Source organism: Wyeomyia smithii, chromosome 1 (genome assembly GCF_029784165.1).
Source record: "Wyeomyia smithii strain HCP4-BCI-WySm-NY-G18 chromosome 1, ASM2978416v1, whole genome shotgun sequence".
Lineage (NCBI taxonomy): Eukaryota > Metazoa > Arthropoda > Insecta > Diptera > Culicidae > Wyeomyia > Wyeomyia smithii.
The window spans coordinates 29,014,566-29,263,005 of NC_073694.1; the positions used below are offsets into that span (position 1 = coordinate 29,014,566).

A 248,440-nucleotide genomic window follows, 5' to 3' on the forward strand; every position below is an offset into this window, starting at 1 on the left:
AGGTCGGGCAAGACGGACACACTATGGTAGGGAAAGATGGACACATGGATTTTCCAAGAATTTTCACATGTAGCATCTGTTGTGTACTACAGATGTTCACAAAGTACACCCGCGAGAGAAACCAGCAGATATTAATCATTTAGCAGTTAGAACAGGCCATATAGGCGAAGAATTTTCGCCTTCATCGAAACCCATTCTCTCAAACTGTTCACGTGATGTATAGATGGACTCTAATAACGTAGAGTAATGTATGGCCATCACTTAACACATAAATCAAAAGAATACTTTACGTACTACATCTTTTTTGTGAGTGTCCACCATTACCTTCGTAGTGTCCATCTTACCCACCTCAAGTGTCCGTCTTTCCCAACCATGACAAAAAACAGCAATTTGTAGTCTTATTTTTGAAGACCCAAAACACATAAAACTTGGAGGAAGTTCACTAAAACCAAAAATGATTATGAAAACAAATGACCTTAAGTTTCAATTTGTATGACTACTGCGATCTAAATAGCAATACCTAAGTAATTATTTAGATTAAACCTTAGGGTGTCCGTCTTTACCTACTTTCCCCTATCGTTGTTTTTCTCGCTGTCACCGAGAGGCACTCCATTAAAGTGCCGCAACGGCAACGAATTGTGCCACGGGGGTGGAAAGAGAAGCACACCTGCATTATAGTTGGTGAGTTTCTACCAGTAGCCGAAATTTATATCTAATGAATTGCCGATTAATGGTTTGCGCACACAAACCCGAGTGCCATAAAATTGGAGCGCGCGTTACGATTTGACATCTTTTAAAATTCTTCTGGGACAACCGAGTCGCGGTTTCATGCATGTTGCAACAGTGCATGCTTCAATTGTGCAACTCAACTATTTTATTGCTTGCGATTGCGGTCGTAAAACTGTTTACTATCCCCGTACTTGTTGTGTTGCAGCTTGCGAACAATTTGGAAACTTGAAATGTATTCAAATCGATTACCTGCTCTATTATTTAACTTGAACGAAACTAAAAATCAAACACGGGGAACATTTGGGGAAATTAATTCACCTAAAATTACGGAGTAATCTATCGTTTTCTGGTGATCTTCACCCTTAAGTAGTCGGGAGGCTGAAGTTTAACAAGCCATAGCGGACAGAGCAATAAGATCAACAACCGACTAATTGCTGTCGCAAACCCGCACAAACGTTCCGCGAAACCGTTGTTGATGGGATCAGCCAATATCCAAGATCAACCCGCAAGCCGCCGTGCGGGTGGCTAGACCCGAGGGAAATTGCCCGAGCGTGAAATCTGCTCACCTTCGTGGTACTGCGTCTGGGGTTTAGAGCTGCAACTATTCAGGCTGCGCAGCTTTGTTGCCGACGACGACGGCGACGCGGCGGCACTGACATTGAACAGCCCGGTGCAGTTTCAAATCGATTGAAAATCGGTCAGACAAAGCCGCAAGTAAGCATGCCAACCAAGAACCGAGCAGCGGAATCGGAATTTTTAGCGTTTACGCCGGTGTTTTGAGGTAGACCTCTCGTGTCCGAGTGTTCGGAAGTTGTTGGCAGAATTTCCGGTTCATTGACGACGAAACGCGATCAGGAACCTGTGGTGGCTCTTCTCTGGGGTTCATGGTTCGGTTCTGGGTGAAGGGTTATGGGTTGCTGCACTATTACACTAAAGTAGCGGCCTTATCAACGTATTGGATCGCACATCGACGTGTCAATGATACTGTTTAACCTCAAAAATCGTTTGTCAGAACTTTAGCCAACCTTTCTCGGGTTTCTACTAAGTATAGATAATAATGCCGATCGCTCGTCCGATAAAACTCTAAAACCGATTCGAATAACTTTTAGTGTCCCTCAAGGCTCTGACTTAGGATCCCTCCTTTTTATTTATTCTATTTATTAATTTATTTTTATCTCTTTTATTCAGTACGAGAGTGACAACCTCCTTGTTCTCTAGTTACAAAAATGTAAATTCAATCTGACGCTTTGAATTTACTTTTATTAACTTATTTTGCCAGAAATAAGTCGATAAAATGTCTTCGAATAATCCGCTACATATCAACTAAATTTTGAGGATTTCTTTTCGATTTTTGGAATAATTGTCAAATACCCTTTGACTATATTTTGATAATTTTTTTTTTGTTTGATAATATTTATTGATAATTTTGTATCTTTTTTGTATGTTGATGCTAAAACGATACTTCAACAACATTTGGTCAGTATTAATGATATTGCGATGGTATTTCGATATTTTTTCGACATTAACTTCATCTCCATCCGTTCCATGTAGTTTACAATCTACATGGAACGGATGGAGCATCTTATTTGGTGGCAAAAACGAGGCATCAAAACCCCAAAAAAGCCACCCCCTGTCATCTTCTTGATGATCCAGTTATTTCGGCACGATACCATAATCAGATTATGGCCAATAAAATCAATCTAGCTTGGCAACTACTCAAGTTACCGCCAAAATTTTGCTCGCTTGCGATATCATACGCAATCGGATATTTCCAATATCCAACGGTAGCCGAAAATCAGATCAGATCACGTTCGCGATAAGACAGTTTTGCGGGTGGCGTTATTCATCCATCAATCTACCCAAACCATAGCCGCCGTTGACGGATGTAAGTGGCCGGATCAGTGCGCGGGGCTTTCCAGCGTGACGGTCTAGCAATAAAAGCCCCCAATAACAGGAATCTAATGAATTAAAATCCACACACCTTTCCCGCTCACCTCAGTCGGATGTTTTTCCTTTTGTGGGTGTAATAAAATGCTCACATCGTCATGTTCGCCGTTACTTCCGGCGTTGCGGATTTCTTCAGTGCGCGTATGTGAGTGTCATAAGCGTGTTGTTTATTGACCTTCGAAAGACGCGACCTGGCGGTCGGCGCCTTCAGTAGTCACGTGAGTTACTCCGGTCAAGGTCTGTCTGATCACGTATGTATGTTTTTTTTTACTAAAGTGTGCAGATCAAAATTCTGACAAACGAAACCCATTACATGTTGACGCCTGACCAACACCCATCGGATCAAGTGGCACCGTTTTGATCGCACGATAATATTACTCGCGGCTCATAAAGGTAGAAATCCGATTACCTACCACTTACAAGCTGTGGAGTTAATTTTGGTCAAGAAACCGTGCAATAAAACTACTAGCAATAAAAGTCGTGTTGGAAATTTTATGCGTTAATAACTATAAAACTCAGGTGACCACTAGCGACAGATCAGAGTAAGGTCACGGTTGGCATTTACTGACTCAACGAACACTGTTTATTCTGTTGTTCTGCCAAACTTTCTCCAACAAATGAAACCAGTTTTAAACCAAAATTTCGCAGGTCGCTAAAATTTCCAGCAATCGATGGCAAAACACGGCACAATTTGGGTTCTTTTTGACACAGTTATCAGACTCGCATTATCACCTCTCAAGTCGGCTGTGTCAAGCTTTGGTTTTACCTCTTTACAGCTCATAGAGTCGCGCCTGTAAGCATGTACGGGCGTGTGGCTGCGTGAGTGACGAATTACTTCGGCAGATGCGAAGGGATTTCCCGATGAATTAACTCTCTCTTTAAGCCGCTACAAGCATCGCAGTACTGAGAAGCGGAAGCTGCTGCTCACGACAAACCGGCTAAAAACCGGTTGGGAATTCCTTGTGCGTCTTGCATGTGATTATGAGCGGGAGTATTAACCCATTTCCGTGGGAATTCGAATATAACTTTTTTGAGAAAAAAATTGATTTCTCTCCGCGGGGAACTGGTTGCGCTGTTTTCAGGTTCTTTCCGAAGCTAGGAGAAGAAATATTTTGGTAAGGGACCATCCATTAATGATGTTACGCTAAATTTGGAAAAAATAGCTCCTCCCCTCACCCTTGTTTTAAACTGTCACAACTTCCTTAACCCCCCACTCAATTACGTCACGTTTTTATAACCCCCTCTCCCTTCTTTGGTTATAATTGACTGAAAAATGAGAAATTTGTGAAAAATGCATTTTCTTAAAATAAGAACGAGTTTGCTGAAAGAAAACTGAGACAGAAAAGAAAAGAAGATTATAGAAAATAACTAGGAAAGGCGTTCAATTCTTAGTCTAAGGATTCTGTTGATGGAGTCGCATATCGACGACATAGAAAGCCGAGGCAGTAACCATCCATATTCAGTTCCTCTTCTCCAAACAATTCGCAATATCCAGATGTTTGAAAGATTCAGAGAGACTAAAACATGAATGAAATTGTGCTGTCATTTATAAACAAACATGCACGGTAAAACAGAACTAACGAACATTATGCTTTATAAACGAAAAAAAAAATTGTCATTTTTTTTATCTTAAACAAATCTTAAACGAAAAAGCGATCGTAGAACTATAAATAATTGATGCAAGTATCATAAATAATTCTGAGTTGAGCTCTGTGGTATAGGCATGTGTCTTCTTTATTATTTTCTTGTGTTGAATGTTGAATGTGATGTCACACTCAAGCTAACCCCCCTCCCCCTCCTAAATGCATGACATCATTAATGGACGGGCCCCAATGTTGATTCGATCGTTGAAATGGTGTTATGTAGCTGGATTTTGGATAATTAATTATGATTATGATGCTGTTGTGTAACCCAAAAACCGTTTACTTGAAGTACGTGCAATCAGGTCTTCTTGATAATCTCATAATCTGTTTCACGAAAAAAATAAAACTAATATTTTCTGCTTCAGATCCATTTCTGTAAAACATTTCGAAAGGAAGAATGATTGCATGCTATTTATTTCTCTGCAAGTCCTGAACCAGATGATTGCTAAAAAATAGGAGAGTGTTCATTTAACGAATATAAATCAACTGAGATTTTCAGAATTGAAAAAAATCAGTTTTTGAGAAATAGTTGAAGAAGTTGTGTAGGACAAAAAAGGAGATTACAAGGAAAGAGATATTACAGTCGTTATTGACGGAGACCAAGTTTGCCTCTGCATCTCCACGACTGCGACGGGAAAATTTCTATCGACCAAACGAAACCTACTCCGATTTTCAGCACGCCTATATACCATGAAAGCTATGGGTCAGCAATCTCCAGCTAAACAGTCAGACCGAGACCGAGTTTATGTCTAAATCTCTACGACTGCGGGGAAAAAATTCTGCGACGTAAACAGAAGCAGGATTATCGAGCTTATGGGAGACGGTTAAATTGTTATTGAAGATACCGAAGCCAGTGGACCCATCAAGAAGTGATCCGTCAGTGTAGTACATATTGTCGCAGTTGATGTTTCGATATTTATTGGAAAAAATTTTGGGGATCTGCTGCACGCGTAAATGATCCGGGATTCCACGAGTTTCTTCTATCATGGATGTATCGAAAAACACAGTAGAATCAGAAGTATTTGATAAGTCGACACGATTTGGAATATTCGAAGAAGGGTTAATATTTTGGGACATGTGATTGAAATACAATGTCATAAAACGGGTTTGAGAATTAAGTTCGATTAACCTTTCAAAATTTTCAATCACGGGACGGTTCAAGACCTCACATTTGATAAGAATACGAGAAGACAGGCTCCAGAAGCGGTTTTTCAATGGTAGTACTCCAGCTAAGACCTCCAAACTCATCGTATGGGTCGACTGCATGCAACCTAAGGCGATACGCAAACAACGATATTGTATTCGCTCCAGTTAGATTAAATGTGTGTTTGCTGCGGAGCGGAAGCAGAAACACCTGTATTCAATAACAGACAATATTGTTCGCGATGCGTCTCCGGGCCACGACGCGATAGAATCACCTTTTACGATGGCAGAACTTTCAGTTGCCCTCCTGTCCTGTAACAATAACGCGCCTGGATTAGATAGAATCAAATTCAACTTGTTGAAGAATCTACCCGGCAATGCCAAGAGGCGCTTGTTGAACTTGTTCAATAAGTTCCTGGAGCAAAACATTGTACCGCAGGATTGGAGGCAAGTGAAGGTGATCGCCATCCAAAAACCAGGGAAACCAGCTTCTAATCACAACTCTTATAGGCCGATTGCAATGCTATCCTGTATCCGGAAATTGATGGAAAAAATGATACTCCGTCGTTTAGACCACTGGGTCGAATCAAATGGTCTACTATCAGAAACTCAATTTGGCTTCCGCCGTGCCAAAGGGACGAATGATTGTCTTGCGTTGCTTTCAACAGATATTCAGCTGGCGTATGCTCGTAAAGAACAAATGGCGTCTGCGTTCTTGGACATTAAGGGGGCTTTTGATTCCGTTTCTATTGACATTCTTTCGGGTAAATTTCACCGACAAGGATTTTCTCCAATTTTGAACAATTTTTTGCACAACTTGTTGTCCGAAAAGCACATGCATTTTACGCATGGCGATTTGGCAACTTTTCGCATTAGCTACATGGGTCTTCCCCAGGGCTCATGTTTAAGCCCCCTTCTTTACAACTTTTATGTAAATGACATCGACGAATGTCTGGCAAATTCATGCACGATAAGACAACTTGCAGACGACAGTGTAATCTCTGTTACAGGAGCCAAAGCTGCCGATTTGCAAGGACCATTGCAAGATACCTTGGACAATTTGTCTGCTTGGGCTTTACAGCTAGGTATCGAATTCTCTCCGGAGAAGACTGAGATAGTAGTTTTTTCTAGGAAGCATGAACCTGCTCAGCTTCAAACACAATTAATGGGTAAAACGATTTCTCAGGTTTTGGTACACAAATATCTTGGTGTCTGGTTCGACTCTAAAGGCACCTGGGGTTGTCACGTGAGGTATCTGATGAAAAAATGTCAACAAAGAGTGAATTTTCTTCGTACAATAACCGGACAATGGTGGGGAGCCCATCCAGGAGACCTTATAAGGCTTTACCAAACAACGATATTGTCTGTTATTGAATACGGGTGTTTCTGCTTCCGCTCCGCAGCAAACACACATTTGATCAAACTGGAGCGAATACAATATCGTTGTTTGCGTATCGCCTTAGGTTGCATGCAGTCGACCCATACGATGAGTTTGGAGGTTTTAGCTGGAGTACTACCATTGAAAAACCGCTTCTGGAGCCTGTCTTCTCGTATTCTAATCAAATGTGAGGTCTTGAACCGTCCCGTGATTGAAAATTTTGAAAGGTTAATCGAACTTAATTCTCAAACCCGTTTTATGACATTGTATTTCAATCACATGTCCCAAAATATTAACCCTTCTTCGAATATTCCAAATCGTGTCGACTTATCAAATACTTCTGATTCTACTGTGTTTTTCGATACATCCATGATAGAAGAAACTCGTGGAATCCCGGATCATTTACGCGTGCAGCAGATCCCTAAAATTTTTTCCAATAAATATCGAAACATCAACTGCGACAATATGTACTACACTGACGGATCACTTCTTGATGGGTCCACTGGCTTCGGTATCTTCAATAACAATTTAACCGTCTCCCATAAGCTCGATAATCCTGCTTCTGTTTACGTCGCAGAATTAGCTGCAATTCAGTACACCCTAGGGACTATCGAAAAAATGCCCACGGACCATTATTTCATCTTTACGGACAGTCTCAGTTCCATTGAGGCTCTCCGATCGATGAAAGATGTTAAGCACTCTCCGTATTTCCTGGGGAAAATACGGGAACATCTGAGTGCTTTATCCGAAAAATCTACTCAGATTACCTTAGCGTGGGTCCCTTCTCACTGCTCGATACCGGGTAATGAGAAAGCGGACTCTTTGGCTAAGGTGGGCGCAACAAACGGTGATATTTATGAAAGACCAATTGCCTTTAATGAATTTTTCGCACTTGTACGTCAGAATACGATCATCAGTTGGCAAAATGCTTGGACCAGAGGGGAATTGGGAAGGTGGTTACATTCCATAATCCCCAAAGTATCGACGAACCCGTGGTTCAAGGGGTTGGATGTAGGTCGGGATTTCATTTGCGTGATGTCCCGGCTTATGTCCAATCACTATAGATTTGACGCGCTCCTCCGTCGTGTTGGGCTCGGGGAAAGTGGTATCTGTGCCTGTGGTGAAGGTTATCACGACATAGAGCATGTGGTTTGGTCATGCCCTGTACACCGTGACGCCAGGTCTAAATTAATAGCTTCCCTGCAGGCCGAGGGTAGACAGCCGGCTGTTCCTGTTCGTGATGTCTTGGCGAGCCGTGACCTATCCTACATGTCCCTTATATACGTTTTCCTGAAATCCATCCACGCCCCAGTCTAGTCCCGTTCCCCTCCGTCTACACCCAACAAAACGACAAGAACACGTTTGAACCTTAAGCACAAAACCAGCAACCAGACCCCGCACAACAGAACCAGGACCCAAGGACTACGAGCCTCTGTCCCAACTCACGACATCGTGGCTCAGCAGAACGAATCCATACATGCCATTCGACGATTATCAGACGACCATTGAACAACAAAACACTGATTGGAAATCCCATGCTAGTTTTAAGTTAGACTTAATTTCAGCTCGTAGTCGGCAGCGAGGATAAAAAATTTGCTTTAGTTTTTAAGTCATAAGATATAATTGGCGCCGTTAAACATTAAATTGTATTTGTGCCGTGTCAAATAAATGTTATGTGAAGAAAAAAAAAACAGACAATATCGTTGTTTGGTAAAGCCTTATAAGGTCTCCTGGGTGGGCTCCCCACCATTGTCCGGTTATTGTACGAAGAAAATTCACTCTTTGTTGACATTTTTTCATCAGATACCTCACGTGACAACCCCAGGTGCCTTTAGAGTCGAACCAGACACCAAGATATTTGTGTACCAAAACCTGAGAAATCGTTTTACCCATTAATTGTGTTTGAAGCTGAGCAGGTTCATGCTTCCTAGAAAAAACTACTATCTCAGTCTTCTCCGGAGAGAATTCGATACCTAGCTGTAAAGCCCAAGCAGACAAATTGTCCAAGGTATCTTGCAATGGTCCTTGCAAATCGGCAGCTTTGGCTCCTGTAACAGAGATTACACTGTCGTCTGTAAGTTGTCTTATCGTGCATGAATTTGCCAGACATTCGTCGATTTACATAAAAGTTGTAAAGAAGGGGGCTTAAACATGAGCCCTGGGGAAGACCCATGTAGCTAATGCGAAAAGTTGCCAAATCGCCGTGCGTAAAATGCATGTGCTTTTCGGACAACAAATTGTGCAAAAAAATTTTCAAAATTGGAGAAAATCCTTGACGGTGAAGTTTACCCGAAAGAATGTCAATAGAAACGGAATCAAAAGCCCCCTTAATGTCCAAGAACGCAGACGCCATTTGTTCTTTGCGAGCATACGCCAGCTGAATATCTGTTGAAAGCAACGCAAGACAATCATTCGTCCCTTTGGCACGGCGGAAGCCAAATTGAGTTTCTGATAGTAGACCATTTGATTCGACCCAATGGTCTAAACGACGGAGTATCATTTTTTCCATCAATTTCCGGATACAGGATAGCATTGCAATCGGCCTATAAGAGTTGTGATCAGAAGCTGGTTTCCCTGGTTTTTGGATGGCGATCACCTTCACTTGCCTCCAATCCTGCGGTACAATATTTTGCTCCAGGAACTTATTGAACAAGTTCAACAAGCGCCTTTTGGCATTGCCGGGTAGATTCTTCAACAAGTTGAATTTGATTCTATCTAACCCAGGCGCGTTATTGTTACAGGACAGGAGGGCAACTGAAAATTCTGCCATCGTAAAAGGTGATTCAATCGCGTCGTGGCCCGGAGACGCATCGCGTACAATGTTTTGCTCAGGAACAGAGTCCGGACATACTTTCCTGGCAAAATCAAATATCCACCTACTTGAAGACTCCTCGCTTTCGTTGACCGTTACGCGATTCCGCATTCTTCGGGCTGTGTTCCAAAGAGTGCTCATTGATGTCTCCCTCGACGTCTCGTTTACGAACCGACGCCAATATCCGCGTTTCTTTGCCTTAGTCAAGCTTTTAAACTTGGTATCAAGCTCTGAATAACGTTTAAAGTCGTCGGCATCGTCTGTATCCCGGAAGGTCAGATACGCGTCGGATCTTTGCGTGTAGACATCGGAGCACTCTTGGTCCCACCACGGAGTGGGAGGCCGTTCTTTGATCGTTACGCCGGGATATTTCTTCGTTTGGGCTTGCAACGCGGCGTCGAGAATCAAGCCCGCGAGGAGGTTGTATTCTTCAAGTGGTGGATGATGTTGAATCGACTCGACCGCTTTTGAAATCATTTCCTCGTATAACTTCCAATCGACATTCCGTGTGAGGTCATACGGAATGTCAATTGGTCGCATGCGAGTTGACCCGTTTGTAATTGAAATAAGAATAGGCAAATGGTCGCTACCGTGAGGATCAAGGATTACCTTCCATGTGCAATCCAACCGTAGCGACGTCGAACATAAGGATAGATCCAAAGCGCTTGGGCGCGCTGGAGGTTTCGGGATACGTGTCATTTCACCGTTGTTTAAAATAGTCATGTCGAAGTCATCGCAAAGGTTATAGATTAAAGAGGAGCGGTTATCATTGTATGGGGAACCCCAAGCCACGCCATGAGAGTTGAAGTCTCCCAAAATCAAACGTGGCGAGGGAAGAAGTTCTATTAAATCAAAGAGCAGCCGTTGCCCAACCTGTGCTCTGGGAGGAATATATATTGAGGCAATACAAAGCTCTTTACCTTGTATTGTCATTTGACATGCGACAACTTCGATGCCTGGAATCGAGGGGAGGTTAATACGATAGAAAGAATAGCACTTTTTAATCCCTAAAAGTACTCCTCCATATGGGGTGTCTCGATCAAGGCGAATAATATTAAAATCATGGAAGTTGAGATCAATATTTGAAGTAAGCCAAGTTTCACAAAGGGAAAATGCATCGCATTTGTTTTTATTTATCAAAACTTTGAACGAATCAATTTTTGGTAAAATACTTCTACAATTCCACTGTAAGACAGAGATAGAATCCTTCATATACGCAGTTGAATTAGGCATCGAAGGATACAATCGCTGCAAGGAGGGGCCATTGGGCAGTCAACTGCTTCAAAAATGATCTAACTGTTGGGAGGAATGCTGTAAGAAAAATTTTAATTGGATCGGGTACATTGAAATTTTCAAAAATCCAGTCCACAATGTCAGAAAATTTCACTAATCCAGAGTTTGTTTCATCAACTGGATGTGCAAAAGGAACAACTGGGGTTTTAGATGTTCCTGGCAGTGCTGGGAACTCCTTCTGGGACTTTAAATTTGCAAGCCCAGGAGGAGTTTGCTTCGGTTTTCCGCAGCACTGTTTGGTTTGTTCGTACTTTTCATTACACTTTGGGAAATCTTAGGACCTTTACGGGGAAGTTTAGGAGAAGAAACATTTTTCCTCTTCCTAGACTCCCCAGGATTGGCATAAGATGTTCCCGCTGATGAATCGTCAGAATCGGTTTCATCAGAGGGCAACAGATCAAAGGGGTTCGATGTTACGGTAGAAGTGGTCACGGTCTTCTTCAGCATCTCAGCGTAAGAACGCTTTGAACGCTCCTTAAGTGACCGCTTGATTTTATCTCTGCGCTGCATGTACACCGGGCATGTGGAGAGCTCATGCTGGTTTTCCCCACAGTGAATACATTTTTCAGCATTAACACTGCAAGAATCTTCCGCATGAGTCTCCCCACACTTGCTACATCGTGCCTTATTGCAGCAGTAGGCGGCTGTGTGGCCTAACTGCTTGCAATTGGTGCAATTCATAACACGGGGTACAATTCCCGTCTCTTCTGTGGACCATGATATTATAGCGAGCAGCGTCACACGGGCAAAAACAGGAACAGGTGATGCAAAGAAAGCTTTCTGTCGGGCGCAAATCTTTGAAAATCTGTCCACATGGAATGTGGATGGCCTCTAAGGAAGATTTTCAAATCGTCAACATGAATGAGTATTCCACCATTCGAAAGAAGTATCGTCACATCATCGAAAAATTGTATCCACAGCAGTGGGCCCAAATTGCTTCCTTGAGGCACGCCAGAGGATGGAATAAAACCTGTCAGATGCTGTTGTTCAAGCAAGAGCGAAGTCAATTGCAAATGTCGATGTATATGACGTCAACCTGAGCTCCACCGTCCAGTTTGTTAACCTAGGCGCCCACTTTCTGTGGTATAAATTTCACGCTGTTTCGTGCAGTGAGTCAAAAGTTATTCCAGATGGAAGCCGAGAAATGAGAAAAAATTCTGCACACCCACGTCGATAATCCAACGTGGTCCGCAACAAAAATCGCAAAAACGTTGAAAATTGCTAAATCAAATTGTGGATGATGTGCTCAAACGTTTCAGGGAGCGAAAGAGCGTGGATTGAGTGACAAAGAAACGGATGGTTGTGCCACTTTCGCTAGAAAAAAAAAACAGGCCGAGTTGGTGGAGGCTGAGGATAACCCTTGCGTTACCGTGGTAGGTAGGAAGCGTCAAGAAGGTATGACGTGCCAAAATTGCGAAACGGCCAAACGACTAAAAAAGTTCAAGAAGAAAAATCGAAGTACTCAGAAGTCTTGAAGAAAACGAGGAGCCAAACCCCACTGGCGAGATGATATTTGAGCTCCGGAAGGACGCCAAAAATAAAGGAGCTACCTACAAGACGGTAGCTGAACAGGTTCTGGGTAAATAGGGACAAGTCCGGGCACTCAGCATCGGCAGATGGGAACCTGGCGCTAAAGATAACCAAACCGTATAACCGTATCGGACCCCACGTACCCCTCCTGGAAATGGTAAATGGGTCGCGAATAAGTCCAATATAGCGGCCATACTGAGTAAGTTCAAGAGGTTGCGTGGACCTCAAACGAAGAAACGCGATTACCAATGGTACCAATGGATTGGTTCACTGAAGTTGTTATGGTTGTTGAGTGGGGAAATCGCTATACGAAACAGAGGGGTCCGATTTTGTTGGAAGCTTTGGCAAAGCTCAACCTAAATCTGGTCAACATTGGGACTAAAAGTACATTTAGCAAAAATGACGCGGAGTTGAACATTGAGAGTGTCAATTGATCAATGATCCATTCTTGACCACATATCAAAGCAAGTCCATAATTCATAATCCTGATATTGACCATATGTAAACAAAACCATGGTTACGCATTAACATAAGCAAAACATGAAAAGTACGGAGATTTTCGGGCTGTCATAAGATATCGCATGGGATTCGTGAAAACACAAAATTGGTTTTGGATAAGAAAGATTGTATTGCTACAGCACCGCTATTTGATATAATATATCCGTTTCGTATAATATATCCATTCCAGATTATCCACAAAACTGTAACTTCGGTTGTGTGTACCGAAACTAACGCTTCGGACTTGTAACTATACTTGGGACTTGGTGACTATAGTTGGCAAATAATACGAATAAGTTTCTATGTGAAAAAAAGCAAAGAGCGGAAGCTTATAAATAAAGTTAAATGACAGACGAAAAATAAACATAGATCAGTGATGTGATGTCAGTGTGATTAAATATCCTACTAAATTTGAATAAAATTTTAGCTCGAAGTACTTTGCACTGTTAGCTATGTGTGAATATAATATCATTATTTGGTTTGATTAATAAAAATACTGGCCTATTAAGTAGTTAAATAACGAGGATATTATGCTGATAAAATATATCTACATGGTAGAGTCAAATTATAAGATAAATTCGTGAGAATTCAAGTTTTTTGCAAATTGACCAAAATAGGAGCCCCAAGTGGTCAATTAAGAAATGTTATGGCCAAAATAAGAGCCTGAAGAAGTTTTTTGGTTGGGAACGGGAAACAAAATAACATAATTTTATTATTTAAACTCAATATTAGTGAAAAATATAGGCGAGTTGATCCGATTTCCACGTTGAACTGATTCAATTACATATTTTTCGATGAAAGAAGGCCAAATATCTCTCATTAATGCATACTCTGGCCTAAGCCGGTGCCTTTACCCTATTATTTTTTGAAATGCGGTAAATTTCCGAATATTTATGAGTTCAGTAATAAATTGCTGAACAAAAATAGTGCAGGTTAAGAATCAGTATCAATTAGTTCGAAAGAACTTTTCATTTGAAGAGTTCGTAGACACATTTAGTAGTTCATGGAATCAATGCTTAGCTTATTATCTGTCCCTAAGGTAAATTAGAATAAGAAAAATGTAACTCATTAAGACTATATCGTATTTCAATTTTAAATCCACAAAATTACCAATCTTAAACCGAATGAAGCCATTGTGTATGCAGATTTTGCTGAAAATTATAGGGTGACGATTCAAAATAAGATTTAATCTCTTTATTATACATAGCAAATTGTCATTATTCATCCAATCTACTACTATGCCGAACGGGTTTGACATCACAAAACATTGATCCTCCTTTTTGGACCATAATTCTGTACAAGTACAAGTTTTTTTGATCAAGCATTCCAATGAACGTATGGTTTTTGCTGGAGAACTATGGACGAATTGAAAAAAACGTGTATTTTCCGAAAGATTAATAATTTTTCGAGCTTAAATTTAAAATAACTCGAAAACCGATGCCTTTAGAATGTTTACTACCAAGAGCTTTTTGATTCAAAATGACTCTCTGCATCTTTTAAAAACATCAGAATACAAATATTTTGAAAAATGTTGAAATTAAAATTTTTATAAAATAATTAATCTACCATAAAAAAATTATTTTTCATTTCTCCATCCTGGACTTTTTTTTTAAGTTGCGTATTAACGTCAAGTTTCGGTTAAAAAAAAATAAAAAAAATTCAACTCTTTTTTTTTAAATTGAAATTTAATGTTTATTTTTAATATTTTTTGGACAAAAAATTTTTTTTGTACAGTGTATATTTTTTTATGGTGCATTTTCAATTCCCTACAACTCATTCTAAGACAGTTTTTCTATACAACCAACGGTTTCTGGGCTACAATGCTTCGAATAAAACCTATGCCAAAAGGCATACGCCCTTTTAGAATGTAACATTGGTGTAAAAAATCTCTCCATCTGTGAAAAATGCTCAGTTTACAAAGCCAAATACGTGTGCAAAGTTCAAATCAAAAATGATCGATATTCGACCATAGGTCATTTGGCGAGATCTTGCTCTTATTAGAAAGTACACATAACTGCTACATTTATTTATTTTTGCGATTCATTTTATCTAGGTTTTACATAGTATGAACATAAACGACCCGCCGAGTCGTTTTACATAGTATAAGCATCCTGATCCGAGTAAAAACATTGTATTTAACGTAAAGATATTTACCGTTTCTTGATTGAAGGTTTCATCTCGCAATTCAATGTATTCACCATAGGCCATTTCATTTGAAGTAATTCCCAAAAAGTTGGAATTTTCGTCCCATAAATTGCTTCGTTCTACAGACGACGAACAAATTTTTGTAACTTCCGATGGTTGTGCCAGAGTAGGATAATTCGTTTCAAGGTGGTATTTCAGATATAAAGTTGGAATCCAGTTTAGGTCGTGAATGGCGTAGGGCCGTGCTGGTTTGCCTGTAGATATGATTACTAACTTTAATACAGACCTGCAAAGTCTTGATGTACATTACCAGTGATAAAATGTCGACCGCATACATATCTATTATCTAAGCTATTGACTTCCACCGCAACCGCTTCAGACCAAAGTTGTCGTCGTAGTGCATCGCGAGGTGTAGGGGTAGCAGGAAAACTATGGAAACTTACGTTAGTTTCTCCGTACTTTGCCGTACATCCTTTGACACAGGATTTAATTGGCATTGTCACCGTTACCTGAAAGTGTGGAAAATATACTGATAGAATGCTGCTTCAATGTATGTAAGAACGTGAATAAAACCGTGGATCTTAGAATGTTACTTACACCTTATTTATTTCATTTATTGATGCATATTGTAATCGCCACAGTTTATAACCACTCTAAAGCACTGGGAATGCTGAACAATCCGCCTAAACGAAAACAAATTACCATTATGGCGCGTAAAAAGCTGGATAGGCCGTGCATCCGGGCAATTTGGCGAATTCATGTCTTTCGGCACGAAACAGACGTTTTGGCTTTTGTACCAACCTAGTGCGTCTTTGGTGTAATGACATGATGCCAAATCAGGCCAAAATATGACGGGTCCGTCATGCTGCTTGATCATCGGCAATAAACGCTTCTGGAGGCATTCCTTGATGTACTTCTGGGCGTTCATTGTTTCCGATGTGACGTACGGGCTAGATATTTTGCCGCACTCGCAAATTGCCTGCCACACTATCACCTTCTTGTCAAATTTTTCGGTGAGAATGGCTTTCTCCGTTTCGGGGATATCCTTATTCTTGCTTACAGTGAAATATTGTGGCCCATGAACGTTTGTATAGTCCAATTTCACATACGTTTCATCTTCCATGATAATGCACCCAGAACTTTTGCATAATACTGAATCATACAGTTTCCGGGCTCTTGGTTCGACAGAAGCGGCTTGATTTGGATTCTTTTTAGATTTTTTCTGCTTCCGGTACGTCTTGAACCAAATCGCTCTTTAGCGCCACATCCCGAACGGAAGCCGATGGTTTCTGCTTGTAGGCATCCCTGATTTTTTTTACGTTAGCTAACGTCTATATCGAAGTTAGGCACCTGAATTTGAAAATCTAGTAATTCAACTAGGGAAAACCAGGGAAAAATGGTCAGGTTTTGAGCACTTATTTTTCAGTCATTTATAATCAGGTTTTCGAGGTTTTGGCATCAATCGATCAGAAATTCTTTTACGGTTAAATTTATGTAACAAAAACAAACTATTGTTTAAGATACACTATTGAAAAATAGGTAATTAATATCCATTGTCTAAATCATACAGCGCAGTCAATCAATACCTCTCTTCCCAAGCACAATCGACACTAACGGATACAATCGATCTGAATTTGTTGTTATTGTTGTTGTCACTTTCTGTTTCCGATGCTTATTTACGTTCCTTGTCATTTCATTATCTACTTAGCCCCTCCTTCTTTGTAACCAACTGACGAAGCCTTGGTATAAAAGTTACCGTTCGAACATTTCACCCCATCAGTTCAGTTTACTAGCAGCAGGCAGCAGCAGCGGACATCAACACCGATGGCAGTAGGTGAAGTGGATCAGCAGCGGGCAACAGCGGCGGTGGTAGTGGTTAGCTGCAGTTCTTACCTCTTTCAGTTCGGCTCCCCTTCGATCTGAGTTGGACCCCACCAGCGGTAATCAGATTCAGATATCGTTGGGTAAATACAACCCGAAACTGAAAGAGACTCGCACCGCCAGGTGGTTTGAGAAGCCACCATCATCCAGCGTATGTATGTATGTGTGCACAAAACGTGTGTGAATAACTGTAGCTTGTGTCCCTAATATATAAGGTGTGTGGCTTGCTATATAGCGTGTGTGTATGTTTATGGCGCGTGTGGCACCGCTACCGCCACCGGCACCGCCAGGTGGTTTGAGAAGCCACCATCATCCAGCGTATGTCTTTGGGCTATATAAAGGACTGTTTCTCCTCAAGCAAAGCAGAGGGACGAATGACCGTTTGGGGTTAAAGTCCCTTCAAAAGAAATCAAACAATCAAACTCCATCAGTTTCATTACTAAACCGTACCGGTTGCATACGGACGCTAGGTGTTAGCAGCTGAAAGGAGGAAAGACAAAATAGTACCGGTCATCTCGTGCCGGTTTCACCCGTGGTGCTGATGGCTGTTAGTAGTACATGGCTACTGCAAAATACTAAAATGACTGAAGTTCTGGACGGACTAACCAGTAAACAAGAATAATCGGCAACTGGTACCTTTTGGTGCCTCGAAGTTTTGTAATAGAAGCGTTGCAATTCCCTCTACTATTTGTTTTAATGGAATATAAGAATACGGTAGTCAACGTCATGCGGTCGTGTCTTTTATACCACCCTCCTACTGTTTTTTTGTTGATAGCAGGACTTAGAGGGCCTGATTTCCGACCACTCCTCGGTGCATCTTCAAAACTACATTGTTCTCCATATTTTTTAATAGCTGTCCGTACCGCTCCGACGCTCACATCCTCTTCCTTGACCAATTTTCGCAATGACATTCCACTCACAGTGCACCACTTGTGCACAATACTTTTTCTCTTCTCCGGAGTGAGACCACGCATTTTGAAAAGTAATCAGACACCAAACCGTTTTTTGATGTTATGACGTACAGAAATGTGTAAACAAAAGGACGTAGCCAGTAGAATTCGAAACATTTCAATCGATTCAAAATGACCGTTAACATTAGATGTGCTTATCATTTCTGGAACAGACTATATTGGATAATTTGAAACTTCGTTTGGAAAATCCGTTCAATTGGTAAGTTAACACTGATGCTTACCTAATTTTTTTTCTTGCATCTTATAGGATGTTTTCTCAGCTTCCCAATGCTGGTCTAAGATTAAAAACCGGCAGTTGCGAACACGGCCAAAATTGCATTTTTCTGATAAAATCCAAGATGGCGGCAAAATTCAAGATGGCGGCCAAAGTTCTGATTACTCCAAATGAAAGCCCTATCATCCCACTTTACAGAAAAGTGCTACTTGTAGTTGGTTCCATAACGAATTTCAGAGACATAGCTCAAATGAAACATCAAATTGTTAAAATTTCAACTTCTCAAGAAACTGTTTCACCCCTTGATGACCGAGGGGTCAACAAATTCAATCAAACAAAAATGGCATAATAATTTTTTCTCTATTCCTAACTAATATGTGCATTTATATCAAATTCGAAAGATCTTGTGCACCTAGTGGCCTGGTTTCAGCGAGAATTGCTCCAGTGTGATGAATATGAGGTCGTCATGAGATGAATAATTGAGCAGTGATTCAATTTTTGAGATGGATTGGAAGCGTAATGAAAGTTGGTTTGTTTAAAAAAATTTAGGATAAATCTAGCTAATTTTACTAAACATACAATGCTGAACGATTCCAGCATATTTAGTTTATTTGTTCAATGATTTCTTGAAAATTTGGTGTTTCATCCGTGCATTATTAGTGAGTATCGGCTTAATGAGATGAATAATGGAGCAGTTCCCTTATATTTAAAAGCTATATTTGGAACCTACTTTGACCATAGTTTTAATGTTGTGCACCAGAAGTTGAAAAAACTCCGGTTTTTCGGTCAATTGTCTATGAGAGCGAGAGAGTCGATACAATTGTATTCCGTTTACACCCGGCTTCTATTTGCTGTATGCTCGCCCGGAAATCGGCCAAATGTCATTGGATGACGATGAATGGGAATTGAAATAATACACAAAAGTCGCGTAAATTCCGGAATCCGCGTAAAAAAAACCAAGTAAATCCGAACACTGTTTAAAATTAATTTGTGTGCTGCATCGCTTTGAAACCAGTTTTTTGTCTCATTATCATGTGTTTTGGGCTCGTGTCAACTGCGATCCGAAGGACGCACCGATGGATGGTAAATGGGATCCTATGGATTGCTGCAATCATGGGAAACCATAATTCCTTTCTTGAATGTTATGGTGCCCGAAACAATAAGTACTCTCGGCGTCTCAACTCCCGTCTGACCTATGGTTAAAAATGTTTTCTTTTTGTGTCGCATTGCGTTGAGAAACTAGTTTTACACAATCAGGTCCTTCCTAATCTGTACTAACCTTTAATTAAACTGGGGAGACGGGCGTGACAAACTTCTCTGAGGAATACCCAAACGGCCCTGAAAACTCTACTTTTCAACCATTTTTTGGGCTTGTATTGACTGTGCAATCCGTAGGACGCCTAGTATCGTCTAAAAGGGTAAAAAATTCCTTTAATAACGTAGACAGCCGAAAAAAGAATGGCAAAATACTGGTCATTACGATCTGGAAAATATGGGTCTTGATGGCATCGCCAATTGTTACCTGTGAGGGGTTGCTTCCAGCAGCGCATCGGCCGTGAAATCCGAAAACGGTCAAATTATCAGTGCATTTACATGAAAATATTAAATTTCGTTAAGGTGCTCATTGTCAGAATCTCAAAAAAAAAACAGTTTTTGGTTGGGATATCACAAACAGGTAAAACATTGAAAAAGTCTCTATGAAAACATTGTTGTACAAACCACATACACACAAACAAGCACATCAATCAATCAAAAAAAAATGCAATCCTGCTATCTTATCTTTTACTTGACCGGACATTGAATAAATTGTTTGATTTTTGCGTTGCATCACGCTTAAACTAGTTCTCATAAGCCGGTGCTCGCCTGTCCGAAAGACGTACCTCCCAAGCCCAACCCGCAGTGAGGACACACATCTACTACCTGCTGGACTCTTTTCTCTATACCTTCCATTGACACCGAGGAGTCGGGCGCGACGAGCTTCTCCGCGAAATTTTCGAAAGGCTGTTGCCGATTCGAAGGACGCGATATCGCCAGCTCCTAGGGATTGCTGGAATCGCACAAAAATCGTGCTTCATAAAGCGAAACCATTTCGGTATTACAGTCATGGGAGAATTTGGGTCTCGATGGCATCGTTAATCGTCACCTGTGGGGTCGTTACCAGCCGTTCGCCGTCCGTGAAAGCTTAAGACGATAACGATGCTGCGGCGTTATTGTTCTCCACTAATCCTGATTTAGTGCGGTGAGGCAGTTAAGCAATTTTATCCATCTGGAATACTAGTAACTTTCGCGTGATTTCACAATTAAAATAAAAAAAAAACCAAAACGCATTTGGTTTCTGGCAGCAAACAGTGGTCCCATTAAGTTATTCCGAATTAGGCTGCACTACAATTTATAGAGGAAATCTCGCATTCAAGGACTGAAGTAATCCCAGGCAGAGAGCAATGAATTATATAATAATACAATACACTAATAATAAATTGCCCATTCCCGAGCATACTTTATCTGCGAGGACACACACGCACTGGTCTCTCTACCTTTGCATTGTCCTTCCTGCTAACGAGCGATCCCGATATTTAGTGGATCATTACCGTGCAGTAATGCTACAGGTCTGTATGCCACTGACCGGTACAATCAGTGCCGCCGCCCCCGCCAGCATGCAGGCAGACAGGCCGATAACGGCCGCCGGCTGTCGGAGCTACCTTCGGTACCTTCGCTACGCATTTCGTTCGAACAGAGCCGTCGTCGTCGTTCGCTTGTCTGTTAACGGTGCGATCGCGAGGTTGATCGTGGTGGCGCGTTGTTGTTTATATAACCGGCGCGCGATGGTCTTCTGCACGTCAGTCGCGAAACTTAGTGGCTCGGTTTAGGACGTGTGGACGCTATTCTCTTGTCTCCCGGTTGGTGATCGCTGGTGGTGTGGTCGATTCCAGCAAAGTGTGCCCACCCGAATTGGGTGTTATTTTGTGTGCAATTTATTTTTGCTGATTTCGGGAACTTTGGACGAAGAAATAACAAAAACGATAGAAAAAACTAACTGAGTTCTTAGAGTGCCAACGGTGAACATGTGGAAATTTACTGCGGTGTGTCTCGCCGTGCTGGGGCTAAGTTCGTGCGTCCATGGGACCACCAAGCTGCAGGAACGATACAGCTGGAAGCAGCTGGATTTTGTGTTCCCGAGCGAACAGATGAAGCAGCAAGCGCTGGCCAGTGGGGATTATGTGCCGACAAACGGACTTCCGGTCGGAATCGAGCGGTGGCAGAATAAGCTTTTCGTGTCGGTGCCACGGTGGAAGGATGGTATGTACTTTTTAATTTGAATAGTGACCCAGTTAGTATTTGAGTGTTTTCGAATGGACTGCTGACGGTGTATATCCTGCTTAGAAAATAAATTTTGTTTGCATGAAGTGATTTCTAGACACACAAATTATGCCAACTGAATTGAAGCTATGTATAATCTATACAATTTTATGGAGAATTCGATACCAAGTTTTTCTTTAAGGAAAACAGCAGTTGTTTAAAAAATTAATTCATTTAGGTAAAAATATGTTTAGTTTTTGACTGAATGACATTATGATTTTTTGTAGTATTTCGAGAGTTAAGCAAGAGTTGAAGCAGAGATAAAGCACTACAAAGCTTTATTTAGAAAAAAAAATCTGTTATTTCGAGCAGTTTTAAGGCTGCATTTTCTATCTGATATGGCATTTATGTATATTATATTTGCATTCAATTATGGACTTTTCGAATTGAGATTTCAATTCCGAGTGACTCCTTTGTGAATGAAACCTAGCACACGTGGTTGTTTTAATGATTTGAGTATTTTTCATGGGTACGGACTTTTTTTGTCTTAACAGCAGATTTTTAAAAAGACGTGTACATTTTAATCAAAGCATTGTAGCACTGAAGCATTTCGTCATATAATCTTTCAAGATCAAGTTGAAGGAAACCAATGGAGACACGGAGAAAAAATTATACATTTTATCGAAAAGAATATAAGAAAAAAAAGCAACTTTTTTGTGCATTATAGATGTAAAATGAATACCATGTTTAGAATCACAAAATAATATATTTAGTTAAAGTTGAAAGTTTCAGAGCATTTTTTTCAAGGAAATCGTGGTCTAATGATGTCAAATCTCATAGTGATCAACATTTCATTCGTTTGTGAAAAATTGTTCTATTATCCAAGATTTTGGCAAAGCTAGTATACTTCTTTCAACCATCGGCGCAGCAAATTTTCTGTATCTATGAATATCAAAAATTTTAGAATTCTTTTCTGGGATATTTATAGCCTTCTTTTACAGTCCATTGATTTGAATACTCTGGAGTAAGTCATTGAAATTTTTCACTCAAATCTTTGAACGGTCAGTTAAAAGAATTGTTAATTCGAAAAAAATTAAATCCTGCTTCACTCTCAGCTTAGATTTTTTTTGTTTTCAGCCTTTTATTCTATTTTATTTTCAACACTTCATGTTTTCCCGGACAAGTTTAAATATTTTTGCGTTGTTACGCCTTGATAGTTTCGAAGTAATTTAAACTTTCAAAGTGTTTTTTACGATCCGATAGTTTTGTTAGATTCTTTCAGAACTGTCAGCTTGAAGAATATTAGAAGTTTCAGTCATAATTCGAGAGCAATTTTTCTTAGCAGTTTGATTCTTTCGCAGTCCAATAATCAAAAAAAATGTTCATGGCTCGAATGATAATAATGATAATAATGTTTCTTTTACTGTCCTTTGAACTAAAAGTTGAGCCATCTTTAATTGTTTCCAGTTACAATACAGTACAGGTTAAAGGTTTCATTCTGTGCTATTTCAGTGATTTATTCATGATCACGACTATCTTTTTTAAAGGGCTTGTATAAAAATGATATTAGTCATTGAGAATGAATTTTTTGATTGGTGTGATGTCTTCGGTAAAGTTGTGGATAGCGGTTTGGACTTAAAAAGCACACTGTCAAAAAATGTATTTTTAATAAAAAAAAACATTAATAATTTTAATAAGGTGTCGTTCACATTCTACGTGGACAACCTAGATGGGGGTGGGGGTACGCAAATGCCCACGATTGTCCACGGAAGAAGGGATGGGTGGAGGTAATGATAATATCCACGTGGATGCGATATTTTTTTCTAAAAAATGGAAATCTGCCAGTAAAAACTCATTGGTCTATAACCAAAGTTCCACAGATATTTTAGGTTTAAGGGTCGTTTTCAGTAATTTTTGAGACCAGTGTGGAACCACGTTTTTTTTTCAGGTATAATAAGATGTGTATGTTTTTCGTGTTTTCAGTTGTCAGGAGAAGTGCTTTGAGGTTTTTTAAATTACTTTGAAATCAATTTCTAAATAGGGTTTAAAGCGTTTCAAACAATTTTTTCCATTTTTTGTCTTTTTATATAAAGACGTTTCACAACCATTTAGGGCTGCACTCGATTTTTTTTTCATTCTTCTGAGCCTTTCAAAGTATTTTCAGATATTTTGAGTTACATTTAGGAGAGTTTTCATGCATTCTGAATTAAGTTTGATTTGAGTTTGGTATTTTTCTGGTTTGAAGGTGTTTCTCTGCTGCTTCGAATGGTTTTCTCTTCAATTTGGAAATAATTTCTGTTGTGGCCTTTTCTAAAATGACGATTATTCTGTCTACGGGAAATGCAAACGGCCCCCAACTCAAAAAGTACATTTCCTAATTTTTAATTTTATCTAATGAAAACAAAATGTTAACTAAACATTGATGGTTGTTTGAACACTTTGAAATAAAGAAAAATTAAGAAGTTCAAATTTTCTAAATAGCTAAATAGTCAATGCAATGACAGGCAGGATACATTGATACATTGGATTTACATTGAATCCTTTTCTTGAAAAAATGTTTGGTACACCCAACGGAAACGGGGAACATTTTATTACTTTAGGGGACTTTTTTTTCCTTTTTTTGTCTTATGACTGCGCATTATACACAAAAAGTAATAAACAAAAAGTAATAAAAATTATGACGGCCACACGCTTGTATGTGTTTCTGCAGGAGAACATACAGCCAAGCACCGCAATGCATGTGTTGGCGAGACTTCACTCGCTGCATTTGTATTGATGAAACGATCTGGTTCATTTTTTTCCCTTCATCCACACATAATCAGAATCTCAACCGTCAACCTCAAATGTCTAATTGGAAACACTTTCGTTTCCTCCCCCAGTGTTTACTTGAAATGAAAATATGTAATACTGTCTGACCAGAGTTGCCGAAGTTGCGAATATTGTTCTGGATGGGCACAAGTTCGGTATTTTCAAACCGGTCAAAATGAGTTTCCATGAACCAATGATTATGTGTTTTAGATAGCTTGCAAGAAAGCGAATGTTTTTGTTTTTCTCTAACGCAGTTTCTAGATCGTGATGTCATTTTAAGGCGAATTCAAGTCTTTGAAATCATCAACGTTTGCATACTCTATGACGGGGAAAATGCTGCTTGGCAGCTCTTGTCATACTCTTTCTCTACTCCGTATGCATACAACGAGCGAACTAATACACGCACACCGGATGAATTGGAGATTGAAGAAACTTGTAAGGCCTCTGCGAAGCTGAACGCCAACACGAGCGATGCACAGTGGTCCAATAAGGCAAAAAGTGGAACTTAATTCCATAGCGCCTTTCACCTTCATCCAAGCTTAAAAGTGTCTTCGGAACAATTGTTTGTTTGAATGACGCGCATAATCGCAAATTGTCAAAAAGTATGAAAAGTTTATTATACTAAAAATAAAAAAATTTACTTCTTTTGGGTTGAGAGATAGAAGAATAGTTTGTTCAGCAAAGTTGTAGAAGATTCACAAATATGAAACTTTGTTGAACAAATGAAAAACCTATCTTCTTTCGGTACAAAGTAATAGAGTATATTACTTGGAACTTACTTAAAAGTTAGTTTTTTGTACTTTACTTTTGTTAGTTGCATTTTACACGAAAGTATTGTTCGGAAGAATTGTTAGGACATACAAAACACACATTTTTGCCAAAGATCATATATCTTCAGGACTTTTTCTTACAAATTTATAGCACATTTCAGCATATTTTTTCGATAACTTTAACAACGTATAGAATAGAGATTAGGTGGATTGGGACAGATGGAACTTATAACAGTTCTGAGCACTAGAGCAAAACTTCGAGAAAAAGTATTAGTATCATGATTCTACTTGCCCCTTTTTACTTTATACGTTCTTAAAGTTATCGAAAAAATAAGCTATAACTTTGTAAGGAAAAGTCTTGGAGATGTGTGGTCTTCCACAAAAACGTGTGTTTTGTATGCCCAAATGCTTCTTTAGAACAACGTTTTCTTGTAAAATGTAGCTAACAAAAGTTAAGTTCAAAAAATTTACTTTCAAGTAACTTTTACAGAAAATACTCTGTAACTCTGTACCCAATGTAGATAAGAATTTTGTTTGTTCAGCAAAGATTCATATTTTTGTACGTTCTAAAACTTTGCGATGGCATTCAGCCTAGCAGAGGCCTAACATGTGCAACATATGCGACTGTGTGTGATTTTTTGTTGACTTGAGACGGAAAGGGAGCTTTTTTCGACAGAAAAAATTTTGCATGTTGTTGAAACGACCATTATTAGATAGTCGTACTCCCGTAACACGTGCTAAATATATGACAGTATGTGTTATTACTTGACTGGGAAAGAATTTTATTGCCTTTTAAGTAATGGATTTGTTACCTAAAAGGCAATTTTGCGCTATTGCTTCTAAAGTAATAAGGAAAAGTTTTGCGTGTACCTGTGAAGTGTTTTTCCTATGTACAAAATTCTTAGTATTCAACAGCCAACGTAAAAATACTTGATTGAAGTATCATTTGAAAAGCTTGAACCATTTAAATAATACTATTCGAGGCGGATCAAAATGCCCCAAGCGAATATAAACAAAACGCATGCAGTACAGCTAATTAAACTCCAGTTTTTGTTATCGTATATCCTCAAACGTTTTTAGTTTCATTAGATTTAATGTCCAATTACGCTGGAACTATGCGAAAACAATTTTAAAATTCAAGCGAATAAAACAATTCTTCTTGAAAGGATAAATATTGTATTTTATTATCAATTTAATATCGTTCAAAAGTGTCACTAATAAAAGTGATTGTCGATCTTGTTGCACTGCGCATAACAACACATTTGCGCATGCGCTGGATAACAACTGTCATAGCAACGCATCTGCGCATGCGCTTTGTTTCGAACGCATTCTGACATTTCCTTGTGGGGCGCATTTTGGACACACATAGCTACCAATGGGCATCTTGTCCCTAACGTAATTGAAAACACAATTTCGAAAGCCTTTTTAAATTTCACGATTTCGACGTATTTTAGAGATTTTTTATGCTTCACAACGAGCATGTTTGGTAAAAAAAAACTGTTTTAATCTTTAATCTTACGAAAATTGTATGCAATTAAAAGTTTTAAAGGAAATCAACAACTTCAAATGGTTTATTCGACAAAATCATGTTGTTATATCATGTCAATTCCGGAAATTTTTTTTTGTTGGTAAGTATTTAGGCATTTTCCCCAATTTTCCCCAGCCCTTCAACGGAATCTCGAAAAACCTTGACTTTCTTATCAATTAATCCTGCTTCTGTGGTTAGCGATGTCGGTCGACTAGCTCACCCACACGGTTGTGATGTCGGGATCGGTTTCCTATCAGGTCGAGGATCTTTTCGAGCTGGACATTTTCTCGACTCATCACTGGGCACGGTATATTGCTGTACCTCTCCTACAACATACAAAATGTGCCAAAAACAATATCGATAACGAATTCTCTCAACTAATCTAGTTGATCGAGACTGCTATTAGCCCTCCAGGCTAGCGTGAGAGAGTGTGGGTCCTTCTTCACTGGTTACCCTAATCTTTTCTTGCCTCAATCCGGTGCTACATGGTTGATGAAACCAGTGACCGTTTTGGGATTGGTACTCCATACATGGTATGAAGTTGAGAGTTTCCGAAATTTCGAATGAGTTGAATCTCGATGTAGCGAGAGCCCCGCAAAAGCAGAGCAGATGCGCTGAGCTCTCAAGTTCAGCGTTGCGTTGTTGGTTGGAACTTTGATTAAGAGCAGAGCAGTGTGCAGTGATTACGGGGCTCGATGATGCGTAATTCACTACGAGTTAAACTAAGTAGCCCTTCGATTACCGCAAGGTTGGGGTAGATAAACTGTTTAGCTTGTCTACCACCCTGCGCATGTTGCCAATGAGATACTATTCCTAGCTTTTCTTATGTACTTAGTTCGTGGAGGTACCCAGAATTGGTTCCAGTTTAATGAATTACTGGCCATATCTTTGTCTTGCTAGGCTGTCGACATGCTCATCTCCATCGATTCTGCAATGACCGGGTTGAGACAGGAAAATTCCCTTAACTGTCACAATGTACTCCCAGACTAATCTGGAAACACATGGGGCACATTTTAATCCTAGTAGTGTAGCCTGACTGTCTGAAAAGATTCCGGTTTTGGTATGTCTATAGTTGCAAGACATATCGTAGCACATATTAATATTGCGTATACCTTTGCTTGAAAGACGGTTGGTCACTCACCCAAAGCGGTCTTGATACCTGGTCCGTAGACCCCTGATCCAATCTGGGATCCAATTTTTGAGCCATCCGTGTAGAAATGGATAATACCCGATGAATGACTCGGCTCTCCATCGCTCCACATTGAGGGGTTTGTGTCAATTAGTTACCGTATATGGAACGTCCATGTTCGGTTTCGCTTCCAGCCAGTCCGCGACAGATGTTACTAAGTGTTGGCCTGAACTCCTTCAGGATGCTGAGGTGCTATTTCTTCGCAACCTCAGTGCACCAAACTGTGCTTCCTTTTTCACTTAAATTTGTAGAGGCAGCAAGCAGAGTATGGCTTCCATTGCTGCAGCCGGAATTGTGCGCAGGGCACTGGTAACTGGAAGATATACCAGTCGTTGAACTTTGGTAAGTTTTGCCTGAGCTCTCGTTTCATTTATCTTTGGTCACCATACGAAGGCTGCGTAGGTTATACGTGGCCGAGCAATAGTTATATAAGATCAGAGTGTCCCCAGGTCTTGCCGAACTGTGTACTGAAAGCCCAGATCGCTAAAGTCGCCTTCCTTATAGTGTAATCTAGTTGTTCAGTCCAGTCCAGTTTTTATCCATAATGATTCCAAGATATTTGGTCTTGTTGCTAAAACTCAATAGCTGAGGAGTGATTGAATGCATCCTTCGCTTGGTAATAGATGTAATGTCTGTTTTAGTTATGTTGATGCTCAGCCCTTCCTCTAAGCAATACTGGGATGTAATGTCAAAAGCCGTTTGCATAAGACTAGATAGAATTGCATCACCAGTAGGGTGTCCCAAAAAAATCGATGTTGAAAAAGTCAAGGTGCTCAGCGCTAAATTGCAAGATTATGTTATTTATAGCATTTTTGTAGAACATTCCAACTTTCTGAAAAATTGTTTTCAGGTTGCCCAAACGAGATTTATGAAAAAATGACTTTTTTAAGCTGCAAACCCACTCTTTTGCACTTTTTTCAATTCAATTCGTTTCCTAAATTTTTTCATATATTTTTTCATTTTTGTGGGGTTGTTTTTGAATATTTTGCATGGTTCAGTTCAGCATTGCATTCAGTTATTTGACTCCTATAGCCCATTAAACATCACAAAAAAACTACTTTTCCCATGATTTTTAGATAAATCCCTTCAAAACAAAAATATTTTTTTTTTTGATAAACAACTGAAATTTTTACTGCAAAGCGGGATTTATGACAAAAATGTACATGAAAAAAGATCCTTGATATTTTATCGGGAGGCTGAGCTATTGGCATTTTTATATGTGGTGGAAAACTATGCATTTTAACAAATATGTTAAATGACTGTTTCATTTTAGGAGATAAAAAATAACAATGTTCAGAAAACAAATGCATTTTCAGATGGCTGATAACTTAGTAGCAGGTTTAATAATTCGGAAAAATCTGCGAAAAAAGTGATGCGTGAAAGTGAACGAAAATTGTGATTTTTATTGCCTTCTAATAGAAAACTTAATGTTCGAATATGTAAGAGACAGAAACATGATGTCTTCGGTAAAGTTTCTTGTTGGAGACACCTTGCGTCTATCTTATTCTGATTAAAAAGTAAAATTTTTTATCTCACTCATTGGTGGATTGATAACCCATCTTTCTACATTAAAAGATACATTTTTGAATACCCTGAAACTTTTCTTTACACACCTTATGGCTATAATCAACATTTGAATCACTATCCAATCAATCGCACAAAAACGGTAAAGAAAAACAATGTGCAATGGAGATTTTGAGTTTTAGTAGCATTTTTGTGAATATGCATAGTTTTCATGGATGTTTAAAATACCGTTGGACACCGATTTACGGTTTCTAGGTGTGGTCCTGGTTCCGTAAATACCAATATATGGGAGTACCGTCATGCGCGGCTTCTTCTGACACTTTTTCCAAGTTTTTCGGAAATAGGGTCAGAATTCGTGAAACGGATCACTAAAAATCGCGATGTCTCGTTTGCTAAATGCGTTTCGACACCAACTTTGAAAGCCCATATATTTTGAACGAAAAATAACACCAACTTGAAATTTTCAGGAAATATTTAAAATTTTGTTAAAAATGCTTGTGATTTCTTTTTTCTCCAAAAAAAATGTTTTCATGACCTACAACTTAGGATGCATTTACTGTGAAAATTTCATCAAGTTCGGTGCAATATTTTTCAAGATATAAACAGTTCATACAGGAAAAGTGAAAAAGGTTTTCCATATGCGCTCCTCTTGTTTGCTTGTAAAAAATCCTCGAAATGAAATTTAATTGTCTTCCATGCAAAGTCGAGCTAACTTTATTTTTCCAAGCATTGTCACATCGTTTTAGAGAAGCCAATCTTCCAAAAGATTTATGGCTTCTTTCACTGGTGGGACATTCGCGTAAAGCACTGCACAATGGTCCAGAAACCAAATTTAGGGGGAAATTTGGGTCTAGAGCTCTTAGCAACATTTTAAAGAAAAACTTTCTTCTAAAAACTTGTTACATATGATAAAGCGCTCATTGAAAAATTATCAAAAATTAGGGTGACCAACATTTTCGATGCAATTAAGTATCTAACTTTTTTATCTTTGTAGATAGAGGAAAAAGTTGTTCTACAATGTTATAGTTCTAACAATTTTAAGTAACTTTGTAAAAAAAGTTTTTCTCTATCTTTGAAAACAACCGATTTATATTGAAAAAACACATTTTACGCTCTCTATTTCAAGTTTCATCTCAAAACTGTCTTTGAACGACTTTTAGAGCTTATGCTGATTTATTTATGCTGATATCGTAAATATCTCAATTTTACCCAAAGTTATTAATATTTTTCATCAAAATATATGCGTTTTCATTTGTATGTCATTCTTTTTGGGGCAAACATAGAAAATATCTCTTGGTCTCATTTCAAAGGGCATATTTGACTCTACAAATGGAGGAATTTTTAAAAATATTTATATTTTAAATTTGAGTAAAGACAATTTAAAATCAAGACGAAAATTTCAATAATTTTATACATTATGCATATGATAGCACCCAGATTTTTTTTTTGGTATTTTTTCTTATAACTAGACGTAATTACCTTCAGTTTGACCCAAAAAGATAGAAAATCGATCAACTGGTTCAAAAGTTATGAATTTTTTTAAATAAAATACATCGAATATAGCCGGTTTTTTATGGTCACCCTATTTCTGAGCTAGTCCCGTTAAAAACCCAACGAAACAATACGGGTTTGATTATTTTTAACATAGATGCATCCCTGAGGTTTTGAGCACAATTGAAGCACTTTGCGTGACCAACTTCGAAATAGGGTGACCATAAAAAACGACTGTGTTCGATGTATTTAATTTAAATAAAAATCATAACTTTTGAACCAGTTGATCGATTTTCGATCTTTTTGGGTCAAATTAAAGGTAATTAAGTCTAGTGAAAAGAAAAAATACCAAAAAAAATCTGGGTGCTTTTATATGCATAATATATAAAATTATTGAAATTTTCGTCTTGTTTTTAAATTGAATTTACTCAATTTTAAAAAATAAATATTTCTAAAAGTTCCTCCATTAATAGAGTCGAGTATGCCCTTCAAACTGAGACCAAGAGATATTTTTTATGTTTGCCTCAAAAAGAATGACATACAAATGAAAAACGCATATTTTTTGATGAAAAATATTAATAACTTTGAGTAAAATTGAGATATTTACGATATCAGCATTGAAAATTGTTTCTCTTTAAAAGCTCTAAAAGTCGTTCGAAGACAATTTTGAGATGAAACTTGAAATAAAAAAGTTAGAGCGTAAAATGTGTTTTTGCAATATAAATCGGTTGTTTTCAAAGATAAAGAAAATTTTTTTTTACAAAGTTACTTAAAATTAATCGAGCTATAACATTATTGAACAAATTTTTCTTCTATCTACAAAGATAAAAAAGTTAGATACTTGATTGCATCAAAAATGTTGGTCACCCTAATTTTCGATAATTTTTCTATAAGCGTTTTTCATATTTAACAACTTTGTAGAAAAAAGTTTTTCTCTAAAATGTTGCTATAAAGCTCTTCCCCTAAATTTGGTTTCTGGACCATTGTGCACTGTAACATCAAAAGAAACAAATCTCTCGTCTGTATTGAAAACCTCTTAGGATTTGAAGTTTTCAACAAAATTTTCAGAGCGGACAAATCGACTAGCAAATTCAATCCGCATTGAAAGTAAAAACATGATCATAGAAAATATACCAGAATGCAGCCATTTAAAAACAAATTGTCATAAAACTTTCCTGTAAAAGCTAAACTTGTGGGCGTTGCAGCTCAGTAAACAGCTTACAATCTAAGCTGTCACGTCTTATTATAAGATGGAATCGTTTCTATGGCTCTATGGTTTCGTATGGTTGGAACCACTTGGAATTTTAAAGATGCCAGTGGTTTTATCGTAATCATCCCAACTGATAACTGAACTGAACTGATACATTGAAGTAGATGAAAATTACCTGGGCAAAAAAACCTGTAAGCTGGGAATCCACAGGGACTCTGAAACTTAGTGGTATTTTTAGGTGCCAGCCTCAGGGGACTTTAGGAGGTTATCATTATTCTTTTATTTATCGATATATTCCCTGGTTGAAGTGAATTTTCAACAATATGAGAGACTATTTATAATAATTATATGGAATGAAGTACGTGAATTTTGCTTAAAACTTCGCTATTTTTTGGTGTTATTATATGTATTAATTTGTATGTCCATTTACATACAAAAGTAACGAAAAAAATACCAACTCCTGAAGCGCATTTATTAATGATACAAAGTATCATTTCTATCAAAGTTTCTAGCACACACCAACAGACGTAACACTGAAATCTTGTTCCATTACCAGAAAACAAAAACAATCAGTTAGAGTTTTCACTCGACAAAATTTGTCGCACAACACCGTGTGAGGCGCAGTTACGCTATCGCATATGCATATTTTTTTTGATTCCCAATTTGACACATTCACGCACGCTAGCGCAAAAAAAAAAAATTGCCTAACTTTTATGGCGATCGCAAAATGAAAGTAATTTTGCAACAGTTTTTTTATGGCGAAATATTTATTCTTGACTTGCGGAACTTTTGAGAATTTTTGAGACTTAACAGCGCAGGTTTTCTTTAACGTAAAGCAAAATTGAGAATACGTACGAACTAAAATTATAACAGGGAACATCCTTCTCACCAAAACTATTAATTTTTACGGAAAACGAACTGATAGCTGAAATATCTGAAGAAAAGATGAAATAAAATCCAACAGTATTTTTAAAATGACTGGAAATGAAACATTATGACAATTTTAAGTTGCTGAACTCATTCTGATATCAGAAAATGTTATTCACCTTAAGACCTTTCTTATTATCAATTTTTATTTGCTACGTTTATACTCAAAATTGGTACTCGTGTTGTTTATCGAAAAACTTTTGTTTGGCTCTTAGAATACTCCGTTTTGGAAGAAGGTGGTTTACAAGTCGAAAAACTTCTTTTTAATAGTTGCAAACATTGAAAATTTTCAGAAACCTACATCAATAAAATATATTCTGTTTCTTTTATCTTTGTCTCGTTATTTAAAGGCATAGATTTCATGCGGTGCAAATAGTCAAAAACAACCATTTTATGTAGAAAGAAGAAGTAAGAAGTGCTTGGTATTACCTGTTTGGTGCTCGCAGGTTCACTGAAACTTTCAAATTTACTGACTTTCTGTTGCGGAGCATTTTTATCCAACATTTGAGTGAGTTAATCTGCTGTCGAAAGCTCTATAACAGAAACGTTCTCATCGTCTAGTTCTAATTCCTGTTTCGAAACTGGAAGTAACATTCAATAAGTTTTCGAGTAGCTCTGAAACCTTGTTCTTCATTCTAAACTAGCGAATTGATTGTGCTACTATCATAGGCGGAGGCTTTTGAGGATTTTCCTGTCACTTCTTTCAGATCGAAATTAAAATGCTTGCGGTCAGAAGTAGAAACCAGTTTTGAATTCCAGCACGATGTAAATAACTCGCCTCAACTGTCAAATAAATGAGGTTATCTTGTTACGTGCAATAAATCTCTATACATTTTACCAACCATGGTACATTCCATACTAGTTTAAGAAGCTTAACGTCAGAAAAAAAACCGCAATGCAGTTTGTTTTCCTTGCTGCAAGTAGCATTGTTTAGTCCTCGCACTCACACTGATCGTATTAAATTTCTGTTGTTTTTGCAAAAAAAAAACATACAGCTCACAGCTCCCATTGACACGATCCCATTCAAATATATTTGTATCCAAAATGCAATATTTCCGCCACCGAAAAGTTTGCATACATGTTTTCCCCAAACTGCGCTAACAAATTGCCACTCAATAAAGCATATAAAGGTGACATCGGCGAATTTGGAGCCACCAAAAGCTTATAACGCTACCGGCTGACCTTTTCTAGGTTACCATGAGGAGGTAACCAGAATGGAAGAATGTAAATATTTATTAATAGTAAAACACAACGTTAAGCGTTGTTTGACCAATAAATAGTTAATGGGTTCAATGATGGCAATTTCGGTCACGGGTTACTTTAAAACACGTTTTATTATGTCAAAGCCGACGTTTCAAGGACATATTTCCTCGTCCTCAGGGCAAAAACAAAACAAACAAGTTCTCGTCAAAATATGGTGCATTGGTGTTAAATTGCTGTTGGTTAACTACACTACAACAGTATCTTCCAACACACAATTGAATCGTGTGTGATGTGTGTTGTGTTTAGTTTGAAAAACTTTCAGTGTGAATCCTAAGCAAAAAAAATTGAAGCAATATTTTTCGTGTTTTTCCTAGTCAAATTATATTTAGCTCATAGCTTTGTTTTGACTCGATTTTCTTGATTTGTTTTGTGTTCACCTGACTTCAATTTAGATTTGTCTAATATTTATTTTAGACCACTAAACTAGGGCTTTGAATTGGACGGTGAAACGTTCCTACTAGGTGCCGAGTTCTCTTCGTTCGTTGATTAAAAAATGTTAGACAAAATAATTGTTGAATTCCGTCACGAAGCAGTCAAAATATTGGCAAAATATTTGATTTCCGTCACGAAGCAGTCAAAATATTGGCAATAGCCACCAGAAATCCCTTCAAAAAATTGCGAAATAAGAAATTTAAATCGGTCACGATATTTTATGGGCTGCCATTAACGTTATCTTCGTTTAAGACAGTGGGAACTGCTAATAAATAACAATTAATAACAATTATCCGGTTGGCGAAAATTTATCTCCCCGTTAAAACCAGCGCGATTCAATCCATTAAATTATGGTGCGGTGTGAGAGTGCGTGTCGATTTCAATGTGACCTTACACTGTTTGCTAAATGCTCTGCAAATTTTTGCTTCAGGCTCTATTCCATAAACTTCACGCAGCTTGAGGTTTAAATTCTTATTAGCTTGTCCCGTCGTTCGATTCGGTTTTATTGCTTTGGCGAGGCTTTCGTTGCTGTCTGGTTGTTTATTTTTCCTTGCACTGTAGTAAAAAAAAACTAGATCGAGTTTTGAAGGAAACGGATGATTTAAAAGGAGTGTAATTGATTGCAGTTTAAATTTTTATAGCAATAATAAAGTAAAAACCTATAATCACTTGACCTATGACGACCTGAAGTGATCACGAGTTCGAAAAACGCTTTACACATGACTCAGAGAACGCGAGCCCTCGGCGTGAATCCGCTGGAAGACAACTTGAAAAGCAGTGTCAATGTTATGTTATATTTGTTGTTTGTTGAACACATGTTATGAAAAAACATCTCCAAAAAACCGAAAAAAAAAAGAGTTTGGAACGCGCTTGTATTACATACAAAAAACAACTTGTCACAAATGTTTTACACACTGTTTAAATAACATTATGAATAAAAGTTGTAGACAAGCTGCCTTTGATTATGTTATGTGTATGTTACATGAGATAATCCCGGCTTCAAAATTTGTACCGGAACGGTACAAAATCAGAAGAAACTTTAGTTCGCACAATTCAGACCATTAAAATGCACGCCTTTCGTAATCCTAATGACCTGCCACAGAACCGCACCGCACCGCATCGATGGCTGCTAAACACAGCGTTAATTATTCTCGTACCAATTAAACATCGCTTGGTGGCCTACCTGTCAAACAAGTCATAGCTCTTCCACCGACCGTTCGCTTGAAGCACTCTCGTACGAGGCTTAGCCGCGTAGATTAGAAACGTCGCTACCATTAGAGGTGACGATTACAGCTCTGCACTCCTGCAGTTCGTGAATGGTTTACAGAGTCCCAAGTATGATGACAGTTCTACAAGGTATGCTACATTTTTGTCTATCCACGCACACAAACAAATCTCGTTATGAAAAATTTCGCGTTTTGTATGGAATTCAAAACATTTTTTGGGAATTTCTCGTTTTATGTTGTTTTATATCTGAATTTTTTAGTTGGGGAGTGAATCTCCAGTTGAAACACACTAGAAATTGATATTAGTTTAGATTTAGTGTGAAAAATTGCAAAATAAAATATATATAAAAATGCTTTATTTCTAATAGTTGGAGCATAATCTTAGTCATTGTCATAGCTCATGACTTTTGTTACTGTATGAAACATAAGCGACTCTATTTAGAAGCGCTATTAGAGTACAAGAAAAAAAACGAAAAGTGCAAAAAGGTTACCGGCAAATTGATGAAAAACAGTATATTTTACCTAAACCGCAGCATATTTATGTATTCCCCACAAATAAAACATGTTTCAACATCATTTCTATAACCTTTCAGGAAAGAATGTTCAATAAGTTTAGTTTAAAATGCAAAATAATTTAAAATTTCATACAAAATTGGAAAAAGTTCATAACGATCACTAATACTAATGCATTGACGTGAATAGCATACCTTGTAGAACTGTCATCATACTTGGTACAGAGGCGGCTACCGCTAATGCAACCGCATCCACGCCCGACTTCCTTTCGCCTGGTGGTCGGTCTGTCTGTCTGTCGGTCGGTCGGTTAAACAGCAACTCTGTGGCAGGCGTACTTGAAAAGAATTGCCAATCATATCGCATCGCTAATTCCATCCGTCAGCCAGTCAGTTACTGGGCCATACCGGTGATAGTTTGGATGGAATGAGCAAAACAAACTTCTTGTTCGCAATCAGGATGTGGTTGGTAAAGTGGTCGATTTTCTGCTGCGGTTAGGCTGCCGTCGTGGTTTCTTCAGCTGATGATAGAGAAGTCCAACCTGAACACGTGTGCAAGTCCGAGCCTCACCTAGAGAGGTGAGTTCAGTGGTGTCGCAATGCCTTGTTGTTGTGTGTTTGTCGGGTGTTACAGTTATGAGGCGTACTTCCTAGCTATATTTTTTCGGTAAATTTTCTAGCAAAACAGTTTTCCTTCTAGTTGGAGCCACCTCCGCTTCTTCGCTGAAACAGTAGCCTAAGCCGATAATTCGCTACCTGCTCTAATGGTCGGTTTAATGGCGAAAACCACTTTAAGCTTAATAGCAAATAACCGAAACCGGATCATTGCCAAATCGTTCCAACTAGCTCTAGAAATCTGAGACAGCAAACTGAAAACCGGACGGAGTGCGTGAGATGACAGGAAAATGTTCCAATAAATCATTAACTTACTTCACCACCGGATTCTAGTCAAGGTGACCTGATTGGAAACGGATGGTTTCTAACTAGTTGCTTTTAATTAGGAGTCGATTTTATAGCACTAACAGTAATTGGAATGCTTTGAAATGAATCATGTTCGATAAAATTTAATGTCGTTTATTCATTTGGGGTCTCATGAATTCCTTGTATGTTTTAGCAACAGTAAAATTCAATGTCATACCAACATATCTTGGCTGATTTGGTTCTTACATTCAAAAGCGTTTTCAATGAGGAACTTTAATTTAATAGAAACTTTTTTAACATAAGACTTCGTCGTATTTTATGCGGAAAATGTAACGAAAATGTGCCCTCTTCAAACGCGTGCAGGCTTCTTTGGTTCTCTTGATTTTTACTCAGATTTCCTTCTCAACCTGCCAAACCCCTTGAAGAACTAGACTTTCTCTCACACATGATGAGTAATTATCCACATTTAGGCGTAGAGTATTTCAGTCGCAGAGTTCCTTTTCACTCTTAATCATCGCGTTTTAGGGGTAAACATTTGTTTGCTCTCTCAGTTTAAGAGGGAGTAGTTTTCGTTAGCTTCTCCTTTACTAGAAGAGAGGTTGGCCAAATATGAAAACATTTAGGTTCACATTGAAGCCACATCCTTACCGTTTATTGTTATTACCAACGTGTATTGTTATTACCAACGAAAAGATTTTGATCGAGAAACATCACACTATAGCGCATCTGCAACGGATTTTAATCACAGTTTTAATTTGATAGAAACAATATCTCTCCAATTCCCAAAGTTTATTCCATATACATGTTGTTAGTGGCTCAGCCTAATTTTCATGTTAGATCATTCTCTTAGTTTTGCGAGTAGCAAAGATATTTTACTCGATATGTACGAAAAATGAATATCTCACTCGTGTTGGTTACCAGCGTGACCGGACCGATGGAGCACTCTCAGCCACGCAACAATAAAACACGCGTGTTGCGTGTAATAAAAATTCCAAAAATCAAAATTCGAAGTTTTCAATTCTAAACCCTAATTTCAAAATATTGAAAATCGAGTGTAACTGCAAATGCCCCGGGCCTCGCGATTCGAGGGGCTTTTCTGGTCCTGGGGCAGACGTGAAGCCAAGATGAAAACCTTCCAGCGAAACGTAACCTGTTTTTTTTTTTTAAAGAAAAGAGGACCCCACAAAAATATCTGCCCCAGGCCCCCAGCACCAAAATCCGGCCCTGCGAACAGCTGAAAAGCTGAAGGTCTCTCCAAGAAAGACATAAACAATTACTTCTGGTTAATCATGATATTCTGCTTCGTTTCTTTGAATAAAAATCAGCCTTTTTTAAGTTGTTATATTTTAGTTGTCTTATACAGCCTATCATGCTTGTCGTTCTCCTCAGTATGTGAAAGGAGAGGAGAAAAAATTCACGCACTTCCCTTCCAGTATGTGCCTGCGTGTAGCAAATGCTTTCACCACACTGCTTCTTTCTCCACTCCAAAGTGTCTCAACCAGCTTACAGAGAGACAAACACACTTCCAGCTCACCCCACATCTGATAGAAACAAGAGGGGTGAATCATTCTACAGAGAAAACGCAGAAAAACACAACAGTGTCCACTGGCGAATAGTCCGGAAGGTGAAAAAAAAACCTACCGTGCAAAAATGTGGTCCTCGTGTAGCTACGAACGAATTCCACCAGAGTAAATTCGACCGGCTCGAGCGGCACGAGCAACGCAGTCAATTTTTTCCTCCCAATCTCTTTCCTCTTCTGCCATGCTCAAGAAACCAACTGTGAAACGCACCGCAGATAGCTCTGCAGTGTAATTATTGTGCGTGATGTCCACACGTGTGAGAAAGGACACCATACTTCATTGTCTGGCAAGAGAGAGATTTAAGATTTCACCGCAGTGCGTTCAGTTAGCTCAACAGGTAAAAATCGTTTGTCGCTCTCTTCTAGCATGAGCGTAATGATTTGCTCTTTAATGTGACGGCAGTTGTTTCCGCAATGCAAGATGTTCTCCTGCACTCTAGAGGTTTTCTGAGGAGAAAAGACAAGCATGTAGCCTATAATCGCAAATCAATCCCTCCTGAAAATCATCGAGTTGAGAAAACAGCGCTTGAAGATATTTTTCTTGTTTCGAGTATTTCGGCTATTTGGGGTGGGTTATTTTTATTTTTTCGACATAATGCAATGAAATAGACCTTAATCATAATTTCTTCATTAAAAATTACCTTTTTCGTGAAAATTACAATGAAAAATAAGAAAGAGACTGATATGCGATCATTTAGGTCATCGAGTAGCAAAATAATCGCATACCAGTCTCACTTTCAACCACTCGGTGAAGGAGTAGTCATATTTTTCTCAAGTTTCTGAATATGGGCAGACGTTTATGGCTTCGATACTGCATGGAGAATGACGGCAATGTCCACCCATTACTTACCCCGACTTTAAGGTCGTCTTATAAAAAGCCAAATCTCGCTAAACATGTGAAAAGGGCCCATGTGCCATATGTAAACAGGCCAAATTTTCTCATTTTTTGATTAATACAAGTGAAATCCAGCCGGGTAGAATAAGTTTTTATTCATTGAAAAACGTGAAATTGTGGCTTGTTTACATATGGCACATGGGCCCTTTTCACATGTTTAGCGAGAAATATAAGGTTGGAGTCTTGGATATTCTACTGAATAATTTCCTTTCTTGCGTTTCGCAACACGGGCTGAATAAAATTATTTCGCATTAGCCCGTGCATTTAGCATTTGAATAAGTGGTATTTTTCACTTTTTTGGTTATTATTTGTAAATTAATTCTAGTATCTTATATATGATTTTTTTGTTCGTATTATCATGTTTCGGTTTTTATTTGCAAACTTTTCCTTTTAGTTTGATTTATTCATAATTTATTAACGGTTATATTGGATTAGTTTTCAATACATTGCTGTTTTAAAAATATTTTTTGCTTTGAAGTTCGTCTTGTTTTCGTCATGTTTATTTTAGATTCATGTTGTAAGTGGCTCCGCCTTTTTGGCAAGCTGTACGAAAAATGGAACCGAACCGATGAAGCTCTCAGTCGTGCAACAAAATAACACGTTGTATCGTATTGCGGACCTGTAAGGAACAGATAGCAGGAGTGTAGCGCTCTAAGCTACGCAATATTAGGTCAAACTACGTCACGCTGTTGTGTTTAGTATCCTGCAGCTATGGCTGGGGAGTAACAGAATTCTGTTCTGAGTTCCAACAGAGATGCTGCTGTGAAGTCGAACCATAATCGTCTTTCTTAAAACTTTTTAAATTTTTTGTATGAAGTGTTATGGATCTTCAAAAACGGGGTCAGCATGTTTCAGAATGACCATCGCTATTGGAAGCAGCCATCACCAGTTTCATCCAAAATAACAATAATAAAGGTCCTTATCAGGATCACCACATATGTATAATTGAAAGAGTTGATGAATAATAATTTTCGTAGTCCCATTAGATCAATTAGGCGGTCTTGGATACCATTATCTACTCTGTTTTCAATTATTTTCAAAAATGCTACCTCAGAGTTTGTTATATGTTTTTAGTTAAACACTTCAGATTTCGTAAACGTTTCTGATGGCATTCAAAAACATTTCTTTTAAATTATTAGAATTTAATCCAAAATCATTTTCTCGATATATGTAACCTTTCCAACAATCAAATAACAGCCACTCAAATTAATTTATAAATTGCTTGTTAAAATTTAACGCAAAGAAAACTTTTTTTCAATTTTTTTTCTTAAAATTTATTTTCTTTGGAAAACACTGAAATGAACTACCAAAATGACACAGAAACGTTTTTTTTTTGAAAATGAGTACCCGTTTTAAATAGGCCTTTTTGAAGGGTAAACAGTAAAATCGGTATCGGTAAAATTAATTTAAAATGACGAACAAAATCTTTTGCAATAGAGAAATATGTTTGCGCTTAAAATGAGTTCTTACCCTACCAATCAGACGAGATCTGTGGTGGCTCGTACTGTATCAAGAAGTTATCGTCATGTTGCTCAGGTTTGTGCTGTGTTTCGCCAGTTCCCCAGGCGTCTCATCACCCGCAAGTCTCCTTCGATCTGGTCGAGCCAAGCTTAAGAAAATGATTGGAGAGCGACACTATATTGACGAATTTTCTCCCTCTATTCACTCTTTGCTCAGTTTGCTCATTTTGAGGATGTCCTGTTGCTGTTGACAGCTTGCTGATCGGCTGCGGCTGTCAGCGACTCGCATTTTTTCGTTTCTCCTTTTTCACAGGCCGGTGGCATGTTGAATACAAAGCAAACCGTTTCCATTGTTGATATTATTCCCCACGTAAGAAAAAACGTGCTTCGCCCCATCTCACTTTCATTCTTTCATCGGCTTTACTGTCGTGAATCATAATCACCTGAAATCCAGCTCGGATTCGTGCTGAAGGATGTCGGAAGATTATAGGCTGTCATTTGCGACAGCTTGGAAGAACCAACATTTATAAGGAGATGAAAAATAACAGTCCGTTTGGAGTTGCGTGTGTGCTGTCGTCATTTGCTGTTGGACTGTTTACCGAACGTGTGGGGAGCAGAGAGAGGGAGAGAGTTGTGCACTACAATGAGAGCCGCATTAGTAGAAAATTTGCTGTCGTTGTCTTGCAGTCATTTTTATAACACTGGGTCGAGCCATCGTGCACGCCGGGGTTGCTGATGAGAAGTGATTTCACACACGCAAAAGTTGGATGGTGTAAAACCAGTACAAAACTGTTCGTTTTTAGCGCAATTGTTGATGTGATTTGGAACCAGTACAATGATTGCGTGTTGGGCATAACGAAATTAATGCTCTAGCGTTTTTTTTAATGTATTTGGCAGCCCCAAACTACTACACTTAAGCAATTTCAACTGGTATCAAGCAGTATTGCAAAGCGTGCGAAAAGCAAAACCTTTCTCCTTCTGTCTGCTTGAAAACGAGACATATGCTACATTTCTCCAGTTTTCTGCACACACGCCTTCAAGATACTCTTTCTTCTTCATGCATTACCCTGAGTAGCAGGAAGGACGCACCGACAGCATGAGTGAGACTAACAACACTGGTATCAAGTATGTACTGCACTGGTGTCTCGCGCATTTCGTAAAGCGACGTGAGATCGCCTTGCGCGTCACAATCCGAACCGAAAGAGAAGCGGAAGAGCAACCTGCAAATTGTATGTGATGTGTCTAGTCTCGTCGCAAATACATGGAAATCATACGAGCGAGAGAGAAATTTCTCCGCCGCTTGAAAAAAAGCGCGTGCACAGGATGACAAATAAAAATTATTCACAATTTACAAGTGTTGCCATAAAAAAACGGCAACGCTTTTGTGGCTTTGTGGAATGGAGGGTTTTGCTAGTTTTGCGGTGAAGCTAGCGTTGATTACAAAATGTTGTGAACAGAATTTTGTTTCGTTTTATTTTGCAAATCATTCAATGGTACTTTTTAATGACCAAATCCATCGAGATAAATCGATCGAGTATTATAGCTATTTACTCGTGAGTTAACTATTTTTCTAGTGAGTTAACAAGTTGTTGTTTGCTGCTTGCACTGCTCCATGAGAAGCAGTCACTAATACACTCGACGTGAGAAATAAAGTGTCGGTATATGATACATATTCTGATTTCATTCTATGTCAATGTATTCGCAGTACAACTGTTGCGTTATGCGTTTCACACATTTATTGTGCGATTTCTGTGCAACATTTGTGCGAATCGGGAAGACACAATGATTGTACAAGACTTCAACTTTTGCGTGCAGGGTTGTCTTCCGGCATCCTTACGACGTGACCGGCCCACCGTAACCTATTGACTTTCGCCAGGTGTGCAATAGGGTTCTCTCCAAGCAGCGCGTGCAGCTATCCGTCTGTACTTCTCCGTAGATAGTTCGCAGCACCTTGCGTTCGAAAACTCCAAAGGCGTTAAAGCCATCCGCCAGAAGCGTTGTTGTCTCGATTCCTTAGAGCACCGGTTCTCAACCTTTTTTGTTCGCGTACCCCTTGGCGATATTTTCCAAATCTACTGTACCCCCAGCTTAGAATATTCTCGCAGAGTGGGAATGAGTAGTGATAGATCATGTTGTGGTAGTCTAATTCGGATTTCAAATTAAACTATGGTTTGTTTGATTTCTATAGTCATGTTTTAAGATCAAATTTAGACAACTTATGAAGTATTATAAAGAAAATGTTCTATATCCGCCATTACTGATTTGTGTTTCGCGTATTCCCTGTTGTGATTCTCAACAAACACAACCTTTCGCTGATCGCCTGACACTGGATCACGAGACTCTGCATGCTGCCCAGCACTATAAAGCCGGTACCCAATTCATTGATTGTGCCGCCGCTCTAGTAGTACTGTGCCCAGCGGCCACAAATTCTCCTTACCTTCTTGCCTTTCCGGCAAAGCTTCTGGAGCGCAACGATGTCGAAATGGTGGGGTTTTAGCTGATCCAGCAGAATCCGGTCACCACCGGGGATGTTCAGCGGTCTACAGTTCCATGTACCGAGCTTCCAATTATTGTCTTTATTTCGTTGCCTAGGTCGCTGTTGATTGTTTCGGTTCGTATTCAATTATTGGTTGTTCGTAGTATTTTATTATTTCGACATGCTGCCTAACTAGGGCTGCGGATGCCTAGTCTCACGATGTGACTGCCATCTTGGGTGTAGCTGGCGAGACACTGCTTTTCATTATTCATCCGTCCGCTCCGGATTAGACGCTGTTTGAGCCGCCCCTAACATGAAGAACAGACGCTCAGGCAAGCCGTGTTTCTAGGAGAAGAGCTCCCCCTTCCCTATCACCAAACGACCAAGTTCCCATCGGTTCACCGTTCTTCCCTTGGTTACTTGTATCCTAGTCGGTATCACGTTGAGATAGGGATAGGAGTTACTGGACATTTGGCTTTGGACCACACTGGGGTCTATTTTATGCCAACTAGTACGGTGTACTGCTGGAACGCACTGCCCAGCCGTTTACCAATTATGAATTCGGAATATTAAAAAAAGGAAAGATCGGTAAAAGATGAGAGAATCATTTGAAATTAGACTCAAAATGAAAAAAAAAACACTTTACATTACAATTCTAATCTACTTTCCCTTTTGAAATCTATCACTTTCAACAGTGATAGAGTTAAAAAGTCAAGTAGATTAAAAGTGTAATGCGAGGTGATTCTGTCACCAGCTCATCACAGATTAACAAAAGAGAAAACGCACTTTCTTGGGCTGGAAAAATGATTCCTACTTGAAGTCATAATGGTGAAAAAGGCTACTTATGACCGAAAAATTGAATTCACCTTGAATTTGAAATGACGAATTAAGGCTAGAGAAGATGATGTTATTGTCAACATACATAGCTCCTAAAAGAAATTGCGCGTAACTTTTCAAAATGACTTAAGTAACAATAACTCTGTTTCGTTAATTACAGCATCATGAAAAATGTAAAACAACTTAATAATTAATCAAAGAGAGAGTCCTTTTGAAAAGTTACGCAAGAAATGTGGAATCAGAGTCTGATATCTGTTTTTCATTATATGCGTTTAATTATTAGGTATCTGAAAAATTAAGGTGATTCAATAGAATCAGCTTATATAGACCAACTTTCCGTTCTCCGCACCGGCGTTGTATATCTTGTTGTTTTAAACCGCTGACATCTGTCACACTGTCAACAATTCAATACCCCATGCTATCAGTTAATGAGACTTGTTATAATAAAAAACACTCAATATTTAACAAACGGAAATTCGATAATTTTTACGCACATTAAACGATTACTTTGGCAAGACACTTTATATCCACAAGACTTTATGGATTTGACGGTTTGACCCGAGCGTCAATGACATTTCTCAGGATGGATTGATATGATCTAAAATTTCTGCTACAAGTAGCACACTTAATTTATCTCGGCAATTTTCCCAACAGCTGATCGAGCTCGGAGAAGTTTTTAACAAAAGTCAGTAATATTTTTCGACGAACATTCAGAAAATATATCGATTTACCGTAAACCAGCAGGTATTGACATTTCATTTGCCGAAGTTCTTGAGAATTTTGCCGCAAATTTGTAGAACATTTCGCTGAATTTATCAGCTGTTGAGTTCTCGGCAATAAAATCTAAGTGTGAGGGTTTCGGAGGATAGCGTAGAATATTTGATCGCGTAGGCCACATACTGCCAGTTATGCTTCAAGCTTAAAAGGAGCAGTCATTGTCATTTGTCCTGCGGCTCATCTAACCCGCAAAGTCGAAAAATACGAAAAACGAAACATAACGCCCCCCAGCGATCATTTAGTTTTGTTCGAGTTGCTCGAAACGAAATGCGCAATGTCACCCCAGCATTTTGAACGTTTTCAGTTCAGTGTCTTCTAGGAACATTTTTCTGGCCTCTTAAGTTCTCCTCTAGTCCCAATACAATAAAGGCGACGGTTATGGTCTTTCGGAATTCCCCCTTTGCTGGTCGGTTTCCTTGATGCCAAAAACGACAAACCTGTTCATATTCTGCTTCAGAAAAACCACAAAAATGAATTGTGAGTTGTCATAAAAAATCTTCGTTTTGTTTATTTCCCAACACTCGCAAAACGCTTATATGGAAATAGCCAAAAATGAGGTATTCGATTGAAATATGACATTTTACCCACCTACAAAGGGTTTTAGAACGATCTATTTCTTGTTCCAAAAAGTGACATAAATAGACCAAAACGTATACCAGTTTTAATTTTTTTCAATTAAGATCTGGTATAAAACAAAATTTACACCACCAGTGCAGCAGTGAATTCGAGTTTGTTCCAAAAAAAATAGAACAAAACAACGATTGGACCACCGCTGAAGATGCCCTTACTGTCAATTGAGCAGAAAAGGGTTTCAGTATTAGTTGTACCCTGATACCCTCCGAGGGGCACTAGATTGTATAGGGATTTTATAGTGGAGGCTCTAAACTGCCTAAAGAATGCAATAAAACTGGTCGGCAATCGTAATATTTCTTCTTCCGAATATATGTATTATTAATGGAGGGATACGCTAGTTTAAATAAACTACACGCTATGCATTCGTTCTTTGTCAAAACGAAAAAAAAAGGAAAAAAAGGTAACTCAATTACTTGCTCACCATAGACGATTACAATTGGTTTAATTATTACCATATCACTTAAATCTGTATTTTTCAAATGTTATCGTTTACTCCAAATGATATAACTTCTCTTTATTTTGCCTTTTTCATAAATTCTATAGTCAATTTTCAATTATTTTGTCATCCTATTCATAGTACCTTCCAGAATTGGTCTTGTAAGTTTTCAACGTAGGTAGAATTATTATAGGTACTATTCAAAAACAGAAAATGTTTTACATGTGAACATTTCTAAAATTCTCGAAAAAAATCATGACAGATATTAGGGTGATATCGAATGTGTGAAAAAAATGCCATCAAGGAATTTCAAAAACCGACCATGTAAATTTTGTTAACTGGCCTACAAAAATACCCTGTGCAAAATTTCAGCTCAATCGAACATAATTTAGGGGTACACTGGATTCTTTTTTTACGCGATTGTTTTTTACGTGATTTTGTTTTACACGGTTTTTTTCACACGTGGCAGATAATTTCATCAAAAAGACACGATCTTTTTTTACACGATTGGTTCAAAATTACGCAACTTTTTTAACGCGATTCCTCTTTTGCGAGGACGCATCAATCGCGTAAAAAAAATCCAGTGTACCTCAAAGCGCTCAAAGTCGAAAATCTACCGAGGGAGAGAGCATGAAATTGGAAAAATTCTAAAATCATTTTTTAATGCCAAAATACTTGAAAATGCATAAACCGACGAAATCTGCTGTTATCTAGAAAAAGAATTTCGTTTTTGGGCAACCGAGAGCCTTCTCTTCGAATAAAACAAAACTTCCAGTTGGGTAGCATATTTTGTTATTTTTTTACCGCTCGAATTTCACGTTGGTTTTTTAATATATACACCATTTGTATGTCAATTTTTTTTTAGCTTTTGTTCTTGTATAACTTCTCTGATTGAAATCAATCACCAATTTCTATCCACCATTATACCTTTGACAAGCGGTAAGCGGGATTTTTCATATTTTCAAAATTCGCTTATTAAGCTCAACAATATATACTTCAACCCTCTAGTGCCCAGTGCTGCCTTTAAACGGTATTCAGTAACACCTCTAAAAAGCTTTAATAAGAACTTAAAAAATTTTCATAAAGCTCCATAGTGATTTTTTCGAAGTCCATCTAAAAATTAATTTGGGCACTAGAGGATCAATTTGAAAACAAGTTTAATACAAAATTTGAGCTGAAGTGAGTTATTTTTTATATCAAAATAATGAGGATGCTAATGAGGCTGAGGGATGAGAGGAACAGGATAACAGAGAATCTACGGAAAGATACAATCAAAGACAAAAATTGTTCGAATTATAAAATTTTTGATTTCGAATCCTAAGCCCCAAAATCGTCACTCTACGGAAACAACGTACCGTGATCGGTTCCATCCATCTGAAAACGGTAATTTCGTTGCTGACGACTGTCCGCGTGAAGAAAGGCCAAAAACCTTTGAAGATGCTAAACTGAAGGAATTGCATGATGAGGATCCACGCCAAAAGCAGATACAGCTTGCTGCGGAAAATGATCACAATCAGAGCAGAAACACGAAAACATGATTTTACTGCTTGACAACACTTGGCCTTATACTACCATACTTACATAGAAGCGCTCAAATGGGAAGTCCTGCCTCACCCGCCCTATTCTCCAGATAATGTAGTGTCCGATTATTACTTGTTCCGTTCGATGTCACATGTCTGGATGATCAGCAGTTTTGCTCATATGAACAATTTTGATTTCGTTGATTTAAGATGTTTTCCGTCTGTTTGGTGACGCTTAACTGAAAATCAAGATGCCTAAAAGAAAGTACTCGCATGTATCGAAATCATTCTAACAAAAATATTAGAACTAATTCAAAACAAATAGTAGAAAACGTTTAATTGAAATCATGTGTTACAATGACATTGAAATAAAAACGCACAAGGTGAGGTAAGATTTTGGGTTCATTTTGTCCAATCTTTCCAAATTTTTCACAATCGACAGTCATGTCAGAATTCAAATCATAAAGCGGCAGACTCTCAGCAGAAACTCTAGAAGCAAAACTGAAATCTTTTATATAAAATATCTCCCGACTCGAGGAGCCCCCCTAGCCCTAAGCCACAAACACTCAAACGCATATTAGGTGGAAAGACGAAGTGAAGACCTTTTTTCTGCTCGTCACCTTCCGGCGGAGTGTGAAGGAAAACTTTTCAAAATGAAGGAGCTTTCAATTTGAAACCGTTCTTGTTAAAAAAAAATTGATGGAAACAAAATCCTTATGATTATAGCTTTTCAATCATTTCTGAGAATTCTGGTGCTAGAATCAAGCTCGGAAGTGCGTAAAGTCTCTAAAGATTCAAATGAAGTTTGCCTCTGTGGTCTTTTGACGCACTTTCAAGCTGGCCAAGGGTGCCAAAATTCAAAGGAACGGTTAAAAAGCTTTAGCTCCTTTTTTTTTCAATTTTATTTGATTGGATTGTAAACCATTTTGTTTGGTTCAGTTTTTAATTATATTTTTAGCGCTTGTTCAATTTGTTGTGTTTTTTAGGTTATTGTATGTTTCTGAGTTTTTCAATTTTCTTCAAAAATTTTCATTTAAGCGTCGTGAATTTTTGATTAAATTTTTCACACATGTTGGCCATAGCCGTCGCCATTTGCAAAGTATCAGAGGGGGTATTAAAAATGCAAAATATCATGTTCTTCAAAGTGGACACTAATGATGCTACGAATAGGTTGACACCTGAAACATTGGCACATAAGTTGAGCGGATGTGAGTTGCACCTAATGTCGTTAACTGAGTCATATCATACTTGATAGATCGCCGATTGCCTGTGAAGATTGGAGCCGCTTAGTATTGTAGAGTACAAACTATCAATGTTGCCTAACTTAAGTGAGACGTGTCATGGATAGAGTAAATTCAGTCGCAGGGATGATTGTATGATGAGCTCAGTGTTAGGGTGAGCTGTCAAATAAAGGAGGGACTTTTGAGTGTGAGACGAATACGAGCGGTTGTGTTTAATTTAAGGTCTGATTCCAAAGTCCAGGACATAACAATTTGGCGAACGAGGTGGATAGATTTTTTTCTTCTTTTTTGTATTAAGTGGCAGGATTAACGGCGCTGTTTTGGAGTTTTGTCGATATTTTTTTTGTTAATCAGGTTAGTAACTTTTGATTCTGAAGTTTAGTCTTGACCAACGCTCTGAGAAAAATGATCACGATGCTAGGGGCTACGCCTTCTGCATAACCTTAAGTATAACAAAATTTTGGTTTTGGGTTAGGAAATGTTACCGTTGTGTAAATTTCGGACGCAAACGTGGTTGGGAGTCAATCGATAACGCAGCATATTTGTATTAGTGAGACCGAGAGTGAGGGGCCATACCAAAATGCTTAATGCTTATAGCTGTAATGAAGGATCTAACACTTTCAGGCCATTTGTTTTTCACTTGATGCCTAGAAAGGTAGATCGACTTTGTCACGCATGAATCGCAGTAAATTTTCGTGTAATACCGTGCGGCGGAAAATAACAGGACAGCAGTGAACCGAAAGGGGGAAAGAAAGGAGCAATCGAACCGAACAAATTCAGTGTAGTAAATGAATGTGTTTACTGTTGTCGTGGAATGCTGGGCAAGGTAATAGAAAGGCATCGGGACAAACGGAGTCAGGTGTTTTCATGCCAGTGTTGTGTGTAAAAAAAAAAAGGGAAGAAATATGGATTATGATTATGATCATGATTTTGCTTTAGAGAGCCTTGAATATATTCTGAGAAAAGCTCAGTTTTAATCTAGAATATTATAAACCGAACTGTTGGTTCAGGTTCTCAATGGCAAGATAAAGAAGAAACACTCCAATACTGATGGTTTGGAGTCTAGAATGTGTAAGATACGAGATGTGAACTGATGGTTCATTCCAAAGTTATAGTATAGGCAGAAGTATCGTGAGCTGCTGGCTCAGATAGGGCTAAGTTATTTTGATAACACTATGGGCGGTGACTGTAAACTCAAACTGTTGGTTTGAAGTAAAAGAATGAGTTGAAAGGTTAGAAAGATGTGAACTGTTGGTTCCATCCATTGGAAGTGAAGTTATAGAAGATGTTTTGAGAGAGCTGTTGGCTTATGAAAACCGGAAATAAGTATAATCTAGTAACCGTTGTTTTTAGCAAAATATTTTACCATTTTATTTTTGTTATATTTGGGATGTAATATAACTATCTATTGATTTCAAAACAAAATTCCATTGATTCTTTCTCGATTAGATGTGTAAGGGTAAATATGTTCATATTAATAGAATCGCATCATACAGAGCTACGTTGGTCAAGCGAAAAGAAAATAATTAATAATTTGACTCAAGAATCTTCGTAAAAAAAATTAAATTTAATTTTTATTTGGGTTTAAAAAAAAAACCCGAAATTTTAAATTTCGAACAGAAATACGACTAACATGGAAACGTTTCGGCCAGTTCGACAGTTTGACATGAATATTGAAGACAATCGGATGGCGGCAGAATGGGAGAAATGGAAGAGGCAGCTGGAATGTTATTTCAGTGCAGTGGGAGTTGTGGATCAATCCGAGAAACTAGCAAAGCTACTGTATCTGGGAGGGCCCGATTTGCAAGAACTGTATGACAATCTACCGGATGCAAAACGGGTTAATCTGGTTGTAGCAGAACCCCCCCACTACGAAGTGGCAATAAAAGCGTTGGATGACCATTTTGAACCGAAAAGAATGATAGCATACGAGCGTTACTTGTTCAGGCAAATGGCCCAGAAACCTTTGGAAAGATTGTCGGATTTTGCTTTGCGACTGAGGATCCAAGCAAAACGCTGTGGGTTTTCTCCTGATAATTTTGAGGAGATGATTGTAGATCAAATCACCGAGAAATGCAACTCTGAGCTACTGCGAGTTGAAATTTTGAAGAAGAATCGCAGATCTTTGACTGATATCATAGCGCTTGGAACGACCATGGCTGACACCAAAACGAAATCGATGCAAATGAGTAAAGTGAGCGGATACTCGAATGAGGCTCCAATTCAGTTGGTGCGTGAACGATCGGATCGAGTTAAGCCACGATTTCCGCCGAAGAAAGTAGCAATGAATCAAGGAACTGTTATGACGTGTTTTGCTTGTGGCCGTCTCGATCATTTGAAGGCCAGTGAATGGTGCCCAGCTAGGGACGTACAATGTATTAGATGTCAGGCTTATGGACGTATTGCGAGGATGTGTTTTCGATTCAGTCAAAATCATCAGGGTCAAAATTATGAACAAGCTAAACGCAAAGCAGAAAACGGAAATGTTCAATTCGGGATATCAGCGAAGCGTATTCGGGCAATTGCAGAAGAAAATGAGGTAGAGAAGAGGATGGATCGAGAAGACGGCTATGTGTTCTACGCTATGGGCGAAAATGAATTCCATTTCACAGTACGAGGAGTAATCATTCGGATGTTAATCGATTCGGGTGCCGATGCTAATATCGCGTCAGTTACGGATAGCTCCAAAACATTCCCAAAAATCAAAGGGATATTAGTGGAGATCCCAATCGACGAATCTGTACAACCAGTTCAACAACCGTATCGTAGAGCACCGATCCCACTGGAGAGCTTGATTGAGAAAAGACTACAGGTACTACTAGATCAGGACATAATCGAAAGGGTTACAAAGCCATCTGCTTGGGTTTCGCCTTTAGTACCTGTATTGAAAGAGTCGGGTGAGGTGCGACTTTGCGTGGATATGCGTAAGGCTAATCGCGCAGTTCTTCGGGAAAAGCATCCTTTGCCAGTGATCAATGAGCTACTAGGAGGCATCAACGGCGCGATTCGTTTCTCTAAGCTTGATATCAAGGATGCTTACCACCAAGTCAAAATTTCCGAGAGATCACGAGAAATCACAACATTTATAACCGAATATGGCCTATTCAGATATAAGAGATTAATGTTCGGAGTATGTTCCGCTCCAGAGTTATTCCAGAAGGTCATGGAATCCATCATTGCTGGGTTAGATGGGGTGGTGGTTTATATAGATGATCTTATGGTTTTTGGGAGATCGGTTGAAGAACATTCAGCGAGATTGAAGGTTTTTTTTAGATCGTTTGGAGTCCTATGGAATTTTGCTTAACCAGGAAAAATGTCAGTTCAATGTGTCGAAATTACATTTTTTGGGCATGAACTTTCAGTTCAGGGCATCAAGCCAACGGAAAGTCGAGTGCAAGCGATCAAACAATTTCGTCCACCAGTTTCAACAGCTGAACTCCGTAGTTTCTTGGGGCTAGTGACATACGTGGGCAGGTTTATACCAAATTTAGCAGCTAAAACCGATCCACTTCGAAGTTTATTGAGAAAAGGAGTTACATTCAAGTGGGAAGCAGTTCACCAAGCAGCCTTCGAGTCTATTAAACATGAAATAACGTCAGTTGGGTTTTTAGGATTCTTCAATCCGACAGACGTTACGTATGTCATCGCAGATGCCAGCCCCACTGGCCTTGGAGCCGTGCTGATTCAAGAAAATCAGAATAAGGAAAAAAGGATTATCGCCTTCGCCAGCAAGGCATTAACGGACTTGGAGAGGAAATACTTCCAAACTGAAAGAGAGGCACTGGCACTAGTTTGGGCTGTAGAAAAATTCAAATTGTTTCTACTAGGAACGAAATTCAAATTGATAACTGACTGCAAACCATTAGATTTCCTTATTTCTCATCGTTCGAAACCTTGTCCACGAATTGAAAGATGGGTTTTACGGATACAGTCGTTCTCGTTCGATGTCGTTTATCAACCAGGAGCAACTAATCTGGCGGACTCACTTTCGAGGTTAGCTGTGCAGGAACCGGAACCTTTCGACCATGACGCAGAGCAATACATTATGAAAATAACCTTATCGACCGTACCCCAAGCATTAACGATTCAGGAGATAGCGAATCATTCCGACAAGGATGAACTGATACAACAGGTTATTGTTGCACTTGAAAGTGGAGTCTGGACCGAAGAAACAAAACATTTCAAACCGTTTGAATCTGAGCTCTATCGAACAGGAAGTTTATTGATGAGATGTGAACGAATAGTGATCCCTGCTGCTCTTCAACAGCAGACACTACAAATTGCTCATGAATCCCACCCAGGCATCGTGGCTATGAAGAAACGATTGCGACAGAAAGTATGGTGGCCCGCCATTGACAGGCAAGCAGAAAGGGTGGTTAAAAGTTGTAAATCCTGCACTATTGTCTCTGTCCTTGATCCGCCTGAACCGATGAGAAGTTCAAATATGCCAGATAAAGCGTGGGTAGATTTAGCTGCTGATTTCGTAGGACCTCTACCATCAGGTCACAACCTTCTGGTAATCGTAGACTATTTCAGCCGGTTTGTCGAAGTCGTCATCATGAAACAGATTACCGCATCGTTGACAATCCAAGCGTTTCACGAAACCTTTTGCCGGTTTGGATTTCCGGAGACCCTGAAAACCGACAACGGCCCCCAATACATCAGTGAGGAGATGAAAAACTTCTGTGGGCAATACGGTATAGAACACAGACGGACCACTCCATATTGGCCCCAAGCAAATGGAGAAGTGGAACGAGTAAATGGAATGATCGAGAAACACCTGAAAATAAGTCAACTTGAGGTAACCGAATGGAAGTGGGATTTGAGGATGAGTGTTCTAATGTACAACTCAACACCTCATACAACCACGGGAGTTGCTCCAGCGGTTCTAATGTTTGGAAGACTAATTCTTGACAAGTTGCCCACATTATCTACGCAACCAAACAAACTGATGGAAGAAGTTCGGGATCGGGATAGATTAGTCAAACAGAGAAGTGCCGCTTATACCAACGATCGTCGTCGAGCAAAAAGGAGAGAGTTGAAGGTGGGCGATACGGCTCTGATAAAAAGGATGGTGAAGGACAATAAACTGGCAACAAATTTTAGCCCAGAAGAATGGACAGTTTTAGATCGTAAGAGATCGGATGTAACTCAGTCGAAGGAATCACAACGGATCATACATAGGAAGGTAGCCCATCTGAAATTGTTGGAAACCGATCGGGAAGTTCAGCAGAGATCTTACCTGAATGAAGCAGAGAGGCATGAAGAAGAAAACAATAGACAGAGTTCTGTGTCTGTCGAGAATGAAGTACCGGATATTCGAATTGAACACGGGGAAGATAAAACAAAAGAGCGTCCGCGAAGGGGAATGAGAAAACCAGCATATTTACTCGATTATAAAATCAATTAATGTCATTGATCGCTAAGAAGAAGAGGAATGTAGAGTACAAACTATCAATGTTGCCTAACTTAAGTGAGACGTGTCATGGATAGAGTAAATTCAGTCGCAGGGATGATTGTATGATGAGCTCAGTGTTAGGGTGAGCTGTCAAATAAAGGAGGGACTTTTGAGTGTGAGACGAATACGAGCGGTTGTGTTTTATTTAAGGTCTGGTTCCAAAGTCCAGGACATAACAAGTATAGCTTTTCTACTAATCTTTCTGGTGTGCCCCAGGGTAGCAATCTTGGCTCACTGCTTTTCTCTTTATTTTTCAACGACGTTAAAAAACAACTAGATTCATCGACGACTGTCGAGAGTTTTCTCTGAAAGGTGAGGAATCAACTAGTTGGGTATCAGTACGAACGAATGTTCGAATCGCATTAACTCGGAGAAAAAATCCGATTTACTGGAGCTAAAACTTTGGAGGGGAATATGTAGAAAGAGTATACGTAAACTAAGACCTTGGAAGGCATCTCGATACGATACTCTCCTCCAGGGAGCACTATTCCGTAGTGATAGCAAAGGCTGAACGAAACCAACGGTTTTACTTAGGAATTCACAAACATATTAGAGAGCCTCATTAGCTACGCACGTCGTACTACTCGCTGGTCAAGTCTGTGTTGGAGTATGCTGCTATGGTGCGGAATTCAACGTTTAATTATGATAATAATTTTTTATATCTTTTATGCTTCTGGTTTAATAACTTGCCGTAAATTTAGTTTTACCTAAGTAAGGTTGTTTTTATTATTTTGTTCTTATCTTGGTATGTTTTCAAATATAAGTATATTTTTACAATAAATTTAATTGCAATAGTATTGCGTTACCTTACTTTCACTAAATTTCTCGTATGACTTCTCTAGATAACTCGATTTTGTTTCCATTTTAAATATTATACAAGAGAGATTGAACCGTGAAATGATTCAAAACGAATCGATCATAGTTCGAGCTTTAATTTGAATCAAAACTCGTGTCAATTACAATTGAGTGTGCGAGCGTCGACGTTTGGTAACCTGAAATTCGAAGCCTTACGAAATCGGTTTTTGCATGGATGTTTTTTTTTTGGGAAAAAAGTCACGTTTCCTGTGAGCAGAATATTTATACATCCAATTACTCCTTCTGGTTCACACATTATTGACAGTGGGAATTGGCGCAACAATCGCATTAAATCACTGTTCATATAACCAGTTAACGAATCCATCGAAGGCGCCACCAAGTCTGACGACATTCATAGCATCGAAACAGATCCACACAATGTAAACAAATCATTATTCATTCAACGGTTCAACAAACCAGGCACTCCCCCTCGACAGGCCCCCATTAAACGGCTATCACTAGCCGGTCTGGTACTCAAACTTGCTAATCGAGAAGCAGGTGGCGAAGCAAACGCGAAACTGTTACGACGGCGGCACGCCGTCCCCTCGGGGGATCATTTTTCACCGCTGTTAACTTAAATAGTCGACCTTCATGATCAAAACCCGATTACTGACAACAGTTTTTTTCCTCTCCTTCCATCCACAGGTATTCCGTCCACGATGAATTACATCGACATGAATCAGACCCCCTCGGGGTCGCCGGCTCTGATCCCGTACCCGGACTGGGCCAGCAATGCGGCTGGAGACTGTGCGAACGGGTTGAATACCGTTTATCGTATTAAAGCTGACAAGTGCGATCGGTTGTGGCTGCTCGATACGGGCACCGTTGGAATTGGAAACACCACCCAACAGCTCTGTCCGTACGCGCTAAACATCTTCGATCTGAAAACGAACCGTCGGATCCGTCGGTACGAACTGCGTGCGGAGGACACTAACCCGAACACTTTCATTGCTAATATTGCTATTGACATGGGAAGCAGCTGCGAGGATACCTTCGCCTACATGTCCGATGAGTTGGGCTACGGATTGATTGCGTACTCGTATGAGAAGAACAAATCGTGGCGATTTGCGCATAGTTTCTTCTTCCCGGATCCACTGCGTGGAGACTTCAACATTGCCGGACTGAACTTCCAGTGGGGAGAGGAAGGTATCTTTGGAATGTCTCTTTCGCCGCTGCAGGCCGACGGATTCCGCACGATGTACTTCTCGCCCTTGGCGAGCCACCGCGAGTTTATGGTATCAACTAAAACACTTCGCGACGAGGAGCGAGTGGAGGAAAGCTTCCACGACTTCCAGTATCTGAAGGAACGAGGACCAGACGCGCACACCACTTCGCGTGTCATGAGCGAAAACGGACTCCAGCTGTTTAATTTGATCGATCAGAACGCTGTCGGTTGTTGGCATTCGTCTCTTCCATACAGCCCCGAATACCACGGCATTGTTGATCGTGACGATGTGGAGCTGGTCTTCCCCGCTGATGTTAAAATTGACGAATCGGAAACCGTTTGGGTCATATCCGATCGGATGCCGGTGTTCCTGATTACCGAGCTGGACTACAGCGATGTCAACTTCCGAATTTTCAGTGCCCCTCTCAGTGTCCTGGTTTCGGGCACCGTATGCGACGTTCAGCCAAACCTCAGTTCTGCCTCAGTCCAGCCCAAATTCGGAGGTGTCGAGTCGGACACCACACTGATTCAGACAGGCTACACGCAACCCTACAGCTACACACCTGTGTCATACGCTCCAACCAGTGCTCCAGTAACGTCCTACGAGACGCCCTCCTCTCACATGTACTCGACTCAACTCTACCCAACAACCGCTAAGGCGTATCACTTCAACAAGTATCACAACGTCGAATATCACGCACATGGCAACGGACACGGTCCAGAGTATCACCATCACCAGCACCCGCACGATCACTCCGGCTACTATTCTGGCCATCGCTACTGGGGCGGCAGTGGCGGCAGCAAAAAGCACGAATCCCTGAAGCAATACTTCTACTAAGGGTGAAGGAAGCACCTAGTTAAACTGTGAATAGTTTAGGAGCACATCCGACGACTCGGTAGCCAGTCGCCGGTTCGGTTATTAATTTAGATAAATTATTAACTTGTGAAGCCGAGAAGCACTTTAAGCGTCTTTGCTTTGTTATGTAGCGAATTAGATAATTAAATAAAATATAACAGAAATGAAAGTGAGAAAGAGAGAAACAAAAAAAACGAAGACGGAGAGAAAAAGTGGTCTAAGCTAAGATTGTTACGAAATAAATACCTACGGTAATATGGAGAAGGCGGGTGTTTTGATGACGCTTCTAACGATGACGGCTACTTCCCTGATGCCTTGGAATGGCAATTTGCGAACGAGCTTTACTGCTGCGGTTGCGGGTTGTTGCTATTTTACCGCACTTGCGAATGATTGCATTGCGAGAAAATGATACAATTAGATAAGTAATGGAAGCCAAGCTTCTCTCAAACGGGTTTGTGCGGGACGGTTATTCACTGTAAGATGGGAAATTACGTGTACAACTAATATACAAAGTGTTTTCTGTCAGCTTAGTTACTTGTGGAGAATTTTTTTTCGTCGGACGTAATTAATAGAGCTTCGTCGGGCCGTATGTATTATTGGCCGATTCAGCTTGATGCTTCTCCTGTTACACTTAAATTATAAATATAATTTATTTTGCCTTAAACCTAGAAGTATGTTCACCCGCATGGACCACATCCTTTAGTGGACTACCGGTCAGATTGAATCAATCTATACGAAAACTCCCTTTTCTGAAAACTTACATCGGAAAACATCTTATTTTGCTAATCTGCACCAGAATTAAGAAATACATTTCCAATTTTACCACAATCTGATTTTGTTTGCTGCCGACAAAAAAAACCTCCGCAGATTACATTTTTGAAACGTGTGATATTTGCAACCATTTTCTCTGAGAAGATGCTACAGTTAACCTTTGTGAAACGCTAGTTTTATTGCACTGGAAGTGACATATAATTAGGGCATCTTGAACATCTACGTTCAATAAAAGCTCTGGGAAAAATATTAGAATCAACTTCAGCATAAAACAAATTTTTGGTTTTTTTAATCAATTAGCATTTATTTGACACGGCACAATACATATTTATGTTTTACAGAGCCAATTATTCCTAGTGTCTTACTTTTTAAAGTATCTTATTAACTAAGAGCGAATTTTTTATCCTCGCTGCCGACTACGAGCTAAAATTAAATCTAATTGAATCATGTTAACATGTTGTTTCTGATGTTTTTGTCCGTTGGTGTTCAAGTAGCCATATGGTGTGTGTCATTGAGCCACGATGTCACGGAAGGCCTCGTGTTCTCGGTCCTGACGAATTCGTGTGGGGGTCAGATGATAATTCCAGTATCGAGGTCTAACGTGTTCTCGTCTTTTTGTTGAATGTAGACGGAGGGGAGTGGGACTAGACTGGGGCATGGATGGATTTCAGGAAAACGTATATGAGGGACATGTAGGGTAAGTCACGGCTCGCCAAGACATCACGAACAGGAACAGCTGGCAGTCTACCTCCAGCCCGAAGGGAATCTATCAATTTGTACAGGACATGACCAAACAATATGCTCTATGTCGTGATAACCTTCACCACAGGCACAGATACCGCTTTCGCTGAGCCCAATACGACGGAGATGCGTGTCAAATTTATAGTGATTAGACATAAGCAGAGACATCATGCAAATGAAATCTCGACCTACATCCAACCCCTTGAACCACGGGTTCGTCGATACCTTGGGTATAATGGAATGTAACCACCATCCCTGTTCCCCCTTGGTCCAAGAATTTTGCCAACTGATGATCGTATTTTGGTGTACAAATGCGAAAAATTCATGAAAAGCAATTGGTCTTTCATAAATTTCACCGTTTGTTGCGCCCACCTTAGCCAAAGTGTCCGCTTTCTCATTGCCCGGTATCGAGCAGTGGGAAGGGACCCACACTACAAATAAAACACAAATTTCTTCACATATCGAGAACTAATCAAGTAAATGGAACCAAAATTGGCGTGTAAAAGTTTTTAAATGCAAAAACATATTTCAATGGTGGTTCGAGATCCCTCCCTCTTCTGGAAGGGAGGGGTCCCATAAAAATAAAACACAAATTCTGCACAACTCGAGAACCAATACAACCAAATTTGGCATGTGAATGTTTTTAAGGGTAACAAATCGTCAGTTGAATTCAATACTGGCTCAACTCAAAATTTATAGTTTTGAGAAAAACGCGTTTGAAAATTTGCATTTCAAAATCCTTTCGCAATTCCGGAATATCTTTTAATTTCATTTTGTTTTTCATTTTCATTGCTTAGAATTGGGTATAATCCAGAACGTTCACCGACGAAAAAACACAATAAATATATAATTTCAGTTTTTTTGGTACTTTTAAAAAAATGTTTTGAGTTGTGCCTTTTTAGAGATCAATATTGGGAAATTAATTTTGAGTTGTGCCTTAACAAGCAAAATAAACGCATTGAATTGTTTTAATTTTATAATGGAAAATGCTTTATTTTGATCATTTTAGTTTGAAATAAAGTAAGAAATTTATTCATTGGTGATGTTAAAATTTTTCATAAAAAGATTTATATCGTTTTGGAATGAAATTGTTACGCAGCAGTTCCATTAAATCCTTCTTCTTGTTTTCTGGTAGCTTGCGCTTTGTTCGGTATGCTGGTTTCAATGTTTCAGGTTCTGCTGGGCATTTCGGATTCTTTTTGTTCCGTGTCTGTCGTTTTTCTTTGCGAGTGTCGATCTCTTGAAATGTATTTTCTTGATAGGTCGTCCTCAAGAACATTTTGTCGCTGTCCTCCTGCGTAATCCAAAAGCATGTAATGTCGTTGAACTTGACATCTTCGTTTGTGATATTTTTCGTGAAGTTTTTGTTATCAGTTAGAAGATTCTTCACGTTAAAAAAGCTGTTATGGTTTAATTCAACAATCTTGTATGGTCTTCCGCGTTTCCTGGCTGCTCTCATTGATGCTATGAAGTCATCTGGCAAAAACATGGAACCTCTTTTGAGTTGTAATTTGGCTTCTCGCTCGATTGCGGAATGCACGGAATCGCCTTCATTTTGTGTATGGCCTCGAACGAGAAATTTATGAGTTATAGATTTAATCGTCGGGTGCTTTCTGATCGCATACAGGTGGTACAAACAGGGCATAAACTTATTTTTTTGTTGACCAGCGCAATTGTCTGTGTAGAAGATGAATTCAATACCTTCGGTTCTCTTTGAAACTTCTTTTTCGATGAACATTAGGACGCAGCTGCCGATCTCATTGACACCACGTTCGGCCTCCCCTTCGTGCCATACGAAACAAGTCACATCTTTTGATTTCAGATTGTAGAAAGTCAAATTGTATACGTTCAATTTAGACTTGTAATAAAATACGGAAACGTCTCCACGGGGACACTGAAAGACAACTAGCATGTCATAACAAGCGACGATTACATTCTCAGAGGACTGTTTCTTATCTTTCTGCTTTTCTAGCCTCGCAAGATCTTTTTCCATGATATGCTGCTCATAGGCCCCAGTGAGATCAATTTTATCCTCGCCAATTGCGTTATCATACACGTAGCATTGATGGCACTGATCTTTCTTCGGAATGAAAAATGATAAATTGAACTCATGATGAAATACATTGAAGAACAATCGGTAGCTACAAGGAATATTACCAGCATTGTTGCATTGAGTGACATAATCTCTATGAAGACTCGCAACAGTTTTACCACCCTCTATATACTCTTTATTAGTATTGGCGCGGCAATAATGGCTTGGAATTTGTGGGATTCCTGATAAGAATTTTCTAATGCCATCTTTCATATGTTCCTGATCAATGTGATGTTTATGTCTTCCACGATAATCTTTAACAACAATGTTTGTAGCCTCGTTACACTTCGCCATAACTGTTCTAACCATTTTTGGAGTGATGCTCAAAGTATTAAGAAAAAATGTCTTACATATTCTCTCAGGTACACCATTTCTCATAAAATGGAAATGGTTGTTCAAAGATCTGTTGCTGTTCGTACGGGTATATCGATAACGTGGTTCGTTCTTGGAAATACAATTTGCAATAAACTGGCGTTGCTGGTCTAGGTCACCAATTTTCCAAAAAGACCTAAAAATATCTACTCGTTCACATTGATCGAGCCTATCAAAGCATTTCAACCGACAGATTCCAGTGCATGGCGGCTTCAAAGTTCTACCTTTGGCGAATGTTTATGTCAACGGGCGATAATAAGGCTTACTGGCATAACGCAATATCTTGCTTGTAGCTTTAGACCTTCTCTTTGCTCGATTTCGGTTTTTTGAAGTAGAATACTTCTCTCAGGAAGTTCGGCTACATAGGGATGTGAAATGAAAATCTAAAACCGAAAAAAGTGAAAAATATGTCCAATTTCAAATGCTAATAAATCAGTTATTATTCGATGGATTCCCTTCGTTCTTGCAGCAATAGATTGGAAAATCTTCTAAGATTCTACCCAAAAGAAGATAATTGTAATTTTATTATTCACACTATTGTACTATTGAAAATAGTCAAGCCTTGTCAAAAAGAAAAATTCGACCTCTGATTGGTCGTTATATGATTGCTTCCCAAGCACGGTTGACAGAATCATATACCTTGCAATTGAAAACATGCTATTTGGCGTACATAAGAGCCTGTTTCAGCCGGAGCCGCTCATGATTCTTCGTCTCATGCTTGGTGTGTACAAACGTGTTTGTTACAACTGAAAGTTTTATTTTACTTATCACGTTCGTTATACAACAGTTCGTTGTCGGGTCCCAACGAAATGGAAAAAACGGGTTTCAGTGAGAAGCGTCCTCGTGACCCTGCTGAAAAAGATGATGGAATCGCCAAGAAGATACTAGCTGCTAACAAGTTTGGATCGCTGGCTGACCAAACTACCGAGAAAAAGGAAAAGAAAGAGAAAATGCCGCCTTTCTACGTAAAAGGTTTTCCGCCTGGACTTAGGCAACACTTCAATGAACTTATCAGCAAAGGGCTGGTAGCTACCCTGAGGCTATGCACGGACGGCTACAAAATTGTCGTTCCATCCACCCCACATTACAAGGCAGTAGAGGCTTACCTGAAGCAAACAAAAGCGGAGTATTTCACTCACGATATTACAGCTAAAAACCATTCAAAGTTGTACTGCGTGGTTTACCGGAATCGGAACTGGACGAGTTAAAAACGGAGCTTGTCGCTTGTGACCTAGAAGTGGCAGCAGTATACAAAATGATAAGACACAACCAAGCCATCAAGTACCGTGATCAGTTATACCTGTTCCACCTGACCAGGGAGTCAACTACACTAAGCACAGTGAAAACAATCACCGCCCATGGGAGCGATACAAACCGATTCATCGCGATGTCACGCAGTGTTCCAACTGCTTGAACTATGGACATGGCACAAAGAATTGCCACATCAAGAGTCGCTGCATGAAATGTGCAGGTCCGCATCGGACAGTGGATTGTCTTGTTGAGGAAGCCGAACAAATCAAGTGTCTTAACTGTGACAAAGAGCATGCTACGAACAGCTGTTCCTGTCCAAAACGAGTAGAATTTATAAAAAATTCGAAGTGAAGTTGCCAATCGCCAGCGACCGTCAAGTAGCAATTTGTACTCGATAGAACAGCTAGCTACGCTTTTTCTTAAACTCGATCAGCAAACAAAGGCTTGTCGCATCAACCAGGAACAGATTGCGGTCATGATGACTTTTTACTACCGTCATGGATCCATTCTTTCGAATCCTTAACTGGAATGCCCGCTCTGTGGCCAACAAGAAGTTAGAACTTCTACATTTTCTGAACACACACCACATCGATATCGCTGTAATAACCGAAACACATTTGAAGCCGAACATAAACTTAAACTTCTGCCTGCCGGAACACTCGATAGTCAGACTGGATCGCACAACCTTAGCTGAGGGCGGGGTTGCAATCGCCATAAGGAGAGGACTACCATACAATTCACTACCGAGTTTCAACACAACCTTTGTCGAAGCTGTAGAAATCGGAATTACCACCACTGATGGACCACATTTATTGCGGTCTATTGTCCGAAGCAGTCTCGACGGGCAAATGGAACCACGGTGAAATTGAAGAACGACATCCAAAAGCTGTCTAGAAGAGGAGGCAATTTCTTCATCACAGGTGATCTCAATGCTCGCCACTCCGCTTTGGGTGACTCCAGGAGCAATTCAAACAGTAACATCATCGTAGAAGATTCCGAAGCTGGATATTACTATCCCGCTCATCCGGAATTGCCAACTTACATCTCCCCTGGTGGTGTAGGCTCCAAGCTTGACATTTTTCTGACCAACATCACCGAACGATTTTCGATTCTGAAAACCATAACGGAGCTCTCCTCGGATCATCTTCCGGTCATCGCTGAGATTGGTGCTAACATAGAGCGGCGCCAGGTTCAACAAAAAAGAAATTACTACCGTGCAAATTGGGTTCAGCTGCAGCGGTATGTTGAAAACCATCTTGATGCGGACATCACAAATCGACGATAACACTAAGCGCATAATTTCTTTGCGACACTCGCTGAGAAGGCAATATCAACGTACCCGCAACCCTAGGCACCGATTCTACGCTAGACAGCTGACAAAAATCGTTCAAGAACGTCTGGAGAAAGTGAAAAACAGACAGTTTGCAACCGAATTACGTAATTTGCCCAACTGCTCACGGCCATTTTGGCGTGTGGCTAAAGTATTAAAGAACAAACCAAAACCCATCCCGCCGTTAACAGTGAATAGTGAAACTCTGCTAACTTCCCGTGAAAAGGCTTGTGCTATCTCTCAGCATTTTGCCGCTTCCCACAACCTTGGTCGTGATATTGTGAGTGGAATCGAACCAGCTGTTAGTAAATCGATAGTAATTCTGGCGCGCACACCGAATATCTTACCACCTGATCAATGGATAACAGTGGACGAGGTACAGAACAACATCGAATTTTCTCGGAACATGAAGGCTCCCGGATTCGACGGAGTGTTCAACCTTGTGCTCAAAAACCTTGGACCAACAGCCTTGTCTGTGGTGGAAAAGTGTTCAACCGATGCCTTGAATTGGCGTACTTTCCAGCAAAGTGGAAACTGGTGAAAGTGATTCCCATTTTGAAACCAGGAAAGGATCCCACATGCCCCAAAAGCTACCGTCCCATCAGTCTGCTTTCTGCCCTCAGCAAGGTATTCGAACGATGCATCTACAGCCGTATTCTGTGCCACGCAGAAGTGAACAACATATTACAAGACGAGCAGTTCGGTTTTTCGCAGAGGCCATTCAACAACATATCAACTGCAGAGAGTAACAAAACTCATCAATCGGAATAAGAAGCTATCTAAAACAACTGCCATGGCCTGCCTGAACATAGAAAAAGCATTCGACAACGTGTGGCACGACGGGCTTATCTACAAGCTACAGCGCTACAACTATCCCGTTTATCTAGTGAAAATTTCGCAAAACTATCTTACGCTGCGCAAATCTCAGGTTTGTGTGCTGGGTGGCCTGTCTGACCCATACGACGTAGGAGCTGGTGTTCCACAGGGCAGTATCCTTGGTCCTGTTCTGTACAACTTATTTACATCAGATATTCCTGAACTACCCAATTGAGGCATCCTGTCGCTGTTTGCTGATAATACCACCATTATGTACGAGGGCAGACATATCAACCAAATAGTTAAAAAGCTGCAAACTGGGCTTAACGCCTTTGTGAACTACCTCACCTCATGAAAAATTTGTGTGAATGCAGCAAAAACGCAGACCATAGTCTTTCCTCATCGGAATAGTCAGCGTTTGGTGCCGACAACAAAGATTCGGTTGAACAATGTAGATATTCCCTGGTCGTCAAATGTTCGCTACCTTGGTTTGACCTATGATCATAAGCTACTTTATCGCCCCCACATTGAACAAAAAGTAACGAAAAGTTTAGTGCTAATATAGAAGTTGTACCCGCCAATCAACCGAAAATCGAAATTATCCGTCGTGGATAAATTGACGGTATACAAACAGGTCATACTGCCGATGCTCTTATACGCCTCGTCAGTCTGGAGAACCTGCGCTAGAACCCACCTGCAGAAGATTCAACGGATCCAGAACAAGTTCCTGAAAATGATCTTGAACGTGCCCTTCGGAACCCGAACAACAGAAGTGCATCAAATAGCTGGTATCGATATGACCGAAAACATAATCTCTGTACACGTTGAAAACACTAAAAACAATGCACTCAACTCTAGAGTGCAGTGCTCATTCGTGAGCTTTGTTTATAAGTAGCTAGGTATATTTAATAATTGAAACTCTAATGCCGAGCATTAAAATGTAAATCATGTACATAGAAAAAGAAAAAAAGTAGTAACACTTATAGTACATTAAAAACATCAGAGTTGAAAAGTTGATAAAATTGAATCTCTCAAAAAAGCAAAGCCTTGATGCTACATTCCGGTTCGGAACTTGACCTTCTGTTTACTATACACAGACTTCGCAGCCAACCGTTAAAGTGTACAGGACAATTGCGGGGCTAGCGCTACGATCCTACTGACACTAACAGTCTCTCCCAAGTCAAGACTCGAACCTACGACGACTGGCTTGTTAGGCCAGCATCGTACCTCGAGAACAACTGAGGAGGCTTTTTGAATCCGAAAATACCGTAAGAAAAATAAAGAATATTTAATCCAAAAAAAATTCCGAAGCCGCTCATAATAGGTTAGACAGCGACAACAGCAGTCGTCCTCCCTTACCAGCAGAACTAGCAGTGCAGTGGATACCAGCGATGGCGGAAAGCGGCCACAGCTGTGGCGTAGCAATGGATAGCGCACTAGTTGCAGCGGATTCCAGCAACGATAGCAGCTGGACCAGCTGATGCAAGGACAGTGAATACCAATTGCAGCGTATAGCGGCCACAACTGTGTATAGTGGCATGGCTGTGGATAGCGAACTAGTTGCAGCGGATCTTAGCATCGATAGCGGCTGATGCAGTGAGGCACTTTAGTGAAATGCAGTCTCTGTGCGATAGTGGGCACTAGTAAATGCATTCAATGAAAAGTTGACTCATTTTGACAACACGTGAGCCGTTTAGTTTTGAGGTTATATCAGCATTTAACTATTTACTTTATCACAAGGAATACTTTATTTGTCCTGTCAGTGATAAAGCAAAGATGTGATCGGCATCTTATCTTTCTTGTAAAAGTATTCTACTTCAACCTTGCGGTCGTGGCTTTGCACAAAACCCTCCTGTTATTTTTTGTCCGGATACAGCACCCTGCTCAACAGTATCAACCATTTCATTATCCACTAGTTTGACGTCAAAATAAAATAAATTAATCAAAAATTTAAACAAATACCAAAATTTTCGAAAGATTTTACATTCTGATGGTGGACTTTCAACTTCTACTTCGACGTAACGACCACTATGTGAGGCACTGGTATGATCTTCATAAGCATAAAAGGTATCATTTTCGTTTGCTAAATTGAAATGTAAACATAACCACAAATTACTACAACTCAATCAACATGATTTTCAATAAAATATTGCCTGAAGGTAAGAGATCACTATCACTTGTGGAACAGGCTCCGTCTGATATGTCATCAATGAAATCGGGGTCTGCATCAGAATCATCAAAATCTGACGTTGAAGTTGAATGAGATAGCCTTACAAATAGAAAATTCCTTATTTCAAGGGAGCCTGCATTTTTTACTGGCTCTTGCGGTTCCTTATCCAGGAACGTGCTGAATATGTAGGCACTTATGTAATCAGCACATTTGATTCTTGATTCTATTATAAGATGTTTTATCTCAGGAGAGATTCTTAATCCTGAACAAGATTTATCATTAGAACTACTCGATTGCACAAGAGCAGAAAGATTGCTATGGTTTCTAATAACACTTTCACTGTCACTACTCAATGATTCCACCGAACGCAGGCTTTCATTGGACTTTTGTTCGCACTCAGATACACTGGAGTCGTCTTCTTCTTCATTTACGCGCAACATGTTTGACGCTTACGAAAGGGGGTGACTTAAAACACGAGGTTAATTTTGCCACGTCAAAAGTATATCTGAAACGTACTTTCGGTTTTGCTTTATTTATACCGTGCAACGGGAGCATGCATTATAATGTGCCTTTGTATCCTGCAGCACTCCACTAATATCAAGCATAAATTTTGCAATAGGGGCACAACTCAAAATGTGCCTTTAATGTACATTCATTTTGGGTATTTTTGAAAAAGTTAAAAAGGCACTCTTTTTTGGCATGCAACATTTTGTTAAAAATTTTCGAAATGAGTTTTAATAGGATGAAACTTTATAGTATTTAGCACCGTGTACCATCAATAACTCAAAACTGCAAAATTTTGAGTTGTGCCAGTTTTGAATTCAACTGACGAAATATGCAAATGATGGTTTGACACCTCTCCGTTTTCCGTAGGAGACTGGTTTCATACAAATCTATACATATAAAAGTAGAGTTCTGGCTGTCTGTCTATCTGTCTGTCTGATCCACATAGACTTGGAAACTACAGAATCGATCGACATGAAAATTTGTATGTTGGGTTTTTGGGGCCGGGTAAGGTTCTTATGACAGTTTCAGACCCCTACCTTCTCTGCAAGGGAGGGCCTCAGGCAAATGAAACACAAATTTTTGCAGAACTTGAGAACTAATTGAGCAAATGAATCTAAACTTGGCACGTTAATTTATAATGAAGATCAACACCACTCCCTGCTCTGGAAAATAGGGCTCCTATACAAACAAAACACAAATATCTGTATAACTCGCGATTTATTCAAGCAAATACAACCAAAATTGGTCGGTGGTGGTTCACATAAGCAAAAAATATTTCTGCGGTAGATCCCTCACGGTGCTCCCACAGACCGTTATTATAAAAAAAAATGCGCCAAAGAATCTGAGTACGCCATTCGATTCGTTATGACGTCCAGAATCTCTGGTCAAAATTTCAAATTCATCGTACGGTACATTTTGGAGTAATGCCCTTTTGAAGGTCGTAAAGTACAAAAAAGTGATATTAAAACGACGAAATACTCAATGTAAAGCACGTTTTTCAGTCCCAATTTTATGAAACAACTTCCAAAATAGTTTCTATACATTTCAAGTATTATATTTCAATTGGTGGAAAGATTTATTTGAGAATCCCACAGTACACAGTGGTGTTTAGCGTGTAATGTTTACATTAAAAACAAAAAAAACGTTTTTGATAAGTTTACCTACACACTCACTGACGAAACTACCCATGCAGCATCAATCATAGTAAACCATAAGCCAGCAGAAAAAAATGGACAGCTCTATCAGTCGCACTCTAACCGTGATTGCGAAAACAGTGAGGCTACTCCGTTTAGAAGTGTGCGCGTTCAAAGAATGGTACCTCACCACGTCGAAAACGGATATCGTGCGGCACTATGTGGACACCGGATACGCCCGTTCCGGCATCTACAACATCTTGGCTCTAATAAACTACAATCAGAGAATCGAAAGAAAGCCCGGTTCCAGACGACCGACGACCTTGAGCAACAAGAAGCTCTAAAGAATACTGAAGAGGGAGACCGAGAAAAACTGGCAACATCGCTGCGTGCGCCTTCTCGGGAGGTCGGTGCAACCGGCCAAACAGTGGAAAAAAACCTGACGAACATGGACATCAGAAAGCGGCAGTCCCGTCCATTGGTTTCGGAGCTGCAGCCTGCAGGCAATGAAGGCGGCTGAATAAGATGGTCGAGTCGATTTTTCCGGCGAATCGCGACATGATGGTGGTGGTCGACGTCGAGACTTATCTCTCCCTGGATAATAACGACTGGCAGGGCACTCCGTATTTTACTTTCCCCATGAAGGGAGTGACCTCTGAGGTGAAATTCATTTCACACACCAAGTTTCCAAATTTATAGTACGAAGTGCCTGCCGGAAGTTGCGTCGTTCATCAAGAAATACCATAGGAGCGAAGACGAGGTGCTCTGGCCGGATCAGGTGTCGGCCCACTACTCGAAGCAATCCTTGGAGGAGATAAGGCGGCTGAAATTGAAAGGTCGGCCAACCCATCCAACGTTTCCCAGCTGCGTCCCATCCAGAGTTTCTGGGCAAACCAGGAGCTTAAAACCTACTCCAACAATTTTGACACGAAAATTGAGAAGGAATCGATAAATAAAACAAAGGAAGAACCTAAAAACATGCCTACACGCATGTTTCTGTCTACCATGGCGAATGTTCCGGTAAACTCTCGGCAAGCCACTCGCAAGGGCGTGGAATTGCTGTTGCTAATGAGCCTATATAATTACCATCCCTGGGAAACTCATGGGAAACATTACTACTGAACGAAATACGACTATCGAATTTCTCCTAAACATTCCATTGGCAACCTATTGTTGATGCACTTTCGATTTTTCTGAAAATTATGTTCAGGTATCAAAAGGTCCTCCAGCTGCGTCCCATCGAGAATTTCTATGCAAACCTGAGGCGTAAGTTTGACTCCAACAATTTTGCCGCGAAAACTGAGGAGGAATTGATGAACGAAACGAAGAAAACACTCGAAATCATGCCTACGCGCATTTTTTCGTCTGCCGTGGTGAATGTTCCGGTTAACTGCCGGAAGACCTCTCACAACGGCGTAGAAATTTGATATAATTAGCTTCTATGGAAAATTTATAAAACTCATTTATACTGGTCGACAAAATTAAAATAGTGCATTCCAAAAGCTCCAACCGGAAAAAATGGAAGATTATAGCTATTCAACCACACCTATGAATTTGGGTGCCCCTGGTCCAATCCATGCCTGAAAGCGGTAGCTTCCTGGACCACCAGTACCGTCCTAGTTCAGTTTCGGGCTGTATTCCAACAACGATATCTGAGCTGGACCAAAACGAAGCTGAACTGTTCGCCTTGACTTCGACCTGGGAATGAGCTTTTCTATATGCTCTATGTCCTTTTAAAGCCTCACTCAAAACATATAAGTTGAAGAACCAATCACGTGGCAGCAACTCTACTTCCTTTCCACTTCGCTTACGTCGGTTGATGAATGCGATGCCAATTGGTTGCCATTGTTCGCCAATGACTAAACGCGTGGAATCATTTCGTATGTGGATATTTGACCTTGAAACTTTTCCGTAACAAGAAAATGGCGGAGATAGTTTTCATATTATAAAATGCTTGTATATTTTAGCTATCGAACATCATAATAATTATTGAAATCGGTACAATTGTTGGAGAGCTAACCAAAAACGTTACATGTTTATTTCAGTTTTCATAGAATGTGCCTCAGAGTACATGTCGGACTCGATTATCCGGAGTTTTGAAAAATATTTCAATCCGGATAACTGAATTCTCCGGATAATCGAGTTAATCTTTTTTTTCTCATATATTTACTCATCAACAACAGATAGATTTTTTGAAAAAAATATTGTAGTCTGTAAACATGCCAACATTGAATATACAATAGGGTAGCAATGGGATGTATGGAAAAAATGTCATCATCATATTTAAAGAACCGACCATTTATTTATTTACCCAAAATAATAGTCTGTGCATAATTTCAGCTTGATTAGACTTGATTTAGGGGTGCCTTGAAGTGCTTAAAATTTCAGTGTTTTGACCCTCGCAAATTAACATCTCTAATGAAAAATTATGTTTAAGATGCATAAAAAACATTAAAACGATTTACATGTGGTTTGGTGAATCATTTCAATGTTCATTAGGCATCTCTTACTAGATTCTTTATTGGGGATGTCCATTTTCGAGGGTTAAAACATCAAAACTTTGAACACTTTGAGGCACCCCTAAATCCTTTCCGAATGAGCTGAAACTTTGCACAGATCAATTTTTTAGTGCAATGAACAAAAATGTACATGGTCGGTTTTAGAAATTTAACATGACCATTTTTGCTGCCACCCTAATATACGAATTATCTAGCGACTGTATGTCGATGTTTGTGAATTATAGAAAATTCAATCATAATGAGATGAATCAATCGGGTCACCTCTCTATATGCATCGAATTAACTACGCTGTATATAGCGCGAAATATTGATTTGTTTTCCTATGTGTGCGATAATATGTGTATAAAATGACAATCGATTTCCATTTGTTAATTATAGGTAACTTTACGAACTAATTTCATTTTTGTCATATGACTTACATTTTAGGTTTAGTAAAGCGGGCAATGTATGCAGTTTGCGAGGATGCGAAAATGAACGGAAATAGAAGGTGTGACTTTTAGGCTTGAAAAAAAAATTTTTCCAAGCCTGAAAGTCACACCTTCTATTCCCGTTCATTTTCGCATCCTTGCAAACTGCATACATTGCCCGCTTTACTAAACTTAAAATTATAGGTATGTTTTATTACACTTATAATATCCTTGTTTTGGTCTCAACTATTTTTAAAAGTAACTTTCTGTTATTGGACTACATCTAGGTATTTTTTTATTTATTTTTTTTTTTCTTCACATAACATTTATTTGACACGGCACAAATACAATTTAATGTTTAACGGCGCCAATTATATCTGATGACTTAAAAACTAAAGCAAATTTTTTATCCTCGCTGCCGACTACGAGCTGAAATTAAGTCTAACTTAAAACTAGCATGGGATTTCCAATCAGTGTTTTGTTGTTCAATGGTCGTCTGATAATCGTCGAATGGCATGTATGGATTCGTTCTGCTGAGCCACGATGTCGTGAGTTGGGACAGAGGCTCGTAGTCCTTGGGTCCTGGTTCTGTTGTGCGGGGTCTGGTTGCTGGTTTTGTGCTTAAGGTTCAAACGTGTTCTTGTCGTTTTGTTGGGTGTAGACGGAGGGGAACGGGACTAGACTGGGGCGTGGATGGATTTCAGGAAAACGTATATAAGGGACATGTAGGATAGGACACGGCTCGCCAAGACATCACGAACAGGAACAGCCGGCTGTCTACCCTCGGCCTGCAGGGAAGCTATTAATTTAGACCTGGCGTCACGGTGTACAGGGCATGACCAAACCACATGCTCTATGTCGTGATAACCTTCACCACAGGCACAGATACCACTTTCCCCGAGCCCAACACGACGGAGGAGCGCGTCAAATCTATAGTGATTGGACATAAGCCGGGACATCACGCAAATGAAATCCCGACCTACATCCAACCCCTTGAACCACGGGTTCGTCGATACTTTGGGGATTATGGAATGTAACCACCTTCCCAATTCCCCTCTGGTCCAAGCATTTTGCCAACTGATGATCGTATTCTGACGTACAAGTGCGAAAAATTCATTAAAGGCAATTGGTCTTTCATAAATATCACCGTTTGTTGCGCCCACCTTAGCCAAAGAGTCCGCTTTCTCATTACCCGGTATCGAGCAGTGAGAAGGGACCCACGCTAAGGTAATCTGAGTAGATTTTTCGGATAAAGCACTCAGATGTTCCCGTATTTTCCCCAGGAAATACGGAGAGTGCTTAACATCTTTCATCGATCGGAGAGCCTCAATGGAACTGAGACTGTCCGTAAAGATGAAATAATGGTCCGTGGGCATTTTTTCGATAATCCCTAGGGTGTACTGAATTGCAGCTAATTCTGCGACGTAAACAGAAGCAGGATTATCGAGCTTATGGGAGACGGTTAAATTGTTATTGAAGATACCGAAGCCAGTGGACCCATCAAGAAGTGATCCGTCAGTGTAGTACATATTGTCGCAGTTGATGTTTCGATATTTATTGGAAAAAATTTTAGGGATCTGCTGCACGCGTAAATGATCCGGGATTCCACGAGTTTCTTCTATCATGGATGTATCGAAAAACACAGTAGAATCAGAAGTATTTGATAAGTCGACACGATTTGGAATATTCGAAGAAGGGTTAATATTTTGGGACATGTGATTGAAATACAATGTCATAAAACGGGTTTGAGAATTAAGTTCGATTAACCTTTCAAAATTTTCAATCACGGGACGGTTCAAGACCTCACATTTGATTAGAATACGAGAAGACAGGCTCCAGAAGCGGTTTTTCAATGGTAGTACTCCAGCTAAAACCTCCAAACTCATCGTATGGGTCGACTGCATGCAACCTAAGGCGATACGCAAACAACGATATTGTATTCGCTCCAGTTTGATCAAATGTGTGTTTGCTGCGGAGCGGAAGCAGAAACACCCGTATTCAATAACAGACAATATCGTTGTTTGGTAAAGCCTTATAAGGTCTCCTGGATGGGCTCCCCACCATTGTCCGGTTATTGTACGAAGAAAATTCACTCTTTGTTGACATTTTTTCATCAGATACCTCACGTGACAACCCCAGGTGCCTTTAGAGTCGAACCAGACACCAAGATATTTGTGTACCAAAACCTGAGAAATCGTTTTACCCATTAATTGTGTTTGAAGCTGAGCAGGTTCATGCTTCCTAGAAAAAACTACTATCTCAGTCTTCTCCGGAGAGAATTCGATACCTAGCTGTAAAGCCCAAGCAGACAAATTGTCCAAGGTATCTTGCAATGGTCCTTGCAAATCGGCAGCTTTGGCTCCTGTAACAGAGATTACACTGTCGTCTGCAAGTTGTCTTATCGTGCATGAATTTGCCAGACATTCGTCGATGTCATTTACATAAAAGTTGTAAAGAAGGGGGCTTAAACATGAGCCCTGGGGAAGACCCATGTAGCTAATGCGAAAAGTTGCCAAATCGCCATGCGTAAAATGCATGTGCTTTTCGGACAACAAGTTGTGCAAAAAATTGTTCAAAATTGGAGAAAATCCTTGTCGGTGAAGTTTACCCGAAAGAATGTCAATAGAAACGGAATCAAAAGCCCCCTTAATGTCCAAGAACGCAGACGCCATTTGTTCTTTGCGAGCATACGCCAGCTGAATATCTGTTGAAAGCAACGCAAGACAATCATTCGTCCCTTTGGCACGGCGGAAGCCAAATTGAGTTTCTGATAGTAGACCATTTGATTCGACCCAGTGGTCTAAACGACGGAGTATCATTTTTTCCATCAATTTCCGGATACAGGATAGCATTGCAATCGGCCTATAAGAGTTGTGATTAGAAGCTGGTTTCCCTGGTTTTTGGATGGCGATCACCTTCACTTGCCTCCAATCCTGCGGTACAATGTTTTGCTCCAGGAACTTATTGAACAAGTTCAACAAGCGCCTCTTGGCATTGCCGGGTAGATTCTTCAACAAGTTGAATTTGATTCTATCTAATCCAGGCGCGTTATTGTTACAGGACAGGAGGGCAACTGAAAGTTCTGCCATCGTAAAAGGTGATTCTATCGCGTCGTGGCCCGGAGACGCATCGCGAACAATATTTTGCTCAGGAACAGAGTCCGGACATACTTTCCTGGCAAAATCAAATATCCACCTACTTGAAGACTCCTCGCTTTCGTTGACCGTTACGCGATTCCGCATTCTTCGGGCTGTGTTCCAAAGAGTGCTCATCGATGTCTCCCTCGACGTCTCGTTCACGAACCGACGCCAATATCCACGTTTCTTTGCTTTAGCCAAGCTTTTAAGCTTGGTATCAAGCTCCGAATACCGTAAATAGTCGCCAGGTATACCTCCCGTCTGGTAGGCCTTAAACGCGTCGGATCTTTGCGTGTAGACATCGGAGCACTCTTGGTCCCACCACGGAGTGGGAGGCCGTTCTTTGATCGTTACGCCGGGATATTTCTTCGTTTGGGCTTGCAACGCGGCGTCGAGAATCAAGCCCGCGAGGAGGTTGTATTCTTCAAGTGGTGAATGATGTTGAATCGACTCGACCGCTTTTGAAATCATTTCCTCGTATAACTTCCAATCGACATTTCGTGTGAGGTCATACGGAATGTCAATTGGTCGCATGCGAGTTGACCCGTTAGTAATTGAAATAAGAATAGGCAGATGGTCGCTACCGTGAGGATCGAGGATTACCTTCCATGTGCAATCCAACCGTAGCGACGTCGAACATAAGGATAGATCCAAGGCGCTTGGGCGCGCTGGAGGTTTCGGGATACGTGTCATTTCACCGTTGTTTAAAATGGTCATGTCGAAGTCATCGCAAAGGTTATAGATTAAAGAGGAGCGGTTATCATTGTATGGGGAACCCCAAGCCACGCCATGAGAGTTGAAGTCTCCCAAAATCAAACGTGGCGAGGGAAGAAGTTCTATTAAATCAAAGAGCAGCCGTTGCCCAACCTGTGCTCTGGGGGGAATATATATTGAGGCAATACAAAGCTCTTTACCTTGTATTGTCATTTGACATGCGACAACTTCGATGCCTGGAATCGAGGGGAGGTTAATACGATAGAAAGAATAGCACTTTTTAATCCCTAAAAGTACTCCTCCATATGGGGTGTCTCGATCAAGGCGAATAATATTAAAATCATGGAAGTTGAGATCAATATTTGAAGTAAGCCAAGTTTCACAAAGGGAAAATGCATCGCATTTGTTTTTATTTATCAAAACTTTAAACGAATCAATTTTTGGTAAAATACTTCTACAATTCCACTGTAAGACAGAGATAGAATCCTTCATATACGCAGTTGAATTAGGCATCGAAGGATACAATCGCTGCAAGGAGAGGCCATTGGGCAGTCAACTGCTTCAAAAATGATCTAACTGTTGGGAGGAATGCTGTAAGAAAAATTTTAATTGGATCGGGTACATTGAAAGTTTCAAAAATCCAGTCCACAATGTCAGAAAATTTCACTAATCCAGAGTTTGTTTCATCAACTGGGAGTGTAAAAGGAGCAACTGGGGTTTTAGATGTTCCTGGCAGTGCTGGGAACTCCTTCTGGGACTTTAAATTTGCCAGCCCAGGAGGAGTTTGCTTCGGTTTTTCCGCAGCACTGTTTGGTTTGTTTGTAACCTTCATTTCACTTTGAGAAATCTTAGGACCTTTTCTGGGAAGTTTAGGAGAGGAAACACTTTTCCTCTTTCTAGACTCCCCAGGATTGGCGTAAGATGCTCCCGCTGGTGAATCGTCAGAATCGGTTTCCTCAGAGGGCAACAGATCGAAGGGGTTCGAAGTAACGGGAGAAGTGGTAACGGTCTTCTTCAGCATGTCAGCGTAGGAACGCTTTGAACGCTCTTTGAGAGACCGTTTTATTTTATCCCTGCGCTGCATGTACACCGCACATGTCGAGAGCTCATGCAGATTTTCTCCGCAGTGAATACACTTTTCAGCGTTAACACTGCAAGAATCTTCCGCATGAGACTCCCCACACTTGCCACAACGTGCCTTATTGCAGCAGTAGGCGGCTGTATGGCCTAACTGCTTGCAATTCAGGCAGTTCATGACGCGGGGCACGTAGAGCCTCACAGGGAGACGAACCCGGTGGATCGAGACGTGACTTGGTAGTGCAGACCCGGCGAACGTAACTCGAAACGAGTCTGACGGAGTGTATACTGTTTTGCCACCGATGATCGATGCTGACCGCAATTGCTTGCAGTCGAGCACCTTTACTTTGGGACACGTTTTGTTCTTAAAGCACCCTTTGGCACTTTGCAGTATACACTCGACGGACAGACTCGAATCGGTTATGACACCGTCGATCTCCACGTCTCGTGCGGGTATGTAAACGCGATACTCGCGTGTGAAGAGCTCAGAGCAAGCTATATCGTTGGCCTCTTTCAGGTTACCGACCACGACACGGAGCTTGTTAGGCCGGACCTTGGAAATTTCGGTCACGCCCTTGTACTCCTTCGTCAGGTCTTTAGAAATCTGCAAGAGGTTCAACTTTTTCGATTTCGGTCCTGCCTTTGGCCGAAAATAAACAGTATAGCTGCCCTGGGCTCCGTCTGGGTAAAGCCTGGGGCGAGGGGGGACTGAAGAATGAACAGGGGAGGGGGTAACAGAAGGGTCAGGGTCAGAGGGGTTCGGGGATGGTGGCGCGGGAGGCGAGGGATCTACATCCATCGCGCTATGTTTAGCGCACTAGCGCTGACAAGAACACGTACCTTTTTATTTCTCCCTTCCAGTAAGGTTGGTTGTCCGATCGTTCGAAGTAGCAGCCGTTACAGCCAGCAGCACCAATACAGCAGCACCAAACAGCCACCAGCAGCGAGCCAGGTGTGAGATCACTCCACACAGCGATACGACTCGCTGACACTGATGGCTTCTTCTTTTTCCTCGTTTGTGTCTCGTCCACTGCTGTAGCACAATCCAGCCAGCAGCCAAATCGGCTTACGCACCAGCTGGCAGTCACGATGCGAAACAGTTGCACAAAGGAACGACCTTGAACCCGGATTTATTTCACTCGACCAGGCAAACAATGCCAACACTTGTTCACACGTCTTTTGTTTTATACTCTATCGGACCGATCACCAAACACGTCCAGTACTGATGCGTGTTCGGCACAGGTGGTATTTTTTTATTTAGAAGAGGCTTAAGAGTTTATAAATACTTCCATTTTCAATTTTGTCTTACTTTCAGATGTTTGTTTTAAATTTTCCTTTTCCCCTTAAGGTCAAACAGTGTAGTATGAGCCAGTATCATAAAGATATGCTTTCACAGGTGATGCATTACCTTTTTTCCGGGTCTTGTGACTTTGAAAATCCAATGTCTTGTTTCTGGTCTATTATTTCCTTACTACGAGCAGTTTGAAACTATTTTGAAAATCAAAGTTTTTTCAGAGTGAATTTTGGAATCTATTTTATATAGCCAGAATAAAGTTGGAATTTTTTTATGCAGATTGATTTTAAAAAAATAAACTCTGGCTTAATGAGGTAATGAATCGCAAATCAATAAATTAAAATTCTTACACTCCTCTACCAGTTTTCATCAACAATTCATTGTAAGTGTTATAAAAACCCAAATTGCAAGCATTCTATATGTTGTAGAAGAGGCATATTCGCTTGTTTACAAGAGGCGAAATTGAAACTTTTGTTATATTGCGTGTAAAAACACTTAATTATTTTTAATAAAATAGTACTCTCAGCACGTAAAGCCTCTAAAAACTGTGTTTAAATTAATTCTAGGCTAGAGCAAATTCGCGCTCTTCTGGAGAACTAGAGACTACACAGTAAAAAATTCTGAATATTGCACGTCACGTGAATTATTTTTTCATTTAAATTTCAGTTGCTTCTTATGTGCAATATCATTTAAATTCGCGTGGTATTTTATGGATGTTCTATCATAAGCGATGGAGGCAATTCTTTACAACGATTTCTTTACGATTCGACATAAAATTTTCTCACTGCGTAACTACCAAGAACAGAGCGGTTAGATCTCAAATAATATTCAATTTGTTTCTGAACTTAGTTTGAAAAAATCCTGATTAACAAGCATTTTTCTCAGTTAATGGAATAAAATAATTAATACTGCAGTGGTGGGTCGAAGACGAAGAAGTGGTGACTATTGAGATTAGTGATTTTTGGCGTAATTCTTCCCCCACGCTTGGAAAGTTGAACGCGATGTTGCATGCAATGACATACGGTGCATATGCTGGACACGAACCGTTGATTATTTATACAAGGTTAAATGAAATGACTTATAAAATTCAATAAAATGAATCCATCAATCTATATCAATCTATATAGATCGAAGGTGTAAAATTTTATTTTCAAGTTAAATTTTATATACTCTCACCATAATTGATCATTATTTTGTTGACCATACAAAAGGCTTGTGAATCACCAGATAAAAATCACTGTGGTTAAACAGTTTTGGATCATTCTCAATTAATTGTTCAGCAATAGAACATAAAAAACGTGTGAAAATAAATATATCTTCTATTGTACCTTATTGCAATACCTCTCAATGTGTTACCTTTTTTGTTCGTTTAGCTCGGATTTTGGCATGATCGTTTGGCTCACAACATCCTCTACGCATATCTCTCGATCTGAGTATTGCTAGATTAAAACTAATCAAAATCAAAACTTAATCTTATGATTACGGAATAAAAGGATTAAAATTGCTCATGAATGTTCTAATTGTAAAATAAAAGAATTGAAATTTCACTCAAACATAACAATAACTATTAGGATGTTACCAAAGTGGAGAGCTGATTTAAATTTCACCTTACCTACCTGAACCGATTTTTATTTGGACAAAATAAAATCTGCAATCAAAAATAGCTTCGTCTAATACCTGCTTTAGAAATCGACAGCTGGTAGAATCGCACCAACATTTTTTGGTATTCCAGAAATTACTCTCAAACAGGTGAAGGAAACAAGAGATAAACAATAATACAACTTCGGATTATGATTTTTTTTATTATTCACTTTCTTCCTTTATTTGTTTTAATGACCTTGCACTGCATCTGTTTACTGGGTTCTGTCTTTTTTTTGTACAATTAAATTGAGACATCATTTTAATCATCATCATCATCATCGTCAACGTCTTATTATTTTTTTTTTTTGCATTACAAATATGCCGCCTCTGTGGATCCACTTCCGGTGCAATCAAGGGTTCTCGATTCCGATTTAACCTCCGGCCAATCCGAGTGCCGCTGTTTTTTTTTACTTCTGTTTTCTGTTTGTTTCTATCCAAAGCGCGGTTGACAGGTTGTGTGTGAGTGTTCTCTATTGTTGTTTTATGTTTCTCTATGCTTGGTTGTTTTTTATGGATGTGTGTTTGTGATGCTACTTATGTAGATTTTTTTTTTCTTGAATAAATCTTTTCTTCTAGTGATTATTGAATCATTCTATCGCCTAGCTTGCTCGGAATTTTAACGCTTTCCTGTTTTCTGTTCTGCTTCAACTGATAATACCTAGAGTCGAATCATATGTACGTAGATAGTTAGAAAGGGGGAGGGTAAATTGTTTTACCTCTTCCTGGTGTAAGATTGGTCTTCTCATAAATACTGAACAACTTTACTAACGAAATACGAAATCGACAAAAATTCAACGTTGAATTATAAATTTTTATTTTTTATTGACCTTTTTGATGTTACCCATTTTTTTGGTTTTGTTTTCGTTCATTTTGGGATAGAATAATTTCGTTTCTCTTTATTCAGGTTAGTTTTTGCTTTCCTTCGTAAGATTTTGTATATAAATATAGAGTTTTAAAACGAGTAGAAAAACCTATTCTTACCATCCGAATAAATTCTTACCGATTGCGTTTGCAGTTTTACGCGCGCACGCGCGCTTGTGTGTGTGCTGTTCTTGACTTGGTTTGACATATCATTTTCCGCGTTCCGCGCCAGAATTTCGCCATGCCGAACTGACTATAATATATGTGGGTAATTTTGTCTTACATCAGTTTTTTTTCTATCAAATATGGGTTTATGGTTTCAAATTTTGATTATAAGTTTTTCCATAGCGCAAAACTGAGTTGGTTGTAAAAGTTTGGCCATTGTTTTTTCTTCTACTTACTCTTGTTCAAGCCTGCTGCGGTTGACTTTCTTCGATGCCGATGTGCGTGACTGAGTGTGTTGTATGTGTGTTTCAATCGTGGGTTGACCATGCAATTGGTTGTGTGTATGAGAGGATTTTAAAATACGGCAGTGTTGTTTTTGTAACCGGGTTGGGTGTGTTTCCGTCCAAAAGGAACTTGGAGTGGCGTGTGTATGTGTTTGTAGTTGTTGGGAGTTTCACGTTGAGCACACGTACTAGAGCAGCACACTACGAGAATAATCTGACTTCTACGTTGCTGTTTTGTCCACAGTTGACAAAAGATTTGGCTTTGCTAAAAGAGCTAAACATCAATGTTACTTGTTAAGTCTGTTTCCGAGCTAGGTCTTTGTTTTTATCGATTTCGATTTTACAATCGCTCTAATGTTCTCGTTTTTTTTTTTGGTTCACTACTTTTGAGCTGTTGGAATGGTATTTTTTTATCATCGTATTTTACTTCGACAGCTTAGTTTTGGCCTTTGAAAAGTGACTACAAAAAGTACTTGTGACTAATGTAAATTTTACCAGGTTGAGATGTTTTCCTGCTTCCTACGGCGTTCGTAAATAATCGAGCAAAAGTCGTTCGAAAGTATTGTGTGGTCCACGAAGTAGTAAGTTGACTAAAGTTAGGTAAAGGAATCTGGCCTCTGGCAGATTGATTTATTTCAAAAAACGAAAAACCGATAAGATTAATTGATGTTGATACACAAGATGCTTACTAAGTATTTTGTACAATTGAAAATGTTTATACGAAAACCACTCTCATAATATATAATCATTTGAATTTCTTTCAACATTGTAACTGGATTGTTTTATTTTATTTTTTCCACCAGTTAGCCTATTGATGCCAAAATTTTTTTATAATAAATCTCAACAGTTTAGAAAAAATGCGACATGCTTTATTTTGTTCGACTTCACCATTCGGTTGTTTATTTTTGTTTAAATTATTTTTGTTTTTCATATTGTGTAAATATGGTGGGCAAATTGTTTTTTTTTATTATTAAGATTAAAAAAACTGTCTGCTTCGCTTGCTGTGAATGGCTGCTGTATTGTTTCCTAGTGTTTTTTTTTTCATCCTCCTCATCTGGTTGCCCTACCACTGTTTATCGTTGCCTCTTTATTTCTTATACCGCTTGAGAGTGGGGGACTCGATCTCCCCCTAATGTGCACTCTCGCATCTAATGGTTTAGTTATGAGAATTTTGTAACTCATTTGTTTCTGTGTATGTTATGACGACTTAATTATGTGACAGGTTACTAGACTAACGACTACACATAGATTTGAACGAGATCCGGCCGCGGCCTCCGACTTTCAACCGCAGCAACCGTCGGAGGGCCGGGGGGAAGAAGGTTCCCGGCGGGGAATCCCAAATGATTCTATGTAATGTTTTTTTTTCTGTTTGCTGTATTTGTTTCCTCGCTTTGAGTTCCTCTTAGTTTTTTTTCTTGTTTCTGCTGGGAGTGAAGATGTGCTGTTACGCGATCTAAATTCTGAGTAAAATTTTCAAATTTTATAACTACCAATATACGATTCTTCTTAGAGTTGTTTACTTGCCTTATTTGGTATGTTTACGATACACTATTACAACGTGGTGAAGGTATGTTCTATGTTTATTAGTTTTCATTCGTAAGTAGCCAAGGGATCTCATGTTATATGAAAAAAAAAAATAAAATCTAACAAAAACACTTTCCAAGCTCACTACAGTACAATAAATACATAATTTAAGTACAGTCGGCAATAATCAAAACAAAATTGATTCACAACTACCAACACAGAACAAACTCTGATCTCCGAAAATTTAAAGCTTGAAGTAAACAACACAAATACCAACGTAAGACTTGCCGCTCATTTCCATAGCAAAGAGCGGTGGAAAGCTTTATTTTTTTTTTGTTCTTGTCGAGTTCAAATTAATCTCTCGAAGCGAAAAAGTGAATAAATCATTGTTCTGCTCCGGTTTAATGTATTTGTAAATGTAAGTGTGTTTGGGTGTGTTCGACGACTGACGTTTCTTCGTTCAGTAGAAACAGTTCTGTGCATGTGTGCGTTCCAGCGATTGCTTTCGCTTTTACTCCAGACGTGCCTTGTAGGTGGTCTTCCAGACCTCAGCTAGCGTGACGGCGCTGTGGAATCGGTGGAAGATGCACAATGGCAGGGTGACACGCTGAATCAATGACCAAGCGATGAAACCGTAGAAATCTAGTTGAACCTATCGGGAAGAATAATATTATTCCCTGAAGACGGAGACTTAGCAAACAATAGCTTACCGGATTAGCGAACACCTTCTGGGCCTCGAAGGTGTAGATGACAAACATGGAGATGTTGCAAATTAGCAGGAATGTGACGATCTGGCGGCCCGGTTTGATGCGGTCGTGCTCCGGCAGGTGGACGCGGCGGCGCGAAACGTCGGCAATGAAGAGCAGCTGGATCACAACCTGGACGACGGCCACAATTCCGGTAACCATGACCAGCAGGTTCGGTTCGCTTTCCATGGCATTCAACGAGCCGGCGATGACGCTGAACGTCGCGTAGATGAACAGCCCGAAGGCGGAGATGCGCAGCAGGATGTCGTTCAGGTTGCTCTGCTCCTCGCAGCGGAATTTCAAATTTTGGACGCTGTAAAATAACATCAAACCGTGAGAATATGTTATAATTTATCCATCTGAAACTATAAGTAGTACAAAGTTTCGAAAGTATTGAGAGTGAAAAACCATAGAACTGGCAGCCCACATTACTAAATTGAAAACCTGATATCACTGGAGAATATTTTAGCATCAATGTGTAAAATAAAATGGGTAAAATGATTCAAAAAAGTATTGAACATATGAATGAAAGGACAATGAAAAGTGCTAAGAATGCGTACAAAATTATGAAGATTTGTAAGAAAATATATGTGTGGAATGTGTTTAAACAGAAACGAAATGTGTTGAATGCCTTAAAAATGTTTAAAAATATGCTAAAATGTTATCAGAATTGTGACACATTTCAAAAATTGGTGTTTTAGGGTCAGTGACAAGTGACCAGAAAGGTTCTGAAACCGAGAAGATTCAATTCTGCCTAAACCAAGGATCATCTCGTGAAGGATGTAAATCAACTGCAGTCCATGCATCATTGATGTGGCCAAGAATGCCGTTACACTAGTCATAAAGTATGCTGGAAAAATCGACGGTTTGTCTAACAAACGAGTTGCATTTTCCATCCTGAATGTTTTCGCGATGGCTAGAACCGCGAGGAACTCCAGAAGGATGACAAACTGATCGGTGTGGCGTACCTTCGTGGCAATATACTTACTGACTTTGAATGTCGTTTCTTTTGGGCTAGCCAATATTAGGACAGCCGAGATAAGGTGTGGCATCGTCGAATGGGTTACGCAAGTCATCAAGCACTATACAACCTTTCGAAGCGCGAGATGACCACTGGTTTTGTGAAGAATTGGATTTTGCGAAAAAATCTCACCGTGGACCAATGCCACTAATATTTTTCAAATGAGCAATTCAACTAGTGCAAAAAGCAAGAAACCCCACTGCAAAACGGGATAGTTGAACACTACAATTTTACGCTGGTTGAAAGCTAAGATCAATTCTGCTTAATTCGAAAGCTGTGAAGATGTTGTAGTGGGAAGCGGCCCTGACGGCAGTGTATTTCCTGAACGGTCGCCTTACGGTGGCTTTATCTGTAAACGTAACCAGATCTTGACAAAATACGGATATTTTCGGATGTCCGGAGTCAACACAAAGCACAGCGAACGGGAGTACTGACTCCTAGGTAAGCTGCATTTCTAATCCGAATGAAGAGCAACCTCTGTTGTTATAACTTTTGATTTTACAGATGATGGACATCACCCAACGAAGACGGGGGTTTAGCGTAGCGTAAATAACGTCTCCGTCAACCACACTAGTGGCCTGAATTCGAATTCCAATGCCGACATAGTTGTGGGGTGGTGTAGTCCAGTCACAATCTAAATTCAATCCTGACCAACACCGGAAGATTTTCAGAGACGAAAAACTAGTGGGGAAATTAGACCGACGGAACATGGCAATTCCACTAAATGGAAAACAATGATTTCTACCTGTTTATATAAGCCGATGATCTGTTAATCATGGGAGTACAGCTCCTGACGGTAGAAGTGAAAATACACTTTTTGCAGGTGTGTGTGCAGCCCAACAAAGACAGCCACGGAAAAAGAATCCAGCCAACTTGTATTAACACAGAGGCTGTTGGTAAACAATATCGTGGAGTACTAGGCATCCCAATATACAATATGAAGTCAACCCGGCGAGACATTTACTTTTCGGTAAGATGTGTGGAGCGTTATCAGCAACAGCGAGAGCAGCAATATTCGACAGCCTTGATGCGAGTGGTTGGTAATCGGCTGGGCAGTGCGTACCAGCGGTACACCCGTACTAGTTGGCATAAAATAGACCCCAGTGTGTGTGTGTGGTCCAAAGCATAATGCCCAACAACTTCTATTCCTACCTGCACGTAGTACCGACTGGGATACGAGCAACCAAGGGAAGATCCGTGAACCATGGTCGTATGCTGACAGGGAAGGGCGAGTTGCTCTTCTAGGAAGGCAGCTTGTCCGAGCGTCCGACGGCTGATATATGAAATGCGGCGTCTCGCCAGCTACACCCAAGACGAATGCCCCGTCGCGAGACTAGGCATCCGCAGCCCTAGTAAGGCAGCATGCCGAAACATTAAAATACTACGAACAATCAAGAATTTAATACGGACCGGAACAATTGGCAACGACCTAGGCGACGAAATAAGGACGACGATTGGAAGCTCGGTACATGGAACTGTAGATCGCTGAACGCCCCGGGTGGCGACCGGATTCTGATGGGTCAGCTAGAACCCCGCCATTTTGACATTGTTGCGCTTCAGGAGCTTTGCCGGAAAGGAGAGAAGGTACGGAGGATTTGTGGCCGCAAGGCACAGTACTATCAGAGCGGCGGCACAACCAATGACCTGGGTACCGACTTTATAGTGCTGGGTAGGATGCAGAGTTGTGTGATCAAGTGGCAGGCTATCAGCGAGAGGTTGTGTTTGTTGAGAATAGAAGGCCGGTTCTACAACTCACTTCTTGGCCCTGTATGTGCACTGCCCTCACGAAGGAAGACCCGATGTAGAAGAAGAAGAGTTCTACGCACAGCTGGAGAAACTCTATGATAGCTGCTCGCGTAGAGACATCAAGATCGTCATCGGGGACATGAACGCGCAGATCGGTAGGGAAGAAATATACAAGCCGGTTATCGGCCCGCATAGCCTGCACACCGTGACGAACGACAACGGCCAGCAATGCGTCAACTTTGTTGGAATTTGTAAGACCTCTTACATGGCTACTTAACTCCTCGCTTGCTTCTGGTCATTTTCCGTCAATTTGGAAAATATCGCAAATTACGCCGGTGCATAAAAAAGGTTCACGTTATGATGTAGAAAATTATCGTTGAATTGCAATACAATCAGCTGTCCCGAAGCTTTTCGAATCACTAGTGTAAAAAAAGCTTTATGAAACAATCGCTAATCAGATTTCTCCAGTGCAGCATGGATTTTTGAAAAACAAATCAGTTGTTACAAACCTTTGTCAGTATACCGCTTTAGTTACGGACTACATCTCCAAAGGGTTTCAAGTTGATTGTATCTATACAGACATGAGCAAAGCCTTCGACGCTGTTATCATTGATAGTATATTAAGGGCAGTAGCAGATGCAGGAATTCGTGGCCCGCTCTACAATTGGCTCAGGTCGTATCTTGAACGTAGAGCGCAGTTTGTGAAGATCCGGAGAAGTAAATCGAATTCATTTATCGTCCACTCAGGAATACCACAAGGCAGTCATCCAAACCGATTGCTGTTTGTGCTATTGTTGAATAAACTACCTGATGTGATCTGGAATGCAATCGTTTTGATTTACGCAGATGATGTAAAATTGTTTCTACCTATTAAACATAATGAAGACTGCCAAAGGTTGCAGAGTGATTCAGAAATTTTCGGAAGATTCTGTGATAGTTGCGGACTACATGTGAATGCGAACGAATGCTCAGTACTGACATTTACTAGGAAAGCTCACCCCGTATTGTACAATTATGCTTATTCAGGTAATGTTGTACCACGTGCTGAATATGTTCGCGATTTATGCGTAACCTTCGACTGTACACTGTCTTTCACAAAACACATTGACAAAGTAATCGTGAATAGCCTAAGACCTTTCTCTCTCGTCAGAAGGTATGGCCGAGACCTTGATGATCCTCACGCGATACTAGCAATCTAAAAAGGAATTGTTAGAAGCAAACAAATTTCGCAAGAGTCATTTGGCGGCCTTACTACGTGACTCACATACAGCGAATCGAAGCAGTCGAGAAAAAATTCGTTAAGGTTGCTCTTAGGAATCTCAGGTGGAATGGAGAAGAACTACCTCCCTATCAGGATTTGTGCTCTCTGGTGAACCTTGACACGATAAACTCTCGACCCAAGACAAACGACATCGTCTTCTTCACGAACATTTTGTCGGGACGTACGGACAGCTAACTTCTTACTGAAAGATTAATTTTTAACAACAGTCAACAGTCGAAGGTTACGCATTTAACAACAGTCAACTATACCTTCAACACACTGCAGCAGATCATCAGTATTGACATGAGTACATCTGTGTTAAAACATAAGCTTAGTTTACACTTTAAAGGACAACTGTATTAGTGTTATTTCGTTATTTGACTAGTAATTTACCAATCTTATATTTATATTTTTTGTATGTAACTAACCTGTATAAGTGCAGTGTAAAACTTATTTTTAAGAATGGGTAACGGGCTTTCAGGCTATATTTAAATTCAAATACAGACATTACAAACGTACATACCTATCGCGGTGCGGATATTGGCTCGGACCACTACCTAGTTGCGGTATCATTGTGCTCAAAACTGACGACCGTATACCAGGCGCGACATCGCCGAACCCCGCGGCTCAACATTAAGCAGCTTCGGAAGTCCCAGGCTGCGGAGGAATACGCGCAACAGCTTGAAGCGGTGGTACCCACGGCGGAGGGGCTGGGCGCATTGCCTCTCGAAGACGGCTGGTGCACAGCTATCGTGGAGACCGCAACAGCGATACTAGGAGTGGAAGCACCGAGTGGCAGAAACGACTGGTATGACGGGGAGTGCGAGGCAGCGGTGAATGAGAAGAACCGGACTTGGGCGATAAAGCTGGGCAGGTCAACGAGAGAGAATAGGGCCAATTACAAACGGGCACGGAACGACATGACGACGATTCTCAGACAAATGAAGCGCCAGCAAGAGGATCGTGAACATGAGGAGCTGGAGCCTTCTCACGGATGCCAGCGAGGTGGTCGACAGGTGGAAGGAGTACTTCGATGAACACCTGAATGGCGAAACAGTAAACAGAAGTGGAGCAGAAACTGACCTAGGAGCACCAGTAGCGGATGACCGAGTACCAGCCCCCGATATTCATGAAGTTCTTTGTGAGATCGGGAAGCTGAAAAACAACAAAGCCGCAGGCAAAGACGGACTGCCGAGCGAGCTCTTAAAACATGGAAGAGAGGCGCTGGATAGAGCGCTGCGCTGGGTCATTTCCAGGATTTGGGAGGAGGAGAAACTGCCAGACGAGTGGATGGAGGGAGACGTCTGTCCCATCTACAAGAAGGGTGACAAGCTGGAGTGCCGCAACTACCGCGGTATCTCGCTTATCAATGCCGCCTACAAAATAGTCTCACAGATCCTGTTTCGTCGTCTATCAATTTTAATCAGGAGGTTCGTGGGTCAATACCAAGCGGGTTTCATGGGATCCCGTGTCAATCCGACAGATCTTACAGAAATGTCGCGAGTATAACGTGCCCACACATCACAGATTCATTGACTTCACGGCGGCCTATAATACAGTCTATCGAGAACATCTATGGCAGATCAAGCACGACAACTGATTTCCGGATAAACTGACTCGATTGATCAGAGCCACCATGGTGCAAGTGATGTGTTACGTGCGTGTTTCTGGGATACTCTCGAGTCCCTTTGAATCACGCAGAGGGTTGAGACAAGGTGATGAACTTTCCTGTTTGCTGTTTAACATCGCCCTCGAGGGTGTGAACCGGAGAGCGGGCATCATCGACACGAAGGACACGATTTTCACAAGGTCTGTTCAGTTTCTGGACTTCGAGGATGACTTCGACTTCATATCACGTAACTTTGCGAGCGGCTGTGTAGTTTCTTAAGGGTCTGAGTTTCCTAATGGTCTGAGGAACAACTACCTTTGGACTGGTTGGAAGGACTCATATGCCCTATCTACAAGAAGGGACATAGACTTGACTGTAGTAATTATCGAGGCAGAACCCTCCTCAATTCCGCTTACAAAATTCTCTCCCGTATCCTGTTCCAGCGACTGATGTCGTTGCAGGAAGCCTTTGTTGGAGAATACCAATCTACAACGGACCAGATGTTTTCCTTGAGACAGATTCTCGACAAGTTTCGAGAACACAACTTGTAGACGCATCATCTGTTCATAGACTTTAAGGCGGCGTACGACACAGTGAAACCCAACGAGCTTTGGCGAATAATGCTAGAACATGGTTTCCCAGCAAAACTAATTAAACTGTTACGTGCGACGCTTGACGGTTTCACATAATGCGTCAGGACAGCGGGCGAATTTTCGGACGCGTTTGTGACGTTAGATGGTCTGAAGCAAGGTGACGGGCTCTCGAACTTGCTGTTCAACATAGCTTTGGAAGGTGCAATACGAAGGGCAGGTGTGCAGAGGAGCGGCACCATCATCACTAAGTGTCACATGCTTCTGGGCTTCACGGACGACATTGATATAATTGGTGTTAACCGTAGAGCAGATGAGGAGGCCTTTACGGCTCTCAAAAGGGAAGCTGAGAGAATTGGACTCGCCATAAACACTGCCAAAACGAAGTACATGGTGGCTGGCAGAGAGCGTGGTAGTTCTGCGGGTGGTGGTGCTGCGGTGGATGGGGATACTTCCGAAGTGGTCGACGAATTTGTTTATCTTGGTACTCTCGTGACATGTGACAACGAGGTGAGCCGCGAGGTGAATAGACGGGTTGCGGCGGCGAATAGGGCTTATTGCGGATTGCGTAGCCAGCTTAGGTCCCGTAGCCTACAGATCCGTACGAAATTTGCGCTCTATAGGACTCTAATCCTCCCGGTAGCGCTCTACGGACATGAATCGTGGACGTGGAAGGAGGCCGATCGAAAAGCGCTTGGGGTCTTCGAGCGGAGAATCCTGCGATCAATACTCCGAGGCAAACTAGAGAACGGGGTGTGGCACAGGCGCATGAATCACGAGCTGTACGAAGTATACTTGACGCTAATATTGTCGCTAATATTGTCAAGCTGATAAAACACGGCAGGTTACAGTGGGCTGGCCATGTAGCATGAATGGCGGATGAGCGGCCGGCAAAGATAATATTTAGCAGAGAACTGGATAGAGGCCGACGACTTCGAGGCAGACCTCGCACGCGTTGCACGTGTGCTGCCGATGTGGATGTTAGAGCAGCAGGTGTAAGATGAGACTGGAAAGTAGCAGCCCAAGACCGAGTTTTGTGGAGACGTATTCTGGATTCGGCATAGGATCTCAACGATCTGTCGCCATGAAAGTAAAAGTAAGTAAGTACATGTTGTCAATACAGTAAGTACGTGCAGAACTTCCTGCTGCAGTCCGAGAAGGTTCTATGACAGCTGAGAGTTGCTAAAGTAAAAATGGACGAGAAGAACACCACATGCCAGCTACTGCTGGCATTTTCAAAATCCTACAAAGCGCTGAGACAATTCAACCTGACCCGTTGACGCAGGATAACATGAAAAAACGATCGTTGGACGAGCAAGTAACTACGGCTGCCTTAGGTACGGCCATAAGAGTGTGGATTGTCCGAAGAACCCTGACAACAACCGGGGAAGAAACCAGAAGGCTGCTGGAAAGTTCAACCGAAGCCAAGAATCTAATGCGAATTTGACGCTTGAAAACGAGATGGCTCCGTTGCCGCTACGAACGACGATAACAGCGAGTTGATCAATGAATTGAGTTGTGTTTGGATTCGGACAACACAGATTACACGATGAAAGAAAAATCATCTTTCTAAGGGCTGCGTCCTTTGACGAGGACGAACTACATTGCGGTCCAGATGATCGAGGCAAAATTGGCCGGAACGGTGCTCATCAATGGCATTCATCCGATCCCTCTTCAAGCAGGTGCTATATGTACCTGATCTACAGTGTTATTTATTTCCGATCCCTAGTTCAAGGCCAGATGGGAAGACAAAGTGAGAAACCTCTGGAAACACGGGACGATCGACACAACAGCGAATTTCCATGACTGGCGTGACTGGCAACCGTTAGACGAAATGAAAGAGAGACTTTCATTCCGGCTATTGAAAGCGTTATTTTGTTGGATTTATCGACAACTATAGCCACTTCACTACAGTATACCTCCAGGAGTCGAAGAATGAAGTCTAGAAAAAGTTAAATTGCCAGGTTCAGGTGCAATAACTGCGGAGGGTACACGAGTGAGTCGTTCAGGAAAGTTTGCGGCACTGAAAGAATACGAATGGAAATCGGACGGAGTCGCAAAAAGAATGAACCGGGCACTTCTGGATAAGCTCCGGTCAATGTTAGAGAATGCTGGTCTTCCCAAGAGCGTGGAGCGTGGAGCGAGCCGATTGTGTTCGTTGCATATTTGTTGAATCGAAGATATCTACTCTGAAAAAGTGGAAGACGTCGTTTGAAAAGTGCCACGGAGGAAGCCAAACATCGACAAGCTACGAGTTGTTGAATTGATCGCATACAAGGGGATCCCGAACGTTTCAGCAATCTGGACTTGAACGAGACTATCAGGAACACAACGAATAGCTATCGAGTTTGGAATGCCACGAGGAAGATGCTGTGCACGCCACACAGTTTTGTATTTGACGAGCGATGGAGTATGCAGCCAAGCCTGAAACCTGTCGAATTGTAAATGCTGGAAACGGACGATCAGGATATCAGCCACCGGAATCTTACTTGGAACCGGCAGATAGACCACTAGAATTTCAGTGGAAACCTACGACTACGTGAGAAGATAAAGAGGGGGAATTACTACCTAGCTCCCTCTGTAATCAAAGCGTGACAACTGCAGAATCCCCGGTAAATTCTTTGATTCCAATACTGGATACTGGATTCAGCGGCGGAAAATGCTTCAATTTTCCGCCGCTGAATGCTTTGCAGGTGCTAGTGAGACAACAAATGACATGCTGGTGGGGTATACAAACATGGAGGCATTTGTTTGAAGGATACGATTGGTAGTAAGCTGGAGACGCTACACCAAAAAGTATCCTGGGAGCTTTTCCGAAACCAGCAGGAAAGAACTTTTTGGACTGCAAGTGCGTCTTTGAAGTGAAGCGCGATGAAGCTGGCAACAACAACAGGTACAAGCCCCGTCTAAGAGCGGAGAGCTGTTCGCAATGCATGCCATTGATTCGACTACAACTTCATCGGTGGCGAAGATCATCACAGTACGAGTGCTGCTAGCATCACAAATCAAGAAAAGTTTCATGTTCAACAGATGGATTCGAAGACGGCCTTTCCAAACGGTGTGTTCAAAAAAGAAAGCTACAAGCGATTACTTGAGGGATTCGAGTGGCAGGGCCGGCGGTTGATGTGGGTAGTATGGGTAGTAGTACCCTTTCGGAAAATATCCCTGTGGGTACTTACCCACACGTAATTATCGGACAGAACCAAAAAAAGTGATGTTTTAGTGGTTTTTAATGGTACACGCAAAAGTTGGATGGTGCGAAACCAGTACAAAATTGTGCGTTTTTAGCGCAATTGTTGATGTAATTCGGAACCAGTACAATGATTGCGTGTTGGGCATAACACAATTAATGCTCTAGCGTTTCTCCAATGTATTTGGCAGCTCCAAACTACTACACCTAAACAGTTTCAACTGGTATCAAGCAGCATTGCAAAGCGAGCGAGAAGCAAAACCATTCTCCTCCTTTCTGCTTGAGGACGAGACATATGCTACGCTTTTCAAGTCTTTTGCACACACGTTTTCGAAATACTTTTTCTTCTTCATGCATTCCTCTGAATAGCAGCAAGCACGCACCGACAGTATGAGTGAGGCTAACAACACTGGTATCAAGTATGTACAGCACGGGTGTCTCGCTCATTTCGTGAAGCAACGAGATATAGCTTGCGCGTCGCAATCCGAACCGAAAGAGAAGCGAAAGAGCAACCTGCAAATTGTATGTGACGTGTCTAGTCTTGTCGCACATACATGGAAATTCTACGAGCGAGAGAGAAATTTCTCTCGTCGCTTGACACCATTTACAAGTGTTGCCATAAAAAATCAGCAACGCTTTTGTGGCTTTGTGAAATGGAGGGTTTTGCTAGTTTTGCGGTGAAGCTACACAGTAAAGAAAATTTACATTACTTTAAATGCACATAAATGGAGCATTGGAAACCACGTAATATTTCGTGTGGCATTATATTCACATGCAAAGTAAATGAATATATTGTGAATTTGCATGCATATTTATATTTGAAGCTTTAAGTTTATATCAATTAACGTACAAATTTACATGTCTTAAAACGATTCTGTATTCTACATTATTTACGGTGTGAAATTGTATATGTTTTTCACTTTATGTGCTAGAAATCGTTATGTGCTTTCATTTGTATTAGTTGTAAATTTCATTTTTTGGTACTGTGTAGCGTTGATTACAAAATGTTGTGAACAAAATTTTGTTTCGTTTTTTTTTTTGCAAATTATTCAATGGTATTTTTTAATGACCAAATCCATCGAGATAAATCGATCGAATATTATAGCTATTTAAATCTAGTGAGTTCCCAAGTTGTTGTTTGCTGCTTGCACTGCTCCATGAGTAACAGTCACTAATACACTCGACGTGAGAAGTAAAGTGTCGGTATATGATACATATTCTGATTTCATTCTATGTTAATGTATTCCCAGTACTACTGTTGCGTTATGCGTTTCACACATTTATTGTGCGATTTCTGTGCAACATTTGTGCGAATCGGGAAGACACAATGATTGTACAAGACTTCAACTTTTGCGTGTACTGTAAGTGAAGCCTTACTAGAAGTCCGATTAAGTTTTAATTTTGAATGGAGATTTTTTGACAAATCCGTTGAGCCTTAACGTTTGCAATAGAAAAATGCACAAACATTGCCGATTTTTCATGGGTTTACTTTACCCGCACTAACGAAACAACTCAATCATAATAACCCATGAGTCAGCAGGAAAAAATCAACTCGAACTCTAACCGTGATAGCAAAAACAGTGAAACTACTTCATTCAGAAGCGTGCGCGTTGCAAGAACGGTACCCCGCCACGTCAAAAACGGATATCGTGGACGTCGGGGAAACGCCCGTTTCGGCATCTACAATATCTTGGCACAGTAATCAATGCATCGGAAGAAAGCCCGACAACTCTGAGCGATAAGAAACTTAAAAAATTCTGAAGATGAAAAGATGAAAACTGAGGAAAAAGTGGCTACATCGCTGCGAGCGCCTGGTCGGGAGGTTGGTGCAACCGGTCAAACTGTGAAAATTAGCTGGCGAACATGGATGACAACGACTGGCGAGGCGCTTCGTATTTTACTTGATGTCAAAGCCAAAGCCGCTCTTTTTCGCTCCGGACTGGTTATGAACGGAGAAATTTATAGTAAGAAGTGCCTGCCGGAAGTTTCGTCGTTCATCAAGAAATACCATAAGGGCGAAAACGCGGCGTACTGGCTAGATCTGCTGTCGGCTCACTACTCGGAGCAATCATTGGAGGAGATAGAGCGTCCCATAGCTGCGCCCTATCGAGAGTTTTTGGGCAAAACTGAAGCGTAAGATCTACTCCAACAAATTTGTCGCAAAAACTGAGGAAAAACTGATAAATAGAACAAAGAAAGAACTCAAACATATGCCTACACGCACTGAGACAACAACCTGGAGAACCGTTGATCCATATCCGGCAGCATGTTCCAAGTTCACGGTGGAGACATTTCGTGGATGAAAAGCAGAGTACTGTGGCGCTGTGTTCAACGGAGGTCGAATAAGTTACTAAGCTTACTGCAAAGTAATTTGGCTGAGCAAATTTCTGGAGGAGCTTGGAGTATATGAGGAGCATCCGGTACCACTGTATGAGAATAACCAATCATAAACGAATGAATAAGTGGACATTCGCTATAACTTTCTTCGTGACTATTTGGTTTAGTGGGGGTGTCACATACTGCTGTAGCAGCACATGCTACAAACTGGGGATGTTTCGAATGTGATTTGTTAGACATTTTTGCAGATATGCGGATGCGAATGCTGATAAGTGATTACGGATGTAGATGTGGATGCGGATGTCAGTTTTCATGCGGATGTTTCACATTTACTAATGCTTATTTCGCCTGACATGTGAAAAAGCTGTACATCCGCATAACATCTCGTGATAACTCGATAACACAGGCTAACCGACATAACACTTTAAGCAAATTTTCAATAACGTCATCTTTCAGATGATAACAATAGTTCATATAACACTAGCACCATCTATAGCGCTAGTGTACGACCGTGTGTCAAATAAGGAACCACAGAAAATGTGTGAGATTACATGACAGCGCCTCAGACGATGTTGTCGCGCGACGGCTGTTATTTACTTGGAAATTTGAAATGATCGTTTTTTGCTGCGATAGAGCTTGGCTCTAGTATTACGTCTGAGTTAGTCTTTAATAATACTATACTGTTTGTAGTAAATTGTGATCAAATATCGAAGAATAACGTAGTGAACTAAACTATCAGCTAACATTATAACGTGGTAAAATTTAAAAACACCAAATACTTACCGAATAAAACCAATGATAATCGCAAACACGGCCAGCACCATCAGAATGCAGTGGGACGCATCAGCCAGATAGATAGCCAACAGCGAAAGTTGCGGATGTCTGACCAGTACGAAGAACAAAATCAAACAGATCAACGATCCAACCAGCAGCAGTAGCCCGAAGAACAGTCCCTTGGAAGCGCCAACGCAATCAACACGGCCGGTACGAGCCTGCTGGGCCATCACCACGGCCCGGCGGGACAGCATGACTTCCAAGCGGTGCTCCAAATCCTCCTCGTTAGTGAACCTGATAAAAAACCGAAATCAAAAAAAGTTTCAAGACGCATTCGGTGTAATTTAACTCACTTCGGATAACGTCCAATGTGCTTCCACATTACGTAGATCACGGCAGCCCCAATAAGCGAGTATTCGATGATGAACGGATACAGATAGGGGGCCGAGTCCTGCACGATCGTTCCCATGATGTTGACGCGGCCGCAGCTGATTGCTGTTCCATTGGTGGCGACCGTGGACGTAGCAATGAATGCTTGCGGGAACAACGATTCCAGCGACTCGTACGATTGCTCTAGACTGTTGTTGCGCTGCAAATAGTCAACGTGATCGATAAACTGGTCCAGATAGGCTCCACCAGCGCTGGCAGCCGTCGTTGTGGTTGTTGACGCCGTTGATGAAACAGTTGTCGAAGCGATCAGTGAATCATCTCTATCCGGGGTGGTTGAGGTTGTTGTACTCTCCGTAACTACAATGTCACGAAGTCGTTCGAACAAATTGGCGGCGGTTGAAGTGATCGTATTTCTAATCGGAGAACTGGTAGGAGCGGCTGTTGTGGTGGTCGTTGATACGAGGTTGGTACGAGCTGAATTATACGGTGAGGTTGTGGCTTCCGTCAAAATTCTGGCAGTGTTTTGAACCATTCTTGACAATATGCCGTTACTTCCGGCATCTTGGCCTGGGTCGTCTTGTGCGATTAAGTTAACATTTATCGGTTCCCATTCGCCTTCCTCCCGTGGTCCCAGCTCGGTACCCAAAACCATGCCGGCGTTCCGCAGCGTGTGCTGGCGGATATTCTCCAAAATGGCGTTGTCTTCTGGAGCCGGTCCACGCCGCTGGTGGTAGGCAGTGATTTCTTTCAACGATTCCAGCACCAGCGTTCGAATCCAGACGCAAACGTTGGTGGCTACGATATGCATGAGACCAAAACGGGCCAAAACCTTGAACCGGTGAATGTTGAGCTGTTAGAAATGAGAAGAGATGGAAGTTCCCTAAATCTGTTTTAACTAGTCTCCAACCGATTGCCACTCACCCTGGCGTTCATGAAGATAAAGTACATCTGCATGAAGGTGAAGATCATCTGCAGTAGCGGGTTCACGCCACGCAGAATCTGGTGACAGGGTGAAGTGAACGGTATCTCGAAGAACGAACCAAACTCCAAACCAGTGTAGATCATTGTTCCCAATCCAAAAGCTAGATAGTGCGAATAAAAGAAGTTTGAGTTTGCATCCACTTTCGGGTTGAGATCAAGCTTACCAATGGCACCGACGCGCAGGAAAAACGAACCGTGGGCCGGATCCAGAGTAGTTTTACGCTTGCACCGAGGGGACAGGGCCACTTCCGGATCCGGGGTAGAGTCCTACGCATAGACGAATCCATCTTCAGTATCATTTAGTTAATTACTTAACGTAAGAAGTGATCAAAAAACACAAAGAACCCAAATCAAACTAGCAACAAAAATCGGAACTAAAGACATGTACTAAGTTTACTGATGGACCGAAAACTGTGTACAAAAAAAAGTTTACGAAACTACTCTACACTTGAAAATGTTTCTCCCTTTTCCGGTTAACGTTTGATGTTTCGCATTCCGATTAGTGATGCGAAAGCTTTTTTTTCTCCTCCTATGAAACCTCTTACAGCCGGAAACGGAACCTGCTGGCTGCTGCTGCGCCGGCATCGGAAACGATAGCGCACGATGACAGTGAAGGGGGAGAGAGAGAGAGAGCAAAAAACACCACAGGGGAGACGACCATATCGGCATGCAATACCACGCGTCCCAACACGGAGGTAGAATTGCGATAAAGTTAGAGAAAAAAAACATTCCACACTGATAGAGAAAGTTTCGAAAAAAGGTAACATTGTTGCAAAATAACACTCACACACACACACGTAATACATTATGACAGGTGGACAAAAGGACCAAACTTTCCAGACGGGTTGGCAATGGGACGCTTTCGCGTTGCTTCGATAATGAAAATGGCTCAAGTTTCAAGTTCAACGCGTGGGGTTTGCAGCGGTAATTCGTGAATTTTGTATTTAAAGGAACGCATTTTCCGAGCGGTTTTAGTTTAATGCCTTCGAAACTAACAAACGTACAGAAAAAGTGCAGTATAACAGTCACTTATGTCTAACGGTCGCGTATGTGCAAATGTTAATTAAACGAACAAAAGCGGAACGTTCCTAACTCATGTTGTTTGCGCTTGCGACCCTTTGATATTGTGATTTGAGGCCTGTCACGCGGTTTCCTAATTCGACTCATGAAAATAGATTGGCGCTGCTGTAGAAATAACTAATGCGGCAGAGGACTACACCAGATGAAGATGGTGTTACTTGAGTAAAGAAACTACTTATAATATCAGAATGATAATGATTGGAATCTTCAATTGGCGATTTAACACAAAACTAAAAACGACCGTGCGACTTCTGGATTTGAACTTCAGAACTAGGAAAATGATGATAGATTTAATTATTGGTCAAGGCTGATACACACAGAAGACTGTTTCTGTGCGATGTTTGCGTGAAATGGATGTACTTGGCGTCAAAAAGAATACAGCTGGAGTTAATAGGTACATAGCGTGTTGGAATTGCATTTTCTTTGTTTGAATATAACGTTTAATAAACAAAACTAAATTTTCAAAGTATTCCGCTACGTAAACTCGTGATAACTCACTGCAAATAGAATCTTGAAAAGGTAAAATGCTGCCTACAAATCATCATCATCATTTTTGCTGCAGCGCCAACTGTCAGTCAAACAGTCATTTTTAATCGCCCATAGATTTTTGGTTAATAGGTTAATAAACCGTTTCAACTTTAGATTAGTATTTTTTGCGAGTAAAAGAGTGCGTGCATCTTTCCAAACACTGTTCGATAAAATGCTGGAAATAGTGTCCTTCTCGGCGAATAACGAAACATATTTACTATTTCGCTAATTGATATCATAAAGTAACGTGGAAAAAAGTTCCAGAACCACCTTTTTTTGTTCCAAAAATTGATAAAAGAAGATCAAAAGAAGCTTGTTCTAAAAAACAACCAGTTAAACTGCCACTAAAGATAATAATGTTAAAAGTTCATTTATTGGTACAGAACACAGAATTAAGGTTTTGAATAAATGTTTGTAAATAAATTTATTATTAGAAACATCCCTTCCTATACAAAAATCATTGTTGGAATATATATTGAAGTTGGAATATAATTCAACTCACTGCAAATAGAATCTTGAAAAGGTAAAATGCTGCCTACAAATCATCATCATCATTTTTGCTGCAGCGCCAACTGTCAGTCAAACAGTCATTTTAATCGTCTATGGGCGATTTGGTTAATAGGTTAATAAACCGTTTCAACTTTAGATTAGTATTTTTTGCGAGTAAAAGAGTGCGTGCATCTTTCCAAACACTGTTCGATAAAATGCTGGAAATAGTGTCCTTCTCGGCGAATAACGAAACATATTTACTATTTCGCTAATTGATATCATAAAGTAACGTGGAAAAAAGTTCTCGAACCACCTTTTTTTGTTCCAAAAATTGATAAACTGAAAGGAGCGAGCTTCACCCACAAAGGCGTACATATTTTAAATATAAATCCATTTATTCCATCGCATACCTCGTAAATATTAAAGAAGATCTCTTAATAGGCTCTAAAAGACTGTAAATTATATTTTTATAGGTAACGTTAAACATTGAATATTTTAACCATCTTTTCGTTTTAGAAGTAAGCAAATAATATATAAAACTAGAGCAACGAATGTTACAGCAACACTTCTTTTGGTTCCAGTGTATCATTTCCGATTTGTAACATTTGGAATGCTCGAGGTTTATACATGATTTTTTATGGATTTAAACGCCAATATCCTCACCCAAAGGTTACCTCAAACTTTTTGTAACAAAAATTGGCGTATTTTTTCAGAGGTAAATTGGTAAAAAGTTGAGTTGAAACCCAACAATTTATGGTTGATTTCACAGCATTCCACGAGATCGCTTCTATGGCTGAGAACAGGATTGTATAATATAAAACCGTAGGCGTTATGTGCCGATTTGGGTGCATGGGTTTAATTATAGAACCATGTTGTAAATGACTCCACCTTCATTACAAGTTATGCTTTTTTCTCAGTTCGGTGAGACGCAAACGAATTTTATTTCGTATGTTAAGCCTGTATTACACTCTTTGACCAAGCGTCAAATATTTGGCACTTTTTGACAGATAAAAATTTGGTCAAAGATAATTGTTTGTCACTCTCCAATTTTAACATGGGGCAAACAACAACCATGATGTCAAATGAATTTGACCATTATGTCAGAAGGTCAAATATTTGACCATTAGACAAAGAGTGTACTACAGGCTTTAAACAAATGTACGGAAAATCATTTCGTGTTGGCAAACAGTGAACCCGAACTGATGGAACTCTCAGCCACGCTCAAAATAACACGTTATATCGTGTTGAGGTTTAGAGATGAGACAACCAAGTTTTTCTCGTGGGGAATGAAAGCAGATAAAAGAAGAGCAACTCAATTAAAAATTGTCCAATTTTAATACTTTTGACGTTGACTAACGTCTAAATCTAAGTTAGGCGCCTCAATTTGAAAATCTAGTAACTCAACCAGGGAAAAACAGGAAAAAGTGGTCAGGTTTTGAGCGCATCAATCGATCAGAAATTCTTTTACGGTTAAATTTATGTAACAAAAACAAACTATTGTTTGAGATACACTATTGAAAAATTGGTAATTAATATCGATTGTCTAAATCATACCGCGCAGCCAATCACTATCTCTTTGCCCAAGCACAGTCGATACTAACGGATACAATCGATCTAACTTTGTTGTTATTGTTGTTGTCACTCTCTGTTTCCGATGCTTATTTACGTTCCTTGTCATTCTATTTTCTACTTAGCTCCTCCTTCTTTCTAACTGTCTGACGAAGCCTTGGTATAAAACGTACCGTTCGAACATTGCACCCCATCAGTTTCATTACTAAACCGTACCGGTTACATACGGACGCTAGGTGTTAGCAGCTGGAAGGAGGAAAGACAAAATAGTACCGGTCATCTCGTGCCGGTTTCACCCGTAATGCTGGTAGCTGTTAGTAGTACATGGCTACTGCAAAATACTAAAATGGCTGGAATTCTGGACGGACTAACCAGTAAACAAGAATAATCGGCAACTGGTACCTTTTGGTGCCTCGAAGTTTTGTAAAAGAAGCATTTCAGCTCCCTCTACTATTTTTTTCAATGGAATATAAGAATACGGTAGTCAACGTCATGCGGTCGTGTCTTGAATACCAACCTCCTACTATTTTTTTTGTTGTTCTTGATTTGGTTGAAACTTTTGCTCAGATATTCTTATGGGCTAAAGCTGTTTTTTTTTCAACAAAAAATACTGTAAATTAATTGTTTGTCTGCTGTAACATTTTTTTTTCAACATTCCCAAGGCTTATTTCTTTAGGTGTGCGACAAGCACTTTGAGCCAGAATATTCTCAATCATGTATTATGCAAAATAGGTGATGCTCACTTCCTCCACAATCACACGATCCTTAATAATTTCAGTTATCACTCCCTTGTAAAATTAAAATTTCAACTTGAAGTATAATCAATCTTGACAAACTTCAAACTGATCTCAAAATCTCAAAATATGATATTCTCGAAAACTGTAGTAACACTGTTACTAAAATAGCAAATATTAGGGAACACAATGCCCATGGATAAACATTGACTTGGGGACCATGATTAAGATCAAAAACACGTATCTTAAAAAATTCCGCAGATATCCGAATATCATGTGAGCAGTGAAACTGTTGAAATGTGTCCGAAAATTAGATGTTGTCTAGAAGCAAGCAAAAAAAGATATTTTGAAAACCTACTAAACAATGCACTGCATTTCAAACGATGGAAAAATATTAACACAATATTAGAAATTATTCTAACAAACAAGAATTAACGCTTTGATTTAATGGTACAAGAACTTCTGATAGTAAACCTATCTGTGAATCATTTAATGAACATTTTTCAACAGTTGGTTCAAAATTAGCTTCCAACATAAATGCAACTAATGGGAACCCGTTACTTTACATAAACCCTGTTTCTAGTTGTTCTACCAATAAATGAGCTTAAAACCAGTGAAAGTCCAGGTCCCGACAAAATACTGGCTAGTATAGTAAAAAAAAATGTTCGTCATTTCATACGAATTTTATCTGAATCATTTAATTTCATGATTGGAACAGGGACGGATTATCATAAAACTGCCAAGTAGTGCCCATATTCTGGTCAAACAGACAATTATCGACCCATATCGACATTATCAGTATTCAAGAGAATGCTAGAGAAGTTACTTATGATACGCATGACTAGTTTCCTAAACAAACATGATATTTTTTACAAATGAGCCATATAAACAGCCATTGTCGTGGCTGTAGCCGAGCTTGTCGACAAGATATTAGAAGAAATTAATGCAAAAAAGGATGTGGGAGCGCTATTTCTTGATCTCAAAACGCCTTCGACACTCTCAATCAAATCAATTTGCCCAGAAGAGATATATGTACTGGAGTCCTACAGGGTAGTAACATTGGCCTTTTACTTTCTCTGGTCTATATCAACGACATCAGCGAAACTAACCTGGTGGGGACTCTTAGACTATTTTCAGATGATACGGCTATTTTTTACCCTCATGTCAAAAAGCAAGAATTGCAATTGCTAATGGATTACTTCTCCAATAATCTCCTATCTTTGAATTTGAAGAAAACACCCAGGAAAGCTCTTTCTCAACTACCAAGAAAAGCTATAAACGCTGACACCATTGAAAAAGTTGATTCCTATTCATATTTGGGAATTAACCTCGACTCCACTTTATCTTGGGATATTCGTATAAAGTTGCTTCTGCGCAAACCAATCATTTTACTATTGGATGATGCGACCGTCAGACCAGTGATTCCGTGCCTGAGTCTGTTAAAATCTGTACGCTTCCAGATTAATCTGTTCAGTGTGCACATTCCTCATTTGCACAAAATTTTAGAAATATTCAATACTCTTCATTCAAAATGTCAATCGAGGAAAAAATACTGCCAATGGACGACCAAAACCGAATTGCATTGAGTTTTTTTTATTGTCACAAAATTAACGATTTGAGTAGTGTCAATGTTGAAATCAAAATGTTGGATCAAAATAACGGCCAATTCAAACGAGTTACAGTTATGCGGAGTATTCCCGTTGCAGAGGTGATGGTGTTTTTCCCTTTGAACTCAGTTGAAAGTTGTGAAAATGGATCTTTTGCGGAATGAATCCAGTAGAAGTCGCACAAGTTAATAAGAAACACAATTTTCTTAAAATTGTGTACGGAGTGGTACGTCTGTTCGTCTGTGATAAAACCATGATCCGCAATGCATGTGTTATTCAGACTTCACTCGCCGCATTTGTATTGCTGCAACGTTTGGATCCATTTAGATCCTCTTTTCTCACAACATTTGCAGAATCGCTCCCGTAGCGTCCCAGTCTCAAATGTCAAACTGGAAACGCCACTGTTTCGTTCACCAGCTCACCTTTTTTTTGTTGGGATTTAAACTACTGCGGCCATTCGTCAGGCCATGGCCATCGGTTCGGGATGGATATTACCATGATGGGTAACCGCCATAGTCTGATTGTGCGTATTACCCCAATCTGGTATCATTCTTAATATGAACTCAACTACCCTATTAGGATTTTACAACCATTTTTCAGAAGGGCTTAAGATACCCTTGTTGGAAAAATTGTCTTCTACGATTGTATAGAGATACACATTTGCATAGCAAGTATTCAGAGGTTTCAGTTTCATTGTCACAGAAGCGGCATATGTCTGTTTGACACCGATGTAGCCGTTTTGAATGATATTTAGCTGGACGGTGCCCCGTGACCAGTCCAGGTAATATAATGAGTGATGCCTTGTTAAGGCATAGTATTCTGTTTGTTTTTTGTTTGTTAGGTGTTATGAACAGCGTGAACTGTCTCAGAGATTTTGTAGCAGTCCAGCTTTTCTGTATCATAGTTTCTTCCCACCTTCTTAGTTCCATCTGTATTACACATTTTGATACTCCACAGAATGGCTCTGGTCCAGTTAATTGAACAGTTGAGCCTTGTTGTTGAGTTTAACCTGGTTCCTACACTAGCTTGGACTGGCATGTAAATGATTTCAGTGCTTTCAAAGCCGCCTGACTATCTGAATTCTGATTTTTGCATGCCTGTAGTTTCTTTTCAGACAGATTGCAGCGCACTCTAGGATGGCATAGATTTCTGTCAAGAAAACGGTCGTCCAACATCCCATTGGTATTGAAACATTCATCCCAGGACCTGTTATCCCGGCTCCCGTGTTATTACCATTTTTGATCCGTCTCTTCTATACAGACGATCTTGGTGGAGTAGTTGGTCCCCTGATTGCCATTTTTGATGATCCGTTTCAATCACCTCCTATGGTATATCAAGGTTTCGCCTAGATTCCATCCAGTCTTCGTTCTCTACTAGTGGATTAATTTTAAAAATTTTCAATATACTCAGATGTCCAATCAAAATACCTTTTAAATACTTGTTTATCCTTTTTAGCCTTAGAGCACTCTTCTCAGCTTCCATCTGTACATATTGGTGTAATGGAAGCATATTAGGAATATCACTTTACTCTCCATCTCTAGAAAATGAGAAAACTTTACATTGCGGTCAGTGTTGCCGGAGAAGGTAGCAAAATCATTCAAAAAGGAAATCTGGGTTTTCTAGACTAGCACGGGGTACTCTCTCAGACGTCCGAGGTACGCTGGCCTAACATTCCAGTCGTCTTGAGCTCGAGGCACGGCTTGGGAAAGGCTGTTAGTGTCAGTAGGATCGTAGCGCTAGCCCCGCAATTGTCCTGTACACTAAACAGTTGGCTGCGAAGTCTTGTGTATAAATAAACAGAAGCTCGAGTTCCGAATCGGAATGTAGCACCCTAGGAAAAAAAGACTAGCACGAGTTCTATACTCTCAAACAGGTCCAAATGAGTCTTTCTCACGGTTAACACGATGAAGTTCAGAAAGAAACGAATCTATAGAAGGATAAAAATATATACGGGGATTCAACTGTGACACTAAATTTGATTTTGTTTCGGCTTAGCTGTCTCAATAAAAACAGCGCTGATCTCTATGGGGTCATCGCCAAAATTTCGATCCGGTTGGTTGGGAGCTTCATCAGGGGTCGACACTAATCTAAACTGTACAAGCTGATAAGTGTCAAGTCCTGATGAAGCTCCCAACCAACCGGATCGAAACGTTGGCGATGACCCCATAGAGATCAGCGTTGTTTTATATTGAGACTGCTAAGCCGAAACAAAATCGAAAAAAATATATCTATACGTTTGGTTCCCATGAAGCGTTGCTAGTAAAAAATGCAAATGTTTGGGTTTTTCTATAGCGAAGTTTATAGATCGTAATGTGATTTTGAAAGGCTTCAAAATTATTAGAATTCCCATACTGTATGTTAGCGAAAAATGCACCTGCTGCTCTTACCATGTTTTTTCTCTGCTTTAAACGAACAAAGTTCGAATACATGAACACCAGATGAATTAGAAATGGAAGAAACTAGTTACACGTACAACATATTGTGTATGTCAGTATGTGTTGTTATTTGACTGGAAATGATTTTTATTGTTTTTCATTTGCATCTCGATTTTGTCAAGTGGTTGAAAGTTTTACGTTGGAAATATGGTAAAATTTGACTATAAATTGATCAAAAAGGCGTGATGAGATGAATATAGGAGCGATTAGCCTAGTTGAGTCTAGTTACATCCTCTAAAAAAAACATCAGGACATCCTGCTGAAAGGATGTACTGCCTTCGAAAACGGCGTTTTAAGCAGGGTTTCCACCTTTGAATCTGTGTTTTTTCTTGAAAAAATCTGAGCATCTGTGCCTGGAACAAAAATTTCTGTAAAAAAATCTGTATTGTTTAAACATAAAGAACGTTGTATTTTTTTAGTTTTTATGGAACATAACAAAATTTTTAGCTTAAAACGTGTGAGGTGTTGAAAATATGTTCAATTTGCTTGATATTTGATGAAATAAAATTTGGAGTGTTTTTAAAAATTAATGTCAATTTCGAAAAATCTGTAAATCTGTACTTTCAGACGAAAATCTGTATATCTGTATATACAAATTCTGTACCGTTCTTTTGGCCAAAAATCTGTAAAATACAGATAAATCTGTACATGTGGCATCCCTGGCTACAAGCTGCGTTATCGAAACGATGAATTTCTGCAAGTACCGGTCATCCGTCCCTACGTACCAGACATTAACTTAATTAGATTTGATCATTTATAAAACTGTGCATTTTAAACATTTCTGAATAAGTCCACACTGCTTCGGAAATTCTCCCAATATTGCTTTGGTGCCGTACATAACGCTAAAGCATAACTGAAACCCTAAGACAAGACGCGACAGCTGGTCACCGTTACATGCAACCAATTTGCACCAGCTGCTTATTGACTGAATCCGATAACGCAATCGTCACGTAGAAAATACAACGAGGTTACTTTTCACTGTAAAGCAGTGATGCTGGGGAGTCATAATTTAGCTATTATAATTGTTCATAAATAATAAAGCAAAAGTATGCAAGGTACATGATATTACCGAGTAATGTATTTCACTGTTATAACTTTAAAAATGCATTGATTAATCGTTTTTCACTATTTCGGTTGCAGTCCAAGAAACTTAGGAAGAAAAAATTTGATAGTAGTAGTATGCTTTATTGAACATAAAAATTGAGTATTATTCGCCTATATATTGCAATTTTAATTTGTTTTATTTTCATTGACCTGCAAAAGTTGTTAAAAATAATCATTCTGGCATCAACGGTATGGAACGTTCAAAAAAATTTCGACGGGGATGACGGCCGTTACGAAAAAAAAAAATAAGAAGCCACCTGTCGCGACTTGTCTTATCTGAAACCTAGCTTCATCACTAAAAACAATCATCAAATTTCAAACCAAATAAAAGTCGCCGCACGACAATACTGTTGAAGGCGCTGATATGCAATCTCATACATTTTCTGTAGTTCCCAATTTGACAAATGTACGTACGCTGGCGCTGCTGTCGGAATAAGAGCAGCGGCGCAGAGACGGCATTCTGAAAAGCTACAGAAATGTAGTTAAAACATGTTTTCTATATGAGAAACACCAGAATATGTAAAATTTAAATGCAAGAATACCCGTTTTTTTGTAGGCTCCGTTTTTTTTATTGATAACTGAAATTTTTGGGGCTCTGTTCGACTTGTGACCAGGGTTGCCACATTTAAATCTGTGTTTTTTCTTGAAAAATCTGAGCAACTGTGTCTGGAACAAAAATTTCTGTAAAAAAATCTGTATTGTTTAAACATAAAGAACGTTGTATTTTTTAAGTTTTTATGGAACATAAACAAAATTTTTAGCTTAAAACATGTGAGGTGTTGAAAATATGTTCAATTTGCTTGATATTTGATGAAATAATATTTGGAGTGTTTAAAAAAATTAATGTCAATTTCGAAAAATCTGTAAATCTGTACTTTCAGACAAAAATCTGTATATCTGTATATACAGATTCTGTCCCGTTCTTTTGGCCAAAAATCTGTAAAATACAGATAAATCTGTACATGTGGCATCCCTGCTTGTGACTCAAAAAACATGTCCAGTGACTATCACTGTGGCTCAATGATATTCTTTTTATAAGGTTGACACTTTTTTGCAAGAGTTCTAGTTTGAAACTTGATGAGAAACTATGACTGTTGTTCCAGTATGTACAATAAAAAAGAAACACACAGTTTATTAATTTCAAAATGAACAAAAATTTCTATAGCACGGATCGGATTAGCTTGTCGACACGTAGATTTATTCTGCACAAATGAAGTGTCAAAGAGAATTTCACGGAGACGGAAAAAATTGCAAAGCATTCGATATTGAAAAACGTTAAGAAACATGGAAACACTTGTTCTCTAGAAAACTTACTCTACGCAAAAGGGACCTGTGTACAGCGTTACCAGGTCAATTTTGTAAAAATATGAATAAAGCAAAAAAAAGAAACCTGGGAAAAATTGGCAGTCATTTTGTGGAGCAAAAGGTAATTTTTGCGCCAAATGTAAAGTGATGTCCCTCTAGCGTGACAGAGAAAATAGCATCAGGATAAAATATGGATCATCTCTGAAAATTATGGATAACTGTGGACATCAAATCTGGATACATGTTTAAAAATCTAGATAATCTAGATCAATCTAGATACCTGGCCACGCTGCCTGTGTATCGTAATTAAAAGGTTGCAACAGTGCGCCTCTGAAAATCTAATACACTGAGGTCGTTTTTTACGCGGGAGATGCGTTCCAAATTCGTAAGGGCCCACGTAAAAACGACTTTTTTGAGTGGCAAATATATTTACACCAAACGTTGTGAATTTTTTTTTATCACTCGTGGCCTAAAACGGAAAACGTGATTGAAATGAGGTCGATATCTTGTACCGTTTTTGAGTAATGGAGGAAAACAACCCGCGTAAAAAACGCGTAAAAAGCGACCTTACTGTATTTCTGTTATTCATGATATTTCCAAAATACAACCGAAAACTGACACTTCAACATTGCTCAGAAGATAATAAGTCGACTTTGTTCTAAAATATCGAAACCCAATATATTGTCCAGAACTGCGGCCTATCGAAAGAACAGAAAGTATCTCGAGACAGGGCAGTTGAAAAACTAAATTCGTTGACAGTTTTGAAAGAATGTGGTCTGGAGCAATAAGTAAATTTTGTTATTTAAGATTATTCTACATGGATATCGCAACTCTATCGAGTTAAAAATAAATAAGACAAACGACTCCAGCCATTACATTGATTTGAACTTCTAATTAGGACACGGAATTCCTTGGGAGCCAACTCAACGAAGCGAAGAAGCTGATCTGTTGAAATGAGGAAGTTCTGATGCTTTTTTCTATAGAAATCATAGAGGATCGTGTTACAATAAAAAGAAGTGGAATATATGGATTCCTAGATGCAAATCCTTTTAATTGCAGCAAATTTCTGTTCACAACTACACAATCCGATTTTGTATTACAGGTTTTGGTCTAACAGAAGAGAGCTAAAACCTGAAAGGAGTACAAACTCGGAATAGCAGACGATATACTAACAGTTAGTGAAGAGGTGAGAATGAGATTGACAAGGTTAGATTACATCGGGTGTAAAACAGATCATGAACCATTATGACGAGTGAAACGAATAGATGCGAATTAGTATCAAAAGAAACCAACACCGGAAACCATAACCATATTAGTACTGTTACCAACAAACCCAAACGCACACACATACAGAACCACAGGACATAAAGATCCGATGAAAAAACCCAAAACAGTACTTTAACTAGTCGATGATATGATAACATGATGACAGCTTTGTTATATACCCCAACACACTCAGAAATCACACACGCGCACTCTCCCATCCGCACACCAGAACAGACTTCGGAAATACCTTGGGCCGGCTCGAGGAGTGGCCAGGTTGGCAGCTAGTGCTGCCCGCACCGCTATCGCAGCTGGTGGCCGATTTTTGCGATTCGCGAAACACGTCGCGTTTCTTCTTCGGGTAAACTTCCTTTTCGGTCCCGATAGTGACATTTTTGGAGATTCGATTTGGTGCGATTGCGGCGGACAAATTTTGTACAGATTGTGGTGTAATGTTGTTGTGATGATGTCAATTTTTTTTGATGAATTTCGAAAAATGAAAAAGACAAAAAGCAAGTTTAGCCAAATTATAACCGAATAACAGCGACTGGTGCAGTTTTAGGTTGAGGTCGTAAAAGCCAACGCGCCGAGAGCGCCATAATCACCTGATACGGACTGGGTTTGCTGGAGGCTTTGCTGGATTTGTCCTCCTTGGCTTTGCCGGCGGCGGCGGCAGCACCGGCACCGTCTTTACCGTCCTTTCCGGCCGTATCCTTACCGTCCTTACCACCATCCTTGCCGCCAGCTTCCGCGTCACCCTTCTTTGGCTTCTTCTCCTTCTTTGGTTTCTTCTCTTTGGGTGGCTTTTGTGGCTTTCCGTTGCAGCAGGAACTCTCTGCAAATGGGGGCATGAGGCCTATGTTTGCAGACACAAGACTTCGTGTAAACTTACCTTGCAGCAGGAAGCAGAACACGTACAGCAGGAAAAGTATACTCGCTCCGTACAGGTAGGTGAAGAAGCCCTCGTAGTAGATGACGGGCAGGCGATGGGTTGTTACATCACTAATTACGTAAGCGACGCACACCACCATCAGTAGCATCGCGTAGACTAGACTAGTTACGATAAATAGGGAGGTTCTGTGGAGTAGAAGAAAGATGGAAAGAGCGTTATTACCTGTTTTTAAAATTGATCGTTGAAAGGTAACTAAATTTAACGGAATGCATGTTGTGATCCACAGAACACTAACTGGGATGATGATAGAGGCAAATTCCGTACTTCCCGAATAACCCGCAGTGTAAAGTTTACAACTAGTGTTAGGGTTTCTTACTAATAACTAGTTATCAGTGCAATGAACAATCACAATGTCAAATAAAGTAAAAAATTCCACTGTAATAATTAATGGTATGTTTTACTTTTCGAATAGTTTTTATGTTCAATCTTTTGAAACTTCCCGTACAACTAAAGGCCCGAATACACACACGCACACGGCGTGAAAAAGCCTTTTTTGCGAAATTGTCAGTTCCTTTTGGAAACTTTCCAATATGTCTTTTAGCTTTTATCACCTTTCGCTAGCCTAGAGCTCCACCGTGTGCACACCTTCTTGTTGTCATGCCTCATAAAAAATTCTAAGTGATTATGATACGGAAAACAGGAAAGATTGTTGAAAACGACACGGATTTGAAGAGAGAATGGACGAAAATATGTAAGAAAGATGGCGTTGAGTTCTAAATGCGGATATTTAGTTAAGGAGAGAAAGTTGAATCAATCCTATTCCCGCGGAGAGAAATCAGTTTTTACATTGAAAAATGACATTCAAACTCTTATACGCAGCAACCGCATTCATAAATGGCACAAACTATATTGCATGTTGAAGATCAATCTGTTCTCTAACTGCTTTCATCGTTAGAAATTTCAAGTATAGTTGTTAAACTGTTATCAAAGTAATCTGTTGAAGAAACACGAAGGCCCTACGATCTTCTGGCCGGATCTAGCTTGGTGCTAGTATTCAAATTATGTCCTGGAGTGATACGAAGCCAACGGGTTCACTTTCGTTGCCAAGGACATGAACATCGGTAAACTAGGTAATTTTTTACAGTGTTTTTCTGTGTTGCAATTTGATATGGGACACCATTTACTGCTATTCAGTGTTCAATTTTGACATTTGTTAATTCTGCGATTGTCAATCGTAAGTGATCAATTTCACTCCGTTCAAAGGGAAAATAATGAGCATGTAGAACATTGGTACATTTTAATATATTTATGACAGTACTACACTGCCGCTATTAGCATAGAGCAATTCCACAAAAAACGCCCAATCAGTTCAATCGACCATTTTTGTTTTGGCTGAAACTTTGCATAGATGTTTCTATAGACAAAAGATTCCATTTTGTGCTATTTGTTTAATTTTTTGGAATACGACTCATTTTTGAAAAGCTATTTTAAAATGCTTTTGTGGGAAGGTATTGATGGTTACGAATATTTTTGGGACTAAAACTGTTTGTTTGATCGGTCTTCGGCAAAGTTGTAGATAATAATTTTGTCTTTTCGAAAAAATATATACACTATAAAAAAAAATATTTTTTTTTTTGTGAAAAGCAGTTAAAATATTCTCTATATATTATTAAAATCGGGGGTAAACTTTTTCAAGTAACTTAATCATTATTTTGTATTATATGATAGATTCATTGACACAATTATACAAAACAACGTTGAATCTATTGGATCGATGCTTTATATGAAGAGCAATTAAACTTTAAGCTTCATTGAAAATTAGTTCAAAGCTAATAAAAACCTAGATCTGTTATGCTAATAATCAGGATGTAGTACATTAAGAGAACAAAAAAAATCGAGGTTATGTTTTGCATTGGAATTTTTGTTTACTTTTAACGAAATTGATTATAACGAAACACAAGTAAATTGCACAACAATATAGCACATAACGTATCGAATTAATTTGCACTGAAACGTGGCTGATTAGATGCATTAAATTGCTTGGCGCAGAAATCAATTGACGGTATTTGCTAAAACCGTTGATGATGGTGCATTCAATTTGCATACAGACACATTTTTATTAAGAGGTTAGATCATTTCTGCACCAATGTTCGTGTACAGAATTTCAATTAGTTCACGGTTCCTGTTGGAGTTTCTTTTTTCATCTACCATTTATTTGACACGGCACAAATCTGTTGGAGTTGTCTGCTATGGAAGCAAAGTCAGTATGTTTGCAGTTTAGTTAGTTACTTTTATATTCCATACTTCCATTTACTTTCAAAACATGAAATCTACAACCCACAATCTTAATAATAATGTAACTAATAACCCTTCCAATAAGAATAAGAATATTATGAATTGTGCCATTAAAACGTTGTTATTTGCACGTCGTCGTGCATGTCGTAAAAAATTATAAAACTGTAACAATAACGACGCAGTTGAAATGGTTGAGCAGCAAGCTTTTTTCGAACTAAATTTCTATTTTTAACAACGGCTTTAACCCGTTAACATTCAAGTTTATTAAGCAGCCAATGTGTGCAGCAGGGGAAGCGAAAATAAAACGAATTGGAAATATGATACAGATTTGGAAAAATAAACCGCATCCCGACGGAATGCGGTATATTTTTCCAAATCTGTAACGTATTTTTAGTTCGCTTATTTTTTGCTTCCCCTGCTTCAAACATTGCACATCAGACGGTCCCTATATAAGAGAGTGGCCAAAATTACCAAAATGCGAATTTTATATTCAGGATGTTTTGAGCACATGATTTTGTAGTATTTTATCTATATTTTCATAATTTTCGAATGAAATCTTGATACAGAAAACAGTTCATGTTGAAAAATACCTTCAAAGTTACCTATTTCAGAAACGGAGAAAAATAGTTTTTCTGAATATTTAGGAATATATAAAAACCTACTAAAGCTATCATGATATGTTCACATATGATTGAAAGCTTATTAAATTAGTTTCTTAAAACAGGATGGGTAATGGATTTCAGCCCTACAGAGTCAATCGCAGGCCATATTGAAAATATGCGTAATTTTCCTAATTTTGACCATCAAAAACATTAAATGTAAGCACGTGTAAGCACAGCACCTGATAGTGTGTCTGAGAGCCCTACTTGTGCCCTTCAAGAATGTGTATTAAAAGTTTGCGGAAAATTTGCGTTTTGGTAGAAAAAGATGATTAAAAATTTTCCATTTTTTTGCTTTTTTTGAATTTTTGGGTGATTTATCAAAAAAGTTTTTTGTATATTATAGCAATTTGGTTCAAAACACACTAAAAAAACGTGAAATTATTAGAATAATTGGTTTATTAGAATATACGTTGTTGAAAACATATGTTAAAAGTTTGAGTAAAATTTGCGTTTTTGTAGAAAAAGATAATTTAAAAATTTTAATTTTTCACGTAATTTTTTGGAGTTTTACGGGACTTATCAACGTATGTCATAGCAAGGATCATACGAGGTCATAAGAGGAAGTTAATAATATCGATTTAGTGAGTTTTTCATACAACCTAGAACAGAAAATGTTATAAATGATTGCATTGAATTGATCAAGCACCGTTTTAAAACAGTTTTTTACAAACAAGACCATAGGAAACTGTATCAACATTTGGTGGCTCTACAATCGAGATTTGCTAAATCGTTTAGTCTTCAGTAGTTTTGTTTTAATTGATCAGATTTACAACTTTGCTGAAGAAACCATATCTCTTGGATGATCCTATCAAAAGTTAGATTGCGCCATCTCTGCGGACAAATCGTGAACTAACTCTCAAAGCCATAGAAAGCGTTTTACTATTATGTGCATCTTTGCTGAAAACAGTAATCGTTTGTCTCGTTCCACTAACGAGTTATTTACGTTTATTCGAAAACACAAGACATTTGCCTCAGTTTACGTGGTTTATAGACAGCCCCTTGTCAGTACAAAACTTTTTTTATATGTCATAATCATCTGCAGTGGAAAACCAACAATTTGGCACAAAAAATGAATTTTAGCCGGAAATTTCAATTTTCCGAACATTGTGCATTGGCTGCTTAATCAACAAACTTTTACTAAGATTTCTTAGATTTAGAATTATTACTTGACTCCTTCCCGGAGTCAAATTTACACCACAGTACTATTAGCAGCATCGAAATTTCTAGCTGAATAACGGTTCCTCTTGATAGGTTTCAAAATCTTACAACGCAGTTTCCGATCGACAGTTTCACTCCGATGAATGGCTTGAAGCTTTCGGATCGTTGTCAATTTTTCCTTATACCGTTTGATAACGCGCCATAAGGTATTTCTGGGCAATTTCAGCTGTTTAGCTAGCCTAGATTCAGGCCACAATGAATTTTCCAAATAACTGTGTACAATTTTTTCCCCTTCTTTCCACTGATTGTTAACACTGAAGTCAAAGGCGCTAAGAACTTCCAAATCCATCCACCAGAAGCGTCCAATATGAGCAAAAGTTCGTTTCAATTCTAAATGATGCAAGCTTTGTGCCATTTTACTGATTTTCTTCGAATTTAAAAAAAAAAAACAGTTTTAAGCATATCAGTAGAATGATATCAAATATCGAAAAAATAAAAAAAAAGCCATTGAGTTCTACTATCAAATTCAAAAGTAAATAATAAATGTACTCGTCCACAGGTACGTATTTCGAACTACGAGTTGTAGTCTTCATCAGTGCATATGTGGACTGGTGAAGAGCATGCTAAGTTAGTAGGCACGTGACAATTTTAAGCAAACAATTCTGAAAGTTTTTTTTGGTCAGGTAGTAAATTACGTGGTTGTTTGTGTACTGTACCATGTTTCAGGTTTTTGGGGAGGAAACTGAATAGCCATGAAGAATGATTAACTACGTCTTTGTTAAGGAGCGTGGATGAATGTTGTTTATAAATTTCTAAACTTTCAGCTAAGTCTAATTTCCATAAATTATTAACGGGGCGAAGCAGGTGAATGTTATCCGAAGTCAATGGATATTCTTCGTAAAAAAAATTCAGCCACTTTTGATTCTAAAAGGTGTGGTGAATATATTTTTGAAACTTTACATGCTTCTGTAACCTCTGCAGATTTTTTTTGAAACGTATCTCTAGATTTAGTTTAGTTTGTTCAATGCATGCTTGTCTTTTGTCGTCAGAAAATCTCTAGAATGCAGGAGAACATCTTGCACTGCGAAAACAACTGCTCTCACACTAAAAAGCAAATCAACGCACATGCTGAAATCTCTCTCTTGCGAGACAATGAACTATGGTGTAGTTTCTCACACGTATGGACATTACGCACAATAATTACACAGCGGAGCTATCTGCGGTGCTTTTTGCAGTTTGTTTTTTTGAGCATGGCTGAAGAGGAAAAGAGATTGGGAGAAAAAAATACTTTCTTTACTGATGTCGTATTCGTTTTCGCGGTGTCAAGGACTACACTTTTGCCCGGAAGATTGTTTTTCTCACTTTCCGGACTACACGCCAGTGGACACTGTAGTGTACTTCTGCTTATTCTTCGTAGAGTGATTCACCTCTCTTGTTTCTATCAGATGTGGGGTGAGGTGGAAGTGTGTTTGTCTCTCTTTCAGTGATTGGGACACTTTGGAGTGCAGAAAAAAGCAGTGCGGTGAAAGCATCGCTACACGCAGGCACATACTGAAAGAGAAGTACGCGGTGAATTTTTCCCCCGCTCTTTCCACATACTGAGGAGAATGCAAGCATGGTTCAATGTAAACCATATCGCAAATTCCCGCTTTGTTCCGGGTATCAATGGAGTCCCAAGTAGATCCCAATATGAGTTGGGTATTCCTACTAGTGAAGCCATTATCCATCCCATTTTTTTTTAATTTTGAACGAAGTTGACGTCATATTCAACAGCTAACCTTTTTCAGATCTTTAGTTATTGGGATGTGTGTGTGTGGAAATTCCACTATAACCATTTTGTCTGGCGATTTCGAGAATATATTCCAATGCCTTTTGTTTTAGCTTTACTGAGAGATAAAGTTGCTAAAGATGCCATTTTATACTGAAAGGAATGGCTTGAAGTGCTAGGTATTACCCGTTTTGTATTCGTGGGTTTTCTGACTACAACTACGTCCAGAAAAGGGAGTCTGTTGTTCAGTTATTTTTTTATTGTGAAATTTATATTTTTATGGGTGTTATTAAGGGATATGAAAAAGGTTTTGAGATCCAACCTTTCTAAAATACAAAACATTTCTATCACATACCATTATCTGGTAAGAGGTTTTTCTTCTCCAATATATTTTCTATTGTTGCCATGAAAAACTACAGATGGATAGAAACGAGATAGCGGATTTCCCATTGGCGTCCCTTAAGTTTGTTTATAAAATTCACCACGAAATGTGAAATAATTTTCTTTCATGCAAAGACGTGTTAGCTCTAAAAAACTGTCGACTTTCTTTTTCCAAGTGTTACCACAATAGTGGGAAAAAAGCCAGTCTTCTTAAAGATTTAGGATTTTATTCACTTCAATGCTAGGGAATAAAGCCGTTACGTCGAATTTACGGATTAACAGATCGACATAGAAATTTCTTGGGCATAGCTTAGAACCCTTTCCCTACCCATTTAGCCAATTCTTCTGTGGGAGCCTCTACTGCTAAGATGATTTCTCTCATTTAATTACTAGGTTTGTGAATTTTAGGAAGACCTTTTTCTATTCTTGGAAGGACTGATTTTGCATAACCCAATGTGGTTTTGCATTCTTCAACTGTAGTTTTGACACGTTTTACAATACCATCGGGAGGGTTATTTCGCAGTTGCCAAAAAATTAATAATGGTCTATCTATTATTAATTTTTTGTTCATCATTACGGTATAGTTTTCTTTTGTCTGCTTTTAGAGAGAAAACTCTCTTTTTTAGATGTAATTTTTGTCATTATATCTGACGAATTTTGATGAAGTAGAAGCATGCTAATAATTTTGAAAAAAGGCATACTTTACCAATTTGTGCAGAAGAAAGTTTGCAACTATTCATTACCGCTTCAATGTCAAAGATCAATTGTTCAATATTTGGTCGTAAAAACTTTGGCTAGTTGAGACCCATACTCAGAAGTTCTCGCGGTTTTTTTCGGATGCAGAACAGCATGGATATTTGGCAGAACACCTCCCTGGACAATAGTGAAGCTAAAAACATAACTGCTGATGGCACTGGTTGATACTGGGTTTTTTATCTCTAGCAGCGTTTTCTACCAATTTAAACATTTCTGCAGCAAGCTACTTTATTACAGCCACCAGATACTCAAGCATCAACATGCGTAATTTCCATTACACAACAGATTTTGAATTAGACCTCCCGAGAATCAAAGCTCAATACGAGATAAAACGAACTTTGACTTTGTTTCCGTTGCCACGGCCAGACAAGGTAATTTGCAAATTCGATTGAAGGGAATATCAAAGTGACGGTTAGTAAAACTGCTACCTGTAGGGAAATTGGGGGTAAAATTAACAGAGGTGGTAAAATCCATAGATCATTGCACACAAAAAATAACCTTACTATTGACGTAGAACTACGTTTTTCGTTAGCCTACCACATAGGGATGTAAATAGGAAAACTATTAACGAAAAGGGGACGAAATATGTCCCTTTTTAAATGCTTATAAATCGGTTTGTTTTCAACCGATTTCCTTCATTTTTGCAGCAATTGTTTGAAAAATTATACACGCATCCACCCAAATGTAGAATATTGTTGATTGATTATGCAAACTATTGTACTACTGATAATTGTCAAGCCTTGTCAAAACGACAATTACGTCCTCTGATTGGTCACTCGCTGCCTTTCCCGAAAAAGGTCGACTGAATAGTATAACTAGTTAGCTGCAGTAGCGGGTTGCGCCAGTACACAAATCACAGAAGGTACACAGCAGCAGCGAGGTAGCACCAAACGTCTCGATTTGCCAGTTAAGGGCTTCGGCCTTCTGCCCGAAATAAAGTTTTGCTTTATCTTGGCAACAGCACATTCTGTGCTGAATCCATGAAAACACAATCTGTCGCGGCCGTCTTATTTACTGAATGCGGAAACAGCTTTTACAGAGCTTGAACAGCGAAATGCCTTTCTCAAGGCGAATATTCAAGTAATTGAAGATCAATAGTTTTTGGCAATAACACAATCATGCTGTGCTGGGTTCTAGCAATCAAATTCTGTTGCGGTGAAAAAAAATTACTTTATTTATTTACCCAATCTTCCCCACTGTTGGGGCAGCACAGAGGCTGCGATCAGCACAACCGATTTTAATGTCGTTTTCGTTTTCGCGGTGTAGCTAAACTCAAACGAAACTTTTGACACCGAAAATGTTTTATTTGATTTTTCGTGCTACCCTTTTTCTGTCTCTCCCTACACTTTTTCTGTCACTGATGACACCCGAAAAAAGCAGAGTGTGCTGTAGGAAGTTACCAACACATTCACACGTATGTGTCAAAACTGGTTTGTTTTGGTTTTCGTTCCACGTGGTAAAGTGTCAGGTAAATTTTTTCTCAGCACATTTGCGAGATGGACATATGAAATGGAAACGAGACAAAATGACGAATGCGATAATGACCAAAACAAAACGAATTGACAGCTATCTCATTATAACGCATACCAATGCAATGACACTGAAAATGTCTTATTAGAAGCTGCAAAGTATAGCACGGAAAAAGGGTAGCTACACCGCGAAAACGAAAACGACATAAGCAACAAACTGTTTGAACGCATTTTCAAAGGCAGTTAATTCGACTATGCAGAACTGATATGAAGTCGATTCTATCCATCAGCATGGAGAGAATTTCGTCGTCTCCCAGCTGCTTAGTTGCAACATGATGCAACACGCAACAGCGAGCAAACGAAATCGCTTGCTTGATTACAAGCCGTAATACGAAACGGGTTAAAATAGTTGCGTGTGTAAGAGCACCATCGGTGTTGTTTCGCTGTGTACAAAAATCAATAAAACTGAACAGAAAGGCGTATTTCGTAGCAACCTTCGGTTATAAAAGAGTGTTTCTGGTAAAATCAGCTACTACATTTATTAGTCGGAGATATCAGCACTCAGTAACAGCGGATTGCAGTGGATAGCAGCGGGTTGCGCCTGTGGCTGCCTTTAAATCAAACAAATCACTTGCCCGGTGGTTGGTCACCATATCTCAGGAGCAGCGCGGTTATTCTAGCTTTTCAGCGTGTGTCTTCAGACTGCCGTTATTGCCCCACTACTGGGCAGCATAAAGGTTGCCATCAGCAAATTCAATTTTGAGCAGTAAAATGCCTTTCTCAAGGCAAACAAACAAATATTTGAAGGTTAATAATTTTTTGACAACTCAAGCGAGCAATCAGTGCTGGATAGTAATTTAAATTTAAATCTGTAGCAGCCGTCTATTTCACAGAATGTGAAACAGCTTTTACAGCTCGTGTTTTCAGTGTCTTTGTTCCCCCACTGTTGAGTAAGCACAAAGCAAGCATTAGTAGATTTTATGACTCATTAATGAAACACCTACAATAATGCATTTGTTAATAGTGTGCGTAGTTCTACGTCAGTTATGCGGTCGTGTCTTGGATACAACCTCCTACTTTTTTATATTTCACACGGGTTTGTTTACAAGATGTTAGAAATTTTTCATATTTACCGAGTGAAAATGAACGATACGAGTTCGAAAAAGATCGAACAACTCCCCGACTATGCGAAGTCGTTACTACCAGGCAATAATGCAATTTTTACAACACACTTTCGCATTTTCACTCGAGCCGAAAATTTTACAAGTCCATGTAAACAAATCCGCGACCACTGTCAAATCTCAGTCAAACAACGAAAATGATACACAAAAACAAAAGACACGTTCACATTCGTGTTAATGATGTTATTTTTGGTTCACATGAAATAACCTTTGTTTAGTGAAAAGCAGTTTCTCGTAAGGACTTTTGTGCATATATCTGTACCCAAACTACTAACCACCAGAAATCATTAAAGGTTAGTAATTGTTTGATTGATTTTTTCAATATTTTTGAGTATTTCCAATAACACGTACTGTGCGGGTAAAATGGACAGCCCATAGTGATGGTAGAAAAATTGTGCAAATTTCCATTCAAAATTATAGATGCTTTGTGTTTATATCGGAAAACGCAAAATTAAACTTGGACCGAAGAACAGATGGCTAAACGTTCCGTTGCATGCGGCATGTTCATAAAACAAGCTTCCACCTTTTCCCAGTTTCTTGCAGATAAGGTCATATATTATTGTTTTATTTCTACGACAACCGGTAAAAATTGAGCTGTAGGTGAATGCATAACTGTATCACGTGTAATCGAACAACATTTTGCTACCAGTAAAGCGGTAATTAACGTTCACGTCCGAAGGTCCAAGGTTCATATTACCACCTCTCTATGTTCATTTTATCCACACGTGTCCATTTTACCTCCAAAAACTTTTTAAAAAAGCTCAATAAAATATCGAAATACTATATGAGAGTATCTCTACCAATTTTTTGCATCAATCATTAGTTGCTCAGTAAATGTGCGCGATCAACTCATGGTTTTAGTGTTTAATTGTGGAGAAAATTGGAAAATAGCTCAGGGTGTCCATTTTATCACTCCTTTCCCTATGGTGAAAAACCCGTGTAATTATTATAATACCCACGGAGAAGACTAACACAACAAGTAGGGCTGCGCGGAGTAGATGATAGAATGAGGGAATTCGAAAAAGAGGGCGACCTCGCTGCGTACTGTTGGTAGGTATACAAACGAACGTTGTGCGCAAAGTGTATTAGCAAAGTGAATAACATGCATATCGTGAACAAGGAACTGAAGACAAGCAGCAAAACAGCCAAGTTCAGACTTTCGTACGTTCGTAGAAAATGCAATAGTTCGAAGCAATTTGTTTCATTCCTTCTACCAAAGTATAAAAAACAATCGGTCCTTCTCAAAGCCACTAACACTTTCTGGGAGTAATACTGAATTTTCTTACCTAGCAAATTATGAAATATGTGACCGCACATTTCTTCCATATATTCCAAGTTACTTAACAATAGAACGATAATCTCTCTACTCCTTAACAAAAGGGAAAAAAAGTCACCGAAACTGTCGGAATAAGATGAAACAAATCGTTTTCGCTTGTATACACGGACTGATTAAGCCGATAAACCCGTTACACTAATCGTTTTCAGTCGTTATATAAACATATTCCAAGTGATTCAAAAAAAAAAGGCGCGCTAAAAGTCCTTGAAACAGAGTTGTTTCTCCTTAAAAGCGATCATATTTTGACTGCCGACCTAGTTTGAATTTCGTATATCGAAATTTGTATATTGTTATGATTTAGTAATGTATTGCACAAGTTAAACCGCCGAGTGTCATCATTATGACTTCACCATTGGCGCTTCGTAGCGCCCCAAATTCATTCAATTGAAGTAGTTATTGTGATCACCTACTAAAACATATTTAGTTTTCTCATCCAATCTGTCGTCTACAAGGTTCCTCCCCCACTGAGAGTTTGCTTATAAACTATTTTATCTTCATGCGTCGTCTGTGTTGGATTGGTTGAATTATAATCAAATTTACTATGAATTTTCACGTCTTTACTATAACGATAATGTTTCGATACATGGTTTCATTAACTATTTAACAAAAACCAGCAAAAAGTGTGAAACAGCAATAGCATTATAAAATTGTACTAAAAGATGTGTATAACTTGCAAAAAATTGGGGGTTGCGGTTGATTACCATCATGGAGGGGAGATTTTAGAATATTCAGAGCAACTGAAAAATTGGAAAAAAGCTTAATTAATCCACCTAGCGGTCAGACTCAGCCTTTTTCATTCAAACTTATTATTTGTAAAAATAGATTTACATGAATGCTTAAATCCAATAAATGTTCATCCACTCTTTGGGTTCTAAAATATTGATGTTGTAATTAAAGTATAAAATATGAAATTTGACGTAATGTTAGTACTTAAGAAATAGCGAAATAAAAGCAATGACTCTTAATTTCGAACAATTTAATCACGAGCGATGCCGTGAACGTTCAGATAGTACGATACCACATTTAAATCATGTTGAGGCCATATATATTGATCGAAGCAGGTAAAGTGTTGAATAGTCTTTGAATTTCTTTTCTTTCTAAAACTTTTAAACAGCATATCAAATTGATATGAAGTTTGTTATTTGTAAGTTTGAGAGATGACTCATTTGTATGACACTAGTTATGTTCAAATAAGTCGTGTAATACTTGAGATAATAGACTTTCGTTGTTTAACAAATTAAAACATAACGCTTGCTTAAGTTTGATTACAATCAAATGAAAAGGTAACGTATGAGGCAGCCAAACTTTGAAACCACGTGTTCCATCATAAGTCATCAGTTAACCCTTAACTAGCCCGTTCATCTGATATCAATAGTGTTAAAATCTGTTGTGTAGTTCCTAAGATAATGAAGTTTCGTGATTTTCACATTTCGATACATTACAGACGAAGTTACAGTCCGATTACTGCAAAATTCAATAGGGTGTTATGAGGTAGGTAGACCTTTTATTTGATACTAATTCTGTGGAAATCGGGTCAACCATCTCTGAGAAATATGAGTGAGTCCAAGTAAGTTGTCTTGGAATATGTTTCTTTTCATAGCTGGATTTCACATTTTTAAACATAACAGGCAAAGTAATAATCCGTTTGTAGAAAAAATCATTAGGGTCTTCTGAGGCAACAAGACCTTTCATATGACACTAATTTTAAAAAAATCGGGCCAGCCATCTCTGAGAAACATGAGTGAGATTAAATAGTCTCCAGAACACGTTTCTTTCCATAACTTCTGAATCACATGTTCAATCTTCATAAAATTCAAAAGATAAGGGTTTTTAAGGGTAGCCCGATCATTTGAAACTAATTTTAATCAAATCAGATGTGTGGTTTCTGAGATATTGATGTTTCGTGATTTTTACACTTTGATACATAACCTCTAAACTAGAAATCAGATTACAATAAAATTCAATAGGGTCTTATAGGGCAACTAGACCTTTCATTTGCAATTAATTTCATTGAAATCTGTTCGGTCAGACCATCTCTGAGAATAGTGAGTGCGAAAAAAGGTGCACATACACACGTACACACCCACACACAAACATATACACCTATACATGCTTATATGCAGAAAATGCTCGATTCGTCTAACTGAGTCGAGTAGTATATGACATTCGGCCATTTGGATCACTTTTCTACCTTTTAATTAGCCAGTGATCGTTAGGAGGAAGTCAATATGTTTACTTTCATTATGTGATTTCACATTTTCATGAACAACGGACAAAGTTACAATCCGATTGTAATGAAATTCAATAGCAATTTATGGGGCAACTAGACCTTTTATTTGACACTAATTTTGTGAAAATCGGTTCAGCCATCTCTGAGAAAAATGAGTGAGTTTAAACAACCTCAGGATAACTTTTCTTTACATAACTTTTGAACCATATGTTCAATCATTACGAAATTTAATTGTTAAGGGTTCTGGAGACAGCCCAATCATTTGAAACCAATTTTATTAAAATCGGTTATGTGGTTTCTGAGATATTGATGTTTCGTGATTTTTACATTTTGATACATAACCTCTAAACTAAAAATCCGATTACAATGAAATTCAATAGCAACCTATGGCGCAACTAGACCTTTCATTTGCAATTAATTTTATGAAAATCGGTCCAGCCATCTCTGAGAAAAGTGAGTGAGAAAAAAAAGTTGCACATACATACACACACACATACACACACACATACACACATACATACATACATACAGAAAATGCTCAGTTCGTCGAAAGGGGTCGAGTGGTATATGACATTCGGCCATTGGGACCACTTTTATACCTTTGGTTTTTCCAGTGATTGCTATACCTTTCTAGAAGAAAGGCAAAAACTATTTTGTCTGACAACTTGATTGTTATTCAAATGAAAATGGAGGATATAATCATTTTTCTTTGTTTACAAAAATGTTCTATGTCAACGATATGCTTTGAGTTCGTAGCTTTCCACTTTCCGGAAGCAACACAACTTTTTTGTTGGTTGAAAACTAGAAACAGCCTTCCTACGCTTTGAATGCCTTGATGTTTGTTCCATAAACTGCTCTAATGATGATAGGTATTTTGCTATAATGTAGGACACTACCTTTTAGAGTTTATATGTTAATTCATCCCTTCAAAATTTCCGAATATTCAGCATGTACAACCGAGTTTCAGTAGTTATTCATTGATATTTCGATAAAATTTTACCTAAACGTTCCTTGAAGTTTGACAGCTTCTCAATCAGGCGAAAAAAAGTTGGCAGCAAAATCGACTGTCTGTTTCACAATTTAAAGTGTGTTTTGCAAGGAAAATAACGATAAATTTCGTTGAAAATACAAGAGCTGATTACAGGATTATTACAAGAGCTGATTACAGGTTTTGAAGCACAATAAGTTACACTATTTTACGTTGTATTTATGTCTGTATTGATTGCAATATTGTAGGTAGAATCGGTAGAGTAAAATTTATTTGACGAATAGACGGCGCTACATTTGCTTGTCTAGTGTAGTTCATTGAATATGATACATAAAAATTAGAACCCGACCTGAAACCTCTTATGTTGGATGACATTTATTTAAAGTTCAAAGGTTATCTAACGATCTCTCACCTAAACATTAGTTAAATTTATCCGTTTTTGAGCATTTCAAGAATGAAAAACTACGCTACGGCTACGGACAGGACAGTCCAGACCCTACCGGCTGTAACCTAATTGTGATCAAACAAAAGCTCCACTAGCAGCAGCCATTCATCATTGGCAAAGATTAGCCACAAAAGGATTAACGAACTCGTTAGACCATCGTGGCAGCCGTAATCTCACCGGCAAGAGACGGCAAGGCACGGGCGAATTGTTCGCCCGTAAAGCTCTCGTAACAGCATCCTGCGAGTTGTAGGTCAAGTCCCGCATTTACGAGTGTTCATTCCGTTTCTTGTTATGCACTGCGGCTACAAAACCGTTTCGGGTTTTGTAGTTCGCGCTATGTAGGCCACTACTACAGAAAAAGCCGAACAGAGAAGCGAGCACTCGCGAAACGAAATCGGGCTACTCTCGGGCCTCAAACCGAACAAGAGCTGACCCAATTTGCACAGAAATTCACCAGGACTTCGCAGCGGGATGAAGGCTCGCCACCTCTCCACAGAGCCCAATCCCGACAGCTACCAAACATTCGGTGAGTGGCAAACGTTCGAAACATGGTTAACCTTTTCGATTGTGAAGGAACCAAGCTGTCTGGAGGAACCAGCTTCAGCGTCTCCGAGTTACCCAAAAGCCGTGAGTTCTGAGTTACTTATGGGAATTTAACCAACAAGCAAAAATAAGAAGGATACATTAATACAAAGCTTTGATCCTTCTTCCCACGACTGAAACTAACCTTTGCAGTGGCTTTGGGACTACATTTTTAAGCTCCATCTCTTTGTTGGCGGCGTTGTTCTTCTCGGCGGTATCGCTGTGACTGCCGCCCCCGACGTTTCCTGGGCCCCCGAGGGTTCGACCCACAGGTAGCGTGGCCATGTTATCACTACTTTCCACGTCCACCGTGGCCACCTTCATTTCACCGGTGACCATCGCGGCCGAAGTCTCCGTGTAATCCTTTTTTCGGATGCGAGGGGTGAAACCTAACTCGAGGTTCTGGCACTGATTTTCACACTGACAAACCGGACAGACGAATTTTCAACTCTTGAGTAACACTTTTCCGCTTTTCACGGAGACGACATTTTGTTGTATCACGACGACGATTGGTTTTTCGAGGATAATGCAATGTTCGCTGCACTGACACCACTTTTCGCACTGATTTTTCTCTTCAAATGAAAGCTGGTTAGTAAATGCTGCAAGAATTTCGGCTCACTTTTAATTTTTCCTCCCCGAAAAAAAGCGTAAAAATGTCGCCTTTTTTTCCTCGTCCGTAGGTTCAAGCGCCTTCACACAGCGAGAGTGCCTGCGGGATTCCACTGTTCAACAGATTCGAGACGAGCGAGTGGCATCGGCCAGTGTGCAGAAAGCCTCCGGGAGCGGGAGACAACAATTCGAAAACAAATTCCCTAAAAGGAAGTGTGCAAAAACGCGCGGGAGCGATGAGAACCACTCTGAGAGAAGGATGCTGCGCGCACGACAGGGGCTGGATGCTGGCTGGCACTGAGTTACCCGCGCCCTTTGCCGGAAGCTTTCCGCACACAAAACAACCACTCCCCATCCGAGCAGAGGAGCACAGGAACCGAGGAAATCTCTTCGATTTTTTGTTTCTTCTCTGTTCGATGGGTTTTTGCTTCCCTTCTGGGGTGGGGTCCGTAATGGGACGGCACTCAGAAAAGAATCCCGCAGGACGTGTGTGAAAAACCACTTTCCTCTAGGCTAGTTATGGCATCTGTTATCAAACAGTTTTCATTCACTACGAACGGTAGCACTGAGTCCTAGACACGGGACAAGGCTAGCGTTTTGCAATCAATTTTCCCTCGAAATGAGCGATTTTTGTCTTCCCAGTAGCACTTTTTGCAGGTGTAAAGTAGCAAATTTGAGAGTAAAATTTTCTTTGTCCGCTCGCGGGTTCCATGGGTTTGGCTCGGTGCAAAAGTCTGCTAACTGCTTTAAATTTCCTTCACTTCACGATGGAATTAACTGAACCTTGCAGAATAGGATACCTTGCTAAAAAATTTAAAAGAAAAACTAATGCTCGCGGCACTGTCCTAGCAGGACACAACGACGATGGCGTAAATCCGAAAACGATGTGAACTGCAAATCGCCCGAATGTAGACTGAGATATCGGCTGGAATCTGCGATCAGAACTCGTGGGGTGGCCACAGCGCTAGCGACGGCAGCAGCAGCAGCAGGAATCTCGTGAGTGACTTTTGCGCTGCTTGCTCGCTGCTAGGAGGTTGTTTCTCAGCGTTCGTCTTATTTTTGTTATTATTATTTTCCTCCTTTCTTCACAGTGATAAAACTTACACAAGGGGACGTGTGCTGGATTGTTACATTCGTTCGACCAGCCAGGCGGGGTGCGACGTGATTAGAGGAGGAAACTGCATAGCCGCTCTGGGCTGGGGTGTTGGGAGTAGAGACTAACTCAATACAAAAATCGTGTCCATTCAAACAGCACATATTATGACATATTATGCTACATCTGGAACAGTCATGTTCTGACTGTGTCTTAGTTTCTGTTGTAAATAAACATTGGTGTTATCTCACAGCACAGTTCGGTAGATTTACTCGAATCTTAATCTGATTAGCCAGCTACTAGCTATTGAGATGATTTAGATATTTTCAATAACTAATCTCCCCTCTACTGGTAGCAAAAAGAATCCGCGCAGCGCACGAGGCAATGAACTCGTGAAACGGTGTTGGAATACACGGAGTTGTGGAAAACAAATAATGAGAAAGGGGCCAGCCGGATTGAAAGGACTTTTTCATTAACCTGTTCATGTTTTTCTTTCGTTCTCTTCGAGCAATTTCAGCATGAATGAATTGGAAAAATGCTGCATATAATATATCACCACTTGTAGAAAATGTGCACTGATTTATTGGTTATTTTCGAGCAATAAATAAAAAATGCCTCTTTGCTCGAGAGATCTCACGTTGGTTCCTTGTGGAACATAGAGTTTGCTTGTGAATTAAAATGATTTGTCAAAGAGAGTATTACTTGTACTCATAAACCGGAGCTATAAGAGCACATTCTTGCAAATTATCGCGATAATTATCACGATCGTTCTTAAATGTGCTCTCATGGTGCCGGTGTTTGAGTAAGAGCAATACTCTCTTCAAGAAAGTTGTAGTTCTACTTGAGGACTTTAAGTTCGTCATACAAAGTTGTCTAAAAATGAACTTACTATATGAGCTATCGGCTTGCGAAAAAAAATGAGCGTGAGTGATAATTTACATCCTTGGCTCCATTTGTCCCAAAACTAGCCTAAATCCGGTGATAATGAATAAAACGAAGACCAAACGGGATCTGAATATGTTAAGAGTCATACATAGGCTCGTCAAGAAAACATTTATGGGCCGAAAAAGAGTACACACCAGACTGATACTTTAATCCTCAGAAGAGGCGAAAAAAGATCATCAAGGCAGAAAAGATAAGAATACATCACTGTAAATCTGTATTAATGAATAAGGTTCAGTACCACTGAAAAGCACAACAGAACGTGAAATAGTTCATGGAACAACAAATTACTGGGGATTGAGAAGAACGCTTCTTGAGGCCAGTTTGATCCAAATGAAAATTACTTTGAATTGTGCTCAGAACGACTAAAGATCATTTCTAAAGGCCAAAAAGTGAATTAAAACCGATACGAAATCAAGCTGAAATTCTATAAAAACGAATATTAAGCTTGAAATGCAAAAAAAAACCTAATGTAATTTCCGAATGAAAATATTTTTAATGACAGAGAACATGGAAGAGAAAATATTTCCAAATTGAGCTAAATCTCACTGAAAACCAACTTTCAGGGCAAAATCTGACACCGTGTTTAGTTCAGTGTCTTTAATTACGACAGAAAATGTGGGAAAATTCATCAATCCCAAATTATTGAGAGCGGAAAAAACTCCTCCGAAGGCCAAGAAACATGAGAGAGAAGAAAAAAATCACTGATAATATTTTCAAAACGGCCGGAAACGCGGTAACATATATCTGAATACCCAGCTCAATGCCAGAAAAAAATACAATCTCAAATGATACCTTATAACAACACAAAAAATGCTTAAAATATCAAACGAAAACAATTTCGTTGATTGAAAGATATATCGCAATATAATATTTTCCTTGGTTTATTTTCTTCAAAACTCACCTATAAGGGGTGTCCACGATGCCACACCATGAAATTGCTCTAACTTTTTAACCGTTGGGTAGAATTTAATGAAAATTTGGGTGGATTTAGTTCATAGTGAATTATTTACATCCTGCAAGTTTTAAAGTCCTGTGATCAAAACTCGCGGAAAGGGAGGAAATGGAAAGAACAGCTCGTGCGTGATAAAATCTTGCGCATTCATCAAGAGAACAAGGATCTCTCGCATTGTTCCATCGCTAAAACGTTGGGAATCGCGAATACCACGGTGTCGCGAGTGATTAGGCGGTTCGAGGAACGATTGACCACCGATTGGAAGCCCAGAAGTGAAGGAAAAAGTATTCCGTACAACACCAAAAATCGCAACCGCGTAGTTGGGGCCTTCAACCGAAACCCGAACGCCTCCGTTCGGGATGTGGCTAAGAAGCTGCACCTAAGCCGAAGTTTTGTCCAGCAGGCCAAAACTAAGGCTGGACTTCGAACGTTCAAGGTACAAAAGGCCCCTAATCGCGACGAGAAGCAGAACAAGTCTGCCAAAACCCGTGCCAGGAAGTTGTACCTCAACATGCTGACGAAAGTTGAATGCTGCATCATGGACGACGAAACATATGTGAAGGCCGACTTCAAACAGATCCCTGGAAACCTGTTTTTCACGGCCAAGAATAAGTTCAGCGTTCCGGAGCATGTCCGCACTCAGAAGATGTCTAAATTTGCGAAGAAATTCCTGTTTTGGCAAGCCATCTGCACGCGCGGGAAGCGGAGTGCACCTTTCGTGACCCAGGACACGATGAACACCTGTCCGTCTGAAGGCCAACCACGTCCCAGCAATCTTCTGGCCGGATTTGGCCCCATGTCACTACTACAAGGACGTGCTGAAGTGGCATGCGGACAATAAGGTCGATTTCTTGCCGAAAATGTTCAACACTCCGGAGCTCCGCCCCATCGAAAAGTACAGGTTGTTTCTTCTCTCTACAACTCCTACAACTTTACTCTCATTCCATCTAAATTTGATTGGCAGTTTTTGCTACTAAACTAGTTTCTAATGCCATTTCTGTAATATTCAAATATTATATCAGTGGCCAGAAAGTTTTCTTTTTTGATAAAAAAATGTAAATTTTGGGAATATTGAAGAGAGAGTTACCTAAATCAATGACTGTCATGTAGCATAACGGGATTAGAAAAACGCTCACATGGCTCATTCTCAATGCCGGTTGGGTTGTAGTAGAGATAAGAATGCGGGCGAATATTGAAGAGAGAGAATAAAAGAGGACAACGTTAAAAAATGCTATCTTTACAATACCGCTTACCGTGCAATGCACGTGCTGTTTAAATAAACGGTTGCATAGTTCAGTCAATATTCAATGCAAGCACAACATTTGAATTGTTGTTAATCGCATGACATTCGAAGTCGACCTTTCGAATTTCGATTAGCGGTAGGTATGAAAAGCTTCGCCATCTCGAACAAAGTCCACATAAAAAATTCAGCTAAATCGTGTAGCACCATCTTTCCCAAAACCATATATAGTCACAAAACTCCATTCCCACAGACAGACAGCTATTCGGAACAACCTTCGGCTGCGTAGTTTGAAAAAGTACATTTTTCCAATAATCCTTCGCCGGAATAAACTGTTGATACTAGACACCTTGTTATCCGGGAGAAAAACAACAACCGCCGCATGAAATAAGATGGCAAGAATAGAAAAAAAATACTTTCTTTATGTTGATGCTATATGGCATCACCTGATATTTAATCTCAAAAATATTATTCCGAATAGGGTATTTATGAGCAATTGACAAATCACATAAGAGCGTTTCCAAGCCAAATGATGTATGGTTTAATATCGACAGTTTTTTTCATTGAATGTAACCTCGCACACGTACCTGATTTAGAAGACTCAAGAACAACTTCCCTAAAGGGCGCATGTGTGCATGTAGGGCCCAGCCTCTATTCAAAGCATTCTTGCTCAGAAACCAGTGGCTGCGCATGAAAACTGTCCGAGAACAAATTGTAAGGAACTAAGAAAGCCAAACAAAAAAAAAACGCAGCGAAAAAAAATATAATGACCAAATAGAATTCTTGACAAAAACCAAATTTCAATTAATAGTTAAAATACTATCCACAGGATACAAGATAAATTTTCACTTGGCGTTTCTTATTTTTTTAAATTGTTTTCCCGAGAAATTTAATCACAAATGGCTTGAAAAAAGGTTAATTATTTCATTCAGAATAATAAATGATAAGGTATTCAATATTCGAGTGGTCCAACATTACTTCCTTGTGGAACAATGTCTGTTTCTGACCACAAATAAGATGGAAAGATATGATTTGTGAATTTTAACCCGCAACAGCTTCTGCGTGATATCCAGGTGATGAATGTTGATTTCATTCAAGCAGAACTCCGCTTCCAACAGCCAAAAGGAAGAAGAGTATAAACAAAAGGGTGAGGCAAAGTGATTGACTTTCCAGAACCAAGTTTTTTTTTGTGGCTTCATTTGAGGCTCCGAACAATCCTTAACTTACCGGAAGTTGATTGGTTTTGTCTCTGATTGGTGCTTGAATTTTAGGTTTGTATGATATTTGTAAACGTGAAAGCCTACTTATTTGCATTTCCCTTTCTAGAGAGCGCAGCAATACTTTATTAATGCACTACATTACACCAAAGTGTAATATTTAGGATGTTAAACAACTTTGCCAAAGACACCTAAGAGCTAGGATGTCCCTCAAAAAAAGAACCGTTCAAAGTTTAGTATGTCGAATTAAAACTATAAATTTTAAAAAATTAAAAATTTTGAAGCAGGTCGTTTTTTGAACAACACCATTACAGAAAGTGTTACTCTAAGGGCTAGATAAAAACTGTGGGTATAAAATAATTCGATAAAAAACAAACCCATAGTTATATTTTGAGTATGATCGAAGCGGAACAAAATCGGATAGGACTTTTTAAATGGAATTGATGTATAAATAAATAAAAAATAAATGAATAAATAACTGAATGAATAAATAGACAAAAAATAAATAAACAAAGGGACTAAACCCACGAACCATTGACTCATTTTTACGGACAGTCTCAGTTCCATTGAGGCTCTCCGACCGATGTAAGATGTTAAGCACTCTCCGTATTTCCTGGGGAAAATACGGGAACATTTGAGTGTTTTATCCGAAAAATCTTCTCAGATTACCTTAGTGTAGATCCCTTCTCACTGCTCGATACCGGGCACTGAGAAAGCGGACTCTTTGGCTAAGGTGGGCGCAACAAACAGTGGAATCTATGAAAGACCAATTGCTTTTAAAGAATGGTATGCACTTGTACGTCAGCATACGATCATCAGTTGTCAAAATTTTTGGACCAGAGGGGAACTGGGAAGGTGATTACGTTCAATTATATCCAAGGTATCGACGATTCCGTGGTTCAAGGGATTGGATGTAGGTCGAGAAGGTTATCACGACATAGAGCATTTGGTCATGCCCTGTACACCGTGACGCCAGATCTAATTTGATGATTCAATTGATAGAATTGTAATTGATTCGTGTTGTCTTGGCGAGCCGTGACCTACCCTACATGTCCCTCGTATACGTTTTCCTGAAATCCATCCATGCCCCACTCTAGTCCCATTCCCTTCCGCCTACATCCAACAAAACGGCAAGAACACACTTAGACCTCGGATTTGGAACCAGCAACCAGACCCTGCACGAATCCAACAAGGCCCGAGGAATACAAGTCTTCTATGATTCCTGGCTCAGTGGAACGTCAAAATAGCCAGTAAACAAAGAACCAGCAAATAAAAACCAACATGTTAATTTCAATTCTAGAATTGAATTTAGCTCGTAGTCGGCAGCAAGGATACCTTAGATATCTTAGAAATTAAGACACTAGAATTAACTGGCGCCGTTAAACATTTTTTTGTATTGTGTCAAATATTGTTGTGATAAAAAGGGGACTAAAGAATAAGGTAAATGTGCTAAAAGTAGAGTAAATCGGCTAAGTAGGTAGATTATATGTAAAATGAATTAGTTATAAGGCAAATAATACAATTCTTAGGTAAAGGGATTGAAATTGAGCTGAGTAAAATATGGCATTCATATTTTTTTCCACATATTTTGATGTCATAAATATGATAAATTATTTGAAAGTGAAAAACCTAAATTAATCCACCTAGCGGTCAGACCCAGCCTTTCTCATTCAAACTTATTATTTGTAAAAATAGATTTACATGAACGCTTCAGTCCAATAAATGTGTATTTACTTTTTGGGTTCCGAAATAATGATGTTGTAATAGAAGTATAAAATATGAAATTTGACGTAATGTCAATGCTCAAGAAATAGCGAAATAAAAGTAATGATACTTAATTTCGAACGATTCAATCACGAGCGATACCGCGAACATTCAAATGGTACGATACCACATTTAAATTATATTGTGGCCACATATACTGATCATAGCAGGTATAGTTTTAAATAGCCTTTGAATTTGTTTTCTTTCCATAACTTTTGAACCACATATCAAATTGTTATTAAGTTTGTTATTTGTAAGTTTGAGAGATGACTCGTTCGTATGACACTAGTTATGTTTAAATAAGTCGTGTAATCTTTGAGATAATAGAATTTCGTTGTTTTATTAACAATTTAATACATAACGGTTGCCTGGTTCGATTAAAATCAAATGAAATGGGAACGTATAGGGCAGCCAAACTTTGAAACCACGTGTTAAATCATAATTCATCAATTACCCCTTAACTAGCCCGTTCATCTGATAATACGATTGATCAAATCGGTTGTGTACTGTCTGAGATAATTAAGTTTCGTGATTTTCACAATTCGGTACATTACAGACGAAGTTACAGTTCGATTACAGTAAAATTCAATAGAGTGCTATGAGTCAGCTAGACCTTTCATTTGACACTGATTTCGTGAAAATCGGTGCAGCTATCTCTGAGAAAAGTGAGTGAGTTCAAGTAGTTTTCAGAATATGTTTCTTTTTAAAGCTGGATTTCACATTTTTCAACATAACAGGCAAAGTAATAGTCCGATTGCAAAAAAAAATCAATAGGGTCTTATGGGGTAATTAGACCTTCCAAATGACACTGATTTTGTGGAAATCGGTTCAGCCATCTCTGAGAAACATGAGTAAGATTAAACACTCTCCAGAACACGTTTCTTTAAATAACTTGTGAACCACAAGTTTAATCTTCATGAAACCCAAAAGTTAAGAGTTTTTTAAGTAGCTCGTTCATATAAAACCAATTTTGTTAAAATCGGTTGAGTAGTTTCTGAGATAATTTTTGACATAACCTTCTAACTAAACTAACAATTTTTGAACATAACCTTCTAACTAAAAATCCGATTGCAATGAAATTCAATAGGGTCTTATGGAGCAACTAGACCTCTCATTTGCGATTAATTCCATGAAGATCGGTCCAGCCATCTCTGAGAAAATCGAGTGAGATTGGGAGAGCGTTACACACACACACACACACACACACATACACACACACATACAGAAAATGCTCAGCTCGTCAAACTAAGTCGATTGATATACGAGATTCGACCCTTTGGAGCACTTTTATACCTTTGGTTTTTCCAGTGATTGCTATACCTTTCTAGGAGAAAGGCAAAAAGGTATAAAAATCAAACGGATTGAGAAGAGTTGAAACCGTAGACGTAAAAGAGCTTAAACGATATAAGTAATAAAAATCGAGAAATGTCAAACTAAACCTAAAAACAAAAATTCATTAAGAATGGTGAGAATAGTTATTATGTAGGGTATCGGTTCTATTTTCGTCAGGTTTTATCTATTATCGTCCGGGAGGTCAATGAAGTCAAAGAGAACTAATCTTTTGTAGGAAGGTGCTCTGCGTTATGAAGAACAATTAAGCAAGAAATTAACGATCTTGGACATCATTTATCCCTTTGACGATAATAAGTAAAACCTGACGATAATAGGGCCGATATCCTATCTTGTGAACAAAAGATTTCAATGAGTTTGAAATAAATGTTTGTATTGTGATCAGAGCTGCGGAAAGTCAATATCATACTACTGACATTACGCCAAAATGATGCAACACCAGAATCAGCCAACTACGATGCATGGTTCATTACAAAAGAGCTTGCGATGTTACAATGATTCTCTTAGCGTCAACTCTCACTCTCATTTTTTTCTTTCTATATTTCTCGATCATTCGGGTATGGCTGTACTGAGATTGAACCAGCAGAAATATCAAGTTCATTTTGACAGCATGATGTTATGAGGATATCAAACATAAAATCAATGATTTTTCTTCAATTGATATGTATGATATTGATATATGGTCGGCGTGCGATCAGACCGAACTAAACGCCGTTTTCTCAGATTGAGTTATTGACACCCAGTGGATATGAGAAGTAATAATCTATCTATTATGAAGTAACGAATCGTTTGAGCATTTGATAACGATATTATAACAAAAGTTCTCTGTAACAGCTTGTACACAGCAATTGCGGCGGTAAATGTTTTTCAACGCTTGGTTCGGTTTGGCTGCACGCCGACTAGAAGCATTGCCAATAAACAACTATTACTTCGTTTTGTAACTGAGCGTATTTTAGTTTGGTACATTTTGAATCTGTATTATCATTTTTTTTTCTTAGTAGAGAATATGCTTCTTCATAACACCAATTGTAATAAAAAAAATTCTATTAATGTTTTTCAAATGATCTCATATCTGAAAAATAATATTGCATTTTCATTTGTTTTTTGACAGCAAGAGTTCATTAATTTCATTCTTGAATATTTTGCTTGTTGTAGGTTAAACTAAAGACAGTGTTAGTTCGCGGCAAAAAATGAATCGCGGGTGGCAAAACAGGAAAATTTTAAATATGTATGGGTATGTATATTTATATACAGATCCTGTTAAATTTTGGCACGGTTCAACTTTGAAACTGTTCAATTTCGGTTCGGAACGGTTTTGCTTCTCCTAGTTTTCATTCATATTTTCTTTTAACGAAGAGGATGGCCGGAGTTAATCGATTGGTTTCGGATATATGGCCGGAACATGTTTCAGTAACATGGTAACGATGATTAAAGCAGTGCTTAGAAGTGCTTAAAATCCTACCATGCCTCTCATTGTAAAATGTAAAAATGCGGACCTGTTCCGGTTGTGTTCCGAATACTCGGGGTTGTTGTGGCAGCCCACCAAGCGACACCTATAACCACTGGTTTGAAATTATAAACCTAGTTCATTGTGGCCATATCTTGAGTTGGGATCGTCACGGAACGCAAAGCAGATCAAATTTAAAAAATCCTGATAGCAACAAACTTCAAGCTGGCACTGACATAATCACGCTACTAAAACGATTTTTGATATTCCAAAAATCACCTTGATTTGCATTGCAGTGATATTTCCCAGTGAACTCTGTATATTCACGACGATTGACAATGAGAACCCGAAAATGGCAACAAAAGAGACAAGATATTGAATCACTTGTCGGATCTCCACGCTTACTGTGATGGTTGCTGGCTATTCAAGAGAGAAAGAAACGAGTGCGATGATATTTTCTCTCTCGTCATAGTCAGCATGTTGCTAGGATTAATCGCAGCTCTGATTGTGATTCAGCAACTCCATGCAAAAAGGGCTATTCGAAATTTCTTTTGCTTCGATACTCAAAACCACTATAGTTGTTTTTATCGAAACATTTAAGACTCATAGGTATTTGTTTGTTTGGCCCTTAGGGTGACATAATTTGAAAATTAATTATTTTTAAATACTTGTAACTTTGAGGCCGTTTCGCCGAGTTTGAATCTTTTGGCCTCAAATTGAAGGTGAAATATGGGGTTTTCCAGGAAAGAAATACAACTGTGCTTCAAAAAACAAAAAATATACGAAAAGTATGATGCAGACCGTTTTTTGATGTTTTGGAGTGTTGGAGACGTAAAGGACCCTATCGTTCAATTTGTTTTTCTAGATTCTTCAGAAAGTTTAACATTGAATACGCAAGGTTTACAGCCCTAAGAGTTGTTTGAAATAGTGACGTGAAACTAAGCCCTGCAGTGTAATTAGATTCAAAGTTTACTGAGTCCGCAGACAGAATCAATTCGTTTATTCAGTGACTTAGGGGAACTGCTCCATTATTCATCTCATTAAGCCTATATTCACGAAGAATGCACTGATTCAACAACAAATTTTCATGAAATCATTGAGCAAATAAACAAAATACGCTTATGTGCTCTTATAGAATCGTTCAATATTGTATATTTAGTAAACTTGACTAGATTTATCCTGAATTTTGTAAAACAAACCATTTTGCACAACGCTTCCATATCCATCTCAAAACTTAAATCACTGCTCAATTATTCATCTCACGAAGCCCCCATATTCATTACACTGTTAACCATAAATGAATCACATTCATCATGAACGTAGCCGCAGACTGTCGTAGTAGGTTACCTAGATATCCGCTGTAGTTGTTTACGTGCAAATATGGTAACCTAGGTAACCACTGCAGTGCTGTCCATTTATGTCAATTATTTCGGAATAATTCAACATTTTCAGTATGTTTTGTACGTATTAACAGAAACCGATTTGGCAACTTTTTATTTTCTTCAAGGCAGTGAAAACAGATGAAAATACATACAGATAAAATTTAAGAATTGTAGAAATTCACCTCATATATTTCTGCTAATTCAAGCTGGTTTTGGGGAATTTGAGGTGAACGTTTCAAAGATTAAAGTATTCTTAGTGTAGTGAGTGATTTTGTTTAGCGATTAAACTAAAAAATAGTCCGCTAGTGATGAGAAAAACTTTGGTTGGCTGCTGAACGAGTCCCGTTGTAGCCGTACAGAGCAATGCGCGGATTTTGTTTTCTGAGGTAGGTGATTGAATTAAATGAGTTTTCGAGTGCAGATGCCTGACTGTTATATCAAATTTAGAGCTTTTAAGTGAGTTTTTGAGGTTTCTACTTAATGAGAAATCTAAAGTGAACTAAGAAGAATCCATTCCATGGATTAGCAGATTGGTTTAAGAAGAAAGTATGCGTTTTTTTCCTATTTTCAATTGTATTTACATGTTGAATGAGATGAATATACGGGCTGAGATGAATAATGGAGCAGTTCCCCTACGTAATTTTATTCACGGCTTTCCCTCAAAACCTTCTATTAAAAATAAACTTAAAACCACTCGAGTAAATTTCGTGTACACTCGGCGATATTGTGCCCATAGTATTTTTTTTTTGTTCTAACAACATTTTTTTTGTTTCGATACAGGTGTGTCGTTGCTGTTAAGTAAGCACAAGATATTTTCCTCATGAACCTCCAAAATCCAACCAAATCTCTCAAATCCGAAAATACTTACGTCATCATAATGACTGGTTTTGTTTTATTTTACTATAGAATCAACTATGATAATAATTTCGCCGCCTCTACATAGGCTCACTAAACATCAGAAGATATGCCAAACAAAATTATTGACAAGTTCCAGCAACGAAATCGTAGCAAACAACAATTACAACGAAGTTAAAATTTAAAAAGCCTCACTTTTGTTTTTTGATAGACAAGCTAATATACGTATATTATTTGTTACGTTAAAATTAAGAAAAATCATCTAGCAATGTTGAAATGTAAGAAAAAAAGATTCTGAATAAATCTTAGTAAATGGACAAAAAAAAATTACAAGCAATCGCCGGCCCTCACTCTTCGATAATTTTGAAAATTTTGGAATTTATTCTTTCAATATTATGTCGATCATGATTTAGTGAATATCGAAAATAAAATGAAATAAAAATAATTTATAACTACTGACCGTTGCAAAATTGTTCAATTCTTGGTGAGTAATTCATGCTTTTCATGGTAACCATATTCTTGAGATAAACTTTCAATCGCCATTAGCAGTACCATTGCACTTTTTCTTTCATTGCACGCGAATAGAAGTCGCGTACCGCTGCAATGGTAAACGACGAGTGACCAGCGGCACTCTGCTACACATATACTGTACGGTACTGTTGCTTTTTTCAGCATGTTTTCTTTCAAGACATCAGTTTTTATTACCCTCCAACGACAGGTTTAGAAATTATTCAAGAAAATAGGCTGTTTCAAACTTTTCGAAAATCCTTCATCTTCGAGACATCAAATTAGTCTAGGTTCATGGAAGCAAACATAAATTGACCTATTTGGACGGGGAGACTCTGTCAATATTTTTCGATATTGATACAGAGAATATCACAGGGAATAGTTGGTGTCTTTTCACTGATCACTGATCAGACCGGTAGTCCTCTACGGCTATAAGACATAGATTATGCTTTCGGAGGACCAGACCTTTGACCAGGTCTTTGAGAGAAAGGTGTTGCGTACCACGAACTGCAGAAGCTGCTTGGGAAGCCATCTATCGTTCGGCATGTCGTAAGGATGTCGGACGACAGCCCGGTAAGGATGGTTCTTGAAACCAATTCGTCAGGGATAAGACGAAGAGATGCACACCGGGCAAGGTGAATTGATCAGATGTAAAACGATCTTCGGATCCTATGCAGACTACAGAGATAGCGAAATCATGGACCGAGTGAAATGAAGACGGCTCTTACGTGTAGCAAGGGACTGTTTGGTAAGGTAAGTAAGTGGGCCAAAATGTATGAACAATAGAAAGACCACTTTCGTAAGCTGAGCCCAGCTGAGTTTGAAAGTTTTAGGGACTGGCCAAACAATTCCTTAATTGCAAAAGTTCACACCGTTGGACAACATAATTCCATTCCCCCAACAACAAAAAAATCAATTCCTTTTGTTCCTCAAGGCCGTTGACTCCACTGATCATATCGTCTATTTAAAAATATTTGGCAAACAACAGCAGCAGCTTCAGTGTATGCAGTGCTTCCAATTTTAGCAAGGTGTTGAGGCCATTTAGTAGCTAGATAGGGTGCAGCAAAGGTTCCATATATACGTCATTCAGTGAGATGCCAGTGTCCGTTTTACAGGAGGCATTGAATATGACGCGGAGTTTCGTAGTGATATCTTCTTCCATTGGCTCCATGTGATTCAAGCTCTGATATTCGTCAATGGTTCGCTAGGAGACGACGCTCCAGTGAAACAAAGCGTCATTTGGCAATTTCATATAAATTTCCCAATAGTGGAAGAACATATGGCTTCTTTGGAAGGACCACAATAAAGTGACCTGTTCCATCCCTGTTTGTAGTATCCGCGAAGTGTGCTTCACAAGTTGTCTCTTAGGTCGATATGATACTGGAGGAGTAGCTAGTTCCCAGTAGTAACTAGTTCCCAAAATTTGGCAAACTGCTTCACATTTGATTCTAGGTTAAAAATAGACTGATTTTCTGTTGGTCGGTCTGAGTAACGAGCGGGATTAAGGGAATACAACAATTTCTATAGCTTCAATTACCTTTTTCGCATCCTTGGACAATGGCTCTACAAATTAGGAGAATTTATCGATATCAAATAGTTGAGGATTAGGGTCAATCAAATTTTTTAATTTATCCCGAAAAGTAAGCTACTCCGTGAGAGAACCATCGGGAGTGGAAAGTTTTACTTCAGGAAGCTTTATTTTAGAAACGGCTAGCTCGGCATTGCAAACGTTCATAGACGTGGAGGGATTAACCAGTTGCTGGGTTGGCGGAGTAGGATTGACTGTACGTTAAAATTTTAAATCAATTTCCGTAAATCTGTTTGTAAAAGTTGTACAAGATTTGTAAGTTTTCGTACTCACGTCCGACGAAAATATAACAATTTCAGTACTTTTCATAATAGTTTCTTTTCCCAAGTAACAAAATAGGTTATATCTAAGTTTTTTAGTGCTAAATAAAACCAAAACATAAAACCTTCAATGCCGACCACGCGGCTATAACAACCTATTAACAACAGCTATATACATGTGTCATGGCTAGTTGGCCCAGGTTTATTGCAGTCATGAAAACTCCATATGCGCTCCATCATAGGACCAGATGTTTTTACAGGCTGATTTGCTGTTCATAGAATGGCCACGAAATTTTAACTGAGATATATTCTCCATATTAAATGTGAAGTAATAAATTTTATCTTGGTTTCATCCTCAATGACAACATTATATTCGGACAGTGTCGTAAAAAACAGAAATGTGTGAGTTTTCTTTCTATATTGATTGATTATTATTGTCATTTAAATCATTTTCGTGCATGTAAAAACACATGCCGTGAATTATTTATGGTAAAACCTACCACGAATTCACCTTAATTACCGCTCGCCGCAGTAATTCTGTTGAAAATTACTATTTAATCAAAATTTAGTTCCTCTGAACTGAGGTGATGATTGAATAAATGCCACGATTTGTCATTTCTTGTTAATTGTATGACTTTATCTATCATTTGAATTTCAAAACTACTCTGTGTGGTGATGTTGTAAAATAAAATGCTGAATTGGGACTGAATTTCAAAATGCATTTTTCACTTAAGGTGACATGTTGTTTTCGGAAAACCCTCGAACGCTTCCAAAATCCCTCATCATAACTGATTCTCTTAGTTTGATCAGAACATAGCGTATACTAAACCCATCACTATCACGGTTTTCATCTGTCTAAGTTACGATCATCAGGTTTTATTTTAGCCACCATTATAGTATGCAGGTTTTACCTTTGTTATACTAAACAAAGCTTATAAAATCGGTCGAAAAACGCAAAATAGATCCAAGATCCGGAGGGCCGAACCGTATATACCATTCGACTCAGCTCGACAAACTGAGCAATGTCTGTTCGTGTGTATGTGTGTGTGTATGTGTGTGTATGTGTGTGTGTGTATGTATGTTGTCTGTATGTATGTGTCGCAAAATACTAACGCACCTTTCTTATAGAACGCAATATCCGATTTTGATGATCTTATATGCTAATGAGAGCTACTGTGCTTCCCCAGAATGCTACCGAGTGGATTTTTGATTAGTGGCTTAGATTTCGAGATATTGATCGAAGAGTATTTTTTTACATAGGATATTTAACTTTGAACACAACATGAATCTGTTGAGGGTCAAGTCTTGTATACCAATCGGCTCAGTTCAACTAAATGAACACTGGCTGTATGTATGTGTATGTGTGTATGTACGTGTATAGTTGTAAAAATGTTGTTTATCTGTGTGGTATATCAAAATGGAACAAAGAAAAACAAGAAAAAATCCCACCTTTCTTACAGAACGCATTATCCGATTCTGGTGTATACAAGTGCAAATGGAAGCTCCCAAGCTCTTAAAAAATCATACTGAGCGAGTTTTTTTATTAGTTGCTTGAATGTTAGAACATTTAAATCATCAATTTTGGATCATTTCTGTCTCTATCTTTCTTTTTTTTCTATCTCCCCTTCTTTCTTTTTCTCTCGCTCTCTTTTTTTTCAACCGCTTTTCATTTCTCAAAAGAAACTAAGAGTAAAAGATATCTTTGCTGTGTTTCATACTCTGTGTAGTGCGTCCTAACTGAACTATATTTCAGAGGGAACCAGAATGCTTATTTAAGTCCGCTCCTTACTCACCTGATACACTACGCTTTTGTGTGTTATGAATATTGCTTTCTAATATAAAAGTCAGTGCAAACAGAGTATCCATGTTATCCCACTTCTCGTTGTAGCAGCAAGTTTTATAAAGTTCTGAAATTGTTTTGGATTTTACCATACAGCCTAGGCCTTGAAAAAGAGTAACGTTCTCGAATACACTTTAAAAAGCCAGAATCCTTAAGTCTTGCGAAAAACCTTCATTTTCAAATCATACATGTGGAATAGAATTAAACTGACAACTTGCGAAAGTAGTTATATGAATTTCAATGAAATCTATTAGCATTTGATCCTCACAGATTTTATCAAGATTTTTGTTGATTTCTTGAAAAAATCACACGTATGATTCAAGTAACTTTTATACGGTAACGGTAACGGTAACAAAGCATTCAACGCGTTCCTGTATAATTCTGAACTATAATTTCTTGAGAGCAAGTTTGTTGAACTTTGCTGCAAATCGTAGGAAATATTCGATGCTAATTCACGATCTACAATCACTATGTTCTTTTCTAGATTGTGTGATTTTTAAAAACGAAGCCATTGTGGTATTTTAGCTTGGATTATGAGGAATTATATCAATAGTATTGCAATGAACTGACAAACATATTTGCTGTTCTAGAATGGAATCTGCATCATTGTTATCTTTATTGTTTCTGGGCGTTCGGTTATGTCAAAAATTCATAAACTGTTTCTATCCCAGGCAACTTGAAAAATGGTTTGGGGTCGAAAAAACATATTCAATGATCGTATTTGGTTCATCCTCTGGAAAACTATCTTTAAAATTAAATTTTAAACGATTTATGGTTTACTGGAATAATAAGTTTATGTGTAGTAATTGTTAGTATAAAAAAGGTTTCTGCACTGCTAGGTGGATTAATTCAGGTTTTTAGTTTTATTTTGCCATCAGAGGGACTCTCATACAACTTAATGCATATGACGGTTGGCATAGGATGGCTGTTAAGAATACTTGCGGATCATATTTTGTGGCTATCAAATAAAACCAAATTATAATAAAAGATTTTAATGTAAGTTAACATAAAACGAAAACAAAACAGTCTTAAGTCTTTGAAGCATTTCGATTGTTACTTGGGTTATGAATAGAGCCATAAACTCTATTTAAACAGATATGTTACTAAGCGTTATGCAGAAACGTTGACCGACCCATCGTGGAATGCGGCGATCTGTTGCAAGCAAACGGGTTATCTTCTCATTTGCTCGAATTGCTCCTTCGTGCATACAATTTTGTACGACTTGAGAATATTCTTTAAAAAATCGGCCGTAAAACTCGAAATCGATCTTATCACAAAATCTACCCGTGGATTGAAAACAAAAATCGATTATCGTGGTCTATAGCCACCCTTCAGACGAGAAATCCTTTGTTTTGTTCCACCCTGCGTTCCTAGCTCCCACATTCCTCTTTCGGAATCCTTTTGTCGTCCGTTTCGGTTGGACGAACGATTGTTTGAAATACAACAAAAAAGCGAAAAACCGCGAAACATGCGTATGGTACGTACGTTTGTAGGGAAAAAAGCATCCCGATTAAACGAACGTGAACGTTTATGAAAAGGTCGACGAAGGAACGGAAAACCTCTTGAATGCATTCATGTATTTAGCGCTCGATACACTCGCGGGAACAATGATGCTGCGATAGCAGTGGGCAGGCTAGCGACCCTAGCTGCCGCAAAACAGGGAACAGAGAAAGAGAGAGAGAACGAATCTTTTGTCCGCTGAAGATGCTCTTCGTCTGTACTTGTTTCATCCTTGCACCAGGAGGAGACCGCGGCCAGTTTCGAGTGGCCAATCCACTCTTCACGTCACGCGGTAATCAAGTGCCTTTAAAGTAGCAAATTTTTCTGATGACTATGAAAATTTGTGCTATTGATTTTTCTTCTCGTTGTTTCCGTTCCCGTCCACCGTCTAGTTCGAGAGCACAAATTCTACTCCACATCCGAAGGGCACTCGCGTGAGTGCCATTCGAGCTCGAGAGAGTGAGTTCCGATAATTGCGTTCTTTGCAGGAATCAATTCTATGAAAGTCGGTGTGAATTCTGCGTTAACCGGGAATGAACCGGAAAGCAGAGCAGCGTTTATGTTGAGGAAGGCTACCGTTTCGGAAAGCTGTGCAAAACTCGAGAAGAGTGTTCCCGCAGAACCTGTAACAGCGGAGGGTAGAAAATATCGATTTTCGTATCCTGCAGCCGAGTTTAAAGTTTGCGATCGAACAACTTTACAGCCGAAGTATGGTGTGAATAATGAGGCGCTTGAAACGATATTTAAAATTATACTTTTTCGTGTCATATTTCATTTATCAGCAAAATAAGGGATTTCACGCTTATTATTATGTTAATTAGTTTTTATTAGTTTCAGAAAAAAACCACATAACATTAATTCAATGAAAGAATAATAACTCATTGAAAGATAGACACTTTTTAGGTTTCGAATCTCTAAATCTTTGTTCTAGGACCTTGGATTCTACATATTGAATCAAGGCTCTAGCTTTCATTTTGGGAGAGTTTGGGATTCAGTATTGAGAAATTAAGATTAAAGATTTATATTTTGGGATGGTTCTCCAGGATTTAGGATTTAGCATGTAGGATTTATTATTTTGTATTAAGGATCTATGATTTACGGTAATAATTCCAGCGATTAAATGCAGGATCGTTATCCAAATTCAACTGCGTTTGATTGTGAAAAAGCAAAAAAATAACTTCCCTGACCGAAAACACATCATAATAAATCATCACATCAATCCCAGCCACGGATCATCATAAAATCCTCCCCCGATTCCTACCCTTTCATAGGGCAAATCCCGGTGCTGCACACGTTGTTCACTCCAGAGGGATGCAAACTGCATCAACAAAACGAACACGGAGACCCTTCCGGAAAGTGTACGGACGACTGCTAAATTGCACTTGCATTTCCCAGAGCGCAACATACACACACACACGGGACCACCGAGCAAGGGCGAGGATAACATTTCAACATAAACGACACGCTCGACTCGACAGCGCAACAGCAGAGACTAATGAAATCACCACATGGCAAGCCCCTGAACTGAAATGGTTTTCCTTCCCCCCCTGGACAAAGCGGCTAGCATCTGACATGGGACGCGTGGCACGTTTCTGATTCCCTGACATTCAAGTTGAAGGTCATTGATTATATTTATTAATACTTTCCCACCCACCGCTGCTGGGATGCTGGAATAGGAGGAAACTAAAAACCAGGGGATGTCAAGTTAAAGTCACACATTTATTGATAGCACGGAACAATGCGATCAACGCTTGCATTCAGTCGCCTGCTTACAGCACTTGGCAGGACAAGCTTTTGCGTAGCATTCGAAACCGGAATCGAAGCACCGGGCACAGTACGGGTGGCACTCCTTTGGGAAGTTTCCTTTACTATTAGCTTTACTGCAATGCACACCAGAAAAGGCTCCCAAGATCAGCAACGGCAGCAGCAGTAGTAATATTCGGGCCATGTTCACTATCACGCGGTATTTAATCGACTGAAAATGCGACCCACACGGAAAAGTTTTTATAGGACATCTTATCAGCATTTAAAATTAAATCGCTTATCCTGTTAACCGTGTCGATAAAGGCTAGGGTAGCAAATTCCACTGTAAATCTTCTTAAAATATTTAAACGCGAAATAATCGCTTTCAAAAATATATGAGGCCTAAAATTATTTGAAATTTGAATTTAAGTTTAAATTTGAAATAGTTTTTATTATATTATACATGACAGAAATAAGAGAGGGGACGTTTGGTTTTTGCTACGAAAGTACCTCAAGTAGTAATATTATATTCATATCAGCAATTGACGATCGATCTGCTATTTTCAGTTGTCCATAGTATTCCTCATTCCTTAATTTGATTTTCGATATAAGTACAGCTTCGTTTCTCGACTCTCAAGTTTCGACTTTCAAGTCTTCACTTCCATGTTTAGGACTTTGAATTTTGGAATTCAAATTTTAGGTTTGTTATTCGACACCAAAATTTTGGATCTTGGATGTTGAATCTTAGAATTTCAACCACAGAATTTTATTCTTGTATGGTGAACTTTGGATTTCGAGTTTCGAGCGAAATATAGATCTTAGAAACTGGGATCAGATCTCAATTTTTTGCTCCTGGATTTTCAATCCAAAATTTTTATCCCGGAGTTCAATGTTGTGCATGTTGGATTTTCTATTCCGGGTTTCAAGTTAGTAACACTAGAATTGGAATTTTTGATATATTATTTTTCTTAAAAGTTCAACTATCGATATTTTATTAAAAAATTATTTATATTTTCATTTTTATTTCAGTATAAATTTCAGATTAGTTCTAACTATTTTTAATTTGTTTTGTGGGTTGAAGTTTTGATTATTGAATCAAGGCTGAATCGGTTAGATTTATTTCGAAATGGTTATGCATTTTTTATTTAAAAATTTCGGTTGTTAGATTTATAATATTAGCATTTAATTTTTGTGTGTAAGATTTTTAAGGTTTGTTCATTGGAATTTCATTTTAGAACTTGTATTCTAGGGCCTCAATCTTGGACTTTGAATTAAGTATCTTCAAATGCTTGTTCCAAGCATTTTGGATTACAGATGTATATGCCTTTTTTTCTGCCGGATTTAAGCTCTTCGGAATCATCGTCCACAGTGTGATTCTAAACACCACCAGAAGACGTTTGTCAGTTGACTAGCATGGTTTTATTTCGGGTCGTTCTGTGTTGACTAACTTGATCGAATTCACTAAATCGCAAATTAACGCTGTGTATACAGATTTTAAGGCTTTTGACACAGTATATCAGCGAATTCTTTTCCATAAGCTTTCTAAACTTGGTATATCTGAGAGACTTATTTCTTGGCTGAGCTCGTATCTGCATATTAAGCTGGATTCCACAGTTTCATGGTCATTTGGCAACACTCCTGGAGTCTCTTAAAGCAGTAAACTGGGTCCACTGGTGTTTATTTAATACTTCAATGACATTGTCATTTAGCTAGATGCCGGTTGCGTATTGGTTTATACCGACGATCTGAAGATCTACAGACACAAGCTCACAATGAGTATCGCTAAATCTGTTAATTACCAGATAAATGGACATTTTTGGCGATTCTGAGCTTAATTTTGGATCATTTTTTATTTTGGCCTTTTCTGGCCTTTAGAAGGGTTTTTCGGCCATACTGAGCTCAATTTGAGATTATTTTATATGTTGGCCTTTTCTGGTCTTTAGAAGGGAATTTTAGCCATTCTAAGCTTAATTTCGGATCATTTTTTATTTTGGCCTTTAGAAGGGTTTTTCGGCCTTTCTGAGCTCAATTTGAGGTCATTTTCTATTTTGGCCTTTTCTGGCCTGTAAAAAGGTTTTTCGGCCGTTATGAGCTCAGTTTGGGATTATTTTATATGTTGGCCTTTTCTGGCCTTTAGAAGGGTTTTTCGGCCATTCTGACCTCAATTCGAGATCATTTTCTATTTTGGCCTTTTCTGGTCTTTAGAAGGGGTTTTCGGCCATTCTGAGCTCAATTTGGTATCATTTTCTATTTAGGCCTTTTCTGGCCTTTAGAAGGGTTTTTTAGCCATTCTAAGCTCAATTTGGGATCATTTTCTATTTAGGCCTTTTCTGGTCTTTAGAAGGGGTTTTCGGCCATTCTGAGCTCAATTTGGGATCATTTTCTATTTAGGCCCTTGCTGGTCTTTAGAAAGGTTTTTCGGCCATTCTGAGCTTATATTGGGATCATTTTCTATTTAGGCCTTTTCTGGCCTTTAGAAGGGTTTTTCGGCCAATCTGAGCTCAATTTGGGATAATTTTCTATTTTGGCCTTTTCTGGCTTTAGAAGGGTTTTTCGGCCATTCTGAGCTCAATTTGGTATCATTTTATATAGGCCTTTTCAGGCCTTTAGAAGGGTTTTTCGTCCAGTCTGAGCTCAGTTTGGGATCATTTTCTATTTTGGCCTTTTCTGGTCTTTAGAAGGGGTTTTCGGCGATTCTAAGCTTGATTTGGGATCATTTTCTATTTCGGCCTTTTCTGGTCTTTAGAAGGGGTTTTCGGCCATTCTGAGCTCAATTTGGGATCATTTTCTATTTTGGCCTTTTCTGGTCTTTAGAAGGGGCTTCTGGCGATTCTGAGCTTTATTTGGATTCATTTTCTATTTTGGACTTTTCTGGCCTTTAGAAGGGGTTTTCAGGTATTCTGAGCTTAACTTGGGATCATTTTCTATTTTGGCCTTTTCTGGCTTTAGAAGGGTTTTTTGGCCAATCTAAGCTTAGTTTGGGATCATTTTCTATCTAGGCCTTTTCTGGCCTTTAAAAGGGGTTTTCGGCCATTCTGAGCTTAATTGGGGATCATTTTCTATTTAGGCATTTTCTGGCCTTAAGAAAGGTTTTTCGGCCATTCTAAGCTCAATTTGGGATCATTTTCTGTTTACGCCTTTTCTGACCTTTAAAAGGGTTTTTTGGCCATCCTGAGCTCAATTTGGGATCATTTTCTTTTCTGGCGTTTTCTGGCCTTTAGAAGGGTTTTCGGCCAATCTGAGTTTGATTTGGGATCATTTTCTATTTTGATCTTTTCTGGTCTTTAGGTGGGGTTTTCGGCGATTGTGAGCTTACTTTGGGATTATTTTCTATTTAGGCCTTTTCTGGCCTTTAGAAGGGTTTTCGGCCAATATGAGCTCAATTTGGGATCATTATCTATTTTCGCCTTTAGAAGGGTTTTTCAGCCATTTTGAGTTTAATTTGAGATCATTTTCTATTTTGGCCTTTTCTTCCTATAAGAAGGGGTTTTCGGAGATTCTGAGCTCGAATTGGGATCATTTTCTATTTTGGCCTTTTTTGGCTTTTAGAAGGGTTTTTCGGCGATTTTGAGCTCAATTTGGGATAATTTTCTATTTCGGCCTTTTCTGGTCTTTAGAAAGGGTTTTAGGCGATTCTGAGCTCAATTTGGTATCATTTTCTATTTTGGCCTTTTCTGGCCTTCATAAGAGGTTTTCGGCCAATCCGAGACTAATTAGGGATCATTTTATATTTTGGCCTTTTCTGGCCATTAGAAGGGGTTTTCGGCCAATCTGAGCTCAATTTGGGATCATTTCTATTTAGGCCTTTTCTGGCCTTTAGAAGGGTTTTTCGGCCATTCTGACCTCAATTCGAGATCATTTTTTATTTTGGCCTTTTCTGGCCTTTAGAAAGGTTTTTCGGCCAATCTGAGCTCGATTTGGGATCATTTTCTATTTTGGCCTTTTCTGGCTTTGAGAAGAGGTTTTCGGCCAATCTGAGCTTAATTAATTTGGGATCATTTTCTATTTTGGCCTTTTCTGGCCTTTAAAAGGGTTTTTCGGCCATTCTGAGCTTAATTTGGGATCATTTTCTATTTAGGCTTTTTCTGGCCTTTAAAAGGATTTTTCGGCCATTCTGAGCTTATTTTGGGTTTTATATTTTATGTTGGCCTTTTCTGGCTTTGAGAGGAGGTTTTCGGCTATTCTGAGCTCAATTTGGGATTATTTTCTATTCAGGCCTTTTCTGGCCTTTAGAAGGGTTTTCGGCCATTCTGAGCATTATTCGGGATCATTTTCTATTTGGGCCTTTTCTGGCTTTTAGAAGGGGTTTTCGGCCATTCTGAGCTCAATTTGGGATCATTTTCTATTTAGGCCTTTTCTGGTCTTTAAAAGGGTTTTTCGGCCATTCTGAACTTAATTTGGGATCATTTTCTATTTTGGCCTTTTCTTGCTTTAGAAGGGGTTTTCGGCGATTCTGAGCCTAATTTGGGATTATTTTCTTTTAAGGCCTTTTTTGGCCTTTAGAAGGGTTTCTGCTTGTTTCAATTCGTGGTGGATTGCAGTTATACATTTTTAGCTTGGCCTTCTTGTTCTGATCGGTCCATCTTGCCATTCATCCATGAATCAGCGTATATATAAATATTATGTATACTCACAGACAATATTAATAAAATCAATTAAACATTATAATTTCTCTGAGCTTTTGTTTTTCGATTTTTCAAGCTTTTAATTAAACGTTGTTATGAGGTTTAAATAGTTATGATCAATCTTTTGGCAGCGTCACATGAATTCACGACAACTGTACTATGATAAGTTTGGCGGTTTGAGATCGAATTTAGAAATATGTTTTGGCTCAGGCGCGTTATTGCATTTTTATAAATTCCAAAGGCTTTGCAAGCATGGAATTTTGCCAGTTTTTCTATTTTATTAGATAGTATTTACATCAACAAGTTCCTTATCCCCTCAATCAAATTTTGAAAAATATTAGAAAATCGTCGCAACTTAATGCATGGGAGTCGATGCATATCATGACATCGGAACAGCCGCTTATGAACGAAGATGATGCTCCCATACTATCGCCCTCTTCCACCTCACCAAACTGAAATTGGAACTCTCTCCTACTAATAAGTTGGACATCGCCCCGTAGATGGGTAACAGCTTACCCGAAACCGGTCGGTAAAAAAGGTAATTTTTACATTGTAAGAACCATAAGTGTTTGTGTCCCGTTTAATATTTACTACCAAGGAGAACCCAGTGCTGTCAATTTTAGACAAAAGCATCAGTCGCTGGTGAGAGTCCTCTATGAGTACTCTCACCTCTATTGTCGAGAAAATTATTCTGCGCTCTATTCCTCTGCCTATAGGTAGTCACAAAGTTAGACTGCTACTTCTTTTAGTCACTCGAAACCAAATGTTCTAAAGCATTAACTTCGAAGTCATCATCTGTTTTATAGACTACGATTTGTAATTTTAAAGCATGGTTTTGAATTCCACATTTGGGTTTTGGATTTGGGATTTTTGAGTCTTATTTCATATGTTGATTTTTTTGTTTTAAATTTATAATATTGTGTTTACTCTAATTAAGGTGAAATCCCTCCAGACACTCAAATGTGCACGGCTAAAATTTCAACAACTCACTTAGTCTAAAACTATTGAGTTGTTTAGTTTTCAAAGTGCCTTTAGCCCGAGACGTTACATTCTTGGAAGAAAGCTACGATAGTCACAGTCTATTCACAAACTGATTTGATCCGGATCAAATTCAAATTCGCTTCGAGCCTAATTGTGAACGGTTCTCAGCAACTTAACATTGAAACGTTAACTTTTTGCCAAACAGTTCAGTGCAGTAATTCAACTTGAGTTTAACGCATCAGACACAAATTGCCATACAATCTGTTCACAATGTTTTATTTGCTAGTGATCACGTTCCTTTCATTAGTTTATGGTAACCAATCACTCAAATCCTAAACTGTTAAGGTTCAGTTTCACCTTTCGCAGTGATCTCCGGCTACAGTAACCTGTACACCGCCAGGGTACGTGATATCAACGGCGAGTGGCAACCCGTCAATCCGGATCGCTACAAAATATTCGACCTGGACTTAGAACCTCCGTTCAACGCTGCAACCGATATTATCTATCGCTTGTACACACGCGAAACCCTTCAAAACCCTGAGGTCCTCGAAGTGCGCAATCCATCCTCGTTGAGAAGCTCAAACTTTAATCCCTCAAATCCCACCCGATTCACCGTTCACGGCTGGTGGGGGAATGAGACCCACGGGATGCATTTGGAAATCAGTCAAAGTTATTTTTCAGTCGGAAATTTTAACGTTATCAGCGTTGACTGGGAGAAGGGTGCGCACACGATCAATTACTTGACCGCTAGGAGGCGCATCGAAGATGTGGGCCGCAGTATTGCCAGTACAATCAAATTGCTGGAGAGCGTGTATGGAACTTTGAATCGCACCACAATCAGTTTAATCGGGCATGGCTTAGGTGGTCATGCTGTAGGCACTGCCGGAAGGGAACTCGGGAGTCAAATTGGTACCATCTTTGCGTTGGATCCGTCCGGAGCGTATTTTACGGAGCAAGACTACGATTTACTGAGCAAAAATGATGCTCAGTATGTGGAAGTTCTGTACACTAGTACTCAGAGCTATCATTTACCGCTTGGGCAGGCTAACTTCTACGCTAACGGGGGACAGTATCAGCGAGGCTGTGATCGAGGCGAACAGGGGGAAATTGGGAGGTGAACCGTCAAATCTTGGGAAACGGCTGGAAGGGCTGTACGATTTTACAACGCACTCCAAAGCTCCGTTTGCAAGGGGTTAAGTTTAGACTGCGCAATTTGTTTCAATCATTAGTGTGCAATAATAACTGAAATTCCTAAATCTTAGATGATACTGAATTGAAGAAAATATTCTATTCTATTCTAGCGTCACTCGACACTGTACAATGAGCGCAACTATGCTAAAAGCGGTGTTTATAAGTATGAATTTTATTGAAAAAAGAATATATGTTTTTAATACTGTCGCATTTTTAGCAATTAAAAATCAGACAAGGCACTGTTAGATGAAAATTTTCTCCCATTTTTCAATCCTCATTGTGACAACTAAACAGCAAATTAAGCTAATCGAAAGTGTGCCTCTACATGTATGAAACTATATGCTGCAGTGTGACATAATACAGACAAATTTCATTCGGGAAAGGTTCAACCACTTTTGCAAGAGGAGAATCAGTGTGATACAATGCATTATGGACGAAAGTGCATTGATGATAGTGAGTCGCACTAATGAAATGAAAATGGTCGATCACTACGACATGAGATACGGTTCGGAACCTTATATGAAAATGGACACCCTCAAATCGGGATAGAGCCGCGTTTTCAAATGAGACGCAAAACTAGAAAAAGAAGAAGCTAACCTTTTCCGTCGCTTTTCTCTCTTGGCCAGCAGCGGCAGCCAAAAGGTCCAGAAGTGGCAGCTTGTTTGTTTTTGTGTGGTATAACCATTATAAAAGTTTTAACCCTGGTTATTTAGAAAATTACAACTGAATGACACTTACTTGGCATTTTTCGGCTTGCGACCTTCGATTATCTTGCGAATGTGCGTCCGCAGGTGAATTCCGTCATCGTCTTCCGATTCGCTGACGGTGGTCCCGAGTGCGCCGTCCGTATCGTCGTCATCGGTTCCGTTGCAAGGCACTAGTGGCGTTTTGTGATGTGTCGGTGTTGTGTGCAATCCGAAACCGTCTGGGTTTAACTGTTAGAATGATCAAACAGTAGTATTAGCAACTATGCTGGCAGCGTTGCCAGCGCGAGAACTCACCTTAACCATCGTTCCAATTTGTCGACTTTCGGGTCTGCTCTCGAGCAGACAGTCACTCTCGCGGTCCATGATGTTTGTGTTTTCCGGCTTCGCCAGGGGAGGAAGGGCTATCGGAATCGCTCGGCGTGGCGTTGGTCCCAGTAGTCGTTCATGCATCTCATGAAGGTATGGGCAACGTATCATACCGTGCTCGAAGCTCGTCGGTAACTAACAGCTAATGGCAGTGCTGGAAGCGAAGAAAGAAAATAAACAGTTGAAAGTTAGATCACGCGTTCATCGACACTTGGGCCAAAAAAAAACTTCGCTTGCTTGAACTCTGAGGCGCTACGACAAGGACGATGATGTCATCGGCCTCAAAAATTTTCCAATCAAACGTACATACATCGGAAAAGAACCGGTCCTCCGGGCCGGAAAAAGTTGTCAAACCAAAATGCGCTCCAAGAAATGCAACTGGTGCAACAATGATGGCACGCGGAGGGTACAAAACGGAAAATGGCAAACGGCGTGTCAATAACCCTATACATATTTTCCCAATTTTCTCGTCGCCCCATACTAAACAAAGCAAGCCAGTAAGCAAGCAAGTATCACGTTTCACCGACAGACCAGACCATCATAATTTGTAGGATGGTTTGTTTTGTTTTGCTTTTTCCCACTGACGGAACACATTGTTGATGGCAACAGTGTCTCTGCCTTCGGGAATCTAGGTCACTTGGATCTCGTCACGGAAGAAGATTTTGTTTATGTTCGTTTCCCTGTGCTAGCAATTAATGACTAGTTCTGGGTAAACAATTGCCGCTTCGGACACTTGTTTTGATGGGTTTTTGGCATTCCAGAATGGCAATTTACTGCCCCGGCAGTAGTCAGGAGTGCAAATTTGGACGGGGGCTTTTGTGCTGACTGTTTAAACAACGATCAGTGGGGATAATGTAATGTTCTAGAAATATTATGATCATGCGTCACATTAAAAATGAAAGGTTGTATGCCTTACGGATACGGACAATACGAATAAATAAATAATGGTTTGTTTTCTGTCTAATTGATTAGAACAGTAATGTAGTAATTGCCACTGAATTAAATTTAGCTTGACGAAAGCAAAAAAAATCATGGTGATTATATTTGCCTATTTAGTTCCTTTTCGCTTTTTGTTTAACACTCGGTTTCAAACGGAGTTGCCAGTCATTTTTGATGTTCTTGATATGTTCGGCATTTATGACATTCTTCACATTTTTGACAAATTATTTCAAAGCATTAAATAATATTTTTAGTTTATTGAAACAGTTTCAATATATTTCATAATAAATTCGAAAGTATTCACAAATAGGGACTGTATGCTGTACTCTGTGCGCCCATCGGTACATGTTTCTAATTATTCCATGGTATTCTCGTTTTTATGCCGGTAATATTATCTTTACAGAATAACTTCAACATGCTAAAAATAAAAGGATATGGTTTGTCCTCATTTCTGCAAGAAAATGTTAATTCAGCACAGCGGTTTGTAAGCCATTTTTTAAGCGGAGACGCAATATATTTTATTATTTTACAAGCAAATTATATGTTATAAACATAATGTTGAACATGTTTACACCAAGCACCTATACTAAATTTTACTATGAAGACCTCGAAAACGAAGATAAAAATAACAAAAACGCTGATTCACCGATGGTCTATCAAAGACATTGTTCAGATTACTTCGTTGCATATTTGGCAACCCTTCATTTCTGTTTATTTACAAACAAAATCTGTCGTTCGCGTGTGCATTAAAGTGAATAATCGTGAGCCAAATGGAGGAAACCAATAAATGTGAGCGTGATTACACGGAATTCGGGTTATTCGCGTTGAAAGAGATTTTGAAGGCTGTTCGCACCTACGTGAACTCTCATATGCAATTGTCAAAATGTGCGTGATGACAAAAGCAAAAATATTTCCTTCCTTCTTTTTCGCATACAAAAACCAAACAAATATCAGCAACACCGTCAACACGAATTAGACCTGCAAAAGTGTAAAAGCAAACAAAAGCATTCATCTGTCCAGAAGCAACGAAAAATGTGTACGTGATTGATATGGAATCTAAAAACACATCACTGATTTGAACACATACGAAGCCTCCGCAATCGCAGTTCCACCATGTATAGTGTGCTCCCAGGCCAGGTTAAAGTATTCCTCTAAACGTAATCACGTACCGATATTTACTTATGTTTTTCCTCCATATTTAATCCGTGAGAATATTCAGCTACCGGTGATTTATTTCGTAAACGATCATCGAAGCCATAGCTGAAGAATGTTTTTATTTCGCTTCATGCCAACACTATGCACATCTTGCAGCCGGCTCATGTGGCCATATTTAGGTCTCTCTAGGCCAGCTGGATCAAACAAGTATCTTATTTTTCATTTTTCTGCTTGTTCTACTCAATTGAGAATATATTTCATTCCATTGTTAGTAGTATTGATTTGGCAAGCTAAACATCCCGGAAAAGTAATCAAACGGAAGCTGGCAAGAGACCTTGTTCAAACCGCAAACTGTAATGAATAGTTTTGAAGTTTGTAACCTTTAATCTTTCAACGTTGATGCAGTTGACTACTCTAAATGTATCGCGGAAAAACATGCCGATCAGCTTCGCTAGAAAAATCTCGATTCGGTCGACGATAATTTCTCGTCGAGACATTCAAAATGCAGTGCTCCACCAAAAAAGTTGTTTTGTGTCGTTTAGTTGAACCGGATGATTTTGAAAGTGAAACCGAAAAAACTCTGTGCTATATCTATAGACACAAACACATATTTCTGTTGGTCAGTTTATAGACTTCATAAATAACAAAATTGGCTCCTCCATTTTTTTCCATTTTTCACAACATTTTGTAATCAACGCTAGCTTCACCGCAAATTTAGCAAAACCCTCCATTCCACAAAGCCACAAAAGCGTTGCTGATTTTTATGGCAACACTTGTAAATTGTGAATAATTATTATTTGTCATTCTGTGCACGCGCTTTTTTCTCAAGCGACGAGAGAAATTTCTCTCTCGCTCGTAGAATTTCCACGTATGTGCGACAAGGCTAGACACATCACATACGATTTTCAAGTTGCTCTTTCGCTTCTCTTTCGGTTCGGATTGCGACGCGCAAGGCGATATCTCGTTGCTTCACGAAATGAGCGAGACACCCGTGCTGTACATACTTGTTACCAGTGTTGTTAGTCTCACTCATACTGTCGGTGCGTGCTTGCTGCTATTCAGAGGAATACATGAAAAAGAAAAAGTATCTCGAAAGCGTGTGTGCAAAAGACTTGAAAAGCGTAGCATATGTCTCGTCCTCAAGCAGAAAGGAGGAGAATGGTTTTGCTTCTCGCTCGCTTTGCAATGCTGCTTGATACCAGTTGAAACTGTTTAGGTGTAGTAGTTTGGAGCTGCCAAATACATTGGAGAAACGCTAGAGCATTAATTGCGTTATACCCAACACGCAATCATTGTACTGGTTCCAAATTACATCAACAATTGCGCTAAAAACGCACAATTTTGTACTGGTTTCGCATCATCCAACTTTTGGGTGTAGGATGCAAATAATCGCTTAAAGTGCAACAAAGAATTAGTGTCATATTTTCTACTTCTTATTGCCTTGTTACTGAAAAGTTATTAAGTGTCCTTGAGCGAAGTGTTCTGCTCCGGTAAAATACGTTTGGGATTGGGTAGTTCTGTTAGAAAAGTATTGTTATCAAATAGACATATGTAAACGTTCTTCTCAAGCTTTCTGTTTTATAACCTGGACAAACGCCTCCTACATGTTCTACGAAATAGTCTTGAAAAAATGTAGAAAGAATAGAGTAAATCAACCTATAATGGAGCCCTTTCCAATAGCGGACCACTTGCCAGATTAACTATGTTTATGCGAAGACTCGAGAGATTTTCGGAAAACTTCCATCGAGAAACATCTTTTCCAGCCAATGTGCATCACAAATATTTTTTTTTAATTATTCCCGTATTGTTTACTAATCATTCTAGAATTGCTTCAATTATTTTTATGTTACTTCAAAGTCGCTGCTTAGCTAGTTTTATTGAGGGAGTCTTTTTACGGGATTCAAAATTTACGAGGTATTCTGACACGGATTTTGAAATTCTCGTGGTTTTTCACATGGATTTTTTACAAAAATCGTTTCTTCCGAATTATTTTACAGGAAATTCAGTTCATATCATTCGCTCGGTTTTACTAATTATTTATTACCCTTTTTTTATTGGGCTGGACTTGAGCTTGTTTTTTTTCTGGATGTGGAATTTCGGCTTACGGCAACATATACCAAACCGTGTTTACCAAAATATGCAACACTGCGATTTCATGACACTAACTATTGTACTATTGAAAAATTATTTGTTTTGAACGTAGATTCCGATAAATTAGAGGCTAATACATATCCAAAGACCGGGAATCCACTAAAAAAGATGCCATTCAAAAGTTCGGGATGGTGACTTCCTATATCTGTAGAACAGCCGAATATCATCTAATAGGAGTACTTCCGGAACTGGGACGATGCCCAAAACTTTGAAATCGAGCCCAGACATAATTTTTAAATTCAGGGTTGCAACCCCAATCGACCCCAGTTACCATTTTGATAATTTGGTTATTTGCGTCAATCATAGTAGACTACATCTTAAAAACTATTGCTAACATCACAATGATGTAATTCTAGTGTTAAATTTTTTTCTATGTGCATTTCATGACATTGTTAAATCAATACCTTAACAATATTTATTAAAAAGACTCACCATTAGGCTGTCCCAAAAAAATCGATGTTGAAAAAGTCAAGGTGCTCAGCCCTAAATTGAAAGAAAATAAGTTTAGTAAAGCGGCCCGGCCATGGCATATTCTGTTCTATAAGAATTTGATACAAAAATTTTTCGCGTTCTTAATGAGCGTGTAGGAGCATAGAAGTTGAGTTTTTCTCGTAAACTTTCTGAACATATGCGTTGTGAAACTAAATCCTTAAGGGCCGTTCCTCAACCACGTGGTAATATTTTGAACACTTTTTATACCTTCCGTTCCCTCGTGGTCTTTCGTGGTCATCAAGCCAACCCTCCCCCCTCCTGTGACTTTAACCACGTGGTATTTCATTTGTCAAGTGCCAAAAATTCGCTTAAATTTTTTACATTTTTATTATTAAACTTTCAGTACATTCTATATTTCTAAAATGCAAAAGCTTCATTCTTGACTTGGTGACAACAATAAATTATAAGTCAGGAAAAAAGACCACGTGGTCATTTCGTTTGCTGTTCAAGAGTGCAACTAGAATGTTCAGGATTTCTTTTCCTTGTGTAGGATTCCAATTGCATTTTTTTACGTTGAGATCAAGAAGACTTTTCTACACCAAATGTAGAAAATATCGACCTCCTTTTGGAATTGTTGGATTCTGATTTGGTTCTTATTTCCATGTACGATGTCATGTCATCGGTATACATCGATACTTCGTAAGGATTCAACACAAGAGTAACGTCATTAAACGTCTTTGTCAATAAAATGAAGAGCAAAGGGCCCAAATGGGAGCCTTGTGGAACTACCGATGTCACTTTAACTGGTACAGAAAGGTGTCCCTTAAACCTAACCGTTTGTGTCCTATTCGTCAAATGAGATTCAATCCTTCTAAGTAGGCCTGACTTAAATCCCAGTTTTTCTTAAATTTGAACATAAGCATGGGAATATCTACTCTGTCAAAAGTTTTACTGAAATCCGTGTATAGAGTTTCCACGAAGTTGCCTCTGTCCATAGACGCAAGAGAGAAATCAACAAACACAAGTAAATTGGTGACTGTAGACCTTCCTTTGTAGAAACCATGTCGGTTGCACCGTATGCGAATAAATGTTTTGCCTTTCTCCTAGAAAGGTTTAGCAATCACTTGCAAAACCGAAAGTATAAAAGTGCTCCAAAGGGCCGAATGGCATATATCACTCGACTCAGCTCGACGAGCGAGCATTTTCTGTATGTGTGTGTGTGTATGTGCAGATTTTTATTCTCATTCACTTTTCTCAGAGATGGCTGGACCGATTTTCATGAAATTAATTGCAAATGAAAGGTCTTGTTGTCCCATAAGACTCTATTCAATTTTATTGTAATCGGATTTTTAGTTCAGAGGTTATGTATCAAAACGTAAAAATCATGAAACATCATTATCTCGAAAACTACACAACCGGTTTGAACAAAATTGATTTCAAATGAACGGGTTGAATTTTATAAAGATTGAACTTGTGGTTCAAAAGTTATGAAAAGAAACGTGTTCTGAAGACTGTTTAATCTCACTCATGTTTCTCAGAGATGGCTGGACCGATTTTCATAAAATCAGTGTCAAATGGAAGGTCTAGTTGCCCCATGAGACCCTATTGTGTTGTTTTACAATCGGACTATTACTTTGCCTTTTATGTTTAAAAATGTGAAATCCAGCTATGAAAAGGAACACATTCCGAAGACTACTTGAACTCACTCACTTTTCTCAAAGATGGCTGACCCGATATCCACAAAATTAGTGTCAATTAATAAGTCTAGCTGCCTCATAACACCCTATTGAATTTTGCTGTAATCGGACTGTAACTTCGTCTGTAATGTACCGAAATGTGAAAATCACGAAACTTCATTATCTCAGAAACTACACAACCGATTTGATCAATATTATTATGAGATTAGCGGGCTAGTTAGGGGTTAACTGATGAATTATGATTGAACACGTGGTTCCAAAGTTTGGCTGCCCTATACGTTCCCATTTCATTTGATTATAATCGAACTAAGCAACCGTTATGTATTAAATTGTTAATAAAACAACAAAAGTCTATTATCTCAAAGATTACATGACTTATTTGAACATAACTAGTGTCATACGAACGGGTCATCTCTCAAACTTACAAATAACAAACTTCATAACAATTTAATATGTGGTTCAAAAGTTATGGAGAGAAAAGAAATTCAAAGACTATTTGAAACTATACCTGCTTTGATCAATATATGAGGTGGCCTCAACATAATTTAAATGTGGTATCGTACTATTTGAACGATCGAAATTCATTGATTTGTTGCGATGTGTTTAAAGTCTGCAAATGCACAACGAATCAGATAAGAGCAAAGTCAAATAACAAATCGTTTGAAACGATTAGTTTTATCGAAATGACAAGATCCTCGACTTTTGGTTTCTGTACATCGCCTTAATTCTGAATATATTCATATTGGGTGGTATTCGGTTATTTTCAGCTGATTTTCTGGCATCAATCTGACACCGGAAATACCCATATTGGGTGGTATTTGGTCGTTAGCCGCTGTTCTTCCGAAACCGGAAGTTGCCATTTTGGATTTCATAATGGCATTTAGAGGCAAATTCTGGATTTTGAATGTCATTCTGGTTAAAGAAACACTCATATTGGGTGCTATTTAGTCATTTTCAGCTGTTTTTCAGAAACCGGAAGTCGCCATTTTAGAATTCAAATTGGTATCTGTGGTCGATTTTAGCTCCTGTGTATCATTCTAAATTCGGATATTATTATATCGGGTGGAAATCCATTTTTGGCCATTTTTGGCTTTTTTCCAGCAACCGGAAGTTGCCATCTTATGATCCAAAATGTTGCCTGAGGTCGATCATGGAACATATTTGTTACCACTAAAAACATTCACCTGCCAAATATGATTCCATTCAGTTGATTAGTTCGCGAATGTACAGAAATTTGTGCAGAAACATGTGCTTCCAGAAGAGGGAGCGGCGTCGAACTATTATGGATATATTTGTTACCTCTAAAAACATTCACATGCTAAATTTGGTTCCATTTACTCGCTTAGTTCTCGAGATGTGCAGAAATTTGTGTTTTATTTGTATGGAATACCTCCCTTCCAAAAGAAGGAAAAGTGTCAAAACATTATGGCATATTTTTTACCACTAAAAACATTTACCTGCCAAATTTTGTTCCATTCAGTTGATTAGGTCTCGAGATGTGCAGAAATGTGTCATTTGTATGGGACCCCTCCCTTTCAGAAGAGGGAGGGGTCTCAAACTATCAGAGGAATCTTTATCGGGACCAATAACCCTTACATACAAATTTTCACGTCGATCGGTTCGGTAGTTTTCGAGCCTATATGGATCAAACAGACAGACAGACCGGACTACATTTTTATATGTATAGATTACAACATCAATACTTTAGAACCTAAAGAGTGAATATACATTTATTGGATTGAAGCGTTCATGTAAATCTATTTTTACAAATAAAAGTTTGAATGAGAAAGGCTGGGTCTGATCGCTAGGTGGATTAATTAAGGTTTTTGGTTTACGATACCTTTAAAATGCTTGGGGATACATTGATAGCAGATTTCTTACCTGACTTAAAAATCGGTATAAGAAAAGATTTTTTCCAGACTGATGGAAATTGTCCGGACGTAAGGGATAAGTTGAAAAGCCAAAATAAGGGTTTTACGAAAGCAGGAGCAAGATTTTTCATAAGTGAGGGTGGAGTTCTATCTGGACCTGGACCTTTTTTTTCTCTGTGTGGACTCATCACTGCGACTAGAGACCTTTTGATCTATTGTGATATTGCCCAAGTGTTTTCTGTATTCCCCACTTCATATTATTGGCAGTATCACTATTGAAGTGAATGATACGCTTTTTCATTTATATCCGTGCTTGTGAATGAGAATTTACTCTTTCATTTCAAGTTTACTGTTCTACTATACCGAGCCTCTTTTCTATCCTACCAATATCGCCAAATTACAATTCCCTGAACTGAGGCTACACCTAACGTTCCTCTCTGGCCAGGTTTATTATCGAAACTCGTTCCTCCTACCAACACCGCGTCACAATCACAATTCCCTGAAGAGAACTTTTATACTTTACTCAGAACAGTTTTATTTTAAGAGGGGCTTTTTCGTTAGGATGAAAGTCAGCAAGGGTACTATAGAATTCAGCTTGAAGAAAAGGTATGTAGTGGAGAGCCTGAGAATGAACCCATGTTAAAGTCCTTTGACAACCAAATGGCCTGATTCTACTAAGATTCGAACCCACGACCACTCGCTTATCAAAGCGGACTCTGTATGCTTGCGGCTACGAAGCTCTCTGGACCTGGACCTTTTAAAGTTCCCAGTTTTTTCAATTTCTTTTAAGCCGTCACATAATTTTATTATTATTATTATTATTATTTATTTATTTCCATCTGACCCGCAGTGGTCTTAATGAAATGTTGATACACTAACAATAACAAACAAAGAACAAAGTGCAACATTAACAAACAGATTTCCAGCAATACAAACTATCTAACAAGCACATGAAACATTTTTAAACTATCTTATGCACTACATGAGTCGTCTTAACCTATTCTTGAAAACGTCTATGGTTACATTGAAGTCAAAATAGTCAAAAAATCTATTGAATACGTCACACATCGCCCTTATAGGTTCGTTCTGGCCGTAGTTAGTACGTTGGTAGTCAAGTCGTAGAAAGTTCCATGATCTCAGGCTTCTCGCAGGCACATAGATGTTGAGTTGAGAGAGAATGGCCGGGGCATCAATTTGTCCAGCGAAAAGTTTTCCCACAAAAACAGCTCTCGATATATTTCTCCTTTTTGCTAAAGTGTCCATATCCAGTAAACGGCAGCGATCAATGTATGGAGGAAGCTCACTCGGGTTACTCCATGGTAGAGTACGTAGTGCATAACGGATGAACCGGCTTTGCACTGACTCAATTCTGTTTTTCCAAATCTCCGCATTGGGGCACCAAACAACAGCAGATGTTTCTAGCACCGACCGCACCAGGAAAAAATATAATGAACGCAGGCAATATGGGTCTGAAAATTCTTTGGCGATTCGAATTATAAACCCTAGGTTCCTATTCGCTTGTGCAATTATGCTCGTGTAGTGATCTCTAAAGGACATTTGAGAATCTAAGAGCACACCAAGATCCTTAACTACAGTGACTCTTTCAAGCGGCTGACCAAAGATTGTGTAACTCCACAGGATTGGTTTTTTTCTACGGGTGAATGAAATCGCAGAGCATTTGGAGATACTAACTGTCAGGCAATTGCGTATGCACCAGTTATAGAAAGCATCAATATACTGCTGTAGTTCCTCACAGTCAGCTGTAGATCTTACGACGAGGAAAATCTTCAAATCATCGGCGTAGATTAATTTACATCCTGGCGGAATGAAAAAACAAACATCGTTGAAGAACAAGGAAAATAGCAGCGGTCCAAGGTTGCTTCCTTGAGGCACGCCCGACAAATTTACAAAACTGTATGACTCGCTGTTTCCTAGTTTCACAGACAGAGTACGACCAACTAAGTAAGATTGAAGCCAGCCGACCAGATTCGATGTTGCACCCAGCTGCTCAACTTTCGCCAACAAGATGTTGTGATCCACGCGATCGAATGCTGCTTTGAGATCAGTGTAAATAGAGTCTACCTGAGCACCATCTTCCAAATGTTTGATGCAATGAGAACAGAACTGTAGCAGATTCGTTGTTGTAGATCTTCCAGAAAAGAAACCATGTTGGTCTACCGAGATGTACGCTTTGCTTTCGCGAAGCAGGACGCCTCCTACTAATACTTAAAAAAGTTTGGACCCAGCGCATAATGAAGTTATCCCGCGATAGTTAGCTGTATTTTGTTTATCCCCTCTTTTGAAAACTGGGAACATTGTTGATTTTTTCCAGCGCTCTGGAAATACTCCTTGCGCTAGCGACTGGTTAAATATTAATTTCAATGGAGCACAAAGGGCAGTAGCACATTTTTTAAATACACTGGCAGGAATTCCGTCTGGACCAGGTATCATAGATGACTTTAATTTCTTTATTGCAAGCATGATATCATCGTCGATGAATCGAACATTGCCTAGATTCATTACATTGTTTGGAACGTTTTGAAGAGCATTTTCTACCAGTACAGCGCTAGCAGGGGATGCGTTCAATGCACTAGAGAAGTGCTTATTTTATAAGTATTGAATAAAATTACTTAGAAAATTAATACAAGATAGTTTATCATAATTTTAGTGAGAGAGAGAGAGAGAGAATTGATAAAGAATTATTACTGAAATTCTCCGCTTTAGACTATCAAATTGATTGATTTCAATCGCGTGCATTCCCAAACCAGTTGCAAGAAATATATTGAGATAGGACAGGCTGTCTAAATTTTACGTTAACTTGCGGACGTGTCTCATATAGAACCCCTTGAACTTTTTATATTTTCTTTGATACTATTTAATTATTGTATTTCACTATTGTAATGATTTTTTTTTTTATTTCTGTCAAGTTTTGCGATTTTCCACTTGTTTTCAACTTGTTGGCATTTTTTACTCTTTTTCTTTTTCTAGATTTTTGCACATAATTTCCACGAAACTTTCTTTGCTAACATAAATTTATCTGAAATTTTCGGCGCAAAACTATTTTTTGCACCAAAAGCCCGAAATATAGGCATAAGTTTATTTTTCTATTTGTTTTTTCAATCTCACAGTCTTGCTATGTAATTAATTTATTTATTGAAATTTTACTCATTTACTTTTATTCAACTTCTTTGAAATATTTTTTATCAATTTTCTTATTTTCATAAGTTTAGTTGGCTAAATTTTGAACTTATTTTTATTTCTGACAATTTTTTCGGCCTTTTTTTTGCCTCTCTCTTAGTTTTAGTAATATTATATGCTTTTCTAGATTTTTGATATTTTTTTAGTTTCTTTACTATTTGTGATTTCTCATGACCTCTTTAAATTTTTCTCTCTCTTTAGCCTTCACTCTTTTGACACTTTTTTCGTTCGTTTATGAGACATTTTATCGTTTTTTTTTTACTTCGTTTGGAGTTTTATATGGTTTGTTGCTGACCTTTTAAGAATTTTAGCTGTCATTGCATGACTTTTATGTGGTCGAATTTTTTTTCCGTCATTCTTCGTGTTTCGCTTGCTTTCGGCGCAAATTTTTTGGTTGATTCCTACTCTCAATATGTCCGACACTTCGGCCATTGGAGTTTACATCTTTTTACCTCTGTTTATTTAAACCTGCTTTCTTCTAAAGCATTGTTTTAGACTTCTCGTATTTTTTTATTTTTTTTTAACCTTTCTTTTCCTTATTAAATTCTGTCATGAGTATGTCAGATTTCTTTTCAACTTAATATTTAATTTATTTTGTCTATGTTTCTTCCGTTTTCTTCTGTTTCTACTAGATCGGTCATTTTTCACCAAATTTCTCAAGCTTGTTTCCACTTTTTATGATTTGCAATCGGCTGTTTTGCCATTTGTCCCTTTTAAGTTTTTTTTTATTTTTTTTTTTGAGTTTTAGCTTCTTCTGGCTCTGCTCTAATCGCGGACGCTATAATGCAAAGTATGTAATAAATTACCCACTCTTTTGGCTCATTTTGAAGTTTTCATATATTTTCAGGGAGGACCTATCTGTCAAATATCGTGCAAACCGTAATCAACATATTTGGCAACATGCGTCTGTATGTTTTGTTTTATAATCGTTTCAGTCATTAAATTGATCGATATAAAATTTACTTTTTTTAATCAAACTCGAGAAATCGAGGAAAACTTTTATGAAGAACGTGTTATGTAGTGAAATTGTTTGGCAGCAACCTGTATTTGGCAAAAAGTGATGAAGTTTCATCGACTTGCAGGTAGTCCATCAAACGTCATGGATCAACAAGCTTCATGGATCAGATTTGATCTGCAATATCGCACACCCCTCTGAGTATTTTATCCCTTCTGAGTATTTTATCAGAAGAAAACTATATCTGGCAACATTTGTGTTGCTTATTCTTCAGAAATCCCAAAACTGACGTAAGCAAAGAGGCTCATATATTACAAACACATATTTTAGCGACCGCCATTATGGTGCGTGGAGAGCTGGATAATTTCTCAATTCTTCTGGAGCTAACTACATTGAAATCATTTTAGAATCATTTCGAAATAATTTTTGAATCCATCGAAAATCATAATATGGGAATCAATTTTGAATCATTCTAGAATTATTTGGGATTAAATTTAAAATTCTTTTAGAATCGTTTAAGAATTCTTTTGAATTTGTTTCAAAACATCTTGAGAATTATATATAAATTCATTTGTGTAAAACCTAGTAAAATTTAAAACTATTTTAACTCTTTTCAATTTTTTTTGGAATCATTTTGGTTTGTATTTGAATTATTCTCGAACCATTTTTGAAACATTATAAAATCATTTGTTAACCTCTTCAGAACACTTTTCTATTCATTTACGAACCGCAATGAAGGTATTTTTGAATCATTCTACAATCATAGAGTCGTCTTAGAACTATGTTTCAAATATATTTTTAAATTATATTTTTAATAATTTTACAACTGTTTTTGGTCCAGTTAAGAATCGTTTTCATTACCTTTTGGAATTTTGTAAGAGCTAGTTTAGAAACAATCTAAAATCATTCTAGAATAAAATAGAAAAATTTAATAGGACCCTTTTAAATCAATTCACAATCACTTTAGAACCTTTACAAATCTTTTTCTGATAATCTCAGAATCTTTTTTCATTAATTAATGTTAGAATCTCGAAATAAATTTAACATTTTTTTGTCACTTAGAAATCCTAACGAAAATATTTTTAAATTATTTTGAAACCAGTCTAGAATCATACATTTTGTATATATTTTTGTGCTACTCCAGTGTCGCTGTTGGCTCAATTATTTTGAGGGTGCTTTCGATACGGGATTCGCATTTTATCTTGTAATTTACTTGGTTCTCATGCGGATCTCGAAAGCTTCGCGGAGTTCCCACAAAGTAAGTGCTGTCGTGGTAGGGATGCTTTTAACGACTTTTTGGTTTTTAAATTCGTTATTCAAAGTTGTGGTTAAAGTTCCAAAATGAATTATCGAATATTCATTGGATTTCACGTAATCTTTTGATTGTTTTCCATTTTATCATCTTGATTCGCAGGTAGATAAAATTTGACTAATTTTTTTTTTTTCGAGAGAATATAGCAGACAACATGAACAACTTTTTATTAATAGAATTTACGCGTCACATGTCCCACGCCTCAAAATGACTTCAGTGTAGGACTATAGGATTTTTTTTAATGTCGTTCTTTCACCTACTGAGCTGCAGTCTAAAATCATCTTGGAATCATTCAGCAAATATTTTAAAATTATTTGGAAAATCTATTTTACCTTTTTGAAAAAATAATTTGGGATCACATTAAAATCATTTTATTAAAATGGAACCGTCTTGAATAATTTGTATTTCATTCAAGATTCCTTTTTCGTCGTATTAGCCCTATTAGAAAACCATTCTTCGCCATGTTAGCAACGTAGTCATGTTTTCATACAGAAAACTGTTATTATAAAATGATATCGTTTACAAAGTGTTTGGTAACAATTTTGCAAAGTTCAGCAAAACCGGAGATGACAGGAAAATATTTTCGTAATTTCGTCTCGGAACCGTTCATAAATACAAAAGCAGATAACGATAAAGAATGAATAACAACAATTCTACAGACATACAATAGCTATCCACTGGACACGACATACCTATACTTTATATCCATGTCGAATGCTCTGCATACAATACAATTTTTGGCCTATAGCTTTTAACGATAACAAACCGTTATTATCGCTATCCAAAACTTTACCAAATCAAACCCGTACCCGGTCCCTTTTTGATGGATTAATTTCTGCATTCTACTCTTGTTTTTTTGTTTTTTAATAATAGGTTTTATGCTCTACTCTCACCCCATTCAAACGGGAACTTTTATTCATCAACGGAAAGTCATAATAATCCGCGATCAAAATGACACGAAAGCTATAAAGATTACTTTAGCCAGATTCGTGCGCGCGCGTTGGAGTATCAGCCAAGCGCGACGACATTTTTATGGTAATCCAACTCCATACTGCCGCCGTCGGCGGCTTTTGGAACTGGGGACACAGCCGTAAACCGGTACCGACCGAATTTGGGACGAGAGGTGGAGAGAGATGAGAACAGAGCCATCATCATCGTCGTAATTATTCTTGCTAAACGCTTACTGCCGGACGCCGGACCGCGTGATGGCGAGTGAATTTTTCACGGTGGTCTAGTCTGTTGTTTCCCCTCTGCGATGCAGCAGCGAAAGTTTGAACATCCGTCAAGCGATTTGATTTATATACAACAAAAAAAGCGAAGAGATTGCCGAAAACAAAAATTTGGTGTGTAATAATCGTTCGCTTTGTTTACAGCAAGCAGTTATAGACCGAATTTATTTGTTGATACAGAAACGCGATTATTTACGACAATTACTGTCGCCGTCGTCGTCGTCATTGCCGCCACCAAAAGCAAATCGAATCGGTTTTGATCGTGAGCTGAGAAAAATTAGCGAGCCGCGACTAGCGATCGAACCACGAGAGATGACTTCATAGCCCACATGCAGAATGGAATTGTTGAAAATTAACTATTTGCGTTGGTTGGCGGTGTCGTGGTTTCACGGTCGTGCTGCTTTTAATTGGTTTCTGCTTCTGATTAGTTTGGAATCGGTGAAGGTGATCCGCTGGTAGATAATTCAGAACATGTTTTTACAGGGATCTTTCCGATCATTTTTCGATAATAACTCCAGTGTTTTGCTTGCGGTGGTTAACTGTCAGGAAATTTAATTATTCAGAATAGGTTCCCTTGTCTGCAGGACACCTCTCTTCCTCTTCCTTTTGTATTAATGGGTTCTAAATGTGGCCTATTATGTCATTTTTGTACTCAGTTTTAAAAAGAAACCCTTTTCCTGCTGGCGGTAGGGCAGAATGATTTATCTACTTATGTGTAACCCATTTCTAGTGTCATCCATTATGGTGCATATCAAGAAATAAACTTTCTACCGCTGCACCTTTAGAATGCGATTCATTGTGCCACACACCCATGGGGCATACAATGGTCCACTTTTCTGAGTGGAAACGTAGAAACGCTACCAACGCCGAGTCACAGTTACCTCTCTTACAAGGGACTGTTCGAATATTACGTAATGCTGTTTTGCATTCCTCTAAGTTTGACTTTTTATTTTGGCATTTCAAAAAGAAACAAAAAGAGTAAAATTACAAGTAGAATAACTTCTTAGCTAATGAGGCAACAACACATCGCCTTTGGTTCGTGGCTTTTCCCCGGTCCATAATGAATTAACGTTAGCTTGAGTGTCCTTCTACTGCAGCCGGAAGTTAGCTAGCAGCATAATAATTCCAGCTGCGACAATGTGGAAACTGCCACCAAACGCCGTGGGCCGCCTTTAGTTGGGTTGGGATACCCAGTTTACGATTTGCTAGCCAGCTTTAACCCATTAAGCTGTTGATCCATAACATCTTTGAATGGTTGTATAATCCGGTCGCAATAACAGTACTGTATTCTTAAAATTTTTATTAATATTGAAGCGAAATTTGACTCGATGACGCAATGATGATGCAGTGTTGATTCCACCCCTCACCCTGACAGTTTGTGAATAATCAGGGAACAACCTTCCCTGCTGAGTGGTTGATAGATTAACGACGACGAAGGTTTTGTTGATGACAGCACAAAAAAAAAAATAAAATCAGATCCACATCGGAGACAATTAAAAAGCAGTTACGTTCGAATAAGCGTAAAAGATTGGTATAGGAAAGGAAATGCATTATCACTTTGCGTTACGTCTGTTTGTTTTCAAGGGGGAAATTTTGTATGATTTTTTCAAGACTGACTGGATAGATTTTTGAAAATTGAACCCTTCGAAACCTAAGTCCACGTTTGAACCGAGTATACTCAAAAAATTATGATATAGTTTCCACTGGTGAAATGATTACAATTTAACCGTCAATCAGAAATGTACATCCTCAATTATAGGAAAAGATGTTATATAAAATGTGTTAGTTTTTCTGTTGTTCGAAAAAACAGGTGAATTATGCAGTAAAGTCTACTTTTATTTAAGTATGCCACTACGTGTTTTTGTTAGCAAAATATCGCAAGAATGCCAGAAAAGTCTTTCTCAACTATCAGATTATATAAAAAAAATTAAAGCTCTATTCAAATGTTTGTCCAGACAAATTTTTGGAAAAATTTGTATGCAAAATTGTTTATTTGTTTGAGAGGGCGCTGCCAACATTCATTCGACTTGGCGTGATATCCTTTTGCAGCAAAATGAAGGAAATCCGTTGAAAACTGATCACTCGATAAATCTGAAATTGGACAAAGTATATATGATTTTCTGCTTTTTTATTTTGCCCCCTCCCTTACAAGTTTGCTTGGGGACGTAGTTCTACGTCAGAAAAAGCTCCAAATAATTTAAAAATAAATCATGATTTTATTTCATCAAAAAGGTAAACATTCTCAAGTATTTCTGAATAAATTGTAGAAATATTCGAAAATGGTTTCAAATAATTTTATTTTAACTGCCCCTAATATTGTTTTAAAACCAAATTAACTGCTCCGCTGATTGAAAACTGTAAAAAGAAAAGTTTTAAAATACATTAAGTATGGTTCAAAAATAATACTTAAACAACTTAAACATGCAATTAAAGTAAATAAAAAAACAACTCTTAAATGATTCTGAAACGATTCTAAGACGATCTTAAAATGAACCTACTTAACGTGGCTCTTCAATGATTCTAAATGTACGCTTATGACAACGATCTCCTCAGATTTAATTCAATGTTTGAGGATTTATTGAATTATGCTATGAAAATATCCCAACTTTGGTGCCGAATTGACCACTTTCCGCTCTCTGGGACCTTTTTCTAGCGCATATTACTATTTTACGTCGAAAACTCTTGATAACAATATCGCACGCTAGCCTGGGGAGTTTGTTTCTATACCTTTTAAGATTCTTTCAGGAGTACCTCAAGAGAGTATTCGGGGCCCTTTGTTGTTCATACTGTTTTTGAACGATTTCTGTACCCTCAATTTCACCGTGAAATAACAACGGAGGTGAACTGATGTGCGCTTCAAATGGATAATAGCATACTTCTGGAATGGTTTGGCTCAAATGGATTGGAAGCCAATGTGAACAAATGCTGCGTGATTTCTTTCAGCCGTTTGGGTGCACAGATTGCCTTCGAGTACAAAATAGCGTCATCGAGTTTGATACGTACGACCACTGTAAAAAAATTCGTAGTCCTTGTCGCCAACAAATTAAGATTTACGGAGCACATAACTGAAGTCACGGCCACAGTAGGATTCCTGAAGCAAATTCGAACGTTTTTCCCACTATCTAATTCTAAAAACGATGTAACTCGAGTTTTGCTCATGATATTTTTTAATGATAAATGTTTTTCGTGTGAAACATGCTCAGAAACACGATGAAATTTTTGAATTTCAAATAAAAGTATACTCGTTTGCCAAAAACCGTAATTTAGATTTCCATTGGATAAAAAAATGTTATATCTGGCAACACTGCCGCTTTTTTATTGGTTTTCTTGACTATTTTTTTTAAATAATCTTTATGTCTAATAATATAAAATATTCGGAAATAGAAAAAAACTAAAAAAAGTAGAGTGTTTTAAACCGGAGGATATGTGACTTCATTTCTTGGAAAAAATGGTGTAATTCTAGTTTTGCTTATACACTATAACCACTTTTTACGCGTTTTTTACGCGGATTCCGGAATTTACGCGGTATTTTTTTGCGCGGATTTTGGTTTCCCTTCACTCGGAATGCAGAATTAACGCTGTTTTTTTACGCTGATTCCAGAATTTAAGCGGTTTTTTACGCGGCACGTATCCTCGCGTAAAAAGCGACTTTAGTGTGCTTCTTCTGAGTGATTAGTGTTTTTCGAGTGAAATTTTCCCAGAAACACGACAAAATGGCCAAATTTAAAATCAAAGAATACCCATTTGTCGAAATACACAATTAAGTATTTTAAATAAAATATCTGAAAACACTGCTGCTCAAATATGTTATTTTTTTAATTTTTCAATCAATTTTTAATAAAAGTCAAACTTTAGAATATCGATTCACAAGGAAAACCTAGAAATATAAAACTTATAACTTAGAAAAGTAGATTGCTTAAAACCAGAGAAAAAGTGGCATTTTTCATTCAAATCGCTGTAACTCGAGTTTTGCTAATACATATTACCTCGGAATGATAAATATTCTAATGTGAAATTTTCTCCATAATACGATGGAATCATCAAATTGAAATTTGTATATCAAAATCATTTGCCGTGAAAACATTTTTAATTTTCAAATGCAAAAAAAAACATGTGCTGCAATACTGCCGCATAAAATAGATATTTTTTTTGTATTCTGTGACATTTTTTTTTTCCAGAAAGTTTATTTATAGATATTTTTCGTTTGTATCCATAACTAAAAGAAAACTGGGGGTTTTGACTAAAAATGTCCCAAATTTAAAAAAAGATGGGATTTTTGCATGGTGACCTAAATATATCAAGAATTTTCAAAACTTAGAGCCAAAGCTGAGAAAGCCGTTGACATGTTTGTAATGTTCTGAATTCTGAAACGTTTTGTTAAAACCTCAGAAAGTATTCAAAAATGTATTGAAATGATCATAACATGGTTCAAAATCGACTCCAGAATGATTCCATAATGGTTCCTCGTGGGAATTATTTCATGAAAATTATTCTGAGATGAATCTGAAACAGTTCTAAAGTGATTATATTATAAATCTTCAATGATTTTAGAAGGATTTTGATCTGATTCCTGTCTGATTATATTGTTAAATCTGAAAGAATCTAATTAAACAATAAACTGATCCTAAAATGATACCAATATGTTTTTAACATGATTTCAAACTGTTTCTTGAAACGGTTCTAACAAATGGTTCTTATATATTCTAAAATATTTTTTCACTGAAGACCCTTGTATATGTTAAACAGTATATATTCGTTAGTTCTTACGTTGCACCAAAATTTAAAATTTAAAATGAAGACCCTTGATTTTAAAAACATTTGGATATGATTTAAAAATTCGTGTAATTCGGACACCACTCAAAATTAATTCCAAATAGTTCCAAAACAATTCAAAAGATATTCAGAAAAAAAATCAAAAATGAGCAAAGAGCAACTCCAAGCAATATATAGCTTTTGCTTGGAGTTGCTCTTTGCTCATCTTTTTTTTTTATTTGACTAGTTAAATTCTATGACTGACAGGTCGACAAAAGTGAAAAAAAACCAGCAACTGAAAAAAGCTATAGCTTTTTAACTGTTCCTGTGAATTTTGGTGCCCCTAGCAAAATCGAAAGTGCGTAAAGTCTTTAAAAATTCATATGAAGTTTTCCTGTAGGCACCGAATCCCGCGAGTGAGTACTCTGCGGCCTTTTGAAACACTTCTGAGCTGCCCTTAAGCATCAACATTCACAGTAATGGTTGCAAAGTTCAATCTTCAATATTTATCCAGTTTGAGCTCTAGGGTAAAACCTGTGTTGACCAGTGTAACTGTTCGAATTTCTGATAAAAATAATTTTCTCAATTATTTCTCGTGTATATTTCTTTGGAAGGACAAAATTATCCTCTGCAAATTTTCTGAAGACAATATACCGATCAAACAAAGTTCTTTGTGCCGACATAAATCTAACTTTGGGAGTATCTTCAGAGCTGAATGTTTATTGAAGATAAAATTTATTACCGGAGCTAAATTTTGATCGTTATTTTTAAAAGGATTATAAGTTAATCCTTCAAACAGATCAACTGTAATGCAAATTTGAAAGAGAATCTTACAAAATTCAATTTCTTCCAGCTTTTATTCCTTCAAGTACAAATAACCATCAATGTTCAGCTATCATTTTACAGTAGTCTTGAAAACTCGTAAAAATTTTCTAGAGAAAGGCATTTTGAGATTACTGCTTTTTTGCGTTATTTTCAGTTTTGTTTTTTGCAGCTTATGTAATATTTTGTTTTTCGACGGACAAAACTACTATCTACAACTTTGCGCTGTAATCATATCAATCATTGTTTGACATTTATAGCTACAAAAAGATTTTTTTAGGGAAATCTCAGCTGTTTAAATAACTTTTTTCCAAGATTGAATAATAACGATTATGGTGTAATTAACTTCTTGTAATTTGCATTTCACAAAACTATTTTAATTTTTTATTTTTATTTTATTTATTTTCTAAAAATTCATCCGACACATGGTCTTAATGAATTGGTGGCTGGGAAAAGCCGCTTTGAAAAAGCAGTAGCGGTTTTCAAAGCGGCATAAAAACCCAGCATCTTGATAACAGGAAGATAACAAACATATGACAATATTTTTCTATACAATAGTCGAACAAACAAACAGTAGTCAAGGGCTAAAAATTATAATTATGTCCATTTAAATTGTACTCCTATGCGAGATGACGAATGGAGGAGTCGTGGATGTCGCTGAGGACGAGAGGGGCAGTGCAGTTGAAGTAACGACAGGATGTTGGGGCAATCATAGATGCCAGTAAGGATTTTATGTGCAGTTTTGATGATGATGTCTTTCCGTCGCCGTTCTAAAGGTGCTATACCAACCAGCGCACAGAGATCCTCATAGGGTGGAAGCATGTCAGGGTTTCTCCAAGGTAGGGTGCGGCAAATCTTTCGGATGCGTTGAGCCCAAAACTCGTAATATGGGTCCCACACGGCACAGGCAGACTCCAAAATGGAGCGTACCAGTGGTCAATATAGGGTTCTGATGGTACCAGGATCATCAAATTCTTTACTTATAAATTAAATATGGAAATCTTTTGGAATGTCCCGGAATTGATTTGATGAAACTTTCCAAAAATGTTTTGTGAATGGTTTAAAATTGATTCCAAAATTATAATGAAATAAAGAAAATTCTATAAAATTATTCCGAATTTATTATAATATAATTCTAAAGTTATACCAAATATATCCTAATTTTTTTCAACTCATCCCGAATCGATTTTACACGAAAAGATTTTAAAATGATATGAACTTTTTGTTTTTTCAAATGTCTTGAGAACGACCAAACGAAGTCCAAGCAATCTGGAATGATATTGAAATAAATAGTTTGATTTGAAAAAAAGGTCAAACTAAAAATTGATTTCTAGAAAGTTGCAAACCGTTCAAAAAATTGACGTTAGACCAAAAACAAAAAAAATTCAATATGGATGAATGTTTTTAAAGAAGCTGGAAAGACCGAAAACTTTTGCATGAGTTACAAAATATTTTCAATTTGTTTTTAAGACGCTCCCAAATTAATCGCAAAAAATAAAAGGTTAATGCTGAAAACATTCTCGAAATCAAGGAAAAAATCGAAAAAAGTAATCTTGAAAGTAATAGAAGTGACGAAAAACGTTAGAAACAAAAATCATGAAAATTTAAAAATTTCCAAAAACTCTTCGGAAAATCGAAAATGACAGGAATTATAAATTTTCCACGGATCGGTTCAAACATTTTCTTAACAAAAACAAGTTCTAAATTTCGTCTGAAAAAAGTAAATTTCATTTGAAAGACAGTTGAGACTATAAACGAAAATAACCTCAATTCAAGAGGAAAGGGCAAAAAAATAACACAATAGTAAAAAGTGATACGATAGTCGTCCTAAAGGTAATTACTTTCCCAATAGTTTTTTTTTTTTTTTTTTTTTTTTTTGACTAAAACTCCATGCCGGAGATATTAGAGAACGCGGGTTCGAGTCCACCTTCAAGACACACCTTCGGTTTGCGTTCATTTTTCGGCATACCTACTCGCAAAATTACATTTCCCGCTTACTAAACAAAAACCATGAAATTTATTCGGAAAGTAATTTTGATGATTATGAAATCATTCTAAATTCGTTCTGACGGACTAAGAATGATTCTAGAAATAATTTTGAAATGATTCTACAGCCATTCCAAAATAATTCAAAATTGATTCTGAAACTAGTATCAATTGATATAGAAACAGTTAATGTCAATGTTTTGTAAACAATTTTAAATTGTCAACAAATTCTAGAACATTTTCCAAATGATTCTTAACGGACATGAAAGGGACACCTGAAAAATGTTCAATGGCAAGAAATGGCGCTTTTTAAGCGGTAGTAAAATCGAGACTTCTACGAGTATTTTGCTCATTGACTAAGAAAACAGCTATCAAATGCCTTCTATACATTTTATTCTAACTTTCTAGAACTTACTTTCACTAAATGCAATCTATATATGAGAAAAGCTCAAGAGCTGTGTGGTTGAAAGCGGGTGCGCACAATACTCATTAAGGTGGGGTTGGTTAAAGGTTGCAAAAAGTAGGTTATCTTATACAAATCTTCATACAAATTTAATATGCATTACGCCAAGCGGAGTCAAAAGTAATTGACTTCCGATAAGTTTAGGATTTTTGAGGACTCAAATGGAATCAGTAAAATTTTATTCTGGCTCTTTGCTATGGCCGTTTACATACTGACGCGTCCTGCGTTGCGGAGACGGTTCGCCTTGCCGTGGGTTAATGTACAGCTCTACTCAGCGCTGTACATTAACCCACGGCAAGGCGAATCGTCTCCGCAACGCAGAATGCGCCAGTATGTGAACAGCCTATCAAGTATTAACATTTCCATACGACGATGAACCGCTTTAATACTAGTAGCCAAGTAACGACATCTTATTCTGATGTGAATGGAAAAATCGATAGTTTCTGCAATTATTTAATAGATGGCAATACACAAAAAGTTGCGCTCACTGGTGTGATAAGCAGAATACGGCGGTGTCCTATTGCCAGATTCTTAAATGATTTAGAAATGATCCTGGGTTTATTCGTATATTATTTTATTTTTTGCTTTTTTTTTTGTAAAATGATTCTAAAATGTCCTAAATGGTTTCAAAAGGGTTCTTAAACATTTCTCGTAGTTTACTAGAGTGTTTCAGGAGTATTTTAAAATTATTTTCAAATAGAAATTTACTCAGGATTCCAAAACGATTAAAAAACCTCATTTTTAATTTCATTATTAAATCTACGTATCAACGAGTTTCCTTTACATATTTTACTCATGTTTATTTTACGGGAGAGCAATTTTTAGTTACCAAACCAAGCCATTGTTTTGTCAAGTCCGAAAATTAAAGTTATGTAAAAACATTCTGATGGCAATACAGATTTTCCACATAAAACTGGCTCAACTTCTCCTGAAACAATGTTAGGAAAAAACTACCGAATATTAAGATGAAAAACAATTTTTCCGAAGGAAATATAAATAATAGTCGGAGATAAATTGTATTGTTGTGTATTTCGTACTGAAAATGCTTTGTTAGTTTGTTTGACTGTGCAGCAGTGTTGCCAATTAAATCGATTTATTTTCTAGATCCAGAACTTGTTACACCAAGAAATGGGATTGAAGTTTATTAGCTACCCTGAGAGTGATCAGTCCAGTCGAAATGTTTCGAAAACTAATTTAGTATTATAAACCACCGTGACAACTAACGGAGCCAATCTAGATCACCTCGAGCATGCGAAGCGCTTCCCTCCAGTATGAATTACACCACCCACTGGCAGGCAAATTAATTCATTTCCCAAGAAGCACTCTTCTGAACGCATCACACATGCAGCGTGAACAGCTGTAATTATGTCTAACCTTATTAGTCCCATTCCATTCCAGTCTAAAATAAGTCTTTGTTTTATTACCGCCCTGTGCTGTGCTCGGGCCTACATATTATATTTATAGCGACTTACGAACCGAACTCATGTAAGCAGCGACAGGTGGAAGTTGGAATAGAAAAACTCTCCCCATTTTCCTCCCAGAACCAACCACACTCCACGCTGTCTAGACGAAGCAACAAATATCTTTTGGGGATCAAAATCTACTGCTAGTGGAACCGGAAGCGAAACTACTATTTTTGGTTTGCTATGGTACTTTAAAATCTGCTACAGAAATCCGGCCCTTCAGGCAAAGTGCCAATCCGACGATGGCGAAGCAGAAGTGGATGAAATTCAATGCCTACCCATGTTGCAGCCAATACCATAATCCTCTGGAGCAGGACCTGTCGCTTCGAGTACCTCTCCCCTTTCCGCAGTTCGTTCGCTACTTTACGTGTTTCACTAGTTAGTATTTGTACTGCACTGCACTTACAGTATGATTTTTTTTAAACACACCAACTATAATCAGCATCAGCTCGTAACAGCAAGTCTATAATTCTCGCATCGTCGTCACCAAACCGGTAGCGCAAACCTCAATCAATCAAAACATACACAGCACAAAACAAGCACTCAACAACCTGTCCCGGAACACGCGATCACCTGCGATACGATGTGATGAAAACAGAAAGGGGAGAGAGACGGGAAAAAAACTGCCCGATCGTTCCGATCGCGTTTCAATTCATTTCATTGCTTCACAATACCAAACCAATGCGATCAATCGAAATTAAATTTATTATAGCTCGTTTTCCCACAACAATTCCAAGTTCCTCGCTCAGCCAATAATTTAATCAAATCGATAACCGAACCCAAACTACGGGCACCTCCCGGAATTACGACTCAACCGGACAAAGTTCTAACTGCGACTGCCTCTCCTCGCGGTCGTCTTGCTGTCTGTCTGCACCGTATACTGTATGCTGTTTGCTGTCTGTTCGACTCCGTACTGTTGTGCTGTGAGTAGCAGGCACTCCGTTTCAGGTTTCGTGTCGCAGCCGGAGTTAATGTTAATAGCAGGCAGAGGCACACACAGCAGGGGCCAAGCCTGGCCGCAAAATAATAATGACGAATGGGTCTACTAGCTCATAGTGCGCTTGTGGCTTCTGGAAAAGCCCTGCTGTTGGGTTGGGTGGTGAGGGTGGTGAAAGCTACACATATGCGATATTCCCAACGGCGATTGAGGTGCAATGGAACGACTACGACCCTCTGCCTGTGGCTGTCGTTTGCTACCATTTTTTTTTTTCGAAGAGCCACGATAACTATTATTATTATTGTTGTTGGGGAGCGGCTGGGTTTGTGTGTGCTGATCCTACTTAGCACACATATCAGTATCGATATGACAGCAACTGCCAACAGGACTGACAATGGCGATGGGTTGTTCGGTATGATCAAATTGTTGCGAGGCTGATGACACTGTTGCTTTGGAATGATTTTTTAAACAAAATAACTTGTTCTATGTGAAAGTTATTAATAGATTTTGTCATGAAACTGTAAAATTTGAATTAATTTGTACATATTTCCGAAAGAGAAATTTAGGAAATGATTATTTTACTATTGACAAATCAGAACATGAGAACTACCAGTTCGATCGTGATAAAATGAGGACTTAGGGTAAAAACACGCTATAAGATGAACCCAATTTTCCTAGAGAAAACAATAATATTATGATAATTTGTTTTGTAATTTTGTAGTTCTGTTTTCTTTTCTCTTATTTGTTGTACTTTTGTAAATTTTCTAGAATAGATAATTATACTCCCAAATCACTACACCCTGTTCCGCTTGTGCTCCGTGGTACTTTCGATTTCACGGATCGACCTACGTTCTTCTCTTTATGTCGAACGAGAGACGAGTAAAGGCCTTTAAAAATCGTCTGAACAGGGTACAGATGTCTTTCTTGCTTATCACATCACAGACCCTGAAGGTGTGGACCGACTTCTCGTTAGTTCAGTCGGAGCTGTAAGTTTTGGATGAAGCCGGTATGAAACAGAATCTGCAGTTCGAAAGCTCAGCTTTCATCTCAATGCAACTACCCATCGCGATTGGGAGGAATATTCATCGTTCAGTGTTTGCGGTGTTTGTTTCTTTTTCCGATGATTGTAACCACATTTTACAAATGTGTACACACTGGGAAAATATCCTGATCATTGGTCCTAGCATCCTTGAATACGCAGTTTCCACTTGAGCGGATACAAAACCTACAAGCTAACGACCTTTCCTAAACGACGCACTTATCTTCTGTGTGATGACTTCGACAGCAGTGTAACAGCAATGCGTTACCTACAGGACTTGTGGGAGATTTACATAAAACACTCTTCCTCCCAGAGCTCTTCGGACACCGATCGCAATCGATGTTTCTCCAGCTTAACCTGCTCTAAAGGTTTGGTTATCCGATAGACTACTATCTCGGTGATTGGTAAATATTGCAGGTCAATAATCCGTTGTTGACGAAGATCTCTGGTGAACGCATGTTTTGTATCGATGTGCTTGGACCTGCTTTTCAAACGTTAGGATTCCATTATCTTGGTACACGTTGTCCTTGTAAATGACGGTTGGATAGACTGTTTACTTTTTGATGTCCTGCCAGAGTTTTTCATAGCAGCATGCCAGGCCTTGTACCAGCGCTACGAGCTCGGCTTTTTTCGAACAGAGAGTGAGGCAGGTTTGACGACCTTCTCCAGCCCAATCTGCTTCCACAAAGCATTGCATAGTCTTGTCTTCGGAGCCTAGTTGTAGTGAAAACTCTTTGATTGCCTTCAGGTACCTTAACACTCATTTTGCCTCTGCCCGGTTACGGCTTGTTGGTTTGGATACTTTTCTCCCCAGCAGTGATGTGCTAAAGCAGATATCTGGCCAACTCAACGTACAGCAAACTACCCACAAAGCTTCGATACGATTCTTTGGGAAGCAATTCTTCCTCCTCCTGTTGCTTGACGTAGGCAAGATCGATGGGAATCTCAGACAATTTCGTGTCCGAACCACCCCACGATCTTATCGATGTATCCGGTCTGTTTAATCATAGTAACCGTCTTGCTTTTCAATTCTGATTCCAAGGAACAGTCGCAGCTCTCCCGGGGTTCAGAATTTAAATTATTTCGCCAACACCTTCCACTTCGCGAATCTTTCTTATGTGTCGTTTGTTGCCACGTTATTACTCATCATTAAGCATCCTCACGTACGGACAAGGGTTCGTTTCGGCAGACTTGAACCCCATCTTCTTGAATGTGCTGTCTATTTTCTTGCTCCAAGTCGTTAATTTCGGCCCATAGATGCTGCGTTTCAGGTGGCAAACTTTATTCATCAGTCAGTTGCCGGTCGCAGCACAAACTCAGCGTAGAAGTAAGCGATTTTTATGTCCCTGTGTTGCACTAGCATATTTTCCCGACCACTCCCGAAGCTTGGATCGATGAGTAACAAGAGTGAAAACTTGGTCGTAGACCGTCTCGTAATTTTACGTAAAGCTTTTCCGACCATCTGGCCTTGTTTTCGTCTTGCTTTTTCTTGAAGGTCCACTTGCATTCTTTCCAGATGAAAAAGACACTAGCTCCCACGTTTGGCTGTCCCGCAGCGACTGCACTTCTTCCTTCATCGCGTTTGCTAAGCTCCCGAGGACTGGGTTTGGCCATTGTCTTCTCGACTTGATCGCTCGTCTTTGCTGTCATGTCGACTTTACAATTTTTTTTTTTTTCTTCACATAACATTTATTTGACACGGCACAAATACAATTTAATGTTTAACGGCGCCAATTATATCTGATGACTTAAAAACTAAAGCAAATTTTTTATCCTCGCTGCCGACTACGAGCTGAAATTAAGTCTAACTTAAAACTAGCATGGGATTTCCAATCAGTGTTTTGTTGTTCAATGGTCGTCTGATAATCGTCGAATGGCATGTATGGATTCGTTCTGCTGAGCCACGATGTCGTGAGTTGGGACAGAGGCTCGTAGTCCTTGGGTCCTGGTTCTATTGTGCGGGGTCTGGTTGCTGGTTTTGTGCTTAAGGTTCGAACGTGTTCTTGTCGTTTTGTTGGGTGTAGACGGAGGGGAACGGGACTAGACTGGGGCGTGGATGGATTTCAGGAAAACGTATATAAGGGACATGTAGGATAGGTCACGGCTCGCCAAGACATCACGAACAGGAACAGCCGGCTGTCTACCCTCGGCCTGCAGGGAAGCTATTAATTTAGACCTGGCGTCACGGTGTACAGGGCATGACCAAACCACATGCTCTATGTCGTGATAACCTTCACCACAGGCACAGATACCACTTTCCCCGAGCCCAACACGACGGAGGAGCGCGTCAAATCTATAGTGATTGGACATAAGCCGGGACATCACGCAAATGAAATCCCGACCTACATCCAACCCCTTGAACCACGAGTTCGTCGATACTTTGGGGACTATGGAATGTAACCACCTTCCCAATTCCCCTCTGGTCCAAGCATTTTGCCAACTGATGATCGTATTCTGACGTACAAGTGCGAAAAATTCATTAAAGGCAATTGGTCTTTCATAAATATCACCGTTTGTTGCGCCCACCTTAGCCAAAGAGTCCGCTTTCTCATTACCCGGTATCGAGCAGTGAGAAGGGACCCACGCTAAGGTAATCTGAGTAGATTTTTCGGATAAAGCACTCAGATGTTCCCGTATTTTCCCCAGGAAATACGGAGAGTGCTTAACATCTTTCATCGATCGGAGAGCCTCAATGGAACTGAGACTGTCCGTAAAGATGAAATAATGGTCCGTGGGCATTTTTTCGATAATCCCTAGGGTGTACTGAATTGCAGCTAATTCTGCGACGTAAACAGAAGCAGGATTATCGAGCTTATGGGAGACGGTTAAATTGTTATTGAAGATACCGAAGCCAGTGGACCCATCAAGAAGTGATCCGTCAGTGTAGTACATATTGTCGCAGTTGATGTTTCGATATTTATTGGAAAAAATTTTAGGGATCTGCTGCACGCGTAAATGATCCGGGATTCCACGAGTTTCTTCTATCATGGATGTATCGAAAAACACAGTAGAATCAGAAGTATTTGATAAGTCGACACGATTTGGAATATTCGAAGAAGGGTTAATATTTTGGGACATGTGATTGAAATACAATGTCATAAAACGGGTTTGAGAATGAAGTTCGATTAACCTTTCAAAATTTTCAATCACGGGACGGTTCAAGACCTCACATTTGATTAGAATACGAGAAGACAGGCTCCAGAAGCGGTTTTTCAATGGTAGTACTCCAGCTAAAACCTCCAAACTCATCGTATGGGTCGACTGCATGCAACCTAAGGCGATACGCAAACAACGATATTGTATTCGCTCCAGTTTGATCAAATGTGTGTTTGCTGCGGAGCGGAAGCAGAAACACCCGTATTCAATAACAGACAATATCGTTGTTTGGTAAAGCCTTATAAGGTCTCCTGGATGGGCTCCCCACCATTGTCCGGTTATTGTACGAAGAAAATTCACTCTTTGTTGACATTTTTTCATCAGATACCTCACGTGACAACCCCAGGTGCCTTTAGAGTCGAACCAGACACCAAGATATTTGTGTACCAAAACCTGAGAAATCGTTTTACCCATTAATTGTGTTTGAAGCTGAGCAGGTTCATGCTTCCTAGAAAAAACTACTATCTCAGTCTTCTCCGACTTTACAATTCTTCATCGCCGTTTTCATCATCGGGTGTCTTTGTTATTGTGGGATTCAGGTTGGAGTGGAATTCAGCCGTGTTCTCTTTCTGAACGCTTTTGATAGGTTTATTTAGTTTACTCTCGACAAACGTGGCGTCTCTGCTAACGTAGGTTTCTCGGAAGGTTTTATCCAGTACACCAGATACGCCTTGCGATCCCGAAAATATCCAACGAACGCTTACTCCTAGGATGTAGTACAACGTCAGGTTTGCGACCATCTGACAGTTCGCTCTGCTACTCTGTTTTGCTGCGGACTGTGGGCCGCCGTGTGTTGCACCTCTATACCCCTCGACGGTAGAACAATCGTAGCCTTTAACTGCTGTACTCTTCTGATTGATAGGCGCGTACCACTATTGGTTTACAACCGAACTGCGTTTTGGCCGACTCGATATATTTGTGAATCTTTTCAGCTGCTTCCTTTCAGCAGAAACAGCGTGCAGTATCTCGAGTAGTCGTCGATTATCGTCATGAAGTACCGGAATCCTGTCACAGATGGTACGGATGGTCACGGATGGTCACGGATGACGAGGTTCACCTCGCTTTCGTAAAGATGCGAGAAAAAATCGCGACTTGCAACGGTGTGGCTACTCCGATTAACGTTTTTCGTAGATTCGTGTTAATAACTAGACCTTGACGTGATCAGCGCATGTTGATGGTCTTATATTAGGAACCCTATAGTTGCCCTGGCCTTGGTATCTCCAGTGATACAATATACAGCTTCAGCCTCAGGTCACACACCTGCTTCCACGTTATGGAAACTATGGTCGTATGCTGACTGGCAAGGAGGATCGTTCGCGGCTATATCCCCATGTTAAGGGCGACGTACAACAGAGTCTGACTCGGAACGGGCGGCTGAATCAAGAAACGCAGTGCCTCGCCAGCTATATCTAAGACGGCAACCCCGTCGTGAGACTAGGTATCGCAGCCCTAGTAAGGCAGCATACCGAATATATAGTACTACGAGCAATCTAAATATAAATAAGGAACGGAATAATCGGCATTGACCTAGGTGAACGAAAAAGAACAACGACTATTAGAATTTCGGTAGTTGGAATATAAGGACTCTACTCGAACCGGCACGTGTAGGTATCCTGGCTAGAGAGCTGCAGAAGGTAAATGTGGTTGCTGCCACACAGGAGGTGAGGTGGCCGAAAACGGGAGAACGCGTATTCCGGGCAATACTACAGTGGCGGAGTGGAGGCAGAAACGGGAGTCGGTTTCGTGCTCATAGGAAAATATTTGAAGCGTGTCATTAGATGGAGGCCGATCAGTGACCGTATATGCGTTTTGAGAATTAATGGCAAATTTTCAACTACAGCCTGATAAATGTGTACGCACCTACCAACGATAAACCTAATGAAGAGAAGGAGGAGTTCTATGAGCTCCTGAAAAAAAACCGTATAATGAATTCCTAGGACACGACATCAAGATCGTCATCGGGGATGCAAATGTGCAGATCAGGCAGAAGAACTTCTTCTGCCCCGTGATTGGTGGAGAGAGCCTCTACTCTACTACAAATAACAAAAGCCTTGGAGGCACTCGAATGGAAAGGCATGCTCTCAGATCGACCATGTTCTGATTGATGGTCGACACTTTTCAGACGTGAGGTCGTTTAGACGACCAAACGTTGACTCGCGCCCGGTTGTCCAACGTGTTAAAATCCATGACGACAAGAAGGATGCAGTTGAATATCCAGCGGCTATCAACGGGAGAAGTGGCTACAGAGTACCTACGGAACGTTGATGAGCGAATCGGGGATCAAGTTGGAGGTAACCTGAATGAACAGTGGAGACATATCCACAGTACAATCAGCACCACAGCGACAGAAGTGTTGGGTACATCTGCGACAGCAACGTCCAATGTGTGGTTTGACAGAGCGTAGGAAGATACCGGGAAGCTAGAGCCGCTTCTACAAGACGATAAATGGAATCAGGAACCGAAACGTGTCATGTGCAACGATTGGGAGTGGAACCTGATTACCGATAGAACGGAGGTGGCTAGGCGTTGGAAGGAACACTTTAGTGTGCTCTTGGATGGCAAAGAAAACAGCGTAATCGAAAGGAGCAGAATGGTGAATGAGGATTATGGCAAAGCTGTGGATCCACCATCCATGGACGAGGTGAAGAAAGCAGTGAAAGAGCTGATGAACTGCAAAGCAGCTGGTAAGGACGGCATTCCAGCCGAACTCTTCGAAGTCGAGAACGAACAGCTGCATCGTGCTTTACACCGGATCATGCTGAGAGTGTGGTCCGATGAAGAATTACCCTCGGACTGGTTGGAGGATCTCATGTGTCCGATCTACAAGAAAGGCCACCGCCTGGACTGTAGTTCTCAACACAAAATCCGTACTCCGTATTCTGTTCCATAGACTGAGACCGTTGTCGGAGACCTTTGTTGGCGATTACCACTGTGGTTTTCGAGGGGGACGCTCCACTACCTACCAAATGTTCGCTCTGCGACAGATCCTCGATAAATTTCGAGAATTAAACTTGCAGACTCACTATCTGTTCATAGACTTTAGGGTAGCGTACGATACAGTTAAGAGAAATGAGTTATAGCGAATTATGCGCGAACAAGGTTTCCAAAAAAACTAATTAGGCTGATACGTGCCACCCTTGGAGGCTCTACATCATGCGTCAGGATAGTCGGTGAGATATCAGACTTCCTCTTAAGATAGATGGTTTGAAGCAGAGAGACGGGCTGTTCATTTTACTTTCAACATCGCATTGAAAGGTGCTATACGGAGGGCTGGCGTGCAAAGAAGCGGGTCCATCATTACGAAGTCTCACATGCTTCTAGGTTTTGCGGACAATATCGACATCAATGCTATCAACCGTATAGCAGTGGAAGAGGTCTTCGGACCTCTCAGGAGGAAAGCTGCAAGAATAGGGCTAATCGTGTAGTCCGACGGATGTTGGTGCTGAGTTGGTGTTATAAGTGGAAACTTTTGAAGTAGTCGACGAATTCATTTACCTGGGTACATTAGTGACATGTGACAACGAGGTTAGCGGTGAGATAAAAAAGTGGAAAGCAGCTGCAAACAGGGCCTTTTACGGATAACGTAAGACTCACGACGAGCTCTTGGTATTTTGCGTTCAATCCTTGGCGGCAAATTAGGAAAAGCTGTTTGGCACAGACGCATGAACCATGTAGTGTACCAGGTGTTCAAATCGGTGGATATAGTCAAGCAGATAAAACACGGCAGGTTGCAGTGGGCTGGTCATGTAGCTAGAATGCCGGAAGAACGACCAGTGAAGACTATATTTGGCAGAAATCCCGATAGAGGCCGTCGACTTCGAGGTAGGCCTCGCACTCGATGGATATGTGCTGCCGACGAGAATGCCAGCGAAATATGTAGGTGTTAGGGGAGATTAGATGATAGCAGCCCAAGATCGAGTGACATGGCGACGTATTCTGGATTCGGCATTGGATCGAAAATCGGTCTGTCACCATAAAAGTAAGTAAGTAAGTAAGTTGTTATGCCATTGAGATTTGCATACGAAAATTCGTTTATGTAAATGGGCCGCTAACGAATTTACGGTTAGTTGGGATGCTGGTGTCAGAAGCGTGAGTCAAATTTAGAACCTATCCCTGACAATTGCCGTTACCGATATCATTCGATTCTGCGATTTCTCTTACCAAAACAACCGTTTTATCCAAAAAAACTCGACTTTTCGACTCAATTGGACTAGTAGCACCAGCAATAATGACTACATAATTTTTAATGCAAGAGCCGTGGATTAAAAAAACTGTGCTGTCAAGACCTATGGCTTTTAAATTAAAATTTTCAAGATTCATTTAATTTAATTTAATTTTAATTTAATTTATTCATAAGTCTTCGAAAAAAAATCGTACAGACATTTCTAATAACTACTTATTCTAAGTCTAAACATTGATTTGGTCATATTAAAATCGTACACGTCAGAAACAATAATAAACTTACGACAACACACTTCGAATGGATTGTTTTGAGCAAAATTTGTGCGGTATCTGGAAATCCGGAAAAAATCGCTTCGTCGAGTAAGCCTTTGTGGTGCGTTGAACTGAAATTTACTGAGCAGTTCTGGGCTGTCTAAGTTGTTTTCTAACAGGTCGAAAACGAAGAGATGTTAAAGCATGGTCCTCCTACTTGTTAGAGTTTGTAGTTGTATAAGAGGGCAACGATGTTCATAGCGTGGCAGTCGTACTGGATCATTCTACGGCAGCATACGTAAAGCGAATCGAAGAAACTGACGCTGAATACGTTTAATTCGGTTGATATGTACAGCATGATAAGGTGCCCACACAATCGCCCCATACTTCAGAATGCTGCGCACAAGAGCACTGTACAGTGATTTCAAACAGTATATATCGTTGAATTGTTGCGTGTTTCTCTTGATGAACCCAAGTACAGCATAGGCCTTCGCGGTTGTAGTTGAAATATGCTGAGCAAAACTTAACTTGGCATCAAGAAGAATGCCTAAATCCTTCACAGTATTGACTCGGTTGATACTGGCTTGTGACATCCTGTAGTCGTACATCATGCCATGCCTTTTTCTGCAGAACGAAACCACATTACACTTTCGCACGTTTACTTCCATTCCATTAAGAGTGCACCAGCTTAACAAGGTGTCGATATCAGCTTGAAAAGCACAGCAGTCAAGAGCAGATGTTACTACTCGAAAAAATTTGAGATCATCGGCAAACATGTATTTGGGAGATTGTATGGTTGAACTTAAGTCGTTCACAAAAAGAATGAACAATAGAGGTGCAAGGTGGCTTCCTTGAGGTACACCCGAGTGTAACGTAAACGGCAAAGAACACGTTCCACCGATACGTACGTATGCGCTGCGCTCGTTGAGGTACGACGATATCCACTTCGTGAGCCAGTCCGGCAAACCCATTTTCCGTAGCTTTGATACCAGTAAAAGGTAGGGCACTTTAATGAACGCTTTGGCAAAGTCAACGTAAATAGCAACGACTTGTTGGCGCTTATCCAATGCGCTAACAAGCAACGAAACATATGCCATCAGGTTAGTAGTCGTCGATCGTTTTTTGACAAAGCCATGCTGCCATTCGGATATAATGTGGTGAACTTTTGGGTAGAGCGAATCGTGAACCAGGCTTTCGAACACTTTCGGTAAGCAGCTCAGTATGGAAATAGCCCGATAATTTTTAACGTCGTGAATATTACCTGCTTTATGAACGGGAACAATTGCCGCTGATTTCCATGCGCTGGGAAAGCTTCCCTCTGATATTGATCTGTTGAAAATGATCCTTGCAGGCAATGCAAGCAACTTTGCACAGTTTTTGAAGAAAATAGGTGGTAGACAGTCAGGACCAGCGCCTTTGGAACCATCGATAGATTGAAGTTGCATCATCACATCACGAAGCGAAAAGTTGAAAGGTGCCAAACCTAAGTCGAACTGCGGCAAACTATTCAGATACGCTTCAGACGAAGGTGGTCGGTTATTACTTTGCACACTCCGAAAAAAGGATGAGAATAGGTTTGCTGACTCGAGCGTTGATTCAGCCACGTTGTCGTTGTAAGTGACACGTTCGGGAACTCCCGAAAGCTGTTTGCGGTTTTTCACAAAAGTCCAAAACGATTTTGGATACTGCTTGAAGTTGTCCTCCATACGATGAATGTAGCATCTAAAGCAATGTGCATGCAGTGAGTTATATTCGCTCTCAATGACACGCATATCAGCTTTGTGTTGCTCATTTCTCAGCCTGAAAAAACGTTTTCTCACTTTGCGAAGACAGTTGCGTAACCGTTGCAGCTCGTTATTCCACCAAGGCTGACGTTTGGCCCGTAATCCACTAGCCCGCCTAAGAGGAACGATATCGCGCAGTATAGTCAACAACTGCTCGTTCAAATGTTGCACAGCCTCATCTAAACTGCAACCAACCAGAATCTCCTCCCAGTCAACATTGGCAAAACATGTGTTTAGTGATTCAAAATCACAGCGAGAAAAATCGAAATCAAGTGATTCAACATTAGAGGTTGTCTTCTCTTCCGCAATATCGGATATTATCACAAAAGGATAGTGGTGTTGATCGACTTAAGCAATGGTAAAGCTGGCTCCAACAATTCCACGCAACTGTTATCACTCACAAATGCTAAATCAAGAAACCTGCCGTTGAAATTTGTAACATTATTTATTTGATACAACCCATTCGACAGGACGAACTCGACCAAGGCAGTTTCCTGTCCAGTTGAAGCATTTATTGGCAGCATACAATTTAAATTCTCATCCTGCGTCCAACATAAATGCGGTAGGTTATAATCACCCACTACCAGAATTACGTTGCGATCGCCAGCAAGCTTCGTTAGCTTTTGCACACATTCTGCATGTTGAGTATATAGCAACGGATCACTGTTGGGCGGAAGATAAATACAGCAAACAAATAATTCGAATTTCGGTAGCAAGACTCGAACAACAATTTGCTCCAATTCATCACTGTCTGCAACGTGGTCTGCAGCACTGCGAAGTTCATTTCTCACAGCAATAAGAACACCGCCGCCTCGCTTGTGCCGGCTAGTCCGGGCATTTCTGTCACAGCGGTGAATAGTATAGTTGTGTGTAAGCTCAGAATCCAGAATATCGTTGTTCGACCAGGTTTCTGTGAGGGCGATGACGTCATATTCGCATTGAGACAGGGCTAACATCAAACTATTCGTTTTTGTGCGAAGGCCACGTACGTTTTGTTGGTAGCAAGTGAATGAGCGAACATCGTTGGAAGGTAAAATCTGATCGTGTCGATCGTATCCGTTTGCGATCGGGACGGGTGCGCGGCGGGGAGCTGTTAAATTTGTGCGTTCGTTATTATCAGCAGAGGAATTCGTATGGTGATTTGCAGTTTATAAAAAAGCAGGCTCATTACGATTGGTTACTAGCTGGTGTGGGGAGAAAGCGAAAGGAAGAGCGAGTAGCAGTATGCTGGAAATCAAATTGCCGGAATATAATTCCTTTTTGCCAGGTCGATTTCGTGAGCGCTAGGTCCTTTAGTCGCATATCGATACCAGCTTTGAAGGAAACAAAGGTAAGCTCATCGAGTGTTTTCCCTCTGGGAACAAGCTTCACAACTTGTACTGCTTTGTCAGTTTTCAAATTGCTACGGACGAGTTTATCAACTTGTTGTACTGTCGCCTGAGGATCGAAGCCGGACAGATATAGCCAAAACAGTTGTTCTTATTGAGCAGCAGCTAACGGTATTGCATCATCTGGTTCTACATCTTTTGTCCCTTCGGAAACAATCTCACGATGCGGAGGTTCATCGGGAATCAACAGACGTGGTCTTTTCCTTAGATTTAGTGTTTGTTGTGATCTGGGAATTCGTGGTGTAGTTGGTAAAGGCGTTCGCTGGAGTATCGTGTTGATTTTGGTAGTGTTAAGTGCAACTTCTTTTCTTATTTCATCAAGCACTTTGTTTTGTTCATCAACCATAAACTGCACTGCACTATTTGTGGACGAAATGGCTTGACGAAAACGAGCGTTTGCCATCATTTTAGTACAAGCTCTGCACATCCAGAACAGCTTTGAACAGTTAGCAACAGCATCCCTGGTCTCTGCCGTCAAATGAGCACATTTCAAGTGGAACGAAGATTTGCAAAAGCCGCTACAAACAACTTCATCTTCCTTTTCTAAACCACGGGCGCAAGCATAACAAACCGACTCCATTGTAATTTTACACGTTCACTGGGCAACAGAAAAGCAAATGCTGTTTTTGATAATTTATCGCTTAAAATCGTCGGAACACGTTGTACTTCACACAACTCAGATGTAACGGTGGATTATACGTCAGAAGAATATTAATCAGTGATGAAAAATCCGGAAAAAAACGTGAAAAAAAGCAAATTAGCACTGAGTGAAAACGATAGCAAATCAATATGTTTACCTTCACACACACTTCACATTTGATTGAAATAATTATTCTGGGCTGGACTCAAATCGTCGTCCGCAAGTGCATTACCTGCGAGCAGTTCATGTCGAAGCTACCGTGCACTCGAGTCACAGCAAACTTTTTAAACCATAGCGATCCTGCAGGCATTGAGCGGATTTATTGCACGATGGGGACTATGCCACACAATCTACACGGACTCAGAGCTACCGTCGAATGTGCCTAAACTTTCTTCCAGTTCAGAAGCGTACATTATATTTGTTAGCAGTATGCCCATATTCCATCCGCGATTGTACAAGCACACAAGAATCATCAAGAGTGTAAAAATTGGCCATCTGCAGTCAACATCACCGAGTCCTTTGGTATAAATACGCTTTTATGATTGGTCCAATGTGACATTGCACCCGAGTCTGTTATTTTCGTACGTTTTTCAACAAACTATGAACGAACCATTTTGGTTGTTTTCATACTCTTTATAAGCATTTTCCTCGGGCTTCTCGTCTTGAATCCTGTAGCCAGGGCTCCTGATTCCTGCATTGAATCTTCATTCGCTTCGTGAACCGTTCGCTGTGGACTAATGTCAATGTAACACGAACGCATACTTCATCGGGCGCGTACATGTGTTCGGATGAACTGAAACGATCGATTCGTGTCGTTCCCTTTTCCTGCTGTTTCTCATTATTTGCCGATTGGATACGGTTCAAAATCACATCGATGCAACTCAGTAAATATTTGTATCGGTTCACCGTGGCATTGATAGATTCATCATGGCAAATAAAATCGGGACGAAGACAAAATAGCATTCGCATCGAATCGTTCACTGAAGCTTACCAGAATTTCTGAGCTTGTTCGTACATTTGCTGGTGCTATGAGACAATAGGCCGTATGAGTTGGGCCGAAAATATACTACATAGTTTCTTAAGAAAACAATTAATGTTGGAAATCATACAAAATTTAGTTGAATTTATTATGATTGACGACGGGGAATATATTGTTCATACTTTCCTCGGTTTTTGAAGATGCATGGCAGCGCCTTGTTAGTTGTGTTGTAAATTAATACAACTAATCATTTGCTCAACGGCGAGGTCTGTCTCATTTATCTAGAATTTTTGAAAATATTCCAATCCGAATAACCAAATTTTTGAAATAACCGAACAGTTAGTGTGCTTACTAATAATTCTTGTACTCGGTAAATATGGTTACATAAATATTTAAAAAATATTTTTCAAACGATGTTTGCAATATACGGTAAATAATTAAATTGTAGCTTTAACCCTCTAGTGCCCAAATTAATTTTCAGACGGACTTCGAAAACTTTGAAACTTTATAAACATTTTTTAAGTATTGATTGAAGCTTTTTAGAGGTTCAACTGAAGACCGTCTAAAGGCGGCACTGGGTACTAGAGGGTTAATTTATATATCTTGGAGATGAAAAAACGAATTTGCAACCAACAGATTTTATTAAAAAGGTATAGCGCTTTCTTCAAATTGTTCTCATTGCTCGGAGGTGGTTTTTCTTAGTTTTATTTTCGGGGTGAAAAATGCGATACAGCGGAATAATCTTTTGCATACGCTTAAAGATAGGTATGGGCATAGGAAAATGAATGTTGATTAAGAAAAACGCAAAATAGAATATTTTAACAATCTTGTGTGCTGGATTAGCGTGCATAAATAAACTAATGTTGCTTCATAGGCGTTTTTTTAACGCGGGTTTTTTACGCGAATTCCGGAATTTACGCGGTTTTTTTTACGCGACACGTATCCCTCGCGTAAAAAGCGACTAGTGTATTGAACAATTACTTAAGTTATTTATACAAATTTACATTTGTTGCAAACCCGATCAGAAAGAAAAAACAAAAATGTAACAGAAGTTGTTAGTTTGTTACGGGAAAAACCTTCCAGGCTGTGTTTTCAATTTGGTCCCGTTAGGTGTTAAAATAACAGAAATTATAACAGAAATGATTCTACTAGTATCAAACACATATTAAAATTTGTTACTAACATATTAGCTTTCTAACAAAATAAGATAGTATATAATACAATATAATAACAAACATTGTTAGAAACAACAGGTTTTGATAAAAACGAAAAGTTAGTTAGACTTGTTTCAGAACTACTTCATTACACGTTTTGTTATTATATATATTCAGATTCAATTTTGTAATCAAAATTATATGGAGAAATACAAAATTGTATCAAAATATGTTATTTGTATCTCACGTTGATAGAATTTTGTAATGTTTTAGTTGTGCTCTTCTGACGGGAAGACAATTAATTTTACCACAGTTGAGAAAAAAATATTTCAACGTTCAATACTTCTATTGCTACATAGTAGCAATAGCATAGTTTACAGACAGATTTTCACAATGATTATGAATTGCATGATTACGAAATTGTGAATATGTCCGCCATTTTGTATGTTTCTTCTGGCGATATTTTTTTCTTAACTCTTAAGTTACGTTTAAATAAATACAAATGATTGTTTCTTTGTGTCGCTTGAAAACATCTCAAAAAAAAATTCAAAAGAAGAAACCCTTTCTCAAAAGTAAAAATCTTTTCTATTTATTTAAATGGAACAATTTGATACCCTCTACCTGTATATTCTTAGAGACTGTTTCCGCGTCCTGGCCTAACAAGAGCCAACTAGATAAGCTACGGATCAAAGCAAATGACTAAGGCCGTGAACATACTACTTATTCAATCAGAAGCAACCCGCCGGACATAGTCATATATATATATATATATATATATATATATATATATATATATATATATATATATATATATATATATATATATATATATATATATATATATATATATATATATATATATATATATATATATATATATATATATATATATATATATATATATATATATATATATATATATATATATATATATATATATATATATATATATATATATATATATATATATATATATATATATATATTTATATATATATTTATATATGCCGTGGGCTTGCATTTGAACGTAAGCGCCAAATCTTCAAATTTCATTTTTTTACATATTACTATAATATAGAAAATCACCTTCAAGATGCTTGTTGCCGTTTCCAAAAATTTTGATAAATAACTGAGAAATATCAAAAATAAGAAGTGACGTTAGCGCCACTTTACATAGAAGTGACGTTGAGGTACGAATACGATAGTGTATCATGCTTGTGCAGTGCATAATGTTATTTATATCCTTGCTGCTGACTACCGACCAGTACGCATGGCGAACTAGACTATTCAGGCGTACCAACGTCACTTTTAGTGCAAAACTTTGAAATGGTTTTGCTGTTTTGCAAGAGAAGTGACGTTGGCATTAAAACTCAATGCGTTTACATAAATAAACGTGTTAAAGCAATGGGGTATGTTTTTCATTAAATTTACTCAGATTCTATCAGATCAGTTTGCGTAATAAAGCGCTTCTGTTAATTTGCAAACGATTTAGATCTGTAGCGATTTTGTGCTTTTGGCGCTTACGTCAAAATCCTAGCCCACGGCAGTATAAGCTTCTTCCTCGGCAATTTTCATTTTTCGTTTGGATTCGCCCCGAAGCATCATTGCGATTGGTAATACCATTCACGGTGAATATTCATCGGCATTGATCTGAGTCACAAAGGCTTCTGAAACGATGTTTTCCCATCCGATCGCTCAATATCGCTTCGGATGACTTGAGTAAATCGTAGCCAATACGAATCAAACACGAAGGTAATCATATTACGTTTTAATAACTATGCATCGCCCACAAGCCACTCATAACAGTTCAGTTCACTATAGGCGTTGTTTCCATTGCTGAGTGAATACACTGTTGCCACGTGTTGTTGTGCTTCGGCAATAATGAATGAATACGAATGCAACGAAGTGATATTCAGCAGCCCTGCCTGTAGCTTAGTTTCATGATGCAGAATCGAACACCTGTTAAAGGAGAGTTTCCTAGGCGAGTCAGATAGTTGTTCACATCGCACTTCATGCATATAACATCGTCGGCGGTGAGACTATGTACGTTGTTTTCTATCAATGATTCTGACCTACGGATATAGCGGATATAGCAAAAGTAACTGCCTTTAAGTGGTAGCGAGTGTTTTTGGACCATCTGTAATTGTACTGAGTATTACAGCCCTCCGAAAAGTTTAGCATTACCAAAAATGAACAGATTTATGTAACTCTATCTCGTCGTTCTGAAAACCTAGAGAGTTGCAGTCTCCGGCAAAGTTGTTATGGAAGTCAAGGGCTTGTGGTCAGCGGCAGACAGTATGGTTTGGAAGCCAGTCATTACACGGCGCTAGTATGTATCCAATTTTGAGTAACTTGAACATTATTTTTCTCGTGAATCTAACCACCTTGAAAGATTTTTTATAAAGTCTTTAATAAACCTGTTAAGAAGCTCGGTTTATAGGTCAGCTCATAATTCTGCAACAACGTGGTGCTACGGTGAATGTGAAAAAGCTGTTTTCAGTATCATCTACTTACTTTGTTTCGTGAATCCAACCACTTAGGAAGTGATTATCTTCAACAAAGTTATCGGGAGGTGAGTGCTTATGGATATTTCGGTCGGGAATATGGCGCTAGCAAGTAGTATTGGACACTTTGGAAAACTTGACTTTTTTGCATAAAAACAGTAACGAACGATACGTAATTTACGCTGGCACTTGCCGGAGACTGCAACTTTCTAGGAATCTAGGTTGTGAGAATCGCCTTTTGAACAGCATTGCTGAAGATTACAATGTTCATGTAGATAGAAATCGTGGGACGAACTAAGATCACAATACGGAGAATTTGTGCTCACTAGCCCCAAATGCAGAAATCTTCATAAATCAAAAGCCCTTGGCATTCTAATAACTTTGCTGAAGATTGCAACTTCCTTGAAAGTCAGAATCGTGGGATAAGTTGAGGTCAGAATACAAAGCATTTTTTTTTCTCTGTGTGGACTCATTATTGTGACCAGAGACCTTTGATCTATTGTAATGCCCAGGTGTTTTCTGTACTCCGCATATAATAAATAATACGCTTTTTCATTTTATCCGTGCTTGTGTGAGAGAGTTTACCTTTTCGTTTCAAGTTTACTGCTCTATATACCGAGCCTCTTTCTATCCTACCAATATCGCCCATTTACAATTCCCTGGAGTGAGGCTACACCTAACGTTTCTCTCTGACCAGGTTAACTCTAAAAGAGACTTATAATGTCAAGAGGAAGGAGTCTAATCGAAACCTAATTAAATTTCCCTGGAGAGGATAAATATTCCTGAGATCAGTTTTGTTATAAGAAGGACTTATTTTGTCAAGAAGAAGGAGTCTCACCGAAACCTCGTTCCTCCTACCAAAACCACGTCACAATCACAATTCCCTGAAGAGACCCCTAATGCGTCACCTCTGGTCAGTTTTATTATAAGTAGGACTTATATTTTATCAAGAGGAAGAAGTCTTATCGAAACCTGGTTCCCCCAAGACCACGCGCCATAATTACAATTCCCTGAAGAGAAAAATTCATACGTTACTCAAATCAGTTTTATTATAAGAGGGACTTTCTTTTTTGCTAGGATGAAAGTAAGCAGAGGTAATATAGAATTCAGCTTGAAGGAAGGGTGGAGAGCCTGAGAATAAAACCATATAAAGTCCTTTGACATACCCTCCCAGCTGGTCTCGAGGTACGATGCTGGCATAACAAGCCAGTCGTCGTAGGTTCGAGTCTCGACTCGGGAGAGACTGTTAGTGTCAGTAGAATCGTAGCGCTAACCGTGCAATTGTTCTGTACACTTGACAGTTGGCTGCGAAGTCTGTGTATAGCAAACAGAATTTCGAGTTCCGAATCGGAATGTAGAACCGCTTTGCTTTGCTTTGCTAAAGTCCATTGACAACCACCAAATGGCCTGATTCTACTAAGATTCGAATCCACGACCACCCGCTTATCAAAGCGGACTCTGTAACCTTGCGGATACGAAGCTACCCGAATACAAAGCATTGTGTCCACACTAGTGCCAGATAGCGCAAAAATTCTTCACTAAACTGTCCTGCAACCACACGGGTTAGAACCGCACGGGTTAATAAGCAATTAATCAAAACAGAAAGCTTAAAATCTGGTAGAGTATTTGCAGCTGCGGCCGAAAATCCAGGTTTATGTAACGAACAAGATTATGGCTTTCAAAATGTCAAACGGAAGTTGACGAAGAGTAAAAGGGTGACTTGAGTGCGACAGAAATGAACAAAATGGTCGCTGTGGTTAAATAACAGAATGCCCAAAATATGATCAATAATATTCGAAATAAAAATTAATTTGTTCACTAAATTTTCTTTTAAGAGTAATAAAAGACCTTTATTCATCTTCCCACTAGATGTTGGAGATTCGATAGTGGTACAATAAGAACACGGAAATTGTTATTTACATTCAAAGATTCAAAGTGGCTTCATTTTTTTTGGGCTCTTCAAACTGCTTCCAATGTTACGCCAACCGGAAGTTTAATCTCGACAGTCACGAATTGGAAAGGAACATTTACTTGTTCTTCCCTTCGCCGAGCTTCCGTTCTTTGCTTTTACCGGAAGTAAGCCAGCTCCAGCAACTACCGTATCCATGTGCTAGAAAAGGTTTTTGACCCGACGGTGGCGGCTTGGCCCTGATGACACTATTTCCGCACCAGTTATGAGCAGCCGCTGAAATCCACTTGGACTAAGTGGCAGCCCTCCACTCCTGTGGGGAACAGTAAAAGTGGTTACTTGATGGCTTGATGAAGGATAAACTCAGCAAATTTTGCTGCTGGTTTAGAGAAAAATCATAAAAAAAGCTAAAAGCAGTACGGAACCAGTGCCAGCGAAGCAACAATTATGTGCTCTGTCCTGTAGTAACATGGAAGGTTACGGACCCAGTCGCGTGACTGTGGCTACTTTCGAAGCCGTTCCTCGGCACTCACACGTCTGCATAAGAAACCTAAGCTGGAAAAGCTTCCTCCCTGACCCGCCGAGGAGGAGGGTGTCAATGACTGAAATGGTAGCAAACAGAAAACATCGTTCGTTCGTATGTTAAATATACAATGGATGGAGCGGCTTTCAACGAAAGCAGGATGGAGTGGTGGGCGTTGGATAAAAATTTGGTGTAAATGTGGTCGCTTCCGGAGCGCAGCTTTCTGCAGGAGGAAAATGGTTCCCCCGCTTCGTGCATCCGTCCATCCAATAGATGTTACGGTTCAATTTTTTCCCTTCAGGCGTGGCAATTTGGTCGTGTTTATTTTGAGCAAGCACCTGGCTAGGAAAGGAAGGTTTTGATGACCTATTTTTAAAACGATTTAGTGAAGTGTCGATTTTTGCAACATTGCGTTCCATATAGTAGGTAAAGTGAAACTTTTATTTTCCCTCTTTTTCATTGTATTCCAACCAATTTTATGCAGTCGAGATGAAGCTATTGATTCTTCCGTTTTTTCCTCTTCATCGAATCCAATAATAACTGTCTAGGCTGATCTGTTTTCTCTCGGATTATCCATCCATATGAAGTCTACGGCATGCCCCGACAGAAGACAGTTGAACGACTGAATTACAATATGCGGATTGGTATGAGAGAGAAAAAAGTTGAAAATGCAATGGGAAAATAATTCCGTACGATCCATCCTCGTAGGCAGAGCTGCTATTTTGGGGGCGGAAAAAAACTTCCTCTGAAGCGAGTAAAGCACACCAATTCAATTTTCGATTCTTTAAAGATTTACAATGCTTTTATTTACTCACTCATTCCTGCTACCTCCCGCATTTTCCCTATCGTTCCATCTTACATACGGTTTGCTGCTGTCTCTTTTGATCTGACAGATCAAGTTGCACAGTCGGTCTGTCCGTCCCTCACCACTGGGAGGAGAGTAGATAAGAATAATTGAAAATTCACCCCACCTTCGGTGGATCGGCTGACATCATGGAAATTTCTCCACTATTGTGCACTCTGTGCACAGTTCCCTCTTTGAATTCTCCTTTGCGTAGATCAGATTTCGAACAAACCTTTCCCATCACTACCAGCTAATTAGCCATTCAAATTATTTCTTCCGACTAAGAAAACACGCCCACTCGGGAAGGAATAGCGATCAATCCGTCCGCTAAGGGGAACCATCATCGTCTATCCAGGCAGCTGTAACTTTCGGTGTGAGAGAATAAAATTTTGCCTCATTAACGAAACAAACAAACAATCGTTGGCTTCCCGATCAGAAAGAAAAAACAAAAATGTAACAGAAGCTGTTAGTTTGTTACGGAAAAAACCTTACAGACTGTGTTTTCAATTTGATCCCGTTAGGTGTTAAAATAACAGAAATTATAACTGAAATGATTCCACTAGTATCAAACACATATCAAAATTTGTTACTAATGTATCAGCTTTCTAACAAAATAAGATAATATATAGAACAATATAATAACAAACATTGTTAGAAACAACAGGTTTTGATAGAAACGAAAAATTAGTTAGACTTGTTTCAGAACTATTTCATTTCAAATTTTGTTATTATAACTCATTCAGATTCAATTTTGTTATCAAAATTATATGGAAAAATACAAAATTGTATCTAAATATGTTATTTGTATCTCGCGTTGATAGAATTTTGTAATTTTTTAGTTATGCTCTTCTGATCGGGTTCGTATATTTACCGGCTGCATGCTGATTTATCATCTCGTCATACGAGAACTTACTGTGGGATAATTTTTTGCGTTAAATGATCAAAAAATTGTCTGCTTCCTCCTGCGTTAGTGACTGACAGAAGTCTGACTGTACTCATCCACATGCACAGTATTTATCATCCCAACCTCTCATCCTCTCGAGATTTTCCGGTCTTTGTGGAAAAGTTAGCTCCCAGTAGGGGCGGCTAGATTGAATCAACGCCAACACCACCCATCGCCTCCGGCGAGGTGCAACTTTATTTGGACCGGAGTTTCCGGCTGTCATCGCACTTGATCTGACCCAGATTTGAGTTGCGATTCTAGAATCTGCCACACTAGACACAGAGCTATTTTTAGCAGGATTCTGCGAGGCGGTCAATAACCTCGCCGTCGTTGGGATTAAGAGTGTTGAAGGTGGTTAAATGAATATAGTAATAACTGAATAAAATGTTGAATGGATAAATCGATGAATTAATTAAAATTCCTATTAAAGCACTAAAAATTAAATTCCAAAAATACTAAAGTACTAAAATACTAAAGTACTAAAATACTAGAGTACTAAAGTACCAAAGTACTAAAGTACTTAGGTATAAAGTACTAAAGTACTAAAGTTCTGAAGAACTAAAGCAATTAAGTACTATTAAGTACTAAAGTACTAAGGTACTGAAGTACTAAAGTGCCAAAGTACTAAAATACTAAAGTACTAAAGTGGTCAAGTACTAAAGAACTAAAAAAGTACTAAAGTACTAAAGTACTGCAATAATAAAGTACAAAATTACTAAAATATAAAAGTGCTAAAGACTACTATTGAAGTGCTGTACGAAAGTACTAGAGTACTAAACGTGTGCGAGACTAGATTGTTGACTTCCAGCTCAAAGGCCATGTGCAGAAAGCCTCTCTCGCTGAACTGACTTCCGTTGACGTCAGTGGCGTTTGGTACAATTTTCCAACGGGTGATAACTAAAAATGTGGAGTTTTTTTCTACTGCTGTCAAAAAAAGGTAGATGAACTCAACGGAAAACTGATTTATTTCTGGTGAAGATACATTCATTATGAACGAAAAAAATATAGACCACATGAGATAGGTCCGTTACCGGCCTTCCGACGAAGCTTTCTCATGATACCGGAACAAGAGCGTTGTACGCCTTCAAGTCGATTTACCGTCTCTTCTCTTGATTATACTCTAGTTAATTTTGCACCAAAAAAAATTAAAAAACCAAAGAAATCTTCGATTAGACAACACTGAGGTATATTCGTTGGTTGCGAAATTGGGATACAAATCGAGTGGTTGTTCAGGAACGTGTTTTTTTTTCACAATGCCACAGCACATACCATTCATCGGTGTGGAGTTTTTGAAGAAATTGAATCAAAATTTTGTACAAACATTCATTGTGGTATACTTCTTGATTGATAGTCTCGAAACATGATTTTTAAAAAGGAAAAAGACCTTTTCTGTTCACTACTTTGGCCGGAAATTATGTATTATGTTGTACCAGCTCATAGCGAACGCAATGCTTCTTGTTTCGACGCCATTTTGAACAGAGCTGGGTATAAACAAACAATAAAATAATGGCATAAAGAGGAGAGAGAGCCTACACATACATACTTTCTTTTGTTTTTGAGCATGTTTATTGTGGAGTAAGAGAGTCTCAAAATGATTCCAAACTTTTGATTGTCACCAGTGAGGTGACGAACCCAGTCCAAAAGTTAGGTTATTTTGAGACGCAGCGACTAAAGTAGTGGAAATCTCTTCCAGTTTCAAACCCCTCAAAAGGCCAGATATACTGACTCCACTGCCGAATGTCCTTCGTTAGTTCCAACAATTTCACAAATTCACAAAGAGGAACGCTGCATTAGGAAATTCCGATGATCCATACCAATAAGCTAGGATACAAACTTTTTCTTTTTTATAGTGAATACTGTGCCAAAACTAAGTTTATCGTTGAAGAATATTTGTGTGTTTTTCGAGCACTTAGTGCGTCACATGAAAACTGCTCGAATGCTCTTGCATTGAGTTTGTCAGCTGAAGTGCTCGAAGAGGAAAGAAGTGTTTTTTAATTGAAAGCGAATATTAACTGTATCACTATTAATGAGGTAATACAGGTGAAGAAAAAGACATTTTAGTATTAGTAGCAAAAAATAGACAAACACGTGCTTTTGGAGTGTGACGTAGGTCTTAGTCACCAATCGAATGCCATTTGAAACGGTATTCCTCATTGCTTGATAGCGCAGGGAGGCATTTTCAACATAAAACTTTCAAAACTTGTGAAAAAATCTACCGAGCATTGAATTTTCCACTGCTTAACTGAGTGGCTATGGGGTGCCAGTGATCAACAGCGAAAACAACAACGGAAATCTTCCGAGATATTAATCGAAGCCTGCATGACGTATTTAATGGGTCACATCAGCGGCTTAGGGTGGGTCAACGAGTAATTCCACTCCATACATAATATAATGTGATTGATTCTTATTTACCAGCACTTACGCGTCAGAGAACTATCATAGCATGACGTGATGCGGTGCTATTTTCATTCAACTCGCTGAAAGAAACGAAAGAGTCATAATCTGCGTCAGTCTCGAAAATGTGGAGCCCTGGGACTAACTATAGTTAGCGGTATGTTCTCGAATAACTATTTAAAACTGTTCGGCTATAAGAAAATAGAAGGGTTTATGTCTAAGTGCTCAAACGAAAAAAGAAAATAGCGACCAGAAGCATTGATTGATTGTGATATAGCACGGGTTTTTGCTGTATTCTGCAATAAAAAAATAGGCAACTCTGTTCCTGTGATAGCAAGAAAACCATCGCTTTAAATATTTTACACTAATAGTTTGGTGTCAATTCCAATAATTAATAAAAGTGCATTGAAAGGAGAATTCGACGTAGACACGTGAGATCCTCATCGGGAATGGATTTGAGTTACCGTGAAATGTTGCATTATACATTGTTCTCATTGCACTCAATATGTCTATGAGTTACCCAAATAAACTCCAAGAACGTCAATAAGCAAGCTCATTACCAACTATTCATGATTAAACGAAGTTTCGCAGTTGCCATTCCAACCTTGTGCCTCAAAGCTCACCATGTTTTCGTCTCAACTTTGCTGTTTTTACTGAATATCATTTTTTTTTTTTGAATGGCCCGTGTTATATCTATCTACCTACTAGCGTGGGGCAGCGTGATCGATTTTCTAAAACCAAACCCTAGTAACAATCTTGGTTTTATCAAAGTTTTATAGCGCTCAATACAGCCAAAACAGCGCTAGAAAACTTTGATAAAACCAGTTTTGTTACTTGGGAACTTACCAAAAGTCGATTGGTATTGTCTCCGCTTGGCGAATTGCATTTCAAATTTGAATGGGAAACCCTACTTTCTTGTATTTCTAGAGAGCTTAGTAATGCTTTATTAAAGCACTACATTACGTTAGTATGCTTAACAACTTTGCTGAAGACACTGAATGGAAAAAGCTATCAGGATTGAGTATATCGAATAAAATGCTGAAAATATTTTTAAAGTAGAATACTTCTCTCAGAAAGTTCGGCTACATAGGGATGTGAAATGAAAATCTAAAACCGAAAAAAGTGAAAAATATGTCCAATTTCAAATGCTAATAAATCGGTTGGTATTCGATGGATTTCCTTCGTTCTTGCAGCAATAGATTGGAAAATCTTCTAAGATTCTTCCCAAATGAAGATAATTGTAATTTTATAATTCAAACAATTGTACTATTGAAAGTAGTCAAGCCTTGTCAAAACGAAAAATTCGACCTCTGATTGGTCGTTATATGATTACTTCCCAAGCACGGTCGACAGAATCATATACCTTGCAATTTAAAATATGATTTTTGGCCTATATAAGAGCCTGTTTCAGCCGAAGCTTCTTATAATAGCTCTAGACAGCGACAACAGCAGTCCTCACTTAACAGCAGCAGTAACAGTGCAGTGAATACCAGCGATAGCGGATAGCGGCCACAGCTTTGGCATGGCAACTGATAGTGCACTAGTTACAGCGGGTATCAGCATCGATAGCAGCTGATGCAGTGAGGCACTTTAGTGAAATGCAGTCTATGAGGGATAGCGGGCACTAGTAAATGCATTCAATGAAAAGTTGCCTCATTTTGACAACACATGAGCTGTTTAGTTTTGTCAAGCCCCAATCGTGACAAGCAACTTACTATATCATTGAAAATGGTCAATCCGTGTTGAAGCGCAAAATTCGATTGATCTGATTAGTCAACGTTTATTTACTAGAAAAAATGACTGGCACGCAAGCAGCCGGGTTATCTTTCTTGTAAAAGTATTCTACTTCAACCCTGCGGTAGTGGCTTTGTACACAACCCCCTGTGATTTTTTTTTTTTGCCAACACTACTAAGCGAACAAGTTTGAGTCAATATTCTTGACGCAGATAGAATTTACATTTGCCCCATCTATAAATCTATTTGCCCCATCTATAAAAAAGCGATCGGCTACAATGCAGCAACTACCGCGGCATTACGCTGATCAACGCTGCCTACAAAGTCCTCTCCCAGATCCTACTCCGCCGTCTATCTCCTTTAGCGAAAGAATTCGTAGGGCAGTATCAAGCGGGCTTCACACAAGCACGCGCAACTACGGATCAAATTTTCACTCTCCGGCAGATCCTTCAGAAATGCCGGGAGTACAACGTGCCCACACATCATGTCTTCGTGGACTTCAAGGCAGCGTATGATACAGTCGATCGAGATCAGCTATGGCAAATAATGCACGACTACGGTTTTCCGGATAAACTTACACGACTTATCAAAGCTACCTTAGACCGAGTGATGTGTTACGTGTGCGTGTCGGGGACACTCTCGAACCCCTTTGAAGCGCGCAGAGGGTTGAGACAAGGAGATTTGTATTTGTATTTGTATTAATTTAATTATATCATCTGACCTTTTTGGTCTTAATGAAATTTGGGGGAGGGTGGGGAAAAGCCTATTTGGGAAATTCCTTGCGAAACACCCAAATGCGCGTAAAAACCCCACCATCTTTTGATCTAGTATTTACATGCTTTAAATTAAGTCTAACATAAATACAACATACTATTATTACAGATGACGCATGAAACTACTTAACTTAGCTCTGACAGTAAATCGAACCTAATGCTAACAAATTATAATATTCGCTTAAGCCTATTTTTGAAAGTAACACTTGATACATTGAAGTCAAATGAGTCAAATACATTATTAAAGACGTCACATATCGCCCTGATGGGTTCATTTTGACCATATTCTGTACGATGAAATGAGAGGCGCAGAAAGTTTCGCATTCCTAAATTTCTATAGGGCACATTTATGTTGATTTCAGAAAGGATGTTTGGAGCGTTAATTTCGCCAGTTAACAGTTTTCCTACAAATACGGCCCTGAATACGTCTCTTCTTTTTGCTAGTGTGTCAATGCCAAGTAAGCGACATCGACTGGCATAGGGCGGTAATTGGACAGGATCACGCCAAGGAAGCGATCTCAAAGCAAAACGAAGGAACTTGGCCTGAACTGATTCAATCCGGTTGGTCCAGATATCAGTGTAAGGACTCCATATAATGGCTGATGTTTCCTAAATAGATCGAACTAGTGAGACATATAGCTATAGCAAGCAAAACGGGTCAGTAAACTCTTTGGCGATTCTCATCATGAAGCCGAGGTTTTTGCTCGCTTGTGCAATGATATGAGAATAGTGATGCTTGAAGGAAAGCTGTGAGTCAAGCAGTACGCCCAAATCTTTTATCACAGACACTCTCAAAAGAGTTTCTCCAGATATACTATAATTCCAAGGTAATGGCTCTAATTTTCGCGTGAATGAAATTACGGAGCATTTGGAAACACTTATTATCAGTAAATTACGGGTACACCAATTAGAGAATTCATCAAGGTACCGCTGCAATTCTTTGCAGTCCGCTGTGGAGCGAATGATGCGAAATGGTTTTAAATCATCAGCATAGATGAGTTTACTGCCAGGTGGGATGACGAAACAAATATCATTGAAAAAAAGGTTAAAAAGCAGTGGTCCGAGATTGCTTCCTTGAGGAATACCCGACAGGTTAACGAAGCTATCTGACTCTGTGTTGCCTAGTTTAATAAACAGTGTTCGGTCTACAAGGTACGATTTTAACCACTTAGTGAAGTGATGTGATGCACCAAGACGTTCAATTTTAGCCAACAGAATATTGTGATCAACACGGTCGAACGCTGCTTTCAGATCTGTATAGATGGTATCCACTTGCAGCTCCTTCTCTATGTTTTTTTTATACAATGCGCTGAAAACTCAAGTAAATTAGTCGTAGTCGATCTACCTGGGTAAAAACCATGTTGGGCTGTCGACATATATGGCTTAAATTCACGAGATAAAACGTTGCCGACAAGAATTTCGAATAATTTCGACCCAGTCGATAGCGAAGTTATTCCCCTGTAGTTCACTATATCGTGTTTGTTGCCTTATTTATAAACTGGAAACATAGCTGACTTCTTCCAGCAATCAGGAAATACCCCTAGTGATAGCGATTTATTAAAAAATATTCTTAGCGGAACACATAGCGCGATGGCACATCTTTTTAAAATAATAGCTGGAATACCGTCAGGCCCAGCCGAAGAACAAGGTTTTAGTTTCTCTGTGGCCTTAAGAACATCCTCATCTGAGAAGCAAATATTACTAAGGTTTACAACGTTGTGAGGAACGTCGCGAAGGGCACTCTCTATTTGAGCTGTATTTGCAGAAGAGGAATTAAATATTCTCGAGAAATGTTTCCGAAATAAAGAACCAATACCATCAAGCGTGTCAACACTGTCATTTCCAAGAAACATGCTGGAAGGAAGCCCACTTTCTTTCCGCTTACTGTCTACAAATGACCAAAAGCGTTTTGGATTTCGTTTGAGCTATGATTGGGTACGTAGCACGTGTTGAACGTAGAGAAAGCGATTGTAAGTTTTGTAATGTCTACTCGCAGTGGTGAACGACAACTTAGTCATTGCGTTTCGTCGTCTGACGTAGTTACGAAGTGCAGCTGCCCTTTGTCGTTTTGACTCTCGAAGCCGTCGATGGGACCATACAGGTTTCGGCCGTGGGTGAAACGACGGAACGAAGTTGGTGAATTGCTGTTTCATTGTGTGCGTGAATATCTCTACAACACTGTCTACGTCAGTTGCGCGGTTCAATAAATTTTCCCAGTTGATTGCGAGTAAAGCCCTTTGAAGTCCTTCGAAATCGCTTTTACTAAAGTTGAGTTGCCATATTTCAGACAATTCTTCAAAGCGAATCAGCTGAGGGCAGGCCAATGAGACATACAGCGGTGGATGATGAGGGTCGATACCAACTAACGAGTCACATGCTTCGGCAACGGCACAGTTGAGTACGGATTCGTCATTGACGAATACGAGGTCAAGAGTCCGATTACGCCCGTTTTATACTGCGCTTAATTGAGTCATGTTGAGCAAAGACATTCCGTCCAAAAGCGCAATATTTGCATCGTTCTGAAGCCAATCAAAGTTTTTTTTCATCACTAGCGGATCACTTTTCATATTAATCACTAAACAAAATCACTCACTACACTAAGAATACTTTAATCTTTGAAAGGTTCACCTCAAATTCCTTGAAACAAGCTTGAATTAGAAGCAATATACGAGATGAATTTCTAAAATTCCTAAATTTCAACTGTATGTATTTTCATCTGTTTTCATTGCGTTGAAGAAAATCAAAAAATGCCAAATCAGTTTCTGTTATTACGAAAAAATCATACTAAAAATGTTGAATTATTCCGACATAATTGACATTAATCGACAGCACTGCAGTGGTTACCTAGGTTACCAAATTTGCACGTAAACAACTACAGCGGATATCTAGGTAACCTACCACGACGGGCTGCGGCTACGTTCATTCATGATTAACAGTGTGATGAATATGGGGGCGTCGTGAGATGAACAATTGAGCAGTGATTAAGAGTTTTAAGATGGATATGGAAGCGTTGTGAAAAATGGTTTGGTTTACAAAATTGAGGATAAATCAGGATAATTCTAATTTTACTAAACATACAATGCTGAACGATTCCATAAGAGCACGTAAGCATGAGATCAATGAGAAATGAGAATGAAGAAGATGAGATGAATAATGAAGCAGTTCCCCTATGACATTTTTTGTATGCCTGAAGGGCATTGGGACTAAAAGAGCCACTGCGACCATCATATTGATTATCTTTTGTGGCAGCTCCTGATTGCTTAATGGAGTAGGGTTGGTTGTAGTAATGCTGTGCCCCAATTTGGTATCACATAATCAAATAAACTAACGACCTTTTTGGAATTAGAATTCCATACCTGGTATGGAGTTAAAAGGTAACGTTCGAAAAAGCAGTACCTTGCAAATGCAAGGGCTTCACAATGACAAAGCAGGTGAGTGGACATTTCAACTGCAAGGTTGCAGAAGCGAAAGTTATCACATTCGATAATTCCGATGTTTTTCAGGTGATAAAGAGCAGGACAGTGTCCGGTAATAACTCCCGTGTAGAGACGTAGCTCACCACGCTTGAGACCGAGAAGCCTCTTGGTTATAGCAGGGTTTGGAGAAATAAACTGTTTAACTTGACTGCAACCCTGTGTATTGTTCCATTGGTTAGCTATTTCTAGCGTTTCCCATGATTTACGTTCGCGCTTGACGGTGGATTTGGAGGTGCCCAGAAATGGCTGCTGTACTGATTCTTGTTTAGCGAGGTAGTCAACGTTTTCATTGCCCTCGATACCACAGTGTCCCGGTACCCAGTATAGTAGAGCAATCACAAACTAATTTGATCGCGCATTTGGCGGACCTAAAGGTCAATAGTGCAGCTTGGCTACCCGAGAAGATGCCGGTTTTCGCATGCCTGTAAATACGTTTAACCCTTTATAAGGCAGTGGCAACTATATTGCCACCAACAACTTTCGTTTGTTTTCTGCTTCATAATTATGAGCTATGATCAGTGCTCAGAAATAAACAATAAAATTTAATCACATATTTTTAGCATCGGCCCGTTAAAGGGGACATATCTTGGCGCAGGCAAATATGACATATAGCAAAGCAAAGCCTTGGTGCTACGTTACGATTCGGAACTTGACCTTCTGTTTATTTATACACAGACTTCGCAGCCGACTGTTTAATGTACAGGACAATTGCGGGGCTAGCGCTACGATCCTACGGACACTAAAAGTTACTCCCGAGCCGAAACTCGAACCTACGACGACTGGCTTGTTAGGCCAGCATCGTACTTCGAGACCATCTGGGAGATGACATATACATCTGCTTAAAAAACGGTGGACCATACGCCCATTGGAATAGTTTCCTTAACATCGGGCCCGTAGACTTCGGAGCCAGTGTAGGATCCTATTTTTGATACATCGGTATAGAAACAGATGATGCCTGAAGGAAGTGCAAGACCATCCCTACTCCACAAGTGGCAATTGGTTTCGATGAAGCGCCATGCAGTCTGATAGTGTGGTAACTGAAGGTGTCAGTGGTCACCTTCGAATATTGTTTTATTTCGTTGAAGCCTTAGTGCACCAAGCTCCGCTTGTTACTTAACATTAAGATGTAGAGGTAATAAGCAGAGCATGGCCTCCAAAGCTTCCGTGGATGTAGTGCGCATGGCGCTGGGACCGGAGAGACAGGCCAGTCGCTGAACTTTGTTAAGCTTTGCTTGGGCTGTTACTTCATTCACCTTTGACCACCACATGAGAGCGTGATTCTTGGTCGTGCAATAGTTATGTAGGACCAAAGAGCCAATTGTGGTTTCAACCACCAGGTTTTACTGAATAGTGTGCTGAAGGCCCAAATGGCCGTTGCGGCTTTTTTGACTACGTAGTCAATTTGAGCCGTCCAATTCAGCTCCAGAATATTCCCCTGGAGTTTCTCTTCTTCACAGAAGTTCAAAAAGAACCCATTCAGTCAAGGAGGAAACAGGGCATGTTTCCTCCGTTTGGTGAAGGGGACAGTAACGGGATTTATGTTCAGCCCCACCTGAAGGTATCAATCCAGGATAAGGTCTATTGCCGTCTGAGAGCGGTTCGACATTGTGGCGCCACATTTTTCGCGAATTATGAGGACAATATCATCGGCATAGCCAACGATCTCATAGCCAAGCTGGGTTAGCTTGTTCAATGACGCATCGACCTCCAGGGACCTTCGCTATGACCGTAATTCTCTGCTCGAGAGCATGTTCTGAATCCAGTTCATTGTAGTGTTGTCAACTCTTGTATTCAGAGAAGCTTTATTGATTTAAGCATAAGATGTATTGTCAAAAGCACCTTCAATATCAAGAAATGCGCGTAGTGCCGATCTTGATACTTCAGTGACTTTTCGATAAGTGTAACTATGCCATGAAGAGCAGTTTCCGTTGATTTACCTGGTTGGTAAGCGTGCTGATCTTTAGGGGTGAGTTCTTGATGAACTCATTGCGTATATAGTTATCTGCAATTCTCTCCATCAACTTCAGGAGTGTAGATGTGAGGCTTATAGGCCTGAAGGTTTTAGGTAAAGTTTTGTCTTTTTTCCCTACCTTTGTTATGAAGATCACCTTGACTTTCCGCCAGCTGTCTGGGATATATCCCAGAGTGAAACTTGCACGAAACAGATGGTTGTACTGATTTTTGTAAAATGATGAGTAGAATGCCATATGGTCCAAGAGACTTCATAGGTTCAAGGGAGCTTAATACACAATTGATGGAAGCCTCCCTGTACAGCTTTCGAGAGAGCAGAATCGAGTCGTTGGGCGCTGTACGCCTTGTCCTCGGACGCTGCTGCTCCGGTGTCTACTGTTCGTTTATGCAAGTTGACCCAGGGAAGTGCGTGTTCATAAAAACCTGCAGTGATTCCCTAGGTTGGACGGTAAGACTGCCGTCCTTTCTTTTCAACTACCCTAGACCATTGGTGTGGTCCACTCGCTTCCATCGCTTTCTGGAGTCGCGAGGCTTCGGACAACGTTTGAATGCCCTCGCTGAACTTGATCCTACAAATTCTTTTTGCCTTGCGTAACTCAGCGTTGTATTTAGTGAGCGACGTCATCCCAATTGGATATGACATTCCTTCCCAGACCATTCTGGAAGCCCGACGGTTGAAAGCCATTCGAAATGTGTTGGATTTATACAGACGGTTTGAATAGTATTTTACTACAAAGGTCACGGTCCGGGCTAGGATGAAGGATTTATTGCCTATGAATGTTATTTGACCTCTGGAAACTATTCATATAAAATAAAACGAGCTTGCTCCATAGAACTTCTTGACCATATAGCTGAAGCTCGATTTGGATGGAAGAATCTGAACAGGAGCTTTAGATACAGGAAAATTGATATAAGTCTTATTTCTTGACCTGAAGAAAGCGTTCGATACCATTGATTATCAAATCTAATTTCAGAAACTGGAGTACTACGGAATTAAAGATATTGCCTATCGATGTGATGGGTAGTTATCTCTCTGACCAGACGCAATAGGTGGAAATCAATGGAGTTAAAAGCAAATTGTGTTGCTTATCTGTTGGTGTTCCACAGGTAAGCAATTTAGACCCATTACTGTTTCTAATCTTCATAAACGACATAGCCAAAATAAGGTTGCATAGAAATGTATGATGTATAGTGTAGGAAGATATGGGATTTACGTTATTTTGAGCATTCCGCTCTACACCTGCTAGAAGCTATCCTCTACTAGTGAGTTCAATTGAGATCCTTCTAGGCAAAGCCCAAGTAGGGGTAAGCGGGGTAAGACCGCCCCCTTAAGCAATTCTGTTTATAGAAAAAAAAGTTGCGGCTGCAATTTCATTTTTTCTTCGCTTAGAAGTTCTTCTATTCAATACCCGCATTTAAAAAATAAGAACTGAAATATTTTTGTTTATTTTCTAGCTTTTTTTTAAATTTTAAAAATTCATTAAAAAGGTGCAGATCTTTTTCATGCGGGGTAAGCCCGCCCACCAGCGGGGTAAGATCGCCCACCATTTTTTGAGGATAAACAATATTTTTAGGGCCGAAACGGTTGATTCTATCGGTATAGTGTCTCTGACAAAGTTGTAGATTTTTGTAGTTGTAGTATTTTTTTTTCTTTTTAAATGAAATATACACTGTGAAAAATCTGAAAAAAAAATTTTTTTTTCTAGTTTTAACTTATTTTGTTTCCTGATTATTCAAGTTCAAATCAATGTTTTGGTAACTTTGGTTTTCAAAATGAATAGATTTTTCAGAATTGGGGTTTTTAAAGATATTGAATTCATAATATACCTATCTTAAAGCTAAAAATTAAAACTCATTAAACCTATCTGTATGATTCTTTTGAAGACTTTTTATGTATAGAAAAATACTAATAATTATTATTTTTATACACCAAATAAACCGTAAAAAAAATTCTTCACAAAAATTGAGCTATTAATATTTCTATTACTCCATGATCCAACAACCATAAAATTTTAGCTTACCTTTTGTAGATTTTACAGGCAAAAACATGTTTTTTTCAAAAAAATTTGAAAATAAAATATGTTTTTAATTCTTTTCCTATATTTTTTCTTTAAATTTTTTTAGAGTGTGTACTTTTTTCGAAAGGTAAAAAACTACTATTTTCAATTCTGCCGGAGACGTCATACCTATCAAACACACCGTCCTGGCTCTAAAATTATTTTGGTTCACACCATTTCCACACAGGTTTACTTTTTTCAAAAATAAGTCTTGTTAAAATATATTACTAGAATTAAGCTTTTCTAGTTTAGCTTTTCTACCAAATCGAAAATGGTCGATTAACATCGATGTCTTATGTTGCTTGAAGTTGCTTTACTGATCCTGTAAATATTCCCTTTGTAGTGTCGAGGTATTTGGGTCTTGAAGTAAAACAACAAGCAGTTGTATACGTGGCGGTTTTACCCCTTGTATAGTGGGCGACTTTACCCCCAGTGGAACATTTTCATATTTGACCGAAAAAGTAGTCAAAATTACAAGATTACACACGGCCTTCGATATTTCCGAAAGAAGATAGATTCAGGCAAGCGATTAAACGTATATTCACGAACAAAACAATAGATTTTTAGACTGAAAAACCTCAAGTCCCGTTGCCGCAAAACAATAGCGCATTGACTGGTTGCCAGCTAAAAGGTTGTTTTTGATTATTTCTGCGACCGTTCGTGCACTATCAAAAAAGAAAGGGGTGCAAAATGTTATATAATTATACTGTAATAGACACGTTAAAGAAACTTTTCAATTATTTTATAACTAGGTAGTAAAACTACGGTGGGCGGTCTTACCCCGCAGGGCGGTCTTACCCTGTTTACCCCTACTACATTTCTTCCATGTACCATGGGGTACATTCCAAGCCACAAGTGCAAGTGATCTCCAAGAAATACTTTTTGTATCCTACGCTAAACTTGTACAATGAAACTGATTGATGTACTATATTGCCAGCATAAGCGAGGAAGTTGCAATGCGTAACACAAATGTATAATATGATTCAACTAAGATTCCAACCCAGAACCACCCGCTTGTCACACATATCAAGAAATCCAATTTTAAAATTAACCCCCTTTAATATACAGGACCAGCGGCGCTTGTTGTACTTAGCATATACTGCCAACGTTTGTGCGATACGAGGCTGTTTTGTTCTTTCAGCCGCATACAGCTGCATGTGATAATAGCCAGCTTTCGCACCGAGGAGGCGTGACAATTAAACTTTTCTGCAGCAAATAAAGTTTCCTATGAGCGCCAAACACATCTGTATGGGTCAGCAAAAAGTTGGTAAATTTTGCACAATACGAATGGGCTTTTACATATATTTTCTGTTAGCACCGCTTGGTTGTAGCAACTTTCGATTCAGCACGATGATTACAGTTGGAAATGTTGTATGCTTCAGGAAGAAAAAACCGAATAAAAAAGAAATAGACAAAAATGATAACATATTAATTCATTTAAATGTAATATCGTTCTTGATTGTTATAGAAGAAGTGTAAAAATTAACGTTAGTACCTACATTTTTGCTGATTTTTCAAATACATCATGGGTCATTATTTGGTATAATTTCGCAGCAATGATGTAGTGTTAAAATAATAATAGAAAATTTTAAGCTTTAAGAAGTTGACAAGTGTCCACTTTTCATCAAATTTTCAGTAAATTTTCAATTTAAGAACAAACACTTATTGTGTACAATTGATTTGATAAAACCAAAATCTTATGGTTTTCAATAAAATTCATAATTTGTGGTGCCTATTCTGATTTGCGGATGAAATGGCGAAAACAATGGGTTTTAAGCTATGTTTTTGCTCAGCAACAATTGAGCCTTATCTTTAGTATACCCTTGTTGACTAATGATTTTAAGAAAATAATGATACAGAACATAGATTGTAGGAAATCTGTAAAAGCTTGGCCGAAATGCTCGTAAATGTTTTCATCTTCAGAGCAAGTTTCAGTAACGATGAACCATAGATTAGCACCTGTGGGTAGGGCAAAAAAAATAATCGCAATCTCAGGTTTGAAATTCTAGAGTGTTTTTGTTCTTTATGCAACACAAAATTTATAAATAAACTTTTCGCATCACAAAAATACTGAAAATTCTACAATGTATGAAAGGTCTACCAGAAGGATCATTTTTAATATCATTGATCTGATAAATTTTACCGATTTCTAACGCTAATTGCAAAACCTTTGGTTATTCCTTAAATTTTCACCAAAATATCCTTTTAACTATTAATAAAACATGTGAACATTGTCATTTAGTAGCAAAAAGAATCGAAAATTATTTACTTGATGAAACGAAATTTGATAATAACAATTAAAGTAAACCCAAATTTTTGCCGATGATTGCTTTTAGTTTAGCCCACGTCCCAATCGTAAAGAGTCTAACTGATGTCTTCGCAGAAAAGTGATTTTAGTTTTTTCTCAAATCCTAGGATGAGTCATAAACTCTAAACGACTAAAGGGCGAACAGTGAGCAAACAGTAAGGTTATTTTCAGCTCAATCATGTCACCTTTATTACATCATTTAGAAACAATGTGTTAAATCGTGACTAGAGGAACGTCAGGCGATTTATTTTCACTTTTGCGGTGCATCCCGTCGCGTGTTGTTTTTCCTTTTTCTTTCTCGGAACAGCTTAAAAATACAGTGACACATCTCAGCTCCATTGAATCATCGGGAATGATATTGCCAATATCCGTAAATCCCCCGCAATTAACCACACAAATTCCAATCCTAATTCCCTCGAATATTTTCCGAAAAACTAAAAATACTTTCTCGCTCATTGAACCGCAACATTGGACACTTCTCGGTGGTTCCCGCAACTACTGGAATGCCATTATTCCCAAGCGACATGAAGCTGGAAGTGTGCCATTAGTAGCTTCTCGCCCCAGCTGCTCTTCGCATTTCTTCGGGTCAGCCGGCAACAACTAGTCTGCGTCATGCCGCGCCGGTTTGGGCTGATTTATCAAACCAAACAGCACGCAGCAATTAGATGCCGGCTCATAATTTTTCCCCCCACAAACGGCTGCCTATTTCTCGACACTGAACAAACATCAGATTTTCACTAAGAGGAAATTTCGCTCCCCCTTGTTTCTCTGTAACGCTTGATGCAGTGCAGCGTTGGGTTTACGGGAAAATCTCGAGACTTACTTCTGTACAACCGCGCCAGCTTTTCCTTTCCGTCCAGGGGTGCAAGATGTGGAGAAAGGGAGGGGATTATAGCGAAGTTAGAACGTAGTCCTTTCAGAGTTTTTCTGTTGTTTTTCACTCGTAACGCGACACACTCGAGTTTTACTTTTTCACTGTTTGTATTTTTCTTTTTTTTTTCCGAAAACGACCGCGGCACGACGAGGATCTACAGGTTGTGAGTTTTTCGCGTACGTCTTTCCCGGTTTGCCTCCAACAATGATCTGAATGGTCCAATTATGAACAGTTAACAGTCGACGCGGGGAAAACGCTAGATTGTTTACAAAAAAAACTGGTGTAGTAAAAATTCACACTCACGCACGCACGCACGCACGGTTCTGCACTGTGTTAACTTGCAAATGTTCACACTTTGCACTAGCGAAGGCCTGGTCGTCCTACTGAAGCAGTCGCGTCGCGGCGCATCTCTGGGAACGGGAGTGTAAAAATAGCTTGTTCCACTACGGAGCCGTCACAAACGATGATGGCATGCGAAGAGAATAAATTTCATTCCCGTAAACTGCGTCCAGTGTCCGGGCCGACCCTTCTGTTATGTTCTGGACACTAACTTCACGCCAAGCCAACCGGATTCCAACTGCTGACCGTCGATACCGGCTGCAGCCGGCTAAGCTGCCTCTTCCAGCGTTCCATTTTTATTTGTTCACTGCTCTGTTCCACTAGTAGCAACAAAAATACGCGCAATATACGAGCAGCAACAAAAGTTACACACAGGTTGCTGTCACGATCACGATGAGCCACTATTTATCACACATTCGAGACTGATGCTGGTTCGCTCTTCCGACACTGACTTCACAGGAGGCTGCTAAACATGCAACTAAGAAGGGCAGAAAAAAGTGCAACCGCAGTTTTTTAGCACCCAATGCACTCGGTTCAGTAGTATTTTCCGTTTTTTTTTCCTCACTACAACCGACTGACTAATAAAACGCTGATGATGATCAACAGAAACCGAAAACGCGACGCACCGCCATCAACTTCACTAATGCACAACTTCTACTACCGCCAAGTGTAAACACACAACTCTGCCTCTCGTCAAAACCGACGACGCTACGTACCTACCTACAGCTTCTGTGTGACGATTGCGTCGTCTCTTTACAACCTGAAAGGAAGAGGGGAAGCGCCTGCAGCAGGCGGGAAGAGAAACGTCGTCATCATCAGTGGTAGCAGTAGTAACAGCAGGCAGCAGTGCGCACAAGTGGGAAAATCTCTGCCACTTTCCTTTGTCCGCCGTCGGTCGTTGCGTTTTACGACGGCACGGAATAGGCAGTACAGGAAAAACTCCACACAGCACCAATACACACTCCCGAGGGGAGAAAACAAAGTGCTTCTATGGAGTGGTACGCATACTTGTGCATATGCGACGATTCAGCGGCAGCTGCAAGCAACAGTGGGAAAACGGAGTTCGGGAAATTCGGTCTCGTTTGGTTGAGAGTTGGAGAGGTGAGGGAGTCCCTGCTGGGTTACTTACTGCTGCTGTGAAGCAGGATAACTGTTTGACGGAATTGTGAATAGGGTTGCCAGTCGATGAAAGGTTAAGAAGCTATGCACATTATTAGTATCAATAAACATAAAAAATACCTTGGAATTTCACATTTACAACAATACTGCTATCGAACAGGACTTTTGACGTTGACTAACGTCCATATCGAAGTTAGGCCTCTGAATTTGAAAATCTAGTAATACAACCAGGGAAAACCAGAGAAAAGTGGTCAGGTTTTGAGCGCTTATTTTGCAGTCATCTATAATCAGGTTTTCGAGGTTTTGGCATCAATCGATCAGAAATTCTTTTACGGTTAAATTTATGTAACAAAAACAAACTATTGTTTGAGATACACTATTGAAAAATTGGTAATTAATATCGATTGTCTAAATCATACCGCGCAGCCAATTACTACCACTCTTCCCAAGCACAGTCGACACTAACGGATACAATCGATCTGACTTTGTTGTTATTGTTGTTGTCACTTTCTGTTTCCGATGTTTATGCTGCTGCTAGCGAAAAAAACCTTGCAAATATGTATCTTTTTGTTGGTGTTAATTTTACGACAGCGGCCGGCGCCCCATCATTCTGATTCCAAAACCGCACCAGTGACATGCGGACGCTAGGTGATAGCAGCTGAAAGGAGGAAATACAAAATAGTACCGGTCATCTCGTGCCGGTTTCACCCGTAATGCTGGTGGCTTTAGTAGTAAATGGCTACTGCAAAACACTTAAATGGCTGGAATTCTGGACGGACTAACCAGGAAACTATAATCGGCAACTGGCACCTTTTGGTGCCTCGAAATTTTGATACAGAAGCGGCTAATTGAATTTTCTGTTTTACCAAATGCTGCTACTAGCGGGAAAAACCTTGCAGAAATGCATGTTTGTGTTGGTGTTAATATTACGACAGCGGCCGGCGCAGCTTTCAAGAAACATTTGTCTCTACCATTCCATCATCTATGTAGCCCCGCCTTCTTTCTAATTATCTGACGAAGCCTTGGTATAAAACGTATCGTTCGAACATTTCACCCCATCAGTTTCATTATTAAACCGTACCGGATACATACGGACGCTCGGTGTTAGCAGCTAAAAGGAGGAAAAACAAAATAGTACCGGTCATCTCGTGCCGGTTTCACCCGTGATGCTGGTGGCTGTTAGTAATAAATAGCTACTGCAAAATACTAAAATGGCTGGAATTCTGGACGGACTACCAGTAAACGAGAATAATCGGCAACTGGTACCTTTTGGTGCCTCGCAGTTTTATAATAGAAGCGGTTAGTTGAATGTTCTGTTTTATAAAATGCTGCTGCTAGCGGAAAAAACCTTGCAAAAATGCATGTTTGTGTTGATGTTAATTTCACGACAGCGCTAGGTGTTAGCAGCTGAAAGGAGGAAAGACAAAATAGTACCGGTCATCTCGTGCCGGTTTCACCCGTTATGCTGGTGGCTACTGCAAAATACCAAAATGGCTGGAATTCTGGACGGAAACTAGTAAACAAGAAATCGGCAACTGGCACCTTTGGGGCCTCGCAGTTTTATGATAGAAGCGGTTAGTTGAATTTTATGTTTTACAATTGCTGCTGCTAGCGGAAAAAAACCTTGCAAAAATGCATGTTTATGTTGATGTTAATTTCACGACAGCGCTAGGTGTTAGCAGCTGAAAGGAGGAAATACAAAATAGTACCGGTCATCTCGTGCCGGTTTCACCCGTAATGCTGGTGGCTTTAGTAGTAAATGGCTACTGCAAAACACTTAAATGGCTGGAATTCTGGACGGACTAACCAAAAAACAACAATATAATCGGCAACTGGCACCTTTTGGTGTCTCGAAATTTTGGTACAGAAGCGGCTAGTTGAATTTTCTGTTTTACCAAATGCTGCTGCTAGCGGAAAAATCCTTGCAAAAATGCATGTTTGTGTTGGTGTTAATATTACGACAGCGGCCGGCGCAGCTTTCAAGAAACATTTGTCTCTACCATTCCATCATCTATGTAGCCCCTCCTTCTTTCTAATTATCTGACGAAGCCTTGGTATAAAACGTATCGTTCGAACATTTCACCCCATCAGTTTCATTATTAAACCGTACCGGATACATACGGACGCTCGGTGTTAGCAGCTAAAAGGAGGAAAAACAAAATAGTACCGGTCATCTCGTGCCGGTTTCACCCGTGATGCTGGTGGCTGTTAGTAATAAATAGCTACTGCAAAATACTAAAATGGCTGGAATTCTGGACGGACTACCAGTAAACGAGAATAATCGGCAACTGGTACCTTTTGGTGCCTCGCAGTTTTGTAATAGAAGCGGTTAGTTGAATGTTCTGTTTTATAAAATGCTGCTGCTAGCGGAAAAAACCTTGCAAAAATGCATGTTTGTGTTGATGTTAATTTCACGACAGCGCTAGGTGTTAGCAGCTGAAAGGAGGAAAGACAAAATAGTACCGGTCATCTCGTGCCGGTTTCACCCGTTATGCTGGTGGCTGTTAGTAATAAATGGCTACTGCAAAATACTAAAATGGCTGGAATTCTGGACGGACTAACCAGTAAACGAGAATAATCGGCAACTGGTACCTTTTGGTGCCTCGAAATTTTGTTACAGAAGTTTTGTGAAAGAAGCGTTGCAATTCCCTCTACTATTTGCTTCAATGGAGTATTTTTTTTTTTTTTATAAGAATACGGTAGTCAACGTCATGCGGTCGTGTCTTGAATACCACCCTCCTACTTTTTTTATATTGTAATGAAGTTCATTATGAGATTGTGTTTTCGTGTGAGGCACCAACGGATGTAGACTCATTAAATGAATTATCTGAAATCACGCATTAAATATCAAATGATATTCGCATTTTGTTAAGCCTGTTGCAGTAACGATTTGTCTAAATCTATATAAGAGACAAGTTTTGTGTGTATAGTTTGTTCCAGCATAAGTCTTGAATGTTCTCAAACCGATATCTATCAAACGTGGCAATTGTCAGGCCTTCGGTCTGGAGACCGGAAATTGACAAGCAACTTTCGGCTTCTCGGAGCTGTGAAAAATGTGAATTCGATTCTTGATTTCTGTTTTCTAGAATGCATACCTTTTTAAAATTGGGTGACGTCCAGAAACCGATGAGTGACTCCTTTTTTGAATCCCAGATGGAGAATTCAGTTTGAATACTCCTCAATACCATTCTTTCCAGAACTGACATAACGCCAAGCAACAGCAAATCGATGGCTAACTCCATTTTGAAATCCAATTCGTGACTTCCGGTTTCTGAAGAGCTGAGTAAAACTGAAAAGTAAAAGAGTGGAATCCCAGACACAACCTCATAGTCTATTTAGGACTCCGATAGTTTTCAAGTTGATCAGAAAAAATATCAGTGGCGTCAAACGAAGTTTTGGTACTTGGCTTTACCAGTAATTTTATCTATCAATGTACACTGGGCCAAGAATGAAATCTAGCAGAACGAAATTATTAGCGATTTGAGGGTTCAACCAATCGGTTTTAATCTTTTACAAAACTTCTTGGTATAGTTGGGGCTCCAATTTGGATGTTTCAATGAGTTCGGAGCTCAGCCGTGAAGGTGGCGTTGCGATGCCAACTTCTTTCTCTTACACGCTAGAGCAAAGTTGTAGATCTAAATTCTAAGAAACTTTACAGAATCAACAAAATTTCCAGCTCTTTAAGTCTCAGAGATCTATAAGTTTTCATAAAAACTGTCAGAATTTCATGTTTTCATTTCCCTCATTTTCGCATATAAAAATCCAATTTGTTTGGCAAAGCTGTGTCTCATTTTATAAGAAACATTTTTGTCGAAGGCATCGTACTTCTGTCTGCCTATTCCAGAGAACTAGGAAGGAATTTTCTCTATAATGCTCCTTAAAATCATTTTTCTAGGAATTTTCTCTATAATGCTCCTTAAAATCATTTTTCTTTTACTATAATTTTTTATGCTGATTTTCTCAAATTTTTCAATGTTCTACAATGTTGTTTGCTATGATAAAAAACAAAAGTTCACTGAAAAAAGTTTATATTCGCTTCTTATATTTAGTTTGTTAGTTGTTGAAGATTTTTATTAAAATAATGTACCAACTTACTGACAGATATCTACACAGAGAAACAGCAAAAGATAATGCCTACATGATGTAGAAGTGAAGAACTCAGTTTTTGTCATTATTTTCCAGTTTGAGCTTTAGAGCAACTAATTTCCCGCTCCTGTCGATCAGTGTTATGGAACAACTCGATATTGTCGTCGCGCGGGTAAGAGTGCAACACTGAATGTGTCCGTTCAGCCTCTACTGATTGTCAAAACGAAATTAGAAATTTATTTTGTTATCGTTCTGCAGCGATGAACCATTGAAAAGCTGAGATAGATTCATAAAATAAGGTGAGCATCCCGTTTATTTTGCCATTTAGATCACTTTTCGAAATTGAGCTTTAAACAGTTCAAAGCATGACGCGTGACCAAAATCTAAGCAATCCAAGATGGTGGCGAGATACAACATGACTGCTAAGAGGGTTCTATCAAAATAAACCTTCCAAAGTGGTGTTCTCATTTTTGCACTGCTCTCGATCGATTAGATAGGAAAATATTCTTCAGAGCTAGCCGAACGACATCGCTAAACACATAACCACGAGGACTAGGATTCAAGCTGGATTAAATTTCTCCTCCTGTAACTGGTAGGATTGATTATTCATGCAGCTATGAGTTTTTCATTTTCAACGTCAATCCAAACATATAAAAATGCAGCTCTATCTGTCTCTCTGTCTGATCCATGTGGGCTTGGAAACTACTGAACCTATCGGCGTGAAATTTTGTATATAGGAGTTTTAGGGGCCGAATAGGGTAACTAAGATACTTTGAGACCCCTCGCTCTTCTATAAGGGAGGGGTCCCATAGAAATGAAACGAAAATTTCGCACAGCTCGAGAATCAATCGAGCAACTAGAACAATCTTTTGCATGTAAATGTTTTTAGAGGTAACAAATATGTCCATAATAGTTTGACACCTCTTCCGCTTCTAGAAGGGTGGGGTTTCCTACACATGAAACACAAATTCCTGCACATTTCGAGAAACAATCAAGAAATGGAACTAAATTTGATATGTTGAGGTTTTTGAGAGCAAGAAAAATTTGCCAGCTGGCCCCCAGTACAGTTTAGTAGTTACAAATTTTTAACTCTCAAAAAACATATGCAGATTTCGTACCCCATAGCACGTCTCGCCCCATCGACCTGAGTGTAGCTGAGGCGCATTACCACCAGCACTTGTGACCGTCGTGAATCGCCCTTTACCATTTGCAGAATTTGAGCCGCTACAGATATGCAGCCCAGTTTTGTCGCCAACTGTTAACAGCATCCTATCTGCCCAGCAACGACTCGACTCTTCGTACAATCCATTGACTTTTTACTCTGAAACGGTTTACGCAGCAAAATAAATTGGCGCTGGCAGTATCCGATTCGCTATAATAATATAATGATTGTATTATTTTGACAGAATCTTGGCTGGATGAACAAATCCCTTCAGCGCAATTGTTCGGTTCTGACTATACAGTAGAGTGTCCCAAAAAAAATGAATGTTGAAAAAGTCAAGGTGCTCAGCCCTAAATTGTATGATAATGTTATTTATAGCTGTTTTGTAGAACATTTCGACTCTCTAAAAATTTGCTTTCAGGTTGCCCAAACGTGATTTATGAAAAAAAATATTTTTTCAAGCTACAAAACCACCCTTTTGCTTTTTTTCCAATCTGTTCGATTCCTACAATTTTTCATACATTTTTTTATTTTTGTGGTGTTGTTTTTGAACATTTTGCATGGTTCAGTTCAGCATTGCATTCAGTTTTTTGACTCCCAGAGCCCGTTAAACATCACAAAAAAAATATTTTTTCTAATAATTTTTAGATAAAACCCTTCAAAACACAAATAAAAAAATTTTTTGATCAAGAACTGAAATTTTCATTGCAAAGCGAGATTCACGACGAAAATTTACATGAAAAAAGATACGTGATATCTTATCGGGGAGATGAGATATTGGCATTTTTCTACGTGATGGAAAACTATGCATTTTAGCAAATATGTTAAATAACTGTTTTATTTTGGGAGATAAAAAATAACAATGTTCAGAAAATAAATGCATTTTTGGATGACTAATAACTTAGTAGAAGGTTTAAAAATTCGGAAAAATCTGCGAAAAAAGTTAGAACGAAAATTTTGGTGTTTAGTGCCTTCTGCTAGAAAACTCAATGTTGCTCGTAATATGTAAGAGATAGAAACATGATGTCTTCAGTAAAGTATCTTGTTTTGAGATAACCCAAAACTTTGTCGAAGACACCTTGTGTCTATCTTATTCTGATTAATAAGTAAAATTTTTATCTCACTCATTGGTGGATTGATCACCCATCTTTCTACATTAAAAAATGCATTTTTGAATATCCTGAAACTTCTCTGAACATACCTTATGACTATAATCAATATTTTATTCACTATTAAGGTAATTATACGCACAAACGGCAAAATAAAACACTGTGCAATGAAGATATTGAGCTTTAGTGGCAGTTTTGAGAAGATGCATAGTTTTCCATCACATGTAAAAACGCCAATATCTCAGCTCCCCGATAAGATATCAAGGATCTTTTTTCATGTAAATTTTCGTCGTAAATCGCGCTTTGCAATGAAACTTTTAGTCCTTGAGCAAAAAAATTTTTTATTTGTGTTTTGAAGGGTTTTATCCACAAATTATTAGAAAAAAAATTTTTTTTTGTGATGTTGCATGGGCTCTGGGAGTCAAAAAACTGAATGCAATGCTGAACTGAAGCATTTAAAATATTCAAAAACAACCCCACAAAAATAAAAAAATATATGGAAAAATTTAGGAATCGAACAGAATTGAAAAAAGGCAAAAAGAGGGTTTGTAGCTTGAAAAAGTCATTTTTTCATAAATCACGTTTAAGCAACCTGAAAACGATTTTTTAGAAAGTCGAAATGTTCTACAAAAATGCTATAAATAACATTATCTTTCAATTTAGGGCTGAGCACCTTGACTTTTTCAACATCGATTTTTTTGGGACAGCCTACTATACAGTATATCGCTCTGATCGTAGCTCACTGAATAGCAGCAAAGCAAGGGGCTGCGGAGTAGTCATTGCCGTTCGGCGTTCATTGTTTTCTGCGCTGCTAGCAGAGGCTGCTGATGATTCACTCGAGCAAGTGAATGTAAAATTGTAATCGAAGTTTCCTATATTCCACCCAATTTGCGAAATGAAATTGAGATTATTGATCGTCATATTTCGTCAGTAGAAAAAGCCGTTAATTCTACTGGTATCAATGACGATCTTTTTCTTTTTGGAGAATTTAATCGCGCTGGTCTATCCTGGTCGGTGCAGCCACCAGTCCAATTATACATTACTGGTACTGGTACTGGTACATACTGGTAGTATACATTTGTTAGACGGCATTGCTTTTAACAGCATGTTTCAGATCAATCCTGTTCGGAATCAGAATGGCCGGTTTCTAGATTTAACTTGCCCGCTTTGCCATCATGCTCCGTCACCACTGCACCCGATCCTCTGTGTAACATTGATGTTCATCATCCACCATGATTGGTTACCTTCAACAGACCCGTAAGAGCTCAGTTTGTAGATGAGTTCGATCCTTCCAGTTTCGACTTTCGGCGGGGAAACTATGAGACTATAAGTTTGGCACTGAGAGGTATCGATTGGAGCTTTATCAACCAGTATAGAAGTTTGGATGAGGCCGTGTCAGAATTTACTGCCTTGATTCAGGAACTTATACATTTATAGACTCCCAAAGTTCGTCCTCGCTATAAGCCTACCTGGGGAAACAGGCATCTTACTAGGCTCAATCGTGTACGCAAATCAACTCTGCGTGCCTATCAAAGAAACAAAAACCCCGTCAATAGGATCCGGTTCACCTCTGCCAGTCGATCATATAAAGCCCTGGACAGAAGTCTATAGACGTCTTTCGTGCGCAGAACAGAACACAACCTACGCTCGAACACGAAAAGCTTCTGGAGGTTTCCTAATTCGAAACGTAAGGAGGACGGATTACCATCCAGCATGTTTTTGTCACATAGTGTAGCGTCCACGAATGACAGTAAATGCGTTCTGTTTGCAAAGTATTTCGCTGGTGTTTTCAATAGCGAGTGTGCATCCTCGGATGAAATTGCTGAAGCCACGTTTCCTGTTCCTAGTGACACATTTAGCGCCGATATCTTTACAATTTCAAACGAAGAAGTTGCTGAAACCATTTGTTACCTGAAACAATCATTCTCTCCTGGACCCGATGGTATTCCTGCCGTAATTCTGAAGAAATGCGCTGCAGTTTTAAAGTCACCGCTAGCCGCTATCTTCAACCTCTCCCTTCAATGTCATCACTTTCCTCGCAGCTGGAAAGAATCTTTGATGTTTCCGGTTTTCAAAAAAGGTGATAAACGAAATGTGGAACACTATCGTGGGATCTCTTGTTTGTGTGCTTGTTCAAAAATTTTTGAAACGATTGTCCACAATCATCTCATGTTCAGCATAAAAAGCTATATTTCTACTGCTCATCATGGGTTTTACCCTGGTCGATCCATTTCCACTAGCTTGCTGGAATTCACTTCACTTTGCTTGCGTGGTATGGATCGTGGTCTTCAGGTTGATGCTGTCTACACGGACCTGAAAGCTGCTTTTGACCGTGTTGATCATGGATTACTTTGTGCAAAATGGGACAGGCTTGAAACTTCAACTGGATCGGTAAAATGGCTCAGTTCTGGTGTTCCTCAGGGCAGCAGTCTTGGGCCGCTTCTGTTCTCTTTTTATATTAATGATGTAACTAAAGTTCTACCACCTGAAACACAACTATTGTACGCTGATGATACTAAAATATTTCAAAATGTTGAGAATTATGATAATTGTTGTAGACTTCAAACGTTACTCGATTCTTTCAACGACTGGTGCCTACGCAACTATATGATGCTGAGCATTCCCAAATGTACCGTGATCAGCTTACAGCGCAAAAAACAGCCTTGCTTTTTGACTATCGTATCGCTGGCACATATTTACATCGTAGCGACGTTGTCACTGATTTGGGTGTTTTGTTGGACAATAGTATGTCATTTAGGCAGCATTATTCTGCGATCAACAATAAAGCCAATCGTCAACTTGGTTTAATGTTTAGGATAGGAAAAAAGTTCCACGATCTTGGTATTCTGCGCACACTCTACTGCTCTCTAGTACGCTAATTTTTAGAAACTGCCTGCGTTGTTCGGGACCCGTACTACGATTTTTGGATACAGCGAATCAAGCGCATTCAAAAGCTCTTTATTCGAAGGATTTGTCGCAGATTGCCATGGAAGAATCCTGATAATTTGCTGCCATACGAAAGCCTTTGCCTGCTGGTTGGGATCAAACCCCTTGAAGAGCGTCGTAAGGACACACTGGCCATGACAGTGCACAAAATCCTCACTGGTTGATGGAACGGGTTCATGCAAATGAGACTCAAATTTTTTCACAACTCAAGAACAAATAAATGGAACCAAATTTGGTATGTTGAGGTTTTTGGGAGCAAAAAATATGTTCATGGTGGTTCGTCACCCCTTTCACTTCTGGATGGGAGGGCTTTTATATAAATCAAACACAAATTTCTATGGTGGTTTGACACTCCTCCGTACTCTGGAAGGGGAGGGAGGTCACCCATATAAATAAACAAATATTTCAACCAGGTTTTCCGAAAAACGGCCAAAAATAACCGATTTCCACTCAATATAATAATATTCGGGTCTAGAATGATACACAGGAGCTTAAATCGACCACAGACACCATTTTAAACTCTTAGATGGCGACTTTCGGTTTCTAAAAAACAGCCTAAAATGGCCGATTTTCATTAAATATGAGTATTTCCGGAGCCAGAATTATGCACCGAAGCTAAAAATCGATCACAGACACCATTTTGAATCCAAATATGGCGACTTCCGGAGTCTGACAAACAGCCGAAAATGACCAAATATCATTTAATTTGATTGTTTCCGGAACCAGAATAGTGCCCAGAGGACTGAAATTGATTTCATATCCCATTTTGAAATCCAAGATGGCGACTTCCGGCTTGGGAAAAACAGCCTAAACTAACCAAATACCCTTCAAAATGAGTATCTCCGGAACCAGAATGATGCAATGAGCTAAAAATTGACCTCAGGCACCATTTTGAGTTGTAAGATGGCAACTTCTGGAAAACAGCCGAAAATGACCGAATATACTCAGCAAGGATATTTCTATGATGTATATGATGCATAGAAACCAAAAATTGACCCTTTACACCATTTTGAATTTAAAGATGGTTACTTGCAGTTTCTGGAGAACAACCAAAATAACTGAATACTACCCAGGGAGAGAGTGAAAGAAGCCCGCAGTGTGTAGACGCTTTGTTTATCGCGTCTTCAATAATCGCGTTTAATTGTGGTGCATAGTGCGAAAAATTGTTAAATTCGAGTGATAGTTGTAGTTGAGGGTACCTCTTGTTGATTACAGTATGTTTAAAGTGAATTACGAGTGAGAGGAACTTAGGAATTAGAATTTTAATACAGTTTACTTATACAGTTTATCGCTCTGCAAATGGCTGTCTTAATAGCGCAGTGTTGTGTTGGTGACATTTCTTAAACGCGTTCGTGTTTATGCGAAGAGTGTATTGTGTCTAAAGTTCATCGCAGTGAAACCTCTTCTCCAGTGCTACGCTGTACTTATGCTTGTCTCCGATGGCAAGTTCTGCTGAAGGCCGGAGCCGAGAGAGCGGCAACTGTAATCATGGAAATGGTTTGTTTGTGCTCGAGTGCGAGCGCAGCGGCGTGCTTGACTCACTGAATGCTGCTGCGGTGTCTAAGATAAGTGCATACATTTACAGACATGTTCATTCAAACTGCTGGTGGCCTCCACCGACATGAATCAAATACTTATTTTTTAGTATCCGCGTGTGTGTTTGATCCCACGATTTCTTGGGCTGATTGTGTGCTGAGGCTATACGGCGCAAAGTGCAGCGTTTTTATATATTTTCTCATTGTGGATAAATTCGTATTTCTTACCTAAGAAAAGACGCGTACCGCACAACTTGTTTGTCTGTTTCGCGATATTTTTGAATTGTTAAAATGTTTTGAAATTTTGAACTTTAAATTTGTCCAATTACTTTGTTTCGATATTCATTGTTTTTTCTTTGCTGTTAATGACTTTTCTGGCTTTTGAATGGTTTTTTTCTAGCTCCAAGCTAAATTTTTGCTATATATTCATAGACGCAACACAATTAATTTTGGACGTTTTGGTTTAGGTGTGTGTCTCCTTTTTTATCTTTATCTTTTTATCTTCTTATCTTTTTTCAGGTATTTTTTGCGTTAACGATTGATATTACCGGCGAATATTCATATAGTTTTACTTACACATGAGCAGGCTGGATGCGACAATACCCGCGTTTGAAAATAATTTACTTTTCACAACTCACATTCGAATATAAGTCACATGTCAAATATGATGAAGATAGCAACTTTATACCGTATAGTGGCCGCTTCAAATGACGTTATCGCGATATATATTGAATGTTCACAGTATCGTTTTTTTATCATTAAATATATAAACTTTATTGATTCTAAAATAACAAAAAAAGAAAGATGGGTTTTGTTTTTAGTGTAGTGATTAATCGTTTCAGTTCGGTCTGCTGTGACTGGTGATCTGGAGACTCGTATCGCCAACTCTCACAGGACATAAAATCGGTGCCTGCGAATTAGCTCGTTGATTCGCGCTTAGCTCATGTATCTGACGATTTATTATTTGGTTTCAAAGATTATTCTTCGCGCGAGAGATTTGAAAATATCTGATTGCCTACCACGGGGAATCCTGATCTTCCCTACCCCATCATACTAACACAAATACCCTTCCTGTGACATCCGTAGAGATGCGGAGGTGGACTCGGTCTCATAACAACGTTTGTCGAACTAATAATCCTCTTCCTATTTTTCCCCAACGACTGTAAGGACATGGCCGGCGCCGTTATTGATCTTTTTAAAGTGAGAGTTACTGAATTGTTGTACATTGAAGATGGTATAACATCCCAAAAACTATCTATGTGGTTCTCTGTGCAACTTCACTAGCTCAGGTCAATCACGGAGGTGCAACTACGATATGTACGGTCGTCAATGCTCATGCTCAATGCTCAACAACCAAAATAACTAAATTCCACCCAATATAGGTATTTCCGGCGTCAAATTGATGCCAGAAAAACAGCTGATAATGACCGAATACCACCCAATATGGATATTTTCAGGATAGAGGTGATGTATAGAAGCCAAAAGTTGAGGATGTTGTCATGAGCATGAGCATGAGCATGATTGACCGCCCGCGGTTGCTACTCCGTTATTGCCAGATCAGCTGTAATTACACAGAGAACCAACGAATGATGCTGAAAAAAAAAGTTTGTTGTCAATTTGTTCAATGCGCGTGGATTTTTTGGAAAGAAATTTATCTGAAAAATTGCTCTGGACCTCGAGGAAGCACTTCAGAACCTAAAAGTCGACCGTTGCGACGTGGAGAATCTGCTTGATGAGTAGAAAAGATAATTATTCTCGTATTTTCAGTTCGCTGTACGGTAGATGGCATTGGAATATGTTTCTCGGCCATCGAATGGACTTCGGCGGCACATTTTACAATGAAAATACTCATATTTGTATAATAAGGGTAAGATAAAATAAATCTTAAGAAAAGATCAATTCCCACTCAACTGATATTTCAGTAATCTGACGGACCTTTGCTAAATTCTATCAGCGAAGTACTGTCAAAATCGAGGGAATGCCTTTTCCTATCCCTCGCTGTACATTTGACAGAGTATAACATCAAAGATACGAAAACGTCAAACCGGATACAAAAACGTCAATGTCGGTCGGATTGTTTTCATTATTTTGCTGTTTCGGTTGGGGCTTAGCCCCTGCGCCTTTTAAGTAGACACACTGAATATGATTATTATCCAAAAAATGATGTAAACTAAAAGAAAAACTCTTTATAATTCATATATGAGCTTCCCATTCGAAAATAAAAGGAACTACGAGAGTTTTGTATCAATAGCAAACACATAAGCAAGAAGACAGAAAAAAAGCAAAAACATTAGATTTGACGTTTCTCTGTTTTACTCGATGCTATAGCTCATAGCACATTCCCTCGGTCAAAATGTGCGGCGGCCAACATTGCTGAATGTTCGGCAACGCTTTGAATAATACTGGAAATTCAGTAAAAGTCTGTCAAACATGGAAGACATTTCATATTGCTGAAAATTCATCGAAGTCCCGTCAAACAGAATGACATTTTACATTGCTGAAACGTTCAGTAATTTTTCATTGCTGAATGGATTACTGAAGTTTCAGCGTGACAAAATTCAGTGAAAGTTTAATTAATTTCAGCAAAAAACGCTTGGTGTGTTGTATACTTCAGTATCTGTTGTGCTGGGATAAAAAGGTAGTAATTAGTTGCTTGGATTGATCTATACCTATTAATTTATTATACATTAAATAATTTATTATACACAAATTTTTCAATAATCTCAGTCAATCGTTTGTTTTTGTTACAAAAACACAACTCTTACACACTTAGTTCCTTTTACCGAACTCAGCAATCTTTTTAACGAGTTCTCAACAGCTGAGCCATCAGCAATCTGTTCAGTAATTCATTTGCTTGACGAGTGTTCGGTAATTTTTCATTCTCGCTGAAACGTCAAACATAGAAGATAGCTCAGTAAAAATTTACAAAGTGTTCATCAAAAATTGCTGCATGAGTCGGTATTTACAATGCTGACTATTCGTCACGAATTACCGAGCGTTTTGTAAATTTACAAAGCTGACGATTCGTCAAAAATAAATTCGACCATTGTGAAAGCTGCTATTACAACCGTTGAATAATTTTATAAAGGTATTTCGGATTGTTTGGATCGATTATACTGGTTTTCCCAGCACATTCAAGTAAAAACTTGATACGTTTAATGTTATGATGAATATAGGCTTTTTATTGCAGGCTTCTAGTAAACCGCTCTCCTGTGGTGGAAGAATTTCCATATGCTGACTGAAATTTTTTGCATTATCTCAATCGTAATAGATACAATCTTGGGTTTAATCATTGTTGCGGATGTGCCATGATATGAAACATTCAGCTAAAATACACGAATACGTACATATTTGATAAATAACAGCTTACTGAATAGATCGTGTACTTACACGTTGTTTTCTTGTAGATTTGAAAGTACAATATCCATTTTATTTTTTTTTTGAAAATCACACGCGAAACACTTTAAAAACTCAGCTTCGAAACTCTTTGAATATTTGCAAAATGGCGCACTTTTGATGTTTCGTTTTGACAGATGCAGAAAAATTGCCGAACAGTATGGTAACAAACATCAAGAGTTCAGTAAATCAATTGAAGAGTTTTCAGCAACACCTAGGTAGGTGCTGACAGTTCGTCAAATATTTACTGAACTTTATGAAAGTGCAGAACATACTTTAGTTTACAGAAAAGGTCAGCAATGTTTTTGCTGAGCTCGTCAAGTGCCTTTTGTATAACGGTAATTCGGTAAAAACTTTAACAGACATCAGTTATTTTTGAGGAAATTACAAAATGATCAGTATTTTTTCAAATTTACTGAACATGACCGTAATAAAAATTATTGAACAATTAAAACGAGAATAAGTGTTTAAAGTGTTCCTAATTGAAATATAAACGCTCAAGCTCTGATCACTTATTGCATGGTTTCATTGCTAGATTTATAAATCAGGTCTCTGGCTTGCAGATAGACGTAGTACAACGTCTAAACATTCGACACCATCAACTATAGACTATTGGTGCAGAAAATAGAATGTTATGAAGTTAGAAGGAATCCAAATAACCCGATTCGTAGCTTTCAAACCCTGACAATATAATACTTTAAACAGAGGACAATTTGGTTAAGCACCAATTTTTTTTTACGGGAATCTGCTCTCACTTAATTTGTCTAAGACAAAATATATGCTTTAACGTGCATCATGATACTACATGAAGATCTAGTAGTACAATCAACAACGATAGATAAAGAAGAAATTTTCAAACACCTTGATTTAGTGACGAATTCAAAACTTATATGAAGTGATCATGCGATATTACTACAACGGAACATCACATCAATGTGTGGCATACTATGGTAGCTCTCCAAGTTTCTACCATCCAGTACATTGATGACTTTGTATCATGCATTTATCCAATCGAGACTACAAAACCTAGCCTCCATATGGGGTGCTGCAAGGAAGTCTCGCTTGAAACCCCTCGCAAACCATCCAAAACTGCTGCTTGAAAGCTATGAAGTGTTTCATCTCTTTATCTAGAGAACTCAAATTAGAGCAAAACGCGAAAAAAAAATTCAAGGAAACTGTAAAAACTCTAATGCGAACGATAATTCACCGACATATGATTTGAGCCCGCCTGGTATTCACCGTAATATCAACCTAGTCTCTCTACACCACGGACCACTTTCAGTGTCAGAGTTTCACCGGAATGAATGCAACATAGCATTATGAAATCCTTTGATGGCTCAGACCTAGAGGCATGATCCCAAAGTCGAATCATTATAGTTTTACTGTATCATGCCACCAATGTCGTCCCGTTTCTTTGGTCAGTCTGTACATCCGGGTAAGGCTGTGTTTGAAATGTCTCGTTGTCCGCAGAGCCGTGTAGGTGAATCTACTCTAGAATCCAGATTTTATCTTAGAATTATACGTGTACAATAGGGAAGCTCGTAGCCTCAAAATTACTGAGTACACATTGATATGCGATTGGTCATGAGCTCGAATCCTAGTAGAATCAGAGAGACTTTTACGCATAGGTTTATTTTCAGGCTCCCTCCCATCTTCCTACTTGAGCGTTTCCTCACGCTGAATTTCCGAAAACAAAAGTCACACACAATTGGCAGGGTAACTAACGAAAATCGGCAAAGAAGAGCAGTAGTAAAGTCTATATATAAGCGTGTAGAGGAAAGGGTAGAAGTAAAAAAACTATCTTTTACCTTCGTGAAAAAGTTCCTTTCCGTTATAGTCGTTAGAGATGCAACAACGGATCTGGCAATAACAATTTTAACACTTGCGTTTTTTCCACTTCTCTAAGGATGTAGCCGGCGCCGTTATCGATCTATGCGAAGCGGCCGCTACAGGATTGTTGTGCATTGAATATCGTGACTTAATCCGAAATTAGCCATCTTATGTTGGTTCTTTAGGCAACTTTACTAGCTCAGGTCAATCATGGAAGAGCAACGGAAGAGAATTGTGCGGTCGTTCAAGCTCAGGCTCCAGCTATGGAATTCACAGCAAGTTTGTTAGTGTTAGTTATGTACTTCCTTCAAAGCGTTTCTTACTCATTAGAAATGCAAGTTATTCTGAATATTGATCGATTAGAAGAAAAGTTTTTTCGCTTGTGGAAGGAGCGTAGCCTCTGTAGACTGAAAAATAATAAATATTTTAAAAAACGAAAAATTTTTAAAGCAGAGAATTTTGTTGAAATTTCTAATTTGTGTTCGACTATAGAATGTCCAAATACCACTTGATGTTCCTGGTCGGAATGTAATTATGCCCAGAAGCCAGAAATCTACCTTAGACAATATTTCGAAATCCAAGATAGCGAGTTGCAGTTTCTGGAAAACAGTCTAAAATCGTCAAATGCTATCCAGTATGAGTATTTTCCGAAACAGTAACGGGTGACAACTAAAAATTTGGATTTTTTTTTGCTACAGCTGTAAAAAAAGAGAAAAAACTTGAAGAGAAACTGATTTATTTCTCATGAAGATACATTCATTGTGAACTAACAAAAAATATTTAACATTCGACAAAGGTCCATTACCGGCTTCCCGACGAAGTTTTCTTTTTTTTTAAGGGGGAGGGGGGAATGTTTGTAATGATTTATTTATGTACTAATATCTATTCAGAATTAATAATGTGTGTTCTGCCACAAATGGTGACATTTCAACACTATTATATATATGTATTTGTACGCTTTTTTATATTATTGAATGTTATTAGCTTTCGCAGTTAAGTTAATGTGATTGTAGGAAAATTATTAAACCTACTTGTCAAGGAAAAAAAAGGAATAAAACAAAACTTAAAATAAACTTAAAACTATCGTACTGACTATAAAGTGAGCTAATCGTTGCAATTGAGGATTGCAACGATTTTTGTAGGAATTTGTTGATAATTTGGCTTGATATATTTTCTAATGTTTCTACATTAGTGAGCCTATGTAACTCGTTCGTGCTAAACCAGGGAGGACGCTTCAAAATCATTTCAAAAGTTTATTCTGAATCCTTTGAAGTTTTTTCTTCCTGGTTGTACAACAACTTGTCCAGATGGGAACTGCATATAACATTGCTGGCCTAAAAATTCTCGAGACAAAGTCTAGAATTCCTGTTGATAAGAGGATATAAACATTTGATATACTTATTGCACTTTGACTGGATATTTTCAATGTGCTCCTTGAAAGTAAGATTCTTATCATTAATTAGCCCTAAGTATTTAACTTGATCAGACCAATTTTCCTTTTGCGGAAATGCTTGTATCGTCACGAAACAGAGATTTCTCACAACCTGGTGGTAAATCAGGAAGATCAGAAGTAAAAATGTTATATAAGATTAGGGCCCAAGATACTCCCCTGAGGTACACCAGCTCTAACAGGCAATCTATTAGATTTACCATTTAGATAGTTAACCTGGAGAGTGCGGTCAGTTAAATAACTTTGTATCATTTTTGTGAGGTAAAGCGGAAAACTGAAATTTGACATTTAAGCTATTATACCTTTATGCCAAACACTGTCGAATGCCTTTTCTATATCTAGAAGCGCAGCTCCAGTCGAATAGCCTTCAGATTTATTGGTTCGAATCATATTTGTTACTCTAAGTAACTGATGAGTAGTGGAATGCCCATGGCGAAAACCAAACTGCTCATTTGCAAAAATTGAGTTCTCATTAATATGTGTTATCATTCTATTGAGAATTATTCTTTCAAAAAGTTTGCTAATAGAGGAAAATAAACTAATTGGTCGATAACTTGATGCCTCAGCTGGATTCTTTTCGGGTTTTAAATTTGGAGTGATTTTGGCATTTTTCCATTTCGTAGGAAAATGTGCCAGTGCTAAGCATCTGTTAAAAATTTTTACCAAGAAATTTAAAGAGTTCTCGGGAAGTCTTTTAATAAGAATATAGAAAATCCCATCATCTCCTGGTGCTTTCATGTTTTTGAATTTTTTGAGAATAGTTCGCACCTCATTCAAGTTTGTTTCCAATACCTCTTCAGAAAGAAATTCTTGGGTGGTGATCTGATCATACTTTTGGTTTACTTCATTTTCAATAGGACTTACTACGTTCAAATTAGAGTTATGAACGCTCTCAAACTGCTGAGCAAGTTTTTGAGATTTTTGTTCATTCGTTAGAAAAATGCAATCACCATCTTTAAGGACTGGAATGGGCTTCGAAGGTTTCTTAAGAACTTTCGAAAGTTTCCAGAAAGGTTTTGAATTAGGTTTTAGTTGTTCAACTTCTCTCATGAAATTCTCATTTCGCAAAAGAGTGAATCTATGTTTAATTTCCTTTTGTAATTCTTGAAAAATAATTTTCAAAGCAGGATCACGAGATCTTTGGTATTGACGTCTCCGTATGTTCTTCAAACGTATAAGAAGTTGAAGTTCACTGTCAATAATTGGTGCATTAAATTTCACTCGAGCCTTAGGAACTGATAAATTCCGGGCATTGAGTATTAAGCTGCTAAAATTATCTAATGCTCTGTCAATGTCAGCACTATTTTGTAAAATAATATCATCATTCAAATTTTCCTCGATCGTAGAACGATTTCTATCCCAATTAGTCTTGTGATAATTTAACACAGATCTAGTGGGATTTAAAATAGTTTCATGGGAAATAGAAAATGTTATGGGAAGATGATCAGAATCAAAGTCAGCATGAGTTAATAAATCACTGCATGAATGACTTTGATTTGTTAGTACCAAATCAATTGTAGATGGATTCCTAATAGAAGAATAACATGTAGGACCATTTGGAAATAAAGCTGAATAAAATCCAGCCGAGCATTCATCAAACAATATTTTTCCATTGGAATTGCTTTGAGCATTATTCCAAGATCGATGTTTCGCATTAAAATCACCGATGATTAAAAATTTAGATTTATTTCTTGTGAGTTTTTGCAAATCTCCCTTGAAATATTTTTTTCGCACACTAGTGCATTGAAAAGGTAAATACACTGCGGCTATAAATAAAATGCCAATACTTGTTTCAATTTCAATTCCCAAACTCTCGATAACTTTGGTTTCAAGATGGGGTAAAACACGATGTTTTATTCGACGGTGGATAACTATTGCAACTCCACCACCGGCAACATCAGTTCTATCAAACCTATGAACCATGTAATTTGGGTTCTTTTTTAGTTTAATATTTGGCTTTAAAAGCGTTTCAGTCACAACTGCAATATGCACATCGTGGACTGTTAAAAAATTGAAAAATTCATCCTCTTTCGCTTTTAAAGAGCGAGCATTCCAATTTAGAAAATTTACAGCATTATTTAAAATCATTGCTGAATTTCAATTTCATAACAATATTAGTTGTAAATTTTATACCTTCTTGAACAGCCTCGTACATCGAGTTACAGTTCAACAAAACGGACATTAGCTGCAACATGGATTGTTGTAGGTATTACAGCGTCTTACCCGGGACGTCCCAGGATAGATTTCCCGGGAAATTCCGATTTCCCGGAATTCCCGAATCCCGGGAAATAGTTATTCAAATCCCGGGAAGTATTTCCTCAATAAGAAATATTGAAAAATCGATTCAAAATTACAGACTCTGTACACTTTTGTGCAATGGTGAATGAAATTGTATAGCCATGTGCTCAAGAATTACTTTTTTTCCCCTCTAGTATATTTTGATTCGTGTAAGAAATGCGATTTGCGCATTAGAAGACATTTAACGCACATTTATTTCATCATCATGCGACGATTCGAAAAATACTATTCTTCCAACGCACAAAGACTAGATTGGAGAAAGTAGAATATGAAAGGACTTTTACAAGTGATCGTAGTTTATAGTAAATGCGATTGTGGAAAAGAATATTCCATACCAACGCACACTCATTATTCATCAATTAACCATCACGCCACGATGCAAGGAGTAGGATAAATGCTTGCGCCAACGAAAAGAAACCATTGTTTTACACACATTAGACAAGATTGGGGAAAGTAAAAAATGAAAGGATTTGCACAAGTGATCGTAGTTCATAGGATTGAAGAATGGAATATGCCATACCAACGCACTCTCATTATTCATCATTTCATCATCACGCCACGACGCAAGGAGTAGGAGAAATGGTAGCACCAATGAAAAGAATCCATTGTTTTACAACACATAGACTAGATTGGGGAAAGTATAATTGTTGTATGAGAGTTCGACTGTTGGGAATTGTACGATGTTTGGTTATAATTTCGGCTGAGCAGTCTTGAATAAGTAGAACGATCTGGTTTTTTACTGTCCGACGTTTCGTCACTGATCAGTGACATCTTCAGGGGAAACTGTTGGTGTTTATTAGCGATTAGTGTCTGTTTTAATTCTTAAATTTGTTAACAATTGATAAGAGTTTATCGAGTTGTCTGTGGTTGAGTTGTCTGTGACTTACATAATTCTTGTTCGTTCCTTGTCTGGATGCTTTTTAGAGCTTATCGTCAACATTAATTGGGGCGATTCGGGGTACATTCTACAATATTGGTGTTCATAAAAGTCTATGGTACAATTTTTCTCTTATAAATATTTTGAACAAACTTACAAATCTCTTTGCTGTGGACCTATTGCGATGGCGGATGGTAACGTTATGGGGAGTAGTTGTGATTCGGGGGGGTAGGAAATCTGTGTTACTTGTGGTGAGATACGAAAGACAGGGACAGAGAAGGAACTAGTTGGCTGGTGCATTGGTATTTGGTATGAGACTCGACAGCACAGCTGCGTAAGCTGTGTTGAGTCCATCGAGATCGACTGGATTATCGACCATAGCAACCGCACCCATATTCTACCATTCTTAGAAATGTGTCATATACACAACACGCCCAATACTGTCAACAAGCGAGTCGATCTCGATGGACTCAACACAGCTTACGCAGCTGTGCTGTCGAGTCTCATACCAAATACCAATGCACCAGCCAACTAGTTCCTTCTCTGTCCCTGTCTTTCGAATCTCACCACAAGTAACACAGATTTCCTACCCCCCCGAATCACAACTACTCCCCATAACGTTACCATCCGCCATCGCAATAGGTCCACAGCAAAAAGATTTGTAAGTTTGTTCAAAATATTTATAAGAGAAAAATTGTACCATAGACTTTTATGAACACCAATATTGTAGAATGTACCCCGAATCGCCCCAATTAATGTTGACGATAAGCTCTAAAAAGCATCCAGACAAGGAACGAACAAGAATTATGTAAGTCACAGACAACTCAACCACAGACAACTCGATAAACTCTTATCAATTGTTAACAAATTTAAGAATTAAAACAGACACTAATCGCTAATAAACACCAACAGTTTCCCCTGAAGATGTCACTGATCAGTGACGAAACGTCGGACAGTAAAAAACCAGATCGTTCTACTTATTCAAGACTGCTCAGCCGAAATTATAACCAAACATCGGAAAGTATAATATGAAAGGATTTGCACAAGCGATCGTAGTTTGTAAGTTTGATTGCAGCTTCTTCAACTTCTAATTAGAGATTCCGCACTTGAATGAAAACAGTTAACCCTTTCCCGCTCATGGTGACTCTAAAGCACCAAGAATTATAAGCATCATATCTTGACATAAAATAGTTTGTTGTGCTTACGATTGTTCCATAAACTTTTATATGCTGCCTCAGAGCATCACTGGGCATTTTCCACAAAATACTACAGTTGACAATAATTTTAGTTAATCTACAAAGTGTACAGCTTGAATTTTCTCGTAAAGCTATAAATTTTAATGATAAGCCTTGTGAGCGGGAGAGGGTTAATAGTTTGTCACCGCCGTAAAAAACAAGTCGTGAAAAATCGTATTGAAAAAGGTTTGTCTGTCATCCAGCAGCAGTTTCAAATCTATTATTACAGTTAACTATTCATTATTGCAGAAATGGCAGGAGTCTGGCAATATTTCAAGAAGCTGCCCGGCGATAACGAAGCGCAATGCTTGAAATGTCCGCAGCAACTCTCGTGCAAGGGTTCATCTACCAGTGGCCTTTTACGACACTTGCAGAACAAACACAAAATCACCATATAACGACTATCCTCTGAAGAAGCGGTAACTACACACCCAAATCCTCGTAAAGTGTCGAAGCAGTAGTCCTCCTGCAGGATCTTCGTTGATGCAGTTTGTGAAACAAAAATTACCAGCCAAACTAATGAACTTTATTAAATTTTTCGAGAATTGATCATCTTTTTATATTGTTTTAGGAATTCGATTCCTTTTCTTATTTTATGTGACAAAAATAAATTCTAAATTAAATAAATTGCAGTTATTTTACGTTTCTTTCAAAATTCCTTTTACATCCCGGGATTCCGGGATTTCCCGGGAAATCATATTTATATTTCCCGAATCCCGGGAAGCTAAGAACAGTCGGGAAATGGACGCTCTAGTGGGTATTCAATCTTTTCTGGAGTTGGACTACCTAAATCAATACTAGCTGACTTTTCAGCACCAAACACGAATGGTTTGTTACTGTTTGAATTTGAAATATTACTGGCATATGAACAGCCTGGTGTTGCCTGAACAGGATTTTTTGTCTGAAATTTGTTATCTGAATTTAAATTATTACCTACAGACACACCTGCTAATGAAAGTGCTGGTGATGCCTGAACAGTATTGAAAGTCTTTTGTATACCCACATTGACAACAGGTTGCTTAGAATTCCTACGTTGTCTGGAAGCAATAATTTTTGACCTTACAGGACAATTAAAGAAATTAGATTTCTGATTTACCCCACAATTTACACATTTGAAACTATTAGTGGTCTCTTTCACGGGGCAGATATCTTTCGTGTGACCAGTGTCACCACAAATCATACATTTTGCTGCCATATGGCAGTTTCGAGTTCCATGACCATAGGCTTGACAATTCCGACATTGCGTAAGATTATGGATTCCTCCATGTCTCTTGAAATTTTCCCACTTTATTCGCACGTTAAATAAAACACGTGCTTTTTCCAAACATTTCAAATTATTTACTTTGGTACGATCAAAATGTACTAAGTAGTTTTCCTGGTGTATTCCAGTTTGATTAATTTTGGCATTTGCCTTTCGTTTCATCAAAATTACTTGGTTGGAAGCAAAACCAAGTGATTCTGACAAACATTCTTTAATTTTCTCAATAGTTTGGTAATTTGAAAGACCTTTCAAAACAGCCTTAAACGGTCTCTCGTTTTTGGCATCAAAAGAATAAAATTTATACATCTTTTCAGTCAAATACTGTAAAAGATGTTTATGGCCATCAAGAGATTCGGCCAAAATACGAATTTCGCCTTGGCGGCCAATTTGAAAATTAACTTTCACATTCGAACGAAACGATGGAAGCTCTGATCGAAATGCTTTAAAATTTGCTACATATACCACAATAGGTGGAACTTCAACCTTGTTCATAACGGCTTTATGCTCAGTATGAGAAGTTTGAATTTCTTGATCCCCAACGGAAGAAAGAATATCATACCTGTTAGTCGAAATTTCAGTGTCACTTGGAGGAGATGCCTCACGTTTCCTTGAAGCCGCATCAAAGTGAGCTTTTTTATTTTTTCCAGGCATGACTGGAAAACTTCAATACACTTTTACTTCACTATAGAATTTAATTAGAAATATCTCAAACCAAATTTACTTACTAAACACTCGTTAACGTTAAAAACAAATTTATTACTTTGCGTTTCAACAGGTAGTCTTTCAAGAAGATTGCCTGTTGAAAGCGAAAAACAAAATTTCAATATCTCTCGGTAGTCTAAGACTAAGCCTCGAGCTGTTGGTAAAATGCGACCTTACTGTAGGACAGTTCAAGTCGATCTGGTGTCGAAGTTTTCTTATGATGCCAAAACAAGAGCGTTGTATGGCCTTCAAGTCCGTTTTTCGAATGCATCTCTCGATTCTACCGGGTATTTTTGGAAGGAACTCAAAATCTCAGTAAAATCTTCGACTGGACGACACTGAGGTGGATTTGTTGGTTTGCGTATTTGGGGTACAAATGAAGTCGAGTGGTTGTTCAGAAACATTTTTGTTATTTTGACGTGCTGTGATGATATTTTCTTTGGCCAAAACACATACTTTCCATCCGTGTGTTGTTTTGGAAAAAATGGAATCATAATGTTGTTCAAACATTCATTTTGGTATATATTTTGATTAATAGCCAAACCAGTTTTGCAAACCTGGTTTAATTTATAAAAAAATAATGCATTATTTGAGGAAAAATGAGTTTAAAATACGTAAATAGTAGGTATTATCGAATTCTTTTGGTCCGATGGTGGTCTTTCTAATTTTGGATTATGCATTTTATTTATGATTGCGCAGTTTGATTTAGGTTTGAGTTAGAGTCCAATATGCAATCGAAAACATTTGATCAATCATTCCTCGAAGTCACCAGCTGCTATGGTCACCCTATTTACCCATTCACTTTGGCGGCCGCCGATTTCCTGCCTACAAACAGAGCTGCTCCCACACCCACTGGACAAAATCACTTCTCATCGTTTTCCATTTTCCCGAATCCTTCCGAAACATTAGCCCCATCCGGCTTTGCGTTTTAGTTACGTTCCGAACAAATGGAAAGGCGGCGGTGTGAGGTGTTATGCTTTTGCGATATCAAGCCGCCGCGGCAACCAGTAGCATCTTGTGGTGGCACAGGCGCAGGCCGAATTCAAGCCTGCGTCGCGTCGCTGCCCCCCTTCAGTTACGGAATCGGTCGGTGTAAAATCTACACAACAAAAAAACCACCCAAGCTCCGGGGTCGCCCCTTACGGGAGATTAAAATTACGTATTGCTGCCAGAGTGGAAGTTCTGGAGCGAAGCACGTTCGAAAAGTGCGATAATATTTGCTGGGTAATCAGCATGATAGGGTTAGACTAGTAATGTACACGCTAAATGCGCTCTGGTCAAATTTAATTGCTTTGCAATTAAATCATTTCAAAGATAGATAATTTCTAATTAATCCTCGACACATTATTCATTAAATGTTTTGATTATATCCGAGAGGTTTGATATGTTTATCAACAAACGTGTAGCCGAAGGTTAGCCATTCTCATTAACTTAACGTGACAGAAGGCAAACAAAGCGGATGCGTCGTCGCTCCCCGCAGGAAGAGTTATCAAATAGGCTAGTACCTCTTTTGATGTACAGCTCAAGAACTACGAGACTAGGCTATGACTGTGACCCTTTATCAAAACAGAATGGATTCAACATGATTTGTTTAATGGATGTGGGTATAATGAAATACACACGCAACTCATAACTGTGTAATGGAGTTTACACTGAATAATTGAATTTAAAGAATAACATAACTGGAAAAAGTACAAAAGTACATGGAAGTACAAAACTAAAACTCGCTATATCATTGCGTTTTAAAATAATAAAATAATTTAACGCTCAGGAGAATTTTGTTTTAGCATAGCATATTTACAATGCCCGAAACGCTAAGTATAACCATTACCATAATAATAAACCAATTACAAAAACTTGTATCCGATGATGGCACAGCGGAATTCTGCAGCGCAACAAGCAAGAGGGAAAAAGCTTTTATTTTGGATACAAAATTACCACAGAAAACCGGGAAGAGAAAGGACACTTTCAGCAGAAGTACGGAAGCATATAGAGTGTGTGTGTAAGTGAGAGCATCAAAATATCTAGCTAAAGCAGTGAGGCAAGAAAATGATTGATTGGTGGGTGGGTGGCGGCAAAGCAGCGGAAAGAAAACATTCACGGAACCGGGAAGGACTTTTGGCACTTACGTTTGGACTCTCCGGTGACCCGGCGAACGACAATCACAGCACCAATTTAGTTACACAATGCCTCACCGCGATCGAAAAGGTCGATCGAAAAGCTATTCTATTTCTATCCGCTTTCAGCAGGAAAAAAGCCCGCTTTAGCCTATACTATTGCTGTTGAGGAGGCTCTCGCAATAAATGGGGACACGCGTAGAACCGTGGGAGAAAAATAGTAAGGCAAACGAACGAAACCTGAACCGCGGCGGATGCTGTTTGTCAGCTGGCTGTTGGTGAACTGGAGAGGTCTTTTTTGGTGATGCGACCCGCACCTCACGCGTGGGGGTCCCAAAAGCTGCGAAGCCACCTCGGCAAGGAGTGTCCTGGTCTTTGGACGTGATAACACATCACACGAGAGACGATGAAGACGTACCACTCAGAGTATGGGTGAATAGCTCCAGTGACCTACATTCGTGGCTGAATGTGGCCAACCAAATGACCATCAGGGTAAAATACTGCGTAATAGGTCGGAACTGGTCACGAATATCTAATCAATCATTTTTCACACATTTTGCGTCCTTTCGTTGAGTGGATAAACAATGAAAGTTCAACGCCCTTCCAGTCGATGTCTTATCACATGACCACCGTTCAAGAAAATCCATCGTCAGCTCTGTCAGGTCACTCATGAGATACCGTGGCCACCAAGGCAACGTCTGTGAAGGAGGGTTGACGCGTTCGTCCGCTTGCGAAACGAGACGCAATATACGCCAGGAATGGTCCTGCAAGAGTTTCATTTTGGTGGCAGGTAAAACCTGACTGGCTGTTACGGAAGGGTGGAAAAAAGTCCATCACAGCAGGGCACGTACGGCAGGGACGAGATTCTATGACAAAAAATTACTGCATTTGCGCAGTAAGGACGAAGAGCGGGCAATCCGGAGGGCGACTGGATGGTCGTCAATTACTGGGCTGTAATTGTGATGGCGGGATAAAAATATCGCAAATTCAAATGATTTCAAATTCAGATTTCCTAATTAAAGTTATAGAATTTATTGACTTCCAACTATGTATCAGTATTTTTGTGAAAGTTTTCTATATTTATAATTTGGATATAATGTTATTGGGGCCACGCACAGGTGTGTGTGGTATATCTCAGCGAAATGCAAAATATTATACTACACAATGTGGATCTGATTTGAACCAACATACCAAGGATTTTGAGGCTGATAGTTTCCGTAGGAAACAAATTAAATATCAAAAATATTAGAAATGAGATAAATGTCAAATATAAAAATAATGTTGAAAGTATGGCAGAAATGGTAATTGTTTTTAAAAATGTCATTAAAATGATGTTAAAAAAGACGTCAACAATAAGGCAAAACTGGTATTTAGAGTGATGTTTAAAATATATCCAAAACAATGCCAGCAATTGGTTTTGAAACTGATGTCGAAGTAAAGGGTGAGGCGATAGTTATTACGACACTTCAGATTGATTGTTATCGGAACAAATTCAAATTTTTATAGAAATTCAGTATATTCAATATTCATTTCCAGTTTTTGCGCATTATTACCGTTTTCCATCCAGGTTCTCACTGATATCCTATGCCGAATCCAGAATACGCCTCCACAGAACTCGGTCTTGGGCTACTCCTCTTCAATCTCCTCTTTGCCGGTCACTCATCCGCCATCCGTGCTGCGTAGCCAGCTCACTGTAACCTGCCGTGTTTCATCAGCTTGACAATATCAGCGTGTTTGTATACTTCGTACAGCTCGTGATTCATGCGCCTGCGCCACACCCCTGTTTCTAGTTTGCCACCGAGTATTGATCGCAGGATTCTACGCTCGAAGACTCCAAGCGCTCGTCGATCGGCCTCCTTCCACATCCACGATTTATGACCGTAGAGCACCCCCGGGAGCATCAGAGTCCTAAAGAGCTTAAATTTCGTACGGATCTGTAGGTAACGGGACCTAAGCTGGCTACGCAATCCGTAATAAACCCTATTCGCTGTCGCAATCCGTCTCTACACCTTGCAGTTTACCTCGTTGTCACATGTCACCAAGATAAACAAATTCGTCGATCACTTCAACAGTAACCCAATCCATCCCCACCGCAGCACCAACATCCGCGGAACTACCACGCTCTCTGCCAGCCACCTTTTTTCCGTTTTGGCATTGTCTGGCAGCTTCCCTTTTAAAAGACATAAAGGCCTCCTCAACAGCTCTACGGTTAAACGGATACGGTTACGGATAAACTGGTGAATTACACTACACAGCCACTGGTTCCCAACTTTGGAAAGTTCGGCCGGTAAACCGTCCTTTTCAGCGGCTTTGTGATTCTTCAGCTCTTTGAAAGCATTCTTCACCTTGTCCAATGTTGGTAGGTATAATGCTTCCAATGACTGGCCAGCTGCGATTTATCAGGTTCCCCTCACACATGGCAGGTAGAGAAACTGTATATTAGAGAAATGACAAGGCACTCATTGCCAACATTGGCAACTGTCAACATCAAACGGCCGTTATCCGTTTTGATGCTGACAGTTGCCTCAACGGTGAGTGTCTTGTCGTCTCTCTGATGTATGGGCTGACTAACGGTTTCTGATTCCGTTAATCGTACTATAGAATCTCCTCGTGTCGTGCCTAATGAAGCAATCCTCCGCCTCCGCGAGGACGCGATCGCAGAGCTTGCGTTTCTCACGGCGGTGAAGTCTCTTTTCGGCAGCTCTTGCATCCCGGTATTTCTCCTACGTCTGACGCGTTACACGATTGGCTGCTACTAACGTGTTGGCGTAGGCCCGGTTCTTCTCTTCCGTCACCTCTAGACAATCAGCATCGAACCACCCACTACGCGTGGTTCCCGGTGTCATGTCTATCACTTTTCGCGCTGTTTTGCTGACCGAATCATGGCTGTGCTTCCGCTGCTCGTTCAGATCCACTCCAGCTAGTTCACCGATCCGTCTATCAACTCTCCGAGTATACTCTGCAGCAACTCCTTCCGCTGATAACCTCTGGACGTCCAGAAATATCTTTCTCGCCGATCTAGACTTAAATTCGTTGGACTGCCGGGTGCGAATATCGCCTACCACGAGTCAGTGATCCGAGTCGATGTTTGGCCCACGAAAGGATCGCACATCTATGACGTCTGAAAAGCGCCGACCATCGATCAGCATGTGGTCGATCTGGGAGCAGGCCTCTCTATTGGGGTGTCTCCAGGTGTGCTTCCGAATGTTCAGACGTGCAAAATGGGTACTACAGATGGCCGTTCCCCAGGCCGCGGGGAAGTTCACTAACCTCAAGCCGTTGTCGCTTGTGATAGAGTGAAGGCTTTTCCTACCAATAACGGGACGAAAGAACTCCTCTCGTCCGACTTGTGCGTTCGTATCTCCGATGACGATCTTTATATCGTGTTGTGGGCACTCTCCATACGTTTTCTCAAAAAGCTCATAGAATTCTTCTATCACGTCATCGGTTTTATCGTTGATACGGCTGTAATTGAAGAATCTACCCTTGATCCCCATAGATCCTCATATGCATAGACGGTCATTAATAGGCCTCCACCTAATGACACGCTTCATTTGGTTTCCGAGTAGCACGAAACCGACGCCCCGTTCCGTTCTGGAGGAGGTGCCCGTGGTCGGATCAACCGCCCGGAATTCACGTTGTACGGTTTCGGGCCAGCGCACCTCTTGTATGGCTGCTACCTCAACTTTTGTCTTCCGTAGCTCTCTAGCCAAGATGCTCGCGCGTGCCGGTTCGAGCAGAGTCCTAACATTCCAAGTGCCAAGTTTCCAATCTTTGTCCTCCTTCGTTTGCCTAGGTCTATACCGATTGTTCCGATTCTTATCATTCTCTGGATTGTTCGTAATATTTTGACGTGGGACTACGTCTTCACTATACTAAGGTACATTCTGGGAAAACTAAATTGAACATGTAACGTTTTTGGTTGGCGGAATGGAAGATTTTAGATGCTAATAGCGCTCAAATAACTATTTCGATTTCAATAGTTGATATACCGTTGGAAAGCTAAAATATACAAGATTTGTATAACATGATAATTTTGGTTACCATTTTCTTATTACTCCGTGAACATTGCGGGAAAGTTTGAAGGTCGAATATCCACATGCATTTTTCATACGATTGGTATATTTCCCTAACGCAGACTTCAAAAACATAGACGAAATGATTTCACGCATTCAGTCATTGGCTAGCAATGCCAGCCAATTGGCATCGCATTCATCACCCAACGCAAATAACGAAGAAACAAAGCAAAGATGCTTTCACGTGATTGGTTCTTCCCCCAATCACCCAGGGTGGCCAGCGAACCGGGAAAACCCTGGAAAACCGGGAATTCGAAAACGAACCGGGAAAAACCCGGGAATTTCAATACTAAACCGGGAAATTTATCATGTTTATTTTGAACATTATTTTTCATTTACTACATGCGTGGGATCTGTTGTATTAGTTCAACGCGCTATACATTTTCTGCCATCTCACAAACACTGGAAGACACAAGGAACTATTTAGTTGGTCTCAGGGTAAGATGCTGGAGTAACAAGCCAGTCGTCATATGTTAGATTCTCGGCTAGAAAAGACGACCGTTATAGTCAATAGGATCCTAGCGCTAGCCCCGCAATTGTTCTGTACACTAACAGTTGGCTGCGATTGTTTTTTCTAACTTGTCTTCCTTCTCATTCACACTGATTAGGACTTCAATAGTAAGTGCCGATCAAACATCAAAACAATCACCATATTACAGGTTCAGCGTCTGATGTTATTTATGTCTGAATATGTTTCAAAGTTATCCACCAAATTATTCATAATTTTTGTTGAAAATGATAATAATGATAATAACTTATTTGATAAAACAAGATTTGAATTTTAGGTTACAAATCGCCAACAAAAACTTACAAAGCCCAGGGAAGGTTGAAACTTCAAATTACTAAAAAATATTTTGAAGGCCAGAGAAGTCAAGAATGATTCCAATCAGGCTTTATATGTTAACTTGAAATAGGCAAAAACTAAACTATGATAAAAAATATCTAAAGCCTAAAACAATTAACTCCTCCACCACCAACCTGGGTTCGAATCTCAACACCATACCGGGTCGTTAGTTAGGATCCTAGTTGAAGTCGCATTCCCGTTTGTCGGCGATTGAAACAATAGTGGCGGGAATAAGCAAAAATTTGCACGACGAAGCTACTCAGCATCGTTAGAGAATAGATTGATGTTAAATATGCAATACATTTAGCGATAATTATGCATATAGTTGATTAGTAATAAGAGTTTGAAGTTCATTGTTTGATGTAAAAACTGATTTTTCTCCACTGGGAAAGGGTTAAGCTTAAATCCACTTGAAAAAAGGTCTTGAGGCCAGAAATTTCAGAAATTGATATTAAGGGGGGACCCTACTCTGGAA

At 39.1% G+C, this 248,440-nt stretch overlaps 2 protein-coding genes across 12 annotated transcripts; one reads left to right on the forward strand and one right to left on the reverse strand.

Moving 5' to 3' along the window:
* The first annotated feature begins 21,009 nt into the window (after positions 1-21,009).
* Positions 21,010-57,731, forward strand: LOC129730735 (protein yellow-like). Its single transcript, XM_055690291.1, has 2 exons — positions 21,010-21,481; positions 56,092-57,731. The coding sequence occupies exons 1-2, from the start codon at positions 21,247-21,249 to the stop codon at positions 57,447-57,449; spliced, it is 1,593 nt and encodes a 530-aa protein (XP_055546266.1). The 5' UTR covers positions 21,010-21,246; the 3' UTR covers positions 57,450-57,731.
* Positions 57,732-79,586: 21,855 nt separating this feature from the next.
* LOC129721463 (proton channel OtopLc) lies at positions 79,587-243,314 on the reverse strand. 11 transcript variants are annotated; one of them, XM_055674062.1, is made up of 14 exons: positions 178,041-178,603; positions 158,015-158,065; positions 153,266-153,491; positions 153,003-153,199; positions 152,862-152,921; positions 109,925-110,109; positions 109,638-109,867; positions 109,283-109,402; positions 97,083-97,185; positions 96,859-97,019; positions 95,901-96,787; positions 95,557-95,841; positions 82,984-83,332; positions 79,587-82,925 (listed from the first exon to the last, which is right to left on the reverse strand). In XM_055674062.1, the coding sequence occupies exons 3-14, from the start codon at positions 153,446-153,448 to the stop codon at positions 82,785-82,787; spliced, it is 2,901 nt and encodes a 966-aa protein (XP_055530037.1). In that variant the 5' UTR covers positions 153,449-153,491; positions 158,015-158,065; positions 178,041-178,603; the 3' UTR covers positions 79,587-82,784. The 11 variants fall into 11 exon arrangements, with proteins under 11 accessions (XP_055530037.1, XP_055530026.1, XP_055530016.1 ...); XM_055674051.1 differs by lacking the exons at positions 158,015-158,065; positions 178,041-178,603 and adding an exon at positions 243,058-243,314; XM_055674041.1 differs by lacking the exons at positions 158,015-158,065; positions 178,041-178,603 and adding an exon at positions 215,533-216,600.
* Positions 243,315-248,440: the final 5,126 nt, after the last annotated feature.

Bases quoted from the DNA above. Each gene is read 5' to 3' on its own strand.
- LOC129721463 (XM_055674051.1), bottom strand. From the start codon at position 153,448: ATGATACGTTGCCCATACCTTCATGAGATGCATGAACGACTACTGGGA. The intron at 97,020-97,082 runs GTAAGCTTGATC...CGCACTATCTAG, and splicing joins CCTGCGCGTCGGTGCCATTG to CTTTTGGATTGGGAACAATG. The intron at 95,842-95,900 runs GTGAGTTAAATT...GTTTTTTATCAG, and splicing joins CACATTGGACGTTATCCGAA to GTTCACTAACGAGGAGGATT.
- LOC129730735 (XM_055690291.1), top strand. From the start codon at position 21,247: ATGTGGAAATTTACTGCGGTGTGTCTCGCCGTGCTGGGGCTAAGTTCG. The intron at 21,482-56,091 runs GTATGTACTTTT...TTCCATCCACAG, and splicing joins GGTGCCACGGTGGAAGGATG to GTATTCCGTCCACGATGAAT.